This window comes from Chiloscyllium punctatum, chromosome 8 (genome assembly GCF_047496795.1).
Source record: "Chiloscyllium punctatum isolate Juve2018m chromosome 8, sChiPun1.3, whole genome shotgun sequence".
In the NCBI taxonomy this organism is placed as follows: Eukaryota; Metazoa; Chordata; class Chondrichthyes; order Orectolobiformes; family Hemiscylliidae; genus Chiloscyllium; species Chiloscyllium punctatum.
Window position 1 is genome coordinate 55,929,949 of NC_092746.1, and position 288,358 is coordinate 56,218,306.

The 288,358-nt window shown below is 43.7% G+C and overlaps 1 protein-coding gene across 2 annotated transcripts; it reads left to right on the plus strand.

The window, feature by feature from the left end:
* The first annotated feature begins 22,235 nt into the window (after positions 1–22,235).
* On the plus strand, positions 22,236–128,705 carry LOC140480575 (protein SPMIP7). Of its 2 annotated transcripts, XM_072575602.1 has the most exons (9): positions 22,236–22,641; positions 33,381–33,478; positions 33,588–33,664; positions 43,186–43,324; positions 123,013–123,086; positions 123,603–123,644; positions 123,732–123,839; positions 125,091–125,198; positions 128,452–128,703. In XM_072575602.1, the coding sequence occupies exons 1-9, from the start codon at positions 22,236–22,238 to the stop codon at positions 128,573–128,575; spliced, it is 1,176 nt and encodes a 391-aa protein (XP_072431703.1). In that variant the 3' UTR covers positions 128,576–128,703. The 2 variants fall into 2 exon arrangements, with proteins under 2 accessions (XP_072431703.1, XP_072431704.1); XM_072575603.1 differs by lacking the exons at positions 123,603–123,644; positions 123,732–123,839 and having other exon boundaries at positions 128,452–128,705.
* Positions 128,706–288,358: the final 159,653 nt, after the last annotated feature.

Consider the following 288,358-nt stretch of genomic DNA (forward strand, 5'->3'; position numbering starts at 1 on the left):
TGTTTACATCTTCCCTAGGAAGTGATTAAATCACATGCCTGACGGGAGGCAAGCAACCTTATCATGAAAGTGAGGTCTCGACTTCTGTATAGTTAGTGTTGACTTTCTAAACTAAAAATATAATGATTGATCCTACAACCATCCTATGGGGTGGCAAGGTGACACAGTGGCTAGCACTGTTGCCTCACAGTGCCAGGGACCCGGGTTCGATTCCACCTTCAGGTGACTGTCTGTGTGGAGTTTGCACATTCCCTCAGTGTCTGCGTGGGTTTCCTCCGGGTGCTCGGTTTCCTCCCACAATACAAAGATGTGCAGGTTAAGTGAATTGGCCATGCTAAATTGCCCATAGTGTCCAGGAATGTGTAGGTTAGGTGTACTAGTCAGGGTAAATGTAGAGTAATAGGGTAGGTGAATGGGTCTGAGTGAGATAGCCTTCAGAGGGTCAGTGTGGACTTGTTAAGCCAAATGGCCTTTTTCCATACTGTAGGAATTCTATGATTCTTTGAACAAAAATACTCCTGCAATATTTTCCAATGTCTTTCCAGTACCCCAGCCATAGTATACTGAACACCAATCGCGCCCCTGTCAGGATCTTCCCGAATCCATGGCTCTCCATTCTTTGGGACTCAACATAATTGCAGCAGCAGCCACCAATTGCTAATGACATCATTTAATCTATGGAATGTATGTATCAGCGTGGCTCAATCAGAATGCTAGTAGCTCTCCTGAGGGGAGGGTGCGAGACCAACTTCTGTGAATTAACTCACTGTTGTGGATTAAACAGCTGCAGGACAGCCATCAGCAGATGGGTGGACTGGTTCATTCACCAGGAAGGAAGCTCCAGCACCCTATGGATAGAGTTAAGGAATAGTTAAGATGACAATGTGAAGGTAGTAGTTGGTGATAGAAATCCTTGGGTCAGTTGTAGGGAAGGATTGGGAAAGATTTCTCAATATCAGGAAACCATGTCACACAAACCATATGGCACAGTAGAAGATTTTGATGTTCACATTGTCTGGGAGATCAATATAACCTTGACAACAAAGGCAATTAATTTATAGTTAACAGGTAACTTAATTTAACATTCACTGCACGTGGTTTATAAAACAAAGATTCTTTATTCAAATAGTAGAACCTTTGTAAACATAATGGAAAGATGTAACTTAGAGGAATTAACTATTTACACTGTCTCTTCATCTGAAGTTAAAAATCACACAACACCAGGTTATAATCCAACAGGTTTATTTGGAAGCATTAGCTTTCACAGCACTGTTCCTTTATCAAGTAGCTACCTGATGAAGGAGCAGCGCTCTGAAAGCTAGTGCTTCTAAATAAACCTGTTGGACTATAACCTGGTGTTGTATGATTTTTAACTTTGTCTACCCCAGTGCAACACTGGCTCCTCCACATCATCTTCCCCAGAAGTTTGCGATCCACTGGGATACGACGGTAGTGCGTATTTCTGGACTTCTAAGCAGCTGGGAAGCAAAGTTGGCTTGGTGGAGAGCCCATTACAAACATCCTATGACCAAGTGATGTTGCTCACTTTCCTGGATATAAAGGCAATCTTCCTTTCCTCATGGCCTCTCAACCTCAGAGGTTTTGTCCTGCTGGTCCACCTAGGTTTCCTGCAGCTGCTTTCTCAGTTCTCAATCATCATCCACAACTGGGGGCAACAATATTTGCGGACTCAGTGTCTCCTTGTGTGACTCACATGCATGGAACCATGCTCCAGTTTCTGATTGCTACCTTCTTCCTCTCTATCTGTCCAACAGGGTGCTCCAGATCAGATGTACTGTCAGTCGATCTCACCAGCAGATCAACGTAATTCTGTTTCCTGATTTGTAACTACCATGAGAGGTGTCCTAATCTATAGCCTTGGGCTTCTACATCTTGATTTTATTTCTTCCTTGGCCTCATATGGCATCTGGCTTCAGCTTCTCAGCTTGCCAAAGACACTGCACCCCTGTTGAAAGGGACCCAGAGGGATTGATCAGTTCACCTGCATTATACTCTCTTCTACCATCACCACCTTCTGTCAAAGACTCTAGAATTGTAACTAGAGTTGAGATTAGGCTTGAAAATGAAAAAAAGAGTCCTACAAACCATTGTTTTGAAAGCAAATATATCATTTTTGAATGGTTAAGCTATAAGTTAATTATAGTTAACTCAACTGCAATGTGTAAGCCTACAGACCAACAGCAGGAAGTATTAATCAAGAAATAGTTATTAAGTGCAATGCAAAACCAATATATTCAAGATGAAAATACGACTCCACTTATGAAGTTAAGCAACCATGATCAACAATGCTAGGGACAGTATCAATTAAAGGAAAAGGCTTTATGTAAATATAAAGGAAAATTGTGATCGACCTCAATGAGAGAGCTATTAAAAACTAATTACAATGAAAATAATATCAGGGGTAGGGATCGTCTGACAAAAATGTAAGGTATAAAAGCTAACAGCAAATGTTTTTTTGTGAATATATGAAGAGAAACTGTAGTGCAAGAGAATGTGGGTTATAGAGGTGAGATTACCGTGGGAACAATAAGGTAATGACAGACTTGTTAAGTGATTTGCATTTTCACAATGAAGAAAGAGAACAAAATAATGTACTCAAACCACAAAATGTTAGCTGCAAAATGTAATCAGAAAAGGCTAATGGAATATTGGCCTTTATCTCAAGGGGATGGAATACATTATTAAGAATCTGTACTCGTCAAATTTTAACAGTACAGTAATTAACTTTTGATATCAATATTAACTGCTCAAGACATCTAAACAGGTCATAGACCTTATCAAGCCAATGTACATAAATAGACATTACAAGCACATTAAGGTGCTTATTAACCACCTAGGTCTATATATTACTACTTTTTAAATTGAATTATTATTATGGGCAGGCTATGACCAAATGGTATTATTGCTTAACTATTAATCCAGAAACTCTGCCAATGATTCAGGTTCAAATCCCACCACAGCAGGTAGTCAAATTTGAATTCAATAAAAAAAATCTTCAACTAAGAATCTGTGGAAGACCATGAACCATTGTCAATTTTCACTAGAGTCCTTCAGGAAAGGTAATCTGCCATTGTCACCTGATCTGGCCTACATGTGACTCCAGACCCATGGTAATATGGTGGCACATACCATAGCTCTTCATCAGTGATCCTCACTGATGATGTTACCAAGTATGATGACGAAAAGTCTGAAAACAACCCTTCAAGCTCAGCGAGCTAACTTACAGACTTAATATGGTTGACTCTTAATTATCCTCTGAAATGACCTAGCAAGTCCTTCAGTTGTATCAATCACTATGAAGTATCAAGAAAGAAATGAAATTGGACAGACGACCTGACATAGGCACTGGCAAAGACAATGGCAGAAACAAGTCATGTCAAATCTGTCAAATCCTCCACACTAACATCTGGGGGCTAGTGCCAAAATTGGGAGAGCTGTCTCACAGACTAGTTATGCAATATCCTGCCAGAGTCATACGCACAGAATCATACCTTACAATGTCCCACCACCATCTTTGGATATGTTCAGTCCCATGGCAGGACAGACCCAGCAGAGGTGCGGCACAGTGATATACACTCAGGAGAGAGTTGGCTCAGAGCCCTCAGCATTGACTCTGCACACCATGAAGACTCATGGCTTCAGGCTACATATGGGCAAGGAACCCTCCTGCTGATTACCACTCACCGTCTTCCCTTAGTTGATGAATTGGAACTCTTCCATGTTGAACAACACTTAGAGGAACCACGGAGGGTGGCAAGAGCACAAAATGTACTCTGGGTGGGGGATTTCAATGTTCATCATCAACAATGGCTCCACAGCAACACTGTTGATCAAGGTGGTTGGATCTTCCAAATCATAACTGCTAGGTTGGATCTGCAGAAAGTGATGAGGGAACCAAAAAGAGGGAAAATCATACTTGACTTCATCCTTACCAATCTGCCTGTTGCAAATGAATCTGTCCATGACAACATTAGGAAGAACAACCACCGCACAGTCCTTGTGGAGACAAAGCCCTGCCTTCACATTGACAATACATCCCATCATATTGTGTGGCTCTATCATAGAGTCATAGAATCTCTACATTGTGGAAAGACCTTATTCAGCCCATTGAGCATGCACTAATGCTCCCAACAGCAAACCACCCAAACTCAGCCCCTGACCCTATTCCTATAAACCTGCATCTACCATGGCTAATCCACCTAACCTGTGCATCTTTGGACTATTGGAGGAAACCAGAGCATCCAGCAGAAACCTACACAGACCCGGGAAGAATGTGCCAACTCCACACAATCACCCAAGGCTGGAATCAAACCCAGGACCCTGTGAGGCAGCAGTGCTAACCATTCAATAACCATGCCTCCTGAAACATAACAGACTTTGAACAGATCTAACAAATCAAGACTGCACATCCATGAGGCACTGTGGGCCATCAACAGCAGAATTGTACTCCAGAACAATTTGAAACCTCATGGCTTGGCATATCCCCCACTCTGGCATTACCATTAATCTTGGTTCATCTCCAGGACATGTCTGCAGGAGTTCTTCTGGGTAATGTCCTAGGCCAAACCATCTTCAGCACCTTTGTCAATGACCTTTCCTCTATCATAATGTTGGAAGTGGGCAATGATTGCGCAATGTTCAGCACAAGAACTTCTCCTAGGATTGACAGAAGGCATTCTATACATCTGCTTAATATAGATGGCCATTTTAAAATGAACTACAAATTGCAGAAATAAATCACAGGGTGTATTTCCTGCATTTCATACCACAGTTACATAGGAATAAAATACCTTCCTAGGTTACAGAGTTACTGAATATAAGGAATCGAGTTAAATTCCAGATGAGAAATGACATTCCAAGGTTCTTTCCAGTTTCTCCAGGATGTTATCAGCCTCATTATGCTCTAGCTAGTGGTGGGGTCAGCTACAGTCATTTTTTCTCCCCCTCACTCCTGGTGAATTGAAAGAGGAGGCAATCCTTCTTGAACCTTGCTGAAATTAGTCAACTGACCCTAACATTTTGAAAATGGCAAGTGCAGGGGAATGCCAACGGAGTGGATGGAAATTCCAACACTCTGTTGACTTTCAGTCATGGTGAAACAATTGCCTTCTGTTGTATAAAGAGTAATTTTGAATCATCAAAATTTTTGATTATATATGGGCATTGTTTGAAAGGACAGCATTTGGTAATGATCCCTAATTGCCCTAGAACTGAATGGCTTATGAGAACATTTCAGAAGACAGTTAAGAGTCAACCTATCCCGGGAGCACGCGGTGTCCACCGACACCCTGGAATTGTTCAGGGAGAGGTGGGCGCTGCAGGGAGTGGAGTGCATTATTTCCCCCTCCAACTCTATTTTGATCTAATCCCTGCCCTGCCCTTCACTGTTTGATCACACAGCATTGCCCTTTAATGTGAAGGGCACTGCTTGTCACTGGCCACGCGGGTGTTTCCTTTCTTCCTGGTGGTGGAAATTCGAATAAAGATTTGTGCACCTTGTGTCTCTCACTGTGTCTCACACCTGCATACACACACCATGGGTGCTGGGGAAAAAATAAGCACTACCGCAGTTAGGCAGGTAGTGTGGGGGAAAGAAAAAATAATAAACAGAAGTAAATAAAAATCAATAGGAGACCCAGAGGTTGTGTTCACTCTGAGAGCTGGCTCTGAGGGAGCTGGAGAAGTGTCAAGGATTCTCCAGCTGCAAATAAAGGGTAACTTGGTGACAGGATACTGGCCTCTGTATTTCACATTTACGTCCAAAAAAAAAGTCAACCTATTGTTGTGCAGAGTTACACATAGACCATTTAGGCAAAGCTTCATCACTAAAGGACAATTGAACGTGACACAATTTCAAAAATGAGCTTTGAATTTCAGATTATATCAATGGAATTTAAAGTCAATTTGGATTAGACTGGAAATAGAATCAGAATTTATTCTCCCAAAGCCTGGGGTGTTGTCATTATCATTACAGCAGGTACTCCCTGTAGCTGCTAAACTCTACAAGAACACAAAATTAAGAACAGGAGTATGTCTTTCAATCCTTCAAACCTGCTCCATCATTTGATAAAATGATCTATGGTAGCCTCAATTCCAATGTAACCCTCTTGCTGATTTCCCACTGTAACTCTTGACATCCATGTCAATTAAAAATCCATTCAGTTCAGCCCTGTGAATAATCAATGTCTGAGCTTCTGATTTTCTCTGAGAAAGAGAATTCCACAGATGAACAATTCTCTGAGAGAAAATATTTAAGTATCCCTAAATAATTGTTTAAGTAATAATGTCAAAAACCTTATAAATCTGTGAATATGTGATTACAAATGTTGATTTTGAATGAAAGATTCTTGACTCTCTGTTTTCAGCTTTAACTCTTATGGTACTCTTTGCTTTTGATAAGGATTATGATGGGAGATTATGTTATGTAGTGTCAATCATTCCAACTTGGTGTTACTGTAGTTGCCTCTATTTATCTCGCCAAAGGTACTTCCTACATTTTGTTGAGAAATCAGCTGGTTGAACAGGACAAGCCCAAGGTTTGAAGATCCTGTGCATGCTCAACACAACTTTGACCAGAAACAGAAATGAATCAGCCATATAAATACTGTGGCTACAAGAGTAGGTCAGAGGCTAGCAATTCACTTCTTGTCAACCTCAAGCACAAGGCACAAATCAGGAGTGAAATTCTCCACTCATTTGGATGAGTTGCAGCTAAAACAACACCATTTAGAAAAAAAAGTAACACAACTGATTAGCACACCCACCTTCTACCTTCACTTTTACTCCCTTCACCAGTGAGCACAGCAGCAACAGTGTGTGCCATCTACAAAGGGTATACGATAGGAATTATCAAACCTCTTCCAATAACACCTTCCAATCACAGGACCCCCATCAGCCAGGATAAAGGCAGCAGGTGAATGGGAAAAAGCTTCTAGTTCCCCTCCAATTCACACTCCATCCTGACTTAGAACAGTTGCACCAGTTCTTCCATTCTTACTAGGTCAAAATCCTACAACTTCACCCAAAGAGCAGTATGGCTTTTCTTGCACCCTAGTGTCTACAGTGGTTGAAGAAAGCAGCTGATCATCACCACCTTCTCCAAGACAGTTGCGAAATGAACTATAGGCCAAGAGGTTGTCTGTAAATATAGAGTATGGTGGATATCAAAGACTTCATTTGTCGGCTCTACGTAAAATGAGTATAGATCTCAGGTTTCAATAACTGTCCATGTATCAAAGATTCATTTTCCAATAATGAAGTATATTTTTGAAAAATGAATAATAAATGCTGGCCCAACCAACAATTTCCACATAGCAAGAATGAAAAGGAAATCCTAGAAACGTGGTGCTGGATTTTCACGTGTCAGGCAGGAAACTTAAGGTATGGAATTTCCAGATTCAGCAAACATGTCTCCAAATAATTGGCCAGCAATTACTCTACTTCTGGAGAGGTGGGGATAGATTGAGTCATAAATGAAAACTGAAAACGCTGGATGAAATTCAGTGGGTCAAACTCGTGATTGGAACGAGTAGGTGAAATGGGAAAGGAATCCTGGAAGCTGATGCTGCCACCATCTTTAAAGAGTTCCAGAAATGACCTGACTCTGTGAAAGTCCAATGCAGTTTATTCTCATAAATTTAAATGCTCCTATCTGATCATCCTTGAACATTTTTGATTTTAACTGAAGCAGTTCCTGTTTTTTTCTTGTTTGTATGTGCACTCTGTCAACCCAGCCAGCAACTGAATGAATCTGCACTGTACACTCTGTTGTTTCATTACCTTCCCAATAATGTGGAGCCTAAAACTGTCCACAGTAATCCAACTGTGGACTTACTAAGGTTCCATATGCCTTTATATTGCAACTTTTAGAAACAGAATCTCTTACTGCCCTTTAGTCCATTAGAATGTTTAATAACATTATCCATTTGAGGTGTTGTTTTTAATATCTTACCAAGCTGAAAACCTAAATTCCTTTTTATCCTGCATGTTTGTATACATTTCCAGTGAAGTTGGAGGATTAATTAGTTCATTGTTGTGTAGTGGCACCTTAGAGAGGATGCATTTGCGCCTGCTCAGCCTCCCTCACATTGCTTCAGCTTCAGTTTGCATGCCACTCAGATATCACATCCTTGATCTCAGAAAATCTGCTTAATTTTACCTTGGAGAGCTATAGGTCTGCTGTTTTTCTGAATTGACTTTCTGTCCCTAATGACAGTTCTGCTATGAACCCAATTATCTGTATTCTTTTTTATCTGAAATTACAAAAAAATTAATCCAAGCACAGCACTTTAACTATATAATTTTAAGATGCTATACCATCTGGATTTTTAAATTTGTTTTTTTTCTCTTCTGTGAAGCTTCTCAACATCATTGAAGAGTTCCTTAATAATGTATTGTGTATTCATATTTTCAACCTCTAGTCCCAAGTATCTCAAGTATTTGTACATGCAGATTTATAACCAGGATGGATTTAAATTGTGTGCTACAGCCTCACAGTTAGATAAGAAAAAGCCGAAGGACTTGTTTAAAATACACAAGAGTATTAATTGTATTATTGTTAAGCAGAACTTGCAGACGTGTTTAAGAGATCATTCGTCTGGTCACTTGTGTGGAAGTCAAGACTATTTTTAACCAATTCTAACATTAATCAGTTACTGTTTCTCAGAGCTGCATTAATGTTTAAATATTATTTCTTCATGGTTAAACATTACATTGTGCGAATTGTCAGTTTGTGCGAACAAAGAGGAAAGGTGCAGAAGCTTTTGTCTGACTTTTTGAATGTTTTGTTGGTTGATCTGACCTTAGTTTCAAAGCTTGCAATTTTTGAGGTCTGACCCAAACTGAAAAGGAAATTGAACCTTGAGGTTTCCAGCAAAAATTACACGTTTCTCGGGAAATCGATTGCAAAAATCTCAGCATCATCGAAGTTCACATCAAGCAAAATAGAGTGGAATCAGGAGGTACCAATACACAAATCTGTTCCCATTACTTAACAAAACTAACTGACCAATTTGGCCAGATGCTACAGAGAGTTGACCCTAACGGTTCAGATAAAGGTCTGATGGATCCACACTACTCAGGCCGTTGTTGAACAAAATTGAGAAGTTTGTGAAGATGTATTCCATTTTATTGCAGTTTGTAGTAAAGCAAATTGGGTGAATTGGGAACTGTTGTCAGATGAAAGGTGATGGCTAAATCTTTGAAGAAAAGAAATCAGAATTCTCACTGAAAAAAAAGCAGAGCTTGGGGGATTTTGTATTGCAATTACTGTCATATGTGTTGAATGCACTGCACAATAAATCTGAGTTATATCTTTGTTGTTTTTGCTATTTGACATATAATTGAGCATACATAGGGGCCTGCGTTTTTTTTTTAGCTCATTCAGCTTCTATGTATGTTGATTTTGGTTTAATTGTTTAAGTAATAGTTGGAGAAAAGTCAAATCTTGTTCTTTATTTGTTGGGTCATTTGGTAAAATTCAGTTCTTTTGGTTTATTTCCATTGGATCACGATTTTTGACAGAAAGCAAGAAACTACAGGCCACTTAGCTTAATGTCTGTAATTGAGGCGATGTTAATAACTATTACTAAAGATATTATCACAGAGCAACCCAAAACATTCAAGATAATCAAGTAGTGTCAACATAGCTTTGTGGAATCGAAGTCACGGACAACCAATTTGTTGTTTGAGGAAGAAACGTGCTATGGATACAGGTACATAGAGTCATAGAGTCATAGAGATGTACAGCATGGAAACAGACCCTTCGGTCCAACCTGTCCAAGCCAATCAGATGTCCCAACCCAATTTAGTCCCACCTGCCAACACCCGGCCCATATCCCTCCAAACCCTTCCTATTCATACATCCATCCAAATACATTTAAATATTGCAATTGTACCAGCCTCCACCACTTCCTCTGGCAGCTCATTCTATACACGTACCACCCTCTGTGTGAAAAAGTTGCCCCTTAGGTCTCTTTTATATCTTTTCCCACTCACCCTAAACCTATGCCCTCTAGTTCTGGACTCCCAGACCCCAGGGAAAAGACTTTGCCTATTTATCCATACCCCTCATAATTTTGTAAACCTCTATAAGGTCACCCCTCAGCCTCCGATGCTCCAGGGAAAACAGCCCCAGACTGTTCAGCCTCTCCCTGTAGCTCAAATCCTCCAACCCTGGCAACATCCTTGTATATCTTTTCTGAATCCTTTCAAGTTTCATTACATCTTTCTGATAGGAAGGAGACCAGAATTGCACGCAATATTCCAACAGTGGCCTAACCAATGTCCTCCCAATTCCTGTACTCAATACTCTGACCAAAAAAGGAAAGCATACCAAATGCCTTCTTCACTATCCTGTCTACCTGCGATTCCACTTTCAAGGAGTTATGAACCTGCACTCCAAGGTCTCTTTGTTCAGCAACACTCCCTAGGACGCTATCTAATGTATAATTCCTGCTAAAATTTGCTTTCCCAAAATGCAGCACCTTGCATTTATCTGAATTAAACTCCATCTGCCACTTCTCAGCCCATTGGCCCATCTGGTCAAGATCCTGTTGTAATCTGAGGTAACCTCTTCACTGTCCACTACACCTCCAATTTTGGTGTCATTTGCAAACTTACTAACTTTACCTCTTATGCTTGCATCCAAATCATTTATGTAAGTGACCAAAAGTAGAGGACCCAGCACCAATCCTTGTGGTACTCCACTGGTCACAGGCCTCCAGTCTGAAAAACAACCCTCCACCACCACCCTCTGTCTTCTACCTTTGAGCAAGTTCTGTATCCAAATGGCTAGTTCTCCCTGTAGTCCATGAGATCTAACCTTGCTAATCAGTCTCCCATGGGGAACCTTGTCGAATGCCTTACTGAAGTCCATATTGCCCTCATCAATCTTCTTTGTTACTTCTTCAAAAAACTCAATCAAGTTTGTGAGACATGATTTCCCATGCACAAAGCCATGTTGACTATCCTTCATCAGTCCTTGCCTTTCCAAATACATGTACATCCTGTCCCTCAGGATTCCCTCCAACAACTTGTGTTGTACTTGGATTTTCAGAAGGCATTTTGTAAGTTGCCACATTAAAGGTTATTGTAGAAAATAAAAACTCCTGGGTAGAGGGGATATCATATTGGCACAGATAGATGATTGGCTGGCTAACAGGAAACATAGTTGCTATAATTGGGTCATTGTCTGGTTGGTAAGATATAATTAATGGTGTGCCACAGGGATCACTACAGGCCATTTAACTTTGAACAATTTAGATAAATGACTTGACCAAAGATTATGATTGCTAAATCTGTAGGTTGCTTAATGCCGGGTAGGTTGTGAATAGGATATATGAAGGCTACAATGGAATATCAATAGGTTAGGGGAATAGTTAAAGTTACAAAGATCTAGCAAATGGAGTATAATGAGGGAATGTGAAATTGACTTTTGCAGCAGGAGGAATTAAAAAGCATATCATCCAAATCGTGAGAGATTGCAGAGCTCTGAGGTGTGAAGAGCTCTGCTTACATTTGTGCATGGATTGCAATATGTTAATATGCAGATACAGCAAATAATTAGGAAAACTAATTGAATGTTACCATTTATTGTCGAGGGAAATGAAAACAAAAGGAGGGAGTTTATGCTTCAGTTGTGCAAGGCATTGGTGAGACTTGGAGTACTATGTGCAAAGAAACAAATGAATTGAGAGCAGGAGTAGGTCATTCACCCATTCGAGCCTGGATAAAATGGCACTTATGAGTTAGTTATATTATGGAAATTATTGATGGGTTAAAGCTGTAAATTCCATTGTATAAATGGTAAGTAGGGTAATCTCAAGGACACAATCATTTATTTTTCTGGTCAATTGAGAAAGAACCAGATCAGGTGATTAAATATTTGAAGCTATTCATTCATAACAGCTTTCTGAAAACTGTTTTAATGTCTCTTTTGATTCATTAATAAAGTATTATAACTTTGTGTTTATTTGCAAATTTCATTTGTAGATTTCATCCGGTCAAATTAAAATATTGCCAACATTTTAAGAAACATTCATGGGCCATCACTCTTGTGCCATCCCCATCCTCTTGTGTGATCCCACTCATATTAACCCCTTCCCATTCTACCCATTCCATTCCTTCTTCCAATGCTGTCCCATTCACCATCTTCAATTATGTCCCAGCCTCTTCCCCTGCCAAACCCTTCCCTTTTATCTTAGCCATCTACCAAGAGGTAAAACATGTCGTTGGACAGTTTGCAGCATTGTATTCCAACATAATATTACATTGTTAATCGACTTATTCAAGAATTTGTGTGCACACTATTTACAATTTGAAAAAAATAGATTTTACAAAAGTATATCATCACTAATGTAGGGCATGAGCTTAAGGTGAGCATCAAGTTTGACAATAGATGTGTTCTATTTGGATTTCCAGAAGGTCTCTGACAAGATGTCTCACAGGAGGCTACTAAATAAGATAAGAGCCCATGGTGATAGGGGAAAGATGCTTGCATGGACGGAGGATTGTTTGACTGGCAAAAGGCAGAGAGTGGCAATAAAGGGATCTTTTTCAGGATGGCAGCTGGTGGATTTCTGTAGGTGTCAGTTTTGGGACCACAACTATTCATGTTATATATTAATGAGTTGGACAAATGAATTGAGGGCACTGTAGCTAGGTTTGCAGATGACACAAAGATAGGTGGAGAGACAGGCAGTGTTGAAGAAGCAAGGAGGTTGCAGCAGGACTTGGACAGGCTAGGATAAAATAAAACTTGCATTGTAAATAAAATAGGCATGTCACTTTTGGGTTGAGGCTATCATTTATATACTTTCTTGTGTCCTCTGCTGTTGATCACGTCTGGCTCAATCAGGTGTTTCATCTATTACCTCTGGGCAAAGATCTGCCACGTTGCCAATCCATAATAGGCCCACACAGAACATAGCAAAGCAAACTTGGTCAAACTATACTAAAAACACCCAAAATGCCTCAGCAGGGACCAAGCAGGCTGATAAGTGAAACCAGACAGCACTTGCAGACAAGGGAATATACTTCCCAAAACCCACTAACAATAACAGGTTAACACAGCTGTTCCAAATCCCTGAGGGCAGTCTCATAACCCAGCAATACCAAAGGCACACAAAGAACAGGTCAGACAGAGAGGCACCACCAAGAACATTGCTCCCAAGACAAGACAAGGGAAGCAGTTTACTGTTTCAAAAGAGGCATTAGCACCTGCCTGCGAAGAGGATTTGAAGCGCTGGACCCATTGATACTGTCAGGATGTTGCATAATATCAAGAATCAGGATATTCATCCGATAACTGTTTTCCAATTATTATCATTGTAACTAAATTTCTCCAATTCCAAATACATTATATCTTTCCTCATTTCTAATTAACCTTATTGTACAAGATTCTTATAAAACTTGGCTTCATCCTCAGCTTGAGGAAGAGAATTCTGGGCTACCTCAACCGACTGTGCTGTTTCAGCTTAGTCAGTTTCTCTTCCGCGATATTGCCGTACTAATAAATTGTTTGTCAATTTCACTGTGCTTTGTGATCTCTAATTTATTGGGCTAATTTCTCTGAAAGAGGGTGGTCAAAGAAATAGCAGATGGAATACAATGTGGGAAAGTGTGAGGTTATGTACTTTAATAAGAAGAGTAGAGGTATAGACTATTTTCTAAATGGCTTCAGAAATCTGAAGCACAAATGGACTTGGGAGTCCTAGCCCAGGATTCTCGTAAGATTAACATGCACGTTCAGTAGGCAGTTAGGAAGACAAATGCAATTATAGCATTTTTTTCAAGAAGGCTAGAGTACAAGAGCAGAAATGAACTGCTGATCTGTATAAGACACTGGTCAAATCACATTTGGAATATTGTGAATGGTTTTGGACCCCACAGCTAAGGAAGGATGTGATGGCATTGGAAGGGGTCCAGAAGAAGTTTAGGGGTTTGCTGTGTACAATTTGGCTGTCATGTCTTTTACACTACACCAGTGACTACACTTCAAACTACTTCAGTGGCTGTGAAACTCTCTGAGATATCCAGTAGTCAAGAAAGGCATTCTAAAAATATGTCTTCCTTCCTTTATAAAACTATGAGATGATTTGTGGATATGTTATGAAGATGTGGATATACCTTTAAGAGAGTTAAAGACAGCATAACTACTGGACACAGCACTAAGTGTTCTCAAAAAGATAACAATGTAACACTGGGTCAAACAACTCAATTAGTTAGTTGCTTGGAAACAAAAACAAATTCAAATTCAGCCAATCAGTTTAAATTATACCCAAAACATAACAAACTCCAATCAAGTTTGAACTGAGTATGTTGACAAACTTAAAAGCCAACGACACATTCCGATGCGCTGGAGTATAAGACTGAGGAATATTGAACATTAGAGAGGAGAACTGCCATGGCCCAGCATGTAAACAGACTGCTTGAAAATAGCCCTCTCTTAAAAGTCCCTTTTCAATCAGTAACCTGTGATGCAGAAATTCCTAACAAGGAGAAAAGAAGACATAGTAAGATCCAAAGACAAGAACCTACAGCTGCCTGGTTATGAGATAAGAAGTGTTGTTTTGTAAATCTTAATTGGGAGTTTTAATGGACTAGTATTATAGAAGGGAAGCTAAAAGATAGGTTAGAGAAAGAAATTGCAAATAGTGATTAGGTAATTATTCTCGGTTATACTTTAAGAAATAAAGTTGTTAATTTTTACTTTACATAGTTCTTGGCCACTCAAATTTGTACAGATTACTGCATGGGATAAATCTTTTCTGTGTTGCTGGTTTTAAATTAAGCAGGAGGGTTTACCACATGTCATAACAGTTTGGGGCCTGTTCTGAACTGGTTTAGACAGATTTGAATAGATTTGATGGTACGAAAAATCCTAGCAGATGTAAACACTTGCAGGTTAGTGTCCTAGATCTTTAAATAAAATGTGTGCGAGGCAATTTGTTTAATTTCGGTGACTTGTGGTTGATTAAATTAAAAATGAGAGAAATGGCTCTTAAAATTGCTAAAGAGGTTCTGGGATTTGAAGATGATTCTCAAATTTGCCAAGAAAGTTTAGAAGAAAAGAAAAAGGCCATACTTTTAGAATTAGCAAAGAAGTTAGATTTGGGTTTAACCAAGAGCAAAAGTAAAGCTGAAATTGTAAGGGAATTACTCAAACATTTAGGTGTGTCAGAGAAGCAGACAAATGCAGTAGAGGTAGAAAAACTTAGACTGTAATTGAGGAAAATGGAGTTAGAAGATAAACAGAGAGAAAGGGAAAGAGAGAGAAGAGAGAGAGAGGAAAAGAGAGAGAGAGGAGAAAGAGAAAGAAGACAGAGAAAGAGAATTTGACCTGGAGAAGTTGTTCCTTCGTCAGTAAAGTCAAGTTAACAGGAAAGAGATTAAAAGAGGAGGTAGTGATATATATAAATATGTCAAAACTCTGCCATATTTTGAGGAGAACGATGTTGACGCCTTCTTTATTTCATTTGAAAAATTGGCTAGGCAGATGGAGTGGTCCAAGGATTTATGGGTAATACTAGTTCAGACTAGATTGATAGGCAGAGCTCATGAGATATTTGCCGCATTGTCAGATGAGGGGTCAAGAGATTATGAAGAGGTTAAACAGGCTATTTTAAGTTCTTATGAATTGGTAACAGAAGCATACAGCCAGCGGTTCAGAAGCACAAAGGAGGAACCAGGTCAGACTTACGGTGAGTTTGAAAGAATTAAACATAGTCAATTTGATTGATGGGTGCATGCTTTGAAAATAGATAGGACATTTGAGGCTGTAAGAGAGATTATTTTGCTGGAGGAGTTTAAAAACTCATTTCTAGAGATGGTAAGAATTCACGTGGAGGAACAGAAAGTTCAGGAAGTGAGAATTAGCAGATGAGAACATGTTGGTGCATCAGACAAGCTTCTGGCCAGAATTTTGTCCTGTGAGAGATAGAAGTTGGAAGAAGGGGAGATCCTACACTACAAAACCGAGAGTAGAGAGGACTAGTAAGATTTTACCTCAGGATAAAAAAGAAGCCCAAGAGGGTGGAAAAGAGGTGAAAGGTCTCAAGTGTTTCCACTGTGGTAAAGTGGGACAGGTAAAGTCACAGTGCTGGTCATTAAAGAAAGACACTGTGGGAAAATATGTGGTAAAAGAAGCTAAGCCAGTGACATTAGTGAAGGTAGTAAAGGAGACCCCAAGAAGAGCCAAGGAGCTATAGGAGAGTGCACAGCCTGAGCAGGGGTTGGGTATGGAGTTAGTACCTGATTTCTACGAAGAATTTGCCTCTGTGGGTAAAATTTATTCAGAAAGAACAGGGGGAGAAGGACAAGAAGCTATAAGTTTGAGAGATACAGGGTCTAACCAGTCACTGATAGTAAGGGATAAACGAATATGCACTCTTTCTGATCTGCTACCCGAGAGTGTGGGCGTTTGTGGGATAGATGGACAGAAATGTAGCATTTCCCATGTAAGATCTGTTTGGAGTGCCAACTTAAGACTTGGAAAGTTACAGTGGGAGTGATTGACAGAGTGTCAGTTCCAGGAATGATTTGGCAGGATCCAAGGTGGGAGTGACACCCCTTGTTGTGGAGAAAGCCCAAGGAAGACCAAGAGACTGAGGAGTTAAAACAGAAATATCCTGGTATTTTCCTAGACTGTGTGGTGACCAGATCAACCCATCATAAGTCACTGCACAAAGCGACAAGTAAAGAGGAAGATGAAGGAGTTGAGGTTCAGTTAGTGGATACCCTGTTTGACGTAATGGTGCAGAAAAAACCTGAATAGGCAGAGGGTCAGACAGAAGTGTTTAGTCCTGAAAGACTAAAGGACTTGCAAAAGGCAAGACAAGACGATAACAGATATTTATGTGGATATGTACTCCAAAAATGAGGCATAGAATATTCTGGAGGGTTATTGCCTAAAAGATAGAATCCGAAGACAGAAATGGAGACCATGGCAAGTTAGTGCAGGGGAGAAATGGGCTGAAGTGTACTGGATTGTGTTGCCGGTAGCATTCAGACAGGAAGTGTTATGTGTAGCATGTGAACTACCTGTAGGTGGTCACCTAGAGGTACAAAAGACTCTGGCTAAGGTACAAAAGCATTTTTTTTTGGCCTGGAATGCATAAGGATATGGTTAACTTCTGCCGTATGTGTCATTCATGCCAAATGATAGGTAAGCCACAGGCAGTAATAAACCACCACCTTTGTTGCCAATTCCTTTTACACGGGTTATAATTGATTGTGTAGGTCCCCTCCTGAGAACCACAAGTGGGAACCAGTACTTGTTAACCATAATGGACGTGTCTACCAGATTTCTGGAGGCAATTCCAGGTGGTAAAGCAGTTGGTAGCATTCTTCACATGCTACGGGCTACCCAGAGAGAGTCAGTTGGAGCAAGGGTCAAATTTTACTGCTCGGCTGTTTGAGGAGGTCACGGATAACTTAGGTATCCAGCACTCTAAATTCAGTGTGTATCATCCTGAATCCCAGGGAGCTTTAGAAAGGTGGCATCAGACCCTGAAGACCATGTTGAGAGCATACTGTCAGGATTAGCCAAATGATTAGGATAAAGGTATCCCATTTGTATTGTTTGCCATTAGAGATGCCCCAAATGAATCTACTCAGTTCACTCCCTTTGAGTTAATATTCGGTCATGAAGTGAGAGGCTTTTTGAAATTAATTAAAGAAAAAATGACAGGGCCAAAATTGGAGATCTCACAATTAGATTATGTATTGGAGGTGAGGGAGAGATTAAATTGAATAGGTGAGTTAGCTAAACAGCACCTAAAGAGGGTACAGTGTAGAATGAAACAGGTGGCAGATAGAAGCTCTGAGACTTGGACATTTTCCCAAGGGGATGACATGTTAGGACTGTTACCAGTGATAGGTCACTTCAAAGCCAGGTTTAGTGGTCCCTATCAAAATGAGAAAAAGTTGAGTCAGGTGAACTATTTAGTAAAGATGTCAGATAGAAACGAAAGGTAATGGGTATGTCATGTGAACATATTGAAACCATATTACACTCGAGACAAAGAACTGGAGAAATAGGTGTTAGTTACTGCCCTGCAGAGTGAGGAATCAAATCCAGATGATATGAATTTTGAGGTGCTTCAAAATAGATTAAAGGATGATGAAGTCCTTGAGGAGTGGGATAGATTAGTACTTCATGAACAATAGAAGTAGATGTAGGGAATACTGCTCTGATAAAACAGCACCCCTATCGAATTAATCCTTTCAAAGTCAGACAGGTCCAGATGAATGTGGAGGCCATGCTCGAGAAGGACATTCTCAAACCAAGCCAGAGCGAGTGGAGTTTGCTGATCGTCTTCGTTGCCAAACCAGACAGGACTCAACGATTGTGCATGGAGTATCAGAAGGTCAATGCTGTTACAAAATCAGACTCATTTCCAATTCCTAGATTGGAGAACTATATCGAGACAGTTGAACAAGCCAGTTAAGTCCACAAGTTGGACTTAATGTGTGGTTGCTGGCAGGTACCTTTATCAGAGACGGCGAAAGAAATTTCAGCATTTATAACCCCAAATGGGCGATATTAGTTTAAAGTGATGTCCTTTGAAATGAAGAATGCACCTGCCACATTCCAAAGACTCATGAACATATTTGGACAATGTAGTGATCTTTATTAAGTCCTGGAAAGATGACATGGTACAGTTGGCAGAGCTCTTTGAACAACTATGAGAAGCAAAACTGGTGATAAACTCAAATAAAATGGAGTTCACAAAAGCAGAGGTGACGTTCTTGGGACATATAACATCGGTCAGGAAGATTGACCCCATGGAACACAAAGACAAAGGCTGTCAATGAATTTCTATGATGAACTTCGACAAAAGAAGTGCTTCGATTCTTCGGACTCAGTGGATTCTAACTTCAGCAGTGTAGTGGCACCGTTAACTGATTTGCTGAAGAAGAACACAAAGTTTCGGTGGCCATGCCAGGAGGCATTCAACAATTTGAAATCGATACTAATCATTAAACCAGTTTTAGCTACACTAAACTTTTCAAAACCTTTTAAAGTCATCATCGATGCTAGTGACATTGGAGTTGGAGCTGTTCTCCTCCAGGAAAATGCGGATGGGATTGAATTGCCAATTGGTTACTTTTCGAAGAAGATCAGCATCCACCAGAGGAAATACTCCACAATTGAAAAGGAACTATTCAGTTTGGTACTGGTCTTACAACATTTTAATATGTATGTCACAAACAATGTGTCTGAGATGATTGTGTACTGACCACAATCCGTTTACATTCTTAGAACGTTTTAAAGATAACAATATGAGACTATTTCTTATGTTACAGACTTTTAATTTAAAAATCATACATGTTGCAGGTCGGAAGAACGTAATCATAGACACGTTATTGTGGATTCGACTGATAGAGTTTAGATGAGATTTGTCTTTATTTGATGTTTTATGCATATATACACAGGTATATGGGAGAAGATTAAGGTGAACTTATATTAAAGTTAGGGTAATGTGTTTAAAAAATAGAGAAAAAAAATGAAGCCATCTTTTCATTATGATGATTCATTTTTTCCTTAAGGGGGGAGGTGTTATGAAGATGTGGGTATACCTTTAACAGAGTTAAAAGCAGCAGAACAATCAGACACAGCACTAAGTGTTCTCAAAAAGGTAACAATGTAACACTGGGTTGAACAACTTGATTCAAATTTGGCCGATCAGTTTAAATTATACCCAAAACATAACAAACTCCAATCAAGTATGTTGATGATCTTAAAATCCAATGACACATTCCGATGCTCTGGAGTATAAGACTGGGGAATATTGAACATTTGAGAGGAGAACTGCCATGGCCCAGCATGTAAACAGACTGCTTGAAAATAGCTCTCTCTTAAACGTCCATTTTCGATCAGTAACCTGTGATGCAGAAATTCCTATTAAGGAGAAAAGAAGACACAGTAAGATCCAAAGACAAGAACCTACAGCTGCCTGGTTATGAGAGACATGAATAGGGTGAATAGGCAAAATCTTTTCCCTGGGGTCAGGGAGTCCAAAACTTGAGGGTATAGGTTTAGGGTGAGAGAGGAAAGATATAAAAGAGATCTAAGGGGCAACTTTGCACGCAGAGGGTGGTAAGTGTATGGATTGAGTTGCCAGAGGAAGTGGTGGAGGCTGGTACAATTGCAACATTTCAGAGGCATTTGGATGGGTATATGAATAGGAAGGGTTTGAAGGGTAATGGGCTGGGTGCTGGTAGGTGGGACTAGATTGTTTGGGATATCTGGTCGGCATGGACGGGTTGGACCAAAGGGTCTGTTTCCATGCTGCACATCTCTATGACTCTATGACTCTAAGTGTTGTTTTGTAAATCTTAAATGGGAGTTTTAACAGATTAATATTATAGAGGGAAGCTAAAAGATAGATTAGAGAAAGAAATTGCAAATAGTGATTAGCTAATTATTGTTTGTTATACTTTTAAGAAATAAATTTGTTAATTTTTACTTTACATAGTTCTTGGACACTCAAATTTTTACAGATTACTGCACAGGATAAAGCTTTTGGTGTTGCTGGTTTTAAATAAAACTGAAAGGTTTACCCTGTGTTGTAACAATAGAAAGAAAAATTAGTGTCGGTGGGGGGGAGGGGGTGGTTTCTCACCAAGCAACAACAGTAAAATATGGCAGATGCTAGAAACCTGAAATAAAAACAGAAAGTACTAGAGAAATTAAGCAGGTGTGGCAGTATCTGCAGAGAGAGAAAACAGTTAACTTTTCCAATCAAAGAACAGTAAGTATGGACCCAAAACGTTAACTCAGTCTCTTTTAGCAAGGGAAATCCTTTTGGTAAAGACTCAAAAGGACATTAGTGAGCCTGATGGATTTTGCTAACAAACACGGTTATCAATAGATTCTTAATTCCAGACTTTTTTCATTGAATTTAAATTCCACCAATTACCACACTGGCATTCAAACCCAAGTCCCCAGGACCTTAGCTGATTTCCGTGGATTAATAGTCTGCCGATGGTACCATTAGACCATCACCTCCCATAATTACATCCTTTAATTAAATAACCTGATTCCTCTAAATTCCAGAGGATACAGGCCTAGCCTGTCTAGCCTTTCCTCATGTGCTGTTCTGCTCACTCCAGGGCCAACTCAATCCTGAATGTTGTCCAATTCTTGTCACGTAAAGGCATTGTTAACAAAGACTTACAAATTTATCAAGATTGGACATGACGGTGTGATGAGCAGTACGGCTGAAGCTCCAATTTTTCAACCGGCAGCTCAACTACTTGAAATGTCCCTGCGTATTGTACTGAGTGTTGCACCAACTAACCAGGTCCTGATACCTACTGCCCTTGCACCCCCTGTCTCTGTTACCTCATATCGGGGGAAGCAAGGCAATATTAAGCAGCCAGTCAGGGTCTGGCTCGGATAGGAAGCAGAGAAATTGCCGGTTGTGGCCACAACCCAAACAGGCAGCGGAGGTCTCCCAGTCATTTTGTGGTGGTCAGTTCTGTGTTTGTTTTTGTTTTAAATCTGGCGCTCTGCAACAAGGACTAATTGCCAAAGCTATTGCTAGCCCTCGGCTAACTTGTGCCTTGAAGATGGGGAGAGCTGTGGAGAAGGTCCACACTGTGGAAGTGCTGACTCAGATGGTTCAGGTTCAGGTTCAGGTGTAGGTTAAGGTTTAGCTTCAGGCTCAGGTTTAGGTGTAGGTTAAGGTTTAGGTTCAGGCTCAGGTTTAGGTGTAGGTTAAGGTTTAGGTTCAGGCTCAGGTTTAGGTGTAGGTTTAGGTTCAGGCTCAGGTTTAGGTTTAGGTGTAGGTTCAGGCTCAGGTTTAGGTGTAGGTTAAGGTTTAGGTTCAGGCTCAGGTTTAGGTGTAGGTTCAGGCTCAGGTTTAGGTGTAGGTTCAGGTTCAGGCTCAGGTTTAGGTGTAGGTTCAGGTTCAGGCTCAGGTTTAGGTGTAGGTTCAGGCTCAGGTTTAGGTGTAGGTTCAGGTTCAGGCTCAGGTTTAGGTGTAGGTTCAGGTTTCTCTGGTGCTGTCGACAGTGTTTCCCTGGAGACGCTGCCCTTGGTAGGTTCACCTTGCTGGTGCGGGAGGCTGTTTTCTCTGTGGTCCCCGGCTCCTTTATGATCTCGGCTTCAGCCTCTGTGATCTCGGTTGCCGAGCAGCGACAAGACGCGGCTCCCTGCCCCCCGCTCCCCCCAGGGACTCTCCCCACCCTGGGGCTGCCTCTCAGTGATGCCCCCCTCGGTCGGCCTGGCCCGGCCCGGGGCTCCCATGGCTCAGACGGTGATACCGTTCGTGAGGGGACCCGAGGACCGGCATTTCTTCACCAGTTTCCGGGAGCAGGATAACGCGGCGTTCGCCCGCTGGAGCCCGGACGCGGCGGCTCCCGAGGAGTTGTACCCGCTCGCCCCGCACCGACATGAGGTGCAGCTGCTGGACTCCACGTCCGGCTTCATCAGCCCCGGAGCCAGCGCCGACACTGGCACCAGCAGGATCCCCAACCTGGCGTTTTACAGGGAGCCGGGCGGCGAGTGGCGAGCACACACCGCCATCCCGGTCGCCGTGCAGGAGACAGGCGGCAGCCGCCTCTGGAACTCCAGATCCGTGTCCGCCGCTGCTATCCGAGCCAGAGTGGGAGGTACAAACTAGGACCGGATCATGGGCATGGGAGAAGGGCATTGGGGAGGAGGGGGGATTGAGTATTGGGGATAAGGAGGGTTTGGACTTTGCGGGATGAGGAGGGATTTGGTGTTGGGGTTAAGGAGGAGGGATTGGACATTGGGGATAAAGAGGGTTTGGGCATTGGGGAGGAGGAGGGATTGGTCATTGGGGATAAAGAGGTTTGGGCATTGGGGATAAAGAGGGATTGGGCATTGGGGAGGAGGAGGGATTGGGCATTGGGGATAAAGAGGGATTGGGCATTGGGGGATGAGGAGGGATTGGGATTTGGGGATAAAGAGGGTTTGGACTTTGCGGATGAGGAGGGATTTGGTGTTGGGGTTAAGGAGGAGGGATTGGACATTGGGGCTAAAGAGGGATTGGGCATTGGGGAGGAGGAGGGATTGGACATTGGAGCTAAAGAAGGATTGAGCATTGGGGAGGAGGAGGGATTGGACATTGGAGCTAAGGAGGGATTGAGCATTGGGGAGGAGGAGGGATTGGACATTGGAGCTAAGGAGGGATTGAGCATTGGGGAGGAGGAGGGATTGGACATTGGGGAGGAAGAGGGATTGGGCATTGGGGAGGAAGAGGGATTGAGGATGAGGAGCGATTGGACATTGGGGCTGATGGAGGATTGGGCATTTAGGGTGGTGGAGGGGCTGAAGAACTAAGAAGGGGAAGCGGATAGGTATTGAGAAGGAGAAGATACTGAGCATTTCAGAGGGGAATCAGCTGAGTGGTAAAAGTGGGCTGGAACTGGATGCTGAATTCTGGTCCATCAACTGAAGTTGTGCTAAAGAAAATGATTCTAGTATTATGCAAATGTAGTTGTCATGTAGAATCCTAACTTCTGTGCAGTTAATTTCGGACAAGTGAGGTGAATCTTGCTGGAGCCAGTAAGAGTGCAGCATTAGGGTATGTTGGGATGTTGTACCAACTCTGTTTGTGCCCTTTAGTGTTACAGTTCCATCTGTGGAAAGCAAGGATAATAGTAGTATGCTGTTTCCTCCAGTATAACAGAAATAAATGTCTTCAGGTTTGCAAGTGCCCTCAGTGTATCTTACTCTAAGACACTAAGCATCTCATATTCTTGCCACTGACATTGACTGACATTTCCTACCAACATTTCGGAGTCGCCGTTGTGCAAAATATCACCAGATAAATCACAATTATCGTGGGTATGAGGATATGTATTCTGTGGCAAATGGTTCACTTTCTGAGTCCCCAAATTCTCTCACCGCTACCAAGATACACATCTCATGGATGATGGAATACATTCTATTTGCCTGAATTGGTTCAATGTAACAAATATTTAAGAAACTTGAGACTTTTCTGACACCTAATTCGTATTCTATTTACCAACTTAAACATAAACTCTCTCCACAATGAGCACCCTCTGGTTGCAATGTGCACTATCTCCTGGAATCACTGCAACAAGCCACCAAGCTCTCTTCAGCAGTATCTCTGAAGGTGATCTCCATCACCAAAGATGGATTACCTCAACTTTTCCCTCCTAAACCACACATCATTCTGACTTGGGTGGAAGTGCATGGTCACAGCCCAAGATGGAAGGGTTGTGGAGGAAGGGAACAGTCAAAGATCGAATCTGTGTTGAATTCTGGAGCAGCAGGATGTTCACCTCAAGTCAGTTCCACAGAATTAGATCATAGGGAAAAGACAATTCATGATGACATCATACACAATGCTCAACAGGGATATCACATTCCTGCTTTAATTCCTGATTAGTATTCGTCTGTGCAGTGATGTAGATTCTTACAGTAACATCAACCAAAATACATATGCTTTGTCAGGGACAGGCTTTAATGTTATCTGCACCGTTTTTGATACTTTATCTTTGTGATCACAGAAACCACAGTCATGAAATAGTTGAAATGGTTAGCTATTACTTTCCAAACATTTCACTCATCCCAACAGTTTGCAAGAATTGGCAAAAGTGAAACAGTGGAATAACTGATGCTGATATGCAAAGACACCCTCACTCTAATTGCAACAAAAAACAGGCTGGTATTGTATAAACAGAATTCAAAGCTGCTTGTGGCAGACACTTGGCTGGATGTTAAATCTCAACTTGGTGGGAACAGTATGCTCCACTAGTTTGCAGACAGCTACTCCAGTACTCTGCAGAGAACTGTTCTCCTTCAGTCATTTGTAGAGAGCTGCTCAGTTCAGTGCATTTACCAGTGGCTTTTCCTAATTCAGTTACTTTATTATGATATAGTTTCTAGTTTTTCTGACCAATTAGTGTCAGGGAGTCTAATGACAACTTGCATGGCACAACTGAAACTTGCATATTTAAATCTTGAGTTATGATTCAGGAGCTAAAGAGAAAAAAAGTAGGAGATTGTGTCAAGATTGAAAAGGCTGCACTTCGTTCAGTGATGCCACCACAATATGATGTGAGCACTGCAAAAAGCATGAGGACCAGTGTTCCTTAGTGATGGGAGAAAGGTGGCATGTTTGGTGGGAAGTGAGGTGAACAGCAACCAGACCCTGCAGTGCCATATTCCTGGATACAATCTCAGAAAAGACTGAATGATTCAAATAGGGCAGGCAATGTAAGGTCAATGGTATGTTGCTATCACCACAGCTGATTGTAATACTCTATAAGTCAGATCAGAGAGTGTAATATGGCTTAAGACCATAAGACCATAAGACATAGGAGTGGAAGTAAGGCCATTCGGCCCATCGAGTCCACTCCGCCATTCAATCATGGCTGATGGGCACTTCAACTCCACGTACCCGCATTCTCCCCATAGCCCTTAATTCCCCGAGACAACAAGAATCTATCAATCTCTGCCTTGAAGATATTTAGCGTCCCAGCCTCCACTGCACTCTGCGGCAATGAATTCCACAAGCCCACCACTCTCTGGCTGAAGAAATGTCTCCGCATTTCTGTTCTGAATTTACCCCCTCTAATTCTAAGCAACGGGTCCACGGGTCCTAGTCTCCTCACCTAACGGAAACAATTTCCTAGCATCCACCCTTTCCAAGCCATGTATTATCTTGTACGTCTCTATTAAGTCTCCCCTTAATCTTCTAAACTCCAATGAATACAATCCCAGGATCCTCAGCCATTCCTCATATGTTAGACCTACCATTCCAGGGATCATCCATGTGAATTTCCACTGGACACGTTCCAGTGCCAGTATGTCCTTCCTGAGGTGTGGGGACCAAAACTGGACACAGTACTCCAAATGGGGCCTAACCAGAGCTTTATAAAGTCTCAGTAGCACAATGGTGCTTTTATATTCCAACCCTCTTGAGATAAGTGACAACATTGCATTCGCTTTCTTAATCACAGATTCAACCTACATGTTGACCTTTAGAGAATCCTCGACTAGCACTCCCGGATCCCTTTGTACTTTGGCTTTACGAATTTTCTCACCGTTTAGAAAGTAGTCTGTGCTTTTATTCTTTTTGCCAAAGTGCAAGACCTCGCATTTGTTCACGTTGAATTCCATCAGCCATTTCCTGGACCACTCTCCCAAACTGTCTAGATCCTTCTGCAGCCTCCCCACTTCCTCAGTACTACCTGCTTGTCCACCTAACTTCGTATCATCTGCAAACTTCGCTAGAATGCCCCCAGTCCCTTCATCCAGATCATTAATATATAATGCGAACAACTGTGGCCCCAACACTGAACCCTGCGGGACACCGCTCATCACCGGCTGCCATTCTGAAAAGGAACCTTTTATCCCAACTCTCTGCCTTCTGTCAGACAGCCAATCCTCAATCCATCCCAGTAGCTCACCTTGAACACCATGGGCCCTCACTTTGCTCAGCAGCCTCCTGTGTGGCACCTTATCAAAGGCCTTTTGGAAGTCTAGATAGACCACATCCATTGGGTTTCCCTGGTCTAACCTACTTGTCACCTCTTCAAAGAATACCAACAGGTTTGTCAGGCATGACCTCCCCTTACTAAATCCATGTTGACTTGTTCTAATCAGACTCTGCTCTTCTAAGAATTTAGAAACCTTGATAGATCTTGAGCTTTTATTTTAACAACTTGTTTACCATTGTGGTCAGTCACTGAACGTATTTATAAGAGGCTGCCAGTGTACTTTTAATGAAGTAACACTAAAGTTTACTGCAGACAAAAGGAAAAATAATGAACTATTTTACACCATGTAAGAACTACTTGTAATGGTCTTACTACAAATACCAGAAATAAAGATTCAATTGTTTTAGTCTCAACAATAAACTTATAGATTCTCAAACCTCCGTCACTCAGTTCCCACTGTTGGTTGGCACAGCTGCACTCAGTTTATTTCTGGCAAAAGTCTGCATTGCTGACTTCTCCAGTTAATGTATTTTCATGAGATCCTTAAACAAGCTGTTAACACAGCTCACTTACTTGCTAATGTGTTCTTGAAACTCATACATTCAGCAGCCTTGTAAATACTTTCCTATTTGCCACCATAAAACGTTCTGTTCCTGGAGTTTTTCTCTGACTAACCTCTAAGTCACTCAGGACTTTGTTTCTTCTGCCATTACTGTTCTGGAGACATCTACATTGCACTGCTGCTCACATATCAGCCTTTTGTCTCTGAATGAACTGCTTCTTTCTGTGAAAAACATTCTACACTTACTCACCTTGAGGAAGGTTCTGTTTCTCTTTCTAAAATAACTTCCTTTCTGTATATGTTTCCTAGTGTCATAAAGCATGGTGTTTAGGCAACCAATTATAATTTTTTTCTCTCTACAGTTATTTTATAAAGCACTGAACTATTCACTTTTTTTAAGCAGACTAATTTGAATGCAAGTAAACAAATTTCCAGAGAACTAGACACTGCTCACAGAACTCAAAATAAAAGTTGCACCTCTTAACTCTTATAGTATAGAAATGCAAAACAAACGTAATCTACACATGACCAACATCACCAAAAGCATAAATTGCTGCAGAAGCTCAGCAGGTCTGGTAGCATCAGAGTTAATGTTTCGGGTTGAGTGATCCTTCCTCAGAATCTCAAAGCAGCAATTTCTGTTTTTATGTCTGATTTACAGCATCCGCAGTTCTTTCGGTTTTTATTTAATCTATATATGGTTCAGTCCACGATAGAACCCAGAATTCCCAACAATAACAAGAATAACAATATGTCGTGAACCTTTATCACAACATTAAGTTACATCCTGTGCGTGTCTCTCCAACTCTCACATTCCACCATCTCACACCTATTGCTTAAACTCATTTGTATTGCAATTACACTTTTCCTTCTCTGTCTGTGCCCTTCTTCACATTCTCATTGGTTTGTCCATAGCTGGCATTCACACACCACACAACACACAAGATACCTGTCCCTCATCATCAGTGCAGGTTCATAGCTCCTTGAAAGTAAAGTCACAGGTAGATAGGACAGTGAAGATGGTGTTTAGTATGCTTTCCTTTATTGGTCAGATCATTGAGTACAGGAGTTGGGAGGTCATGTTGCAGCTGTACAGGACATTGGTTAGGCCACTTTTGGAATATTGTGTGCAATTCTGGTCTCCCTCCTATTGGAATGATGTTATGAAACTTGAAAGGGTTCAGACAAGATTTACAAGGATGTTGCCAGCGTTGAAGGGTTTGAGATTTAGGGAGAGGCTAAATAGGCTCGGGGTGTTTTCCCTGGAGCATCGGAGGCTGAGAGGTGTCCTTATAGAGTTTTATAAAATCATGAGGGGCATGAATAAGATAAATAAGGTAAATAAGGAGTGGGTGAGTCCAGAATCAGAAGGCATAGGTTTAGGGTGAGAGGGAAAAGATATAAAAGGGACCTAAGGGGCAACGTTTTCATACAGAGAGTAGTGTGGAATAAGCTGCCAGAGGAAGTGGTGGAAGCTGGTACAATTACAACATCTAAAAGGTATCTGGATGAGTGCATGTATAGGAAGGGTTTGAAGGGATATTGGCCAAGTGCTGGCAAATGGGCCTAGATTAATTTGGGCTATCTGGTCAGCATGGACGAGTTGGACCGAAGGGTCTGTTTCCGTGCTGTACATCTCTGTGACTCTATGACTCTAAATGCTTTCCATGCATCCACTCAACACATGCCATCACCCTCACTCACAGATCACTGATGGCAACAGTTCAGAACCCTGAAATATTATGGGTGCTTTTCGCCCTTAATTCCAACATGCATTTTTTTTTTAAGAGGACTGCTACAAAAATTAAACGACTGTAGGTATAAACTCAGTGGCGGCCTGGCAAAAAAAGATTGTTTTTTTTGGACCAATGGGATATCACACGTAAAGATGTAAAAGAAACTTCAAACACACTGAACTATAATCGCTTGTGACTACAAAAATAATGAAGGACAGACAACCGTTACACAATATACCTCCCTGCCGATTATGTTCTAAATTGCAAGCACATTTTGAACGTTTCTATTGGCAGATTACTGAAGGATAAAAGTTAATGGTCAGTTTCATTTCGACTGGACTGTGCTAATGGAACTGATTATTCTCTTGTGCGCCAGTCTGGTTTCAAGTGTTAGTGTGCTGTAAGCATGGCAGTCAAAGAACCCACCACTGGATACCCCTGTGTTGCAGGTAAAGAAAATATCTCACTCCAGGTGCGAAAGGTCAGCCAGCAGCCAGTCAAAAGAAAAACAGGACAACAGAAGGTTTTCTTTTTCTGGCTTGCCCTGAATATTATAATTCAGTGCACAGTTAAAATAAAGAGTCTCAAACGAAATACAAAACTAAAGATCATAAAACTAACTGTTCAACTATTAATACCACTGTTCCCAGTAATATTTGCTGCAACATCCACAAAGTTTAACTATCTACACTTCATGAACAACTCAGTGACCGATTCAAATTGTTTTTAAGTTATCTTTTTAGATTCATTTTGTTTTTCTAATCAGTGTGAACGAGAGCATGTGTGTATGCATGTTACATAGAACATTACAGTGCAGTACAGACCCTTCGGTCCTCGATGTTGCGCTGACCTGTGAAACTAATCTGAAGCCCATCTAACCTACACTATTCCATTCTCATCCATATATTTATCAAATGGCCATTTAAATGCCCTTAAGGTTAGTGAGTCTCCTACATTTGCAGGCAGTGCATTCCACGCCCCTACTGCTCTCTGAGTAAAGAAACTACGTCTGACATCTGTCCTATATCTATCACACCTCAATTTAAAGCTATGTCCCCTTGTGCTGGTTATCACCTTCCAAGTAAAAAGGCTCTCATTGTCCATCCTATCTAACCCTCTGATTATCTTATATCTCTCAATTAAGTCACCTTTCAACCTTCTTCTCTTGACCGAAAACAGCCGCAAGTCCCTCAGCCTTTCCTCCTAAGAACCTCCCTCCATACCATGCAACATCCTAGTAAATCTCCTCTGCACCCTTTCCAGTGCTTTCATATCCTTCCAAGAATGTGTGACCAGAACTGTACGCAATATTCCAAGTGCGGCCACACCAGAGTTTTGTACAGCTGCAGCATGACCTCATGGCTCCAAAACTCAATCCCTCTACTAATAAAAGCAAATGTACCGTAAGCCTTCTTAACAACCCTATCAACTTAATTGGCAACTTTCATGGATCGATGTACATGGACACTGAGATCTCTCTGCTCATCCACACTACCAAGAATCTTACCATTAGTCCAGTATTTCTATTGCTTTATTTCTTTATTTCTATTGCTCCTTCCAAAGTGAATAACCTTACACTTTTCCATATTAAACTCCATTTGCCACCTCTCAGACCAGCTCTGCAGCTTATCTGTGTCCCTCTGTAACCTGCAACATCCTTCAGCACTATCCATAACTCTACTGATCTTAGTGTCATCCACAAATTTACTAACCCATCCTCTACCCCTTCATCAACGTCATTTATTAAAATGACAAACAGCAGTGGCCCAAAACAGATCGTTGTAGTACACCATTAGTACCTGAACTCCAGGATGAACGTTTCCCATCAACCACCACCGTCTGTCTTCATTCGGCTAGTCAATTTCTGATCCAAACCACTAAACCACCCTCAATCTCTGGAGGAGGCCAAGATGGAGAATCTACTCAGCACTTCTGACTAAAGATGAATGCAAATGTTCACACCTTGACTTTTGCCGCTGTTAAAGTCACAAATGTTCCACTTCATTCAAGTGTGAAGAAAAGGAAGAGTAAAGATCTGTTGTTGCATGGGGATGTGTTGCGTATTGTTAGACAGTTTACTATGGATTCTATATGTGAATGACGTAAATACTAATCTCAAGACCATTCTCCTGCCTTGCCCATTCCTGAATAGTAAGTGGTCATTTGTGTTTTGTAGTAATGAAAAGAATCAGAGATTGACAGTGAGCAACAAGAAGCTGTGAAAGGGAAGCTTGGTTGTTTACAGACTGCTCCATGACAGTTGCAAAATAAGGAGGGCAATAAAAGTGGTTGTTAGATGGTGGACTTATGGAAGTAAACCTCACAATGATGAGTGTATCCTGCCAATGATGTACAAAAAGGGAGGCAGATTACCTGCATCACATTCCTCAATTTCCTTACCTTCTTACCTTCCTCCTCCTCATTGGAATCACCTGAAGTGGCTCTGTGATGAAATCCAAACCTTGCCATTGTGCAGTGCTGTCTGGAGCATGGTCCTCTACAGCCAATTTGGAGATGAAGACGTGTTCATACTGCAGGAGCCTTCAGATGTGTCCTGACATTTGGAACTGCATCTTCAGTATGCTAATGGATGCTCGATGACGCATATGGTGGTCATTCAGCACTCATTATATTGCTGTGGTGCTGCATTCCCTGCATTTCTAATGGTGCTATTGGTTTTAAAAAGGTAAGTATCATCTCCAAGCAAACAGCTGGCAAAACTGTTTATAGAGTAACAACACAAAGAAGGTTGTTTGCCAGGTATCTTGCACACACTTGCACAAAGTTTGCAATGTGGCTGTACACCAGAGGAAACCCTCCCAGTTAATGAACATTCGAGGTGATTTCTTGGCAGTCGTGTGCCATTGATTAAGCCTGCCATCTGCAGACAAAGTTGATGTAATTTTGTACCCTGGCAAACCAACAATCAGTCTTGATTTTATTGTGTACTGCCAACTGTGAAATGCTGCATATTTTTCTGGACGATCTGGAGGCAAAAATGTTGAGGAAATGATAAATCTGACTGCCATGGGTAAAACGTATCCCTCAGTTTCAGATGGTACAGATTTTGTTACTAGGGGCCATGAATGTTTGCTACCTGCTGACACAAGACACTGAACCTCCTGGGACACTGGTGTTCTGACATGTTGACAAAGTTTGGCTTCTGTCTATGGAACTTATGTCCAGACTGTGCTCTCCAGTGAGCCACAGCTGTCTGCAGCTCCCTCTAGCTGCAGGCTGCTGCTGGTGCAAGTCAAAGTGAGACCACTGGTTACCTTGGCCCTCACTGGGAGCTCAAAGTTACACTACACAAGCTCCAGGCATGTGGTGGAATAAATCAAATGCCACAGTGGGACCAATGCCTTTGAACTTTGGCAGTGTTAATGACACTGAACTAAATTATGTAAGATAACGTTCCAGCAGAATGAACCTTTTCATATGTGCAGTTAAATGCAGTGTGGTTGAATGTGGAAGGTAGCAGATTGCAGGAGGCTTCATGAAGTAGTTGCACTTTTTCAAAATTTCAACCTCCCACCATAACCCATGCACTGCCTTGTTAAAATTCCCCTCATGTTCCCATGTTGCTTGGGGGATACTTGATCCACTAGCTTCAGCATTCACTTCATTCACCGCTATTACAAACCAACAGTAGTGTTTACAATCTGCAAGATTCACTGTAGTAGCTCACCCAGGTCTCTTAAACAGCACTTTCCGAGCCCAGAACTTCTATTTCCCTGAAAAGGCAGGGGCAGCAGATACATGGGACCGAGTTCCTCTCCCAAGCCACACCACACGCCATCCAGACTTGAAACTATATGATTTGATTAGATTCCCTATAGTGTGGAAACAGGCCCTTCAGCCCAACAGTCCACATTGACCCTCCGAAGAGTAACCCACCCAGATCCATTTCCCTCTGACTAATACATCAAACACTATGGGCAATTTAGCACAGCCAATTCACCAGACCTGCACATCTTTGGACAGTGGGAGGAAACCCATGCAAACATACAGAGCATGTGCAAACTGCACACAGACAGTCACCCAAGGCCGGAATCAAACCTGGGACCCTGGTGCTGTGAGGCAGCCGCGCTAACCACTGAGCCACAGTGCCACCCCATTGCCCAGTGTTTCCAGGAGGCTTTACCTCTGTTTCACTTATCCAGTAGTGATTCAGCTGACAAGACTGTAGGAATAATTTTGCTAAGGGCAGAGAGAGGATGAGGTGAGAAAATAGAAAGAGAATATTGTTACTCACAGCAGCAGTAAATAGTGAATTTGTGAATATTGTGGAATTTAGTTTCATTATATTTGGGATCGGAACTTGATTATAACAAACTTTAAATCAGGTGGTTCAGTTGATCAGTTAGGTTACATAGCCATAGTAAATTGCGTTTGACCTGACAAAGCGTTTGGTTAATGGCTTGATGATCCTTTTTAATTCCATTCTTCCTTAACAGGAAAGTTGACATACTGGTTAATGACTGTGAATCACTACTTTTACTAATTTAATCTGTAAAATACTTTCAATAGCATTCATTGTCAGTGAACTGAACTGAGTGTGACAATGACACATAAAGTAGAGAATTACTGATTGAAGCAAAATATACTTTTTTAAGGTTGGACAAGTCCAGTTCGGGTGACCCCAGCACCGCACTCAGTTCCCAGTTCTCTCAAAACTCATAATTTTAACTTCAATGTGGATTCTCCGGGTCAGGTATGACCAGTTAATGCAAAGTTTACTTTTTTATTTGAACTTCAATCTATAAGTTTTTAATTCTTGTCTTTTATATTGTAAAATATGCAGTATCTGTATTATATCACAGCCTTCATATGATGCAACATCTGAAATTACAAGAGATGCAACAGCAAGAAAATATATGTACTCAACCAGCATCCAGAGGTGAGGAACTGACAAGCTATGACAATAAATGCTGCCAAATTACTCTACTAAATTTGACAGTTCATTTTATAAGATTGCCTGACTCTTTAATTTGCGTATAGGCTTTTATTCAGGAATATGTCGCAGCATCATGCACAATTGAATTTTAAAAACATAGTTTCAAAAGCTTTTAGTTCTTCTGCAGATTTTCAGCCCAAATTATATTCACTTAGATTAGTGATATGATTACTTCAAAGTACATCTTTTTACACTGATCATTACAGTCTTCATAGGCTAGCTATCATAAAAAGTCATGATTTGGAGATGCTGGTGTTGGACTAGGGTGTACAAAGTTAAAAATCACACAACACCAGGTTGTAGTCCAACAGGTTTATTTGGAAGCACTAGCTTTCAGAGCACTGCTCCTTACCACCTGATGAAGGATAAGGAGCAGTGCTGGCAAAAGCTAGTGCTTCCAAGTAAACCTGTTGGACTATAACCTGGTGCTGTGTGATTTTTAACATAAAAAGGTGGTGGTAGAGTTTCCATATCATTACATAAATAATACCAATGTAATGGAGAAGTGCTCGAATTACTGTAAAGGACGGTAGTGTTTTAAAATTCTAATGCAGTCCAAAATACATAGCTTCATATTTTCCACAATCTTATATGTTGGATTAAGATTAAATTTATAAAGTCCACAAAGTCCCAGGTGAAAACCCAGATTCTGCTGATTGCACTGCTGAAAGAAGGCTCTTCAATTTCTGTTGATTTCCTTAGTTTTATAAACCAGACAGTTTTATTTTCAAGTTTTTAATTTTAAAAATGTTTTCATTTATCAAGAAACCCACTTCATAATTCCAACACAGAGAGTGCTAGAAAGACTCAGCAGGTCTGTCAGCATCTGGAGAGAGAAACGTAACTTTTTTCATCCTGTATGGCTTTTATTCAGATCTATTTCATATGAAATTGAAGGTAAAGGATTCATAGAACCATGCCTTTAGTGTTGCTGCCTCAAAATCCTAGCAGTCTCTCCCCAGTGGCATTGTGGGTACCTCCACACAGGAACTACAATGGTTCAAGAAGGCTGCTCACCACCGCCTTCTCAAAGGCAGCTAGAGAGGCGAACTAAATGCTGGGCTAACCAGTGATGCCCACATCCCTTGAATGGATTCTCAAAAGCCTCAACGTTTTATAATTCATATAAGTATCTTGGATGAAGGGACCACAATTGTCATCCAAATTTACTGATAACACGAAAGATAGGTAGCAAAATAAGTTGTGAGGGGAAATAAGGAGGTGGCTAAGGGATAGTGATAGGTTAACTGAATAGGCAAAGACCTGGCAAATCAAGTGTAATGTGGGAAAATGTGAACTTGCTCATTTGGGCAGAACAAATAAAAACTAACATTTTATTTAGATAGTGAGACATTGCAGAGTTCTCAGATGCATAGGGAGCTGGATGTTCTATGGCAAAAGGTTAGTATGCATGTATAGCAAGTAATTATGACAGCTAATAGAATGTTACTTTTAAGTATGAGGGAAGAGAACACCAAATTAGGGATGTTATGCTTCAGTTATAGAGGGGATTAGTGAGACTGTACCTGGTATGGTCTCCTAATTAAGTGGAGCATATAAATGCCTTGGAGACAGCTCAGAGAAGATTTACAATGGATGGGTTGTGTTCCAAGTAACGGCTGGACAGGCTCAGCTTGTAGATACTGGAGTGGGTGATGACTTAATCAAATCAAATGAGATCCTGAATGTTCTGACAGGGTTCATGCGAAAAGGTTGTTTTCATATATAGTAGAATCTCGAACTAGAAGTCCCTGTTTAAAAATAAGGAATTGTCATTTAGATTAGATTATTCCCTACAGTGTGGAAACAGGCCCTTCGGCCCAACCAGTCCACATCACCCCTCTGAAGAGGAACCCACCCAGACCCATTTCCCTCTGACTGATACACACCTAACACTACGGGCAATTTAGCATGGACAATTCACCTGACCTGCACATCTTTGGACTGTGGGAGGAAACCGGCACACCCGGAGGAAACCCACGCAGACACGGGGAGAATGTGCAAACTCCACACAGACAGTCGCCTAAGGCTGGAATTGAATCTCGGACCCTGGTGCTGTGAGGCAGCAGTGCTAACCACTGAGTCACCATGCCACCCCAGGCAGAGATGAGAAGGTTTTTTTTTTCTCACAGAGGTTTGTGAGATTTGGGAATCGCCTTCACCAAAAGGTGGGGAAAACATAGACCTTGAATGTTTTTAAGGCAGTGGCAAGTAGATTGTTGATATGAAAATGGAGAGATGAGAATGTGGAGTAATCAGATCAGAAAGGCGGAGCACGCTTAAGGGGCTAAATGGTCCATTCCTGTTCCTGTTTCCAATTTGTATGTTTGATATGTTCATGAAATGTCAAAAAAGTTTTGGAAATCCAAGTATGCCACATGTATAGGTTGCCTATTAATCAATGTGCTTCTTTCTTACTTAAATAACTCCAATAGACTTGTCAAACATGATTTCCTTTCACAGAGTCATGTTGACTCTGCCTGAGCATATTAAGCTTTTTAAATGACTTGCTGTTACATTTTAATGACAGTTCTAGCATTTTTCCCAATGACATGTTTTAGGCTAACTGACTTATAGTTCCTTGCTTTCAATTGTTCTCGTTTCTTGAATAGACATGGAACATTTGTGAATTTTCAATCCACTGGAACTTTTTCAGAATCTAGGGAATTCTGGATCATTATGACCAATGTGTGCATTACCTCTACAGCTACAACCACTTCTTTTATGACTTGACTTCTTTTAAGATGCAGGCAATCAGATCCTGGGTACATGTCAGCCTTTAGTTCAGGTAGTACATGTACTGTTTTTGATTAGAGATTCAGTACACAGGTAAAGAGAGACAAATGATATTATGGGTCAACTGACTTTCTCCTGTTGTTCTGTCAGTCAGATACATCACTTCTGCACAGTAGGAAAGCAGTGTGAAACCATTTTACAGTTTGAAGCTCTAAGTAGATTCCTTGAAATCTATCCTGGTCTGAGCTGCCACTTCAAAGCACTACTGAAGCAAATGTTGCACTGCTGGACATTGCAACAATGATAGTACCTTTAATATAATAAAGCTTCCCAAGGTGCTAATTTACATTGTTATCAAACACATTTTGTTACAGCAATGGGAAACATTAGGACAGATGGCAAAAATGTGGCCAGCATTTAGTGCAAGTTCCTATCGCCCTTGAGAAGGTGGTGATGAGCTGCCTTCTTAAACCACTGCAGTTCACATGCTGCAGGTACACTCACAATGACATGAGGGAGGGAATTCCTGGATTTTGACCCAGCAATACTGAAGGAATCAGAGCAGGACTTATACACCTAATGGTAAGGTCCTGGGGAGTGTTGCTGAACAAAGAGACCTTGACATGCAGGTTCATATCTCCTTGAAAGTAGAGTCGCAGGTAGATAGGATAGTGAAGAAGGCAAGCTTTCCTTTATTGGACAGAGAATTGAGTACAGCAGTTGGGAAGTCATGTTGCGGCTGTACAGGACATTGGTTCGGCCACTTTTGGAATATTGTGTGCAAGCCTGGTCTCCCTCCTATTGGAAGGATGTTGTGAAACTTGAAAGGGTTCAGATAAGATTTACAAGGATGTTGCCAAGATTGGAGGATTTGAGCTGTAGGGAGAGGCTGAATAGGCTGGGGCTGTTTTCCCTGGAGTGTCGGAGGCTGAGGGATGACCTTATAGAGGTTTGTAAAATCATGAGGGGTATGGATAGGATAAATAGACAAGACCTTATCCCTGGGTTGGGGGAGTCCAGAATTAGAGGGCATAGGTTTAGATTGAGGGGGGAAAGGTTTAAAAGGGATCTAAGGGGCAACGTTTTCACGCAGTGGGTGGTGCGCGTATGGAATGAGCTGCCAGAGGAAATGGTGGAGACTGGTAGAATTACAACATTTAAAAGGCATTTGGATGGACATATGAATAGGAAAGTTTTACAGGGATATGAGCAAGTGCTGGCAAATGGGACTAGATTATGTTATGATATCTGGTCGGCATGGACGAGTTGGACCAAAGGGTCTGTTTCCGTGCTGTACATCTTTATGATAGTATGAATGGCAATATATATCCAAGTCAGGAAGATGAGTGGCTTGGAAGGAAATTTGCAGATGGTATTATTTTCACATATCTGTTGCCCTTTTCCTTCAGAGTGGGAATAGTCGGGGGTTTGGAAGGTTCCGGCACTGATCCCTGTGATGTATTACTTTTTGTATTGCCAACAAGAAAGTGACCCATTTAGCCAACTGTTTTTTTTCCTATTAGCTGACAAGACTTCCATCCATGTCACTATGTTACCCCACAGCATAAACTTTTATTTTCTATAATAACTTTGATGTTGCATTTTTTCAAATATCTTCTGGAAATCTGCATCCGGTGGTCTGCTGTATCTACTGGACAGGCTGTTTCTTCAAAGAACTCCAATAATTTGGGTAAACATGATTTCCCTTTCTCAAGGCCATGTTGATTCTGCGTGATCACATTGATTTTTTTTCTAAGTGCCCTCCTATAATATCTTAATAATAACTTTCAACATTTCTCTATGACAAATGTCAAAGCCAGCTAGCCTGTAATTTCCTGCTTTTTGAATAAAGGTTTTGCATTCTTTACATTTTATCTTAAAATCTAATGGAGCCTTTCTTGACTCTAGGGAAGTTTGTAAAAGTAAAATTATTGGACCAACTATCTCACTAGCCATTCCTTTTAAAATCCAAGGATGAATTCCAGCAAGACCCTAGGACTTGTCAACTTGTTACTCCAACAATTTGCTCAGCACCATTTCCCTTGTGATTGTAATTTTCTTGTGTTCTTTTCTTCATCCCATTTCCTCATATACAACTATTTTTTATATGTTACTTAAATGTTATCCAAGTGAGGATAGATGCAAAATGCTTATTTCATTCATTTGCTATCTCCTTATTTTCCCTTATTGATTAACCCAACTCACTTTATATATGACCGATATGCACTTAGTGAACTCTTGTATTTTTAAAAGTATCTATAAAACCTCTTAATATCTGGTTTAATTTTTTGAGCTCACTTTCACCATCCTCTAAATTTTTTTTCCTAAATTGATCAGTCATTCTTTCCTGTTTTCATATGCTGTCTACCCTTCTGACATATTGTCCATCTTTGCCCAATGACATGCCTTTTCTTCAACTGAAAAGAATAATTGCTGGAGATCGCAGTGAGTCAGGCAGCATCCCTGGAGAGAAAGCAAGCTAATGTTTCAAGTCTAGATGACTCTTCTTCCCCTTTTAGCTCTGATGAAGGGTCATCTAGAGTCAAAACGTTAGCTTGCTCACTCCCCATGGAGGCTGCCTAGCCCACTGTATTTTGTCTTTAGTTCAGATTCCAGCACCTGCAGTAATTTGCTCTTCACTATTTTTAACTATTTTAGTTAGCTATGGATCATAGGTCCTCCCCATGGATTTGTTCTTTCTTGTTTAAGTCTATCTATTCTATGTAATCTCGGATATCCCCATAAATGTCTGTCACTGCTTTTCCATGACCTATCCCTTAACCTAATTTGTCAGTTCAGTTTAGCTATCTCTACTTTCATGCCGTCATAATTTACCTTATTTCTGTTTTGAATTCGAGTCTTGGACTCACTGAAATTGAATGTAAAATGCAGTCATATTATTATCGTGCTACTTAGAGGCATGTCACAAGAAGGTCTTTAATTAATCTTATCTCATTGCACAATACCAGTTCTGGTACGGACTATTGTCTGATTGGTTTCAGAATGTGCTATTCAAAACAATAATCGTGAAAACACTGGACAAATTTCTCATCTAAGTTACCTTTGTCCACCAGTTGTTCACAGTCTAAATGTAGGTTAAAATCCTGATGGTTTTTCCTGTACCACTGTTACAAGCTCCCATTCTTTGTTTGTTGAGCTTGTGGTTGCTGCTGGAAAACCTGTTTACCACTCCCTCAAATGATTGCCTTTATTATTTTTCATCTCTAGTCTAACTGCATCCATGTACTGGTTTTTTAAACTTAGGTTATCCCTCACTATTCACCATTTAACAGATTACCCTTCCATCCCCTTCCTAAATGTCCTGTATCCCTCAAAATTCAACTCCCAATCTATGTCATCCTGCAGCCATGACACTGTAATGGCTATCCGATCACATTTGCCTGATCAGTTCATGTGTGCTTTTAGATACAAAGCTTTCAGGGTTGCCCTTTTGATTATTTTTGTATATTAGTCAAGGGCAGCCTTCGATATCAGCCCTGAGGCTTGGACACAGTCAGTTGCCCATTTGAGTTTGTCATGGTCAAAATCCTCTTCACACAGGCGGTGAGGAGCTGACTGTTGGACAGCTCCCCAACCGTTTTAGCTCTTTCTGCCATTTAAAGGGCTGTTTTCTCCTGGAATGAGAGAAAGTGGGAGGGGGGATTTGAGAGAGATGATAATGGTTAGCACAGCTGGTAGTGCTGGTGCTGGTGGGGGAAAAGAGGTGAGATGTCTTGAGGAAGTGAGAAGGCAGTGCAGAGGACAATGCAGGACTATGGGAAGGATGGGTGAGAGTGAAGAAAGATATTGCAGGCAATAATGAGAGTATCAGATTATGAGCCTTGCTGGGAGGTGGATGCCTTAGCAGAGATAGAGTGAGTGTGAGGTAAGAGAGAGAAGACGTTGGTACTAGCCTGGCTGAAGAGAGATACTCCTAGGCATTCCTCCAGATGGCTGAGACCACAATGACCAGGGTGGTGGCCAGGCTGACAGGCATTGTCTACCAATCCTAGGGGAAGGAAGATGTCCCTGGTCTACATCACCGCATCCAACAGGATCTCCAGGTGCCTGTCTGCAGTCAAGACACCAATTTTCTCTTAACTGCCTCATGTGGGGCAAATGCGGCAAACCATGCAGCACAGCTCCAGACTAACTGGACTTGTCCATGATTAAGGAAGCCAATTCAATATTGGTGTTTATTGAAAGGGGAATATAATATTAAAAGCGGCCAAGTGTAGCTCTGTAGGACCTTGGTTAAAGTTGCATCTGGGCAGCTTTCCTACTTAAGAAAGGACCTAATTACAAAAGAAGCAATTCTGAAAAGGTCAACATGACTCATTCCTGGGATGAGGGGATTATCCTTAAGGAATGGTTGTTGAACAGGTTAGGCCTATACTGATTGGAATCTCGAAGAATGAGAGGTAAACTTATGTAAATATTAAAAATCCTTCAGAGACTTGACAAGGTGAGTGCTGAGATTTTTGTCCTTGTGAGAGAATACAAAACCAGAGAATACAGTTTAAAATTAGAGGTCTCCCATTTAATTTTGGGATGAGTATTTTGTAATTTGGTAGGTAGTTTGTCTTGTCTGCCTCCCAGAAGATAAAAGCAGTTAAACGGGTAAATGAGACATTCAGTTATGACTGGCCTTGTATTACTTCAAAATGGAGAACCAGTAAGACATCAGTCACGCCAGTATGTCTCAGGTTAAATTTATTTTTACTTTTTACCCTTCTGGGGTATTCCCACCCCTCAGTGTGCAGTAGCTCTCACTTAAGAAATATCTTGATCCTAAAATTTTTCCTCTTGTTTCCAAATTCCCCCAAGGCCTTGCGTCTCCTTATCTCTTCCAACCTAACAACCCTCTGAGACATTTATGCTGTTGCCTAAACTAAACTGAAATTGGCGGCCAGGCCTTCAATTGTCTCGATTCGATCTCTGGAATGTTCTCATTATGCCTCCGCTACTTTACTTCACTTTCCTCTTTTAAGATACTTCTTTCAACCAATCCCTTCAACCAAGCTTTTGATTCCCAGACCCATTGTTTTTCAATGCTCCTGTAAAGCATCATGGGATTGTTTTTTGCTTTAAAGATGCTATATAAATATAAATTGTTGTTGAAGAGAGAAACAGAAAATGGGGAGAAAATATGGTAACCTCTTACATTGTATCATTACTTTGCTCTATATTGCCCTGATTCAAGCTTCTCACTGCCATAAACGTATCCTATATGCTGTTGTGCAATGCCAAAAGGTCGTTATGTATGGCTGCACTTCTCTTCTTCCTGTCAATAAACTTATCTGATCCTATATACAGTCTGTCTCTGTCACTATCATGACACTTGTCATCTGCACCTTTCCCTATTCACAACATTATGGGCTTGCTTCGACAAGGTTAACTTCACCAAACCTTTGCATCTCAACTAATTTCCCCAGTATTCAACATCAAACCGCACAGCACAGAGTTGATTTTCACAGCTGAAGAAAACAGGAAATTTTATGCCAAAACTGTACCCATCCATGTCACAAAGTAACTGTTCATATGAATAGAAGAATTGAAAATGAGAAGATACTGATGAAAGATGACTGACAAAAGAAGCATACGCGATATGAGAGAGCAACTGTCTTAAACAATGAACTGTTAGAATCTGGAATGTATTGCCTGAGAATGCAATTTGATTGTGAGTTGCAAAAGAGAATTGGATAATTATCTGAAGAATCATTGACTTCAGGTAAATTGCCCTGACAGAGCATCAGTACAGGCATGCTGTGCTGATTGGTCTGAAAGGTCTCCTTGTGTTTTATAAGCACTGTATGATTCATGAGAGTTCCTGAGAAAGCTGAAAGTATTAAAAATTCATCGCTTCTTTATCTGAGAAATGGATGTGTAGTATAAATAAAAAAAAGTGATATTTATAAACATAAATTTTAAACCAGTTAGATCATCCAAACTTTTTTACATTGTGATACTTTTACTTTGTGAGTTTTAAGTTTTCAGTTTCATTGGCTTTGTATCCAAGTAATTGCTAATTGTGTATTCAGATTGTGTATATATTGAATTATTTCAACCTATTAGAACATTCTGAAGCTCAATGTATTCTTTCATATGGTGCTGTAGGAGCATGCTCCTGGGTTTATAATCCAGAGGCCTAGGCTACTGCCATTGGACATGGAATTAATTCCCACTGTTGCAACTGGTGGAATTTGAATTTGTTTATTAAATCTGGAATATAAAATTAGTCTCAGCAAACTTGGATGCTGCCTGAACTGCTGTGCTCTTCCAGCACCACTAATCCAGAATCTGGTTTCCAGCATCTGCAGTCATTGTTTTTACCTAGTAGTAACTGTTAAACTATCATCAATTCTTATAAAGACCCATCCAATGCCATTGACAGAAGGAAGTATGGTCTTGATACCAAGTCTGGCTGACAAACCCCCAGCAATCTGTTCGATCCATTGAAATAGAGAACAAGTCACTCAGTTTGAAGGGAAATTAGACATGTTCAACAAACGTTGGCCTTGCCAGCAATGCCCATTTCCCATTTTAGAAATAGGCTAAGCTGTACAAAATTTCACTTCCTGAAACACCAAATTAATTTTTAGTCACCTTCACTGAGGTCAGTGGAGCATTTGTTAATATTTATTGGTTTCTCAATTGATGATTTTTATCTGTTCATTTCTGTCAGATTTTAATGCAGACTGTACTGTTTACTTTTCCTCAATGCACAGGAGTTATGAGGAGGTTAATTGGGACTGTAAGTTGGGACCAAAAATCAAACCAGAAGATGCAACACAAGACAAAATAGCTGACCCTGTATCACGACATGCTACTTTAAAACGATATGATTCAAGCCCTCATATGTGGCAGGTAAATGTTTAGTATTTTCTCTTCTTTAGAAGTGTTAAGGAACACATGCCCCAAACATGTACAAGTATTGATGGCCCTCTGAATTCTTCTACCCAGCCCTTTCGCCCGATAAAGCACCGACACTGACCTAAATCACTCACACTGACCCCACATCATTCACACTGACCCCACATCACTCTCACTGACCCCACATCACTCACACTGATTCCACATCAGTCACACTGACCCACATCACTCTCACTGCCCTCCATCACTTACGTTGACTCCACATCACTCACACTGACCTCCATCACCCACATTGACCCCACATCGCTCACACTGACCCAACATCACTCACACTGACCTCCATCACTCACACTGACCCCACATCACTCACACTGACCTCCATCACTCACACTGACCCTACATCACTCACACTGACCTCCATCACTCACACTGACCCCACATCACTTACACTGACCTCCATCACTCTCACTGACCCCACATCACTCACACTGACCTCCATCACTCACACTGACCCACATCACTCTCACTGCCCTCCATCACTCACACTAACCCCACATCACTCACACTGACTTCCATCACTCACATTGACCCCACATCACTCACACTGACCCCACATCACTCACACTGTCCTCGAACACTCACACTGACCCCACATCACTCAAAACATACCCCACATCACTCTCACTGACCCCACATCACACACTGTCCTCCATCACTCACACTGACACCAAATCACTCACACTGACCTCCATCACTCACACTGACCCCACATCACTCACACGGACCCCACGTCACTCTCACTGACCCACATCACTCACACTAACCCCACATCACTCACACTGACCACCATTACTCACACTGCACTCCATCACTCACGTTGACCCCACATCACTCACACTGACCTCCATCACTCACACTGACCTCCATCACACACACTGACCTTCATCACTCACACTGACCCCACATCACTCACACTGACCCCACATCACTCACACTGACCTCCAACACACACACTGACCTCCATCAATCACATTGACCCCACATCACTCACATTGACCCCACATCACTCACACTGACCCCACATCCCACTCAGTGACCTCCATCACTCACACTGACCCCACATCCCTCAGACTGACCTCCATCACTCACACTGACCCCACATCACTCACAATGACCCCACATCACTCACACTGACCCCACATCACTCTCACTGACCCCACATCACACACAGTCCTCCAATCACTCAGACTGACCCCACATCACTCACACTGACCCCACATCACCCACACTGACCTCCATTACCCACATTGACCTCACATCACTCTCACTGACCTCACATCACTCTCACCGACCTCCATCAGTTCACACTGACCCCACAGCATTCACACTGACCTCCATCACTCATTTGACCCCACATCACTCTCACTGACCCCACATCACTCACAGTGATCCCACAAAACTTACACTCACCTCCATCACTCACACTGACCTCACACCACACTCACTGACCTCTGTCACTCACACTGACCCCACATCACTCACACTGACCCCACATCACTCGCACTGACCTCCATCACTCACACTGACCCCACATCACTCACACTGACCCCACATCACTCACACTGACCCCACATCACTCGCACTGACCTCCATCACTCACACTGGCCCCACATCACTCACACTGGCCCCACATCACTCACACTGACCCCACATCACACTCACTGACCTCCGTCACTCACACTGACCCCACATCAGTCACACTGACCTCACATCACTCTCACCGACCTCCATCAGTTCACACTGACCCCACAGCATTCACACTGACCTCCATCACTCATTTGACCCCACATCACTCTCACTGACCCCACATCACTCACAGTGATCCCACAAAACTTACACTCACCTCCATCACTCACACTGACCTCACACCACACTCACTGACCTCTGTCACTCACACTGACCCCACATCACTCTCACTGACCCCACATCACTCACACTGACCTCACATCACTCTCACCGACCTCCATCACTTACACTGACCACACAGCATTCACACTGACCTCCATCACTCATATTGACCCCACATCACTCTCACTGACCGCACATCACTCACAGTGACCCCACATCACTCTCGCTGACCCCACATCACTCACATTGACCCCACATCTCTCACACTGACCTCGATCACTCACACTGACCCCACATCACTAATAATTACCTCCATTCGTCACACTGACCTTTATCAGTCACACTGACCTTTATCACTCACACTGACCCCACATCACTCTCTCTGATCTCTATCACTCACACTGACCCCACATCACTCTGACTGACCCCACATCACTCACACTGACCACCATCACTCACTACCTCAATCACTCACACTGACCCCACATCACTCACACTGACCTCCATCACTCACACTGACCTCCATCACTAACATTGACCCCACATTACTCACACTGACGCACATCACTCACACTGACCCCACATCACTCAAAATGACCTCCATCACTCTCACTGACCTCTATCACTCACACTGACTACCATCACTCACACTTTCCTCACATCACTCACACTGACCTCACATCACTAACATTGACCCCACACCAATCAAATTGACCTCGATCACTCACACTGACACACATCACTCACACTGACCTCGATCACTCACACTGACCCCACATTACCCTCAATTTACCTCACATCACTCTCACTGACCCCAAATCACTCTCACTGACCTCGATCACTCACAATGCCCCACATCACTCACATTGACCTCGACCACTCACACTGACATCCATCACTCACACTGATCTCTATCACTCACACTGACCACACATCACTCTTACTGACCTCTATCACTCACACTGACCTCCAACAGACACACTGACCCCGCATTACTCACACTGACCTCTATCATTCACACTGACCTCAATCACTCACACTGACCCCACATCACTAACACTGACCCCGCATTAGTCACACTGACCTCTATCACTCACACTGAACCCACATCACTTTCACTGACCTCTATCACTCACACTGGCCCCACAGCACTCTCACTGACATCTATCACTCACACTGACCTCCATCACTCACACTGAACCCCACATCACTCACACTGACCTCGATCACTCACACTAACCCCGCATCACTCACACTGACCTCCATCACTCACACTGACCCTGCATGACTCACTCTGACCCCACATCACTCACACTGACCTCAATCACTCACATTGACCCCACATCGCTCTCACTGACCTCCATCACTTACACTGATCCCACATCACTAACCTTGACCCCACACCTCTCAGACTGACCTCGATCACTAACACTGACCCCACATCACTCTCTCTGATCTCTATCACTCACACTGACCCCACATCACTCTGACTGACTCCACATCACTCACACTGACCACCATCACTCACTACCCTCAATCCCTCACACTGACCCCACATCACTCACACTGACCCCGCATCACTCACACTGACCTCGATCACTCACACTGACCTCTATCATTCACACTGACACTGAATCACTCACACTGACCTCCATCACTCACACTGACCTACATCACTAACATTGACCCCACATCACTCACACTGACCTTGATCACTCACACTGACCCCACATCACTCACACTGACATCCATCACTCACACTTTCCTCACATCACTCACACTGACCTCACATCACTAACATTGACCCCACACCAATCACATTGACCTCGATCACTCACATTGACACACATCACTCACACTGACCTCGATCACTCACATTGACCCCACATCACCCTCAATTTACCTCGCATCACTCTCACTGACCCCACATCACTCTCACTGACCTCGATCACTCATATTGCCCCCACATCACTCTCACTGACCTCGATCACTCACACTGACCCCACATCTCTCACACTGACCCCGCATCACTGACATCCATCACTCACACTGACCACACATCACTCTCACTGACCTCCATCACTCACACTGACCTCCAACACACACACTGGCCCTGCATCACTCACATTGACCTCCAACACACACACTGACCCCGCATCACTCACACTGACCTCTATCATTCACACTGACACTGCATCACTCACACTGACCTCCATCACTCACACTGACCCTGCATCACTCACTCTGACCCCACATCACTCACACTGACCTCAATCACTCACACTGAACCCACCTCACTAACATTCACCCCACATCACTCCCACTGACCTCGATCACTCACAGTGACCCCACATCACTCACACTGACCCCGCATCTCTCACACTGACCCTGCATCACTCTCACTGACGTCGCATCACTCACAGTGACTTCCATCACTCATACAGACCTCGATCACTCACATTGACCCCACATCACTCTTACTGACCTTGATCACTCACGTTGACTCCACATCACGCACAATGACCCCACATCAGTCACATTGCACCCACATCACTTTCAATGACCTCGATCAGTCACACTGACCCCACATCACTCTCACTGACCTCGCATCACTCACATTGAGCCCACATCACGCACAATGACCCCACATCACTCACATTGTCCCCACATCACTCTCACTGACCTCCATCACTCACTAACCTCAATCACTCTCACTGTCCCCCACATCACTCACACTGACCTCCATCACTCACACTGACCCCACATCACTCACACTGACCCCACATCACTCTCACTGACCTCCATCACTCACTAACCTCAATCACTCACACTGACCCCACATCACTCTTACTGACCTCGCATCACTCTCACTGACCCCACATCACTCACACTGACCCCACATCACTCACACTGACCCCACATCACTCACACTGACATCCATCACTCACACTGTCCTCACATCATTCACACTGACCTCACATCACTAACATTGACCCCACACCAATCACATTGACCTCGATCACTCACATTGACACACATCACTCACACTGACCTCGATCACTCACATTGACCCCACATTACCCTCAATTTACCTCGCATCACTCTCACTGACCCCACATCACTCTCACTGACCTCGATCACTCATATTGCCCCCACATCACTCTCACTGACCTCGATCACTCACACTGACCCCACATCTCTCACACTGACCCCGCATCACTGACATCCATCACTCACACTGACCACACATCACTCTCACTGACCTCCATCACTCACACTGACCTCCAACACACACACTGGCCCTGCATCACTCACATTGACCTCCAACACACACACTGACCCCGCATCACTCACACTGACCTCTATCATTCACACTGACACTGCATCACTCACACTGACCTCCATCACTCACACTGACCCTGCATCACTCACTCTGACCCCACATCACTCACACTGACCTCCATCACTCACACTGACCTCCATCACTAACATTGACCCCACATCACTCACACTGACCACACATCACTCACAGTGACCTCCATCACTTATACTGACCCCACATCACTCACACTGACCCCGCATCACTCACGCTGACCTCCATCACTCACACTGACCCCACATCACTCACACTGACCCCACATCACTCACACTGACCCCACATCACTCACACTGACCTCCATCACTCACACTGAGCGCACATCACTCATACTGACCACACATCACTAACATTGACCCCACACCAATCACATTGACCTCGATCACTCACACTGACCCCACATTACTCTCACTTTACCTCGCATCACTCACATTGACCCCACATCACTCACACTGATCTCGATCACTCACACTGACCCCACATCACTTACACTGACCCCGCATCTCTCACACTGACATCCATCACTCACACTGACCTCTATCACTCACACTGACCACATATCACTCTCACTGACATCCACCACTCACACTGACCTCCAACACACACACTGGCCCCGCATCACTCACACTGACCTCCAACACACACACTGGCCCCGCATCACTCACACTGACCTCTATCATTCACACTGACACTGCATCACTCACACTGACCTCCAACACACACACTGGCCCCGCATCACTCACACTGACCTCCAACACACACACTGACCCCGCATCACTCACACTGACCTCTATCATTCACACTGACACTGCATCACTCACACTGACCTCCATCACTCACACTGACCTCCATAACTCACGGTGACACTGCATCACTCACTCTGACCCCACATCACTCACACTGACCTCTATCATTCACACTGACACTGCATCACTCACACTGACCTCAATCACTCACACTGTCCCCACATCACTCACACTGAACTCCATCACTTACACTGACCCCACATCACTCACACTGACCCCACATCACTCACACTGACCCCACATTAGTACCATTGAACCCACACAAATCACATTGACCTCGATCACTCAGACTGACCCACATCACTCTCACTGACCTTGCATCACTCTCACTGACCTCACATCATTCACACTGACCCCACATCATTCTCACTGACCTCGCATCACTCACACTGACCCCGCATCACTCACACTGACCCTGCATCACTCTCACTGACCTTCAACACAAACACTGACTTTGCATCACTCACACTGACCTCCATCACCCACACTGATCCTGCATCACTCACACTGAACTTCATCACTCTCACTGACCTAGATTACTCACATTGACCCCACATCACTCACACTGACCCCACATCACTCACGTTGTCCCCACATCACACACACTGACCTCGATCACTCACACTGACCCCGCATCACTCTCACTGACCTCCATCACTCACAGACCTCCATCATTCACACTGACATCCATCACTCACACTGACCCCACATCACTCTCACTGACCTCACATCATTCACACTGAGCCCACATCACTCTCACTGACCTCGATCACTCACAGACCTCCATCATTCACACTGAGCCCACATCACTCATACTGACCCCACATCACTCTCACTGACCTCACATCATTCACACTGAGCCCACATCACTCTCACTGACCTCGATCACTCACATTGACCCACATCACTTACACTGACCCCACATCACTCACACTGACCCCACATCACTCACACTGACCCCACATCACTCTCACTGACCTCACATCATTCACACTGACCCTGCATCACTCACACTGACCTCACATCACTCGCACTGACCTCGATCGCTCACACTGACGCCACATCATTCGCACTGACCACACATCACTCACACTGACCCCGCATCACTCAACTGACCCCGCATCACTCACACTGACCTTGCATCACTCTCACTGACCTCGTGTCTCTCACACTGACCTCCATCACACACACTGACCTGGATCGCTCACATTGACCCCACATCACTCTTACTGACCTTGATCACTGACACTGACCCCACATCACTCACACTGACCCCGCATCACTCACACTGACCCCACATCACTCTCACTGACCTCGATCACTCACATTGACCCCACATCACTCACACTGACCCCACATCAGTCACATTGTCCCCACATAACTCTCACTGACCTCCATTACTCACACTGACCCCACATCACTTACACTGACCTCCATCACTTACACTGACCCCACATCACTCACACTGACCCCACATCACTCTCACTAACCTCACATCTTTCACATTGACCCCACGTCACTCACACTGACCCCACATCACTCACATTACCCCGACATCAGTCACACTGACATCGATCACTCACACTGACCCCATATCACTCATAATAACCCCGCATCATTCACACTGACCTCGATCACTCGCACTGACCCCACATCACTCACACTGACCTTGCATCACTCACACTGACACCACATCACTCACACTGACACCACATCACTCACACTGACATCCATCACTCACACTGAACTATATCACTCTCACTGACCTCCGTCACTCACTAACCTCAATCACTCACACTGACCCAACATCACTTTCACTGACCTGTAACACTCACACTGACCCAAAATCGCTCTCACTGACCTCTATCACTCACACTGACCTCCATCACTCTCATTGACCTTGCATCACTCACACTGACCCCACATCACTCACACTGATCTCCATTACTCACACTGACATCTATCAATCCAACTGACCCTCCATGACTCTCACTGACCTCCATCACTCACACTGACCCCACATCACTCTCACTGACCTCCATCACTTACACTGACCCTGCATCACTCACACTGACCCCTCATCACTCACACTGACCTCGATCACTCACACTGACCTCCATCACTCACATTGACCCACCATCACTCGCATTGACCCCACATCACTCTCACTGACCCCACATCACTCTCACTGACCTCGCATCACTCACATTGTCCCCACGTCACTCACACTGTCCACACATCACTCACATTGCCCCCACATCACTCACATTGCCCCCACATTACTACACTGTCCCCACATCACTCACAAGGACCCCACATCACTCACATTGCCCCCACATCACTCACACTGTCCTCGATCACTCACACTGACCCCACATCACTCACACTGACCCCGCATCACTTACACTGACCTCTATCACTCGCACTAACCCCACGTCACTCACACTGACCTCCATCACTCACACGGACCCTACATCACTAGCATTAACCCCACATCACTCACACTGACTTTGATCACTCACACTGACCCCACATCTCTCACACTGGCTCCACATCACTCACACTGACCCCACATTAGTACCATTGACCCCACACCAGTAACATTGACCTCGATCAGTCAGACTGACCCACATCACTCTCACTGACCTTGTATCACTCACACTGACCCACATCACTCACACTGACCCCACATCACTCACACTGACCCCACATCACTCTCACTGACCTCACATCATTCACACTGACCCCACATCATTCTCACTGACCTCGCATCACTCTCACTGACCTCGCATCACTCACACTGACCCCGCATCACTCGCACTGACCCTGCATCACTCGCACTGACCTCCATCACACACACTGACCTCGATCGTTCACACTGACCCCACATCACTCTTACTGACCTCGCATCGCTCTCACTGACCCCACATCATTCTCACTGCCCTCGATCACTCACATTGACCCCACATCAGTCACACTGACCCCACATCAGTCACACTGACCTCGCATCACTCACAGTGATCTTCATCACACACACTGACCTCGATCGCTCACGTTGACCCCACATCGCTCTTACTGACCTCGCATCGCTCTCACTGACCCCACATCACTCTCACTGACCTCAATCACTCACATTGACCCCACATCACTCACACTGATCCCACATCAGTCACATTGTCCCCACATAACTCTCACGGACCTCGATCACTCACACTGACCCCACATCACTCTTACTGACCTCGCACCACTCACATTAACCCCACATGACTCACACTGACCCCACATCACTCTTACTGACCTCGCACCACTCACATTAACCCCACATCACTCACAATGACCCCACAGCACTCACAATGACCCCACATCACTCACATTGACCCCACATCACTCACACTGACCCCCCATCACTCACATTGTCCCCACATCACACATACTGACCTTGATCATTCACACTGATCCCGCATCACTCAAAATGACCTCCATTACTCACACTGACCTCTATCACTCACACTGACCCCACAGCACTCTCACTGACCTCTATCACTCACTCTGACCTCCATCACTCACACTGAACCCCACATCACTCACACTGACCCCCACATCACTCACACTGACCTCCATCACTTACACTGACCCCACATCACTAACATTCACCCCACATCACTCACACTGATCTCGATCACTTACACTGACCCCACATCAGTAACATTCACCCCACATCACTCAAACTGACCTCGATAACTCAGACTGACCCCACTTCACTCACACTGTCCCACATCACTCACACTGACCCAACATCTCAAAATGACCTCCATTACTCACACTGACCTCTATCATTCACACTGACCCCACATCCCTTTCACTGACCTCTATCACTCACACTGTCCCCACAGCACTCTCACTGACCTACATCACTTACACTGACCCCACATCACTAACATTGACCCCACATCACTCACACTGATCGCGATCACTCACACTGACCCCACATCACTCAAAATGACCTCCATCACTCACACTGACCTCCATCACTCACACTAACCCCACATCACTCACACTGACCCCGCATCACTCACACTGACATCCATCACTCACACGGAACTCTATCACTCACACTGACCCCACATCACTCTCACTGACCTCCATCACTCACTAACCTCAATCTCTCACATTGACCCCACATCACTCACACTGACCTCCATCACTCACAGACCTCCATCATTCACACTGAGCCAACATCAATCACACTCTCCCCACATCACTCTCACTGACCTCACATCATTCACACTGAACCCACATTACTCTCACTGACCTCGATCACTCACATTGACCCACATCACTCACACTGATCCCACATCACTCACATTGCCCCGACATCAGTCACACTGACCTCGATCACTCACACTGACCCCACATCACTCATACTAACCCCGCATCACACACACTGACCTCGATCACTCACACTGACCCCATATCACTAACATTGACCCCACATCTCTCACACTGACCTTGATCACTCACACTGACCCCACATCACTCAAAATGACCTCCATCACTCACACTGACCTCTCATCACTCACACTGACCCCACATCACTCACACTGACCCCACATCACTCACACTGAACTTCATCACTTCCACTGACCCCACATCACTCTCACTGACCTAGATTACTCACATTGACCCCACATCACTCACACTGACCCCACATCACTCTCACTGACCTCCATCACTCACAGACCTCCATCATTCACACTGAGCCCACATCACTCACACTGAGCCCACATCACTCACACTGACCTCTCATCACTCACACTGACCCCACATTACTTACACTGACCCCACATCACTCACACTGAACTTCATCACTTACACTGACCCCACATCACTCTCACTGACCTAGATTACTCACATTGACCCCACATCACTCACACTGACCCCACATCACTCACATTGTCCCCACATCTCTCACACTGACCTCGATCACTCACACTGACCCCACATCACTCTCACTGACCCAACATCACTCACATTGACCACTGTCACTTACACTGATCCCACATCACTAATATTGACCCCACATCTCTCACACTGACTCCACATCACTCACACTGACCTCCATTATTTACACTTACTGCACATTAGTAACATTGACTCCACACCAATCACACTGACCACCATCACTCACACTGACATCAATCATTCACACCGATACTGCATCAATCACACTGACCACCATCACTCACACTGACATCAATCATTCACACTGATACTGCATCAATCACACTGACCACCATCACTCACACTGACTTCTATCGCTCACACTGACCCACATCACTTTCACTGACCTTGCATCACTCAGACTGACCCCACATCACTCACACTGACCTCCATCACTCACACTGACCCCACATCACTCACACTGACCTCCATCAATCACACTGACCCACATCACTCACACTGACCCCACATCACTCACACAGACCTCCATCACTTACACTGACCCCACATCACTTACACTGACCCCACATCACTCACACTGACCCCACATCACTCTCACTGACCTCACATCATTCACACTGACCCTGCATCACTCACACTGACCTCTATCATTCACACTGACCTCACATCACTCGCACTGACCTCGATCGCTCACACTGCCGCCACATCATTCGCACTGACCACACATCACTCACACTGACCCCGCATCACTCACACTGACCCCGCATCACTCACACTGACCTTGCATCACTCTCACTGACCTCGCGTCACTCACACTGACCTCCATCCCACACACTGACCTGGATCGCTCACATTGACCCCACATCACTCTTACTGACCTTGATCACTCACACTGACCCCACATCACTCTCACTGACCTCTATCACTCACACTGACCCCACATCACTCTCACTGACCTACATCACTTACACTGACCCCACATCACTAACATTGACCCCACATCACTCACACTGACCCCACATCACTCAAAATGACCTCCATTACTCACACTGACCTCTATCACTCACACTGACCCTGCATCACTCTCACTGACCTCGCATCACCCACAGTGACTTCCATCACTCACACAGACCTCGATCACTCACATTGACCCCACATCACTCTTACTGACCTCGCATCACTCTCACTGACCCCACATCACTCTCACTGACCTCGATCACTCACATTGACCCCACATCATGCACTCTGACCACCATCACTCACACTGACCTCTATCACTCACACTGACACACATTACTTTCACAGATCTTGCATCACTCAGACTGACCCCACATCACTCACACTGACCTCCATCACTTACACTGACCCCACATCACTCACACTGACCCCACATCACTCACACTGACCCCACATCACTCACACTGACCTCCATCACTCACACTGACTCCACATCACTCACACTGACCTCCATCACATAGACTGACCCCACATCACTTACAATGACCCCACATCACTCACACTGACCTCACATCATTCACACTGACCCTGCATCACTCACACTGACCTCACATCACTCGCACTGACCACACATCACTCACACTGACCCCACATCACTCACACTGACCCCACATCACTCAAACTGACCCCGCATCACTCACACTGACCTTGCATCACTCTCACTGACCTCGCGTCAATCACACTGACCTCCATCACACACACTGACCTGGATCGCTCACATTGACGCCACATCACTCTTACTGACCTCGATCACTCACATTGACCCCACATCACTCACACTGACCCCACATCACTCACATTGCCTCGACATCACTCACACTGACCCCACATCACTCACACTGACCTTGCATCACTCACACTGACACCACATCACTCTCACTGACCTCCGTCACTCACTAACCTCAATCACTCACACTGACCCAACATCACCCACACTGTCTTCGATCACTCACACTGACCCCACATCACTCTCACTGACCTGTAACACTCACACTAACCCAAAATCGCTCTCACTGACCTCTATCACTCACACTGACCTCCATCACTCTCATTGACCTTGCATCACTCACACTGACCCCACATCACTCACACTGATCTCCATCACTCACACTGACATCTATCAATCCAACTGACCCTCCATGACTCTCACTGACCTCCATCACTCACACTGACCCCACATCACTCTCACTGACCTCCATCACTTACACTGACCCTGAATCACTCACACTGACCCCTCATCACTCACACTGACCTCGATCACTCACACTGACCTCCATCACTCACACTGACCACCATCACTCACATTGACCCCACATTACTCTCACTGACCTCGCATCACTCTCACTGACCTCGCATCACTCTCACTGACCCCACATCACTCTCACTGACCTCGCATCCCTCACATTGCCCCCACATCACTCACACTGTCCCCACATCACTCACACTGTCCCCACATCACTCACATTGCCCCCACATCACTCACACTGTCCTCGATCACTCACACTGGCCCCACAGCACTCACAGTGACCCCGCATCACTCACACTGACCCCACATCACTCACACTGACCACCATCACTCACATTGACCCCACATTACTGTCACTGACCTCGCATCACTCTCACTGACCTCGCATCACTCTCACTGACCCCACATCACTCTCACTGACCTCGCATCACTCACACTGTCCCCACATCACTCACACTGACCCCACATCACTCACACTGACCCCGCATCACTCACACTGACCTTGCATCACTCTCACTAATCTCGCGTCACTCACACTGACCTCCATCACACACACTGACCTGGATCGCTCACATTGACCCCACATCACTCTTACTGACCTCGATCACTCACATTGACCCACATCACTCACACTGACCCCACATCACTCACATTGCCCCGACATCAGTCACACTGACCTCGATCACTCACACTGACCCCATATCACTCATACTAACCCCACATCACTCACTCTGTCCCCACATCACTCACACTGACCCCACAGCACTCACATTGCCCCCACATCACTCACACTGTCCTCGATCACTCACACTGGCCCCACAGCACTCACACTGACCCCACATCACTCACACTGAACCCGCATCACTCACACTGACCTCTATCATTCACACTGACCCCACGTCACTAACACTGACCTCTATCACTCACACTGACTTCCATTACTCACAGGGACCCCACATCACTCACACTGACCTCCATTACTCACAGGGACCCCACATCACTCACACTGACCTCCATTACTCACAGGGACCTCACATCACTCACACTGACCTCCATCACTTACACTTACCCCACATCACTAGCATCAACCCCACATCACTCACACTGACCTTGATCACTCACACTGACCCCACATCTCTCACACTGGCTCCACATCACTCTCAGTGAACTCCATCACTCACACTGACCCCACATTAGTACCATTGACCCCACACAAATCACATTGACCTCGATCACTCAGACTGACCCACATCACTCTCACTGACCTTGCATCACTCAGACTGACCCCACTTCACTCACACTGTCCCACATCACTCACACTGACCCAACATCTCTCAAAATGACCTCCATTACTCACACTGACCTCTATCATTCACACTGACCCCACATCCCTTTCACTGACCTCTATCACTCACACTGTCCCCACAGCACTCTCACTGACCTACATCACTTACACTGACCCCACATCACTAACATTGACCCCACATCACTCACACTGATCACGATAACTCACACTGACCCCACATCACTCAAAATGACCTCCATCACTCACACTGACCTCCATCACTCACACTAACCCCACATCACTCATACTGACCCCGCATCACTCACACTGACATCCATCACTCACACGGAACTCTATCACTCACACTGACCCCACATCACTCTCACTGACCTCCATCACTCACTAACCTCAATCTCTCACATTGACCCCACATCACTCACACTGACCTCCATCACTCACAGACCTCCATCATTCACACTGAGCCAACATCAATCACACTGACCCCACATCACTCTCACTGACCTCACATCATTCACACTGAGCCCACATCACTCTCACTGACCTCGATCACTCACATTGACCCACATCACTCACACTGATCCCACATCACTCACATTGCCCCGACATCAGTCACACTGACCTCGATCACTCATACTGACCCCACATCACTCATACTAACCCCGCATCACACCCACTGACCTCGATCACTCACACTGACCCCATATCACTAATATTGACCCCACATCTCTCACACTGACCTTGATCACTCACACTGACCCCACATCACTCAAAATGACCTCCATCACTCACACTGACCTCTCATCACTCACACTGACCCCACATCACTCACACTGACCCCACATCACTCACACTGAACTTCATCACTTCCACTGACCCCACATCACTCTCACTGACCTAGATTACTCACATTGACCCCACATCACTCACACTGACCCCACATCACTCACATTGTCCCCACATCACACACACTGACCTCGATCACTCACACTGACCCCACATCACTCTCACTGACCTCCATCACTCACAGACCTCCATCATTCACACTGACCCCACATCACTCACACGGACCCCACATCACTCACACTGACCTCTCATCACTCACACTGACCCCACATTACTTACACTGACCCCACATTACTTACACTGACCCCACATCACTCACACTGAACTTCATCACTTACACTGACCCCACATCACTCTCACTGACCTAGATTACTCACATTGACCCCACATCACTCACACTGACCCCACATCACTCACATTGTCCCCACATCTCTCACACTGACCTCGATCACTCACACTGACCCCACATCACTCTCACTGACCCAACATCACTCACATTGACCACTGTCACTTACACTGATCCCACATCACTAATATTGACTCCACATCACTCACACTGACCTCCATTATTTACACTTACTGCACATTAGTAACATTGACTCCACACCAATCACACTGACCTCCATCACTCACACTGACCTCAATCATTCACATCGATACTGCATCAATCACACTGACCTCCATCACTCACACTGACCTCAATCATTCACATCGATACTGCATCAATCACACTGACCACCATCACTCACACTGACTTCTATCGCTCACACTGACCCACATCACTTTCACTGACCTTGCATCACTCAGACTGACCCCACATCACTCACACTGACCTCCATCACTCTCACTGACCTCCATCACTCACAGACCTCCATCATTCACACTGAGCCCACATCACTCACACTGACCCCACATCACTCACACTGACCTCTCATCACTCACACTGACCCCACATTACTTACACTGACCCCACATTACTTACACTGACCCCACATCACTCTCACTGACCTGGATTACTCACATTGACCCCACATCACTCACACTGACCCCACATCACTCACATTGTCCCCACATCTCTCACACTGACCTCGATCACTCACACTGACCCCACATCACTCTCACTGACCCAACATCACTCACATTGACCACTGTCACTTACACTGATCCCACATCACTAATATTGACCCCACATCTCTCACACTGACTCCACATCACTCACACTGACCTCCATTATTTACACTTACTGCACATTAGTAACATTGACTCCACACCAATCACACTGACCTCCATCACTCACACTGACCTCAATCATTCACACTGATACTGCATCAATCACACTGACCACCATCACTCACACTGACTTCTATCGCTCACACTGACCCACATCACTTTCACTGACCTTGCATCACTCAGACTGACCCCACATCACTCACACTGACCTCCATCACTCACACTGACCCCACATCACTCACACTGACCTCCATCAATCACACTGACCCACATCACTCACACTGACCCCATATCACTCACACTGACCTCCATCACTCACACTGACCCCACATCACTCACACTGACCTCTCATCACTCACACTGACCCCACATTACTTACACTGACCCCACATTACTTACACTGACCCCACATCACTCTCACTGACCTAGATTACTCACATTGACCCCACATCACTCACACTGACCCCACATCACTCACATTGTCCCCACATCTCTCACACTGACCTCGATCACTCACACTGACCCCACATCACTCTCACTGACCCAACATCACTCACATTGACCACTGTCACTTACACTGATCCCACATCACTAATATTGACCCCACATCTCTCACACTGACTCCACATCACTCACACTGACCTCCATTATTTACACTTACTGCACATTAGTAACATTGACTCCACACCAATCACACTGACCACCATCACTCACACTGACATCAATCATTCACACCGATACTGCATCAATCACACTGACCACCATCACTCACACTGACATCAATCATTCACACTGATACTGCATCAATCACACTGACCACCATCACTCACACTGACTTCTATCGCTCACACTGACCCACATCACTTTCACTGACCTTGCATCACTCAGACTGACCCCACATCAATCACACTGACCTCCATCACTCACACTGACCCCACATCACTCACACAGACCTCCATCACTTACACTGACCCCACATCACTTACACTGACCCCACATCACTTACACTGACCCCACATCACTCACACTGACCCCACATCACTCACACTGACCCCACATCACTCTCACTGACCTCACATCATTCACACTGACCCTGCATCACTCACACTGACCTCGATCACTCACACTGACCTCACATCACTCGCACTGACCTCGATCGCTCACACTGCCGCCACATCATTCGCACTGACCACACATCACTCAAAATGACCTCCATTACTCACACTGACCTCTATCACTCACACTGACCTCCATCACTCACACTGACCCCACATCATACACAATGACCCCACATCACTCACACTGACCCCACATCACTCACACTGACAAAACATCACTCACACTGACCCCACATCACTCACACTGTCTCCATCACTCACTGACCTCGCATCAGTCTCACTGACCTCGCATCGCTCTCACTGACCTCGCATCGCTCACACTTACCCCGCGTCACTCACACTGACCCCGCATCACTCACACTGACCCTGCATCACTCACACTGACCCTGCATCACTCAGACTGACCTCACATCACTCGCACTGACCACACATCACTCACACTGACCCCACATCACTCACACTGACATCCATCACTCACACGGAACTCTATCACTCACACTGACCCCACATCACTCTCACTGACCTCCATCACTCACTAACCTCAATCTCTCACATTGACCCCGCATCACTCACACTGACCTCCATCACTCACAGACCTCCATCATTCACACTGAGCCAACATCAATCACACTGACCCCACATCACTCTCACTGACCTCACATCATTCACACTGAGCCCACATCACTCTCACTGACCTCGATCACTCACATTGACCCACATCACTCACACTGATCCCACATCACTCACATTGCCCCGACATCAGTCACACTGACCTCGATCACTCACACTGACCCCACATCACTCATACTAACCCCGCATCACACACACTGACCTCGATCACTCACACTGACCCCATATCACTAATATTGACCCCACATCTCTCACACTGACCTTGATCACTCACACTGACCCCACATCACTCAAAATGACCTCCATCACTCACACTGACCTCTCATCACTCACACTGACCCCACATCACTCACACTGACCCCACATCACTCACACTGAACTTCATCACTTCCACTGACCCCACATCACTCTCACTGACCTAGATTACTCACATTGACCCCACATCACTCACACTGACCCCACATCACTCACATTGTCCCCACATCACACACACTGACCTCGATCACTCACACTGACCCCACATCACTCTCACTGACCTCCATCACTCACAGACCTCCATCATTCACACTGAGCCCACATCACTCACACGGACCCCACATCACTCACACTGACCTCTCATCACTCACACTGACCCCACATTACTTACACTGACCCCACATTACTTACACTGACCCCACATCACTCACACTGAACTTCATCACTTACACTGACCCCACATCACTCTCACTGACCTAGATTACTCACATTGACCCCACATCACTCACACTGACCCCACATCACTCACATTGTCCCCACATCTCTCACACTGACCTCGATCACTCACACTGACCCCACATCACTCTCACTGACCCAACATCACTCACATTGACCACTGTCACTTACACTGATCCCACATCACTAATATTGACTCCACATCTCTCACACTGACTCCACATCACTCACACTGACCTCCATTATTTACACTTACTGCACATTAGTAACATTGACTCCACACCAATCACACTGACCTCCATCACTCACACTGACATCAATCATTCACATCGATACTGCATCAATCACACTGACCACCATCACTCACACTGACTTCTATCGCTCACACTGACCCACATCACTTTCACTGACCTTGCATCACTCAGACTGACCCCACATCACTCACACTGACCTCCATCACTCTCACTGACCTCCATCACTCACAGACCTCCATCATTCACACTGAGCCCACATCACTCACACTGACCCCACATCACTCACACTGACCTCTCATCACTCACACTGACCCCACATTACTTACACTGACCCCACATTACTTACACTGACCCCACATCACTCTCACTGACCTAGATTACTCACATTGACCCCACATCACTCACACTGACCCCACATCACTCACATTGTCCCCACATCTCTCACACTGACCTCGATCACTCACACTGACCCCACATCACTCTCACTGACCCAACATCACTCACATTGACCACTGTCACTTACACTGATCCCACATCACTAATATTGACCCCACATCTCTCACACTGACTCCACATCACTCACACTGACCTCCATTATTTACACTTACTGCACATTAGTAACATTGACTCCACACCAATCACACTGACCTCCATCACTCACACTGACCTCAATCATTCACACCGATACTGCATCAATCACACTGACCTCCATCACTCACACTGACCTCAATCATTCACACCGATACTGCATCAATCACACTGACCACCATCACTCACACTGACTTCTATCGCTCACACTGACCCACATCACTTTCACTGACCTTGCATCACTCAGACTGACCCCACATCACTCACACTGACCTCCATCACTCACACTGACCCCACATCACTCACACTGACCTCCATCAATCACACTGACCCACATCACTCACACTGACCCCACATCACTCACACTGACCTCCATCACTCACACTGACCCCACATCACTCACACTGACCTCCATCAATCACACTGACCCACATCACTCACACTGACCCCACATCACTCACACAGACCTCCATCACTTACACTGACCCCACATCACTTACACTGACCCCACATCACTCACACTGACCCCACATCACTCACACTGACCCCACATCACTCTCACTGACCTCACATCATTCACACTGACCCTGCATCACTCACACTGACCTCGATCACTCACACTGACCTCACATCACTCGCACTGACCTCGATCGCTCACACTTCCGCCACATCATTCGCACTGACCACACATCACTCAAAATGACCTCCATTACTCACACTGACCTCTATCACTCACACTGACCTCCATCACTCACACTGACCCCACATCATACACAATGACCCCACATCACTCACACTGACCCCACATCACTCACACTGACAAAACATCACTCACACTGACCCCACATCACTCACACTGTCTCCATCACTCACTGACCTCGCATCACTCTCACTGACCTCGCATCGCTCTCACTGACCTCGCATCGCTCACACTTACCCCGCGTCACTCACACTGACCCCGCATCACTCACACTGACCCTGCATCACTCTCACTGACCTCGCATCACCCACAGTGACTTCCATCACTCACACAGACCTCGATCACTCACATTGACCCCACATCATGCACTCTGACCACCATCACTCACACTGACCTCTATCGCTCACACTGACACACATTACTTTCACAGATCTTGCATCACTCAGACTGACCCCACATCACTCACACTGACCTCCATCACTTACACTGACCCCACATCACTCACACTGACCCCACATCACTCACACTGACCCCACATCACTCACACTGACCTCCATCACTCACACTGACTCCACATCACTCACACTGACCCCACATCACTCACACTGACCCCACATCACTCACACTGACCTCCATCACATAGACTGACCCCACATCACTTACAATGACCCCACATCACTCACACTGACCTCACATCATTCACACTGACCCTGCATCACTCACACTGACCTCGATCACTCAGACTGACCTCACATCACTCGCACTGACCACACATCACTCACACTGACCCCACATCACTCACACTGACCCCACATCACTCAAACTGACCCCGCATCACTCACACTGACCTTGCATCACTCTCACTGACCTCGCGTCAATCACACTGACCTCCATCACACACACTGACCTGGATCGCTCACATTGACGCCACATCACTCTTACTGACCTCGATCACTCACATTGACCCCACATCACTCACACTGACCCCACATCACTCACATTGCCCCGACATCAGTCACACTGACCTCGATCACTCACACTGACCCCACATCACTCACACTGACCCCACATCACTCAAACTGACCCCACATCACTCACACTGACCCCACATCACTCACATTGCCCCGACATCAGTCACACTGACCCCGCATCACTCACACTGACCTCTATCATTCACACTGACCCCACGTCACTAACACTGACCTCTATCACTCACACTGACCTCCATTACTCACAGGGACCCCACATCACTCACACTGACCTCCATTACTCACAGGGACCCCACATCACTCACACTGACCTCCATTACTCACAGGGACCCCACATCACTCACACTGACCTCCATTACTCACAGGGACCCCACATCACTCACACTGACCTCCATTACTCACAGGGACCCCACATCACTCACACTGACCTCCATTACTCACAGGGACCCCACATCACTCACACTGACCTCCATTACTCACAGGGACCCCACATCACTCACACTGACCTCCATCACTTACACTTACCCCACATCACTAGCATTGTCCCCACATCACTCACACTGACCTTGATCACTCACACTGACCCCACATCTCTCACACTGGCTCCACATCGCTCTCAGTGAACTCCATCACTCACACTGACCCCACATTAGTACCATTGACCCCACACAAATCACATTGACCTCGATCACTCAGACTGACCCACATCACTCTCACTGACCTTGCATCACTCACACTGACCCCACATCACTCACACTGACCTCCATCACTTAAACTGACCCCACATCACTTACACTGACCTCTGTCTCTCACACTGACCTCCATCACTCACACTAACCCCACATCACTCACACTGACCCCGCATCACTCATACTGACCTCCATCACTCACACTGACCCCACATCACTCACACTGACCTCACACAATTCACACTGACCCCACATCACTCTCACTGACTCCACATCACTCACAATGACCCCGCATTACTCAAACTGGCCCCGCATCACTCACACTGACCCCACATCACTCTCACTGACCTCACATCATTCACACTGACCCCACATCACTCTCACTGAACTCACATCACTCACACTGACCCCGCATCACTCTCACTGACCTCGCATCACTCACAGTGATCTTCATCACACACACTGACCTCGATCGCTCACATTGACCCCACATCACTCTTACTGACCTCGAATCGCTCTCACTGACCCCACATCACTCTCACTGATCTCGATCACTCACATTGACCCCACATCACTCACACTGACCCCACATCACTCATACTGGCCCCACATCACTCACACAGATCTCAATCACTCACATTGACCCCACATCACTCAAAATGACCTCCATTACTCACACTGACCTCTATCACTCACACTGACCCCACATCACTCAAAATGACCTCCATCACTCACACTGACCTCCATCACTCACACTAACCCCACATCACTCACACTGACCCCGCATCACTCACACTGACATCCATCACTCACACGGAACTCTATCACTCACACTGACCCCACATCACTCTCACTGACCTCCATCACTCACTAACCTCAATCTCTCACATTGACCCCACATCACTCACACTGACCTCCATCACTCACAGACCTCCATCATTCACACTGAGCCAACATCAATCACACTGACCCCACATCACTCTCACTGACCTCACATCATTCACACTGAGCCCACATCACTCTCACTGACCTCGATCACTCACATTGACCCACATCACTCACACTGATCCCACATCACTCACATTGCCCCGACATCAGTCACACTGACCTCGATCACTCATACTGACCCCACATCACTCATACTAACCCCGCATCACACCCACTGACCTCGATCACTCACACTGACCCCATATCACTAATATTGACCCCACATCTCTCACACTGACCTTGATCACTCACACTGACCCCACATCACTCAAAATGACCTCCATCACTCACACTGACCTCTCATCACTCACACTGACCCCACATCACTCACACTGACCCCACATCACTCACACTGAACTTCATCACTTCCACTGACCCCACATCACTCTCACTGACCTAGATTACTCACATTGACCCCACATCACTCACACTGACCCCACATCACTCACATTGTCCCCACATCACACACACTGACCTCGATCACTCACACTGACCCCACATCACTCTCACTGACCTCCATCACTCACAGACCTCCATCATTCACACTGAGCCCACATCACTCACACGGACCCCACATCACTCACACTGACCTCTCATCACTCACACTGACCCCACATTACTTACACTGACCCCACATTACTTACACTGACCCCACATCACTCACACTGAACTTCATCACTTACACTGACCCCACATCACTCTCACTGACCTAGATTACTCACATTGACCCCACATCACTCACACTGACCCCACATCACTCACATTGTCCCCACATCTCTCACACTGACCTCGATCACTCACACTGACCCCACATCACTCTCACTGACCCAACATCACTCACATTGACCACTGTCACTTACACTGATCCCACATCACTAATATTGACTCCACATCACTCACACTGACCTCCATTATTTACACTTACTGCACATTAGTAACATTGACTCCACACCAATCACACTGACCTCCATCACTCACACTGACCTCAATCATTCACATCGATACTGCATCAATCACACTGACCTCCATCACTCACACTGACCTCAATCATTCACATCGATACTGCATCAATCACACTGACCACCATCACTCACACTGACTTCTATCGCTCACACTGACCCACATCACTTTCACTGACCTTGCATCACTCAGACTGACCCCACATCACTCACACTGACCTCCATCACTCTCACTGACCTCCATCACTCACAGACCTCCATCATTCACACTGAGCCCACATCACTCACACTGACCCCACATCACTCACACTGACCTCTCATCACTCACACTGACCCCACATTACTTACACTGACCCCACATTACTTACACTGACCCCACATCACTCTCACTGACCTGGATTATTCACATTGACCCCACATCACTCACACTGACCCCACATCACTCACATTGTCCCCACATCTCTCACACTGACCTCGATCACTCACACTGACCCCACATCACTCTCACTGACCCAACATCACTCACATTGACCACTGTCACTTACACTGATCCCACATCACTAATATTGACCCCACATCTCTCACACTGACTCCACATCACTCACACTGACCTCCATTATTTACACTTACTGCACATTAGTAACATTGACTCCACACCAATCACACTGACCTCCATCACTCACACTGACCTCAATCATTCACACTGATACTGCATCAATCACACTGACCACCATCACTCACACTGACTTCTATCGCTCACACTGACCCACATCACTTTCACTGACCTTGCATCACTCAGACTGACCCCACATCACTCACACTGACCTCCATCACTCACACTGACCCCACATCACTCACACTGACCTCCATCAATCACACTGACCCACATCACTCACACTGACCCCATATCACTCACACTGACCTCCATCACTCACACTGACCCCACATCACTCACACTGACCTCCATCAATCACACTGACCCACATCACTCACACTGACCCCACATCACTCACACAGACCTCCATCACTTACACTGACCCCACATCACTTACACTGACCCCACATCACTTACACTGACCCCACATCACTCACACTGACCCCACATCACTCACACTGACCCCACATCACTCTCACTGACCCCACATCACTCTCACTGACCTCACATCATTCACACTGACCCTGCATCACTCACACTGACCTCGATCACTCACACTGACCTCACATCACTCGCACTGACCTCGATCGCTCACACTGCCGCCACATCATTCGCACTGACCACACATCACTCAAAATGACCTCCATTACTCACACTGACCTCTATCACTCACACTGACCTCCATCACTCACACTGACCCCACATCATACACAATGACCCCACATCATACACAATGACCCCACATCACTCACACTGACCCCACATCACTCACACTGACAAAACATCACTCACACTGACCCCACATCACTCACACTGTCTCCATCACTCACTGACCTCGCATCACTCTCACTGACCTCGCATCGCTCTCACTGACCTCGCATCGCTCACACTTACCCCGCGTCACTCACACTGACCCCGCATCACTCACACTGACCCTGCATCACTCACACTGACCTCGATCACTCAGACTGACCTCACATCACTCGCACTGACCTCTCATCACTCACACTGACCCCACATTACTTACACTGACCCCACATTACTTACACTGACCCCACATCACTCTCACTGACCTGGATTATTCACATTGACCCCACATCACTCACACTGACCCCACATCACTCACATTGTCCCCACATCACACACACTGACCTCGATCACTCACACTGACCCCACATCACTCTCACTGACCTCCATCACTCACAGACCTCCATCATTCACACTGAGCCCACATCACTCACACGGACCCCACATCACTCACACTGACCTCTCATCACTCACACTGACCCCACATTACTTACACTGACCCCACATTACTTACACTGACCCCACATCACTCACACTGAACTTCATCACTTACACTGACCCCACATCACTCTCACTGACCTAGATTACTCACATTGACCCCACATCACTCACACTGACCCCACATCACTCACATTGTCCCCACATCTCTCACACTGACCTCGATCACTCACACTGACCCCACATCACTCTCACTGACCCAACATCACTCACATTGACCACTGTCACTTACACTGATCCCACATCACTAATATTGACTCCACATCTCTCACACTGACTCCACATCACTCACACTGACCTCCATTATTTACACTTACTGCACATTAGTAACATTGACTCCACACCAATCACACTGACCTCCATCACTCACACTGACATCAATCATTCACATCGATACTGCATCAATCACACTGACCACCATCACTCACACTGACTTCTATCGCTCACACTGACCCACATCACTTTCACTGACCTTGCATCACTCAGACTGACCCCACATCACTCACACTGACCTCCATCACTCTCACTGACCTCCATCACTCACAGACCTCCATCATTCACACTGAGCCCACATCACTCACACTGACCCCACATCACTCACACTGACCTCTCATCACTCACACTGACCCCACATTACTTACACTGACCCCACATTACTTACACTGACCCCACATCACTCTCACTGACCTAGATTACTCACATTGACCCCACATCACTCACACTGACCCCACATCACTCACATTGTCCCCACATCTCTCACACTGACCTCGATCACTCACACTGACCCCACATCACTCTCACTGACCCAACATCACTCACATTGACCACTGTCACTTACACTGATCCCACATCACTAATATTGACCCCACATCTCTCACACTGACTCCACATCACTCACACTGACCTCCATTATTTACACTTACTGCACATTAGTAACATTGACTCCACACCAATCACACTGACCTCCATCACTCACACTGACCTCAATCATTCACACCGATACTGCATCAATCACACTGACCTCCATCACTCATACTGACCTCAATCATTCACACCGATACTGCATCAATCACACTGACCACCATCACTCACACTGACTTCTATCGCTCACACTGACCCACATCACTTTCACTGACCTTGCATCACTCAGACTGACCCCACATCACTCACACTGACCTCCATCACTCACACTGACCCCACATCACTCACACTGACCTTCATCAATCACACTGACCCACATCACTCACACTGACCCCACATCACTCACACTGACCTCCATCACTCACACTGACCCCACATCACTCACACTGACCTCCATCAATCACACTGACCCACATCACTCACACTGACCCCACATCACTCACACAGACCTCCATCACTTACACTGACCCCACATCACTTACACTGACCCCACATCACTCACACTGACCCCACATCACTCACACTGACCCCACATCACTCTCACTGACCTCACATCATTCACACTGACCCTGCATCACTCACACTGACCTCGATCACTCACACTGACCTCACATCACTCGCACTGACCTCGATCGCTCACACTGCCGCCACATCATTCGCACTGACCACACATCACTCAAAATGACCTCCATTACTCACACTGACCTCTATCACTCACACTGACCTCCATCACTCACACTGACCCCACATCATACACAATGACCCCACATCACTCACACTGACCCCACATCACTCACACTGACAAAACATCACTCACACTGACCCCACATCACTCACACTGTCTCCATCACTCACTGACCTCGCATCACTCTCACTGACCTCGCATCGCTCTCACTGACCTCGCATCGCTCACACTTACCCCGCGTCACTCACACTGACCCCGCATCACTCACACTGACCCTGCATCACTCTCACTGACCTCGCATCACCCACAGTGACTTCCATCACTCACACAGACCTCGATCACTCACATTGACCCCACATCACTCTTACTGACCTCGCATCACTCTCACTGACCCCACATCGCTCTCACTGACCTCGATCACTCACATTGACCCCACATCATGCACTCTGACCACCATCACTCACACTGACCTCTATCGCTCACACTGACACACATTACTTTCACAGATCTTGCATCACTCAGACTGACCCCACATCACTCACACTGACCTCCATCACTTACACTGACCCCACATCACTCACACTGACCCCACATCACTCACACTGACCCCACATCACTCACACTGACCCCACATCACTCACACTGACCTCCATCACTCACACTGACTCCACATCACTCACACTGACCCCACATCACTCACACTGACCCCACATCACTCACACTGACCTCCATCACATAGACTGACCCCACATCACTTACAATGACCCCACATCACTCACACTGACCTCACATCATTCACACTGACCCTGCATCACTCACACTGACCTCGATCACTCAGACTGACCTCACATCACTCGCACTGACCACACATCACTCACACTGACCCCACATCACTCACACTGACCCCACATCACTCAAACTGACCCCGCATCACTCACACTGACCTTGCATCACTCTCACTGACCTCGCGTCAATCACACTGACCTCCATCACACACACTGACCTGGATCGCTCACATTGACGCCACATCACTCTTACTGACCTCGATCACTCACATTGACCCCACATCACTCACACTGACCCCACATCACTCACATTGCCCCGACATCAGTCACACTGACCTCGATCACTCACACTGACCCCACATCACTCACACTGACCCCACATCACTCAAACTGACCCCACATCACTCACACTGACCCCACATCACTCACATTGCCCCGACATCAGTCACACTGACCCCGCATCACTCACACTGACCTCTATCATTCACACTGACCCCACGTCACTAACACTGACCTCTATCACTCACACTGACCTCCATTACTCACAGGGACCCCACATCACTCACACTGACCTCCATTACTCACAGGGACCCCACATCACTCACACTGACCTCCATTACTCACAGGGACCCCACATCACTCACACTGACCTCCATTACTCACAGGGACCCCACATCACTCACACTGACCTCCATTACTCACAGGGACCCCACATCACTCACACTGACCTCCATCACTTACACTTACCCCACATCACTAGCATTGTCCCCACATCACTCACACTGACCTTGATCACTCACACTGACCCCACATCTCTCACACTGGCTCCACATCGCTCTCAGTGAACTCCATCACTCACACTGACCCCACATTAGTACCATTGACCCCACACAAATCACATTGACCTCGATCACTCAGACTGACCCACATCACTCTCACTGACCTTGCATCACTCACACTGACCCCACATCACTCACACTGACCTCCATCACTTAAACTGACCCCACATCACTTACACTGACCTCTGTCTCTCACACTGACCTCCATCACTCACACTAACCCCACATCACTCACACTGACCCCGCATCACTCATACTGACCTCCATCACTCACACTGACCCCACATCACTCACACTGACCTCACACAATTCACACTGACCCCACATCACTCTCACTGACTCCACATCACTCACAATGACCCCGCATTACTCAAACTGGCCCCGCATCACTCACACTGACCCCACATCACTCTCACTGACCTCACATCATTCACACTGACCCCACATCACTCTCACTGAACTCACATCACTCACACTGACCCCGCATTACTCACACTGACCCTGCATCACTCTCACTGACCTCGCATCACTCACAGTGATCTTCATCACACACACTGACCTCGATCGCTCACATTGACCCCACATCACTCTTACTGACCTCGAATCGCTCTCACTTACCCCACATCACTCTCACTGATCTCGATCACTCACATTGACCCCACATCACTCACACTGACCCCACATCACTCACACTGGCCCCACATCACTCACACAGATCTCAATCACTCACATTGACCCCACATCACTCAAAATGACCTCCATTACTCACACTGACCTCTATCACTCACACTGAATCCACATCACACATACTGACCCCACATCACTCTCACTGACCTTGCATCGCTCACACTGACCCCGCATCATTCACACTGACCCTGCATCACTCTCACTGAGGTTTCATCACCCACAGTGACTTCCATTACTCACACTGACCTAGATCATGCTCATTGACCCCACATCACTCTCACTGACCTCGCATCACTCTCACTGACCCCACATCACTCTCACTGATCTCGATCACTCACATTGAACCCACATCACTCACACTGACCCCACATCAGTCACATTGCCCCCACATAACTCTCACTGACCTTGATCACTCACACTGACCCCACATCACTCTTACTGACCTAGTATCACTCACATTGTCCCCACATCACTCACAATGACCCCACATCACTCACATTGACCCCACATCACTCACACTGACTCCACATAACTCACATTGTCCCACATCACACACACTGAACTCTATCACTCACACTGACCCCACATCACTCTCACTGACCTCCATCGCTCACTAACCTCAATCTCTCACATTGACCCCGCAACACTCACACTGACCTTCATCACTCACATTGACCTCCATCATTCACACTGATACTGCATCACTCACACTGACCACCATCACTCACACTGACCTCTATCGCTCACACTGACCTCCATCACTCACACTGACCCCACATCTCTCTAACTGACTCCACATCACTCACACTGGCCTCCATCACTTTCACTGACCCCACATCACTAACATTGACCCCACATCTCTCACACTGACCTCCATTACTCACACTGACCTTTATCACTCACACTGACCCCACATCACTCTCTCTGACCTCCATCACTTACACTTACCCCACATTAGTAACATTGACCCCACATCATTCACACTGACCTTGCATCACTCACACTGACCTCCATCACTTACACTGACCCACATCACTCTCACTGTCCTTGCATCACTCACACTGATCCCACATCACTCACACTGATCCCACATCACTCTCACTGACCCCACATCACTCTCACTGACCTCACATCATTCACACTGAGCCCACATCACTCTCACTGACCTCGCATCACTCACACTGACCCCACATCACTAACATTGACCCCACACCAATCACATTGACCTCCATCATTCATACTGACCCCTCATCACTCACACTGAACTCCATCACTCATACTGACCTCAAATCACTCACACTGACCCCGCATCCGTCTCACTGACTTCGCATCACTCACACTGACCCCGCATCACTCATACTGACCCCGCATCACTCACACTGACCTCCATCACTCACACTGACCCCACATCACTCACACTGACCTCACACAATTCACACTGACCCCACATCACTCTCACTGACTCCACATCACTCACAATGACCCCGCATTACTCAAACTGGCCCCGCATCACTCACACTGATCTCACATCATTCACACTGACCCCACATCACTCTCACTGACCTCACATCACTCACACTGACCCCGCATTACTCACACTGACCCTGCATCACTCTCACTGACCTCGCATCACTCACAGTGATCTTCATCACACACACTGACCTTGATCGCTCACATTGACCCCACATCACTCTTACTGACCTTGATCACTCACATTGACCCCACATCACTCACACTGACCCCACATCACTCACACTGACCCCACATCACTCACACAGATCTCAATCACTCACACTGACCCCACATCACTCAAAATGACCTCCATTACTCACACTGACCTCCATCACTCACACTGAATCCACATTACACATACTGACCCCACATCACTCTCACTGACCTTGCATCGCTCACACTGACCCCGCATCATTCACACTGACCCTGCATCACTCTCACTGAGGTTTCATCACCCACAGTGACTTCCATCACTCACACTGACCTCGATCATGCTCATTGACCCCACATCACTCTTACTGACTTCGCATCACTCTCACTGATCTCGATCACTCACATTGAACCCACATCACTCACACTGACCCCACATCAGTCACATTGCCCCCACATAACTCTCACTGACCTTGATCACTCACACTGACCCCACATCACTCTTACTGACCTCGTATCACTCACATTGACCCCACATCACTCACAATGACCCCACATCACTCACAATGACCCCCACATCACTCACATTGACCCCATATCACTCACACTGACTCCACATAACTCACATTGTCCCACATCACACACACTGACCTCAATTACTCACACTGACCCCGCATCGCTCACACTGACATCCATCACTCACACTGAACTCTATCACTCACACTGACCCCACATCACTCTCACTGACTTCCATCACTCACTAACCTCAATCTCTCACATTGACCCCGCAACACTCACACTGACCTTCATCACTCACATTGACCTCCATCATTGACACTGATACTACATCACTCACACTGACCACCATCACTCACACTGACCTCTATCGCTCACACTGACCTCCATCACTCACACTTGCCCCACATCTCTCTAACTGACTCCACATCACTCACACTGGCCTCCATCACTTTCACTGACCCCACATCTCTCACACTGACCTCCATTACTCACACTGACCTTTATCACTCACACTGACCCCACACACTCTCTCTGACCTCCATCACTTACACTTACCCCACATTAGTAACATTGACCCCACATCACTCACACTGACCTTGCATCACTCACACTGACCTCCATCACTTACACTGACCCACATCGCTCTCACTGTCCTTGCATCACTCACACTGATCCCACATCACTCTCACTGACCTCCATCACTCACAATAACCTCCATCACTCACACTGACCCCACATCACTCTCACTGACCTCACATCATTCACACTGACCCCACATCACTCACACTGACCCCACATCACTCACACTGACCCCACATCACTCACACTGACACATCACTCACACTGACCCCACATCACTCACACTGACCCCACATCACTCTCACTGACACATCACTCACACTGACCTCGCATCACTCACACTGACCCCGCATCACTCATACTGACCTCCATCACACACACTGACCTCGATCGCTCATATTGACCCCACATCACTCTTACTGACCTCGCATTGCTCTCACTGCCCTTGCATCACTCACATTGCCCCCAGATCACTCACACTGACCCCGCATCACTCACACTGACCTCGCATCACTCACACTGACCTCTACCATTCACACTTACCTCCATCACTCACACTGACCCCACATCACTCACACTGACCCCACATCACTCACACTGACCCCACATCACTCACACTGACCCCACATCACTCACACTGACCTCCATCACTCACACTGACCCCACATCACTAGCATTGACCCCACACCAATCACATTGACCTCGATCACTCACACTGACCCCAAATCACTCACACTGACCTCAGATCACTGACACTGACCTCACATCACTCACACTGACCTCCATCACTTACACTGACCCCACATCACTCACACTGACCCCACATCACTCACACTGACCTCGCATCACTCACACTGACCCCGCATCACTCATACTGACCTCCATCACATACACTGACCTCGATCGCTCATATTGACCCCACATCACTCTTACTGACCTCGCATTGCTCTCACTGACCTTGCATCACTCACATTGCCCCCAGATCACTCACACTGTCCTCGATCACTCACACTGACCCCACATCACTCACACTGTCCTCGATCACTCACACTGACCCCGCATCGCTCACACTGACCCCACATCACTCACACTGACCCCACATCACTCACACTGACCTCTACCATTCACACTTACCTCCATCACTCACACTGACCCCACATCACTCACACTGACACCACATCACTAACATTGATCCCACATCATCACACTGACCTTGATCACTCACACTGACCCCACATCACTCACACTGTCCTCGATCACTCACACTGACCTCTACCATTCACACTTACCTCCATCACTCACACTGACCCCACATCACTCACACTGACACCACATCACTAGCATTGATCCCACATCACTCACACTGACCTTGATCACTCACACTGACCCCACATCACTCACACTGACCCCACATCACTCACACTGACCTCCATCACTCACACTGACCCCACATCACTAGCATTGACCCCACACCAATCACATTGACCTCGATCACTCACACTGACCCCAAATCACTCACACTGACCTCAGATCACTGACACTGACCTCACATCACTCACACTGACCTCCATCACTTACACTGACCCCACATCACTCACACTGACCCCACATCACTCTCACTGACCTCGCCTCACTCACATTGACACCACATCACTCACACTGACCCCACATCACTCACACTGACCCCACATCACTCTCACTGACCTCGCCTCACTCACATTGACACCACATCACTCACACTGACGCCACATCACTCACACTGATTCCATCATTCACTGACCTCGCATCACTCTCACTGACCTCGCATCACTCACACTGACCCTGCATCACTCACACTGACCCTGCATCACTCACACTGACCCTGCATCACTCACACTGACCTCCATCACACACACTGACCTCGATCGCTCACACTGACCCCACATCACTCTTACTGACCTCGCATCGCTCTCACTGACCCCACATCATTCTCACTGCCCTCGATCACTCACATTGACCCCACCTCACTCACACTGACCCCACATCACTCACATTGCCCCCACATCATTCACACTGATCTCGATCACTGACACTGACCCCACATCACTCACACTGATCCCGCATCACTCACACTCTCCTCCATCACTCACACTGACCTCTATCATTCACACTGACACCGCATCACTCACACTGATCTCCATCACTCACACTGACCTCGATCACTCACATTGACCTCACATCACTCACACTGACCTCGATCACTCACACTGACCCCACATCACTCACATTGCACCCACATCACTCACACTGACCTCCATCACTCACACTGACCCCACATCACTCTCACTGAACTCCATCACTCACTAACCTCAATCACTCTCACTGACCTTGCATCACTCACACTGACCCCACAACACTCTTACTGACCTCCATCACTCACTAACGTCAATCACTCACACTGACCCCAAATCACTCACACTGATCTCCATCACTCACACTGACCTCTATCATTCACACTGACACTGCATCATTCACACTGACCCCACATCACTCTCACTGACCTTGCATCACTCACACTGATCTCCATCACTCACACTGACCCCACATCACTCTCACTGACCATGCATCACTCACACTGATCTCCATCACTCACATTGACCTCACATCACTCACACTGATCCCACATCACTCACATTGCCCCCACATCACTCACACTGACCTCCATCACTCACACTGACCCCACATCACTCTCACTGAACTCCATCACTCACTAACCTCAATCACTCTCACTGACCTTGCATCACTCACACTGACCCCACAACACTCTTACTGACCTCCATCACTCACTAACGTCAATCACTCACACTGACCCCACATCACTCACACTGACCTCCATCACTCACTAACGTCAATCACTCACACTGACCCCACATCAGTCTCACTCTCCTCCATCACTCACTAACCCCAATCACTCTCACTGACCTTGCATCACTCACACTGACCCCACATCACTCACACTGACCTCCATCACTCACACTGACCTCCATCACTCACACTGACCCCACATCATTCACACTGACCCCACATCACTCTCACTGACCTTGCATCACTCACACTGATCTCCATCACTCACATTGACCTCACATCACTCACACTGATCCCACATCACTCACATTGCCCCCACATCACTCACATTGACCTCCATCACTCACACTGACCCCACATCACTCTCACTGAATTCCATCACTCACTAACCTCAATCACTCTCACTGACCTTGCATCACTCACACTGACCCCACATCACTCACACTGACCCCACAACACTCTTATTGACCTCCATCACTCACTAATGTCAATCACTCACACTGACCCCACATCACTGACACTGACCTCCATCACTCACTAATGTCAATCACTCACACTGACCCCACATCAGTCTCACTGACCTCCATCACTCACTAACCTCAATCACTCTCACTGACCTTGCATCACTCACACTGACCCCACATCACTCACACTGACCCCACATCACTCTTACTGACCTCCATCACTAACTAACGTCAATCACTCACACTGACCCCACTTCACACACACTGACCTCCAGCACTCACACTGACCCCGCATCACTCACACTGACCTCCATCACTCACACTGACCTCTATCATTCACACTGACCCCACATCACTCACACTGACCCCACATCACTCTCACTGACCTTACATCACTCTGACTGAACTCCATCACTCACTAACCTCAATCACTCTCACTGACCTTGCATCACTCACACTGACCCCACAACACTCTTACTGACCTCCATCACTCACTAACATCAATCACGCACAATGACCCCACATCCCTCACACTGACCTCCATCACTCACTAACGTCAATCACTCACACTGACCCCAAATCACTCACACTGACCTCCATCACTCACACTGACCTCTATCATTCACACTGTCACTGCATCATTCACACTGACCCCACATCACTCTCACTGACCTTGCATCACTCACACTGATCTCCATCACTCACATTGACCTCACATCACTCACACTGATCCCACATCACTCACATTGCCCCCACATCACTCACACTGACCTCCATCACTCACACTGACACCACATCACTCTCACTGAACTCTATCACTCACTAACCTCAATCACTCTCACTGACCTTGCATCACTCACACTGACCTCCATCATTCACACTGACCCCACATCACTCTCACTGAACTCGATCACTCACTAACCTCAATCACTCTCACTGACCTTGCATCACTCACACTGACCCCACATCACTCACACTGACCTCCATCACTCACACTGACCTCCATCACTCACACTGACCCCACATCATTCACACTGACCCCACATCACTCTCACTGACCTTGCATCACTCACACTGACCCCACATCACTCACACTGATCTCCATCACTCACATTGACCTCACATCACTCACACTGATCCCACATCACTCACATTGCCCCCACATCACTCAGACTGACCTCCATCACTCACACTGACCCCAGATCACTCTCACTGAATTCCATCACTCACTAACCTCAATCACTCTCACTGACCTTGCATCACTCACACTGACCCCACATCACTCACACTGACCCCACAACACTCTTACTGACCTCCATCACTCACTAATGTCAATCACTCACACTGACCCCACATCACTGACACTGACCTCCATCACTCACTAATGTCAATCACTCACACTGACCCCACATCAGTCTCACTGACCTCCATCACTCACTAACCTCAATCACTCTTACTGACCTTGCATCACTCACACTGACCCCACATCACTCACACTGACCCCACATCACTCTTACTGACCTCCATCACTAACTAACGTCAATCACTCACACTGACCCCACTTCACACACACTGACCTCCAGCACTCACACTGACCCCGCATCACTCACACTGACCTCCATCACTCACACTGACCTCTATCATTCACACTGACCCCACATCACTCACACTGACCCCACATCACTCTCACTGACCTTACATCACTCACACTGATCTCCATCACTCACATTGACCTCACATCACTCACACTGACCTCCATCACTCACACTGACCTCGATCACTCACACTGACCCCACATCACTCCCACTGACCTCGATCACTCACACTGACCCCACATCACTCACACTGACCTCCATCACTCACTAACGTCAATCACTCACACTGACCCCACATCAGTCTCACTGACCTCCATCACTCACTAACCTCAATCACTCTCACTGACCTTGCATCACTCACACTGACCCCACATCACTCACACTGACCCCACATCACTCACATTGACTTAACATCACTCACACTGATCCCACATCACTCACATTGCCCCCACATCACTCAAACTGACCTCCATCACTCACACTGACCCCACATCTCTGTCACTGACCTCGCATCATTCACACTGACCTCCATCACTCACACTGACCTCGATCACTCACATTGACCCCACATCACTCTCACTGACCTCGCATCACTCTCACTGACCCCACATCACTCTCACTGACCTCGATCACTCAAACTGACCCCACATGACACACACAGACCTCCAGCACTCACACTGACATCTATCAATCCAACTGACCCTCCATGACTCTCACTGACCTCCATTACTCACACTGACCCCACATCACTCTCACTTACCTCGCATCACTCTCACTGACCCCTCATCACTCACACTGATGTCCATCATACACACTGACCCCACATCACTCACACTGACCCCACTTCACTCACACTGGACTCCAACAATCACACTGACCCCACATCACTCACACTGACCTCGTCGCTCACATTGACCCCACATCACTCACACTGACCTCCGTCACTTACACTGACCAATCATCACTCACACTGACCCCACATCTCTCTCACTGACCTCGCATCACTCACACTGATCTCCATCACTCACATTGACCTCACATCACTCACACTGATCCCACATCACTCACATTGCCCCCACATCACTCACACTGACCTCCATCACTCACACTGACCCCACATCAGTCTCACTGACCTCCATCACTCACTAACCTCAATCACTCTCACTGACCTTGCATCACTCACACTGACCCCACATCACTCACATTGACCCCACATCACTCTTACTGATTTCCATCACTCACTAACGTCAATCACTCACACTGACCCCACTTCACACACACTGACCTCCAGCACTCACACTGACCCCGCATCACTCACACTGACCTCCATCACTCACACTGACCTCTATCATTCACACTGACCCCACATCATTCACACTGACCCCACATCACTCCCACTGACCTTGCATCACTCACACTGATCTCCATCACTCACATTGCCCCCACATCACTCACACTGACCTCCATCACTCACACTGACCCCACATCACTCTCACTGAACTCCATCACTGACTAACCTCAATCACTCTCACTGACCTTGCATCACTCACACTGACCCCACATCACTCACACTGACCCCACAACACTCTTACTGACCTCCATCACTCACTAACGTCAATCACTCACACTGACCCCACTTCACACACACTGACCTCCAGCACTCACACTGACCCCGCATCAGTCACACTGACCTCCATCACTCACACTAACCTCTATCACTCACCCTGACCCCACATCACTCACACTGACCCCACATCACTCTCACTGACCTTACATCACTCACACTGATCTCCATCACTCACATTGACCTCACATCACTCACACTGACCCCACATCACTCACACTGACCTCGATCACTCACACTGACCCCACATCACTCACACTGACCCCACATCACTCTCACTGACCTTACATCACTCACACTGATCTCCATCACTCACATTGACCTCACATCACTCACACTGACCCCACATCACTCACACTGACCTCGATCACTCACACTGACCCCACATCACTCACACTGACCCCACATCACTCTCACTGACCTTACATCACTCACACTGATCTCCATCACTCACATTGACCTCACATCACTCACACTGACCCCACATCACTCACACTGACCTCGATCACTCACACTGACCCCACATCACTCACACTGACCTCCACCACTCACTAACGTCAATCACTCACACTGACCCCACATCAATCTCACTGACCTCCATCACTCACTAACCTCAATCACTCTCACTGACCTTGCATCACTCACACTGACCCCACATCACTCACACTGACCCCACATCACTCACATTGACTTCACATCACTCACACTGATCCCACATCACACACATTGCCCCCACATCACTCAAACTGACCTCCATCACTCACACTGACCCCACATCTCTGTCACTGACCTCGCATCACTCTCACTGACCCCACATCACTCTCACTGACCTCGATCACTCAAACAGACCCCACATGACACACACAGACCTCCATCACTCACACTGACATCTATCAATCCAACTGACCCTCCATGACTCTCACTGACCTCCATTACTCACACTGACCCCACATCACTCTCACTTACCTCGCATCACTCTCACTGACCCCTCATCACTCACACTGATGTCCATCACACACACTGACCCCACATCACTCACACTGACCCCACATCACTCACACTGGACTCCAACAATCACACTGACCCCACATCACTCACACTGACATCGTCGCTCACACTGACCCCACATCACTCACACTGACCCCACAACACTCTTACTGACCTCCATCACTCACTAACGTCAATCACTCACACTGACCCCACTTCACACACACTGACCTCCAGCACTCACACTGACCCCGCATCAGTCACACTGACCTCCATCACTCACACTAACCTCTATCACTCACACTGACCCCACATCACTCACACTGACCCCACATCACTCTCACTGACCTTACATCACTCACACTGATCTCCATCACTCACATTGACCTCACATCACTCACACTGACCCCACATCACTCACACTGACCTCGATCACTCACACTGACCTCGATCACTCACACTGACCCCACATCACTCACACTGACCCCACATCACTCTCACTGACCTTACATCACTCACACTGATCTCCATCACTCACATTGACCTCACATCACTCACACTGACCCCACATCACTCACACTGACCTCGATCACTCACACTGACCCCACATCACTCACACTGACACCACATCACTCTCACTGACCTTACATCACTCACACTGATCTCCATCACTCACATTGACCTCACATCACTCACACTGACCCCACATCACTCACACTGACCTCGATCACTCACACTGACCCCACATCACTCACACTGACCTCCATCACTCACTAACGTCAATCACTCACACTGACCCCACATCAATCTCACTGACCTCCATCACTCACTAACCTCAATCACTCTCACTGACCTTGCATCACTCACACTGACCCCACATCACTCACACTGACCCCACATCACTCACATTGACTTCACATCACTCACACTGATCCCACATCACTCACATTGCCCCCACATCACTCAAACTGACCTCCATCACTCACATTGACCCCACATCTCTGTCACTGACCTCGCATCACTCTCACTGACCCCACATCACTCTCACTGACCTCGATCACTCAAACTGACCCCACATGACACACACAGACCTCCAGCACTCACACTGACATCTATCAATCCAACTGACCCTCCATGACTCTCACTGACCTCCATTACTCACACTGACCCCACATCACTCTCACTTACCTCGCATCACTCTCACTGACCCCTCATCACTCACACTGATGTCCATCACACACACTGACCCCACATCACTCACACTGACCCCACATCACTCACACTGGACTCCAACAATCACACTGACCCCACATCACTCACACTGACATCATCGCTCACATTGACCCCACATCACTCACACTGACCTCCATCACTTACACTGACCACTCATCACTCACACTGACCCCACATCTCTCTCACTGACCTCGCATCACTCACACTGATCTCCATCCCTCACATTGACCTCACATCACTCACACTGATCCCACATCACTCACATTGCCCCCACATCACTCACACTGACCTCCATCACTCACACTGACCCCACATCAGTCTCACTGACCTCCATCACTCACTAACCTCAATCACTCTCACTGACCTTGCATCACTCACACTGACCCCACATCACTCACATTGACCCCACATCACTCTTACTGACCTCCATCACTCACTAACGTCAATCACTCACACTGACCCCACTTCACACACACTGACCTCCAGCACTCACACTGACCTCCATCACTCACACTGACCTCCATCACTCACACTGACCCCACATCACTCTCACTGACCTCCATCACTCACACTGACCTCTATCATTCACACTGACCCCACATAATTCACACTGACCCCACATCACTCTCACTGACCTTGCATCACTCACACTGACCCCACATCACTCACACTGACCCCACAACACTCTTACTGACCTCCATCACTCACTAACGTCAATCACTCACACTGACCCCACTTCACACACACTGACCTCCAGCACTCACACTGACCCCGCATCAGTCACACTGACCTCCATCACTCACACTAACCTCTATCATTCACACTGACACCACATCACTCACACTGACCCCACATCACTCTCACTGACCTTACATCACTCACACTGATCTCCATCACTCACATTGCCCTCACATCACTCACACTGACCCCACATCACTCACACTGACCTCGATCACTCACACTGACCCCACATCACTCACACTGACCCCACATCACTCTCACTGACCTTACATCACTCACACTGATCTCCATCACTCACATTGACCTCACATCACTCACACTGACCCCACATCACTCACACTGTCCTCGATCACTCACACTGACCCCACATCACTCACACTGACCTCCATCACTCACTAACGTCAATCACTCACACTGACCCCACATCAATCTCACTGACCTCCATCACTCACTAACCTCAATCACTCTCACTGACCTTGCATCACTCACACTGACCCCACGTCACTCACACTGACCCCACATCACTCACATTGACTTCACATCACTCACACTGATCCCACATCACTCACATTGCCCCCACATCACTCAAACTGACCTCCATCACTCACACTGACCCCACATCTCTGTCACTGACCTCGCATCACTCTCACTGACCCCACATCACTCTCACTGACCTCGATCACTCAAACTGACCCCACATGACACAAACAGACCTCCAGCACTCACACTGACATCTATCAATCCAACTGACCCTCCATGACTCTCACTGACCTCCATTACTCACACTGACCCCACATCACTCTCACTTACCTCGCATCACTCTCACTGACCCCTCATCACTCACACTGATGTCCATCACACACACTGACCCCACATCACTCACACTGACCCCACATCACTCACACTGGACTCCAACAATCACACTGACCCCACATCACTCACACTGACCTCGTCGCTCACATTGACCCCACATCACTCACACTGACCTCCATCACTTACACTGACCACTCATCACTCACACTGACCCCACATCTCTCTCACTGACCTCGCATCACTCACACTGATCTCCATCCCTCACATTGACCTCACATCACTCACACTGATCCCACTTCACTCACATTGCCCCCACATCACTCACACTGACCTCCATCACTCACACTGACCCCACATCAGTCTCACTGACCTCCATCACTCACTAACCTCAATCACTCTCACTGACCTTGCATCACTCACACTGACCCCACATCACTCACATTGACCCCACATCACTCTTACTGACCTCCATCACTCACTAACGTCAATCACTCACACTGACCCCACTTCACACACACTGACCTCCAGCACTCACACTGACCTCCAGCACTCACACTGACCTCCATCACTCACACTGACCCCACATCACTCTCACTGACCTCCATCACTCACACTGACCTCTATCATTCACACTGACCCCACATCATTCACACTGACCCCACATCACTCCCACTGACCTTGCATCACTCACACTGATCTCCATCACTCACACTGACCTCCATCACTCACACAGACCCCACATCACTCTCACTGAACTCCATCACTCACTAACCTCAATCACTCTCACTGACCTTGCATCACTCACACTGACCCCACATCACTCGCACTGACCCCACAACACTCTTACTGACCTCCATCACTCACTAACATCAATCACTCACACTGACCCCACTTCACACACACTGACCCCACATCACTCGCACTGACCCCACAACACTCTTACTGACCTCCATCACTCACTAACATCAATCACTCACACTGACCCCACTTCACACACACTGACCCCGCATCACTCACACTGACCCCGCATCAGTCACACTGACCTCCATCACTCACACTAACCTCTATCATTCACACTGACCCCACATCACTCACACTGACCCCACATCACTCTCACTGACCTTACATCACTCACACTGATCTCCATCACTCACATTGACCTCACATCACTCGCACTGACCCCACATCACTCACACTGACCTCGATCACTCACACTGACCCCACATCACTCACACTGACCCCACATCACTCTCACTGACCTTACATCACTCACACTGATCTCCATCACTCACATTGACCTCACATCACTCACACTGACCCCACATCACTCACACTGACCTCGATCACTCACACTGACCCCACATCACTCACACTGACCTCCATCACTCACTAACGTCAATCACTCACACTGACCCCACATCAATCTCACTGACCTCCATCACTCACTAACCTCAATCACTCTCACTGACCCCACATCACTCACACTGGACTCCAACAATCACACTGACCCCACATCACTCACACTGACATCGTCGCTCACATTGACCCCACATCACTCACACTGACCTCCATCACTTACACTGACCACTCATCACTCACACTGACCCCACATCTCTCTCACTGACCTCGCATCACTCACACTGATCTCCATCCCTCTTATTGACCTCACATCACTCACACTGATCCCACATCACTCACATTGCCCCCACATCACTCGCACTGACCTCCATCACTCACACTGACCCCACATCAGTCTCACTGACCTCCATCACTCACTAACCTCAATCACTCTCACTGACCTTGCATCACTCACACTGACCCCACATCACTCACACTGACCCCACATCACTCACATTGACTTCACATCACTCACACTGATCCCACATCACTCACATTGCCCCCACATCACTCAAACTGACCTCCATCACTCACACTGACCCCACATCTCCGTCACTGACCTCGCATCATTCACACTGACCTCCATCACTCACACTGACCTCGATCACTCACATTGACCCCACATCACTCTCACTGACCTCGCATCACTCTCACTGACCCCACATCACTCTCACTGACCTCGATCACTCAAACTGACCCCACATGACACACACAGACCTCCAGCACTCACACTGACATCTATCAATCCAACTGACCCTCCATGACTCTCACTGACCTCCATTACTCACACTGACCCCACATCACTCTCACTTACCTCGCATCACTCTCACTGACCCCTCATCACTCACACTGACCCCACATCACTCACACTGGACTCCAACAATCACACTGACCCCACTTCACTCACACTCACCTCGTCGCTCACATTGCCCCCACATCACTCGCACTGACCTCCATCACTCACACTGACCCCACATCAGTCTCACTGACCTCCATCACTCACTAACCTCAATCACTCTCACTGACCTTGCATCACTCACACTGACCCCACATCACTCACACTGACCCCACATTACTCTTACTGACCTCCATCACTCACTAACGTCAATCACTCACACTGACCCCACTTCACACACACTGACCTCCAGCACTCACACTGACCTCCAGCACTCACACTGACCCCGCATCACTCACACTGACCCCACATCACTCACACTGACCTCTATCATTCACACTGACCCCGCATCATTCACACTGACCCCACATCACTCTCACTGACCTTGCATCACTCACACTGATCTCCATCACTCACATTGCCCCCACATCACTCACACTGACCTCCATCACTCGCACTGACCCCACAACACTCTTACTGACCTCCATCACTCACTAACGTCAATCACTCACACTGACCCCACTTCACACACACTGACCCCACAACACTCTTACTGACCTCCATCACTCACTAACGTCAATCACTCACACTGACCCCACTTCATACACACTGACCTCCAGCACTCACACTGACCCCGCATCACTCTCACTGATCTCGCATCACTCACACTGATCTCCATCACTCACACTGATCTCCGTCACTCACATTGACCCCACATCACTCATAGTGACCCCACATTAGCAGAGGGATTGAATTCAAGATTCGTGAGGTGATGTTGCAGCTGTACAGGAGCTTGGTAAGGCCACATTTGGAGTACTGTGTGCAGTTCTGGTCGCCTTACTTTAGGAAAGTTGTGAAGCTTTGGAGAGGGTACAGAGGAGATTTACCAGGATGTTGCCTGGAATAGAGAATAGGTCATACGAGGGTAGGTTGAGAGTGCTCGGCCTTTTCTCATTGGAACGGCGAAGGATGAAGGGTGACTTGATAGAGGTTTATAAGATGATCAGGGGAATAGATAGAGTAGACAGTCAGAGACTTTTTCCCCGGGTACAATAGAGTGTTAGAAGGGGACATAAATTTAAGGTGAAGGGTGGAAGGTATATGGGGGATGTCAGGGGTAGGTTCTTTACCCAGAGAGTGGTGGGGGCATGGAATACGCTGCCTGTGGGAGTGGCAGAGTTAGAATCATTGGTGACCTTTAAGCGGCAATTGGATAGGGACATGGATAGGTGCTTAAGCTAGGACAAATGTTCAGCACAACATTGTGGGCTGAAGGGCCTGTTCTGTGCTGTATTGTTCTATGTTCTATGTTCTATGTTCTATCACTCACACTGACCTCCATCACGCACAATGACCTCCATTACTCTCACTGACCTCTAGCACTCATACTGACCCCACATCACTCACATTGACCTCACATCACTCACACTGACACCACATCACTAGCATTGCTCCCACATCATCACACTGACCTTGATCACTCACACTGACCCCACATCACTCACACTGAGCCCACATCACTCACACTGACCTCCATCACTCACACTGACCCCACATCGCTAGCATTGACCCCACACCAATCACATTGACCTCGATCACTCACACTGACCCCAAATCACTCACACTGACCTCAGATCACTGACACTGACCTCACATCACTCACACTGACCTCCATCACTTACACTGACCCCACATCACTCACACTGACCCCACATCACTCACACTGACCCCACATCACTCACACTGACCTCCATCACTTACACTGACCCCACATCACTCACACTGAGCCCACATCACTCACACTGACCTCCATCACTCACACTGACCCCACATCGCTAGCATTGACCCCACACCAATCACATTGACCACGATCACTCACACTGACCCCAAATCACTCACACTGACCTCAGATCACTGACACTGACCTCACATCACTCACACTGACCTCCATCACTTACACTGACCCCACATCACTCACACTGACCCCACATCACTCACACTGACCCCACATCACTCTCACTGACCTCGCCTCACTCACATTGACACCACATCACTCACACTGACGCCACATCACTCACACTGACTCCATCATTCACTGACCTCGCATCACTCTCACTGACCTCGCATCACTCACACTGACCCCGCATCACTCACACTGACCCTGCATCACTCACACTGACCTCCATCACACACACTGACCTCGATCGCTCACACTGACCCCACATTACTCTTACTGACCTCGCATCGCTCTCACTGACCCCACATCATTCTCACTGCCCTCGATCACTCACATTGACCCCACATCACTCACACTGACCCCACATCACTCACATTGCCCCCACATCATTCACACTGATCTCGATCACTGACACTGACCGCACATCACTCACACTGATCCCGCATCACTCACACTCTCCTCCATCACTCACACGGACCTCTATCATTCACACTGACCCCGCATCACTCACACTGACACTGCATCACTCACACTGTCCCCATATCACTCTCACTGACTTTGTATCACTCACACTGATCTCCATCACTCACACTGACCTCGATCACTCACATTGACCTCACATCACTCTCACTGAACTCCATCACTCACTAACGTCAATCACTCTCACTGACCTTGCATCACTCACACTGACCCCACATCACTCACACTGACCCCACAACACTCTTACTGACCTCCACCACTCACTAACGTCAATCACTCACACTGACCCCACATCACTCACACTGACCTCCATCACTCACTAACGTCAATCACTCACACTGACCCCACATCATTCACACTGACCTCTATCATTCACACTGACACTGCATCATTCACACTGACCCCACATCACTCTCACTGACCTTGCATCACTCACACTGATCTCCATCACTCACATTGACCTCACATCACTCACACTGATCCCACATCACTCACATTGCCCCCACATCACTCACACTGACCCCACATCACTCTCACTGAACTCCACCACTCACTAACCTCAATCACTCTCACTGACCTTGCATCACTCACACTGACCCCACATCACTCACACTGACCCCACAACACTCTTACTGACCTCCATCACTCACTAACGTCAATCACTCACACTGACCCCGCATCACTCACACTGACCTCCATCACTCACACTGACCTCTATCATTCACACTTACCCCACATCATTCACACGGACCCCACATCACTCACACTGACCCCACATCACTCACACTGACCCCGCATCACTCACACTGACCTCCATCACTCACACTGACCTCTATCATTCACACTGACCCCACATCATTCACACTGACCCCACATCACTCTCACTGACCTTACATCACTCACACTGATCTCCATCACTCACATTGACCTCACATCACTCACACTGATCCCACATCACTCATATTGCCCCCACATCATTCACACTGACCCCACATCACTCTCACTGACCTTGCATCACTCACACTGATCTCCATCACTCACATTGACCTCACATCACTCACACTGATCCCACATCACTCATATTGCCCCCACATCACTCACACTGACCTCCATCACTCACACTGACCCCATATCACTCTCACTGAACTCCATGACTCACTAACCTCAATCACTCTCACTGACCCCACATCACTCACACTGACCCCACAACACTCACACTGACCCCACAACACTCTTACTGACCTCCATCACTCACTAACGTCAATCACTCACACTGACCCCACATCACTCACACTGACCTCCATCACTCACTAACCTCAATCACTCTCACTGACCTTGCATCACTCACACTGACCCCTATTCACTCACACTGACCCCACATCACTCTTACTGACCCCCATCACTCACTAACGTCAATCACTCACACTGACCCCACTTCACACACACTGACCTCCAGCACTCACACTGACCTCTATGATACACACTGACCCCACATCACTCACACTGACCCCACATCACTCTCACTGACCTTACATCACTCACACTGATCTCCATCACTCACATTGACCTCACATCACTCACACTGACCCCACATCACTCACACTGACCTCGATCACTCACTAACGTCAATCACTCACACTGACCCCATATCAGTCTCACTGACCTCCATCACTCACTAACCTCAATCACTCTCACTGACCTTGCATCGCTCACACTAACCCCACATCACTCACACTGACCCCACATCACTCACATTGACTTCACATCACTCACACTGATCCCACATCACTCACATTGCCCCCACATCACTCAAACTGACCTCCATCACTCACACTGACCCCACATCTCTGTCACTGACCTCGCATCATTCACACTGACCTCCATCACTCACACTGACCTCGATCACTCACATTGACCCCACATCACTCTCACTGACCTCGATCACTCAAACTGACCCCACATGACACACACAGACCTCCATCACTCACACTGACATCTATCAATCCAACTGACCCTCCATGACTCTCACTGACCTCCATTACTCACACTGACCCCACATCACTCTCACTTACCTCGCATCACTCTCACTGACCCCTCATCACTCACACTGATATCCATCACACACACTGACCCCACATCACTCACACTGACCCCACATCACTCACACTGGACTCCAACAATCACATTGACCCCACATCACTCACACTGACCTCGTCGCTCACATTGACCCCACATCGCTCACACTGACCTCTATCACTTACACTGACCACTCATCACTCACACTGACCCCACATCTCTCTCACTGACCTCGCATCACTCACACTGATCTCCATCACTCACATTGACCTCACATCACTCACACTGATCCCACATCACTCACATTGCCCCCACATCATTCATACTGACCTCCATCACTCACACTGACCCCACATCAGTCTCACTGACTTCCATCACTCACTAACCTCAATCACTCTCACTGACCTTGCATCACTCACACTGACCCCACATCACTCACACTGACCCCACATCACTCACACTGACCCCACATCACTCTTACTGACCTCCATCACTCACTAACGTCAATCACTCACACTGACCCCGCATCACTCACACTGACCTCCATCACTCACACTGACCTCTATCATTCACACTGACCCCACATCATTCACACTGACCCCACATCACTCTCACTGACCTTGCATCACTCACACTGATCTCCATCACTCACGTTGACCTCACATCACTCACACTGATCCCACATCACTCACATTGCCCCCACATCACTCACAGTGACCTCCATCACTAACACTGACCCCACATCAGTCTCACTGACCTCCATCACTCACTAACCTCAATCACTCTCACTGACCTTGCATCACTCACACTGACCTCCATCACTCACACTGACACCACATCACTCTTACTGACCTCCATCACTCACTAACGTCAATCACTCACACTGACCCCACTTCACACACACTGACCTCCAGCACTCACACTGACCCCGCATCACTCACATTGACCTCACATCACTCACACTGACCTCGATCACTCACACTGACCCCACATCACTCTCACTGAACTCCATCACTCACTAACCTCAATCACTCTCACTGACCTTGCATCACTCACATTGACTTCACATCACTCACATTGCCCCCACATCACTCAAACTGACCTCCATCACTCACACTGACCCCACATCTCTGTCACTGACCTCGCATCATTGACACTGACCTCCATCACTCACACTGACCTCGATCACTCACATTGACCCCACATCACTCTCACTGACCTCGCATCACTCTCACTGACCTCGCATCACTCTCACTGACCCCACTTCACACACACTGACCTCCAGCACTCGCACTGACCCCACATTCATCTCACTGACCTTACATCACTCACACTGATCTCCATCACTCACATTGACCTCACATCACTCACACTGACCCCACATCACTCACACTGACCTCGATCACTCACACTGACCCCACATCAGTCTCACTGACCCCACATCACTCTCACTGACCTCGCATCACTCTCACTGACCTCGCATCACTCTCACTGACCCCACTTCACGCACACTGACCTCCAGCACTCGCACTGACCCCACATCACTCTCACTGACCTTACATCACTCACACTGATCTCCATCACTCACATTGACCTCACATCACTCACACTGACCCCACATCATTCACACTGACCCCACATCACTCTCACTGACCTTGCATCACTCACACTGATCTCCATCACTCACATTGACCTCACATCACTCACACTGACCCCACATCAGTCACACTGACCTCGATCACTCACACTGACCCCACATCACTCTCACTGACCTCGCATCACTCTCACTGACCCCACTTCACACACACTGACCTCCAGCACTCACACTGACCCCACATCACTCACACTGACCTCCATCACTCACACTGACCTCTATCATTCACTCTGACCCCACATCACTCACACTGACCCCACATCACTCTCACTGACCTTACATCACTCACACTGATCTCCATCACTCACATTGACCTCACATCACTCACCCTGACCCCACATCACTCACACTGACCTCGATCACTCACACTGACCCCACATCACTCTCACTGAACTCCATCACTCACTAACCTAAATCACTCTCACTGACCTTGCATCACTCACACTGACCCCACATCACTCACACTGACCCCACATCACTCACATTGACTTCACATCACTCATACTGATCCCACATCACTCACATTGCCCCCACATCACTCAAACTGACCTCCATCACTCACACTGACCCCACATCTCTGTCACTGACCTCGCATCATTCACACTGACCTCCATCACTCACACTGACCTCGATTACTCACATTGACCCCACATCACTCTCACTGACCTCGATCACTCAAACAGACCCCACATGACACACACAGACCTCCATCACTCACACTGACATCTATCAATCCAACTGACCCTCTATGAGTCTCACTGACCTCCATTACTCACACTGACCCCACATCACTCTCACTTACCTCGCATCACTCTCACTAACCCCTCATCACTCACACTGATGTCCATCACACACACTGACCCCACATCACTCACACTGACCCCACATCACTCACACTGACCTCGTCGCTCACATTGACCCCACATCACTCACACTGACCTCCATCACTTACACTGACCACTCATCACTCACACTGACCCCACATCTCTCTCACTGACCTCGCATCACTCACACTGATCTCCATCACTCACATTGACCTCACATCACTCACACTGATCCCACATCACTCACATTGACCCCATATCACTCACACTGACCTCCATCACTCACACTGACCCCACATCAGTCTCACTGACCTCCATCACTCACTAACGTCAATCACTCATACTGACCCCACTTCACACACACTGACCTCCAGCACTCACACTGACCTCCATCACTCACACTGACCTCTATCATTCACACTGACCCCACATCATTCACACTGACCCCACATCACTCTCACTGACCTCGATCACTCAAACTGACCCCACATGACACACACAGACCTCCATCACTCACACTGACATCTATCAATCCAACTGACCCTCCATGACTCTCACTGACCTCCATTACTCACATTGACCCCACATCACTCTCACTGACCTCGCATCACTCTCACTAACCCCACATCACTCACACTGACCCTGCATCACTCACACTGACATCCATCACTCACGAACCTCAATCTCTCACATTGACCCCACATCACTAGCACTGACCTCTATCACTCACCCTGACCCCACATCACTATCACTGACCTCCATCACTCACACTGACCCCATATCACTCTCACTGACCTCCATCACTCACGAACCTCAATCTCTCACATTGACCCCACATCACTAGCACTGACCTCTATCACTCACCCTGACCCCACATCACTATCACTGACCTCCATCACTCACACTGACCCCACATCACTAACATTGACCCCACATCTCTCACACTGGACTCCAACAATCACACTGACCCCACATCACTCACACTGACCTCGTCGCTCACATTGACCCCACATCACTATCACTGACCTCGCATCACTCTATCTGACCCCTCATCACTCACACTGATGTCCATCACACACACTGACCCCACATCACTCACACTGACCCCACATCACTCACACTGGACTCCAACAATCACACTGACCCCACATCACTCACGCTGACCTCGTCGCTCACATTGACCCCACATCACTCTCACTGACCTCCATCACTCACGAACCTCAATCTCTCACATTGACCCGACATCACTAGCACTGACCTCTATCACTCACCCTGACCCCACATCACTATCACTGACCTCCATCACTCACACTGACCTCGATCACTAACATTGACCCCACATCTCTCACACTGGACTCCAACAATCACACTGACCCCACATCACTCACACTGACCTCGTCGCTCACATTGACCCCACATCACTCTCACTGACCTCGCATCACTCTATCTGACCCCTCATCACTCACACTGATGTCCATCACACACACTGACCCCACATCACTCACACTGACCCCACATCTCTGTCACTGACCTCGCATCATTCACACTGACCTCCATCACTCACACTGACCTCGATTACTCACATTGACCCCACATCACTCTCACTGACCTCGATCACTCAAACAGACCCCACATGACACACACAGACCTCCATCACTCACACTGACATCTATCAATCCAACTGACCCTCTATGAGTCTCACTGACCTCCATTACTCACACTGACCCCACATCACTCTCACTTACCTCGCATCACTCTCACTAACCCCTCATCACTCACACTGATGTCCATCACACACACTGACCCCACATCACTCACACTGACCCCACATCACTCACACTGACCTCGTCGCTCACATTGACCCCACATCACTCACACTGACCTCCATCACTTACACTGACCACTCATCACTCACACTGACCCCACATCTCTCTCACTGACCTCGCATCACTCACACTGATCTCCATCACTCACATTGACCTCACATCACTCACACTGATCCCACATCACTCACATTGACCCCATATCACTCACACTGACCTCCATCACTCACACTGACCCCACATCAGTCTCACTGACCTCCATCACTCACTAACGTCAATCACTCATACTGACCCCACTTCACACACACTGACCTCCAGCACTCACACTGACCTCCATCACTCACACTGACCTCTATCATTCACACTGACCCCACATCATTCACACTGACCCCACATCACTCTCACTGACCTCGATCACTCAAACTGACCCCACATGACACACACAGACCTCCATCACTCACACTGACATCTATCAATCCAACTGACCCTCCATGACTCTCACTGACCTCCATTACTCACATTGACCCCACATCACTCTCACTGACCTCGCATCACTCTCACTAACCCCACATCACTCACACTGACCCTGCATCACTCACACTGACATCCATCACTCACGAACCTCAATCTCTCACATTGACCCCACATCACTAGCACTGACCTCTATCACTCACCCTGACCCCACATCACTATCACTGACCTCCATCACTCACACTGACCCCATATCACTCTCACTGACCTCCATCACTCACGAACCTCAATCTCTCACATTGACCCCACATCACTAGCACTGACCTCTATCACTCACCCTGACCCCACATCACTATCACTGACCTCCATCACTCACACTGACCCCACATCACTAACATTGACCCCACATCTCTCACACTGGACTCCAACAATCACACTGACCCCACATCACTCACACTGACCTCGTCGCTCACATTGACCCCACATCACTATCACTGACCTCGCATCACTCTATCTGACCCCTCATCACTCACACTGATGTCCATCACACACACTGACCCCACATCACTCACACTGACCCCACATCACTCACACTGGACTCCAACAATCACACTGACCCCACATCACTCACGCTGACCTCGTCGCTCACATTGACCCCACATCACTCTCACTGACCTCCATCACTCACGAACCTCAATCTCTCACATTGACCCGACATCACTAGCACTGACCTCTATCACTCACCCTGACCCCACATCACTATCACTGACCTCCATCACTCACACTGACCTCGATCACTAACATTGACCCCACATCTCTCACACTGGACTCCAACAATCACACTGACCCCACATCACTCACACTGACCTCGTCGCTCACATTGACCCCACATCACTCTCACTGACCTCGCATCACTCTATCTGACCCCTCATCACTCACACTGATGTCCATCACACACACTGACCCCACATCACTCACACTGACCCCACATCACTCACACTGGACTCCAACAATCACACTGACCCCACATCACTCACACTGACCTCGTCGCTCACATTGACCCCACATCACTCACACTGACCTCCATCACTTACACTGACCACTCATCACTCACACTGACACCACATCTCTCTCACTGACCTCGCATCACTCACACTGACCTCGATCACTCACATTGACCCCACATCACTCTCACAGATCTCGCATCACTCACACTGACATCCATCACGCACACTGAACTCTATCATTCAAAGTGACCCCACTCTTACTGACCTCCATCACTCACTAACGTCAATCACTCACACTGACCCCACATCACTCACGCTGACCTCCATCACTCACACTGACCTCTATCATTTACACTGACACTGCATCATTCACACTGACCCCACATCACTCTCACTGACCTTGCATCACTCACACTGATCTCCATCGCTCACATTGACCTCACATCACTCACACTGATCCCACATCACTCACACTGACCTCCATCACTCACACAGACCCCACATCACTCACATTGACCTCACATCACTCACACTGATCCCACATCACTCATATTGCCCCCACATCACTCACACTGACCTCCATCACTCACACTGACCCCATATCACTCTCACTGAACTCCATGACTCACTAACCTCAATCACTCTCACTGACCCCACATCACTCACACTGACCCCACAACACTCACACTGACCCCACAACACTCTTACTGACCTCCATCACTCACTAACGTCAATCACTCACACTGACCCCACATCACTCACACTGACCTCCATCACTCACTAACGTCAATCACTCACACTGACCCCACATCAGTCTCACTGACCTCCATCACTCACACTGACCCCACAACACTCTTACTGTCCTCCATCACTCACTAACGTCAATCACTCACACTGACCCCACATCACTCACACTGACCTCCATCACTCACTAACCTCAATCACTCTCACTGACCTTGCATCACTCACACTGACCCCTATTCACTCACACTGACCCTACATCACTCTTACTGACCCCCATCACTCACTAACGTCAATCACTCACACTGACCCCACTTCACACACACTGACCTCCAGCACTCACACTGACCTCTATGATTCACACTGACCCCACATCACTCACACTGACCCCACATCACTCTCACTGACCTTACATCACTCACACTGATCTCCATCACTCACATTGACCTCACATCACTCACACTGACCCCACATCACTCACACTGACCTCGATCACTCACTAACGTCAATCACTCACACTGACCCCATATCAGTCTCACTGATCTCCATCACTCACTAACCTCAATCACTCTCACTGACCTTGCATCATTCACACTGACCCCACATCACTCACACTGACCCCACATCACTCACATTGACTTCACATCACTCACACTGATCCCACATCACTCACATTGCCCCCACATCACTCAAACTGACCTCCATCACTCACACTGACCCCACATCTCTGTTACTGACCTCGCATCATTCACACTGACCTCCATCACTCACACTGACCTCAATCACTCACATTGACCCCACATCACTCTCACTGACCTCGCATCACTCTCACTGACCCCACATCACTCTCACTGACCTCGATCACTCAAACTGACCCCACATGACACACACAGACCTCCATCACTCACACTGACATCTATCAATCCAACTGACCCTCCATGACTCTCACTGACCTCCATTACTCACACTAACCCCACATCACTCTCACTTACCTCGCATCACTCTCACTGACCCCTCATCACTCACACTGATGTCCATCACACACACTGACCCCACATCACTCACACTGACCCCACATCACTCACACTGACCCCGTCGCTCACACTGACCCCACATCTCTCTCACTGACCTCGCATCACTCACACTGATCTCCATCACTCACATTGACCTCACATCACTCACACTGATCCCACATCACTCACATTGCCCCCACATCATTCATACTGACCTCCATCACTCACACTGACCCCACATCAGTCTCACTGACCTCCATCACTCACTAACCTCAATCACTCTCACTGACCTTGCATCACTCACACTGACCCCACATCACTCACACTGACCCCACATCACTCTTACTGACCTCCATCACTCACTAACGTCAATCACTCACACTGACCCCGCATCACTCACACTGACCCCACATCATTCACACTGACCCCACATCACTCTCACTGACCTTGCATCACTCTCACTGATCTCCATCACTCACATTGACCTCACATCACTCACACTGATCCCACATCACTCACATTGCCCCCACATCATTCATACTGACCTCCATCACTCACACTGACCCCACATCAGTCTCACTGACCTCCATCACTCACTAACCTCAATCACTCTCACTGACCTTGCATCACTCACACTGACCCCACATCATTCACACTGACCCCACATCACTCTCACTGACCTTGCATCACTCTCACTGATCTCCATCACTCACATTGACCTCACATCACTCACACTGATCCCACATCACTCACATTGCCCCCACATCACTCACAGTGACCTCCATCACTCACCCTGACCCCACATCAGTCTCACTGACCTCCATCACTCACTAACCTCAATCACTCTCACTGACCTTGCATCACTCACACTGACCCCACATCACTCACACTGACACCACATCACTCTTACTGACCTCCATCACTCACTAACGTCAATCACTCACACTGACCCCACTTCACACACACTGACCTCCAGCACTCACACTGACCCCGCATCACTCACATTGACCTCACATCACTCACACTGACCTCTATCATTCACTCTGACCCCACATCACTCACACTGACCCCACATCACTCTCACTGACCTTACATCACTCACACTGATCTCCATCACTCACATTGACCTCACATCACTCACCCTGACCCCACATCACTCACACTGAACTCCATCACTCACTAACCTCAATCACTCTCACTGACCTTGCATCACTCACACTGACCCCACATCACTCACACTGACCCCGCATCACTCACATTGACTTCACATCACTCACACTGATCCCACATCACTCACATTGCCTCCACATCACTCAAACTGACCTCCATCACTCACACTGACCCCACATCTCTGTCACTGACCTCGCATCATTGACACTGACCTCCATCACTCACACTGACCTCGATCACTCACATTGACCCCACATCACTCTCACTGACCTCGCATCACTCTCACTGACCTCGCATCACTCTCACTGACCCCACTTCACACACACTGACCTCCAGCACTCGCACTGATCCCACATCACTCTCACTGACCTTACATCACTCACACTGATCTCCATCACTCACATTGACCTCACATCACTCACACTGACCCCACATCACTCACACTGACCTCGATCACTCACACTGACCCCACATCAGTCTCACTGACCCCACATCACTCTCACTGACCTCGCATCACTCTCACTGACCTCGCATCACTCTCACTGACCCCACTTCACACACACTGACCTCCAGCACTCGCACTGACCCCACATCACTCTCACTGACCTTGCATCACTCACAGTGATCTCCATCACTCACTAACCTCAATCACTCTCACTGACCTTGCATCACTCACACTGACCCCTATTCACTCACACTGACCCTACATCACTCTTACTGACCCCCATCACTCACTAACGTCAATCACTCACACTGACCCCACTTCACACACACTGACCTCCAGCACTCACACTGACCTCTATGATTCACACTGACCCCACATCACTCACACTGACCCCACATCACTCTCACTGACCTCACATCACTCACACTGATCCCACATCACTCATATTGCCCCCACATCACTCACACTGACCTCCATCACTCACACTGACCCCACATCACTCACACTGACCCCACAACACTCACACTGACCCCACAACACTCTTACTGACCTCCATCACTCACTAACGTCAATCACTCACACTGACCCCACATCACTCACACTGACCTCCATCACTCACTAACGTCAATCACTCACACTGACCCCACATCAGTCTCACTGACCTCCATCACTCACACTGACCCCACAACACTCTTACTGTCCTCCATCACTCACTAACGTCAATCACTCACACTGACCCCACATCACTCACACTGACCTCCATCACTCACTAACCTCAATCACTCTCACTGACCTTGCATCACTCACACTGACCCCTATTCACTCACACTGACCCTACATCACTCTTACTGACCCCCATCACTCACTAACGTCAATCACTCACACTGACCCCACTTCACACACACTGACCTCCAGCACTCACACTGACCTCTATGATTCACACTGACCCCACATCACTCACACTGACCCCACATCACTCTCACTGACCTTACATCACTCACACTGATCTCCATCACTCACATTGACCTCACATCACTCACACTGACCCCACATCACTCACACTGACCTCGATCACTCACTAACATCAATCACTCACACTGACCCCATATCAGTCTCACTGACCTCCATCACTCACTAACCTCAATCACTCTCACTGACCTTGCATCATTCACACTGACCCCACATCACTCACACTGACCCCACATCACTCACATTGACTTCACATCACTCACACTGATCCCACATCACTCACATTGCCCCCACATCACTCAAACTGACCTCCATCACTCACACTGACCCCACATCTCTGTTACTGACCTCGCATCATTCACACTGACCTCCATCACTCACACTGACCTCAATCACTCACATTGACCCCACATCACTCTCACTGACCTCGCATCACTCTCACTGACCCCACATCACTCTCACTGACCTCGATCACTCAAACTGACCCCACATGACACACACAGACCTCCATCACTCACACTGACATCTATCAATCCAACTGACCCTCCATGACTCTCACTGACCTCCATTACTCACACTAACCCCACATCACTCTCACTTACCTCGCATCACTCTCACTGACCCCTCATCACTCACACTGATGTCCATCACACACACTGACCCCACATCACTCACACTGACCCCACATCACTCACACTGACCTCGTCGCTCACACTGACCCCACATCTCTCTCACTGACCTCGCATCACTCACACTGATCTCCATCACTCACATTGACCTCACATCACTCACACTGATCCCACATCACTCACATTGCCCCCACATCATTCATACTGACCTCCATCACTCACACTGACCCCACATCAGTCTCACTGACCTCCATCACTCACTAACCTCAATCACTCTCACTGACCTTGCATCACTCACACTGACCCCACATCACTCACACTGACCCCACATCACTCTTACTGACCTCCATCACTCACTAACGTCAATCACTCACACTGACCCCGCATCACTCACACTGACCCCACATCATTCACACTGACCCCACATCACTCTCACTGACCTTGCATCACTCTCACTGATCTCCATCACTCACATTGACCTCACATCACTCACACTGATCCCACATCACTCACATTGCCCCCACATCATTCATACTGACCTCCATCACTCACACTGACCCCACATCAGTCTCACTGACCTCCATCACTCACTAACCTCAATCACTCTCACTGACCTTGCATCACTCACACTGACCCCACATCATTCACACTGACCCCACATCACTCTCACTGACCTTGCATCACTCTCACTGATCTCCATCACTCACATTGACCTCACATCACTCACACTGATCCCACATCACTCACATTGCCCCCACATCACTCACAGTGACCTCCATCACTCACCCTGACCCCACATCAGTCTCACTGACCTCCATCACTCACTAACCTCAATCACTCTCACTGACCTTGCATCACTCACACTGACCCCACATCACTCACACTGACACCACATCACTCTTACTGACCTCCATCACTCACTAACGTCAATCACTCACACTGACCCCACTTCACACACACTGACCTCCAGCACTCACACTGACCCCGCATCACTCACATTGACCTCACATCACTCACACTGACCTCTATCATTCACTCTGACCCCACATCACTCACACTGACCCCACATCACTCTCACTGACCTTACATCACTCACACTGATCTCCATCACTCACATTGACCTCACATCACTCACCCTGACCCCACATCACTCACACTGAACTCCATCACTCACTAACCTCAATCACTCTCACTGACCTTGCATCACTCACACTGACCCCACATCACTCACACTGACCCCGCATCACTCACATTGACTTCACATCACTCACACTGATCCCACATCACTCACATTGCCTCCACATCACTCAAACTGACCTCCATCACTCACACTGACCCCACATCTCTGTCACTGACCTCGCATCATTGACACTGACCTCCATCACTCACACTGACCTCGATCACTCACATTGACCCCACATCACTCTCACTGACCTCGCATCACTCTCACTGACCTCGCATCACTCTCACTGACCCCACTTCACACACACTGACCTCCAGCACTCGCACTGATCCCACATCACTCTCACTGACCTTACATCACTCACACTGATCTCCATCACTCACATTGACCTCACATCACTCACACTGACCCCACATCACTCACACTGACCTCGATCACTCACACTGACCCCACATCAGTCTCACTGACCCCACATCACTCTCACTGACCTCGCATCACTCTCACTGACCTCGCATCACTCTCACTGACCCCACTTCACACACACTGACCTCCAGCACTCGCACTGACCCCACATCACTCTCACTGACCTTGCATCACTCACACTGATCTCCATCACTCACAATGACCTCACATCACTCACACTGACCCCACATCACTCACACTGACCTCGATCACTCACACTAACCCACATCACTCTCAGTGACCTCGCATCACTCTCACTGACCTTACATCACTCACACTGATCTCCATCACTCACATTGACCTCACATCACTCACACTGACCCCACATCACTCACACTGACCTCGATCACTCACACTAACCCACATCACTCTCAGTGACCTCGCATCACTCTCACTGACCTTACATCACTCACACTGATCTCCATCACTCACATTGACCTCACATCACACACACTGACCTCCAGCACTCACACTGACCCCACATCACTCACACTGACCTCCATCACTCACACTGACCTCGATCACTTACACTGACCCCACATCACTCACACTGACCCCACATCACTCACACTGACCCCACATCACTCACACTGACCCCACATCACTCACACTGACCCCACATCACTCTCACTGACCTTACATCACTCACACTGATCTCCATCACTCACATTGACCTCACATCACTCACACTGACCCCACATCACTCACACTGACCTCGATCACTCACACTGACCCCACATCACTCTCACTGAACTCCATCACTCACTAACCTAAATCACTCTCACTGACCTTGCATCACTCACACTGACCCCACATCACTCACACTGACCCCACATCACTCACATTGACTTCACATCACTCACACTGATCCCACATCACTCACATTGCCCCCACATCACTCAAACTGACCTCCATCACTCACACTGACCCCACATCTCTGTCACTGACCTCGCATCATTCACACTGACCTCCATCACTCACACTGACCTCGATTACTCACATTGACCCCACATCACTCTCACTGACCTCGATCACTCAAACTGACCCCACATGACACACACAGACCTCCATCACTCACACTGACATCTATCAATCCAACTGACCCTCCATGAGTCTCACTGACCTCCATTACTCACACTGACCCCACATCACTCTCACTGACCTCGCATCACTCTCACTAACCCCACATCACTCACACTGATGTCCATCACACACACTGACCCCACATCACTCACACTGACCCCACATCACTCACACTGGACTCCAACAATCACACTGACCCCACATCACTCACACTGACCTCGTCGCTCACATTGACCCCACATCACTCACACTGACCTCCATCACTTACACTGACCACTCATCACTCACACTGACCCCACATCTCTCTCACTGACCTCGCATCACTCACATTGATCTCCATCACTCACATTGACCTCACATCACTCACACTGATCCCACATCACTCACATTGACCCCATATCACTCACACTGACCTCCATCACTCACACTGATCCCACATCACTCACATTGACCCCATATCACTCACACTGACCTCCATCACTCACACTGACCCCACATCAGTCTCACTGACCTCCATCACTCACTAACGTCAATCACTCATACTGACCCCACTTCACACACACTGACCTCCAGCACTCACACTGACCTCCAGCACTCACACTGACCTCCAGCACTCACACTGACCTCCATCACTCACACTGACCTCTATCATTCACACTGACCCCACATCATTCACACTGACCCCACATCACTCTCACTGACCTTGCATCACTCACACTGATCTCCATCACTCACATTGGCCTCACGTCATTCACATTGACCCCGCATCACTCACACTGACCTCGATCACTCACACTGACCCCACATCACTCTCACCGAACTCCATCACTCACTAACCTCAATCACTCTCACTGACCTTGCATCACTCACACTGACCCCACATCACTCACACTGACCCCACATCACTCACGTTGACTTCACATCACTCACACTGATCCCACATCACTCACATTGCCCCCACATCACTCAAACTGACCTCCATCACTCACACTGACCCCACATCTCTGTCACTGACCTCGTATCATTCACACTGACCTCCATCACTCACACTGACCTCGATCACTCACATTGACCCCACATCACTATCACTGACCTCGCATCACTCTCACTGACCCCACATCACTCTCACTGACCTCGATCACTCAAACTGACCCCACATGACACACACAGACCTCCATCACTCACACTGACATCTATCAATCCAACTGACCCTCCATGACTCTCACTGACCTCCATTACTCACATTGACCCCACATCACTCTCACTGACCTCGCATCACTCTCACTAACCCCACATCACTCACACTGACCCTGCATCACTCACACTGACATCCATCACTCACACTGAACTCTATCACTCACACTGACCCCATATCACTCTCACTGACCTCCATCACTCACGAACCTCAATCTCTCACATTGACCCCACATCACTAGCACTGACCTCTATCACTCACCCTGACCCCACATCACTATCACTGACCTCCATCACTCACACTGACCCCACATCACTAACATTGACCCCACATCTCTCACACTGGACTCCAACAATCACACTGACCCCACATCACTCACACTGACCTCGTCGCTCACATTGACCCCACATCACTCTCACTGACCTCGCATCACTCTATCTGACCCCTCATCACTCACACTGATGTCCATCACACACACTGACCCCACATCACTCACACTGGACTCCAACAATCACACTGACCCCACATCACTCACACTGACCTCGTCGCTCACATTGACCCCACATCACTCTCACTGACCTCCATCACTCACGAACCTCAATCTCTCACATTGACCCCACATCACTAGCACTGACCTCTATCACTCACCCTGACCCCACATCACTATCACTGACCTCCATCACTCACACTGACCCCACATCACTAACATTGACCTCGTCGCTCACATTGACCCCACATCACTCACACTGACCTCCATCACTTACACTGACCACTCATCCCTCACACTGACACCACATCTCTCTCACTGACCTCGCATCACTCACACTGACCTCGATCACTCACATTGACCCCACATCACTCTCACAGATCTCGCATCACTCACACTGACATCCATCACGCACACTGAACTCTATCATTCACACTGACCCCACATCTCTCTCACTGACCTTGCATCACACTCACTGACCCCTCATCACTCACACTGACGTCCATCACTCACAGTGACCCCACTTCACTCACACTGACCCCACATTACTCACACTGACCTCCATCACTTACACTGATCCTGCATCACTCACACTGACCCCTCATCGCTCACACTGACCCCACATCTCTCTCACTGACCTCGCATCACTCACACTGACCTCCATCACTCACACTGACCTCGATCACTCACATTGACCCCACATCACTCTCACTGACCTCGCATCACTCTCACTGACCTCGCATCACTCACACTGACCCTGCATCACTCACACTGACATCCATCACTCACACTGAACTCTATCACTCACACTGACCCCATATCACTCTCACTGACCTCCATCACTCACGAACCTCAATCTCTCACATTGACCCCACATCACTAGCACTGACCTCTATCACTCACCCTGACCTCACATCACTATCACTGACCTCCATCACTCACACTGACCCCACATCACTAACATTGACCCCACATCTCTCACACTGACCTCCATCACTCACACAACCCCACATCACTCAAAATGACCTCCATTTCTCACACTGACCTCTATCACTCACACTAACCCCACATCACTCTGACTGACCCCACATCACTCACACTGACCTCCATCACTTACACTGACCCCACATCACTAATATTGACCCCACGTCACTCATACTGTCCTCGATCACTCACACTGACCCCACATCTCTCACTCTGACTCCACATCACTCTCACTGACCGCCATCACTCACACTGACCCCACATCAGTAACATTGACCCCACACCAATCACATTGACCTCGATCACTCAGACTGATCCACATCACTCACACTGACCTCCATCACTTACACTGACCCCACATCACTCACACTGACCTCCATCACTCACACTAACCCCACATCACTCACACTGACCCCGCATCACTCACACTGACCCCACATCACTCACACTGACCTCCATCGCTCACACTGACCCCACATCAGTAACATTGACCACACACCAATCACATTGACCTCGATCACTCAGACTGATCCACATCACTCACACTGACCTTGCATCACTCACACTGACCCCACATCACTCACACTGACCTCCATCACTTACACTGACCCCACATCACTTACACTGACCTCTGTCACTCACACTGACCTCCATCACTCACACTAACCCCACATCACTCACACTGACTCCGCATCACTCATACTGACCCCGCATCACTCACACTGACCTCCATCACTCACACTGACCCCACATCACTCACATTGACCTCTGTCACTCACACTGACCTCCATCACTCACACTGACCCCACATCACTCACACTGACCTCACACAATTCACATTGACCCCACATCACTCTCACTGACTCCACATCACTCACAATGACCCCGCATTACTCAAACTGACCCCGCATCACTCTCACTGACCCCACATCACTTACACTGACCTCTGTCACTCACACTGACCTCCATCACTCACACTGACCCCGCATCACTCACATTGACCCCTATCACTCACACTGACCCCACATCACTCTCACTGACTCCACATCACTCACACTGACCCCCATTACTGAAACTGACCCCGCATCACTCTCACTGACCCCACATCACTCAAACTGACCTTCATCACTCACACTGACCTTCATCACTCTCACTGACCTCGCATCACTCACATTGACCCCACATCACTCAGACTGACCCCACATCACTCACATTGCCCCCACATCACTCACACTGTCCTCGATCACTCACACTGACCCCACAGCACTCACACTAACCCCGCATCACTCACACTGACCCCACATCGCTCACACTGACCTCACACAATTCATACTGACCCCACATCACTCTCACTGACTCCACATCACTCACATTGACCCCGCATTACTCAAACTGACCCCGCATCACTCTCACCCCACATCACTCACAGTGACCTCCATTACTCACACTGACCTCTAGCACTCACACTGACCTCCATCACTCACAATGACCTCCATTACTCACACTGACCTCTAGCACTCACACTGACCCCACAGCACTCTCACTGACCTCGCACCACTCACACTGACCTGCATCATTCACATTGACCCCACATCACTCTCACTGCCCTCCATCACTCACATTGACCCCGCATCACTCACACTGAACTCCATCACTCACACTGACCCCACATCACTAACATTGACCCCACACCAATCACATTGACCTCCATCATTCATGCTGACCCCACATCACTCACACTGAACTCCATCACTCACACTGACCTCCATCACTCACACTGACCTCCATCACATACACTGACCCCACATCACTCACACTGACCCCACATCACTCACACTGACCCTGCATCAGTCTCACTGACCTCGCATCACTCACACTGACCCCACATCACTCACACTGACTCCATCACTCACTGACCTCGTATCACTCTCACTGACCTCGTATCACTCACACTGACCCCGCATCACTCACACTGATTCTGCATCACTCTCACTGATCTCCATCACTCACACTGATCTCTGTCACTCACACTGACCCCACATCACACATACTGACCCCACATTAGCAGAGCGATTGAATTCAAGATTCGTGAGGTGATGTTGCAGCTGTACAGGAGCTTGGTAAGGCCACATTTGGAGTACTGTATGCAGTTCTGGTCGCCTCACTTTAGGAAAGATGTGAAGATTTGGAGAGGGTACAGAGGAGATTTACCAGGATGTTGCCTGGAATAGAGAATAGGTCATACGAGGATAGGTTGAGAGTGCTAGGCCTTTTCTCATTGGAACGGCGAAGGATGAAGGGTGACTTGATAGAGGTTTATAAGATGATCAGGGGAATAGATAGAGTAGACAGTCAGAGACTTTTTCCCCGGGTACAATAGAGTGTTAGAAGGGGACATAAATTTAAGGTGAAGGGTGGAAGGTATATGGGGGATGTCAGGGGTAGGTTCTTTATCCAGAGAGTGGTGGGGGCATGGAATACGCTGCCTGTAGGAGTGGCAGAGTCAGAATCATTGGTGACCTTTAAGCGGCAATTGGATAGGGACATGGATAGGTGCTTAAGCTAGGACAAATGTACGGCACAACATCGTGGGCTGAAGGGCCTGTTCTGTGCTGTATTGTTCTATGTTCTATGTTCTATGTTCTATCACTCTCACTGGCCTCTATCACTCACACTGACCCCACATCACTCACACTGACCCCACATCACTCACACTGACCCCACATCACTCACAATGACCTCCATCACTCACACTGACCTCCATTACTCACACTGACCTCTAGCACTCACACTGACCCCACAGCACTCTCACTGACCTCGCACCACTCACACTGACCTGCATCATTCACACTGACCCCACATCACTCACACTGACCTCCATCACTCACGCTGACCTCCATCACTCACACTGTCTTCCATCACTCACACTGACCTCTATCACTCACACTGACCCTGCATCACTCTCACTGACCTCCATCACTCACACTGTCCCCACATCACTCACACTGACCCCACATCACTCACGCTGACCTCCATCGCTCACACTGATCGCACATCACCCACACTGACCTCACATCACTCACACTGACCCTGCATCACTCTCACTGACCTCCATCACTCACACTGACCCCACATCACTCACACTGACCTCGATCACTCACACTGACCCTGCATCACTCTCACTGACCTCCGTCACTCACACTGTCCCCACATCACTCTCACTGACCTCACATCAGTCACACTGACCCCACATCACTCACACTGACCCCACATCACTCACACTCACCCCGCATTATTCACACTGACCCCGCATTACTCACACTGACCCCACATCACTCACACTGACCCCGCATCACTCTCACTGACCTCCATCACTCACACTGAGCGCACATCACTCACACTGTCCTCCATCACTCACTCTGACCTGCATCATTCACACTGACACTTCCCCACTCACAGTGACCACTCCTCACATGGTGAACCCTCCTAACACTCAACATGACCCAATCGTTGACACCAGCCTATAAATTGTCCAGTTGACCCCCCACCATGTGAATTCCAACCAGCCCCTTCTCTACAACATCTGGATATAGGATTCTGACCTTGATTGGAAAATGTGGGCTATCATTTATTTTCATTCTGTTGTTGCCTGTGAAATATTCTGTGCAGACACTTTAACCAGTTTATTACTCATAAAATGCATTTGCTCACATGCTCCTCTGATACAGAGGACCACAGTTCAAACTCGCAGGTTAACAAAAACAGCTCTGTACAAATTATGCTAACTTCCCCAAATTAGGCTGATTGCCTGAAAAACACATATACTACATGCTCTGGTGAACTTGTTCGGGTTTCTGGATCCAATTCGCTGAGCTGTATCAACGGGTCTCCTAGAGTTTTAACTCAAAGGTGGGTCTCACATGGAGTCTTTGCCAGCCAAGTCTTAACTGAGGGAATGGCTGCTAGGTAGCCCTTCTTATCTCCCTTTCTGAGCCCTCTGGAATGTTCTCTGACATCATCCAATGGGGTCATAGGGCAGGGGTCACAGCACCTAACGAGATTTGGCAAGGTCATTCAGATGTACCCAACTCCTTTCCAAGATATGATTACTCCATGGTGTCAAGGGGTTTCTCTAAAACTGGAGAATACAGAAACGTAATGTCTCTCCCTTCTGTTTTTGCTGAGTAGTTCTGTTCAATATGAAAGACAGATTTTTTTTTGCTTTTTGATTGTGGTCACCTTGGCATCTTTGCATTCTGTCAGGCCTTTCTTTCAGAAACTGTTGAGCCAGTTTTATGTTGGGCCTAGTATTTTAGGCCGTTACCCATTTAGCCATATTATAATGACTATGATAAATGTAAAACGTGGAAAACCGAAATGAGTGTTGCACCCCATGATAGTATGCAGGTCTTGAAACCTGAGTAGCATAATCTTGATTATGTACCAGATTTCCCATAGGAAGAAGCCAGATCAAGAGTGCATCATCTACTCGGCTCATTTATCCTTGTTTGCCGTATTCACATGTTGCTTTCCTCCCCTCCCCTTCATTAAGGATGGCGATGTGCATGGAGTCTTCACCACACATTAGTTATTCAAATGCTCACCAATGTTTACGATTGCACGTGGCAGAATAGCAATACTTTGATTTGATCCATTGGTTGTGGAATCCTTTAGCTCTGACCATAGTATATGCTGCTTCCAAGATTTAGCATCCACCTGTAGCTTCACCAAGTTGACACTTCATTCTGAACTATGCCCAGTGTTGCTCCTGGAATGTTGGTCATACACACCTCATTGAATCGGATATGATCACCCTAACTCGCTGGTAACAGTAAAGTGAAGGATATACCAAGTCATTAGATTACCAATCTTGATGGATTACAATTATGCTGTTGCTGATAACAAACAGTGCTTCATGGATGCCCAGTTTTTCGCTATTCACTCTGATCTGAATCTATCTCATGTAGCAAAGTCATGGTGAAACCCGATACAATGAAGGACAGTAAAGTATTCACCACATTGCTTGGGTTGGATTTCCATATCAGTCAGACCAGACAAAGACAACATTGCAGTTCCTTTCCTGAAGGACATTAATAAAGCATTTGGCTTTTTATTGGCGACATTGCAGTTTTGGTCACCATTGTGGATACTAACATTTGATTCAAAGATTAATTAAATAAGTGAATTTAAACTAACCAACCACCGTAGTGGTCTTTGAAAAGCTTGTTAATTGATTGCTTGTCCAGGTGCTAAACCTGTAACAGAAAGATTGTTCCTAAGACAGTTTAATTCCAAAATATCAAATGAAAATTCACTAATCAGTTGTCAAACTACTGGCAGGTTTAGTACACAAAGTGATTTCATATCGTAATAAATTCCTGATCTTATCTGGATGGTATAGTGTACAAAAAGGTTGTAAACTACTTGAAGAACGAGGTTGGATCGTGACAGAAATCAGCTGTTGTTGCTGATGCGATACACATCTCTGAAACATTGACAGTGCGGATGAACTAAGCAGCTGTCAGCTGCATGAGAGATATCCAACCAAGACTGTTATTTAAAGGACCAAATGTTTAACTTGCATATGCTATGCTTTTGAGTTATTTCTGCTATTGCAAATGTTGTTGTTGCATTGTCACATGTTTTCAGAAGCCTGTCAATGAGTTCAAAAGCAGAGCTCCCAAAGATCCTGGCACTAATTAAACTGAGGACAAGGGAGGCGCGGTAGTAGTTTGGCGTACTGACCTTTACACCGCTGAGGCCAAACGCCAGCTTGCGTACACCTCCGCCTACTGCCCCCTTGACCATGACCCCACCTCCCACCACCAAACCATCATCTCCCAGACCATCCAGAACCTCATCATCTCAGGGGATCTCCCATCCACCGCCTCCAACCTCATAGTCCCACAACCCCGCACCGCCCGTTTCTACCTCCTGCCCAAAATCCACAAACCTGACTGCCCCGGCCGACCCATTGTCTCAGCCTGCTCCTGTCCCACCGAGCTCATCTCTGCATATCTCGACACGGTCCTGTCCCCCTTAGTCCAAGGACTCCCCACCTACATTCGGGACACCACCCACGCTCTCTACCTCCTCCATGATTTTCGCTTCCCCGGTCCCCAACGCCTTATCTTCACCATGGACATCCAGTCCCTGTACATCTCCATCCCCCATCACGAAGGACTCAAAGCCCTCCGCTTCTTCCTTTCCCGCCGACCCAACCAGTACCCTTCCACTGACACCCTCCTTCGACTGACTGAACTGGTCCTCACCCTGAACAACTTCTCTTTCCAATCCTCCCACTTCCTCCAAACCAAAGGAGTAGCCATGGGCACCCGCATGGGCCCCAGCTATTCCTGCCTCTTTGTAGGATATGTGGAACAGTCCCTCTTCCGCAGCTACACTGGCACCACCCCCCACCTTTTCCTCCGCTACATCAATGACTGTATCGGCGCTGCCTCGTGCTCCCACGAGGAGGTTGAACAGTTCATCCACTTTACCAACACCTTCCACCCCGACCTCAAATTTACCTGGACCGTCTCAGACTCCTCCCTCCCCTTCCTAGACCTTTCCATTTCTATCTCGGGCGACCGAATCAACACGGACATTTACTATAAACCGACCAACTCCCACAGCTACCTAGACTACGCCTCTTCCCACCCTAGCCCCTGTAAAAACGCCATCCCATATTCCCAATACCTTTGTCTCTGCCGCATCTGCTCCCAGGAGGACCAGTTCCAATACCTTACAACCCAGACGGCCTCCTTCTTCAAAGACCACAATTTCCCCCAAGACGTGATCGACGATGCTCTCCACCGCATCTCCTCCACTTCCTGCTCCTCCGCCCTTAAGCCCCGCCTCTCCAACCGCCACCAGGACAGAACCCCACTGGTCCTCACCTACCACCCCACCAACCTCCATATACATTGTATCATCCGTCATTTCCGCCACCTCCAAATGGACCCCACCACCAGGGATATGTTTCCCTCCCCTACCCTATCAGCATTCCGAAAAATCCACTCCCTCTGTGACTCCCTCATCAGGTCCACACCCCCCACCAACCCAAACTCCACTCCCGGCACCTTCCTCTGCAACCGCAAGAAATGGAAAACTTGCGCCCACACCTCCCCCCCTTACTTCCCTCCAAGGCCCCAAGGGATCCTTCCATATCCACCACAAATTCACCTGCACCTCCACACACATCATTTACTGCATTCCCTGCACCCGATGTGGCCTCCTCTATATTGGGGAGACAGGCCGCCTACTTGCAGAACGTTTCAGAGAACACCTCTGGGACACCCAGACCAACCAACCCAACCACCCCGTGGCTCAACACTTCAACTCCCCTTCCCACTCCACCAAGGACATGCAGGTCCTTGGACTCCTCCATCGCCAGACCATAGCAACACGACAGCTGGAGGAAGAGCACCTCATCTTCCGCCTAGGAACTCTCCAACCACAAGGGATGAACTCAGATTTCTCCAGTTTCCTCATTTCCCCTCCCCCCACCTTGTCTGAGTCCCAACCCTCGAACTCAGCACCACCTTCCTAATCTACAATCTTCTTCCTGACCTCTCCACCCCCACCCCCACTCTGGCCTATCACCCTCACCTTAATCTCCTTCCACCTATCGCATTTCCAACGCTCCTCCCTACCTTTTATCTTAGCCTACTTGGCACACTTTCCTCATTCCGAAGAAGGGCTCATGCCCGAAACTTCGATTCTCCTGTTCCTTGGATGCTGCCTGACCTGCTGCACTTTTCCAGCAACACATTTTCAGCACCAATTAAACTGAGGCAGCTTCAGTGATTCAGGCATGTCTGCAGGATGGGAAACGGTCACATACTCATCGAGACCTGTATGGTGAGATAACCAGAGTGAAATGACCACGGGGGTTGTACAGGCGTGACCTGAAGGCACAAACTGTTGCCAGTCACATCTGGGAGTCACTAACAGGCAGACGAGGGAAACGGCCAACACCTGCTGAGGGCTGACATCCACCTACACCATGGCCTGTGACTGCAGCATCTTGGTAACAGGCACCAGCCTTCCAAAACAACAACCTGCAATGTTGGCTGCTCCATGTGTATCATTTGCAGCAGGACCTGCTTGTCAAGGATTGGAACTCACGGCCATCAGTTAAGCTGAACCCAATGCAGATATGCCTCACCCACACCCACCCACATTTGTTTGCTGCATGTCTATCATCTCTCCTGAATGGAAAGATGCCCATCCCTAATTGCCCTTGGGAACTTGGTGGTGAGTCACCTTCAACAACTGCAGTCCAAATAATGTAGGTAGGTTCACTCACAGTACATTTAAACAGAAGGTTCCAGAGTTTTAGCTCAATAACTGTGAAGGAAGAATGATATATTTCCGATCAGCATGCTGTGTGACTTTTGGGGTGCTTGTAGGTAGTAGTAAACCCATGCATGGCTGGCTTTGTTCTTGTAGATGTAGAAGATTGGAGATTTGGAAGGTGGTGTCAAAGTAGCATCAACAAGTTGACACAATGCAATTTTGATACGATGCACACTTATCACTGTACACTGATTTTTCTTATTCATTCATAGGATGAGGGCATCATCATTTGGCCAGCATTTATTGCCCATCCCTACTTGCCCAGTGGGCAGTCAAGAGTCAACCAATTACTGCGGGTCTGGGGAGTCACATGTAAGCTAGACCAGATAAGGATGGCAGTTTCCTTCCCTAAGGGACATTAGTGAACCGGATGGGTTAGTCTGACAATCAGCAATGGATTCGTGTTCATCCTTAGACTCTTAATGCCAGTGTTATTTGGTTGAATTCAGATTCCACCATCTGCATTATTGGCAGGATTCATCCCCAGGACATTCCTGTGTCTTTGGATTAACAGTCCAATGATAATATCATTAGGTCATCACCTCCCCTATTGAGCGGGGAGAGGTGGGAATGTTTACAGTGTTGGATGGGATACCAATCAGACTGCTTGTCCTGAATAGGGTTGATCTCCTTGAGTGTCATTGAAGCCATACTAATATCACCAAATTTCATTACACTCCTGAGCTGTCCCATTCAAGTAGGTCAAAAGATTTCATTGTTCAAGAATGCAAGAAAGATGGAGATTGTGGTCACACTGAGTCTGGAGCTGCAGAATCAGTAACAATGGAGGAGTGAAGCTCTTCCATTACTATGTGTTTTCTAGAACAACTTAGTACATTTCTGCCCGAGCTGGGAGCAATGCCAGAGATGTTTCACATTCACCAAGCAGACGGTTATAGAGCTTAACAACTTTGGTCAATATCACTTGTTGCCTCAAAAAACAGGATGGCGTTCCAGTGGCCAGTAAAGTCAGTGCCACTAAACATTACGTAACTGGATATATCTAATTTCAAGCAGTGGAGAATCCAACACCTTCTCGAACACCATCCACCATTGCATCCAGGAGGCCACCTCTTCAATGCAGGGTGCCATTGACAGCTCACATGTAACTCAACTGGTCCCACGTGTTGATGGGGAAACTGATGAAAACAGCAAGGGTGAAGGAGAGGAGAGCATGTCAAACACAAGAGGTCTGTAATCACGCAGCTGTAACGAGAAGGACCTGCAACACAAACATGCCATTAGTCTGAATGTTCTCAACAATTCTAGATCTTCAATTCTCATCACAGGCAGCACCATCTGCTCTGTTGGGTAAAGGGGTTGAAGGGACACTATGTCCATGCCAACTCTGTCCCACCCCTCTCTGTTTGTGTGCAAACTTGTGTATGGGAAGCATGCCAGTGATTGTGTTAAACTGTGTTGATTGATGCTCCTTTCAGAGCTGAATAGCTGGAGGCAACGAGAGATGGCCTTGTGGCTTTCTTCAATGGATGGTTTGAGAGCTGGCTATCTGAGCAGCTGACTTATATGTTGCTGAGTCCTTAACTAGGGGCTATTGAAAGGGGTGGTGTTAGGGCAGGGTTGTGGTGGGGTGTCTAGCAGAATGTTGGTCTGGTGCACTGAGCAGCGTGAGAATTTGGTAGAAAATGATTAGATTACTTACAGTGTGGAAACAGGCCCTTTGGCCCAACAAGTCCACACCGACCCACCAAAGCACAACCCACCCATTCCCCTACATTTACCCCTTTACCTAACACTACGGGCAATTTAGCATGGCCAATTCACCTGACCTGCATATCTTTGGACTGTGGGAGGAAACCGGAACACCTGGAGGAAACCCACGCAGACACGGGGAGAACATGCAAACTCCACACAGTCAGTTCACCTGTGTCAGGAATTGAACTCAGGTCTCTGGCACTATGAGGCAGTAGTGCTAACCACTGTGCCACCATGCAACCCACAAAATGTTCTTTGAAAATGCATAAGTCAATAAGCAGAGTAGGCTGGGAGTTTTGTTCACAGAATTTAGGAGTTCAAGAATTTATAGCAATTATTTGGCAAGTCGATTAAGAGAGGTTTATGTTACAGAGCGGAAAACAGTGAAATGCAGTGTGTATTTCCCTATTTCTGTCTGAATGATAGAAATCCCAGAAGTTCAGTTTAGTTTAAACAAGTTGAATTCCCCTGTCTCGTTCCTCTTGATGGTATTTGTAAGAAAGTTATGACGTTCTCTGAGCACGTTTATCGACATTTCTGTTTAATTCAATCACTGCAGGAGGCAAGGTTTCTGGATGAACGGCCTTATTACTAGGGATTAAAGTTCTCTAGCTAGATCTTCCCTTCAGCTGATGTGATACTTATTGTATTGTTAAACAGATTGTGAAGGTAGTTAGGATGAAGATGAAAAACAGTTTACCAATCTTATATATATGTTTTTTTCATTCTCCAAGTGTAGCATCTTTTAAAACAAATAAAAATGTGGTGGAGTGTGATTGCGTTTGGAGTCACAGACACCTGCCACTTCTCAATATCTATGGCATATTTAGGATTGATTAGTTGTACAAGCATCAAATTAAATATAAATCTATTTTGTTTTTACTTAACAATTTAATTGGGCTGCCAAATTAAAAGTACTTGCAACTGATACAAAATAGGCTTGAAGGTACGAGACAGAGGGTGATTGGCAGAGGTTTGTTTTTCAGACTGGAGGCCTGTGAACAGCAGCGTGCTGCAAGGATCGGTGCTGGGTCCACTGATTTTTGAATTTAATATAAATGATTTGAATGTACATATAGAAAGTACATTTATTAAGTTTGCAGATGACACCAAAATTGGTCGTATAGTGGACAATTTCGTATAGTGGACAATGAAGAAGGTTACCTCAAAGTACAACAAGACATTGACTAGATGGGCCAATGGGCTGAGGAGTGGCAGATGCAGTTTAATTTAGATACATGCAGGCTGCTGCATTTTGGGAAAGTAAATCAGAGCAGGACTTATACACTTAATGGTAGGGTCCTAGGGAGTGTTGCTGAACAAAGAGACCTTGGAGGTGGAGTTGCAGGCAGCAGGGTAGTGAATAAGGAGTTTGGTATGCTTGCCCTTATTGGTCAATGCATTGAGTATAGGAGTTAGGAGGTCATGTTGTGGCTGTAAAGTCATTGGCTACATCACTTCAGAATACTGTATTCGTTCTGGTCCCCCTGCTATAAGAAAAACATTGTTGAACTTGAAAGGGTTCAGAAAGGATTTACAAGGACTTTTCTGGGGTTGGAGGATTTGAGCTATGAGGAGTGGCTGAATAAGCTGGGGCTATTTTCTCAGGAGTGTCAGAAGCTAAGGGATGGCCTTAGAGAGGTTTATAAAATCATGAGGGGCATGAACAGGGTGAATAGTCAAGGTCTTTTTCTTAGGGTGGGGGAGTCTAAAGCTAGAGGGCAATGGTTTAAAGTGAGAGGGGAAAGGTTTAAAAGGAACCTAAGGAGCAACTTTTCATGCAGAGGGTGTTGCGTGTATGGAATGAGTTGCCAGAGAACATGATGGAGGCTGGTAAATTACAACATTTAAAAGGCATCTGGATAGATACATGAATAAGAAGGGTTTGGAGGGATATGCACTAAATGCTGGCAAATAGGACAAGATTAATTTAGGATATCAGGTCAGCATGGACAAGTTGGATGGAAGGGTCTGTTTCAACCTCCAACCTCCAAAATCAAGAAGTGCTTTGAAAGGTTGGTCATAGCCCACATTAACTCCAGTCTCCCAGCCTGCCTCTGTCCCCTGCAATTTGCCTGCTGATGTAACAGGTCCACAGCGGATACCATATCCCGAACCCTGCACTCACCCCTGGAACATCTGGACAACAAGGATACATACATCTGACTCCTGTTTGTTGACTACAGCTCTGCCTTCAACACCATTATTCCCTCCAAACTGACCTTAAAACTCTGTGACCTTGGTCTGGCTGTGCTCTCTGCAACTGGATCCTCAGCTTTGTGACCCACAGAACACAATCAGTGTAGTTAGGTATCTGCATCTCCTCCACAATAACATTCAACAATGGAACCCCCTAAGAATCCGTCGTCAGCCAAGTACACTTAAGGCTGTGTTGCCAAATTCCAAATGAATACCATCCACAAGTTCCATGATGACAACATCGTAGCGGGAAGGATATCTACATAGTCAAAATACATAGGGGAAATAGACGGCTCAGTGACGAGGTGCAATGTCTCTCTCAACATTGGTCAAACTAATGAACTGAACATTGACTTCAGAAAGAAAGGAAAGAACACGCTCCCATCTACAGCAATGGATCTGAAGTTCAGAGGATGGAGAGCGTCATGTGATGATAACAGACAAGCTGTCCTGGACTTCCCATACAGATATGATGGTCAGGAAGGAACAACAACACCTCTTCTTCCTCAGGCAGCTCAGGAAGTTTAGCATGTCCATAAGGACCCTCACCAACCTCTACAGATGCACCACTGAAAACATACTTTCCAGGTGTATGATGACCTGGTACAGTAACTGGTCTGCCTTGGATCATAGACACTATAGAAGATTGTGTGTGCAGCCCAGACCATCACGCAGTCCAACTTCCCATCCATGGACTCCATTAACACATTTCATTGTCACAGAAAGCCTGCCAACAACATCAAGGACCCATCTCACCTCGGTAAAAATCTCCCAGAATCTCTTCCATCAGGCAGAAGATACAGAAGCTTGAACACAGGCACCAGCAGTTTCAAGAACAGCTTCTACCTGGCCATTATTAGACTGATGAATGGACTCTCTAATTTGAAATAATGGTGATCTTGTCAAGCACACCTCCTGTGCAGTGTAACCTGTATGCCTTACTCTATCCCAAGTTTTTTTTTCACACTATGATCTGTATATCCTTGCTTACGGTGATTTGCCTGTAGTGCTTTTCACTGTACTTAGGTACATGTGACAATAAATAAATTAAATCAAATCTATGACTGTATGACTCTATGATTAGTGTGACAAAGCTTGCTGCTGAAGAAGATGCATTGTGTATTTCCCTTCTGTAATATATACATAGCTAAAAGCTTATCTGTATGCCATGAGAGTTTATTTTGTTATTTACCCTTCTTCTAGGCTGTAGGTGGACACGGACACTGGGACAAAAGTCAGTCTCGACCTTTCAGTGCTGCAGCTAAACCAATCAACTTGTGAGTAATTCTCTTTTGGCCTTCTATTAAAATGAGCCTTTTTACCTCAATTGTTAAACCAATCTCGAGCAGCAAGTATTTGCAAGAAAATGGCATTCATATTATGGAAATTGGTTGTTATTTGTGCACATAGAAGGTATGTGCTTAAATTTAAAACAATCAATGAACCCTCACATTGTAGGCCCTCTTGTGGTGCATGGTAGTGTTGCTACCCTGAACTGTGAGGCCTGGGTTCAAGCTCTACCTGGTCCAAAGGTATGTAATAATATTTCTGAGCAGTTTGATTAGAAAAAAAGGTTAAATAATAAGAATCCTAATATTGTAGGCTGATAGCTGGTGCAGTGGTAGTGTCCATACCCCTGGGCCAGAGGCCTGATTTCAAGTTCCACCTCTGAGTAGGTTGATTAAATAAAAACACTTAACCCTTACATCGTGATAAGTTATGGGAGCAAAGCTGTTTAAGAGACTGCTATTAATATGATTCTACAGAAATAACACTAATGCAATGTTTTACAGCACAAGCCTTTTCCCCAAAATTCATCAAATTCCACTGTACAGGTGAGAAACTTCATTGCACACAGATTGCAGAATATTTTCCTGATGGTGTGCTGGAACTAACTTTTCTTTCACTTTTTTAATTGGCAGTGGTTCTGTTGGTGGTAATAATCTAGAGAATAAAGATAATCCTTACGCTGAATTTACCCCCTTCACTGTACCACGAACTGAAAAGCCACGACATACAGATACATCCTAGTACGTATGTGTAGAAATACCCTGGTTCAAGGCAAGAGAAGTTTCCTTTGTGTTACACCATCATACTGTTAAATCTTTAAGCACTGAAATAATTATAGTTGAAAGGATTAAGTAGTTATTCAAACAATAATTCTGTTTGCCTGGGACATGTCATGGCTATAGTCTAAGGGACTGAAAGAATAGGAAAAAGTTAAGAATGGAATGTAGAAATTATAACTTTAATTAATGAAGTATTAACTAGGATTCTAATGATTATTGACATTGTTTCCTTGACGAATGTGGTTTTAATCATGCTAAAACCTTTTAGAAACCTAATGAATGATAATTGATTCAGTTTACAGCTCTGTGGCATGGTGGCTCGATTAGATTACTTACAGTGTGGAAACAGGCCCTACGAATCCACCCCACCCAGACCCATTCCCCTACACCTAACACTACAGACAATTTAGCATGGCCAATTCACCTAACCTGCACACTTTTGGATTGCAGGATGAAACCAGATCACCTGGAGGAAACCCACGCAGACACGGGGAGAATATGCAAACTCCCGGGTCTCTGGCACTGTGAGGCAGCAGTGCTAACCACTGTGCCACCGTGCCACCCACAATTAGCACTGCTGCCTCACGGCATCAGAAACCTGGGTTCAATCCCTGCCTTGGGCTACTGTCTGTGTGGAGTTTGCACATTCTCCCAGGTCTGTGTGGGCTTTCTCCAGCAGGTCAGGTGAATTGGCCAGCCTAAAGTCTCCATTGTGTTAGGTGCATTAGTCAGGGATATATGTAAGGGAATGAGTCTAGGTTAGTTATTCCTTGGAGAGTTGGTGTGGACTTGTTGGGCCAAATGGCTGTAGGAATTCTAATCATTCTAAACTGCAGTGGTAACTTCTCCAGTGGGAGGAAGATCATTTCTGAATTTTGGAATTTTTTGCATTACACTACGTCTAATCACAAGGGTTTGAACTGAAAAGAACCATGGAAATATAAGACAAAAAAAAATAAAACATCAGAAAGCAGTGATAGAAATTCTTCAACTTATGTAAGTGCCCACTTCCAAAGCATTGTATTAACATGGTGCTGTGACATCGAGGGAATGTTTGGGTTTGCTCAAACGCTTTTTGACAAATAGTGTTTGCAAGCAATACATTTCCGAACTGGAGGGGTTACAGTGTTAATCAGTTTAATTTGATTTTATTTCCACCTGTTCATTCAGCAGCAATACTATTTATTAATTTTATTATTTTCCTTTCTTCAGTTGCCCAAATATAGCTGGTTATACGGGTAAAAGACAGTGGAATGTCAAAGAAATTAACAAGTCCAACATTTCAAGGTTATTTCATCCACCTGCAGAACGTGTGTGTGGGTAAGTAATCAACTTCAATAATTGAGTTTGTGATTGACATAGAAGCAAAGGATGCAGTACCAGGAGAGCAACAAACTTGATGAAATCAGCTGGCTTTACATTACAATGTGGTCACATTGCTGAAGGTACATAGTGAGGATTGATCAACTCACTTTAAAGATGTTTGGCAGCTGGGGACCATAGGCACTGGCTCAAGCTGCTATTGAAAAGCCTCTGACTGACTTGAAAACAATTGTTACTTTTCAAATAACAATGTAAAATCAAGGCAAGACCAAGGCCATGTTCTTTGGGAACTGGGCCGACTGATCCTTTATCTCCTTTACCGTCGGGCCAGATTATCTGAAGCTGCTGGGAATAGGGTTCAGAGGGGCCAGGGCATGCACTAAACCCTGAGAGGAACATATCGCCAAGGTGAGGCAGAAACTGGGCAGTTGGTGAGTATAACCCTGATCCTCAGGTGGGAGATACTCTTGGTGTTGTATGTGATGCAGATCTGGCCCACTCCCCCCAAACCTGCATCACTGCTGTCACCCACTTCAATCTTCCACTTCAGCTGGGGGTTGAAGATGGACCATATCCACAGGAACACCATGTACAAAGCTCCAGATAAAGAAGAGCAAGGATATATCCAATGGTGCCCTCATCCTTTATGTGTACAAAGTTAAAAACCACACAACACCAGGTTATAATCCAACAGGTTTATTTGGAAGTGCTCCAAATGCTAGTGCTTCCAAATAAACCAGCTGGACTATAACCTGGTGTTGTGTGGTTTTTAACTTTGTCCACCCCAGTCCTACACCAGCGTCTCCAAATCATGTGTGGCTTTATGTGTGGCTGCATCAAGCTGTGCGTAGACCCTTGGTATGCAAACACGAAGTGTTACTACTTACTGAGGGTCTCCTTGTCCCTAGTGTTACAGAGCATGGAAATGGCCTCTCTGCCGTGGAATGTTCTAGGCAGTAGGACTGCTCCATATCATCTGTCCCTCATGGAAAAATTCAAAAAAGTAAACACCTGTGACCACAAGTCCACGAGGCAGTGGTCAGCACATAATGTCCTCGAGATCCAGCATGCAAAGGAGAGGGTGGGTCCTGTTAAGTCATTCCCTGAGCAGACTATCAAAACTATTTGGCAGAAGGCCTCATTGCCAGAGCTTTCCAACACACTGCTGGTGAAAAGGGCATTGCCAGTCAGATCCTTCATGTAAACCCTGTCTCTGTGCACTACCACTAACTGCCCTTAAAGTGACTGTGTTGGTGAAGAGACTGTCACACATCTCCTTCTAGAACAGGCTCTTACAAAGAAGCTCTGGAGGGAGACGCAGTGGTTCTTATTGAGGTTTATCCTGAGCAACAGAATCTGTGCTCTACTGCCTATTCCATGGGACGCACACCAAGACAATCATTGACTGCGCCTGGAGGACCATCAACTCAGTGAAAGATGCCCTTTAATCTTCCGGTGGAAAGAGTTGACCTCGGCCGAGTATTGCAGACTGGCACATTCCATGATTTCGATTCTCCTGCTCCTCGGATCCAGCACCACACTTTTGACTCAGGAGCATGTGCTGAGGGGCACTCTAAAGCTTGGGGCATTTTCTGCCAAGACACAGTGAGGAAAGACCACAGTCTAAAGTCTTTCTGCCATGACATATAATGGAGGCCTCAGTTATCAAAACCTCTTAGTGAGTCAAATTTATATAAATAGGTTCCTGCATGAGTAGAAAATGCCTTTGTTTTTGCAACAACAGGGAATGTCAAGTTTCAATGTTTGCTTTCTCATGATTGGAATATCTTTGCAATTAAAACAAACCAGCACCAGCATCTTATCATGTAAACGTTACATGTAGCACAACTGAAGTTCACCTTATAATGCAAATTCCTACTGTGGAAATGCTGGAGCATTTGAGGAACTGACAAAATCTGTGTTCCATCACAAATTAATTTTCCCAAAGATCAACGTCGCCATCTACTGCTGGGAAAGCTAAATTTCATTTGTACAGGGTTTTCTGGAGATCTCAAAGGCCATACATAGTGCTGTCGCATTGTCAGTGTTTCAGTTTGAATAAATCATTAAACTCAATTTAAGTAATGCCCATCTTAAGATTTCGCTCTCACTGAGAAGACGAATGTAAAAAGAAGATGCAATAATGTGCATTAGTTTTTGACATTTTCCCTTTCTTGAATGATATACAGCACAGAAACAGACCCTCCAGTCCAACTCGTCCGTGCCAACCAGATATCCTAAATTAATCTAGTCCCATTTGCCAGCACTTGGCCCATATTCCTCCAAACCCTTCCTATTCATACACCCATCCAGATGGCTTTTATATATTGTAATTGTACCAGCCTCCACCACTTCCTGTGGCAGCTCATTCCATACACGCACCACCCTCGACATGAAAAGGTTGTCCCTTGCAACCCTTTAAAATTTTTCTCCTCTCACCCTAAACCAATGCCCTCTAGTTCTGGACTCCCCCACCATGGAGACCTTGGACCTTGTCTATTTATCCTATCCATGCCCCTCATGATTTTATAAACCTCTACAAGGTCACCCCTCAGCCTCTGACGCTCCAGAGAAAACAGCCCCAGCCTATTCAGCCTGTCCCTACAACTCAAACCCTCCAATCTTGGCAACATCCTTGCTATGGGAGGGAGACCAGGATTGTACACAAATATTCCAAAAGTGGCCTAACCAATGTCCTATACAGCTGCAACATGACCTCCCAACTTCTATATTCAAAGCTCTGACCACTAAAGGCAAGCATATCAACAACCTTCTTCACGATCCTATCTAACTGCGACTCCACTTTCAAGGAGCTATGAACCTCCACTCTACTCCACGGGTCTCTTTGTTTAGCAACACTCCCCAGGACCTTACTATTAAAGACATCCACCACCACTTCATCTGTAATATGGACATTTTTCAAGATGTCACCATCTATTTCCCCACATTCTATATCTCCCATGTCCTTCTCCACAGTAAACACTGATGCAAATGATTAAGGTTTATGGCAAAACGTTTAAATACAAGCCCAAATGCCAAAATGCACATAATCAAACATTCTAAAAAAATAGTTGAATGTTTATACATTCAAGGAATTATGCACTTTTGAATATTTTTACTTACCTTTGGCCTGCACAAATTTGTAGTTACCAAGGAAGCACTAGTAAATACTAATTAACATGCATCGGGAATTGTTAAAATGTAGTAAAAAGATTCATCTTTGATGATAAGTTGACCTTTTGTTTTACAGAATTCCTCGTGGCACTGAAAAGCCATTAAAATATAGGCACGAATCCCCCTTTTCGAAGATGATGACGACAGTCTCACCCTTCAATCCCTTTAACCCAAAAACATCCAAAGCAATCCGTTTATAAATAAATAAATATATAATTATGTTTCCTGCGAGAGCAGTGTGAGAAATGTGATTACACATGGCTTTTGCTGTTTTGAAATCTAGATTGTGGAATTAATATTTTTATAAGCTGCCTTTTGTGTCCCATCAATTTTCTCCCAATTTCTCCAGAGGGAATTGACTGCTACCAGGTTATGGTCAGTGAATATTTAGCAAATTGTTCAATAATTGGAGACCCCACAGCTGTTTTGTACGCATGCACCTTTATGGCAAGGGCTATTGAATAGCAGAAGTATTTTTTTTCAAATTTAGAGAAATTATCTTGTGAGAAAAACGTTTTATCAACAACGCACATGTTACTAGAGACCATGCAAACATAGAAATTACTCACGGGGGTAGGCCAGCCTGCACTGCTGTTCAGTAAGGCAATGGTTGATCTAACTACTCCATTCTCCGGCCTATCCCTGATAACCTTTCACCCTGTTGCTGATCAGGAAGCTATCCACCTCTGCCGTAAAATGAGTCAAAAACTTTGCTTCCAACACCTTTTGAGGAGAGTTTCAAAGATTGATGACCCTCTTCAGTTTGTCTCAGTCTTAAATGGTCAGCTCCTTGTTTTGAAACTGTGATCCCTGATTCTAGATTCTAGTTGAAATGTCCTTTCCATATCCACCTCGTCAAGGCACCTCTGGAACTAATATGTTTAAATCAATTAATTATTTGCTTTTATAAACTCCAATAAATGCAAGCCCAGTATGTTGAACCTTTTCTTATAAGACAACCCATCCATTCCAGTATTAGTGTGATAAACTGGCTCTGAGTCATTTGAATGCACTTACATCCTTCCTTAAAGAGACCAATACTATACACAGTCCTTCAGTTGTGATCTTACCAGTGCCCTAACACTGATGCATATTCCCCACTTTTATCTTTCATTTCCCCCAGGATAAACAAGAACATTCTATGTTCTACTTTTTTCTTGTTTTTTTTCTTACATTCTATGTACTAAAAGAACATTGCTTACTTTCTGCACCTGATTCACCCAGATCCAATTGTATCTCCGAGCTCTGCAATGTCTCACCATTTAAATAAAATGTTTCTTTTTCACTTTTCCTGCAAACAAACCGTCAAAATCGGGGGATTAAGAGACATGCTTCCAGTTGCCGATCTATGGAAATTGCTTGTCAATTTTCACTGCTTCCCCATTACTTCTCTCAAATGGCTCTTTGTCCATAGTCTCGCAGTTATTTTTCAGAAGTTGCTGGGTTTTCACATAACTTCTGTTAAATTACCACATAAAATTAAATCTCATTATTGAACCAGTCTACATTTGTAATATTAGTTAATGAAATGCCTAGAAACCTTGCACAGATTTAACAATTTAGATTGTGGAGCGTCGATTCTTCAATTTACAGAGTTTCCTTAGAGATTTGAAAATGTTATTTAAAAACGTATTTCTTATGCTCTCAATGCACTGTATCATAAAGATATCATTCGTAGAATGTAAACTTAGCTTGGGGGAAGTTGTGGAGAAGTCAGTTGAACATCTCTGCATGTACAGTTTTCAGATAGGCTAGGGAAAAGTATTTTAAAAAGGAGGTATAGCATTATTGATTAATGAATCAATCACCGCAGTCAAAAGGCATAATGTACTAAACAAAACATCAAATAATACCTTACGGGTTGAACTCTGTAATAAAAAGGGGCCAGACACACTCGAAGTATGTACTACCCTCCCTCCACCTCTGCTCCTCCCAGATAGGGGCCGAGAACAAATATGTAGGTACATTTCTGACTGCAAAGACAATAGAGCAACAATTGATGGAAAATTTTAGTACCCCAAATATCAACTGAGATATAAATTGTGTAAAAGGATCAGAGGGCACAAAATTTTTGAACTGCATTCAAAAGAACAATCCTGAACACAAAGTTCAGGATTCTACCATAGTCATAGAGTCGTACAGCACAGAAATAGACCCTTTGGTCCAACCAGTCCATGCCAACCATAATCCCAAACTAAACTAGTCCCATTTGCCTGCACTTGGTCCATATCCCTCCAAGCCTTTCCTATTCATGTACCTATTCAAATGTCTTTTAAATAGCATAACAAACCTAATGTCAGAGGAAGCAATTCGAGATTTATTCTGAGGAAATGAAATTAAGCAGGTGGGTGAAGCATCAGTAGGTGACCATTTTTCAGGTAGTGGTCATTATAAGAGTCAGATTTATCATCATTATAGAAAGAGATAGTACAGTTGTAATTGGAGGAAGGCAAATTTTCCAAAGCTGAAAGACAATCTGGCAAAATTGGAGTAGTTATAGTGACCTGATGGAAAGTTAGTACCTGAATCAGTGGGAGACATTCAAAAGCAAGAAGAGCAAATTACAGCTGGAATCTGTATTGAAAACAAAAAATGCTGGAAATCACAGTCGTTAGAGATTTTTTAAAAAACTGCAGATGCTGGAATCCAAAATGGACAGCCAGGAGGCTGGAAGAACACAGCAAGCCAGGCAGCGTCAGGAGGTGGAAAAGACGACACTTCGGGTGTAACCCTTCTTCAGGCCTAAAGAGAGGAAATCACAGTGGGTCAGGCAGCATGGAGAGACAACAAGCGAACATTTCAAGTCGGAATGAGTCTTCAAGTTAGCTCTGATGAAGTGTCATCTGGACTCGAAACATTAACTTGCTTTCTCTCCATGGATGATTCGTGACCTGCTGTGATTTCCAGCATTTTCTGTTTTCAATTCAAGGGTCTATGGAAACAGTGTCGATATATTCTATAAAGCTAAAAGGTCGTATTGCCAAATGCTTATGCAGAAGTGTGCAGGCTAAGATCAAGCAGAAAAATAAAATGTATGCCAATCCCAATAAAAGGCTTTACTTTGGGAGCTTGGAAGAGTAAAGAAAGTACAGGGGTGAATTGAAGAAGGAAAGTAATAAAGCAGAGAGGTTATGAGAAAGTACTGGTTGGTGAACTGACAGAAATCCCAAAGATATTTCATCAATACATTAAGAGCAGGAGGTTGTGCCTATCAGTGATGTACATGGTAATTTGTGTATGGATGCAGAAGATGTGAGAAGTGTTCAAAATGACGACTTTGTCTCCACAAAGGATAGCGATGTTGCAAGTTAAGAGTCTAGTTAAAGAAGGAGGAATGTGAAATATTAGATGCACTAAAATAATAAGAAAGGTATTGGGGGAATTGAACTTGAAGCTCGCTAATCACCAGATCTGGATGAATTGTATCTTAGACTGTTAAAGGAAGTCAGGGAGGAAATAAAGGATCCTCTAAGCACCATTTCCCAATCTTCACAATGTATAGGTGGAAGACAGAGGATTAGGGATGTTCAAATATTAGGGATGTTCAAAAATGTGCAAGCAATTGGAGATTAATGCAGAGCCAATACGTAAGCATTTCAGTGGTACTAACTATTGTTCAGTAAGCTTCAAGATAGTGATGGAAAAGGACAATGTTGGATTGGAAATAAAGATTCAGAATTGGAGGAAGGCCAAATTGACAACCTGCTTGTGGACCTGGAAGAGCTAGGTGAGGTTTTAAATGATTCATTTGAATCTGCATTCAGTATCAAGAAGAACAATGTCGAGGAATCAGGGAGAGTAATTATGATAAATGTGAATAAATTAGCATTGAGAGGGAGGATTGATTATTATTAGTTGGAGTTTTATGCGGGCTTAAAATTGGATAAGTTCCCAGGCCCAGAAGAAAATGTATCCTAGGCTGTTGTGAGAGGCAAGGAATATTGCAGAGCCCTGACATTAATTTTCAAATCCTCTTTGGCCACAAGAGATGTGCCAGAGGATTTGAGGATTTTTAATATGGTATCATTATTTAAGAAGAGTGGTAGCATTAAACCAGGGAAAGTTAAGCTGTGAGCCTAACATCAGTCGTAGAGAAACAATTTAAAAACATTCTGAGGGATAGAATTAATCTCCACTTGGAGAGACAAGGATTAATCCAAATTGCCAGCATGGTTTTGTTAGAAGGTGATCATGTCTCACAAATTTGATTGAGTTTTTGTAATTATGATTTTTATTTTTATGAACCCTGGAGGCTTATGAGAATGGGACAATCCTGATAAAAGCAAAATACTGCAGATACTGGAAATCTGAAAGAGAAACAGAAAGTGCTGGACAAGCTCAACAAGTCTGGCTGCATCTGTGAAGAGAGAAACAGAGCTAATGCTTTGAGCCTGGTATAACATCTTCAGAACTGAAAATGACTGGAAAATGGTGACTTTTATGCAATTGACAGAGAGGGAAGAGGAGTGAGTGGAACAAATTGTGAGTGTGCCCAGAGCAAAAGACTAAAGGTCTCAGGCGACTGACTGTGTGGAGTTTGCACGCTCTCCCCGTGTCTGCGTGGGTTTCCTCCGGGTGCTCCGGTTTCCTCCCACAGTCCAAAGATGTGCAGGCCAGGTGAATTGGCCATGCTAAATTGCCCGTAGTGTTAGGTAAGGGGTAAATGTAGATGTAGGGGTATGGGTGGGTTACGCTTCGGCGGGGCGGTGTGGACTTGTTGGGCCGAAGGGCCTGTTTCCACACTGTAAGTAATCTAATCTAATCTAATCTAATCTAAAGGTGTGTTATTGGTAGTAAAGGCATGGTAGAGATAGGAGTGAAAAAGAGAAAATAGGTCTACTCTGCTGAGAGCCAAGTCAGCAAGATACAAATGAGACATTGTCAGGGGAGGGTAGGGGTGTAAGAAAATTAGAGGACTGTGTTCATGCTCTGAAGTTAAGAAACTTAATATTAGTTCCTAAAGGCTGCAAAGTATTGAAGTGAAAAATGAAGTTTTGTTTCATGAGCTTGGGCTGAGCCTCATTAGAACACTGTAGAAGGCCAAGATAGAAATGTTAACATGGGAGCCAGGTGGTTTATTGCATCCTGATGTTTGTGGAATATTTTGTCTACCATTACATTTCCAGATGCAATGTCGTGAAGAGCATCAGGTCTGAGCAGCCAATGCTGACTGTTGCACTTGTTTGTTTGTTGGGTCTATAGGAGGACATCGCTGTATGTTCAAACTCATCTGCTGCTATGTTGGCTGCAATTTCTTGCCCTATTGTATGCATTGGTGGTACCCATTGTTTGATAGCAGTCTTGGCAAATGATTGTTGCCATGACTGATAAATGTGAACAAAGTGACTAGGTGTTCCACATTGTTTACCAGTAAAATGGCTACAGTTGAAGCATAGTCAGGACACAGCGGACTCTGTTTATGTGGCAGTTGTTGCTTTGCTTTCCTGTATGTGAGCTATGAACAATATTAACAGGAGTTGAACTTGGAGATTTTGGGACGCTTAAATGGCTCGGGGATTTTCGATCTTCCTGTAGTGCTTCCTGCCATAGTTCATTGGAGAGATGTCCTTAATGATTTGTGTATTTAGTTCCCTTTCTACATGTTCAACTTCACCAAAGTTACATAAACCTGCCAGTAGCTTCAGACATGTGTAAGACTAGTTAATCGTGTCAAAAAATAATTGCTATATTTTCCTTTGATTTTAAATACAATGTCAAATCCTTTATAACCGATTGCTTCACTTTACTCCAGAATAAGCTTTTCAAAAAAAGTCTTCTTATTCTTTTACCAGCATGGTGCAAAAATAATACCTTGTTCCATTTGTCCTCTATAGAGACAAAGCACTTCATTACTTCCCCAAACTGCCTCAGCCATTTTCTTCCATTGTGTGAAACACGGATGGTTTAGCTGTGTGTCAGCAGGGGCTAAGTTAGGGACAGATCGTGCCGTTGCCATCGGGAATTGTGATGACACTGCTCTCTAAAACTTTCAAGTATTAAGTCTGAACAATTGATGTGCCTTTCAACACAAGCTCATTTATTCTATGTGCAGCTTGAAATACTGCCTTCATCTTAAAATGGTTTCTCCTCTGCAAAATAAAAAGCAGACACAACCTTAAAATCCAGTTAAACTGACTGGAAACTCTACCCTAATATATTTGAGCAGATATCGTCAAACATTGAGCCATTATCTGATCTAAATTTGAAGCACATAATTAAAACTAATGCTGAATATTTTCTTCATTTCCCCCAACTGTGCATTTCTCATCTTTTAATAATAACCACATTATCTTAATTTTTTTTTATTATGCTGTTTTGAGCAGTTTCTTAATTAACCTCAAATAACCTTCCATCCTAAAGCTATAATGGCTCTTGAAGTGAATAACAGACACTTAATCTTTCAAAATGTCAAAAGGTCATTTCCTGTTGAGATACCATAACTACCTGAGATTCTCCTTTCTTTGTGGTATGAAAGGATTTTTTAAAAAGTGTAATTCTCATAATATTGCATTTCTTGTGCTTGTTCAAGTCACCAGAGAAGCTGGAAAAAAACAGTCTGAAGAAATCAGGAACAAAAATGTACTTGGGAAGATTATAGTCAAATTGTACAGGATCATTTGCCAAACACGCTGGCCTTGAATTTCCTTGGTGCCTCGAAGGTGAGGGGCATGGGGGGGAGAGTAGTGGGGGTGGAATTAGGGTGTGATCCTTTTACATGAGGTCTCCTTCTAACTTTAAGGTTTCTGGTTAATTCTGGAAGGCACGTGGATATTTCTTTCATCCACTTCTTTCGCTGTTTATGCAAAAATATCTCTGAATAGCAGGACAATGCCAATTGCTATTAATTCAGTTACTAAAGCCTCACCAACCTGTATGTTTACACGAAGTGGGCATAAAGTAGCTGCCGTACAGTGGAAGTAGGACTCAGCACATATGGGAACTCTGTAAGGCATTCTGACGCAATAGATTAGATTACTTACAGTGTGGAAACAGGCCCTTTGGCTCAACAAGTCCACACCGACCCTCCGAAAAGCAACCCACCCAGACCCATCCCCCTACATTTACCTCTTCACCTAACACTACGGGCAATTTAGCATGGCCAATTCACCTAACCTGCACATCTTTGGACTGTGGGAGGAACCCGGAGCACCCGGAGGAAACCCATGCAAACACGGGGAGAATGTGCAAACTCCACACAGACAGTTGCCTGAGGCAGGAATTAAACCCCGGTCTCTGACGCTGTGAGGCAGCAGTGCTAACCACTGTGCCACCGTGCTGCCCAATGCTGTTGTCTGCTGTATGGAAAACCCTCTCGGAGTGGAAAAGGTCTTTCCTCTGCTACATTTCTTCACTCACGTCATCCAGCTGACGTTATTTTCTGCACAGAAAGCATTCTAGGATGCACTGTTACACCCACTTAATGCAAATATCCTAACATCCAAAGTTCCAGCATGGTCAGTGACACGTGGCCAGTTGGTAGTCATCTTTTCCTGTGGACTTTCAGTAGTTCTGCAGACTGAGAGGAATTGTATTATCATATACCACCTTAAAATAAGCTGTCTGGTCCACTGGCAGAACATCAATTGCTGGTAACATCTAAACGGAATTGATGTAATTGCATAAGCTAATATAAAAGTTAAATTTTATCGGAATATAATTTTCAGGCTATTCTCTCATTGTCAAGTTCAGATAAAATCACTGATTATATGGGGTGGGGGGGTGTCCTATGCTTTGATAGCTTGAATAACCTTTCATAAAGTCATCGAGTCATTGAGATGTACAGCACAGAAACTATAATTGTTTCCATTTTTTCATTGTCTGCTAATTATCCCAAGATAACCACCAATTTTTAGGTGATCTCTGGATGTTTCCCTTTCCTGCAAATCTAATCATCCTTAATTTATTCACTGAGCCAAATTTAATCCAGTTCATGTCAGAGGAAACAGGGAACATGATTCAGTGGCATTGGAAACTGCACTTCAGTGCACAGGTAGTGGAGTAACCCCTGCGATTATGTTAAAGGCAGGAAGGGGTTTCTGCACAGCATGGATACTTTAGGCAGGATGTCATTCATTTGGCGTCAATGAGCCCATGGAGTGATGTAGTAATTAGGTGGGAGTCACGCAGCATGGAATCTTCCACTCAAGCAGAGGTTAGTTTGAAAACAGCACTCAGAGCAACTGGCAAACTGTGTTGAATCTCACGCCTGGCATGTTCCCACCTGTAGGTGATCTTGCCAAGCACAAAGCTAAAGCAGCAAATAGACAATTATGCCAATGGAAGGGTCAATTGAGGGCATGATGCAGATGCTTTCAGGACCTTCCAGACATCAGTCAGGGCCCCTCATTGAACATAGAACCAGCCAGCTTTATTAAGGTAGAGTTCTCAAAGTAGGAGATCTACAACTGCATTCAATCCCCTCTCCCCTCACCTTCTGGTCACAATAGGTGCAGAATCTTTCCAGCATTGGCAAGGTAAGTTTGAAGCCAGGGCCAGGAAAAATAAAAATCAAACAATTGACAGATCCACTTTTGCGAAAGGTACAATTCCAACCACAAATAATCCTTTGCAAGATGACCCCATCCACACTGATGCCCTGAGAGCTATTCCCACTTTGTTACCGCCAGATCCCAGGCATTGTTCTCCAACTTATTAATGCTGCAGACTGGATACCCCAAGCTGTTAAGCTTCTGGGTGAAGAAGGATGAACTGGCTCCCTTTCTTTATTCACTTACGCTCTCTGATCTTTTCCCGTGTGGACATTTTTCTCCCAGAACAAAATGAACTTATGATTTAAGAAGGAGCTACTTTAAGCTGGCTTTCTTAAATTAACTAAAACAATGAGTTCATTAGTTACTAAATGTGAGAAGATATACTAACATGATGCATGAACCCACAGACCAGAAATAAGAGATGAGTCCCAGAAGATAACTTTTTTTTTACAAAAGTTAAATGTATCAATCTCTGAATTGTTCACAAAGGGCAGATAATAAAATGTTGTGACCCATTTCAGGTTGCACTGATAGTGGTAATGTCAGCTGTCAAACAGTTGATTTTCAAAGTTCTTGGTTTTGTAGCTTGATTGAAATTCCTTTGTCCAGATTGCTTTTTTGACCAGTTTGCAGCACTGTCTCTGGGAGATCATCTTTCTTTACCTGCAGTGCAGGTCTGTTTACTTGCCGTTCTCAAGCTCTGATTTCTACAGCACAGTAGATGCATTCTACTCCATAGCACAAACTAGTTTTGAATTTCTTTGAATCCATTTTCTTGTATATTCGTGGTACAGAAAAATACAAAACTGTCTGAAGGAGGTGGTTCTCTGCTGAGAGTGGGAGTAATGTCATCCCCTTCATTTAACAACTGCAAATGAAAAGCTGTCACAATTGTTTTAAAAACAAATGATAAGTAAAGAAACAGTATTCCATCATTGTTTTTATTACTATTGTTCTAATCAGCTGTTTAAATGCAATGTTTACTTGAGAGATTTTGACATGATTTGTTTTGAATGGCAAACTTATTCATATATACTTCAGAATGCATACATGACTTCTTTCAGACCATTTTAATTACATATACAGAACTTATTGAAAAGTCTGTGCATGATTGTGCAATTGCATAAATCTCAGAAAATTATGATGAGTGACTAATGCCTTTACACTATATAACTCTCTGGATTTTTTCACCAGTCCTTTAACTTGTTGAAATAGTCAGAAGGTAATTATCAGAGCTCGTCCCCAGCAAAATCAATAGCAATCACAAACTTGCTGCACTATAGGCCAGTCTTTATTCTGCTGCCGCTTAGACAAAACTTAACATTGCTGGAGACCTTACAATTCTGTGATTATTTGTGGACTTATATTTGAGAAAGAATATTTAAGGAAGGTGCTCAGTACATACCACACCTAAACTCTTTCTTATTGACTCAAAACAGTATAGGATGAACAGTGTTGGACACGGGTATAAGCAGCCCAGATTCACTGTTCCTCAATCAGTCGAAAGCTGTTGATTTTGGAAATGGATCAATCCTTTTGAGATATGTTCACACCTCCCAACTCCATGAAAAATCCTGATCAAACGACGGTAACTTTTATACTGTTGGACACAAAAATCCTCTTTGAAAGACACTGTATATATTTGTTACATCATTGTACATGATGTAATGTACAAATGAAAACAGCTGCACATAACATTCCTTACATTGTTTTCTTTATATTTTATAAAATCTATTCAGGTGATCTGAAGTCTATTCAATTTTTTAAAAAAATAGACATATATAATATCTAAGGGATAACGATGCAAGCCACCTTAACAACAAAAATAATTCTTTGTCTCTTTTGAAATAACGCAACTAAATTTAGGCAGTGCATATCCAAAGACAACAGCTAACACAATAATACTGGAATAAAAGTAGGTGGAATAATTAGTCTTTGTTTTTCCTGATTAAATGTCACTTTTCTATCTAATTAAGATTGTATTGTAAGAAACAACAAATAAGACAGTTTAGCCTTAATGCTTTTCTTATTGCCACTCCTGCTGCTGTGGAACTGGGAGACTTCAGCTGCTTTCAACAGCCCAGTGAACCACCAACGGAAAATTATGGACCACAAACCACTTACCTTTAGCTCCTTTATTCTATTAATGCAATATGCCTATACATTTTAAAACTAGTGCATCAAATAACCTGATGTTTGTACACTGGGCTTATTTTGACTTGGCATTTTTTAAACTCATGTTTAATAATATTACTGTTTGAGTTGAAAGGTAACTTGCAATTTTCAAGCAGGGTGAATACATTGACCAATGCCTGTTTCTAATTCTCCACTCATGCACTACATCATAGTCCGATCACCTTACCAAGAAATCACGAGTTTAGATAGAACTCTGTTATTAATGTTGAAAACATAGGCATATTATATGGCCTGTATTTTCAAATCGGGGTTGGAGTTCCCATTTATGACCCGGGTCAGACAGAGGATTGCCACTTCTCCAGGATTTTGGAGCCAGATTTCTGATGCAGCATCCATCAAACTGTAACAGTTCAGCAAACCGTTTGGATAGAATTGTTTGTTCTAATTGTTCGCTCTAATTCCTGGCTAACTATAAAATTGTGCATCGCTGACTGCCCATTGTCCTACTCCGCCAGTCTGTCATACTGACCACACCAAACAAGACCCCTGCAAGGAGTGTCTTATTCCCGCTGGGACTGGACAACATATGATCATCTGGTCAACCACCAATCTTGGGGTAGCACATCGTCCCTCCTGGAAGCACAAAATATAATCCCAGGCTGTCAACTGCCTGATGCTATAAAATGCTGTGCTCTTCCAGCCTCCTGCTTGTCTACCTTGGATTCCAGCACCTGCAGTTTTTTGTCTCTATCCCAGTTTAGGCTGGCTCACCCCTGACCTTCCAATGGGCAGGGCCAACACCTCCATGTAAAATCCAGCCTTGCACATTAAAACAGTCTCTCTTAAATTGAATTGATTCTGCCAACAAGAAAATTATAAGAAAATTGTCACATCAATTATCCCTGTGGGTTGTATTGCAATAGTCTTTCAATGTCAGGAGACCTGTCACATGTTGCATTAGTTCCATGACTCAGTACTGTATTAGGTCTATATGTTAACCAATGAAGCTCAGAATGAAATTGCAATACAAAGAGACTTGGAAAGTATTTAAACTTTATCGCACCTAAACAGTGTAAAAATGAATGGAAGGATTGTAAGCATCTGGTTTGCTGAAAGAAACTCAAACTATAATGATCTTGGAACATTAGTCAGTACTTTTTCCCTAAAATTGAAATAAAACTTGAACATTGTGTAAGTTTGTCTCACTCTCCTGACACACAGTTCTGAATTGGTCAAAGGTCATCTGAACAGAATCCTAATAGTGAGAGTCTGACAACCCATTCCTCCTGTAATCTGAGTGTATATTGTATCCAGTCCAACATTTATTGAATTGTGACAACATTCCCATTCCCTGCATTTTCTGCAATTAGGATTTTAAAACCCTCTTGTCCCCAGTACACAATAATCCAACATGTTCCAAATGAGACCAAATATAGGCCAAACTTTTCACTCAGTACCAGTACCTTTTTTAATTTCAAAAATATACTTTATTCATAAAAGATATATATATATATTATATATATACACATATCACAAAAGAAGTTTGGTTCTGTACAGTTGCATATCAAGTAAATAAACAAAACATCAGACTTCAACACTATCCCAAATAAAAACAAAGACCTCTCTTACACCTACAATACTAATATTTACTTATATTTGAGGCACTAGAAGGGCCCAATAACTGAACGGACCCAAATTTAACTTCACCAGGAAGACCTGCTTATTGGATGCTACCTGAACTGCTGTGCTTTTCCAGCACCACTAATCCAGAATCTGGTTTCCAGCATCTGCAGTCATTGTTTTTACCTAGACCTTAGACAGTGGTCTTTCCCCAATGCACCTTGGCAGCAGCTGCTCCAAACCTTAACGTATCCCTCAGCACGTAGTCCTGGACCTTGGAATGTGCCAGTCTGCATCACTCGGTCAGGGTCAATGCTTTGTTCTGGAAGACCAACAGGTTTTGGGCAGACCAAACAGCATCTTTCACCAAGTTGATGATCGTTCACCTCCATCACACCGAAACCCTTCCTGCCTCAGTAACCCTCCTTCCCTCTCTTGTAAAGAACATCATCACCCTGGTGAGATAAAGTTCTGCCACACCTCCGTTGAAATGAATTTCAGATCCAAAATGGGAAAATATGCTGCACATATTTGGAGTTTTTCCAATCCAAGCAAGCAGTAGAGGACTGCCTCTGAAAGTCTCCTCTCTCCTGTGCTTTTTTTTTCAATATTTAAATTAATAGCTGTCTTTCAGTGTAGACCCATCTATAAAAGTGAAACCAGCAAGGCCATTGTGACATACCAGATTTTAAACCCCAAAGTTGCCTCGACTATTAGAAAACCAGATGAGTCCTCTGCCAATTTGTATCCCAAACGTTTGCTGACTATGGGCTATGAGAAAAGCTTGGATATCAGATCACACAAACACAAACATTTGAATTGTGCACCCCTCCTTGAAGCCAAAGTATCATTCTTTTCCCTCCATGTTTCTATCACCTCATGTTGAACTCCAGACTTTGATCCATATCGTAGCAAATTTTATTTTGCTATTAAATACAAGATATATTAAAAATGCCTAACAGAATGACAGAATTACACAAAATATCAAAATGCCTAACACTGATGAGTGCTGCTGCCCACCCCTTCCCCATTAGAGGAGACAATGGCCTAGTGGTATTATTGTTGCATTGTTAATCCACAGACCCAGATAATGTTCTGGGGACATGGGTTCAAATCCTGCCACAGCAAATGATTGAGTTCATATTCCACAAATATCTGGAATTAAGAATTTAATGATGACTATGAGTCCATCATTGATTGTTGGAAAAACCCATCTGATTCACTAATATTCTTTAGGAAAGGAACCTGCCCTCCTTACCCGGTGTGGCGTATATGTGACTCCAGACACACAGCTATGTGGTTAACTCTCAACTGCCTCCTGGGCAATAAATGCTGGCCCAGCCAATAAAGCCATCATCCTGTGAATGAATAATAAACAAAAAACACCTAAACATTTCAGGAAATGGAACTGTCGTGTTCCCCCACTGATGTTTTGCTCCAGGAAACCTCCATTGGTTGCAGTACTCTCATTGTAGGTGGGCTGTCCTCATGGTCAGGACATAAAGGGGCACCATCAGCTGGATGTTCCTCGATATAATGGACTTTTCTTCTCTGCTTGTATCACCCTCTGGTTATTTGGAGTGGATCAAAGAAAGGGGTGTCTGACTGACTGGCACAGATGGATGCATTGTTACTAAAATAGCATATGTTCACTGAGAGTAATTTCTGGACATGATCACACACCAACTGGATGTTGATAGATTAGCACCACTTGTCTTTGACATGGGAGCCACCAAGCCATATGCATATGGTCTATGGCCCCTCCAATGTTGGAAATCTGCCCCGTTGGGAAATACACAATTCTCTGTTTCCCTTACGTTTTTCTGAAAAGCAAGAAATCAATGATTACCTCTCAGTAGAGGGTTTCTCAGGTCAAACTGTGAGATGGTGCTAAACTCACCAGCTTCCAGCTACAACAAAATTTAAGGTCACCATGATCTTAGCAGTTATTGACACCATCTTCATTTTGTTAAGATGGTGCAGGTTGAGTTTTCACAGGAACTACAACAATGTCCCCCTTTACTGTGACAACCATTGACAGCTTTCCAATTCCTCTAAACCTACTTGATAAGACCCAGCAACACTCCATTGAGAGCAAAGTATGTATGCCTTTGGTCCATATCCCCTAACATCTTTGTTTAACAAAACTTTCTCTCAGATTTCACATAACAACTGATTCATTTCTAGAAGAAAGTTTCAAATGTCTACCACCCTTTGTTTCCTAACATCCTTCCTGATCAGTCTGGCCCAAACTTTCTGACTGGTTATACAATCCCCAAATAGTGGAAATAGTTTATCTTAATCCACCCTGTCTTTTATCTTGGAGACTTTCATCAGGTCACCAGTTAACCTTCTAATTTCTAGAGAAAACCACTCTTGTCTCTCCTCATGATTTAACTGCTAAAGTCCAGGTACCAATCTTATAAACCCAGGTAGTATACCCTCCAAGGCCAATATATCCTTCCTAATGTGCTCAGATCTGCTCACATGTGGGGTCTAACCAGGGTTTTCTATAACTGCAGCATAACTTCTACATCCTTATACTTCAGTCCTCTAGATATAAAGGCCAGCAGTCCATTCCCTTTCATGATTATTTTCTGCACCTGTTTGACATTTTAAAGATCTATGAGCCTGAACTCACACGTCTTTTTAGATATGAATTGTATTTAACTCTATACTGTCAAGAAAGTACGCTGATCTACACTTTTTCGGTCCAAACTGAATAACCTCATGTTAGCTTACATTGAATTCCATCTGCCATAGTGTTGTCCATTCACTCAGTCTATCAATATTCCTATGTAATTTTACACCATTATCTACAATATCTGTAATGCTGCCTAATTTTGTGTTGTCAACAAATTTGGGTATATGGCATCCCATGCTATTATCCAAGTTGTTCATATATAATGTGAATAATTGAGGTCCAACACAGATCCTATTGGGACACCACTGGTCACATCCTGCCAATTTGAATACCCACTCATTATTCCTACTTTCTGTCACCTGCCACTCAACTAATTTCCCCGCCATGTCAGTAATTTGCCCTCAGTTCCATTGGCTTCTCTGTTAGTTAACAGCCTCTCCTGTGGCACTTTCAAATGCATTCTGCAATTCCATATAAACAACATACATAGATGGATTAAATAGCATCTATTTTAATGCAAGAGGGCTGACAGGTAAGGCCAATGAACTCAGGGCATGGATAGGTATGTGGGATTGGGATAGCCATCACAGAAACATGGCTGAGGGAGGACAGAACCGGCAGCTTAATGTGCCGGGCTACAGGACAGGGATGGTGGAAAGAGGAGAGGGGGAGTTACATTTTTGATTAAGGCAAGTATCGCAGTAGTAATCAGAGATGAAATAACTGAGAGATCATCCCATTGGCTTTGAGGGTGGAGCTAAGAAATAAGAAAGGGATGGTGACGTTATTGAAGTTGTACTGTCAGCCCCCAAATAGTCAATGGGAATTGGAGGAACAAGTATGCAGAAAGACTGGGGAGACTTTCAGGAGCAATAAGGTTATCATATTGGGGGTTTTAATTTTCCTCCCATAGACTGGAACCGCCATTGCATTAAGGGTTTAGATGGTGTGGAATTTAAGTGCATTCAGGAAAGTTTCCTCAAGCTGGATATAGAGGGGCCTACTTGGAAAGGGGTATAGCTCAACCTATTCTTGGGAAATAGGGCTGAGGTGACAGTGGGGAGTACTTTGCGATCAGTGATCATAGTTCCATTAATTTTAAGATAGTTATGGAGAGGGTCAAAACTGGGTGTACGGGTTCAAGTTCTAAATTGGGGTAAGGCAAATTTTGATGGAATTAGACAGGAGCTGCAGGGGTTGATTACAGGCAAAGGGACCCCCAGCAAGTGGGAGGCCTTTAAAAGTGAGATCGCTAGAATTCAAGGTCTGTGTATTCCTGTGAGGGTAAAAGGCGGTTGGCAGGAATAGAAAACCCTGGAGGACAAGAGATATTGAGGCTTTGACCAGAAAAAAAGGAGGCATGACTCAGGCACAGGCAGCTGGGATCAAGGGAATCCCTGGAGGTATACAGGGAATACAGGAGTTTACTGAAGAAGGAAATCAGGAGCATGAAAAAGGGGCATGAGATAGCTTTGGCTAAGAAGATTAGGGTGAATCCAAAGAGGTTTTTTAAGTATATTAAAAGCAAAATGAATAACTAGAGAGAGAACAGGTCCCCTCAAGGACCAAAGCAGATATGTATGTGTAAAACCGTGAGATCCTCAATGAATATTTCTCCTCTGTGTTTACCGTGGAGGAAGACATGAAAACTTGGGAACTTGGGGAAGTCAGTGGTGATATCATGAAACAGTCCATATCACAGTAGTGGAGGTGTTGAATGTATTATAAAGTATGAAGGTGGATAAATCTCCTGGTCCTGACCAAATATATTCAAGAGCACTGCTAGAGGCTAGAGAAGAAATTGCGGGAGGTGCTGGCTGATATTTTCGCATCATCGCGAGCCATAGGTGAGGCCCCAGAAGACTGGAGGGTAGCGAATGTTGTGCCCTTATTCAGGAAGGACTACAAAGAAAAACCTGGGAACCATAGATCAGTAAGCCTAACACCTGTGGTGTGTAAGTTACTTGAGAAGATTCTGAGAGATAAGATATACATGCATTTGGAAAGCTAGGGCTTGATTAGGAGCAGTTATCAGTAATTGCAGCAGGACTTTGATCAGCTGAGAAAGTAGGCCAGGAAATGACAAGCAGAGTTTAATAAGACGTGACTGAGGTCGTGCATTTTGAAAAGTTAAATCAAGATAGGAGTTTCATGGTGAATGGTTGGGCCTTAAGTCGTGTAATGGACTAGAGGGATCTTGAATTTCAGGTTCTCTGAAAGTGGAGTCACAGGTAGACAGGGCAGTGAAGAAGGCTTTTGGCACACTGGCCTTCATCAGTCAGGGGATTGAGTATCAAAGTTGGGAAGTTAAGTTGCAGTTGTACATGATGTTGCTGAAGTCACATTTGGACTAATGTGTTCAGTTTTAGTCACCTTGCTATTGGAAGGATGTTATTAAACTGGAAAGAATGCAGAAGAAACTGAATTATAGGGTGAGGTTGGACAAGCTAGGACTTTTTTCTTTAGGGTGTGGAGACTGAGGGGGGGATCTTACAGAAGTGTATAAGATCATGAGAGACATAGATAGGGTGAAGGTGCTCAGTCTTTTTCCCAAGGTTGGGGAATCGTGGACTAGAGAGCACCAGTTTAAGGTGAGAGGGAAAGAATAAAAGGGAACCTGTGGGTCAACATTTTTACACGGAGGGTGGTACACATGTGGACTGAGCTACTGGCGGAAGTTTTTGAGGCAGGTACATTAACAACATTTAAAAGGCATTTGGACAAATACATGGATAGGAAAGGTTATGGGCCAAGTGCAGGGAAATGGTGTTCATGTTGGTGAACATTTTGGTCAGCATGGGCCAGTTTGGGCCAAAGGCCCTGTCTCTGTGCTGTAGGACTCCATGTCATTCCCCTGAACACTACCATAGTTATCTCTTTAAAAAATACATTGAGGTTTGTGATGTATGGTCTATCTGTCATGAATCTATGTTGAGGGTTTGGTTAAGAAAAAGAAGGAAGCATATGTCAGGTACAGACGAGATAGATTGAGTGAACCCTTAGAAGAGTATAAAGAAAGTAGGAGTATACTTAAGAGGGAAATCAGGAGGGCAAAACGAGGACATGAGATAGCTTTGGCAAATAGAATTAAGGAGAATCCAAAGGGTTTTTACAAATATATTAAGGACAAAAGGATAACTAGGGAGAGAATAGGGCCTCTCAAAGATCAGCAAGGCGGCCTTTGTGTGGAGCTACATAAAATGGGGGAGATACTAAATGAATATTTTGCATCAGTATTTACTGTGGAAAGGATATGGAAGATATAGACTGTAGGGAAATAGATGGTGACATCTTGCAAAATGTCCAGATTACAGAGGAGGAAGTGCTGGATGTCTTGAAACGGTTAAAGGTGGATAAATCCCCAGGACCTGATCAGATGCACCCGAGAACTCTGTGGGAAGCTAGAGAAGTGATTGCTGGGCCTTTGTTGAGATATTTGTATCATCGATAGTCACAGGTGAGGTGCCGGAAGACTGGAGGTTGGCAAACGTGGTGCCACTGTTTAAGCCAGGGAACTATACACCGGTGAGCCTGACTCAGTGATGGGCAAGTTGTTGGAGGGAATCCTGAGAGACAGGATGTACTTGTATTTGGAAAGGCAAGGACTGATTCGGGATCGTCCACATGGCTTTCTGCATGGGAAATCATGTCTCACAAATTTGATTGAGTTTTTTGAAGGAGTAACAAAGAAGATTGATGAGTGCAGAGCAGTAGGTGTGATCGATATGGACTTCAGTAAGGCGTTCGACAGGGTTCCCCATGGGAGACTGATTAGCAAGGTTAGACCTCATGGAATACAGGGAGAACTAGCCATTTGGATACAGAACTGGCTCAAAGGTAGAAGACAGAGGGTGGTGGTGGTGGTGGAGGGTTGTTTTTCAGACTGGAGGCCTGTGACCAGTGGAGTGCCACAAGGATCGGTGCTGGGCCTTCTACTTTTTGTCATTTACATAAATGATTTGAATGCGAGCATAAGAGCTACAGTTAGTAAGTTTGCAGATGACACCAAAATTGGAGGTGTAGTGGACAGCGAAGAGGGTTACCTCAGATTACAACAGGATCTTGACCAGATGGGCCAATGGGCTAAGAAGTGGCAGATGGAGTTTAATTCAGATAAATGTGAGGTGCTGCACTTTGGAAAGCAAATCTTAGCAGGACTTATACACTTGATGGTAAGGTCCTAGGGAGTTTTGCTGAACAAAGAGACCTTAGAGTGCAGGTTCATAGCTCCTTGGAAGTGGAGTTGCAGGTAGGTAGGATAGTGAAGAAGGCGTTTGGTATGCTTTCCTTTATTGGTCAGAGTATTGAGTACAGGAGTTGGGAGGTGATGTTGCGGCTGTACAGGACATTGGTTAGGCCACTTTTGGAATATTGCGTGCAATTCTGGTCCCCTTCCTACCAGAAAGATGTTGTGAAACTTGAAAGGGTTCAGCAAAGATTTACACGGATGTTGCCAGGGTTGGAGGATCTGAGCTACAGGGAGACGCTGAACAGGCTGGGGCTGCTTTCCCTGGAGTGTCAGAGGCTGAGGGGTGACCTTGTAGAGGTTTACAAAATTATGAGGGGCATGGATAGGATAAATAGACAAAGTCTTTTCCCTGGGGTGGGGGAGTCCAGAACTAGAGGGCATAGGTTTAGGGTGAGAGGGGAAAGATGTAAAAGAGACCTAAGGGGCAACCTTTTCACGTAGTGGGTGGTACGTGTATGGAATGAGATGCCAGAGGATGTGGTGGAGGCTGGTATAATTGCAACATTCAAGAGGCATTTGGATGGGTATATGAATAGGAAGGGTTTGGAGGGATATAGGCCGGGTGCTGGCAGGTGGGACTAGATTGAGTTGGGATATCTGGTTGGCATGGACGGGTTGGACCGAAGGGTCTGTTTCCATGCTGTACATCTCTATGACTCTATGACTCTCTGATTCTCTAAAAATTTTCAAAGGTTTCCATTACCCTATCAATTATTATAGACTCCAACAATTTTCCCACCTGAAATGCTAGGCTAACGGGCCTAGGGTTCCCTAGTTTTCTTCTTTTGCCTTTCTTAAAAAGCAGGGCGACATGTGCTCAGAGGGATGACTCCTGTACCTCGGGAACTCTGAAAGATTATGGGCTATTTCTTGGCACAACAACGACTCTCTGCAAACTCCCTACGTATGCATGGTACATGGATGCTCGTGCCCCTTCAGTCAGGGCTTACCAATCTCTGGGCAGACAGAAGGAGTTGGAAGCAGGCTGGCCAATATGTTTGAGTTCAGAGTTACTGTAACATGGCATCAATGAGGATATGAAACTTAATTTTTTGGTCTCGATCTCTCACTTCGTACTTTGAAGGAAATAGCTGTCAGAGGACAACTGTGAAAACAGTTTTTTTTGGTACTGAATTAAATTTTAAAAAGAAAGTCAATCTACAATATATAGTAATTACTTAGAGTGAACGCAGTTATTTCTTTTTGATTGCTTCTCAGCAGAGCATGATGCCCTTCTGTTTAGGTGAAGTAGCAATCAGCAGCTAACGACTGAATTGAGCTTCCCTGCATTCAGCTGATTGTGAGTGTTTCTGGTAAGAAAATACGGCATTGATCATTGCAGAAATGTATACCCCATTATTTGAAATACCAATAAAGGAGCAAAATTAAACTCCGTTCAGGCTGTCAGATTAAATGGGGAAGGAGGGAATGGGAAATTGCTGAATGCCCACACATTTTTTAGCAGGGACAAGACCTATTCAAAGTTGATATTGTGTTTTAAGTATGCTTATTCATAGATGTATAAAGCTGGAAATTACTCTGCATGTTGCATTTAATGTACACATGTTGTTAATGTTCTCCTCCAAGCCACACACCATCCTGGCTTGGAGATATAATATATTACATTACTCAGTATAGGCTTGCAACCTTCATTTGGGAATGGGAGTGGATGGATTTTGTTTCAGTAGACTGAACATATCAGCCAGTGGAAGGGAAGCAGCAGACGAAGGTGAGAAGCCACTCAAGATGCACATGTTGCTGGGTAAGTCAGAGATTTGAGTTGGAATTATCTTTTTGAGACGAAGAATGGAGGTGGGCCTAAAAATGTGAAGACTTTCTGCAGGCTTTGCTTGTGTGATTATACCCTTCTTGGATTCTTACTCAAGTATGCATGGGTAAAATGTCACTTTTTTCGGGCAGGAACTTATAAAAATTGCCAGGTGCTTCAGGGTCCCAACATCAGGGCACCATATTGAAGAGGTGCTCAAATATCGTTTCATTCTCTGCTACCCAGGAGTACCATTTTAGCCTCTGCTCATGATCAACAACCAACCCCCACACCACCCCCGCCCACAAAGGGACAGCATGATGGCACAGTGGCTAGCACTGCTGCCTTACAGCACCAGGGATCCAAGTTCAATTCCACCCTTGAGTGACTGTACGCGTGGAATTTGCACTGCGGGGGTTTTCTCCCACAGTCCAAAGATGTGCAGGTTAGGTGGATTGGCCATGCTAATTGTCCATAATGACCAGGGAATGTGGAGGCTAGGGAAATGTTGGGTTATAGGGATAAGGGTGGGTCTGGGTGAGATGATCTTCAGAGGGTCAGTGTGGACTCGATGGGCCTGCTCCCATACTGGAGGGATTCTATGATTCTATTCTCTGATTCAAAAAATGCAGCACCCCACTTCAGTGATGTCTCCCCAGATGGTTCCCTGAAAGCTGTTCAGGACAGAAGGGTAGGTCTTTTCCGTAGGAATGGCAACCTTTTTTCATTTTTAAAAAATATACTTTATACATATCTTTTGTATATATACATTGTCACAAAAGTGGTTCAGTTCTGTACAGTAGCATATTTGACTCAATCCCAACAAACTAAAGGCATCTCTTACACCTATGAGATTAATTTACTTTCATTGAGGCACGTGGAGGGCTCAATAACTGAATTAACTTCAGCAGAAAGACCTTAGATAGCGGTCTTACCCCACTGTGCCTTGGCAGTAGCTTCCCCAAGCTTTAGTGCATCCGTCAGCACACAGTGCTGGACCTTGGGATGTGCCGGTCTGCAACACTCCGTCGAGGTCAATTTTTTGTTCTGGAAAACCTACAAGTTTCAGGCAGACCAAAGAGTGTCTTTCACCAAATTAATGGTCCTCCAGGTGTAGTCAATGTTTGTTTCTGTTTGCGTCCTGGGAAACAGACCAAAGAGCACAGACTCCTGAATCATAGAGCTGTTCAGGACAAACCTGGACAAAAACTACTGCATCTTTCTCCAGACTTCCTTTGCAAAGATATTTTCCAATAGGAGACGTGTGACAGGCTCAACCCCCACCCACCCCGCAACCTCAGCCACTTCCAGGATAGCATGCAGTGACACAGGGATGGCAACTAAAGGCCATCCCAACCGACATAAAGATAGCTGAGACAGATACGATTGACAGGTCATGTGGTCAGACCACATTTGGAGTACTTTGGCCCCATATCTCTGGAGCATGTTCAGAGAAGGTTCATGAGAATGGTCCCAGTAATGAAAAGCTTAACGTATGGGTTTGAGGACTATGGGTTTATACTGATAGAGTTTAGAAGGATGAGGGGGGATCTAATTGGAACATACAGAATACTGAATGGCCTGGACAGAGTGGATGTTGGGAAGATGTTTCCATTGATAGGAGAGACTGGGACCCAAGTGCACAGCCTTAGAGTAAAGGGAAGACCTTTTAGAATGGAGATAAGGAGAAACTTTGTTCAGGGAGTGGTGAATCTGTGGAATTCGTTGCCAAAGAAGGCTGTGGAGGCCAGGTCATTGAGCACGTTTAAGACTAAGATAGATAGGTTCTTGAGTATCAAGGGTTATGGGGAGAAAGCAGGAGAATGGGGTTGAGAAACTTCTAAGCCATGATTGAATGGCAGAGCATACTCAATGGGCTGAATTTCTGCTCCTATGTCTTATAGTATTATGGTCTTATGGACAAGGCCAGAAACTATCCATATTGCCCTAGCTGTGGTCTCACTAATGCTTAGTAACACTGTGGTAAAACCTCATTGCTTTTATTTTCCATCCCCTTGCAATAAAAACCCATGTTCTATCGTGCTGCAAGGTTATGCCCATATTATAAATGATTATATTATATTAAATTCATAAAAGAACAGTAATTTCTGAAAATGAGATGGAGATTAAAGAGATGCCCTATTGATTCAAGCCTATTGTGGGTCAATGCTAATGTTACCAGAGATCATCTGTGTAGACAATGAAACGTCAGTTCTACGGTCAGCCGACAGGACCAGTTTATGATAAGAAATACTTTGTTGACACACATCTTGAGGGTACCCAGACGTCAGTTGGTCTGAGAGCAAAAGAGATCACTAAGGGAAGAGGTTGCACCCTGCAAAGACCCATGCCCAGAATCCCACCAACAAGCAGAGAAGCAAGGCTGTTCTTTTCCCTCATGATTTACAGGAACATATCAGACTGAACTTCATCTCAAATACAACAAAGCCTGAAATCAGTTGGTGCAAGGAATAAGCCACTATTAATGAATTGTCAAAAACCTCCAACATTCATCTTCTTCCGTGATCAAGAAGAAATCATTAAGCCTGAATTATTTGTATCTTCTATCTCCAGAAAAACAAAACTGTCTTGTGTCTTTATTTACAGTCACAACACTCAAGAGATTAAAACAATTCTGTCAAATGCATTTTGTTGCAGTTAGATAAGAGGTGAAAAAATGAGGGATTGTGCTGCCATCTCTCTCTCGTGTCCATAACATTTCCTAATTAATAGAAGGTCCTGTCTAACAGGACTGTCTTTAGTCACTTGATAATGTGGAACTTGGATTTTACTGAAAAGAAGATACATTTTGTCAAAGTTTTCAATTTGCGTTCCTCAGGACAATTTGCAAATGTGGGGCTGTAGGTCAAACAGCATAAAGCGTATGAATGTTTACTGGAGGGGATGTTAGTAGTAGCAGTCAAAAAAGTCCACAGGCAGAGCATAAAGGAGCAGGACGTAATATCAGGGCTCATGGGCAGGAAGGGTGATTGTAGGTGAAGTTTCATATCTGCATGGGAGGGGAAATATGTGGAAATGGGCTGTCAGAGTAGTAAAGATAAGATAGGCTACTTTGTAGAATTGGGCAGGAGTAACTGGTTACCAGGTGGGGCCCAGTGCTGTTGGTGTCTACCATAAGCTGCATTCTCTGCTGCACCTTTTTGTTCTCTATCAGCAAAGTACTACTAGAAAATGGCTGGGGCACTGCCTGGGAGCGTAGAGTCAGTGGTTAATGGGCAAAAGCACAGGATCCATATTTGTTGGATGATAGGACATTACAGCAACAAGTCCATGAAGCAGCCATTTGCAAAGACCAGCCACAGTTAAGCTGCAATCATTTCATCACTCAGTTGCTATGCATGCAGAATGAAATGGTTTGGGGTAAGAAACTGGTCAAAAACAATTTGCAATATGCCGTTGGTATAATGTTAAAGTTAGAAGCAATTGAGTTACAAAAGGTCATTGCTGGCTGAAGAGGAACCATTTATTTGTCCAACTTCCAAGGTTCCTATGTGAGCCACATACTGACACGACAGCACCTGTCATAAGAACATAAGAATGAAGAGATGGAGTGGGCAATTCAGCCCCTCGAGACTGTTTCACCATTTGATATGATCATGGCGGATTTCATTACCGCCTCAACTCCACTTTTCTGCCAACTCTCCTTAACCCTTCAGCCCATTACTAATTAAAAATCTGTCTATCTCCACCTTAGAAAGTCAACCTGTGCCTTTGGATGACCATCTGACAACATTACCATTACACCACCATCTACTCCTCATATCAGTATAATTATGGTCCACACTGAATGCAGTGAGAAGTTGAGCATTTGATGTGGGTCTGATGATGTTGGAGCACTCGCTGATCCCTTCACTAATTTACAGCACTTACTGCAGCTGAATGTGGTGGTGGATGATGGAGACGTGTCTGTCATTATCCAGGTTAAGTATGGGGGAGTGTGCTCAATCCTCTTTTACAGGGAACACCACTGATGGCTGTTCAGAGATCTCAGAAACTTGTTCATTCCTTCTGTTTCCATGTTAAATCATTCCACCTGCAGAATTTATGAACAGGAAGGTGTTCCAGTCAATTAATGCTCAACTCACCTGTGACCACAATTATCGTTTCCTGGAGGTCAGTGCCCTCTACACAGACAGTTGCCATGAGTCTACATCCTTGAAAAACTACAGGAATCTTGTGCTTTTGAAGGTCCAGATGCCCGAGAAGGCAGGTTACTGGGGATAAGAGCTACCCACTGTGACCATGGCTGGTGACACCTTTGTGCAACTGCCTGATTAATGTAGAGTACAGGTTTAACGTCACTTGTGCTTTGACCAGGAGCCATGTTGGAGCAGACAATGGGGCTGCTAAACATGTGATTCCACTGCTTGGACAGTCAAGGGGAGAGCGTTGTCTGGGATAGTCTGGACAGGGCGTACTGCATCAACCTGCCTTGCTGTGCTCTGCACAATTGGTGCAGGCAGTGAGGCAATGTGATAAGGAATCTGGGGTCTTCTAGGTGGGAGGAGAACAAGGATATTGTACAGCAGGAAGCTGTCCTAGTCCATGTCAGACTTTACAACCCAGACAGGAACTCAATGACACCCGTTTTCAACAGATCAGCGTTGGGGTGCAGCAGACCATCATGGTCATGAAGCCAAAATCTAGTTTGCATTGTTGGGGTAAATCTCAGGCTCTGCTCTTTATTTTTCACTTTTGCTCTTCATAGACAATAAGACAAAAGAGTAGAAATCAGCTATTCTGCCCATCAAGTTTGTTCTACCATTCAAAGAAATCATGACTGATATGATAATCCTCAACTCTACTTTCCTGTCTTTTCCTCATAATAAAAAGAAACTTATGTTTCTGCAGATTGTGGTGTTCCCCTATTGTGCAATGACAAGCTGCAGGTCTACAGTAAGTCGAACTTATGACAACAAACTTTCAAAGTTGGTGAGCCGACTGTGGCTGACAAAATAAGTTAATGATTTATTACATTAAAGGAGAAAGTTTTTAAAGTTGCCATAAAACTAGTCAGGCTGAGGACTAGGAGCATTGTAGAATTGCTCCAAGGAGGACCAAGGGATGAATCTTACCTTCCTGTTGATAAGTTCTGCAGACAGAAAGATTTAACATGGGAACAGAAGGAATGAACAAGATTCTGAGATCTATGAACAGCAATCCGTGGTGTACCCTGTAAATAAGGACTGAGCATACTCTTCCAGACAGTGAGACATACTGAACCTGAATAATGACAACACTGACATAGAGAGGGGTTTCAAATGCGATGTAGCTACGGACAGGTTAGGTGTGTGGAGTGCTGGTTAAACTGTGACTAAGGTGAGAGAATAGGGTTGTATGTGAAAAGGAATGTCAGCTCTCTGATGCGGGCTTTAAAGTTTCAAAGCTGCTTTGCCGTGGTATTGTTGGTGAAGGGCATTGCCAGATTGCCAATGCTTATTCAGGCACTCAGTGGCCTTTCAAAGAGGTCACAGGCAAAAGAGTTATGTAGCTTTCAGGGAAAATTTGTTGTTTGTTAAGATATAGTAAGAAATATCATCGGCCGCACAGCAAAATCCTTGACACAGCCTAGCTAAAAGAATGTAAGTTTTAGCCCTTGGTCCTCCTTTGCTCAATTCTACAATGCTCCCAGTCCTCAGCCTTACTTTTTTGGCAACTTTAAAAATTTCCTCCTTTATTGTAATAAGTCATTAATTTCGTTCATCAGCCACAGTTGGCTCACCAACTTGGAAAATTTCCTTTCACCAAGATTCTGCCAACTGTAAAGGCAGCACCACAATAGCATTTTCTTTTTCCAGTTCTCACCTGGCAGATCAACTGAGTGTCAGGGAAACCCATAGCAGGTACAATTGAGGATGGATACTGATAATTGGGACTTGGGCATGGGATTGAGGTGAGGGGAGGGGCAAATGCAGCAGCAAAGCTAGCCACCAATAGCATTACAGCTCCTCAATGGGCTGAGGTAAGGACATCAGCTCCTGTTCTCCATAGAGAATGTAGTGTGAAGCACTAGGGTGCTGGAGCCATCATTCCATTGCCAAGTTTCGTAAATACTAGAAAATCCAGTTGTTCCTTAATTTTAGTATAGGCTCTGAATTGCACAATGAGAGTGAGATTTAAACATGATAATGAAATATCCAAGGCAGCATACCTGACATCTCACAACCTGCCTCTAAAAATGACAGCAGCGTGTACCCAATGGGTTGAATGTTTTCCCTGAATTTTAATTTTTAACAATCCCCCAATCCAACTTGGTTATTACAGGCTCTGACACCATTATCAGCACAGTTCCTAGATTCACAAATGACAGCTACTCAGAATCAAGGGTTTCTCCCAAAGATTCTTATGTCACTGAAGAGTCTAATTCCCAACCAACATACCTTTGAGTTTGTGGAGCAGGTTGTCCCACAAGGAGTGCAGGATTTAATTTCTTACCTTTTCTGCTGCAACTCTGCTTCCATATTAACGTGATGTGACTCAACGTGTAATGTGGCTTGATTGACACAGCATTTATCTAGTTCTTCTGTGTTGTTAATATGTTGAGGTCTCACTGCAGTACAGGAATGCAGTAACAACAACTGCACTGCACACTAGGATTTCTGTTAGCTTGTCTTTGTGGTCAATCGCTCACAGCTGAATTTTGTAGATGACTGCACTGCTGCAGCTGCTTCAGTGCTGGAGATCGTCATCAACGATGGCCTTTATAGAGAGCTGCCTGACAAGGTGGAGTTGGAATACCTGACTGATTGGGTGTGGATTGATTTACGAATTTTGATTTGGCAACATTTAGGGTCAAATTGAGATGTTTGTATGAAGAATTGAAGGGATCAAGAGAGACTTGCAAATCTGATGCAGAGTATACAATGACCCTACAGCCATCTGAATACTACTGATATCTATGGTGGTCAGTTTAGTTTTGGCATCGAGGTGACTGGAATAAAATAATATTCCATCGAGACATTATTTAATGATGACACCAGAGGGCAGTTAATCTTTGTTGAGATGAATAGCAAGTGTCTGACAGATTATAAATGTTGCAGGAGCATTCAGACAGCCTTGTCTGGTTTAGATTTCTGTTTCAGATCATCCACTCAAGCAAGTTGCAGTTAAACTGTTGTAAAGCAATTACAGGATTGTGGTGAAGTTTGCAGGATATTTGAACCTTTGGAGCACAGTCCATGGAGCCTCATGAATTACTGAGTCAAATCCTTTGAACAAGTCAATGAATATAATGAAGATTTGCTGTTGTTGCTTTTGGTAATTTTCCTGGATTAGTCTAGCAACGAGGAACATGTTGAAGATTTTTCTGGAAGGACGAAGGCCACAGTTAGCTGCTTTGATCTTTATGGTTATGATTGACATTTCAGATAGCAATGTGGAGTGTAGATGATTTTATTTCACTGAAGGATTTAAAAAACATGAGCGTCAACATACAAAATTCTTAATGGGCTGAAGCTCTCAACAATAAATGGTCCCAATTTGTTCCAGGTACTTTTTCTTCAAGCTATTGAATTGATAGCATATACCAAACATAGAAGTTACATTCTTCTGATCCTCCCAAAGCACAAAGATTTAATTGTGTGGTTAGCAATGTAATTATGCAGTGAAATTTCGTCAAATTACTATGACAAAATATAAAAATCCATTTATCAACTTCTTAATATCTAAATTACAACTTCGCAAATTTACTAAGAGCGAATACATTAATTTAACTGGAGCATCTTTTAATTACTTTAAATTATTTATATCTATATTATATAAGGTGAAATGTATTTTTATTCTAAGTATCTGCAGGTACCAGATAGCGACCATTCTGATTTTTTTCCAAAATATTATTGTACTAGTGTAAGATTTTGTGAGTGAACATCATCAGGCTTTATTGAACATAGCAACCCCTGGGTTGTAAACAGATTTTGTTCTTAGGTTCTTAGGTTCATTTGAATGACAATTGAAACACAATGCAGGACAATATAAAGGAGCTGTCTATAAGTATGAGAAATGTTCACATGATACATCTTTAAGATTACACCCGGTATGAGATCACATTCATAAGTACGAGTATTTGTTAGACATTTGTAAACCGAGGACACCCTGTATACATAGGATGATAAGTCCTGGAGCCTTGCAAACTCAAATCCACTTCCAAGTGATGTATCATCGCTTCACACAGCTCCCATTACACATGACCCAATAGCTAAACTGAAGTGAAGGATAATTCCCTTTCCTTTACTTCTGCTTCCTCTCTTAAAGTTATTTTACAGTATTCCTCTTTTTACCATCATGTAACACTTTTAATCTACTCCCTGCCCTGTCCACTTATACAGATCTTGTGTGCTTGAGGAACTAATCTTCAACAGTATTTTCAGTTGAATTAAGAGATGTGTATGGTGTTTATGCTGTCTTGTCCTTTCCTTCAAGGGTTAACACTTTGGTGCAGTGGAATGACAACTACTAACAATGTGTGTTCTTTTCAGTGCAACCCACATGTTGATTCACCAAAGAGGATTCCAGAACTCAAATTATCACTTGGAAAGGAAAACAAGGCAGTGATATTCTCACTCTCCTTTATATCGACTTTGTTCTCTGAGCGAGGGATGAATGCAATAGACAAGATGAAAAAAAAGACATTCTGAGCATTATGTTGGAGGTGAGGAAGTGAAGACATCTCTTCTATTTCTAGGACTTTCTCTTTCTGTAGATATTGGTATCACTCCAATTCTTGTTGTGATGTAAGGCTGCTAGGGTTCTGATAAGGACATTTCAGGAACTCCATGAGAAAGTAGGTCCATATCATTATGGACAACTCAATAAATTTCAAAGCATGATCAGTCAAAAACATTTGTGTGGTACTGTGATTTGCACAGAAACGTGAAAGGACAATTTACTTCTAAAGCCAATTTCCATTATTAAGAAAGGGCTTAAGATCCTTATTTTCTTTCTCTCTTTGAGAAAATAGAACATTGCTCACTAACTGTAGCAAAGAGTTTGTTTCAGCTCAGTGTTTACTCTACGTTTGGAGTTCTGGATGTTTCTGGAAATAAGGAGCTGTTTTCTCCATCAAAGTAACTCTATTATGTCACTTGGGTGAGAGTTTTTCCAAGAGCAAGAGTTTTGTACATCTTCTGTAGGCTTCTCTTGTTCAGCCTGCAAGGTTTGATCATGTTGTTTGACTGCTACGAGCTGGACTTTTAGTTCAATATGTTTACTCACATAATTAGATTATGCCAAATCGCATTGAGTTCTGAGTTGTTAAAGTTCATTCCCATGTTTAACTTTAAACTTTGCAAAGACATTCTGTATGAGTGTGATAATCTTGTCTTGTAGTCTTTGAGATCAATGTCGAATGCTTCCAATGTGTGCTGATTCTGTCACAGCCTCCGGCTGCCATGTGTACAAATGAACAATACCAGTGCGCAGAATGTTAGCACAAGATGATTGCTTATTACCTACGTAAAGTTGCTTTATTTCCTCTTAGTGGGACTTTGCAGTAGATTGGAGGCTTTTTTTTCTGAACGTGATAAGCTCATATTGATATTCTTTGTGCATGATCTCAAAGATTTGTGTCCTAAATTGACTTTTGGAAGTGGGACATCATTTACACTGTCTGAAGTTTCAATGGTCCTGAATTCATTTTGAAGCTTTGAGACCCCTTCTTTGTATGATTCAAGATCAATTTCTAACTCCATAATTCTTGATATTCTCAGAATTTACAGCCATTTTACTGGCTGTAAAAAAATTTTTGAATCCCAAGATAATTTTCCTGTTTCCCAGCTGAGGTCTGAGATTTTTATTCAGGAAGGAACATCTTCATCTGCAGGTTACACAGTTGCTGCATTTCCTGGACAGATTCCTTGTAATAAGTAGACAACTTTACTTCCTTATTATCTCATGAATCCAGAAGTACAGGAATATCTGAAATATCAGATTCAAGTAAATGAATGAGCCGTGAGTTGGTTTCCGTCTCTGGGTCTACATTCTGAAAGAGAAAACAACTGTCTGGAATGCCATATGGTAGCTGGCCAGCATTTTATTTTGGGATTCCTTCACCCATCTTTATGAGTTTCTGTTTCAAGAGAAGTGAAGGGTCTGCCCCATCCTCTTGCAATACTTTTGATGAAGTATCTTCAATGTTTGCTGACCAAAGGATGTCTATTGCTCTACAGGATCTCCGCTTAATAAAGAATCATAATGGCTAGCAATTATGCAACCTCTTTTGCCATGGTAACAAAGTGTAACACATAACTCTTTCTCTGATTCTAGTACTTCCATAGCCCCCACACAAAAAAAAGATGCATTTCCTGTGGAATCCAGTTTAAAACTAGTTTCCTTGCTTTAATCTGTGCACTCTAAAATTGGTCTTGCTGGTCTGTATCATCAAGGAAGTTGAATTCTAGCCATGCCTCTGACATATTCCCCCAGGAATATTCATTCTCCCCTTCTCCTTATCATGCCACTGGGGGTCTCTCTGACTGTAGTGGACTGTGTTTAATTTTCCATGCTGCCTCTGCTATCTCTCTTTGCACTCCCTAAAAAAAACTGGCCAGGTGGGGTTCATATTCTTGGGAGCTCTTTCAGAATCATAAAGGTTTTCAGAGTCATAAAGGTCTACAGCACAGAAAAAGAGCCCTTCAGTCCATTGAGTCTGTCCTGGTCAAAACGATTACCCAACTGTTCTAATCACCTTTTTCCTTTGTGGCTTGCGCAGCAACATGTTCCTTTGCACCAGCAGAGGTAAGTCCAAGGTAGGAGTTAATTCAATCCTACACCTTAGCTCAACCTCATTTCCTCTCCCTTTCTTGGTTATCGGGCCTTGGGGCTAGTCTATCCAAGCACTGGTTTTTAACCAGAAAGGGAAAATAAGTATCAGTTAGCACTATTATTTGGGACTTTCTAATGGCCATCCATAATAATTACTCACATAAATACAGAATTGCTCTAGAAACTCAGCAGATTTGACAGCATCCATGGAAAGGAAGAGAGTTAACATTTTGAGTCCAGTGACCCTTTTAAGCAATTTCTGTTTTTGTTGCAGATTTTCACAGTTCTTTGTTTAATCCTATTATTCACTCGATTTTTAAAACTTATTGGTTCATTGGACGAACAGTTTTTTTTTTGATCAGCAAATTGTTTATGCTTTTTCATAGCTCAGACTTCATTTTGAAACTCCTGCTTGATGCTGTGCTGCACCTTTTCTTAATAACATTTTCAGTAAACTATCTATTTATTGACCATCTATTAGAAAACAATATAAATCAGCCTTGAATAATTTCAATAACCCTCATGGTTTTCTTGGGGAGAGAATTCCACAGATTAACAACCTTCTGAGAGAAAAGAAACTCCTCATTTCCATCTTGAATGGGAGAACTCTTATTTTGAAACTGTGTCAGCGAGATCTGGTCTCCCCAGCAGAGAATCATCTGACCAGTACCCACCCTATCAAGTCGCCTTAGGATTTTTTGCCTTCCAATAAGGTCATCTCTCATTCTTGTAGAATGAAATTTGGGGTTGTATTGAGGTGAGTGTGTGGCCACTAATCGCCACAATTCATATCAATGATTCAGAACAGGGAGGAAAAGCATGGAATTTTGAAATTTGCGGATAGCAAGTATTTGGTGGGGAATAATTAATACTGAAGAAGGCTACAACAAAGAACAAGGAGATTTTAATAGACTTGCAACATTAGCCCTTAAATTCTAAATAGCCAAGCAAAGGTAAGAAAGAGCAGTTCTTTTATAAGAAAGACACAACTGATGGTGATTTAACCTGATGGTCACCATGTTTCAGATGAAGGGAGAGACAGAGAACGAAAGTCCATCATGGTAACCTGAGCTGGTGTGGGAACTGAACCCATACAGTTGGCATTACTCTGCAAACCAGCTGTCCAGGCAACTGACCCCCATGGAGATAAGAATGAGGTATTAAATCACAAATTAGTTTGTAAATAGTAATCTCAGTGGTGTAGAAAAGTAACGGGGAACTGGAAGTACAAATACACATATTAATGAGACCTTAAAAGAAACCAACTAATCACTCAGTTTATTTCTAAAATGATAGAATTGAAAAGTAGTGAGATTAAACAAAATTTGTATACAGCCTTAGTTAAAGCACTTGGAATACGAGTACAGTTTCAATCTACAATATAAAGGATATACCTATCAAGGTATCCAACCACCCTGGACTTTCTCCAACCATCTCGCAATTTTGCCTTTAATCATAAATTCCAAACCTTCCAGGATACACTTTATCACCGATATCTTGGTGTCTCAGCAATTTCTTTTATTGTGTATACATCAGGCTCAAGGCCTGCACTCACTATTGTCATTGAGGTATCTGGGGTGTTGGGAATACATAACAACTTCATAGACTATGTGAAAAACTGGAAGATATTGAACTGTTTGGGTAATTCCTGGATTGACATGGAATTTTACTTTGTAGTTACTTGGAAAATTAGATCAGCAGCTATTTACACAAAGTCAAATGACTTTGGCGATAAAGTCAAATCTTTTTGGGTGGTAAGAAATTGAACTTCTGGCCCATAATTGCAAGAAAACCTGGCTTTGGAAAAGTTTGGAGGGCTCTGTGCTAATGGTTGCTTTCAGGACTTTGGGCAGAACCTTAAAAGGTCCTGAACAATGTAGGCTGTGCTGAGAAATCTGGGAGAATCACATGGCTTTTCTCAATGTCAATGTCAATGTCTCAACTAGCTGCATTTTCCAATTAAGTTCTGGATGTGGAGATGAGATTCTCACTAGGCAGCAGCGAAAGTCCTATTAATGGGATTATTGCTTGTTATCAGTCTGCTAATTAACTGCATATCTTGTGTCATTAATATACAACTCTTTATCTTATCATCCACCAGGAGGAAATAGATGCCAAGAATTCTTGACATGGAAGTCCAAGTGGGGACTTGGCAACTTCTGCTCACTGCTTGTTCCTCCAGAGTAGCATCTTGGGGACGTGGCAACAACATCTGAGCAAGGGCACTAGGGCATGAGTTGCATTCACCCCATCCCTACCCATCTTTAGATACTGATGTCTGACATCCTCTTAGGACCGGGCAGAAGTGAGGACTGCAGATGCTGGAGATTAAAGCGAGAGTCGAAAAGCAGAAAAGTCGACGTTTTGGGCAAAAGCCCTTCATCAGGAATTTTTTCTGCTCCTTGGATGCTGCCTGACCTGCTGTGTTTTTTCAGCACCACACTCTCAATTCTCTCAGGACTGTTTGATACCTTCAGCGCTTTCACGTTACGCTTTTGAATGGAGAGCACAGCCCACCTTGAGTTTACCTGAATGCTGATAGTCTCTGTGCCTTGCCTTGTCTTGCCCCCAGACCCACAGCCAGAGCTGCCAGGGTCACAGTACTTCTGTCTTGCCAGTTGTGAGGAAGAATAAACAGGAGATCATCAATTTAAAACGTCTCTAAGAAAACAAAAAGGGGAATTATAAACAAATTTCCTTATGAGTGATCAGCAAGAAGGTACAACTTACTAGTACAGGGATGGTTGTTTCGAATACTCTAAATGCATTCCACAGGAAATTATCTAATCATTTGAGGAGGAAGGCTGAAGAGTTATGCTTATAGTGTTCAATAATACAATTTGGAAAGAGGCTTGAGTGTAGAGTAAACAGTGGAATGAACTGGTTGGGCTGAATGGCTTGTTACAATATTGTATAATCTATTTGATTTTATATAATGTCTCTCACAGGTAAAGCCTGAAAGTTATCCTTACCTCTTCTTAGTCTTTCTCGTACAGTACAGCAATATTATTTACAACCTATATCTGACTTGTCACAGAGTGGTGTTTCTTTATTTTAATTGTGTATTGTTCTCTTCCATCTAAACATTAAAATGTAGATTTCCAAAATGCTTGTTAAAAAGCTCTTTACTAGAAAGGGCAATTAATATAAAAAGAACACTTGTGGCCTGTTCCAAGGAAATATTCAAGTTAATAAATTCGCTGTATTAGATACCAGAATGTTTTCAAAGTTATCGCTCCAGCAACCCTTGTAAATCAAAGCTCAAGATTAATTTACAACTGTGTTCTCCACCCCACCACCTCCTTACCCCCCTACACACAGACAGTATGAACCACTCTAACTGGATTATACGAAAGATGTCCATCCTTGTGGCCTTTATGGATTGTTCACAATCTGCACTGCTCTTTAACTTGAATCCATTATATTAACTCTCATGTTATAACTCACAGTTGCTAAAATTAGCCTTTATCATACTATTATACTGCTTTTCATTTTAGGTAGGTCACATATACAAGTTGACAGTAATAAATAAATGAAAAACCCATATTATAAACATTTCTACATTTATGTTCCGGACAGTCTTATTGCCTCTGAGAGTCTGGCCTCACTTTTGTCTGATTAACTCGCCGTTGCACTTTTGTACACTGACAAGTTAAAACCACTTCCCTGACAGTCACTGCTGTTGTGGTTTTATACAGGTTTGTGTAATTCTCCTGGCTGAAAATGAACATCAGAAGTTCCTGTCAGGGAGAGGAAAAAAAACTGCAGATCACAATCATTTCAGGGAAATACGCATGATAAAAACATGAAGACCTAAGTGGCCCTGTGAATTTTTAATCTTACTTATAATATTCCAAAAATTGTTCATGTGGAGCACGTCTGGAAATGAAGACTGTCTCAGTCAAGTGGAATAAAAGTGAGGCCTGAGTGATTCTTTCCTTTTTGACAGAAGCCAGCCTGCTTCCTTGTAAGTTTGGCAGGAAACTTGCACATTTTAGCAAACAATGAATGATTAAAGCAAGATAATTTCACACACTCACACATAAAAACTGCTTCATTATATAAATTTACAGCATAAACTAATCAAAAATATTATTTGTTTCAGTTTCCAAGCATTTTATTCTTTCCATTGAGTCAGCTACATCACTGCTTAAAAATAGCTGACTATCAGATTTCAAAATCTAGTGCTGTTTTGCAGATTTCACAACATCTTGTTCAATTCACCTGGTCTTAAATCAATTTTTAGTTGAATGGCTGAACACTAATTCTGTTGATTTATTTATACACAGGATGCATTTGCTATGTTCGTTCATTTTTGGGATGGGAAGATTGTTTGCAGTATTGTGGTTAATTCCTTCCATGCTACCACCATAAGCTAAAGTGGAATGTACTTTAAGATTATGTTTGAACACCATACACAGAGTGTGCACTTCTCCAGCTGTTTGCGGGCGTGCTTACCTGCAATTTTCCATAAATAAAACCTGTTCAATAATTCAGCAACTCTATTGAAGAACTATTGTTTTAAAATTCCCATTTCTATTCTGAGTTGCCCACAGGAGCTTTCAATGCGTTTTCTCCAAAATGGCTGAATTTGTGTCAAAAGGAGCTTCGAAATCAAGTAAAACTTTGATGGATGTGGAAGGCTCCTTTAGGGCCTTGGATAGAGGTGAGGGAGGAGGTGTGGGCGCAGGTTTTACAGTTCCTGCGGTGGCAGGGGAAAGTGCCAGGATGGGAGAGTGGGTTGAAGGGGGGGCGTGGACCTGACCAGGTAGTCACGGAGGGAACGGTCTTTGCGGAAGATGGAAGCACCACTAATCTAAAATCTGGTTTCCAGCATCTGCAGTCATTGTTTTTACCCCTTTGTGTCAAAAGGGTAAGCTTTGCAAGTATCAGTTTCCATACAATTGACTGTTTTCCATATAAAGCAGTTATGTTTCAACTAATAATTGTTTTTGAAACTATTTTCAATATTTACCTTAAATTACTTTTTATCCATTTCTCATGAAAATTTCTCTCACACTCAATCCAGTGAGCATTATTTATATAGAGAGCCCAGAAGGCTAACAAGAAATTAGGAAAAATTTGATTAATTGATCTTTATTTCAAGGAGAATTGAGGATAAGAGTAAGGAAGTTTTGCTTCAAATATACAGCGTTTCAGGACACCTCCCCAGGCATTCCTCAGGCCCAACCATCTTTAACAGCTTCAGCAATGACCTTTTCTCCTTCAGAAGGTCAGAAGTGAGGATGTTGATTGCACAATGTTTAATATTTGTGACTCATAAGATGTGATGCAATACATGTTCAAATGCAGCTAGATCAAGGCAACATCCAGGTTTGAGCTGATAGGTCTCAAGTAACATTTATGCCACACAAATGCCAATAATAAACATGTCCAAAAATAGATCATCTAAATATCACCTCTTAGCATTCAATGGCATTGCTATCATTGTATCTCCCACTATCAGCATCCAGGGATTACCATTGCCGAGATATTGAACTGGACAAGCCATATTAATATTGCAGCTAGAAGCACAGGCCAATAACTAAGAATCCTACAGTGAGTAACTCATCTTCTGCCTCCCTATTTAACATTGACAAAGCATTTGTCAGGATTATAATGGAATACTCCACACTTCCCTGGATGAGTTCACCTCCAAAAACACACAAGAAACTTGATACTGTTCAGGACAAAGCAGTCCACTTGATTGGCACTGTTTCCACCAATCTCTTACTTTGAGCCTGCTCTGCCATTCCTCATGATCATGGCTGATCATCCAACTCAATAGCCTCATCCTGCTTTCTCCCCATAACCTTTGATCTCATTCACCCCAAGTACTATATCTAGCCAGCTGTTGAATACTGCAAGTCCTTATAAATATCATCCAGAAATTTTACCCATCTACTACTATTGTCACTCTTGGAAACATTCAATCAGATTTGGCCGGTATGACTGATTTGTTATAAATCCACAATGGCTTTTCTGATCAGTTGCAAATTTTCATGGTGTTCAGCCACCCTGGGCTGGTTAATCTGCAAATGGATTGCAAACACTCCTGAGAAAGCAATTTTCTTCTGTCTTGCTGAACTTAACACATAAAGAGGCCACATGAAAATGGAGTAAGACAACCTCTGGGCATTGGGGTCACCATTATTTGCTGTATTTTGACGCACAAGTAGGAATTTTAACAAATTTTAATTTAAAAAAACTTCTTGGAGAGTTCTTGACTATTGATTTGTTGTAAGACTTGGCCTTCCAAGGTAAGTTAACCGTTACATTGGCGAATACTAAATCCTGAAACACATTAAAGGATATTTTCCCATTGTAGAAAGTGCTTGAGTGCACTTAAAGATCTGGATAAATGTATTGGTACATTCACTTTGTCATGTTTGGAATTGACATTTAAATATACAGATTGCTTTGACTATGAAACAAAAACGTTTTTGAAAAAAAAATTCTGAATGCCTGTTCCCCTCCAATTATTGACAGAAAATTTCATTTTTACATACAGAGGACACTGGTTCTTTTAATTTTAGGTTCTTCCAGGTGAATTGATAACTGTGGTTATAATGAATGTTTGGCTGAGTTCCAAAAGCTCATGGAGTGCTCATTATTCTGCTTTAAGCCTTAAATATATGCAGAGATGAAACAATCCAGATTATGTATGTCATGTAGCATTATTCAATGTTCCAAAATATTCTGAATCAATGCAACCTTTGAGTGGTTTCAAATTATATGCTTATACAATTTGATGGTCACTTACAGCATTAACATTCTTTTCAAAGCAGGTTTTTACACTGTGTCAATGACAGATCTTTGAATGAGTTTTATTACAATGTCACTTGTCTTTTTTACAACTGAATTTAAAATAATTCTCATTGCCATTGCATGGCTCCAGAGGATCACAAATTTTAGATACTGTATAAGTAGATATGCAGGTGGCATGGAGGGAGACGGGAAGAATCTGGGTGGTGAAAGGTGAGTGAGAGGCTGAAGTTTTCAAGACTTACATATTGTTTCTGACCACATTCCTTTTCCTAATATTAAAATAAGAATAAACATTGATTAGGATATTCCTTACACATTTCTTTTCTTATTCAGCTTTTGTTGCTTTTACAATCTGTTATCTTTTGCTATTTTTTGTATATTTCTCATTTAGAATCATGGAATGCTAGCTCTCTGCACAAGAAGCTCTGTTCATCCCTCTCCTGCTTCCTTTCCCCATTCCCCTGCATTTTCTTTTGGGCCTCAAGTACTGATCCAATACCCTTTTAAAAGCCACAATTGAATCTGCCAATTACATGGAATGGAAGAAACATTCCTGATTCCAAGCACTTGCTGCAGAAAAAAATTTTCTTCATGTTATTGTTAGTCCTTTTACCATTTACCTTTTGCCAGTGACCTTTGGCTCTTGACACTTCCAGTAGGGCGACATGGTGGCTCAGTGGTTAGCACAGCTGCCTCACAGAACCAGGAGCCTTCCAGGCTTGGGTGAGTGTCTGTGTGGAATTTGCACATTCTCCCCATGTCTATATGGGTTTCCTCTGGGTGGTCTGGTTTCCTGCCACAGTCCAAAAATGTGCAGATCAGATGAATTACCCTGATTTGTCTAAATCACCATTAGTGTTAGGTACATTAGTCAAGGGTAAATATAAGTTAGGGGAATGGGTCTAGGTGGGTTACTCTTTGAGGGCAGGTGTGGACTTGGGCCAAATGACCTGTTTCCACACTGTAAGGGTTCTAATCAATGGGAAGATTTTCCCTCTATTTACTCTGTCTGGAGTCTGCTCTAAATCTATGCCCGTTATCATAGTGATATGGTCACACTATCCTTAGTCTGAAGGCAGAACTTCAGTTCCACAAGGACTGTCCAGTAGTCATTCCTACCAATATTGTCACAGATAGAGGCCCCTGGATTGGAAAGAATGTGGTCTTGTTGGTTTTCCCTCATGCTGTCCTCTCACCACTTGTCACAGACCAAGTCAGACAGGTACGGTCTTCAGTACTTGGCTAGCTCAGTCAGTGGTGGTGCTATCAAACCACTCTTGGTGCTAATCATTAATGACCCCTTCCACTACCCTTTTCAAAGTATTATCTTTGTTGCCACCTCCCTCAGTTTTTCTTCCAAGTGACTTTCAATTGAGAAGAATCCCAATTTATCACCTAAAGGATGACCCTGTGTGGTAATCAGCTGGAGATTCCTTTGTCATTTTTTGCCCTAATGTTATGAGACCTCATGGAATTTGAGGTCAATGTTGAAAACTTCCAGGACCAATGTATACTCCTGTATCACTACCCCTCATAGCTCTGTCAATGGGACAGGGCATAACCAGGTTTGAAGGTAGAGGAAGCCTAGGACAATATCTCGGAAATTGGCTGTATGGAATAAAATGATGCTGCCATGATAATGTCAAACTGTATTTAGAAGAGTCAATGGGACAGATTTCCTAGTTTTGGCACAAATCCCCTGACGTTAGTGAACAGGACTTTGCAGGATTAACAGCGCTGTGTGCCTTTGTCGTGTTTAGTGTCTGGGTTAATACTGGCAGTGCAAGTTTAAATGTGAATGATTTGTGATGTGCTTGGCACATTGGAAATGAGGGTTCTGGAGAAGGTTATTCTAGGTTGACAACTGACAGTCATTGTCTCCAGAAGTCAAGATTATTTCCCTTCAAAGATTTAGGGCACACATAATCACTTATACATTTTGAGTCATGAATCTTCCTTGTAAACCATGCATTTGCATAATGGTTTTTATGCAACGGTTGCATTCCATTTGCATGCTTTTAGAATAATGTCTTCCTGTCAATGTAGAACATGGAATTATACACCAATACATTAATGGCTAAATGCATACAATCATTTATGCTGTGTATTCTAACAAAGTTATAATTACAAAGAAAAAATGCAACTGAGAAAAAGTCTATGCAGCTACTTTCTGGTTGAAATAAGCCTTTTCTCCCTAGTTTATGTGATGGTTCGGAGCAAATAGTTTAATAGCACAAATGACTCACAAAGATGGCTTAAAGCACCCTGTGATATTGAAGTTAAATCCTGTGGTGATGTTTGTTATGACTGATAGTTTATGACTATATGACATTGTGACTAGATGCTGGATGGTGAATGCAATTCTTGTCCTAGCAAAGGACAAATGTCAATGACATAATATCTGTTGTGCCAACCCTGAGATACTGACTTTCAGCAGAGAATTCATTCATCTGCAGTGTACTTCCATCCCTATGCCTGGGGTTGTAGAACTTTCGATTTTCTAAAAGTGCAAGATGTTAATGTTCACTGCAATTAGATGGTAAACTTAATGAACAGATGGATTTAACTCCTTAATTATCAAACAGCTTTTGAATGGTTAGAAATACATAGCTGATTTTGATGCTGTTCTTCCCCAGTGCAGTCTGTGATAGAGAGCATTGGGTAATTATGAATTTTGTGGTTGAAATTCAGATCCATAGTGCGGCTAGAGAGGGAAATATAGAAGCTGAACATTCTCCTAGTGGGCTGTGCTGCACCTTACAGCTGTTTCAGTTCATAGTGCCCCCTATTGAGAACATCACACAGGTATCCCTTGTTCCTACCAAACCTGTCTGGACTGGTGTTTCCATTACATTGTTCAGGTATATCAATATGACACTTAACTTTCAAATTTGTATTGTGCAGGTCCCATGTATGTATTTACTTGCCATTCATTCAAATTCAAGCATTCATTGAAGGAGGGTCCGGCACTAATGTTGCTGAAAAGATCAGGCACCCAACTTACAACTTCTGATCGTGCAAAGTGTATTAATGTACTTTGCAGTGATTTTGGATGTGGACCTGTGATTCCCTGAAACTGGCAGGGAGCGTGACTCCATCCTCAGAGGGAGAGCAAACATCACCACAGTGTTTGCAGTAGGCATTTGGGGACTGGGGCTGAGGTGAACTGGGACAGGGGGACGAGCTGTGATGCAGTAGTCCAAGTGACTCTGAGTCTGCAACATGACAGGGAGATGGAGGTGAGGCTATACACAGCTGAAATTGTGTATCATGGCTTCTGTCAAATTGGAGTCAGCATTCTGTGCACTTCTTGACACTAACAGGAAGCTATCTGGTGGATGGACTAATGCAACCGGCATTTGGGTGGATAGTGTCATCAGCATTTCTCTGTGTACTGTCTTACAAAAGGTACAAATCTGAGCTCTCTGTAACCAAACTGATTCACAACATTGCCTTCTGGTGAACTAGCATATGAACCATCTTTTTTTCCACTTGTGGCTGCAGCCCACTCATTGTCAATGACTCAACACATGCAGAATCAACTCTGAAGTAGCCTCTCAGAAACACGCAGTGCCACTATCTGATCTCATGTTAGATCAAGTGACAGTCTCTATATCCATGAGCTGCTGTTGTTCTGTCACTTTCTCAATGGACCACTGTGTTGGGTAAGTAGCAGGTACTGTGTGTTTAGAAACAGAAACTCAGAACAAGGTTGAATTGCTTACTATGGCAGATCGAGGAATATAGATGTGCAGGAATTGAGAAGGAACATGTCGGAGGGACATACTGCCATCCTCAGTCCTGTCAGCTGTGCCATGCGTGGTATCACAAATCAATCTTTAATACCAAGAGTCAAAGCTCCATAAGCCTCAAAAGATACAGGCCACCTGATCTTTAACAATTCTGTATTGCTTTCTTCTCTTATTGGCGGCATGGTATTACAGACAGAATATATCAATGATCATGTAGCATGGGTTTAATTGGTTTGCCTGCCAGAGCTGAATAGCATGGGAGTGCAGAGTGAGGGGTTGGCAGTGTGGTGTATGTGGAGATATCACTGGAAGATGCATTCACTGACTTAGACCACGAACATGAGGTTATGAGACTTCTTGTGGCACTGCTGACAGATCTCAGGGTCAGGTGGCTGAGATACAGCTCCTTGGTTATATGCTTCCTTTCTTTTCTGAGCTTGAAGGTCTTTTGGCTGCTTCCCTGACTTCCCCCAATCCCACAAGCAATGAGGCATCTCTCCTCCTGTCTCCTCATAAGACTAAAGCAACCCTGTATCCATGACCTTGGATCTCTCATTCTCCATCCTGGTATTCCATTTGTCTTTTTTGGAATAGCAACAATAATATTCAGAAGCAATCTCTTTCATTCAGGCAGTTTCCCTTTAAGAGGGACAGAATATTGTATATAGTTAGCAAATCGTGTTCATCCTTCTGCTGAACACTTGGACAGTCAGTAACTTGGCACCCACTTAGATCAATTAAATCAGAGGGCAGCATCAAATTTGTGCTGCTTACCTCTGCCTCAAGGGTATGGACAGGAATGACTGCACCTAAACACACTCCTTTTACTCTTCATTCCTATCTCAAAGTAATGAAGAAATCATACGGTCCTGAAAGCAACAAATTAAGCACACGCATTGCTATCCAAGGTCAAGATTTCTCCTCATATATCATACAAAAGTTATTAAAAATAATTTCAGATCTGGTACATATTGTTTACATTTTGATCTTTTTTTGGATTTCTCTATTAGTAAATAATGCATTTCACCAAATGACTTTCATTGTAGCCAAAATAATTCTAACTGAATACTACATAAGTAAGGTATCTGAGTTTGGCGGTGGTCACCTCACTCTATTTTCTTCTTGTAGAGGACAAAGGACCAGATTCAAAGGAGGCGAGGCATTTAAAATCATTACAATGTGTTACATCTCAAACAACCTCCTTCTGTAATGGAACAATGATATAGAACAATTGGGGAAACAACACAGTGGGATGGCAGCAATATAGCTGAGTGTTGACATGACAGTATCCAGATTGCTCTGCATTTTGCTTCTTGATGCTTCACCAAACTAACAGAGAAATGTTGAAAAGATAACTGAGGCAGCATTGTAAAATTAAGTTAAGCGTAAGCACATTTACCTTGACAATCTTTCTCAGAGCTGCAAATGTCTTCTTCAAGGATTCCCACAATCTGCCACCATGAAAATTCACTCTTCCTGCTTTCTTTGAGTCTTCTGTTCTGCTACATTTCAGAGAGAGATTCTCATCAGTTCCAGGAAGGAAAATCCTTTTTTTGTAACATTTCATACAGAAAGATGTCCAAAGTGATATTCTGGAAGCATACTGTCAGTGTTGCATATTTCATAGAAAAGAAATATGATTAAAAGATAAGCAGTTTATTTATTGAAATATTCAGTAACACCAGGTACATATTAAAATGAAACACCTTCACAATAACTGCACTGGATTACAATATTAGAATACCTCCAGTGAGGAAGCAGGCCATTTGGCCCATTGAGTCCACACTGACTGATCTCCCATACCTTATTCCTAAAACCCATTGATAATCTGCCTAGCCTGCACATCCCTGAACACTATGGGGCAATGTAGCATGGCAAATCTACCTAACCTGTTCATGTTTGGACTGTGGGAGGAAATCAGAGCACCCAGCAGAAACCTATGCAGATACAGGGAGAACATGCAAATTCAGCACAGACAGTCACCCGAGGGTGTAATCGAACCTGGGTCCCTGGCGCTGTGAGGCAGCAACACTAACCACTGATGCTCTGGCCCCTGTTGTTATGTACATTCAGTACTGATGTCTGATTATTTCAATTCATAGATCTCTTGACTTTGGTTCAGAAGCTTGCTTGCTAAAATGCAAGATTTGATCACTTAATCCAGGCTGACACTTCAGTGCAGTACTGAGAAAGTGCTGCATTGTCAGAGGAAACATTAAACAGAGGCCCTCTCTGCCTAATAGAGACTTCTTTGATGCTTGGGAGTCCTCCTACTAATGTGGCAAACATTTTTTTACCAACCAGTGCAATCAAAAAATATTTTTATCTCATTGCTGTTAGTGGATTGTCATAGAAACATAGGAACATAGAAAGTCAGAGCAGGATATAACTATTTGACCCTTCATGCCTGTTCCACCATTCAATATAATCATGTTTGATCATCCAACTCAGTATCCTGTTCTCATTTTTTTCCAATACATTTTGATTCCTTTAGCCCTTAGAACTGTGTCTACCCCCTTCTTGAAAATACATAATGCTTTGGCCTCAGCCACTTACTGGTCAGTGGTAATGAATTCCAGAGGCTCACCCCTCTCTGGATGAGGAAAATTGCTCCCCTTTTCAGTCCTAAAATGTTTACCCCTTATCTTTAAACTATCTGAATCAATTTATTATCACAGGTATTTATTACAAACGTAGAGAGCCCTAATTCTGGACATCCCCATCATTGATAATATCCTTCCTTCATTGATGCCATCTGGTCCTGGTAGAATTTGATAGGTTTCTGAGTCCCACCCTCATTCTTCCAAACACCAGCAAATACAAAGCTAAGCAACTCAATCTCTACTCATATCAATCCTGACACCCCAAAAATCAATTTGGTAAATCTTCATTACACTCCCTCTAAACAAAGAACACACTTACACAGATAGAGACTAAAACTGCACACAATGTTCCAGGTCTGCCCTCACCAATGCCATGTAAAATTGCAGAAGGACATCCTTGTTCCTATTCTCAGATCTTAAGCAAGGTGGCTGCTGTATTTTCTTATACGATAATAGACACTGTACTCATAAGTAATTAAATTCATGCAGAACATTTTCATTTCTGAAAAGTGTGATGAGCTGTTCGGAGGATGGAAATTTTTCAATAATGGGAATTGGTTGCACATTTTTGTGTGATAGAAATAACATCAAAGTTTAGAAAACCTAATTTGCATGTATTGTTCTGAGTTGGAACCAGATGAGATATGTAAAGTTATGTTGTGGGTTATTCTGTGCTCTCTGCAGGAAATCTCACTAAAAGCACATCTTGAAACTTTTGGCACCTGTTATGCACAATTTTCTGATCATTAAATAGTCAGAAGATCACACCCAGTGCTTATGATACACATTCTCACAAGGCAAGACTCCTTGCTGAGAGTGGGATTGTAAAATTATTACTTTAATCTCCATCTCAGTTCACACAGTTATAAAATGGGGAGGTCCAATCAGCAATTTTACTCCACCTTATTTACCTCTGCTTGGCAGAATTGTTCACAACCAGCCAATCTATTACCCTACATTTTATCGCCCACATTGAAAGTGAAAATATACCTCCGGTTTTTCTATTTAAGATGTATTTTATGTAAACAAATACTTTTCAAACTGATTAGGAATTAGCTGCTGTCAGTGGCTGATGAATTTATTAAATTTATTTCAATATGTCATGGTGATATCCAAGAATGAAGTAGCAAGTGTATAACGCAAACTAGTGTGTAGAGGATTGGCAGTTAAATGTGGAAAATAATGGCAAACACAAGCTATAATGTAGCCATACTTTTACAGAGCTAATTTGTTCATTCTAGCCATGTATGCTACAGTTAGGAGAAAGTGTGGAGAGCAGATGCTGGAGCTCAGAGAAAAGCATGGTGCTGGAAAAGCACAGCTGGTCAAGCAGCATCCAAGGAGCAGGAGAATCAATGGTTCAGGCAAGAGCCCTTCAGGAGGAATGAGGCTTGTGAGCCGATGGGGGTGGAGAGATAAATGGGAGGGGCGTGGACTGAGAGTAGGAGGTAGCTGAGAGTGTGATAGGTAGATGGAGATGGGGGTAATGGTGATAGGTTGGAAAGGAGGGTGGAGCGGATAGTTGGGAAGGAAGATGGACAGGTAGGACAGATCATGAGGGTGGTGCTGAGTTGGAATGTTGGAACTGGGAGAAGGTGGGGTGGAGGGGAGGGGAAATGAGGAAACTGGTGAAGTCCACATTGATTCCATTTGGTTGGAGAGTCCCAAGACAGACAATGAGGTGTTCTTCCTTCAGGCATCAGGTGGTTAGGATGTGGTGACAGAGGAGGCCCAGGGCCTGCATGCTCTTGGTGGAGAGGGAGAGGGAGTTGAACTGTTCGGCCACGGGGCAGTGGGGTTGGTTGGTGCGCGTGTCCCAGAGATGTTTTCTGAAGTAGGCATCCTGTCTCCCCAAAATAGAGGAGACCACATCGGGAGCAACAGATTCAGTAAATGACATGTGTGCAAGTGCAGGTAAAACACAGAGGCGGAAGGCTCCTTTGGGGCCTTGGACAGGGGTGGAGGGAGTAGAGGTATGGGCATAGGTTTTGCAATTCCTGAAGTGGCAGGGGAAGGTGCTGAGAGGAGAGGGTGGGTTGGTGAGGGGCACAGATCTGACAAGAGTGGCGGAGGGAAGGGTCTTTATGGAAAGCAGATTGGGAGGTGAGTGGGGTCAATTTATAGGTGGCAAAAATGGTGGAGGATGATGTGATGATTCATCAACTTCACTAAAACATTCCACTCTGACCTTAAGTTGACCTGAACCATCTCAGACACCTCCTTCCCCTTCCTGGACCTCTCCATCTCCATCAACACCTCCTGGACTACACCTCCTTACATCCTGCTTCCTATAAAAACACTATCCCTTATTCCCAATTCCTCATCCTCCACCGCATCTGCTCCCACAAGGACCATTTCCACCACAGAACACACCAGATGGCCTCCTTCTTTAAAGACTGCAATTTCCCCTCCGACGTGGTCAATGATGCCCTCCAGAGCATTGCATCCACTTCCCACACCTCCACCCACAAACCTCACCCCTCCAACTACTCTTGGTCTTCACCTTCCACTCCACTGACCTCTATATAGATTGTATCATCCTCCATCATTTCTGCCACCTACAAACAGACTCCATCAGAGATCTATTTGTCTCCCCCACCCCATCCCCTCTCCATAAAGGCAATTCCCTCTGCAACTCTTGTCAGGTCTGTGGCCCCCCAACAACCCACCCCCTGGCACCTTCCCATGCCAGTGCAGGAATTGCAAAACCTGTGCACCACACTTCCTCCTCACCCCCGTCCAAGGCCCCAAAGGAGTCTTCTACATCTGTCAGAGTTTTACCTGCACTTCCACACATGTCCTTTACTGTATCCGTTGCTCCCGATGTAGTCTCCCCTCATTGGGGATACAGGACCCCTACTTGCAAAGCGCTTCAGAGCACATCTCAGGTACGTCTGCACCAGCCAACCCCACTTCCCCCAGCCAAACACTTCAAACCTCCCCCCCCTCCCATTCCGCCAAGGACATGCAGGTCCTGGGCCTCGTCCATCCCCACACCCTAACCACCCAATGCCATGAGGAAGAACACCCTATCTTCTGTCTTGGGACCCTCCAACCATTCAACATCAATGTGGACTTCACCAGTTTCCTCATTTCCCCTCCCACCACCTTTGCCCAGTTCCAACCTTCCAACTTGGCACCACCCTCATGACAGATAATCTATTCACCACTTATGGAAGAGTGGAGTAATGAACTATCTTTGCTGGCAATATTGCCCATCATTGTTTTCACAAATACCATACTGAAGACTGCATCGAAGCCAGTTTCCCCATAACTAGGTCACCCTTTATTTATTTGTGTACAGTTCCAGCTCTGAATCAATCCCCTAAACTGAGGAGGTTCTCATCTGATTTTATTTGGCCCTGCTGTACCATTCATTCAACAATATCGTGGTTAATTTTCTCCATCAATTCCACTTTCTCAGTCTATCCCACTTACTATCACATCAAAATTTTATCACCTTTCTTCTTGAATCTATTCAACGACTGATTATCCACAGCCTTCTGGAGTGGCGTTCACAAACTTCTGAGTGAAGGAATTTCTCATCTTCAATCCTAAAAGGCCAACCACTTATCTTGAGACATTGACCCTCAGTCCTAAACTCTCCCGTCAAAGTAAACAACCTCTCATTCCCCATCAGCCAACTTGTGAACATCTGAACAAGGTACAAGAGTAGACCCACTCTGCTCTTCTAGCCTGCTTCACCATTCAATGTGATCGTGGCTGATTTGATTTGAATAACAACTCTATGTTCCTACATATCTCCAATAATCTTTCATCACCTTGGTAAACAAAATTGGTAAGTCCCCCTTTATTCACTTGTGCACAGTACATGGGCTCTGACCAGCCAACTCAGAGTCAGTTCTCAGCTGAGGAGATTCTAATCAACTGTTTTTGTTTACAGCTAAGCATAGCCCAAAGAAACAAAACAAAAACAAAGAAGGAAAGGAAGGCAGGCAATGTCTCAGATCAAGTGGACTTTTCCCCATAATAACACTGACTGTGGCCTAGCCAGTTCAGTCAGTCAACTGAACTGAGGAGATCCTCATCTGATCATATTTTATGTAACAATTTACAAAATAGTTAATATTAATAGCTGTATACAAAGAACAGCAATTTTAAAAGGGAGAGGAGCAGCAAAGCCAGGCCCCAAGCCCTACCGTCCAACCAGTTTACAGGGAAATGAGGACAAACCACAAATCCCAGTTTCAATCACCCACAAAACAGTAACAATGACAAGTACATAAAAGACAGTCCAATTACATGAAGTGCATAGCATACAGACCCCCAGCAACCCACCCGACCCTCCCACCTGCCCGCCCAATGCCCCTTCTGACTCTCGGTCCACCCTGACACACCTTCTGGCCACCTCTAGGACAGCTCATCCTGATTCACCAATGCTCACACCCCACCCACCCCCACAGGACGACAGCAATCAGGACAGCCATCCACCTTCCATCTTCCGTAACCGCCCTTCACACTTTCTGGCCACATCTCGGACAGCCCGCCCTGGTACCTGCCCGGGGTGACAGTGCTGAGGACGGCCTACCCGCCTTCCAGCTCTCAGTCTGCCCCTAAGTGCCATCTGGCTCTTGCCCATCCCAATGCACCATCCGGCCTGCAGACTGCCCTGACACCTCCTGCCACCTCTAGGACAGCCTGCTCCTTCCCTGGGATGACATTGTGCAGGGTAGCCCTCAAGCTTTCCAGATCTCAGTCCGTCGCTACGCACCTTCCAGCTCTTGGCAACTCTGACACACCATCCAGCCGCCTCTAGGACAGCCCATCCCGATTACCCCTTCCCAGGAAGACAGTGCTCAGAATGGCCTCACCAACCTCCGGCTCTCGGGGTGACAGCTTTCGGGATGATCTATGAGCCTTCTGGCTCATGCTATGGCCTGCCAGAACCAGGGACACACAAGACAGTGCAGGTGATAAACCCAGCAAGCAACAAGACAAAGTCAATTATCAACAAACAGGGACCCTTCTAGTACAGAGTTTATTATGGTAAACAGTTTTCTTCAAATTGTAGAGTCCATTCCCAGGAATAGAGTCCACTCCAGTATACAAAGTGCATTGTCAGAAATAGAATCCACTCCAAACTGCAGGGTCAATTACTAAAAACAGAGCTCTCCCCAAAAAACAAAACAGCACAGTGGCACAGTGGTTAGCACTGCTGCCTCACAGTGCCAGAGACCCAGGTTCAATTCTCACCTCAGGTGACTGGCTATGTGGAGTTTGCACATTCTCCCTGTGTCTGCGTGGGTGTGCTCTGCTTTCCTCCCACAGTCCAAAAATGTGCAGGTTAGGTGAATTAGCCTTGTTAAATTGCCCGTAGTGTTAGGGGTAGAGGTGTGGACTTGTTGGGCTGAAGGGCCTGTTTCCACACTGTAAGTAATCTAATCTAAAAAACAAAGCAGAAACCAACAGCAGGAGTAACACACTGACTGTGGCCCAGTCAGCACAGAGTCAGTCAACTGAACTAAGAAGATTCTCATCTCCTGATTATATACTTCTTCTTCATTCAAAAAAACACCAAACAATAAAGGAAAAAACAAAAAAAAAATTTAAAGTCCTCTTGAAACAAGGGGGACAGAAAAAAAAGAAAACTCTCCTTCTTAGTCAAAACCAACAGCAGTTAAAACACACTGACTGTGTGGTCCAAACAGCACAAAGTCAGTCAACGGAACTGAGGAGATTCTCATCTCCTGATTATGTTAGTCAGCAATGGTTTTCCTGATTGGCCCAGGCTAAGAACTCCAATCAATGGCCTCCCTAGTCAAAGAGCTCAACCCAGTTCCAATCACCACACATGCAGACCAGTCTATCAGCTTCACCAGAATAACACCAAGTTCCCTTTTAGGTGTTGAAACACTTCAGTCAGAATTTGGCTTTGGGCACATACTTGAAATGGTGAGTTCGCCAAAACTCATGTTATGTAAAAAAGTCTTATTTCATTTTCTGTACATTTCCTCCACCTTTCCACTTCCTGTCTTGAAAGCAGCAACTTGATTGCCAGGCTATGGTTGTGAGTGCAGATGGAGTATTAGGATTCAACGGCAGAGAGTGAAAGAGGGTCTCAATGGAAGACTGAGTCCTAACCTCATCCAACATCCATAAGAGTGCACCTTCCATCAATGAACTATCACTGGATCACAAGCAGATATCTGAGCTGATTTTCATCTCCCATGTTATGAGATACCCAGCTCCAGTTATGAATAACTATCTGGCTAAATGATTCTGTGGAACAGAAATTGCAACTAGGGCTTTGAGTCTATGTATTTGAATTTTTAAAAGGTCCTTGGTAAGCGCTGGTGTGGGATTTCCAAGTTGTGGGATTTTGAAGCAGGTTCTGAACTGGAAAGTCTGGGCTTATTGAAATACTGTGAAGGCCAATTTTATTATTAACACTGTCTTGCTACCCTCACCCAGGCCCAAAGAGTAAAAGAAGCTACAGCACAGAGGGATTTCGGAGTCCTCGTGTATAAATCACAAAAAGATAGCATACAAGCTCAACAGGTAATAGTGAAGGCAATGGGATTTTAACCTTTATTTCAATGGGAATTGAGTATAAAAGTATGACAGTTTTGCTGAAACTATACAGGTTCTAGTCAGAGCACAGCTGGAATACTGTGAATAGCTTTGGGCCCCTTTTCTATGAAAATATATACTGGAATTGGAGGCTGTCCAGAGAAGATTCACTGGACTGATGCTAGCTATGGAGATACTATCTTATGAGGAAATGTTGAGTAGGTTGGGCCTGTATTCATGGAAGCTTGGAAGAATAAGAGGTAACTTTACTGAAATTTATAGTATTCTTAGGAGGCTTGTCAGGGTAGATGTGGAAAAGATGTTTCTCTTGTGGGAGAGTCTAGACTTGCACACCTATGTTAGAGATGACGAGAAATATCTTCTCTTCGAGGATAGTGAATCTGTGGAATGTTTTATTACAGAGCTATCATAGAGACAGGGTCAAATATATTCAAGGCTGAGACACCCAGGTTGTTAATCTGTAAGGGAATCAGGGTTATGAGGAAAAGGTAGGAAAATGGAGTTGAGGATTTTCTGATCAACATTCATCTCATTAAAAGATGGAACAGACTTGATGGGCTGAATAGCCTACTTCTGCTGCCATGATGTATGGTTTTATGGTCTTATTAAGAGCCAGCTTGTTGACAGATTTTAGATTAGATTAGATTACTTACAGTGTGGAAACAGGCCCTTCGGCCCAACAAGTCCACACCGACCAGTATACCACCCAGACCCATACTCCTACATTTACCCCTTCACCTATTGACTCCCCATCAGATGGAGAATGCAGAAGATGAGAGACAAATCATGAACTGGTATAATCTTGGTTATTAAAAAAAAGAAAAAATATGTTTTTATTGGCACTTTTCATGATCATAAACATTTCAAATTGATTACAATCAATTTAGTACTTTTGAAGTACTTTCACCATTAAAATAGAAAATGGAGGATAAATATGCCAAAATTTGAATGCTGAGCTGAAAGCAAGGAGTCAGGGAAAAATCAAGAGAAGAGTTTTGAATGGAATTATAATGGATTAAGAATTTTGAGGCCTGGACTAATGTTTCAGTGAGATGAGTTCAATTCCCACCATAGCAGCTAGTGAAATGTCAATTCAATTAAAAGTAAATCTAACACACAGATTATTCATGTGCGCCTGCAATGGCCATTTCCAACAAGGAAGAATCTAATTATTTATGTATCAACATCAATGGTAATATCCTAGGGGCTACCATTAACCAGAAACTCAAATGGAATAGATTTATAAATATTATAGTTTACAGGATGAGGATGGAGGCTAGAAATCCTGCAGCAACTAACTCACCTCCTGACTTCCTAAACCTGACCACCATCTACAAGGACACATGTTAGAAGTGTGATAGAATACTCCCCTCGTGCCTGTATGTGTGTAGTGCCAGTAACACTCAAGAAGTTTGACACCATCCAGGACAAAGTAGCCCACTTGATTGGCATCATATCCACAAGCATTCACTTCCTCTACTACCAATGGTCAGTAACAGCAATGCGTACTATCTACAAGATGCACAGTAGAAATTCATCAAAAGACCCTTGGACAGCACTTTCTAAACCCACTATCACTGTCATCTAGAAGGACAGCAGACACATGGGACCACTACCACCTGCAAGTTCCCCTCCAAGCCACTCACCATCCTGACTTGGAAACATATCACTGTTCCTTCACTGTTGCTGGGTCAAAATCCTGGAATTTCCTCCCTAATGGCATTATGGGTCGACCTACAGCATGAGGAGGTTCAAGAGGCAGCTCACCATCACCTTCTCAAAGGGCAACTGGGATCAGCAATAAATGCTGGCCAGCCAGTGATGTCTGCATGCCATGAGTAAATAAAAAATAAAATAAACATAAAAAAGCTAGTCTTAGTATCAGTCATCATTAATTTTGTCATGCCTTACTGGTAGTGTCAGAATTATTATCCCAGAATTGTCACAAAAGATTTTAATGAAAGACACAAGATTTCCTCAATTCACCTTTCATTTAGATACAGGTTAACAGAAAGCATGGAATAGATTTCTGTACTAAACAAGAATTGGTATTTGTTGTAAATAAATAGATTCTAATGATAGTACAGGGAGAACTAGCAATTTGGATACAGAACTGGCTCAAAGGGAGAAGACAGAGGGTGGTGGTGGAGAGTTGTTCTTCAGACTGGAGGTCTGTGACCAGTGGAGTGCCACAAGGATCAGTGCTGGGCCCTGTACTTTTTGTCATTTACATAAATGATTTGGATGTGAGCATAAGAGGTACAGTTAGTAAGTTTGCAGATGACACCAAAATTGGAGGTGTAGTGGACAGCAAAGAGGGTTACCTCAGATTACAACAGGATCTGGACCAGATGGGCCAATGGAGTTTAATTCAGATAAATGCGAGGTGCTGCATTTTGGGAAAGCAAATCTTAGCAGGACTTATACACTTGATGGTAAGGTCCTAGGGAGTTTTGCTGAACAAAGAGACCTTAGAATGCAGGTTCATAGCTCTTTGAAAGTGGAGTTGCAGGTAGGTAGGATAGTGAAGAAGGCATTTGGTATGCTTTCCTTTATTGGTCAGAGTATTGAGTACAGGAGTTGAGAGGTCATGTTGCACTGTACAGGACATTGGTTAGGCTACTGTTGGAATATTGCGTGCAATTCTGGTCTCCTTCCTATCGGAAAGATGTTGTGAAACTTGAAAAGGTTCAGAAAAGATTTACAAGGATGTTGCCAGGGTTGGAGGATCTGAGCTACAAGGAAAGGCTGAACAGGCTGGGGCTGTTTTCCCTGGAGCGTCGGAGGCTGAGGGGTGACCTTATAGAGGTTTACAAAGTTATGAGGGGCATTGATAGGGTAAATAGGCAAAGTCTTTTCCATGGAGTCGGGGAGTCCAGAACTAGAGGGCATAGGTTTAGGGTGAGAGGGGAAAGATATAAAAGAGACCTAAGGGGCAACTTTTTCACGCAGAGTGTGGTACGTGTATGGAATGAGCTGCCAGAGGATGTGGGGGAGGCTGGTACAACTGCAACATTTAAGAGGCATTTGGATGGGTATATGAATAGGAAGGGTTTGGAGGGATATGGGCCGGGTGGGACTAGATTGGGTTGGGGTATCTGGTCGACATGGATGGGTTAGACCAAAAAGGGTCTGTTTCCATGCTGTAAGACCATAAGACCATAAGACATAGGAGTGGAAGTGAGGCCATTTGGCCCATCGAGTCCACTCCGCCATTCAATCATGGCTGATGGGCATTTCAACTCCACTTACCCGCATTCTCCCCGTAGCCCTTAATTCCTTGTGACATCAAGAATTTATCAATCTCTGCCTTGAAGACATTTAGCGTCCCGGCCTCCACTACACTCTGCGGCAATGAATTCCACAGGCTCACCACTCTCTGGCTGAAGAAATGTCTCCTCGTTTCTGTTCTGAATTTACCCCCTCTAATTCTAAGGCTGTGTCCACAGGTCCTAGTCTCCTCACCTAATGGAAACAATTTCCTAGCATCCACCCTTTCCAAACCATGTATTATCTTGTAAGTTTCTATTAAGTCTCCCCTTAATCTTCTAAACTCCAATGAATACAATCCCAGAATCCTCAGCTGTTCCTCATATGTTAGACTTACCATTCCAGGGATCATCCGTGTGAATCTCCGCTGGACACGCTCCAGTGCCAGTATGTCATTCCTGAGGTGTGGGGAGCAAAACTAGACACAGTACTCCAAATGGGGCCTAACTAGAGCTTTATAAAGTCTCAGTAGCACAACGGTGCTTTTATATTCCAACCGTTTTGAGATAAATGACAACATTGCATCTCTATGACTCTATGATAAGTCAACAACAATGAACTATCAGCTCTACTAGTTAAAACTCAAAAACTCTCAAAGAAACTCACCCTAAACATACATACAGACAGCACAGATGGAAGAAACAGAAGAGTTATCATGGGTTGAAGGAAAAGCTGAGAAGACAGTTCAATGGCCCCCATTTACAGGGTTGCTGAAATGATCATTTTTACTTGTCAGGACTTGTTGATCTTCAATCTCTCTTCTTCTGGGGTTTTTGTTCCTTCCAGGAGGGAGACAGCATCTGTTTTACAAACTATAAAGTCTCTAACGTATTTGGTTAACAGCAACAGCTTGCAAAATCTGGTGAGGGAAAACGAATTGGCTTCCTTCAGGCATTAGGTATCTTTCACTGTAGAGAGAGAGAGAAAAGAAAAAGACAAATCTCCCCTCATGGAGCTCTGAACGCTTCTGGACCAAATTGTTCACACACACAAGCTGTTCAATGATCAAGGTGTCAATGATATAGTTGTTGGTAACAGAAGGAATTTGTCCTTGACAACTAATCACTGCTCCACAGACCAATCAGTTACTTGTTACCAGCGCCAAACTCACTTTATTGCACACCTCCTGTACCTGCACGTCTGCAGTAACTCTCTTCCACTGTTTGACAAAAGAACAACTTAAACACACGAAAAATGAGTCTAAGTACTGGGGAACCTTGATTATTCAAACGTGATGGGCGGGCACTATTCGGATAATCGATTATTCGGTTAATCGATTAAATGCCTGTCCACTAGGGCTCCGTGTTTTTAAAGTCTGCTCCTCATTCAGGAGACTGCAGAAGCACACAACGCGTGAGGCCCGGCCCCAACCCCGCCTCCCCGCCCCCCGACTCCCACTCCCAAAACTGTCCAACACCATCCCCAACAACCCCGTGCCCCCAACCCCATTCAACACTGCCCCCACCCCCATGCAACACCCCCCTCACCCCAACCCCATCCAACACCGCCCTCGCCCCAACACATGCCTCTCCCCAACACTGCCCCCAACATCCCCTGCCCCCATCACCGTCCAACACCACCCCCCAAGACCATCCAACACCACACCCCCACCCCCAACACTACCCCCAACAACCTCCCACTGCCAACCCCGTCCAACACCGCCCCCACTCCCAACACTGCCCCCCAACAACCCCTGCCTCCAACCCCGTCCAACACCACCCCCAACCCCAGTCAACATCGCCCCCAGCAAACCCCCCGCCCTCAACCCCGTCCAACACCAACCCTGAACCCCATTCAACACTGCCCCCAACAACCCTCCGCCCCCAACCCCATCCAACACCGACCCCCCAACCCTGTCCAGCACTGCCACCCACTCCCCCCACACCCACCCCCCAACCTTGTACACACCCACCCCCTTTCTGGGGCAGCTGGACTGGACAACAACAACAACACTGATGCTGCTTCCTTTGTGGGGCAAGTCTCCAAATAGCGCGCGCGCACACACGCACACACACACACACACACACACATACATGCACACACACACATGCAGTCACAGCCACATACACAACATTTTACTGCAACTTTCTGACAGGTTTCACCTTTGCCCTGTACAGGACAATGTTGGAGAGATTATGTGGGAAAGGAGGGGTTAAGGTGTGTAGAACTCCTGGGTAAGTGTAGGGAGAGAGGGCAGGAAGTCAGTCATTTGGAGACAGTGTTTAATCACTGGAAACAAAAGATGCAATCACTGTTGGAAACACGTCATTGATGTAATGTTTCTATTGGGACCTCGAAATCTCCTTCGGATAATCTGATTTTCGGATAGTTGGTATTCGGATAATCGAGGTTCCTCTGGAAATTGTTTTTTAAATGCAGCAATCTCATCCACAAACCTTGCCTTTTCAAATAGTTATTTTTTCTATTTCAATCCACAATCAAAAATACAGAAAAATAAAATGATACATCTTTACAATGTAAAATACCATTTAGGTCATTGATGTCACACAGGGAAGAAAATCAACCATTCTTACCTGGTCTGAGCTGCATGTGAGTCCAGACCTATAACAAAGAAATTGACTCTAAGCTGTTCTTCATAATGGACTTAATAAGCCTTTGAGGTTTACCTCACGTCCTTGACATTAAGGCAGCATTTCATCAAGTTTAGAAGTACCAGTTAGTCCCAGCAAAACTGAAGTCAATGGGAATCAAGGGAAATCACTCCACTATTTGGAGTCACATCTCATACAAAAGAAGATGATTGTGTTTTTTGGAAGCCAATCATCCAACACCAGACATCAAGGTAGCAGTACCTTTAGATTATGCCCTGAGCCCAACCATTGTCAGCAGCTTCATCAGTGATCTTCTCGAAATCATGAGCTCAGAAGTGTGGGCATTGGTGGAAGATTTGCAACTTCTCCAACATTGAAGCAGCTTATGTCCACACACAGAAAATCCTCAACAAAGTCAGGCTTCGGCTGATAAATGGCAAGTGACGTGCATGCCACCCGAGTGCCAGGCCATAACCATATTTAACAAAATTATTTAAATGTCTCTCCTCAACATTCAGTGGCATTAATAACTTTGAATAGCCCACCATGAACATTCTAAACATTACTATTTACCAGAAACCGAGCTGCACGTTTTGAGAGGTGAGATCCCAGTCCCATGAATTACTGGCCAGTTGGAAGTCAGAACAATCTTAAGGTCCAGCAGTTCCAGCAGGACTGGCCTTTGGCAACGTTTTAAAATCAAACTTAATTTAAATATTTATCTAGCAATTACCATGTATGTATATAGTGCTACCATGATTTTCTCACATCATAAAATATCAAGGGATAATGACACAGGAGGAGGTCGATTTACTGACTGAGTCCTTGCCAGTGCTCTGCAAACAACGCAGTCAGTTCCATTTCCTGCTTTATTCCCACAGCCTTGAAAATGTATTTTTCTCAAGTAGTTTTAATACAAAACTGGTCATTAGTTTTTAATTTTAGTTCTTATTATGAGAGAAAGGTCACATAGTTGAAAGCTCCAGTAATTATTGCCATGTTTAATTTGTCTATTTGTCATTGTTTTCATGAAAGAACAGAGAAGATCAAAAAGTTTTCTTTACAATTAACACTCCAACTTCTTTAAAAAATACAACTGCTTACTTTCTGACCCCTAAAATATTTTCAGCCCTGCTAACGAAATATCTTTCTCCAAGATAATTATTTCTGCAATCTGCAAAGTATTGCATAACTGATAGTTCTTGGTAGCAACAGATACCATTTATTCCAGCATGATATTAACTTTTTGATGCCAATTATGTAAAAGCCCATAACAAAATTAAGTAACAGGTCCTTAAGGGTTATAATCTCTGGATTGCTACCCAGGCCACATGAAAATTGTCTGACGGATAAGAAAATTAGGGAAGTAAACATGTGCTAAGAGAGAGGTGTGGGAAAGAGGGGTTCCATTTTATGGGGCATTGGCACGAGTTTTGGAGAAAGAAGGATCTGTAACGACGGGACAGCCTCTACCTGAACTGATTTGGAACCAGAGTTCCAGCAAAAAGGATAAATAGGGTGGTCACTAGGATTTTAAACAAGTGAGTCAGGGGGAAAGGAATGGGAAAACACGGGAAGTATGATGGTAAAAAATAAGGAAAGCAGCAGGTTAGCTTCTGTGCAAGAGGGTTTAACTATATGGCAGAATATGAAAGAAGTAAAAAAGATGGGTAACTCCTTCCAAATAGTCTGATACGCCTGGATATTTAACTCCCAGTCGTGACCATCCTGCAAACACATCTCCACAATGGCTACTAAATCATATTCATTTGATGGGTTAAAAGATGGGTAACTCAGGACAGATGATTATTGAAGATGTTGGAATTCATAGAGAAGGCACAAAAACTAGCATGAGATGCTTTACCTGAATGCTTGTAGCATTCATAACAAGGTAGATGAGTTAACAGCATAAATCATCACAAATGAATATGATTTAGTAGCCATTGTGGAGATGTGTTTGCAGGATGGTCATAACTGGGAGTTAAATATCCAGGGGTATCAGACGATTTGGAAGGAAGACAAGGAGGTAACAGAGGTGGTGTAGCTCTGATATTCAAGGATGACATCAGAGCAGTGGTGAGAGATGATACAGGTTCAATGGAAAATAAGGTTGAATCCATTTGGGTGGAAGTCAGAAATTCTAAGAAGAAAAAATCACTGATAGGTATAGTCTGTAGGCCATCAAATAATATTATCACATTGGGGCAGGCAATAAACAAAGAAATAACTAATGCCTGTAAAAATGGTATGACAATTATCAGGGGGGATTTTAATCTACATGTCGATTGGTTGAACCAGGTCGGTCAGGGTAGCCTTCAGGAGGAGCTCATTGAATGTATCTGCAATAGTTTTCTTGAACAGTATATAATGGAACTGAGAAGGGAGCAAGCTATCCTAGATCTGTTCCTATGTAATGAGACAGGAATAATTAATGACCTCATAGTCAGGGATTCTCTTGGAAGGAGCGATCACAATATGGTTGAATTTAAAATACAGCTAGTGTGAAGATAAAATCCAATACCAGAGTCCTGTCCTTAAACAAGTGAGACTATTATAGGATGAGGGAGGAGTTGACTAAAGCAGACCAGAAGCAAAGACTTTATGGTGGGACAGTTGACAAACAGTGGAGGACTTTCAAAGCAAGTTTCAAAAATATATACCAGTGAAAAGGAAGGACTGTAGGAAAAGGCCTAATCTGCCATGGATGTCTAAGGAAATCAGGGAGGCTAACAAATTAAAAGAGAAGACATACAAAGTGACCAAGATTGAAAGGAAACTAGAAGATTGGGAAAGTTTTAAAGATCAACAGAAAGCCACAAAAACAGCTATAAAGAAAAGTAAGATAGATTAAAAGAAAAGAGTTCAGAATTTAAAAACAGATAGCAAAAGTTTATCTAAACATATAAAACAAAAAAGTGGCTAAAGTAAACATTGGTTCGTTAGAAGATGAGAAGTGGGTTTTAGTAATGGGATATGACGAAATGGCCAAGGCGTTGAAAAGGTATTTTGTGTTGGTCTTCCCAGTGGAAGACACGAATAGCATACCAGTAATTGACAAAGAGGTGAAGGTAGGTGAGGACCTGGAAATTATCATGAAAGAGATAGTGTTGGCAAGCTAATGAAGTTAAGAATAGACAAGTCTCCTGACCCTGATGGAATGTGTCCCAGGGTTCTTAAAGAGATGGCAGGAGAAATAACAAATGTACTTGCGGTAATTTTCTAAAATTCACTGGACTCCAGGGCAGTTCCAGCAGATTGGGAAACAGCAAGTGTGACAGCACTGTTTAAAAAAAGGAGGTAGACAAAAGTTGGGGATTTATAGATCAGTTAGCTCAACTTCTGTAGTGGGGAAAATGCTTGAATCTATATCAAGAAAGAAACAACAAGGCATCTACATAGAAATTGTCCAATTGAGCAGATGCGGCATGGGTTTATGAAGGGCTGGTTATGCTTAACTAACCTTTGGAATTCTATGAAGATGTTATGAACACAGTGGACAACAGGGACCCAGTAAACATGGTGTATCTAGATTTCCAAAAGGCATTCAACAAGATGCCACACAAAAGGCTGCTGTATAAGATAAAGATGCAAGATATTACGGGCAATGTCTTAGCATGGATAGAGGATTGGCTAACCAATAGGAAGAAAAGAGTGGGAATAAATGAGTGCTATTCTGGTTAGCAATCAGTGACTAGTGGTGTGCCTCAGGGATCAGTGTTGGGACCACAATTGTTTACAATTTACATAAATTATTTGAAGTTGGGGACCACATGTAGTGTGTCAAAGTTTGCGGATGACACTAAGATGAATGGAGCAGTAATGTGTGTAGAGGACTGTGAAGCTTTGAAAAAGGACATAGATATTTTAAGTAAGTGGGCAAACATCTGGCAGATGGAGTACAATATTAATAAATGTGAAGTCATCCATTTTGGTAGGAATAACAGTAAAAAGGATTATTACTTGAATAGTAAGAAATTGTAACATGCTGCTGTGCAAAGGGACCTGGGTGTCCTTGTGCATGAATCACAGAAGGTTGGTCTGCAGATACAACAGGTTCTTAAGGAGGCAAATGGAATTTTGTCCTTCATTGCTAAAGAGACTGAGTTTAAAAGCAGAGAGGTTATGTTGCAGCTGTATAGGGTGCTAGTGAGGCAACACCTGGAGTACTGCATGGAATTTTGGTCTCCTTACTTGAGAAAGGATCTACTGGCACTGGAGGGGCTTCAGAGAAGATTCACTAGGTTGATTTCGGAGTCGAAGGAGTTGACTTCTGAGGAGACACTCAATTGACTGGGATTACATTCATTGGAATTCAGAAGAATGAGGGGGGATCTTACAGAAACATATAAAATTATGAAGGGAATAAATAAGATAGAAGTAGAGAAGATGTTTCCACTGGTAGGTGAAATAAGGATAAGACGGCATATCCTCACAATTAAGGGGAGCAGATTTAGGACTGAATTGAGAAGGAACCTCTTCACCCAAAGGGTTGTGAATCTGTGGAATACCTTGCCCACTGAATGTTTTTGAAGTTAAGATAGATAATTTTTTGAATAATGAAGGAATTAAGGGTTGTAGTGAGAGGGTGGGTAAGTGAAGGTGAGGCCACAAAAAGGTCAGCCATGATCTTATTGAATGGTGGAACAGGCTCAAAGATGTCCCACTCCTGCTCATAGTTCTTATGTACTTATGTCCAGTCCCAGTAATTCAATTTTCAATTTCCATTATGTTTTATTAATTAACCTCAACTTGATACAAAATAATTATGTTTTCCCTTTAGTTGTAACAAATCTCATACAGCACAAGCTTCTTATTTCTTTGCAATGAACAATCACCCTGAATAGTGAACAATTCAGTATAACAGTGAACACTTTCTTGTTACTTTAAGTGATGTTTAAAGACTGCAAACAACATTTTAGGTCAAATATACTTTTTTTATGTTGCCAGTCATGTGGGTCAATCAAGCTCCTATTTCCTAATTACTATGGGAAGTGTAATCCTTTTAATTCACAGAACTGTGGGATTGTTATAACACAGACGGAAGCCCTCTGGTTTATCATGTCTGCATCAACCCTTAGAATGCACAATTTACTTAGTATTATCCTCCCACTTTTACATTATAAGTCCATACGTGATTCATTTTGAAAGATCAGTTTAATTGTCTTTTTAATTTTGTTTGAACCTAACTCCAACACAGTCTCAGGCAGTGAATTCCAGACCCTAACCACTTGGTGATGAAAAAGTATATTCTCAGGTTAGTTTACTTCTTTTACCAATGAATTTGAATCTGTTTCATCTCATTCTCAATCGCTTCATGAGTCAACACAGAGTTTCTCCCTATCTACTCTGTCAGACCACACATATTCTTGAAAATTTCAATCAAATCTCATCTCAGGTATCTGTTCCCCAAGGAAAACTGCCGTAACTTCACAATCTGTCTCCAAAACTAAATTTCCTTATTCTTGGAACCATTCTTATGAATATTTTGTCCAATGCCCTTACATCCAGAACAGGACAGAGTAATCCAGCTGAGGTTGAATCAGTATTTCATATGAGTTCAACATCACCTCGTTGTTCTTGTAGTTTATGCCCGCATTAATTAAACCTGGGAAACGACATGCTCTATTTACTGTTCGCTTGATCAGTTCTGCAACCTTCACGAATTATGCACATATTGGGCCTTTTGCTTCTGCACCCCATTTACAGCCTTGCTATTTATTTTATGTTATTACTCCATGTTCTTCCTATCAAAACAGACCTTTTTTTCAAATATCTCTGTATTGAACTTCATCTGCCACCTGTCTGGTAATTCCATTAATGTGTCTATGTCCTTTGGAGGTTCTACACTATCTTCTCTCAGTTCACGATACTTCAAAATTTCAGGTCATTTGCAAAATTTGGAATTAAATTCCAAGGCTTAGGTCACTAACATCTACCAAAACAAAATTATGTTTTGAAGAAATCCACGTTAATGTTATGATTTGGAGATGCCGGTGTTGGACTGCAGTGTACAAAGTTAAAAATCAGACAACACCAGATTATAGTCCAACAGGTTTGATTGGAAGCACAAGCTTTCGGAGCGCCGCTCCTTCTGCAACCACCTGATGAAGGAGCAGCTCTCTGAAAGCAAGTGCTTCCAATTAAACCTGTTGGACTATAACCTGGTGTTGTCTGATTTTTAACCATGTTAATGTTAGCTTTCTTCAATTAATCCATGTGCTAATTAACTTCATGTGGAATTACTATTTCAAGAAGTTTCCATGTTAGGAATGTTAAGCTGACTGTCGTGTAGCTGTTGAGTTGATGTTTACATCCTGTTTTGAATAAGTGTGCAATTGTTTACAATTCTCCAGTCCTTTGGCCCCACCTGACTCTGAAGAAGATGGAAAAATTATGGCATGTTCCAAGGCATTATCCACTCTCATTGTCAAGCTCTTTCCCTTGCATTGCAGCATTCTTCTTAATTAACAATACCATCCCTCCCTCTTTTCATCCTTTCCTATGTTTTCTCACACCTTATAGAATCATCATTGAATTCCTACAGTGTGGAAACAGGCCATTTGGCCCAACAGGTCCACACCAACCCTCCAAAGAGTAACCCTCCCAGACCCATTCTCCTGCCTTATTACCCTACATTTACCCCTGACTAATCCACCTAACCTACACATCACCCAATCTGCACATCTTTGAACTGTGGGAGGAAACTAGAGCACCCGGAGGAAACCCACGCAGACATGGGGTGAATGTGCAAGCTCCATACAGACAGTTGCCCGAGGCTGGAATCGAACCTGAGTCCTTAGAGCTGTGATACACCAGTTGTAATCACTGAGCCACCATGCAATTGAGAAATACTATCGATATTTGAGCCAGGTCCCTGTTATAGCAGCAATAGTATACTTCCACATACTTCCATATACTTTCACTGCATAAAGACGCAGTGACACTGATTTAGACTTAATTATTTTCCCCATAATGCTAATCCTACAAGTTAGTATTCCTTTTTTCCAGTGCTATCCATCTCTCTTAGAATTGTGTATACATTGGTATTCCTCTCTGATATTAGCTCCATGTTTCCACTCCTCCTTTGATTTAGTTTAAAACCTCCCCAATGGCCTGACTAAAACTCACAGAAAGAAACTCAGTCTCATTCTTTTTTAGGGGCAACCCATCAGACCTTTCTACATCCCATCTCCCCCAGCACCAGGACCAATGTCCCACAAATCCAAAACTCTCTCTCCCTATGCCATACGTCCTGCACCTATTCATCTGCTTTATCCTGCTGTTCCTTTACTCATTTGTATTTGGAACAGAGATTAATCTGAAGATTACTACACTTTGAGGTCCTCTTTGCTAATTTCCTATCTAGCTCCCCAAATTCTGACTGCAGACCCATAGCCCTTTTGCTGCCTTTGTTGTTTGCATTGATGTGGAGCATGGCACAGATCAGCCTGACAGCACTCCACAACATTTTTAAATCTTGCACACCATCTTGGACTCACATCTGCAGTTGCAGGAACTCTTACTTATTCCGCTATCGAACTATTCATCACCTAATGCTCTTTCAGTCTGTCTTATTGCTCTTGGTGCCATGGACATGTTACGCACTGTCATGTTCTGCCTGCCCTAAGCGCTTAGGGGAGGTACAATGGGCAATTGCCTGAATCCCCCCAGTAAGATAGTACTGGGTGGTACTCACTGCAGAAGAGTGTGTGTACACATCAAACACCTCTGGCTCAAAAAAACAGCACAGGTAGCCCAAGTTAGTGTTCTTGAAGTTTTATAACTTCCATGTTTAATGCTGCATCTTTGATACTGCTAATTTGCTTTGTGGATACCAATTTTTAAAACGCATAACCCAACAAAAACATTAAAGCTGATAACTTTCATTTTAGTAATAGCCAAATATGTATTTAAGAGATAACTGAAGTCCACATTTTGAGGCACTTTACACATTTATTAAGGTCTTTTGTGCATTTCAAATAACTTTCTTTGAATAAGGCTCAATTTCCAGTTTGAATCAAACTCATCTGTGCCCTCTTGTGCTCTGTAATTGACTGTCCCCATTATATGGCTAGTCATTAAATGCTTATTACAATTTACAATGCTATCAGCAACTTATCTATGATTGCTTTCTATTAGCTAACCAGAAGAACCTTTGATTTTACTCATTCGTCTTAATTTTCTAATAATTTTAGTGAGATAGGCGTTTAATGGCAAGTAGGCATCCTTCGCTACTAGTGACATATCGCATCCAGCTCATAATTACCATAACAAAATTGATGCATTAATGTGTAAGTGAAAATTTAATTTACTCAAATATTGTGCATTATATTAAATTTCAAGGCGATAAGCTTTCTAAGATTGTAGGAATTTTTTTTTGTATTCCAAATGGCTCCTTACTGGGAAAACATTGAGCAATTTATGTTCCACATTAATGCATAATTTAAATAGATTATACCTTCGGATTAAATTTTAAACATTAGCTGAGAATTAGTTTGTCAAATCCTATGCGTATATTTTAGCCTCACAGCACACAGTTAAAATATTTGCTACATTCAAATTGTTGCAAGTAGGAGCTTTTTTTGAAGTATTTATTCTGAAAAATTGTCGAATAACTTGTCAAACATTGACCGTAAGAATTAACTGAGCATCTAACTAAAAAAAAACTTCTAAAACAACCAGAGATATGAGAAAATGCACATTCTGTAAAGTGTTCTGCACTTAAATGTTAATAACTGGGCCAACATGTTGACAAATTTGAAATTCTGCAGTGTTGAAAGTTTGCGTGTGTTTGATTTGCTAAGACAATGTTTGCTAAGACAATGTAGTGAACATAGTTTCCCGAACTATTTAGTGCTGGAATTAATTATTGGTCTTCAGTTTTTAAATAGCAAGAAGAAATCATCATTAACAGATACCACATTTGGCATAGTTACATTTCTTCAAAGCTTTAGAACTACTGAAATATGTACTGAATTAATTCACAGATCTTCCCAAATAATAAACTATTCTTAGGTTTTGATGTAAAATTAGACAATTGAAACTTAGACCATAGAAGATCAAATATGTAAAAATAAAGGCTAGCTCACTTGAATTATTCCTATAATGCAAACACTTGCTAAAGAAATGGCTACACAATTAAAATTCATAATACATGTTTCATATCGATATGTTATTTATTGTGGCTAGTTTGCTTTACACATTCTGATAATTTGTATGTTTGAAATTTCAGGTATTTTTGGTGCTTACCTATGAAAACCAAAGATAATAACACACTAGCTTAACTTTAATTATTTTATAACATTTCTTCTTCTTACCATGTCTGGCATAACAAATAATTTAATGTGAGTACTCAGTCTGGAGGTAGGCATGGTAAACCTTCTCATTGACTTGAATCACGATCACTCTCCAACCTTAGACCCACGTGGTTTCTTTTCGTATGAAAATTTCAATCCAGTGTGGTAATATATAAAGGCCACCTCCCATTTATCAGATGCATAATTGAACTCCAATATGGAAAGTAACTTCTGTGCCAAGCAAGTGCCAAATAACGATTATCTCCAGTAAGAAAGAATCTAATCATTGTGCCATCATCATTCAATGGCATTACCATGGCTGAATCTGCAATTATCAACACCTTGGGGACATTGTCATAGACCAGAATCTGAACTGAACCAGCCATGTACTGTGACTACAAGGGCAGGTCAGAGGCTAGGCATCCTGTGGTGAGAAATCCACATCTTTACTCCCCAAAGCTTGTCCACCATCAACCCCCAAGGTACAAATCAAGAGTGTTTTGGAATTATCTCTGATTTGCTGGATAAGTGCAGGTTCAATAACACTCAAGTTTGACACCATCCACCACAGCATCTACCACTTTTAGCATTCACTCTACTAGCAATGGTAACTGTGTGCACCATCTAAAAGATCCACAGTAACAACATACCTAGACTCCTTCAACAGCTCCTTCCAAATCCATGATCTCTACTGCCCAGAAGGACACAGGCAGCAGATGCGCAGGGACACCACCAGTTAACCTCCACACACTCACCCTGAATAGGAGCTATTATTTGTTCCTTCACTATCACTGGATCAAAATCCTGCAAATCTCTTCCCAACGGTGCTGTGGGACATTCCTACAGTACATGGACAGCAACGGTTAAAGAAGTTCACTCACCAATGCCTTCTAAGGGGGAATCAGGAACAGCTAATAATCCAGTTCTCAAAACCAGTCATTCCATCATTGAAACGTCAACCATTTCTCTCTCCACAGATGCTCCAGACTTGCTGAGTTTTTCCAGTGTTCTCTGTGTTTGTTTCAGACTTCCAGCATCCACACTATTTTGCTTTTATTCAAATAAGTAATAGACACTGATTTAATCAGGTGGCATCCATATCCCATGAAAGGATAAATTTTAAAAAATGGATATTTTGTTTTGGGTTTTGCAAGTGTGACCTTGTTGAATATGGAGTGTACTTTGCTTATTTCAAACAACTATCGGGGTACATGATTTGATTTGATAAGCTAATTGTTGAGACGTATAGCCTACCTAGCTGTCACTGCAGTGATGCTGAATTTCATATACAATGTACCTCAACTGTACAGAGTAGAACACCTCTTCAGATGGTAGCAGCGTACAGTTACTGATAAATATCACTTCTGTCACATTATGATTAGATACTCTACAGTATGGAAACAGGCCCTTCGGCCCAACAAGTCCACACCGACACTCTGAAGAGCAACCCACCCAGAACCATTCCCCTACCCTATATTTACCCCTGACTAATGTACCTAACACTATGGGCAATTTAGCATGGCCAATTCACCTGACTTGTACATCTTTGGAAATGTGGCAGGAAACCGGAACACCCAGAGGAAACCCACACAGACATGGGGAAAATGTGCAAAACTCCACACAGACAGTCGCCTGAAGCTGGAATCGAACCTGGATTCCTCGTGCTGTGGCTAACCACTGAGCCACTGTGCTGCCCACATTTTTTTTAAGTTATGCCTTGCACCATGCATAAGACACTACCATGTCTTATTAACCTATAGATTTCCAAAGGATTTCATTTTTTCAGGATAGTTTGAGTTACGGTGGATGCTTTTCAGGTTCGAAAGTGTTGGTCTTTAGCTAATTTATGAATTTGCATGATTCACAGAGGAAAAAGATTGTAATTCCCCTCCAAACCACTCACCATCTTGACTTGGAAATATATCACCATTCCTTCACCATTCTACATCTCATGGACTGCAGTGGTTCAAGAAGGCAGATCAATACCACCTACTCAAGGGTAGCTAGGACTGGACAATAAATGCTGGCCAGCCAACAATAATTTATTCATGAATGAATAAATAAAAGCTCTGATCAAGGTAGCCAAATTCTACAGGATAGATTTGATGCATTCTATTTCTATATCAAGCTGACAAGGTGAGCATTTGGCTTTTGCCCTATTTACAACATTGCTGATAAGGCCAATCTTTTATCAAACCGAGCTGTGCAAGTCCTGGTGCATATGTTGACTAGTGAAGGTAGGCTTTCAACAGGCGGTGTTGAAGAAAGAATCAATTGATTTCTCAACAGCACACTGGGGAAAGAGAGCATAATAGACTGCGCCATCCCAAATGTGAATTGAAGCATGGGACTGATTGTATTAAGACATATAAGGAAATCCTTACACGTGACTGCAGACTGAAACATTGAGAAGTTATCATCTATGATCAGAAATATGCATGAGTAGTAGAATAGGGTTAATTCCATCAGAAACACATTAATCATGGAAGATAACAAAATTGTTAATGAGCACTAGACCTGGAGGGGAATTCATAACTGCACTATCTAGTTGGGCATGTTTGGTGATATTAAAACTGAACTCAACTTTGTGAATTGCTAAGTTTAATGTATATAAATTCAGAGAATGGCAGCACATTGAGATTGCCTTGGCCTAGTAAAATGGCATGGGTTTTGATGGTTTCCTTTACACATTCATACATAAGACAATAATTCCCACGGAGCACAAAGAAAATGCATTGTTATCTCCTGTTCTATAAATTGTTGTAATCATTTGAAATTTGCCATGCTTGTGTTGTCCCTGATAAGGACAAGATAAAAAGCTTCACTAAATGGTCTCTCGTAAATATACAATTCAGAAGAAGAAAGTGTACTGAAAGAGAGCAAAGAGGTGGTGAAAAGGTAATTGCATAATCACTGACTATAGTACATTAAAGAAACTGGAGAAGAAATTAGGGGAAGGAACCTCACTGAAACGAAATGTACGTTAAACTTAAAGCTACTGTTCCTTGGCAACATTGAAATATGAACTAAAGGTCACAAAAAGAGGGAAGCAGAAGTAAAAAACTTCAGGATGCAAATATAAACAGAACATATGGAAAAGATGAGATAAGGAAGTAAAATGTCATGTGTGAAGTTGGAAGATCTGGAAAAGCAGAACAATAACTCATTACTGCATTCTCAAAATCATGTCACTTGAGCAACTTTTGAATTCATGCAGTCACCAATCTAAATAAAACACTCCTTATCTCATTGTCCATCAAATCATTTTAAAGAAGGTAATTGTGAAATGTTAAGTGAGAGCATTGCAAAAGCTTGATGCTTACACCAAATTAAAACTGCAAAGCCAAACACTATAAGTAATATGAAATAAAAGCAGAGATATCGAAATGGTAAATTAGAAGCTGAAAGAATAAGAGCCAGGTTAACATTTATAATGATGATTTTTATTGAGAATGAATACTTCAACAATCAGGTATAACGTTTGCAATATTTCTTGTTTCTGTCTCTGCTGTCTTAACATTTGCAATTTTTAAAAAGTTCTGTTCCGGGAACTTGCCTGTAAGTTCAACCACAGCGGGAATTAAACCTTTAAATTACTGAGGACCAATATGTTCCATTCTTGATGCAACAAGATTGTTTCCTTGTCTGATCACTCTAGTCTGATTGGTCACCTTATCATAAGATATTCCTTCTTCCAAGTTTAATTAATCTGTGTTATAAGATTTTTGCCAATCATGTCAGCCAATAATTTAGGCATTTCCTTTTTTTGAATTAAAAATTAAACATGAGGAATAACTGCAGTGCAAAATTGTAATAACAATAAATTGAGAAGATTGAGCCACAAATGGCTGTAGCTGGACATCTTCTGTTAACCAGACTTACTCTTGCATAAAGCAGTTTGTTTGTCAACTTGTATGGCAACTTTGGTAAATGTACTGGATGATCATGTTGCAGGAAGTCTGGAACCTGAGTTGACTAATCAATTGTTTTTAACAATTATGAAATAAACAATACAAGAATTGAAAAAGGAACAGAAATTAAAATTCAGTGTCAATTTAGATACAGGAAGACAGAAAAGATCAGATTAATGGGGAAAGAAAGAAAGAAACAGAAAGTTAATCAGGAAGTGTCAATATGGTTTTGCCACTTGGAATTTGTGTTATAGAACAATACAGCGGAGAACAGGCCCTTGGGCCCTTGATGTTGCGCCAATCTGTGAACTAATCTAAGCCCATCACCCTTCACTAACCCATCACCATCCAAATGCTTATCCAAGGACTGTTTAAATGCCCCAAATGTGGCTGAGTTAACTACATTGGCAAGCACAGTATTCCACACCCTTATCACTTTCTGAGTAAAGAACCTGCCTGTGACATCTGTCTTAAATCTATTACCCCTCAATTTGCAGCTATGCCCCCTCATAGAAGCAGATGTCATCATCCTAGGAAAATGACTGTCACTGTCCACCCTATCTAATTCTCTGACCATCTTGTATGCCTCTATTAATCAATCTATTCAAACTGTATGCGGAAGCAAAATGTTCTGTGGGTAGAGCGAAAGCAGTGGATGTAGTGTACTTAGAATTTCAGAAAGCAATCATTTATGAGCCACATTAAAGGTTGCTGTGGAAATTTAACATTCATAGTGTCTGGGGTAGTATATTGTCATGGGGATAGAATGTTGGCTGGCTACCAGGAAACAGAGAGAAGGAGTAAAAGTGCCTTTTTCACTTTGCAAGATGTAATGAATGATATGCTCAGGGATCAATGCTGGGACATCAACTGTTTAAAATTTACAGAAATAACTTAGGTGAAACATGGCAAAGTATGGTTGCTGAATTTGCTGATGATTCAAAGGTAGTTAATAAATTGTGAAGAAAACATAAGGAGGCTACAAAAACATAGAGAGAAGTTGTCAGTGAGCAAAAATCTGGCAAATGAAGTAGAATGTAGGGAATGTAAAATTTTCTTAACAATAATAAAAAAGTACCAAACTGCAGAGCTCTGAGATGCAGAGGAATTCCAGTGTTCCAGCACAAAAGGTTAGTATGTAGGTACAGCAAGAAACAAGGAAAGCTTATAAAATACCTTAACTTACTGAAAGGGGAATTGAATACAAAAGTAGGAAGATTATACTCCACTGTATTGTTACTCATAAGGCAGCATCTGGAATAATGTGCATAATATTGATCTCCTTATTTAAGGACTTATGTAAATGCATTGGAAGCAGTTCAAAGAACGTTTACCAAACAAATACCTGGAATAGTTGAGTCATTTCTTGAGGAAATGTTGCCCAAGCTAAGCTCATGTCTATTGGCATTTAGAACAGTAAGAGATAACTTAATTGAAACATATAAGATTCTGAGTGACCTTGATAGGGTCAATGTCGAGATGATATTCCCTGTTGTGAGATGGTGTAGAATGAGGGGGTCGCTATCTAAAAATAAAGAGTTGCTCATTTAAAATGGAGATGAAACATCTTTCTTTTCATAAAGGGGCATGATCTTTTATAATTCGCTTCCTGAAAACGTAGCAGACGTAGAGTTTAAGAAATATTTTTAAAACATGGCATGGTGGCTCAGTGGTTAGCATTGCTGCCTCACAGCACCAGGGACCCAGGTTCAGTTCCTGCCTTGGGCAACTGTTTGTGTGGAGTTTGCACATTCTCCCCATGCCTGCATGGGCTTCCTCCCACAGTTCAAAGATGTGCAGGTTAGGTGAATTGGCCATGCTAAATTGCCCGTAGTACTAGGTGCATTAATCAGGGGTAAATATAGGGAAATGGGACTGGGTGGGTTGCTCTGTGAAGGGTCGGTGTGGACTTGTTGGGCCAAACTGCCTGATTCCACACTGTAGGGATTCTAATCAGCAGAGCTGGATTGATTCTCATTAAGCAAAGGGGTGAAAGGTTATCAGGAATAGGTTAAAATGTGGATTTGAGGTTATAATCAGATCAGCCATGATTTTATTAAAATACAGACCAGCCTCAAAGGTCCAAATAGCTTACTCCTGCTCCTTGTTCAAATATAAGTGACATCAGGATGTTCTCTGATGATTGCACAATGTTCAGCACTATTCAGGATTCCACAGAAACTGAAACAATCCACGTCCCAAGTAAGGAAGGCCTAGATAATATCCAGGCTTTAGCTGATAAGTGGCAGGTACATTTGTGTCACATGAGTGCCAGACAATGGTCATCTCCAAAAACAGAGAATCTGACCACTCCCCTTGACATTCAATGGCTTTTCTTTTGCTGAATGGCCTTCGATTGCAGCCCCTTGAGGTTAGGATTGACTAGAATCTGATTGGACCAGCCATATAAACACCAAGCCTAAAATAGAAGGTCAGATACTCGGGGCTGAATTGATTATTTTAGCTAAGTCCAAACTGTACCAAGTTTTGTGAAGGGTATTTCACCATGGGGCCTAACGAGTTTTCTCACCCGATCTTACTGAACTCACCTCATGAATCAAATAGGAGAAAGTGAGGACTGCAGATGCTGTGGTGAAAATGTGGTGCTGGAAAAACACAGCAGGCCAGGCAGCATCCAAGGAGCAGGAGAATCAATGTTTCAAACATAAGCCCTTCTTCAGGAATGGCTTATGCCCGAAATGTTGATTCTTCTGCTCCTCGGATGCTGCCTGACCTGCTGTGTTTTTCCAGCCAGCACCACATTTTCCAACTCATTAATTAAATACCCTGCCCCATGGCATCTCTCACATCTGATTTTCTCCCTGTCTTACCACACACCATTCTTGGAACAGCTCACCACTCAGTGAATATTGACTGAAACAATGATAATCCTTGTGGCCACATTATCTTTAAGTGACCATTGTGCACCCATTGGCATTCCGAAGATGCCTGCTCAGTCAAAGATGGCACTTGATCATTTCAAAGAAGGAATGATGGTACTACCTGCAATATTCTGAAAGGAACCTAGGGAGTTATTGGTGGATAGGATGGTCCAGAGAAGAGGGGCCCTCTTCTGAGAGGATTGGCAGAGGAAGCCATAATCCCAGACCCTAGTAGCCTGGTTTGAGATTGCCACACAGATCAGGTGCCATCTCCACTGTGTAGAGGAATGGCTAGCAATACAGCAAGAAGGTCAATAACTTTCTCCATTCCACAAGAGTAAATGCCACACACTTCATCTGCCACCTCACACTCCCTCTACCTCTGCTTCTGCACCCATCTCCCATCTAAGCACATGCTCCAACACTCCGACGAATATCTGCAATACCTTGCATCACTCACTCCCCCTGCCGCCCCCCCCCCCCCCCCCAAAACTCCCCCAGTCTCACACATCATTAGCCCAACATGCCCTCTGTGCTGCCACCTCAGTCCTGGAGCTCTGAGGCATTGGCAAGGCTGCTACTTGCACCCACATCAGCCCAGATACAGACCTCAACCGGAAGTGCAGCAATAGAAAGTGTGGAAGCAGCCTGGTGAGCATTTCACAGTGACAGCACCACAGCAGTCTGAGGGAGAAACAGCCCAGGAAGCCGACACTCCAAGGACCACTAGAGACCAGGCACATACTCCTCTGGAGGCAGAAGACAGGGGTCTTCAGGGGTCTTCTGACTTAATGGTCCACATTGCCCAGAAACTGCTGCAGTGCAGCAAATCCTGCAACCGGCTTGCTGTCTCCATGATAGGTTGGTGGCTGCCATGGATAGCCAGACCCAGCATTTTCAGGGCATGCTGGAAACCTGCATTAGTCTCTGAAGGCATGGCCACTGGAGAACAGAGAACATTGACACCAGTCCAGATGCTCCGTCCTCACCAGGAGACATCCAACCACAGGTCAAACCATACAGAGGCCCTCTGCACTTCCTACTCAAGGCACTGGAGAGGCAGCCAGACTGTCCCTCTCCAATCCTCTGACAGCAACTTCCAAATCCACAACTTCCACCATCTGGAGGAACAAGGTCAGAAGGATGCATGGGAACACCACCACTTGCAAGTTCTCCTCCAAGCTACATACTGTCCTGAATTGGATTTTATTTCCATCCCTTCATTGTCATGGACTTCTACCTTCACAATAGCAGCACCACGCTCTCAATATATTAACATAAGCATGGTCTTCCTTCTTGCAGAGCTACCAAACAATAAGAGAGAGGCAGTAAGGAACAGAGGACAGAAAGCAAGGATTCACATCTTCTCTCCAGTTGAAGAACAAATAATACAGACCCTGGTAGTCATTACAAATGGCAACATGTAACTGCTTCCAACCACATTTCTAAACCCACGCTGGCAAATTAGCCTAAATTGTATTGGTCACTGTGGTTTGAATTTTTCTTTAAACTGTATTGTGATACACAAACCTCTCTGGTTACCATGTAAAAACAATAACTGCAGATGCTGAAAACCAAATACTGGATTAGTGGTGCTGGAAGAGCACAGCAGTTCAGGCAGCATCCAACGAGCAGCGAAATCGGCGTTTCGGGCAAAAGGTCTTCAGTTGAGGCTATTCATTTATTTATTTAATCACAATAATATTAAGCATTTAGTCATTTTGAATATTGTTCAAAATCACAATTAGAGTAGCGTGAATAGGGTAGATAGACATGGAACTGAGAACTGTCTCCATTTAGAGAAGGCAGTAGGAGGAGTGTTTCTGTGTCACCGGGTTTCCACCTCATAACTCTACTAGACACTGAAGATTTACAGTGCAGAATCATTTTGTGGTTGGCAAGCACAGGAGTTGTTTACCATTCTGCATAAAACCTTCCAAGTTGGGTTTAAAAACATTTCCTGTTCTTTATTCAACCTGAGACAACTTATGTGATATGGTGCAGTTGCCTACTGCATGAGGTAATGTTTTTTTCCAGATTGGCTCATTGTCAGTGTGCTGTCTATGTGTTGATGTGTGTATTTGAAAATGTAACACCAGGCAACCAGTTTGTGGTGACTGCATTAAAGTGCTAAAACCTGAGATATCTAGTGACACAGGTAGGAGTGTGCTTTCTGAATTTGTGATTCCCAAAATCTGAAAAGGATGAACGAGGTAGGGGCATTATAGTAACTCAATTGTGAAGTTCCAACAGTCACTTGAAAGTACTCCATTAATTTAGTAATCTGACAGACTCAGTATCAACATACGCAATGTAGACATAGGCCAGAAATATTACTTTGCAAGTTCCAAGACGTGGATTACAGCCTAACCTTTTAATCAGGCATTGTGATCAATGGCATCATCTGGCTCCCTCACATTGCTAGCTGCCTCTACTTTCATTGGCAAAAGTGGCACAGACCACATAAGGAATTTATGATTTTGCGCTCAACTTTATTTTTCTCAATGGGCAATAAACAGCACAGCATTTGTAACATCACGGATTTTGGCATTCAGAAATTCAAATCTATGAAGAGAGTTAGAGAACTTCTGTTTTCTCTTTCAATTAACTGCAATTTTTATAATTTCCAGAACTTTTCAAATATTTAGCTCATTATAGTAATACTATTTGAATATAATCCGATAAGGACTGACTCATTAATAGAGTCACTTGGATGAGCAGCTAAGAATCTTTAATATGGAGACTGAAAGGGACAAATTTCTTTCAGCGTCATTTGTTTGGCCCGGATTGATGACCCCCACCCGTGAAATTCTGTAACAAATAGGAACTGCATGAAGAAAGAAGAAACTTCAAAGAAAAAAAACTGCTGGAGAAAACACAGATCTCAGTAAAATCAGGAAAAATTGATTTTCATTATGATCCTTCTTTCCAGCAAAAAAGGATAGGGTTGAATCTTACTTTCCTTTAACTCAGAGTGAGTTTTGTCAAGTTTCATGGGGGTTTCTCTCCATGGCGCAGTAATACATGGGAACACCACTATCCTGCAAGTTCCCCTCCCAGCCACTCACCATCCTGACCTGGAAATAGACCACCATTTCTTCAGTGATGATTCAAACTTCCTCCCTAACAGCATTTCGGGTCTCCCTGCAGTGGCTCAGGAATCTCACCAATGCATTTGCAACAAGGCACGGGCAATAAATGCTGGCGCAGTCAGCAATGCCTGCAACAGAATAGAAAACAAACAACTTCATGGAGGGCAATTTCGAACAGCTTGCATCGAGAAGACCTAACTTTAGGCTGAATCATTTTGGTATTGACTGAGCTGATGGCTGACAAACAATGCCAAGGACCGTAAGAGAGGGAAAGTGGTGGTCAGAAAATGGAGGGCTCACCATGATAAAGTACAGTAGGTTTGTGCTCAGTAGAACCACTGCCCGCTCACCAGAGTGGACCTAGCTAAACAAATCTGCCAGCGATGGGGAAGCTGATGTGCTGTTTTGGACACTGTAAGTAGCAGACTTGGTCGCATCATTGTCAGCCTGGGCAGCAGCAAAGTAACCTCACTTGAGAGATATCTGAGCTTCCTCTACAGCACCCAGATGTCGGGTGGTTTTAGTTTGTGTTGGAAATGGAAACTGAGACATTGCTCATCAGATACCATCTCTTTTGGGTCAACAAGTATGCAAATAGAACTGGCTGCTACTTCCATATTGAAACAGTTGGGTTTCACACCCTGCATAAAGACTTGTTCCAAGCTTGTGATGAACTCATGCATGCTCCTGGACTTTGCTCACTGCTTTTCTGGCTGATATGTAAGTGCACAAGTGTGCATAACCATAAGCCTGAGCAAGCTGCCTCACTATCGTGCTCATCTGAGTTCCCTGCAGCAGAGCTCGTGGCAACCTCATACTCTTGTGCATTTATATCTATGCAATCCTTGCCCCACTTGAATGGCTTCCTATACCATCCTGGACTAGGTCTGTGTTGGGAGGTTCCCTGTGCCACACTAATGATCTGGGACTGGAACATTCAGTATAATTAGGCCAGTCCAATGACAACCCATTTAAGGAGAAGATGGGAAGGGTAGAAAAACCAGATATGATAGCTTGGTGCATCAATCATTCAAAATAAACAAATATAATCCTGCACAGATGAAGTATTACAAATAGGAATATTAGGTAATTTTAAGTAATCTTGAGCCTCTTTAGTAATACTTCTTTTGAAAGAATAACCTTTAGTCATGAATTTAAGTCATAGTTACATAATAAACAGATATTTGCTTCCTTCAATTTTATTTTGAGAGTGCTATTTTATCCTTTACCTGGCCTCTGTGCTGCCTAAACTTTGCTTCATGTATTGTTCCTCCACTTTCATTCCTGTGCACCTAAGGTCACCTGAATCTGAAGCTTTTTAATGTCTTTTGCTGGTAGTGTAGATAATAGTGTGCTCCTGAAGAATTCTAGCATGATTCCACCCAGGAGAATTGCCTGTAGCCAAGGGACAGGTGATTGTGATATCGACATTGGAGATGATTTGGCAAGCAGGTCTAAGCAAACTAATGATCTGAAACAGATTTGATCAATGCCTCAACTTTGTTACTTTAACTAGCGTGGTAAGTTTTCTTACTTTCCTGACAACAGATAGATGAAGGCCATGAGCAACATTGAAATACTCGCACATCTCAAAGTCTTATTTACTGAAACTGACTTGTGGCCTGTGCCCCTGTGGAAGACCAATGTATATTAGACCATGATGTGGGTCACCGACATGATGTTGATGTAGCTTCTGTCTCTACTCCTCCACCCCAAACACACACCCCACCTCCTGTACAAAAGGTGCAATATTTGCAGATGCTTTCCAGTTGAAGCCTAAACCATGCAACTGCTAACTAGAAATGGGGGCACATTGAGCAACCTCTGCTCCTGTTAATAAGTATGAAAGACAATAGAAAAGTAACGTATTCTACAGCTATTGCACTCTCTCCCAAAATAAAGGACAGGCTAACACAAGAAGTTTTGCTTTCCATTCAGTACAAACTGAAGCAAAATCAAGTCAGGTACAAAATGACAGCTGGACTGATTGATTTTCGATCAGAGGTGTGGATGCTCCCTCCCTGCTCCTAACTGACAATGGATTAGGGAGGTATTAAAAACTCCCTTCTGGCATCAGATGCTAAGGCCTGGTGTGAAAATAGTTATGGCCATGGAAGGAGCATTCTGTTGGATTATGAATCATTCTACTGTTCTATACTGTCCAGGACCAGAACCAGGGCTGCAGATCCACAGGAACACTATCACTTACAGGTACCCCTTTCTACCACACATCATCCACTCTGGGAATAGCTGTAAACCACTCATACCCTTACATATTGCCTCTGAGTCACCAACTCATTTTATCTGCTCTCTCAGGCTGTTTGCACTTTTTCCATCGTGGTTTGAGCTGTTCTTGAACCTTCAGCACAAAGTCTCCAAATAGCTATGAGAACCTCAAAATCAGGCATGTACCTGACCCTGAAACCTACTCTCCTGAAGGTGAACTTTGTAAATTTACTCAAGATTAGTGTCAGCCAGGATTGTTTCACTTTCCAAACGTAAGTCGCCTGACACTCAGTATAACAAGCAGCTGTGTAAATAGCACTAGTAATGAAAGCCTAGTAACAAACATGCTGGAACCAGGAGGCTGTGTACAAATAGACATTTGGTTGGCAACGTGTAGGTGATCGGTCTATGGTAGCAATTACTGATGATAGAAGACTCCTGCCTGCCAACAGCTGTGATTGGCTTCCAGGTAGCTGAGCAGCTTGGGGGTGTGAATTTTTTTGAGAGAAGCCATCAGATCTCCTTGAGGTCAGGAGCTGTTCCTTTTCTCTGCAGGTAAAACCTTTCAACAATGTTCTCTTACCTATGCCTTCTATTATTAAGATAGTGGCGTGGTTTGGTGATTAAAAGACTTTTCACTGTATTTTTTTGTAAAAAGCAAAGGTGACAATAAATGACTATTTTAATCTATTCTATTCTATCCAATACCTCACCATATGTAGGTGCCACCTCTATGTTATCCTCAAAGTGATGTGCAGTATCAATATCTGATATCAATGCTATTTGGTGGCTGTAAGTGTGAAATTCAGTGATGGTCTTTGTTCATCCTCAGTGTCTTGTTACTATCCCACAGAACTAGTTCCTGAGTGTCAAAGAAGACTCAAAACATTAACTATGTTTCTCTCTCCACAGGTACTGACAGACCTGCTGAGTTTCTCCAGCAATTCCTATGTTTGTTTCAGATTTCCAGCATCTGCCTTATTTTATTTTTGTTGTTTATATGCTGAATTGGACATTGTCTGAGGCTAGTAGTGCATGCAGTGGAATATGATATTTGAGCATGACTTCACTGACTTAACCTACCTGCATGAGGTACTTTCACTTTTTTACAGTAGCGTGCCCAGGTATCCACATTGACTGCCATGGCTAACTGCTTCCACAGCCTCGTGAATAATTGCCTGGAAAGCCTCCTGGTCCTTTGTAGATACAGAATTTCTTGCCACTCCTCCACCAGGGCCATTGATGCTGTGACAAACAACCTTTGAGCATGCTCTCTCCCTTGTCATTGCTGTCTTTTTCCATGTCAGAAGTTTTGCACAAGAATTTCTATCACTCGCGCACAGCTAATATGCATCACCTCTTTAAGAGGGAAAGGTTGGTTTTAAGAAGTGCTGGTTAATTTATAACAGGTAAAAGTCTCTCATGATTTTGGGCCTCCTACTGAGGTGTGCAGCCACTCCACAGTATGCCTAGTGCAGGCTGCACACTAGGTTCATGGTAATGAGCAAGTATTACAAGTTGGTGTGCTGCTGCGCCGTACTGAGAGTGTGCCAAGTTATCGTGCATCACAAACCCTGCATCACCTTCAATGTTAGCAAATTTAACTCTGACATTTTATTGAACATCTCTACATTTTGACAAAAAGATTAACCAGAGGAAAATTTCTTGAATGTATTTATCATTCAGGAAAGTTCACCAGAGCGATGTAACACTTAAAAGAGCTAAAAAAAAAAGAGGTGAAAAGAGACAAGTGAAAAATATCATGCAGGTACAGCATGGAGGATGGAGTAGTGCTTCAGCAAGACACACAGGAAGCAATGTTTTCACTGCCGGCATCATTGTGAAATTGGTGAAGGCAGAGTTTGCTTCCACGTCTCTTCAAACATGTATGATGGGGCTCAAACAGCCACTGTGAATGTTAATAACCAGAAGAAATTGAGGAAATAGTTTTATCAAAGTTTGAAATGAAAATATCTTGGACCTATCCAGTTATTGATAGTAGGGGATACACCAGCACCCCCACCTCCCCCCCTCCCCCCCCACAACCCATGTCTCTGACTTCACAAATGTGGGTGGTTTGCACATTTCACATTTTTCTTCAGAACACATTCCCTTCAGATTTGGAAGAATGGTAAATTTTCTGCTTTATGAATAATGACCTTGGTTTTGATCCATGGATCTTTTCTCTGTAGCTGTGTCTTTGATCTGTTGGATAACCTTTGAGGACATTGGTACTTGTCCTTTACAGTGGTTAACCAAACCACTCAGCTCAAGGGCAATTAGGGACAAGCAGCAGATGCCGTCTTGCAAGGAATGTCAGCGTCTCACGAAAGACTTAACAGTGTGTATAATTATAGATTTCATCATGAGATATGAGATCTTCAATCTCTTTTGAGATCTCTATCACACTGCTGAGTGAACCCTGGCTTGATTTTTTTGGTTTTGATTTGCTTTGATTTGATTTATTATTGTCACATGTACTAGGTACAGTGAACAGTTATGTTTTGCGTGCAGTGCTGGCAGATCGTACCATACAAAGAGCATTAGGGTAATAGAACAGAGCAAAGAATACAATCTTACTGCTGTAGAGAAGATGCACAAAAAGCGAGATCAACATTAATTTAAAATTTGAGAGGTCCATTCAAAAGTCTAATAACAGCTAGGAAGAAGCTGTACTTGAATTTATTGGTACGTGCGTTTAAGCTTTTGTATCTTCTGCCCAACAGAAGAGATTGGAAAAGGTTATAACCAGGGTGGGAGGGGTATTTGATTATGTTGACTGCCTTCCAAAAGCATTGAGAAGTATAGATAGAGTTAAGGAATGGAAGGTTGGCTTGCTTGATGGACTGGGCTGTGTTCACAACTCTCTGAAGTTTCTTATGGTCATGGACAGAGCAGTTACCAGTCCCAGCTCTGTTGGATTGGGTGTATTATAAAGTATGTACTCACAGACCATTGGAAAATATATAACATGATTAAACAAACTCAGCATAGCTTCATGAATAGGAAATTATGTCTGACAAATTTATTATATTCTTCGAGGAGGATAGATAAAGGGAAGAAGAGGTTGTAATATATTTGGATGGTGTTGCTGGTAGTCTATTAGCATGGATAGAGGATTGGCTAACTAATAGAAGACAGCGAGTTGGGATAAAGTGGGCATTTTCAGGTTTGCGACCTGTAACTAGTGGAATGCCACAGGGATCAGTTTAAATGTATGTTAATGACTTAAATGAGGAAAGTGAATGCACTATCACCAAGTTTGTGGATGATACAAAAATAACTGGAAAGACAATTGGTGAGACTGACATAGAGTCTGCAGAAGGCCTAGGAGAGTTAGTTGAGTGGACAAAGATTTGACAAATGTAATGTAGGAAAATGTGAGTTTATGTATTTTTGCAGGAAGAATAGAACAACTGACTATTATTTAAATGGAGAAAGACTGTAGAAAGCTACAGAATAGAGGGATTTGGCAGTCCTCATGCATGAATCAGAAAAATGTTCAGCAAGTAATAGGGAAAGCAAATGAAACGTTAGCCTTTATTTGAAAGGAAATTGAGTATAAAGGTAGAGAAGGTTTGTTAAAACTATGCAAGGCACTAGTCAGTCCATAGTTTTGATCCTCTTATCTAAGGAAAGACAGACTAGCTTTGGATTCAGTCCAGAGAAAGTTCATGAGATGGACACTGGATATGGAGGGACTGTCTTATAAAGAGAAGTGAGTAGGTTAAGCCTGTGCTCACTAGAATTGAGAAGAATATGTGGCAAGCTTATTAAGACATACAAGATTCTCAGGAGTCTGGATGGGGTAGATTTCAAGAGGTTGTTTCTCCTTGTAGGAAAGTTTAGGTCCTGATGATATAATCTCAAAATAAAGTGTTGCATATTTAAGACAGACAATGAGGAAGAATTTCCTCTCTCAGAGGGTTTGCACCTGTAGAATTCTTATCAGCAGAATTCTGCAGAGGATGGATTGTTAAGTATATTCAAAACTGAGTTAGACATATTTTTAATCGGTAAGGGGATCAGGGGTTAAAGGGAAAAGGCAGAAAGGTGAAGCTGAGGGTGATCAGATCAGCCATGATCTCATTGAACAATGGAGCAGGCTCCATGGCTGAATGGGGAGAAAGTAATCCCTGCTCCTTGGATGCTGTATGATTGGCTCTGCTTTTCCGGAACCAGACTCTTCGCCTCCGTGGCTGAATGGCCTAATTCTACTCTTACATCTTACGGTCTCATGACTAGACAGCTGGTAGTGCACGTGTTTCCTTTCCAATACATTTGCCTAAAGGGAAGATGGGATAATTGGTTTTCTGTCATATATTAGTAAGTCACTCATGATTATGAAATGATGTTGTGCTCAATATATGTGTTCTTAGAAATTTCACTGATTTTTTTTTTAATCTGGCCATCCTTTAACACAATACTGGCAAATGGTAGCACAATGTTGATGTTTTTTGTTCTTGTGTTTGAGCTCCTTCTGGCTTGTTGGCCACTGTTTCTGCTTAAGTATGAGAACCATTTACTTCAGTTGTCAGAAGTAATCTCAACAGATTCAATTTTTCTGGTTCTTGCCATGTGACTAGGAACCCAGTTAAATCTTCAACTGATTGCCTTTTGACAACAATTTGATTCTGAATCAGTTTTTTTCTCCAGGAGATACTTGAACTTGAAGTGGGAGATGGCATGAGGCAGGGTGACACTAGGCACATGGGACACTCAAGATGGCTGCTGAGCCATAAGTTAGCCACTTGACACACAAGATGGCCGCCAGACCACAATATGGATAGAGACAACAAAACAAACACAGATACTGCCTGGGTCACCAGAATGCCAGCACAATGCACTCACAACCTGGTTGATTAGTTTAAGTCATGTGGGGGAGAAAATGCACATGCATAGTGTATACTGCCCGCCGAAGTGTCTGGGTCCAGCCAGCACCTTTGATAGAAATGCTAACACCTTGATACGGACTCAATACAAAGTGCTTATAGCCACAGATGCAGTAATCGTTCTACACAGGAAGAGTGATTAGCACTTCTGCGTAGACATTCGAACTGACAATGTCTGCGTTGAAACTGACAACAACCGCACTGAAATTAACAAAGGCTGCGCTGGAACTGACAATGACTGCGTCTAATCTATCAACGATTCTGCAATGTTTACAACAAACAAACCATGTTACAGAGCCAATAACCTTATCGCTGACCTATTATATCTCAAAATGAATAAAAGTATCTTGTCATGTGCTCCGGGTTGAGAGAAGACTCGCAGCTGACCCATAGTGCTGTTGGTGTCTTTCTCTCCCTGGAGCTCTGGTATTTCCTTGTACAATAAACTCTGTCGTTGAACCCCGACTCTGACTCCAAGGCTGGTGATTTTCCCCACAACAAACTCTTGATACACTCCTTAGGAAGTTGAAGTTTACACATGGGTACAGGTTTAAAAGTCAAGTTGGTTGATTGCAAGCTACATGCAGATTTTCAACTTTCTTATGTGCGTTTCTTTATAACATACCTTGAAGTATTACCATACCTCTGACTGTTATTCTAACTACACAACATAGTCTCATCTCTTTAGACTGTAGCTTTTGCTTCTTATACCATTGATAAGTTAAGACCTCAGAACTCATGGTTAAGTTCAATAGGATGGCCATGAAAACAAAAGAAAATCACGCCAAACTCATCGGGCTCACCAGTTTTCTCTATTAATGCCCATCAGTTATGTTTTCTAAATGAGATTGTCCTACCAAATTAAGGCCTTTGCATAAATAACTTCCTTCTTTTCTGCAACTCTCTAACTGTGTGCCACTTAGTACTTGATACATACTGTAGGAGTAATGCTGTATCACCTCCATGAGATCCAGTCGTGTATTCTGTGTGGTTCACCTCTGACTGTGAATCTGCTGGGACAAATTATGTCTTTTGTTTTCCTTCCTCTTCAATATGCTGATTAATCCTATTACTGCAAAGCTGTTTTAAATTGCAAGAGTGCTTGTAATCTATTGCTTCTTAAGCTTGTGTTCTTGTATTCATGAATGGTGCTTTGAAGTTTGTTAGACTCTTTACAACATTCCTTTTAGTTGTATGTTTTTTTTAAACTTCATATCATTGCACGATTGTATTAAATTCTTGATGAAAGTTTTAAGTTACACTACTGAATAGTGATCTACTGCTTTCAAACTTTTATGGGTATATTTCTTTGTAATACCATATTTCTGTACTAGTTACTAAATAAGACATAGGGTCTGACTACAATGTTGTCCCATGACCCTCTTGGTTTGGTCATCTGGATATAGGAGAAAGTGAGGACTGCAGATGCTGGAGAACCAAATTGAAAAGTGTGGTGCTGGATACGCACAACCGGTCAGGCAGCTTCCGAGGAGCAGGAGAGTCGACATTTTGGGCATTCCTGATGAAGGGCTTATGCCCAAAATGTTGACTCTCCCGTTCCTGGGATGCTGCCTGACCTGCTGTGTTTTTCCAGTGTCACATTAAGGATGATCAGCCATGATCATATTGAATGGTGGTGCAGGCTCGAAGGGCAGAATGGCCTACTCCTGCACTTATTGCCTATTGTCTACTGTCTATTTTTCGACTCATCTGGATATATGCAGATAAGCACCATGAATGCAACCATACAGGATTAAAGATACTCAGACTTGACAGACTGTCACAATGTGCCATTTACTGGGATGATTGGAAATAGGACCTAAGCCCTATCAAGGATTTAGTTCTGGTAAAAGTGAGTTTGGAAGGGGAAAGATTGAAAGAGTAATATAATGCCTACATTATGATCATATGGGTTTTGTTGAAATTTCCCCAAACGACATTCGAAATCCATATTTAAGATTATAATTGAGTACTTTAAATTGACTTAAAATCGTACAAAAGTATTGACTGATAATGGAATAGAGGAAAATGAGAATCCTATGAACAGCAAGGGGAGAACAGAACTTGGGGTTATTTCAACAGGATACTATCCAAAGCTAGACAATTGGACACAAAATGGATTAGTAATTAACCAAACACACCAACATTTAAGCAGTAATGTGAGACATGAAGTAGAATCAGTTACATTAACATAAGTGTTACATTGTGGAGATGTTCCTCTACTTTCAGTGTTAAGCCAACCAGAAAACAGATCATATTATAACCAACAGCTTAATTGCTTTTAAACCTAGGAAATGCGGCCAAGGAAAGAAATATTGTGTGAGATGTCAAATACACAAACATTTTCAGCATCAACGTTTTAGCAGATCAGTTTAGTTACAACACAAAATCAAAATATCTAAATATACTTTGTATTAGATTTAGTAGGTGATTAATTTTGAAACTGTACAATCCCTCTTGACCTTTATCATTTCAGTACTAACCGTATAAAATTATTTTACCATCCCATAGTATAAATACTATAGATTGCTCTCCACTTATGTTACAAGCACTTTACTTTGTAAGTTTTACCCATTGTGCATTCCTCTGTATTGGTTTGTTTTAAATCATAAATAAATTCATAATCTGTTTTTAATAATAAAATATCCCTTCAGAACAGAACAGACACAGTAAAACATTTTATCCTGGAGGAGAACTCCAAAAAAAGTCAGTTAAAACTGATTTAATCAACAACACCCAGCCACAGAAAAGTATGTGACTGATTTCAATAGGAATTCATATGAAATAAGCAAAATTTGATACAATGTGATAATTATGTTTCCCATCATCGAAGAATGAATTTCAGGAGGTGACCATGTATGTGCTTACACTAGCCAATTTAAGTCTAACCATGTGTGCCTGGACCAGTCAGGGTTTAGGAATACCATTGGTCAGACTGTGGTAGTGATTTATATAGAGTTAATAAGGATTGATTTTCAATTGTACAATGGACAGAAAGCAGGAGACATCAGATGAAGAGTTATGGAAGAGACAGCACAATCGAGGACTAGCATTCCATTGTGAATCAGCTTACCCTTTGCTTTGTCAAGTGATATTTCTATTATACTTGTTCTGATTACTCAATAAATTTGTGAACCTTGTCAAAACACACTTCTACTCAGAGTACTTTTATACTTGTCAGATCCTGAGTTTTATAATCAATGTTAAATCGTATTACAGAATGTTATAACTGGGTTTTCCCTGTTACTAATGATCAAAATACCTGCTTCTCTGTTGTCTCTACCCATAGACCGTATGTAACATCAGCAGAATTGACAGAGCTATCATAACATAAGCATGAGCTCCTTCAGAACTATTATCTTATATAATACTCATCATTGATTGTATGGGTGCAGTAAAATAATTCTAGTGTTGACCTGAGGTTTGACAATGTCATAAATACAATGATTTGATTTTATTGAACCCTACCCCAGTGCCATTTTCGTTTATTAAATCTGCAGAGCATTCATGATTACCAAGTACAGATATGTACAAGTAATTCAGGATAAACGTTGCACCTACAACCACCAAGACTCTGGCATCAAGTGGGACTGTCAAGCTCGAGACATGCATGGTTTTCGATAAAAGGGAAAGCTCACTCTGACTTTTCAATTTCTGTGTTTAACTCAAATGTATTGGGCTGATAGTAATCAAGCCATTGCCTATTAACACATGGTAATTACACTTTTCAAAACCAACTTAAAGCTCACCTCACAACCACAGGATTTCCTGGATTCCTCAAATTTATCATTGTAAACAAGATGCAAGTTGAACAAAATGAAGGGAGTGATTGAACTCATGGAAATACTGCAATAAATACTCACTCTAATTATTTTATTGTTTACTAGTAGGAAAAGAATTGTTCACAAAACATTTACTGAGAGTTTACTTTCTACACTTTGGAGTTTTTTTTAAATCATATCAAGACGGCATAATCTGCCTTAGAATGGACCTAAGATGAAGTAAAAATGTGACCAACAACAGCAGCAGGAACCTGTTGTGAAGAGATTTGCAGTCCATCAAGAGAAACTGAAGTAATTTATAGTTCTTAACTTTTATGTAGAGCAAATTTAGAATAGGAATATTTCTTTGATAACTTCTGTCCACTGAGTTCGACCTAGTCAAATCCCACAATGCCTAGCCTTGGGTTTGTATGATTCATATAACCATCCACAGGGGACAAAACTACCTGAAAATATTGTCTTCTTTCAAATAGATTGCAGTGTTTAATAAACTTTAGCTATGCTACAAAATACCCTCAGATATTTTGAGGCTTTGGCATGCCTCTCTCCAGAATGTATACTTGCTCACTTATAAAGAACAGGGTTTGTTTCCATTGTAACAAAAAAAGCTAAAATGAGACTATTAACTAATTTTACAACAGATTTTAATAAGCAATATGCTTGAAGTGGATATGTGTACTGATATGTAAAAAAATGTCCAGTTTGATATCATTTGCAACTATTCAAGATTGTTGTTCAACCTGTTGAACTATAACTTGGTGTCATATGATTTCTGATTTTGTCCACCCCAGTCCAACAGCAGCACCTCCACATCAAGATTATCCAGGGATATCTAGGAATTTTTAAGACCACCTAAGAATGAAATAGCCATCATCATTTAAAGTCAGGTTTTGCTTTAAAGTTCCAAACAGGAAAAGTTTCTTCTTCCAATTGGAGAAAATATCTTTGCAGGGGTATGGATCTGAATTTGATATTCTTGAGATCCCTCCTGCTTTGCAGATGCAGGTATTAGCCTTCTGCATAGGTTCCTCCCACTTCCATGTTTTGTGGTTTCTTTTAACATTGTTCCTTAATTATTGGTTGAAGATTCCTTTGTGAAGCTGTGAACGTTTATCTAGCCAATGTACTTGTGATCTTTTGGACTCATATATATCATCTCCTCTTATTCATTCAATATCAACCTTAAGAGAATCCTTCATCAAAATTTACCAGTAAAAAGATGTTTCTTCGAAATAAACACAAAGAAATGTGTGTGCTGGAAAATGGCAACAGAAACAGAGTGCTGGAGAAACTCAACAGGCATAGCAACGTCTGCAGAGACAAAACAGAGTTAACATTTTGAGACCAGTTCTGATGAAGGGTCACTGGATTCAAAACATTAACCCTGTTTTCTCTTGACCAAGGCTGTGAGACCTGCAATGTTTCTCCAGCACTCATTGAAGATGTTTCATTTCTGTCTCTTTGTGAGTGTTGTCTGATCGTGTATTCTAATGGTACTCATGTGATAAGGATCTTTACCATCTTTTATCAATTGGATTGTTCAAGTATTCTGCTGTACTTAACATCTTTTTTTCTCATGTCTCGGTGTGATGTTTCTATGTCTCTTTCCAGGCTTTCCTTTCAGTTATTAAACCACTGTTTATACCTATTTCTTATCCATGGAGAGTACTATTTATTGATTAATAACATGTGTGAGTCATCTCCATGAACCCTTCAAGGTTATATCTTAGGTTTAAAGTGGACCTTCCTGGATTTTCCTGCTACCTGCAATGATATTTTTAATGGTTAGCTCCCACATTAATTATTTTTTCTTTAAATGTTTTTAGTACCTATATGTTTCTTACCTAACTTGTTGCTCAATAAAACATATATTTCTAACAAGCTTTCAGATTAGCAGAATGGTGCAGCTTACAAGAGACCCAATGCAGGGTTCACAACCAGAGGCTGAACTTCCTTGACATATTGGAACAGCAAAACTTTAGGATGATCAGATTGGTGCAGACATACTGCAGTCTTCTGGGAAAAAAAAACCCTTCTCTTTGTTGGACCTGTTGGCCATATGGTACCAGCAGCTATCATATGATCATTGTCCTCAACACTTGGTGTTCCCAGATTCATCCAGACATCTGTCCAGATATATCTAGGATATCCCCAATGGGTGGGTCAAAAATGCACATTCTGTCTGACTGAATAATTGTTTACCAAGACTGACATTTATGTGAATGCTGGTTGGAATGTCCACCAGAATTAGTTGTTGTTCTTCCCATGGGAACATGATTGACATCATGCATTTGGTGATTTGGGCACCATCAGACCAGGCGGATTAGTCAATCACAAGACTATTCTCTTGCCAGTGAACAAGCAAGAACCATAGCAGGACTTATCCACTGAATAGTGAGGTGCTAGGGAGTGTTGCTGAACAAAGAGACCTTAGAGTACAGGTTCATAGCTCCTTGAAAGTGGAATCGCAGGTAGATAGGATAGTGAAGGCGGCGTTTGGTATGCTTTCCTTTATTGGTCAGAGTATTGAGTACAGGAGTTGGGAGTTCATGTTGCGACTGTACACAACATTGGTTAGGCCACTATTGGAATATTGCTTGCAATTCTGGTCTCCTTCCTACCGGAAACATGTTGTGAAACATGAAAGGGTTCAGAAACGATTTACAGGGATGTTGCCAGGGTTCGAGGATTTGAGCTACAGGGAGAAGCTGAATAGGCTGGGTCTGTTTTCCTTGGAGCGTTGGCGGCTGAGGAGTGACCTTTATGGAGGTTTATGAAATCATGAGGAGCATGGATAGGGTAAATAGACAATGTCTTTTCCCTGGAGTGGGGAGTCCAGGGGATGGGAGTCCAGAGTGGGGATTAGCATAGGCTTAGGATGAGAGGGGAAAGATATAAAAGGGACCTATGGGGCCAGAGGGTGATGTGTGTATGGAATGAGCTGCCAGAGGAAGTGGTGAAGGTTGGTACAATTACAGTATTTAAAAGGCATCTGGATGGGTGTCTGAAGAGGGAGGGTTTAGAGAAATATGGGCCAAATGCTGGCAAATGGAACTAGATTAGGTTAGCATATCTGGTCAGCATGGACAAGTTGGACCAAATAGTCTATTTCTGCACTGTACTTCTCTATGACTCTATAACTTTCACTGTTTACTATACCACCACATTTGCTGTCATCCGCAAACTTAGGAACCATTTCTCCTACATTCTCATTCAAATCATTTCTATAAGTGATGAACAACAGTAGATCCAGCACTGAGGAATACTACTGGTTTCCAAGTTGTGGGCTCCCTCGTCAGGAAAGACACTTTTTCAGCATCTACTCTGTTAAGCCCCCTTAAGAATTTTCTAAATTTCATTAGGTCACCTCTCATTCTATTCAATCTCGTGTATTGAACAGCCCACTCACTCCAGAAATCAATCTAGTGACCATGTGTTACAAATCCTTTAAGGTGTATATATCCTTTCTTTGGTAAGTAGACCAAAACTGTATTTGGTATGCCAAGATAAAGTTTTACAGAAGGATTTGAGGATTTGAGCTATAGGGAGAGGTTGAATAGGCTAGGGCTGTTTTCACTGGAGCGTCGGAGGCTGAGGGGCGACCTTGAAGAGGTTATAAAATCATGAGGGGCATGGATAGGGTAAATAGACAAAGTCTTTTCCCTGGGCTGGGGGAATTAAGAACAAGAGGGCATAGGTTTAGGCTGAGAGGGGAAAGATATAAAAGTGACCTAAGGGGCAACTTTTTCATGCAGAGAGTGGTACGTGTATGGAATGAGCTGCCAGAGGAAGTGGTGGAGGCTGGTACAATTGCAACATTTAAAATGCATCAGGATGGATATATGAATAGAAAGGGTTTGGAGAGATATGGGCCAGGTGCTGGCAAGTAGAACTAGATTTGGTTGGGATATCTGGTCAGCATGGACATGTTGGACCGAAGGGTCTGTTTCCATGCTGTACATCTCTATGACTTTAATACATAGACAACTCGTCCATGCCAACCATAGAACTTTTTCATAGAATCCCTACATTTACTCCTGATGAGTACACCTAACCAACACATGTCTGAACAGTGTAGACAATTTAGTTTGGCCAATTCACCATCTGTGCATCTTTGGACTGTGGGAAGAAACCGGAGCAAACCAAAACAGACAGTGAGAATGTGCAAACTCCACACTGACAGTTGCCTGAGGTCTGAATTGAACCCTGGTCCATGGCATTGTGAGGCAGCAGTGTTAAACACTGAGTGACAAAGTCACTCAACAGATATCCCATATCTAGTCCCATTTGCCTGCACTTGACCTATATCCCTCTAAATCTTTTCTATTCATATGCCTTTTAAATTTTGTAATTTTACCAGCCTCCACCACTGGCAGCTCATTCCTTACACACACCACCCTTTGCATGAAAAGGTTGCCCTTAGGTCCCTTTTAAATTTTCCCCCTCTCATCCTCAACCTACGCTCTCTAGTTCTGGACTCCCCAACCCTAGAACATAGTCTATTCATTCAATCTATGTGCCTCGTGATTTTATAAGCCTCTATAAGGTCACCCTTCAGCTTCCGGCCGTCCAGGGAAAACAGTCCCGGCCTATTCAGCCTCTCGCTGTAGCTCAAATTCTCTAATCCTGGCAATATCTTTGTAAATCTTTTCTGAACCCTTTCAAGTTTCACAACATCCTTCTGATAGGAAGAAGACCATAATTGCATGTAATATTCCAAAAGTGGCCTAACCAATGTCCTGTACAGCTGCAGGATGACCTTCCAACTCCTATTCTCAATACTGTGACGAATAAAGGAAAGCATACCAAACATCATCTTCACTATCCTATCTACCTGCCACTCCACTTTCAAGGAACTATGAATCTGCACTCCAAAGTCTCTCTGTTCAGCAACACTCCTCATCTGCAAGAATACAGAAGATTCTCATGAAACCAACCTGATGCTCTTGTGGCTGTCTAACTATTGAGATGTTTCTGAATCTGGAAATAGACTGAAATGATTCCCGCCAGGAGATAGGGACACCCACTTCAAATTTAACAGGTAGTGCCCAGCAACAACCCAACCAATGAAGTCCACCAACACTTCAGTGAAATGCTGGAAAGCCATCAGATATATGATTAAACAGACCAACTATATGCGTGGTTGGCTAGCAAAATCTGGAGGTGGCCCAGTTCAAAGCAGTGAGGCACTCTCCAATGGCCATGGTGTAGTGCATTCTGTACAACATTGTGCAACAGTGGGAGATGAATCTACAAGGGGAGCAGTATCCAGAGTGTTGACCATCTACGGATGCTTGTGAAGAGGACAATGAAAAATAACCGAGCTATGGCAATGCAGGGATCTCTGAATACAGCAAGGTAACAGCAAGCCTACTGTTACTGCTATTTCTGCCCATGCCATTGACACAGAGTATTCCCGCAAGTAGCCAACAATCTGTTTCACACCTCTGTGAACCAGAAACTCACAAAGCAATACCAGTCCTTTCCTTCATCAACCACACCTCACAGTCTCCTTCATTGACCCCTGTAGTGACTGTAACGAGGTCAGCCAGATGGACCTCATGAGTTCCCTGATTGGGGATATGAATCTGTTCCAGTCAGGGAGCCCTGGCTGACAGATAACCACAAGAATATCAGAGGTTCTGTTCACTTTGAGAGCTGGCTCTGAGGGAGTTTGACAGTGTTAAGTACAGTGCATGTGTAAGTAAAGGATGACTTATTGATGGGATACTGGCCCCTGGAGTAATTTCAGTGGCAATAATAGAAAAAAATACACTCCTGAATAAATTTGTTTGCAATTGTTGTCTTCAAATTAAGTGAGCGTTTCCAGCATCGTGAAGTTATTTGAGAAGCCTGACTCATTTTATCCTGTCATTGAAGACTGGACCCAGTATGTGGAAAAAATGAAGTGTGGCAGATGAAAAGCAACAAGTAATTCTCCTGACAGTGTGTGGACCCATGGCTTTTTCAGTTATTAGGACCCTACCATTCCCGAGGCACCAGGTGCTACAATCTTTCATGAGTTGACAGTTAAGGAATATATTCCAATCCTCAGCCTTCTCAAATTCTGAGACACAATCAGCTTTTCTCGGCAGTTTGAGAACCAGGGAAATCTGTGCCATTATTTGTGATGAGGTTAATATGACTTTCAGAGGCATATAACTTTAGTTTAACCCTTAATGAGATGATGAGAAACCATTAGGTATTTGGGATTAACGATGTAACTACGAAAAGGGCCTTCTAGCTGAAGCCCAACTAGACTTCAAACAGACTTTATAACTGGTTTTGTCATTAGAAAATGCGGCTACTGGAGCATATGAGTTATGGAGTATTCTGATGGAAGTGGATACCCTCCGCAGTCTGACTAAGCTTTGGGGACACCACTTAAGTGAAGATAATTGTATAGTCTTGCTCAGGACAAATCCTAAACAGAAGGACTCTATGTTAGCCCATGACAAAAATACAAAACAAAGCCAAGCCTTGGCCAAACCATTCACATTTTCTTCAGAATCCAGGCTGACAAGTTGCTGCGAGTATGCCAACTCAAGTCAGCAAAAGAGTTCCTCTGGCCCTGAACTGAGTAAGAGAACTCATAGGACAGTATTCAGGACAGTGCACACCCTGGAAGGCCTACCTGTATCAGGCTTGGAACCGTTAAATTGCATAGAAACATCCAAATCAAAACCAATCAAAATAAACATCTGGTTAAATGGTCACCAGGTTCAAATGGAGGTTGATACCTGCACAGCTATATCATTGTTTGCAGAACCAGTCTTCAAGAATATTCGCTTGGATTTCAACCATCAAGTTTGTATAAAACCTTGGTTAGACTGAGAACCTATAACAGGGTATCTTTACAGATTATGGGTACAACTTAGGTTCTGGTCTCCTATGAGAAGCAGCTGGTTAAGTAATGACTAATTGTAGGAACATGCACAGGCCCAAGCCTGATGGGGTGGACCTGGTTGAGAAAGATTCACCTTGATCGGCTCAGTATTTTTGATTCAGAAATAGCTGCCTCAGTGAAGTCCTAATTAAATACTCGGAAGTTTTTCAGGCAAGTCTAGGGATTATCAAAGGAGTCAAGGCTGCTTTACATGTACAGGAAGGATAGAAAGGGAGGCAAGAGAGGAGGTGTGGGTGGCATTTTTGATAAGGGATAGCATTACAGCTGTGCTGAGGGAGGATATTCCCGGAAATACATCCAGGGATGTTATTTGAGTGGAACTGAGAAATAAGAAACGGATGATAACCTTATTGGGATTGTATTATAGACCCCCTAATAGTCAGAGGGAAATTGAGAAACAAACTTGTAAGGAGATCTCAGCTATCTGTAAGAACAATAGGGTGGTTATGGTAAGGGATTTTAACTTTCCAAAAATAGACTGGGACTGCCATTGTGTTAAGGGTTTAGATGGAGAGGAATTTGTTAAGTGTGTACAAGACAATTTTCTGATTCAGTATGTGGATGTACCTAGTAAAAAAGCTGCAAAACTTGACCTACTCTCGGGAAATAAGGCAGGGCAGGTGACTGAGGTGTCAGTGGGTGAGCACTTTGGGGCCAACAACCATAATTCTATTAGACTTAAAATAATGATGGAAAAAGATAAACCAGATCTAAAAGTTGAAGTTCTAAATTGGAGAAAGGCCAATTTTGCAAGAACTTTCAAAAGCTGATTGGGGACAGGTGTTTGCAGGTAAAGGGATGGCTGGAAAATGGAAATCATTCAGAAATGAGATAACGAGAATCCAGAGAAAGTATTTTCCTGTCAGGGTGAAAGGAAAGGCTGGTAGGTATAGGGAACATGGATGATTAAAGAAATTGAGGGTTTGGTTAAGACAAAGAAGGAAGTATATGTAAGGTATAGACAGGATAGATTGAGTGAATCCTTAAAAGAGTATAAAGGAAGTAGGAGTATAATTAAGAAGGAAATCAGGAGGGCAAAAAGAGGACATGAGATAACTTTGACAAATAGAATTAAGGAAAATCCAAAGAGTTTTTACAAATGCATTAAGGAAAAAGGGTAACCAGGGAGAGAATAGGCCCCCCCAAGGATCAGCAAGGCAGCCTTTGTGTGGAGCCGCAGAAAATGGGAGAGATACTACATGAATAATTTGCATCAGTATTTACTGTGGAAAAGGATATGGAAGATATAGACTGTAGGGAAATAGATGGTGACATCTTATAAAATGTCCATATTACAGAGGAGGAAGTGCTGAATGTCTTGAAACAGGTAAAAGTGGATAAATCCCCAGGACCTGATCAGCTGTACCCTCGAACTCTGTGGGAAGCTAAAAAAGTGATTGCTGGGCCTCTTGCTGAGATATTTGTATCATCGATAGTCACAGGTGAGGTGCTGGAAGACTGGAGGTTGACTAATGTGGTGCCACTGTTTAAGAAAGGGTGGTAAGGACAAGCCAGGGAACTATAGACCAGTGAGTCTGACGTCAGTGGTGGGCAAGTTGTCAGATGGAATCCTGAGGGACAGGATATACTTGTATTTGGAAAGGCAAGAACTGATTAGGGATAGTCAACATGGCTTTGTGCGTGGGAAATCATGTCTCACAAACTTGATTGAGTTTTTTGAGGAAGTAAAAATGAGGATTGATGAGGGAAGAACGGTAAATATGATCTCTGGGGATTTCAGTAAGGCGTTCTACAAGGTTCCCCATGGGAGACTGATTAGCAAGGTTCGATCTCACGGAATACAGGGAGAACTAACCATTTGGATACAGAACTGGCTCAAAGGTAGAAGACAGAGGGAGGTGGTGGAGGGTTGTTTTTCAGACTGGAGGCCTGTGACCAGTGGGGAGCCATAAGAATTGGTGCTGGGTCCTCTACTTTTGGTCATTTACATAAATGATTTGGATGCGAGCATAAGAGGTACAGTTAGTAAGTTTACGGATGACACGAAAATTGGAGGTGTAGTGGACAGTAAAGAAGGTTACCTCAGATTACAACAGGATCTGGACCAGATAGACCAATGGGCTGAGAAGTGGCAAAAAAGAGCTTAATTTCGATAAATGTGTGGTGCTGCATTTTGGGAAAGCAAATCTTAGCAGGACTTATACACTTAATGGTAAGGTCCTAGGGAGTGTTGCTGAACAAAGAGACCTTGGAGTGCAGGTTCATTGCTCCTAGAAAGTGGAGTCGCAGGTAGATAGGATAGTGAAGGCGGTGTTTGGTATGCTTTCCTTTATTGGTCAGAGTATTGAGTACATGAGTTGGGAGGTCATGTTGCGGCTGTACAGGACATTGGTTAGGCCACTGTTGGAATATTGCATGCAATTCTGATCTCCTTCCTACCGGAAAGATGTTGTGAAATTTGAAAGGGTTCAGAAACAATTTATAAGGATGTTGCCAGGGTTGGAGGATTTGAGCTATAGGGAGAGCTGGGGCTGTTTTTCCTGGAGTGTCGGAGGCTGAGGGGTGACCATATAGAGGTTTACAAAATTATGAAGGGGATGGATAGGATAAATAGGCAAAGTCTTTTCCCTGGGGTCGGGCTGTCCAGAACTAGAGGCCATAGGTTATGTGTGAGAGGGGAAAGATATAAAGGAGACCTAAGGGGCAACCTTTTCATATGGAGGGTGGTACGTGTATGGAATGAGCTGCCAGAGGAAGTGGTGGAGGCTGGTACAATTGCAACTTTTAAGAGACATTTGGATGGGTATATGAATAGGAAGGGTTTGGAGGGATATGGACCGGGTGCTGGCAGGTAGGACTAGATTGGGCTGGGATATCTGGTCAGCATGGATGGGTTGGACCGAAGGGTTTGTTTCCGTGCTGGACACCTCCGTGAGTTATGACCAGGAAGCAATTCCATGATTCTGCAAGGCCTGCCCAGTGCCATTTGCCTTCTGGGCAGAAATCAGGAGGCTGGAAAGCAAAGGAATCATCAAACCAGTTCAGTTTGTGGAATGGGCAGCACCGATGGCGAAGCCCGAATTTTCAGTTGGCTTCTGTGTGGATTTTAAACAAACAGTAAACAGATTCTTGCAGCTGGATAAAAGCCCAAATCCAATCTCTCACATAAAGGACCTATATACAAAGCTGGCGGGGGATGGAAGACTGATAAAAAGCACTTAAAGAAGTTGGACATAGCCCTTAGACATTTCTCCAAGGCAGTCATACACCTTAGGCACCCTGAGTGACCTAATAGGACAACAGAGTTGACAAATCCATGTCAGACCTGTTAGTAGATAAAGTAAGGGCAATCAAAGATGCACTGGCTCCTACATCTGTACCAGAGCTTCGGCGTTTCCTTTGATTGATGAATTATTATGAAAAATTCAGACGTGACCTGACATCTATCCTGGTATACTTACAGCTGCTTTTGATAATCTTGGAAAAGGTTGCGTAGCCAAGAGGTAGACTTTAGGGAAGTGAAGAAGCACCTACTGTCGTCTAAGGTGTTGGCCCGCTCTGATCCCAAGCAAGATCTGGTGCTGACATGCAATGCCTCCCCCGACAGTATCTGAGTAGTGCTGGCTCACAGATGGCCCAATGGAGAGGAATGCCCAACTGTGTTTGTGTTCTGGAGTTTGGCTGATGTAGAGTGCAAGTACATCCAGATAGTGAAGGAAAGCTTGGAGGTCATCTTTGGTGTGAGAAAATTCTACCAATACCTTTAAGAACGTGAATTTGAAATAGTAATAGACTGCTAGAGCTACTCAAAGAGGAAATTGCCATACTGCCCATAGCTTCTGGTTGAATTCAGCAGTGACATCTCATTCTAAGTGTGCACAATTACAAGTTGAAACACCTTTCGAGAGTCCAAGTAGCAAACACGGATTCCTTGAGCAGCCTCCTGCTGGTAGATTCCCCCACCAGGGGAGCCGCCACTGGGAGAGTCTGTTCTGGTTTTAAACTTTCTGCACATCATTTTGGTCACCGCAAAAAAGATCTAGTCCTGGCACTCACAGTGGTTGGATGTGCATGGAGTTTATTCGGCTAACACAAGGATGGTGATAGAAAAGCTGCACCTATTGCAATTTCTCAGAATGCTGGAGCTGTTGGTCACAGACAACAGGCCATCACTTACCTGCAGGAAATGTGAGTATTTCCTAAAATCAAATGGCATTCAACATAAAAGGACAGCTTCATACCCATCCATCGTCCAATGGTCTGACAGAAAGGTCAGTCCAAACTTTGAAGGCAGGCTTAAAGAAACAACTGACCATTCCACTCAAAACCAAACTGTCATAGCTCCTATTTCTTGATTGGACCATCCCTCATGCACTCTGCAGAGTTGCTAATGGGGAGAAGACTCCACAACAGGTTAAATCTGTCCTTCCAGGATCTGGGATGATAGTGAAATGGCACCGGGAATGCCAATACCAGATGCAATCTCCTCTAAGGAAGAGAGACAGTTTACTTCAGGGAATGAAATTTGGTGCCAAAACCCTGGAAATGGCCCAACATAGGCAAAAGTCACAGTCAACATGAGGTCAGACCCATGATGTACAAAGTTTCAGTAGGTGAGGTGGTCCACATGAAAGCTGCAAATTCATGAACAGGGCAGGAGCAAAACATACCCAGCCCCTCAGAATAGACAGAAAGGCTGTTGAAACCTGTGGGTTCTCCCCCTCCATCTCGCGGTGAAGAAACCTCGGAGCCTAAGATGGACATGGTGAATGTCACAGCCTTGATGCCTTTACCACCTGAAGAAGAGGATGAGTTTCTTCCGAGGTGTTCTGGACACAAGACCATCAATCCAGTACACACCGCCCGTACCTGAGGCTGAGTCGGAGGAATGGGACCCAGTGGGAAAGTGCCCCAGGAGATGCTACAGGAGAAGGAACAGGCCAACGGGACTTAGGCAAGGAGGGATATAGTGATTGTAATGAGGTCAATCGGTGGGCCTCATAGAAAATGAATTCCCTGCTTGAGAGCTCACTAATCTGCTCCAATCACGGAGCCCTGGCTGACAGATATAAACTAGACTGTCAGATGTTCTGTTCACTCAGAGCTGGCTTTGAGGAAGCTGGACCAGTGTCAAATACAATACACATGTAAGTAAAGCTGATGGGATACCAGCCTTTAGGAAGTTATTTCAACACCAACTCCAATTACTTGGGCATAGGGATGATAGGAGAAAGTGAGGACTGCAGATGCTGGAGATCAGAACTGAAAATGTGTTGCTGGAAAAGCACAGCAAGTCAGGCAGCATCCAAGGAGCAGGAGAATTCACGTTTCGGGCATGAGCCCTTCTTCAGGAATGAGGAAAGTTCCTCATAGGGATGATATCCGTCATAGGGATGATATCTAGTTTACTTCTCCAGGTACAGTACGATTCGTGACTGCTGCTCTCCTTGGGGTTGCTGACACTGAGAGCTCCCAGCTTATCAATTCGCCAACTGGCACTCATCCACTAAAGGTTTGAGAACCCTGATTATAGCTCATTAGCTCATTAGCTGTCTGATGGCCTCGGTCACCCCAGTAAAACCCAGGCCCTTGTCATAATGCCATGCAACATCACCCAACATACATCTGAGGTGGATTCCTCCATTTGCTGAAATTGTAATTGTTTTGCTTGAAAACTTCATCACTACATTGCACATTCACTGCTGCTGCTCAGTAATATTCTTTTTTCTTGCTAGTCTCCAGGGTGCATTCCGTATCCATTAACCAGAACTTGAAGAAAGAGATGCCCTCCAATGCAGACTCTCTGCTGTTCTCTCAGTCTGCACCATCTGCTCTTACTCATTTATGAAGTCTGAGTCACCAGGTGAAAACCCAAGTATCCATCTAACTGGTCCCATCAGGCTACTATAATATTGGAGTTGATGCAAGGCAAGAATGAGTCAGATGATGATCCACCTCCAGAAGGAACTGGCTCATTTGAGGATTCATCGTCTACAAAATGCGTAAGCTATTACTGCAAGCATGAAGGTTTCTTCCTCCTATAGCTACAGAAGCGTATCTCCAGTTCTCACAGCCCAACAAATGCATCAAGCGAGTAGTCATTCAAGTGGGCGCATCCTTCAAGCATTCTGAATCCATTGTCATATCCTGTCTTCACTTGCTTCCAACTCCAAAGGCTACTTTGGATTGGCGCTCATATTTAAAGGAGATGAAAGGGTCTCATGCGGATTTACATCATGCTGGCTGACATGAATTCCCAATTGAAAAACGATAAAGAATTGGCAGTTTTAGAAACCCACTATCAGTTGTGCTGCATCTGCTTACATATTTCCCTCTTGGGAATGGACTCCCCATTTCCAACAAGGTTTCATCTTGACTTTTGGAGCTTAATATCGCTGCAATGAAATCAATATGACTAATGAACAAAATCCAAAGCCTTAGCTGGAGCACTGAGTTCAAAAGTTCAACGATTGTGTTACAGAGGAATTTATATTTGAGGCCTTGGACAGATCTGAGAACATAATTTTAACTAAAAGTTAGCTTCTCCAATTTGAGGCGCTACTTATTGACTTCAGTGAATCCTGTTGATATTGCTTGTTGACGTTGTAATGGCTTTCATAGAATCATCAGTTGGCTTAAGTTCAGAAGCAGGCCATTCAGCCCATCTTTTCTCCATTGTTTGCCTGAAAAAAGCAATTCATCACATCCCACTACCAACATTTTCTCTGCGGTCCGATGTATCTCCTTCCCAGATAATAATCCCTCTTAAATGTCTCAACTGAAACTGTCTGCACCACATTCTGAGGTAGTGCATTCCAGATCCAAATCACTCCCTACATGAAAAGTTTTCTCCACGTGTCACCATTGATTCTTTTGCCAATTAGAAAATTGCCAATTTGCCAATTGTCAGACTTTTGATAATATTGATCTCTGTTAGCCTAATGCACTTGTACAGTACGATCTGCCTGTAAGGCAAGTAAGACAACACTTTTCACTGTACCTCAGTACACATGACAGTAATAAACCAAATCAAATTAAACTACCTTAAGGCTGTGCCCTATGGTTCTCAATTCTTCCACCAATTGGAACAGTTTCTCCACACTTACTTTGTCTCTCATAATTTGGAAAATCTTTATCAAATCTCCTCTCAACTTTCTCTTGTTCAAGGAGAATAGTACCAACATCTCCTGTGCATGTCCATAACTGAAATTCCTCCTCGATGGAATGATTCTTGAGAATCTTTTGCGTACTCTCTAATTTGCATTTTTCTCTTAAAGTATAGCACCCAGAATGTCATTCATTAATGGAGCTGAAAGCAAACAATTGTTTTCTACAAGTTTTAGATAACTTCCTTGCATTTGTGCTCAATGCCCTTATCAATAAAGTTTAGGATACTGTGTACTTTATTAACCTTGCTCTCAACCTTTCCTGCTACTTTCATTGACTTACACACAGGGGCACCCTGAATTCTCCGATCTGTATTATCTTTAGAATTATACCTTTCTCATATAACCTCACTGTGGTCTTTCTAACTATTTACTTCACATTTCACATTTTTATCTGCCACGTTCCAATCCATTCTACTAACCTGTCTATGTCCTTTCGAAATTTTAAATTACCTGTTCCACTTTTCACAGTACCTCTAAACTTGTTTAACATCTACACTTGTAGAAATTGGGGCCTGCACATAACAGTGTAGGTAATAAATAAAATCAGGAAGAATCCTAACAACGAGACTCTATCGTAGGTACTCCATGATCAACCTTCCTCCAGTCTAACAAAAAACATTCTCTGTTTCCTGTCACTTAACCAAATTTAAATTCATGTTGCTCCAGTCATATTTATTCCATAAGCTTTCATTTTACTCATAGGTCTGCGATGCAGCAGATTATCAAATAGCGTTTGATGTACATCACATCAATAGCATCACACTCATTAATCCCCAGTCCATAATTTCATCGTTTTGGCTGTGATTAGATTACCTACAGTGTGGAAACAAGCCCTTCAGCCCAACAAGTCCACACCGACCCTCTGAAGAGTAACCCACCCAGGCCCATTTACCTCTTGACTAATGTACCTAACTCTATGGGAATTTAGCGTGGCCAATTCACCTGACCTGCACATCTTTGGACTGTGGGAGGAAACCAGAGCACCCAGAGGAAACCCACACAGAGCAAATGTGCAAACTCCACACAGACAGTCGCCCAAGGCTGGAATCAAACCTAGGACCCTGGTGCTATGAGGCAACAGTGCTAACCACTGTGCCACCATGCCACCCAGATAGAAGGAGTGCATATTCGCCCACTAGTTTCATAGGTGACAATATAAAAGTAATTGTTTTCCCCAATTCTCCATATGGCTCATTGTATGAGAATATCAAATAAAAAGATCTATCAAATTGGTTTCTTTAAAAATACAACATTACTGATTTATTATAAAGTAAAACCTATTCAGTAAATATGCAAAACCGACTAATGTACTCAATTTTTAATACAAAATGCAAATGTTTATCCCTCTAAGTAACCCAAAATGTAAGGATATAAAAATTGGATTTCATCTACAGAGATTCACTTTGTAAGAAACATTTTTTGCCAGTGATTGCTAGTTATTGAAGGGGAAAAGGAGAAAGTGTGGACTGTTCAGATGAACGCAATTCTGGCACACATATACGAGACATGTGCGCTTGTCTGTGAGATCTTGGCAGATGAAGCTTGCTGAAGATATACAGTATTGGTTAGTTTTCCAAACACTGTTTCAAGAGGACAATTAGATTTAAAATCAGATTCACTTTAAATGTGCTTCAAAACAGGATAGAGCTGAGCTGAACAATCAATTCCTCAGCAGACATGTCCCCCAAATAACATTGCAAGCAAAACACTGTTCAACAAGGTACTCACTTTCATACAGTCATAAAGCGCAGTTAGGTGACCTCAGTCAAGTTTGCCAATTAGATAAAAACATGTAGTTTCCAAGAAATGCCTCATTAAAAAAAGTTTCAACGTGTTCCTTCACTGGCGTTTTAATAATTCTAGGTATTTCCACAGCACTTGAAATAAGCCAGATTTTCCAGAATCCGTCAAAATAAATTAACTAAGAGGCTTTCAAAACATCATCAAAAATTTGGAGCAAGCTAATTTACCCTGAACAAATCTCTTCTGGCTTTTTTTAAAAGTAACCTATGTTTGTTCCAATCACCAATAATTTTATGCTGAATTCGCATTTTTAAACACTTCCCCACCATTAAGGTTAAACTGATTGGCTGAGAGTTGCTAGGCTTATCTTTGTACTACTTTTTGGAACATGGATATAATATCTACAATTTGTCAATACCTTGACATCTCCTCAGATTCTAAGGAAGCCTGGGAAAATTATTACTAGTGCCTCCTCAATTTTCTCTCTCATCTCTTTCGATGCCATTGGGCATGTCTCATCTGATCTTGGTGTATAACCAAGATTAAGCCCAGACAGCTTGTTCAAAACTTTCTCCTTATCACTTTAAATCCCTTTACATCTAAACTACTCCCTATCATTTTATCCTATGCTGGAAGACCAACATGCAAAGTATACATACATCTCAATCACTTTTGGTAAAAGTATGGTGATGGTAAGATTTAAGAGTATCTGATAGGTATTGTTATCAATGTTTCAGTTACTAATCTGCATTCATAGCTGCTACTTTGGATGGACTGAGCTAATATAATTGCAGCTTTATATCATAGTTCAATTGTAATAGAAATAATATTTTGTTCCTTTTATAGTCGTCAGGTTTCTGTATGACAAGGTGCCCGGCACATAGTTTTACCACACATATCACGTTCAATTTTTTGTATACAATGAATGAGGGATTACACATCTTTTGCTACATTCCATTGAAAAGTATCATTTGCTTATTATTTGAATGTACCAATTTATTTAGTATGACGCATTTGTTTTATGGATAATATGGTTTGTCATGTGCATCAGCAGCATTATCATACCTAATTTGCATAATTAACTTTTTTAGTCAGAACTGTAGTAATGGGAGGAGTGTTTTTTTCTTATTCATATATGGTCTGTTGGTGGTACTGGCTTGGCCAGCATTCATCGTTCACTCTGAATTGTCCCAGAAAAGCTGGTAGTCAGCTGCTTTCTTATACATGTAGTGTGGGTACACACATTGTGCTATTAGTAAGAGAGTTCCAGTCCAGTGATGTTGAAGGAATGGCACAATAGTTCTATCAAGATGGTGAGTAGCTTAAAGGATGACTTGTAGGTACCAACGGTCCCATTTACCTGCTGACTTTGTCCTTTGAGATGGTAGAGGTCCCATACTTGAAAGTTGCTGTTTAAGGAGCCTTGGTGAGTTGCTGCACTGCATCTTGTGGATGGTTTGCAGAGCTGACAATGTACATCAGTGGTTGGGGAATGGTGGATATTGACGGTGTTAGATCGGTGCCAGTCAAGCAAACTGCTTACTCATAGATAGTAGAATGGGGAATATACTGAACCATTAGGATACAGATTGTAGTTAAATACAAATCTGCAACTGTAAATGGCCCAAGCCACTCATAGATGGTCAGATTTAAGCTGTTAGATCAGTTCTATTTAGTGCATTTTCACACAACATGATGGAAGAGCTCCTCAATGTGAAGGCAGGACATCACTTCCACAAGGACCATAAATTGGTCACTTAGACCAACATTATAAAAATGTATGAATCTGGAGTAGAAGACCATTCCACCCCTCAAGTCTCTGTCACCATCCAATAAGAGCAAAGCTGATCTGATTGTAACAAAAAAAAACACATTCCAGCCTACCCTGATCATTTTTCAACCCATTATTTAAAAATAATCTATCTACCTCTGCTACCACCATGTTTTCTGGGAAAGAGTTCCAACTTCTGTCAGCCTGCTGATAGGGAAAAAAAAAACACTTCATCTATGTTTTAAATGGGAAGCCTCTGGTTTTTAATCTATGACCCTTAATTCTATATTCTCCAATGAGAAAAACAGTACTCTCCAAATCCATAATATCAAGATTCCTCAGGATGTTATACGTTTCAATCAAGTCACTTCTGATTCTTTTAAACTCCAGTAGATACAAGCCTGGCCTGTCCAACCTTTTCTGATGAGAGAACTTGCCTGTTCCACATATTACTCCAGTAAATTTTCTCTGAACTGCCTCCAACACATTTACTGGGTGTCCCTAATTTATGAACGTCCGACTTATGAACACACGTACTAACAAACATAATCTCATATCGGGGTGAAATTTTAAACAGCCACCATACAAGCATTTCCTGAACTTACAAATGGATTCTTTCTATATTCCTGCATTGTGTTTTGGCTTGTGTGCAAATCAACTTGCGAACAGACTCCAGAACAGAGCCCACTCATACCCAGGGACCACCTGTACATGATTTTTATGTAAACTGAGCAGTACTATGCATAATATGGTCTCACAAATGCCATGTATAATGAAGCATAGCCTCATTACTTTTGAATTCAATTTCCTCTATGGTAAATGATAACATTCAATTAGCTTCTCACATTACCTGCTGTACCTGCAGACTAAACCTCTGTGATTCATGCAGTAGGACATGGATCCCTCTGTATCTCAAACCTCTATAATCTATCTCTATTCAGGTAATGTTTTCTTTTTTAATTTTCTTGCCAAAATGGACAGCTTCATATTTTTAACTGCACCATTCCTGATTTTTAAAAAAATTAATTCAAGGGAAATGGACACCATCAGCCGGGCCAACATTTTTGCCCATCTCTAGTTACCCTTGAGAAGGTGGTGATGAACTGCCTTCTCGAAACCCTGCAGTCTATTTGAGATAGGTGCACCCAAAATGCCAATAGGAATGGAATTCCAGGATTTTGACCCAGCAACCCTGACGGAATTGTAATACCTCTCCAAGCCAGAATGCTGAGTGGCTTGAAGGCAATTCAAGAGAATTTTGGAAAATTACATGCTGTATCAACAATCTTATTAGCCACGTTTTCCTTTAGTTTCATATTATTTTCAACACTTCTTGTTTGACGGATGATGGGTCCATCCCTTATTTATTGGAATTATCTAATCCTTACATTCTGTAATATCCCCTTAAATATCAACCATTGTCACAGTGCTGGGAGCACTGAGCATAAAAATAGATGGATATAATATCAAGTATTGCAAGGTCAGACCTGTAACAGGTGCCAGCAGCTGCTGGTGGTAAACATAACACTTGTGCTTCAAGCAAATGACCATGTCTAAAAGTCAAAAGGGAGCACTTCTTAGTGGAGTCAAAGGGAATTGCAGTCATTCAGGGGTTACGGTCACACTCAGTCAAGCATCTCATCCGTTTGCAGTCCAGAGGTTAGGCCATGGTCAGTCAGGCACTTTCCATCACCATCAAGGGATCCACACTTTTGTTACTGAAGGTCTGGGCAGCTCAAGTACAACCAGTCCAGAAATCACACTTAGGTCACTTGGGAGACATTAGTCTTTGTGACAGTGGGTGACACGGTGGCATAGTGGTCAGCACTGCTGCCTCACAGTGCCAGAGACCCAGGTTCAAGTCCTGCCTCAGGCGACTGACTGTGTGGAGTTTGCACATTCTCCCTGTGTCTGCATGGGTTTCCTCCGGGTACTCCAATTCCCTCCCAGAGTCCAAAGATGTGCAGGTCAGGTGAATTGGCTATGCTAAATTGCCCGTAATGTTAGGTGAAGGGGTAAATGTATGGGTGGGTTGCGCTTTGGCGGGTTGGTGTGGACTTGTTGGGCCAAAGGGCCTGTTTCCACACTGTAAGTAATCTTTGAGATGTTTTGTGCGCAGTGAGCGGGTTTCCTGCCAAGTTAATCTGAGGCTGGGTCAGTCCTGGAGGTTGGTTCAATAATGATCAGGAGACTTTTCTGGAATGGTCGATGGATTTCTGGGAAAAGTGGGAAACCCAAGTCAGGGGATGGGGCTCTTTGGACTTGGTCACTGAGGAAATGGTAACAGTGATGGGGCAAAAGGATGAATTGTGGGATGAATGGCCTACTCCTGTTCCTATGTTCCTGTATTTCTAACTGTAGAAGGGTGTGATCTCATCGGAGGGAATTAGGAGCTCTTGGAGATGGTGTTCTTTCAGGTCAAACTCACTTTGACCTCTCGTGGGGAATGTGCATGACCAACAAGGTACTTGGAATTTGCAAACCCATGGTAGGGACACTAACATCTAAATGCAGGGACTCAACAGAGATGGCCTTTGAAGCTATAGGGATGGCAACAGAAAAGGGAAGATGAAAAATGGGGAAATCATCTTATGTTTCAGGTGGAGCCTTGAACTCACTCACAAGAACACAAATTTAGAAGCTTGCTACCTCAAATCAAAAGGCGGCAGTTTTACAATAAAACAGAATGGTTTACAATGTGTGCAGAGTGGGCAGTAAATTTATGCTTTTACCTTTAGGAGTGGAATGAGCGTTCTGGTATTTCAGATGCTGTCCTAGACAATTGCAATACTTATAAATTGTGATTCAGTAATTTCACTTGTTTGGTTTTAATTTGTGCTTAATTGACAGGTCATTCATTATTCATGAATGTACAATAAGAATTATGATCTCACTTGATCATCTCTTTTACATTGTGTGGCTTGATTGTATCCTTGTTACCTTAGGAGAAACTGAGGACTGCAGATGCTGGAGATCAGTCAAAACATGTGGCACTGGAAAAGCACAGCCGGTCAGGCAGCATCCGAGGAGCAAGAGAGTCGACATTTTGAGCATAAGATCTTCATCAGGAATGTGGGGGGTGCCCAAGGGGACTGAGAGGTAAATGAGAGGGGGGTGGACCTGGGGGTGAAGGTAGCTAAGAATGCGATAGATAGATGAAGGTGGTGCAGAGGGTGGAGCGAATTGGTGGGAATGAAAATTGACAGGTAGGAAGTTCAAGAGGATAGTATCGAGTTGGAGGGTTTTGCAGAACGTTTCAGAAAACATCTCTGTGAAGTGTGCACTAAACAACCCCACCACCCTGTGGCCGACCACTTCAACTCCCCTTCCCACTCTGCCAAGGACATGCAAGTCCTGGGCCTCCTCCACTGCCAAATCCCAGCCACCAATGACTGGAGGAAGAACACCTCATCTTCCACCATGGGATCTTCCAACCACATGGAATCAATGACGATTTCACCAGTTTCCTCATCTCCCCTCCCCTCATCTTATTCCAGATCCAAACTCGGCATCACCCTCTTGAACTGTCCTACTTGTCAACCTTCCTTCCCAATCATCCGCTCCACCACGACCTATCATTATCACCCCTCACCTTCATATCTACCTACCAAATTTCTAGCTACCTTACCCTCAGGCCCACCCCCCTCCTGTTTAACTCTCAGCCCCCTTGCACCACCCAACATTCCTGGTGAAGGGTGTATGCTCGAAACATCAACTCTCCCGCTCCTTGGATGCTGCCTGACTGGCTCTGCTTTACCAGCACCACACCTCAGCAATTGTAATCCAACAAAAATATTATATAAAATGACATGAAAGTAGCACCTGAACTTCTCATCTCAGAAATACGTTCCATAGCTAGGACTGGATGGTAACATTTCCAAGTTGCCATATTCTCACATTGAACTGTAAGCATTCAAGGACATGTTCTAAGATGTGCAAGGGTGCCTTGTCTTTGGGGAGGTGGGGTAGGGTATGGCTTTTATGTTGAGTTACAACCAAAATTCCATCTCGATAACATGACATCAGAAGTTTGGTCATGCAGAGCACATTTGGATAAGATGATATACCTCAGTCTTTGATACAGAATCATGATACTGACTTCCTTGGGAAAACTCCATGCCACACTACAGGATGACATAACATGAGGCTTACTGGTGATGGATGTGAGGTTTCAGAGTTCTTTCAATAAAATTGTAATGTCCTTCTGTCCTTCCACAAAATGATCTGCCCATACATCTGACATGGATTTTGTCCTAGCTGGAAGCCTTGTGTCATTGCTTCAAATCTGAGTACTGCCAAGACTATTGGGAACATTGGTCTATCGTTTGACTTAGAGCAAACATTATTCGCTGTGATTATTACGATTTTACATTCAGAAAAACGTAATAATTGTGTTTATTGAGATTTGTGGAGTTACCATGAGGATTTCTGTTTGCAACATTTTATAATTTGAAAATGCAAGGAGTCAAGTTAAATTTATCGGTTAAGTATGGAAATAGTTGTTGAGACAGTAACAGTTTAGTTATTTGTGCATTCCCTGGGAAATGTCAGGTCTGACGAAGGAGCTGCATTCTGAAAACTTGTGATTTTAAATAAACATATTGTACTATAACCTGGTGTCATGTGACTTCTGACCTTGTCCATCTCAGTCCAACACGGGCATGTCCACATCAATTGTTCAAGGTATGAATAATTAAGTTGCTGAAATAGATTGAGTAACGGAAACATCCTTTGACCAAAATTTCCAGTCTGGTTGTGCAACCCATTAAGAGTTGGTGAGCAGTGTGGAGGCAAAATAAAATATGAACCAAATATGTCACTTGCCAAATTGCTTGGCTAGTAGTTCAAAGGACCTAAATAAAGAATGAACTGGCTTTTCATCTCAGGTAATGGTGAATCATTCAAACCAGTATATGCCCAGGTTTAACGCCTATTCTATGCTGGACTCAGCTTGTACTGACCATTCACAACCTCATCACCTCAGGGGATCTCCTACCCACAGCTTCCAACCTCATAGTCCGGGAACCCCACACCACCCAATTCTACCTCCTACCCAAAATCCACAAGCCTGACTCATCGTCTCAACCTGCTCCTGCCCCACCAAATTCATCTCCACCTACTTGATACTGTCCTATCCCCTCGGTCCAGGAACACCCCACATATGTTCAGGACACCATCCATGGCCTCCACTTCCTCCAAGTCTTTTTTTTTCCCCAGCCCCCAACACCTCATATTCACCATGGACATCCAGTCCCTATACACTTTTATCTGCCATGATGAAGACCTCTAAGCCCTCTGTTTCTTCCTACTGATACTCTCATTCATTTGGCTGAACTTGTCCTCACCCTCAATAATTTCTCCTTTGTATCCTCCCACTTCCTCTAGACGAAAGGGGTAGCCATGGGCACTCACATGGTCCCTCCCCTTCCTGGACTTCTCCATCTCGATCAATGGTGACCAACTCAACATGAACATCTTCTACAAATCCACCGACTCCCACAGCTACCTGGATTACACCTCCTCCCATCCTGCCTCCTGTAAGAATCCTATATCAATCCTTATTCTCAATTCCTCCACCTCCGCTGCATTTGCTCCCAGAAGGACCAGTTCCACCACAGAACACACCATATAGCCTCCTTCTTAAAAGACCACAATTTCCCCTCCTATGTGGTTGATTATGCCCTTCAGCACGTCATCCACTTCCTCCCACTTCCGCCCTCGAACCCCACCCTTCCAACCGCAACAAAGACAGAACCCTCCGGTCCTCACCTTTCATCCCACCAACCTCCGTGTACATCATATCATCCTCCACCATTTCCGCCACCTACAAACAGACTCTACCACCAGAGATATATTTCCCGCCCCACCCCTATCCGCTTTCCGTAAAGACTATTCCCTCTGCAACTCTCTTGTCAGGTCCACGTCCCTTACCACCCTACACTCACCTCCTGGCACTTTCCCCTGTTACCGCAGGAATTGCAAAACCTGCACCCACACCACCCCCTCTCACCTCCGTCCAAGGCCTCAAAAAAGCCTTCCACATTGATCAGTGTTTTGCTTGCACTTCCATACATAATTTACTGTATCCGTTGCTCCCGATGAGGTCTCCTCTACGTTGGAGAGACAGGACACCTACTTGCAGAGTGCTTCAGAGAACATCTCCAGGACACCCGCACCAACCAACCCCACCACCCAGTGGCCAAACACTTCAACTCCCCCTCCCACACCGCCAAAAACATTCAGGTCCTGGGCCTCCTCCATTGTCACACCCTAACCACTCGACACCTGGAGGAAGAATGCCTCAACTTCCAGCTTAGGACCCTCCAACCCCATGGTATCAATGTGGACTTCACCAGTTTCCTAATTTACCCTCTCCCCACCTTATCCCAGTTCCAACTTCCAACTTGACACCGCCCTCATGACCTAACCTACCTGTCCATCTTCCTTCACCTATCCGCTCCACCCTCCTGCCTGACCTGGCACCATTAACCCCACCTCCATCTACTTATCTCTCTCTCAGCTACCTTTCCCCAGCTCCACCCCCCTCCCATTTATCTCTCTTCCCCCTCGGCTCACTAGTCTCATTCCCGATGAAGGGATCTTGCCCGAAACATCAATTCTCCTGCTCCTCGGATGCTGCCTGACCGGCTGTGCTTTTCCAGCACCACACTCTCTGATCTCCAGCATCTACAGTCCTCACTTTCTCTCAGCTTGTACTATGATAGGGAATGATACCACTGGCCTCAGCGCCCCAGCTGCCTAGATTCTATAGTGGAGTACTTCCTCCCTAAATCCTTCCAAACTCTCACACTTCCTCTTTTAAGAATCAATCAAAACCTATCTTTGATCAAACTTCTTGACCAAATTCCTAATCTCCTTCTTTGGTTCAACATCAATAGTTTATTTATTCCTCTTTGAAATATTTTGAGATTTTTTTTCCTAAATTGAAGGTTCTATTGGAATTCAAGTTATTCACAATGACAATGGAACTAATGAAATATGATCATGGAGGGGAAAATGACTATGCTACAATTTTTCAAATAATGCTTGCTCATTGTTTCTCCCAGGTTGGGCTTGTACATGAAGAAGAACTATAATTAAAAACAGTTTGAGCAGATTTGGTTGGATGAGCCTTTTCTCTTGCAAGTTAGACAACATTAAAACGAACAACCAGCGCTATTTCAGGCCATGATCATAAGAGTTATATGGAACTGTGCCTGGAAATTCTCCTGTAATGTTGATCCCAGTGAAATACACAATTTATGGAGAACAACACCTAATTAGTATGAGAATAGTGCTGACTGCACTGCTCAGGTATATTCTGTTTGCCCACTCACACTGAAATGCTTAGCACCTGCTGGCACCTAGGGATTGGTAGCCTCTCCCTACTAACTCCCAACTCTCTCTCTCCTGAAAGATGGTCATGCAGCTACTGCATTAGCTTTTTAATGGGGCCCATAACATTAGTCATAAAATAATTAAGTGGCCATCTCCCCATGTTTGAAACTAGAGAGAGAGACACCTGAATGGCATTTTATTGTTTCAGACTGAACACCAAGCTTTTTTTTCTAACTTTGCCGTTCCCATTCTGGAAGAATTGAAATGCTCAAGGGTAATACAACAACTGTTTCTGTCCTTGATATTCCACCACACTTTACTCTGCAGTACATTTTACTAATATTTATAAAGGAGCCTTAACACTGGTATTAAAACCTTAGACTTGAAGGTCACAGATCACTTGCAAATAGGCGAACAATAAAATTGTACATACTGGCAGTCCCTGGTGTCTTCCTATGAGGATAATGTCAAGTCCATGTTATCATTGGCAAGCCTAAGTTGAAATAAATTGACCAGTATAGTTCCCATTAAACCAAGCCTGTGTTTGCACATGCAGAGCTTTTTCTGTACTTTTTGGTTTCATTTTAATTTAGCATGTGGTAAAGAGGCAGTAGAGTGAGTGGGTGGAAGAAAACCACTTTGCAGAAGTCTAGGGTGGTGACTGGAGAGCAGCAGCAACAGAAACAAATGTGACTCTTTTATATGTGTGTAATTTGGCTCATTAAGCTGTCCCACAGTTCAGTTCCAAGAAAAGAAGATAGCTGATTGTCGATAGCAGATGCTGACTGTGGCTTACAGCTCCAGCGCATAGAATACATGTGATTAACAATTTTTCACTAGCACCTCACAGCGCTTGGCTGTACATAGAGCTTGAAATCTCCAAAGTGATATACCCATGAAAGAAAGAGCACAAGGCCACCTGGGGAAAGAAAATCTGTTAACTGAAAGCCATTCAGAAGGGAAACGGTTAAAACTTCTCTGAAGTATAACTCATATAGATTTCCACCAATCTTTTGCACTTTCTCAATAGTGATTTATTTTGCAAACACACTACTAACATACCTGTCTCTTATCAACCAAAGTCATCAACACAGGAAACAGTCTAGTCTGTAACTGTTGTGTGTTAGGTATCACAGGCATAAAGGAAGCAAATATATGGAGTAGTACTGCCGCACAAGCTAATTTCAAGTTACTGCTGGATTGAAACTTACATCTTCAAACAAATCCCCATTCAGAATAATTGCTGCCAACTTTATAAGTACACGTGTAGAATTGATGAGAATTGATTTTTGCTTTGTATCAATAATAAAATCACTAAGTAAATTTAGAATCGGGGCCAACCTGATGCTGAAGTGCAGAGATACTCCCTGCAGAGTATAACCTCTCATCACTTCAGTTTGTCACCACATAAAATGTAAATGCTGTGCAATTGCAGCATCAAACTCACTAAGATTCCTTCAGCAGAAATGTTCAAGCCTGCAATCTCTACCACCTAAAATTACAAGGTATATGGAAACACCACAGGTTCCTCTCCAGCATCCTGACTTGAAACTATATTGCTGGGTCAAAATCCTGGAATTCTCTCCCTTGCAGCATTGTTTACTTTACCTACACCAACCACATAAACTGCAATGGTCCAGCAAGGCAGCTCACCACTACCTTCCCAATAATAATTCGGGATTGATAACAAAAATTGACCTAGCCAGCCATGCCTATATTCTGTAAAAGATTAAGAAAGAAACCCAAAGACCAAAAATGTTAAAAGGCTATTTGGAGCTTTAAGCATTACTAATCTTAATTTAAGTGCTTAGAGAAGATAAATTTTATTGTGTTGAAAATTACATTATACATTTTGTCCACTTACAAACAGTATTCACATAAACCAACAGAGAGAGCAAATCTGGAATAATATAAAAAGGAATGCAAACTTTACAGCCTGTGCAGTTCTTAATCTGAATGTTTCTCATGGAATATTCCTCTATTTTCCCAAGAACTTTCTGATATAAATGAGGATGATTAAGAACAGGAAACATTGCTTTCAGGTGTGAAACCTTTATAGGTTCTGGACTATTTTCTGCAAATAGCACATCTTTTTGATTTAAGCTGTGTTTGCAAAATGCGGAAGATACACTTCAGCTCAGGGTTAACAAGAGATAAGCCTGCAGTGTCATAGAATGCAATCCCAGATCCCAAGGCACTATCTCTGTGTTGCTGATCAATTTAATGTTATCTATGCCAAATCTTCACATTTTGATGTGCATTCAAAACCATCAGTTGTACTCCCACATTGGTAAAAGTAGCTGCAATGATTCAAAAGCTTGGTGGCAGGTTCACAAAAGGAAAAAAGGAGCTAACTTCTCTACCTTGGACATGAAAAGCTGAATGATGTTTATGAGACATTTTACCTGTTAATCATCAACTGACGACCTATTTTACATCCCTTAAAGCTGTATTACACTAAAAAATTGTCTTCTGATCCACTAAGAAACAAATGAAACCATTAACCAATATTGCATAGTTGAGGCAAATTCACCCAACTGCGATTTCAGTAATGTTGAAAATGTCAAATGGATATCAAAATACAAATAATCAAAGATTATCTCTCCTATTAACTGTGCCAGAAAGCACTCAAGACAGGCTGAAAGCTGCCAGAGCTGGTGGAATTAGTAAGATCACTGTCACTTAAGGAGATCAGAACTACCAATAGTAATTACCACATTCTCAGTTCAACTTGTGATCACTGATATGGCAGGAAACAACCTACAAAGCAACAAAAGCAGTCTCACAAAAAGTCGTAACTTCTTCCAAAGAATATTTCCACAGCGATGGTGCATACCCATATCAAGCAATTGGTTCTGCTACTGAAAACAGTGTAAAGCTTGTGGAAAACCTAACCATTTTGTTTGCGTTTGCTATTCATCAGAAAAATAAGCTATTAAAATAAATGCCAACAGAAAAATGCAATGTATTGGTTTTACACATAAATGCCAGGGAATGACCATTTCTAAGAAGAGACTATGTAGGCACCACCTATTAAATTCACTGGCATTACCATCACTGAATCCCCCTGCATCAACATCTTGGGGGTTTTCATTGACCGAAAACTGAACTGAACTCACCACATGGACACGATGGCAACAAGATCAGATTTAAGGCTAGGAATACCACATTGAATAACTCACCTCCTGACCAACAAAAGGCTGTCCACCATCTACAAGGCACAAGTCAGAAATGTGACCAAATACTCCCCTAGTGCCTGGGTGTGTGCTGCTCCAACAACTCTCAAGAAGTTTGACACTATCCAGGCCAAAGCAGCCCACTTGATTGGCACCATATCCACAAACATCCATTCCCTAGTAGAAGCAGTGTATACTAACTATGCACTGCTGATGCTCACCAAAGATCCTCAGACAGCACCTTCCAAACCCACAATCACTTCCATCTAGAAGAACAAGGGCAGCAGGTCAGGAACACTACCACCAGCAAGTTCCCCTCCAAGCTACTCACCATCCTGACTTGGAAATATATCATTGTTTCTTCACTGTCACCCAGTCAAAATCCTGGAATTTCATCCCTAAGAGTATTGAGGGTCAACCTACAGCACATGGACTGCAACAGTTCAAAAAGGCAGTTCATCACCAACTTCTTAAAGGCAACTAGGGACGGGCAATCAATACTGGCCAGCCAGGGATGTCCTTGTCCCATGAATGAATAAACAAAAATGTGTGCCCCAACAAAAGTGTGAGAAAGTTAAACCAATGTCAAGGCACATAAAATTTCCGGACAACAGCGTCAGCCCACTAAAGATTTTCAGGATCTTTGAAACTCAAGTCTCCAGCAATTTCTGCTTTAGTTTGATATACAAGTCTTGTTCAAAGACACCAGAATGTATGCTATAGTCTAATCATAATTGGAGAATGTGAAATGCTAAAAAGCTTTCTCAATGCAATATATTTCTATATGCTGGCAGTCACATGGACAGTCCCCATGAACTATAGAACAACAATGCAGCATCAAGTTGTATAATGGCCATTTAAATGATATCAGCAAACTGCAAGGTACATATAGACCCTAATGTATACTCAGACACTCATCATCAACAGCCACAAATACCACTTCATGTTAAAAAGCTGACAGAGAAGGAACTTCAGCATCTCCTTCACCTGCACATTATTGACAGAGTTGGGGACAAACCTACCCATTGAGTCTCAATTATACAGATTTTCAAGAAACTTTAGCGTGAGAACCATATTAGGCACAATGCTGATATGCAGCCACCAAACCCAAGCCAATGCAATAAGAAAGACATTTGAAATTAACAATTGATATTGTAGGGAAGTGAATGTGCAAAACACTTCACTATACTTGATCTCAATCCAGGCCATTATCAAATTGAGCCTGCCAATTGTATCACTGTGCACGTACAGTGGCCTTTTTTGATAGGCCACAGATCACTCACGATCTCATTGAATAATGGAACTGGCTTAAAGGGCTGAATGACCTACTCCTACAACCTCTTCCGTCAGGCAGAACCTACAGAAGCCTGAACACATGCACCAGTAGGTTCAGAAACAGCTTCTTCCCAGCTGTTATTAGACTGATGAATGGACTCTGTAGCCTTAAACAATGCAGATCTCACCTAGCGCATGCCCTGTGCAATGTAACCTGCATGCCTCTGTCTCAGTCTTTTTGATGTGTATATCCTTGCTTACTATGATCTGCCTGTACTGCTCGCAAACAAAGGTTCACTGTACTTCAGTGCACGTGATAATAAATCAATCAATCAATCCTGTTCCTATGTTGCTATGACACAAAGGCTCAGTTTGGAAGTCAGTTCAGGAAGAGGTATTTCAGTGTTGAACATTCTCTCCTTCAAGGACTTGAATACATACAGAACATCAGTGAATACACTATCATCTCTGATCATACTGAAAGTGAATTTTAGACATGTCTATATTCATAACTACAACATTTTAAGTAACGTGACCTCATCGTAAACAAAGACAAGTTCTTGGTCAATGAAAGCAGAGTAGAATTCTTTGGTTATGTGTTCAGCTGTGAACCCGAAGAATGGAATGTTTGCAAATGTTTCTAAGTCTGTAAATGTGCAGGAAGTCCCAAGTCTGCTAAGACTCATGACATACTGTAATCATTTCAAACTGGCCTCAATATGTATTCTACCTTTCCCTCCCCCCCACCCCCAACATGATCTGACAACAGAGACCACCAGGTGACAGTGGAATAGATCAGGTACGGTAGAACACCAGAACAAACAATAGTTGTCAGCAAGTTGGACAAATGGCCATTTCAACATTGAGAGATCTACCCAGAGGGCCACGAATGGAAGGCTGATTAGCTTAGGTGCAGTTCCTGTGTGAAAAGACATTGCAGGGAACCACATCTATCATTGGGATGGTAAACAAATCAAATAGAGAGAGGAGCGATTTCAATCCCATGGATATCTGACACTTCCCATCTTTAGTTGTATGGGAGCAAGTTTGTTGTAATAACCTATCTTAGACCATGAATGAGTTTGCTCAAAACACACAAAGCAAAGTGCCCATTCAACAGAGTAAAACAAGGAAGTGCAGATGCTAGAGAGCTGAAACAAAGTAAAACAGAAATTGCTAGAGAAACTCTTCAAGTCTGGCAGCATCTCTAGTTTCTCTTCATGGATGCTGCCAGATGTGCTGAGTTTCTCAAGCACTTCCTGTTTTGGTTCACTCAAATAGAGTGTTGGATATTCAAGCTACAAGAGTACGAGTTCTGTGTAAGTATCAGTCGAGCTATCCATTAACATCAGACCATCATGACATCTATTGCCAACAGTCAGTCTTAAAAGTGGTGAGGAAACACGATCCTTTAACTGTATAGATCTAAATGTATTGCTAAAGTCATTAGAATTAGCTAACATCAAAGCAAGATGAGGTTTTATAGCTATGTATAATGGCTGTAGAATCACAAAACTAGTAAGATTGATCAAAACAATTGAATCATTGAATCATAGAATTGTACAGTACAGAAGAGGTCCTTCTGCCCATCGAGTTTGCACTGCTAACAGCTACTAAATCTACACTCGTACCACTTTCCAGCTCTTGGCCCACAGCCTTGAATGTTCTGACGTTTCAAGTGCTCATCCACATCCCTTTTATATCTACAAACCATTTACAAATGAAATCATTTATGCAACCAAGGTATCCAGAATATTCAGAATGAGCAGACTGATACAACATCTGATCTTGTTACATGAAAAGCATTTGTCATACAACATTCACTGATGGCACAAGCTAAATAGCGTTGCCCTGTCAAGCAAAATGATGTCAAATCTCCATCATCCTCTCAAGGTGTGTGAATTACCTTCAGCACCATGGGTTGAAGTTTGTAATGATTTTGGCGATTTGCTCCTCTGGTGAACACATGCTTGCTGTCACTGATGACTACAGCAGTATCCATCATTAAAATAGATACGTCCAACTACAATAAGACCACTTCACCACAGCTTGACCAAGTTTTTGTATTGTTTGGAATCTCTCAGAAGATGAGAAATGACAATGGACCCCATTCAACAGTAATGAGTTCAGTAAATTGTAAACTACCCGGGTTTGATTCATTGAAAAGTCACATTCTGTTCTCCAAGAACAAATGGAGAGATTTATGCATGCCTTGAAAATCATGATACATGCAATATACATCTAGTGCAAGTCATGGAAGGAACAGCTGTATCACGTTCTTTACAATTCTCTCTCAGGTGACTACTGCAAAGTTACCAGCTACACTCATCCTTGTGTATCCTGTGCACACACTCGTTGCTGAGCATTACATGGATCGAATGCTGAACCCATACGTAAACAAGATCAAGAACAGAAGGATCAAATGAGTAAAAAGCAGAGCAAAGCATGACATTTTGAACTACATCAGTAAAGCCAGGTGATAAGGCAAATATGAAATGTGATCATGAAGTTGGAAAACAAACAACATCCTACAACATCCAAACATTTATTGTGATCAGACCAAAAGGATCAATGAGCAAACTCACCATGAGTCACAAATCAACATCAAAACCCATCTTTCTTCATAATACTGAAGCCGTCATTTGCAAGCATTGAATCCCATTCCAACATCCACATCTCAGATGAAGACCATGAGTTAAATAAGATTACAGCTGATCTCAGATGATATCCTACTTAGGCCTGGGAAAACATTCACCATAACTAAATAATTATATCACAAAGTGAACTGTTTTCAGATGGTGAACAAAGTATTCCCCATTTTTGTGTATGATGGAATGCTTTGTTTAATTAATACAAACCTTTACATACGTAACTGTGTTAGTAATGAAGTTGAATGTTAATTTTATGTTGTAAATTTAACATTTACATATTGGAAACAAACTATTGAAATGTCTCAAGCCTCTCATTTTCTCAGAACAGGAGGGATGCAGTAGATTAAATATTGTTTCAGATTCTGATTCATCCAGTCCAATGGCCACAAACAACTGGATTTCAGCTCTCCTAGCTTTTGCTCGGATATCTATCAAGTCACCTCTTCCCAAGATTGCAAGAAACTACGGAGAGTTGTGAATATAGGCCATCCATCATGTAAACCAGCCTTCCATCCATTGACTCCTTCTTTACTTCCTGCTGCTGTGGGAAATCAACCTGCATAATCAAAGACCCCTCCCACCCCGGTCATACCCTCATCCATCCTCTTCCATTGGGCAGAAGATATAAAAGTTTGAATGTATGTATGAGTCGATTCAAAAACAGTTTTCTTCTATGCTGTTAACAGATTTTTGAACTTACACCTCAAATGTTAAGTCTCATCTCTCTCTCTCTCTCTCTGCACCTTCTCTGTGGCTGTAATACACTGTATTCTGCTACCATGAAGCAGTTTGTATGGTACAGTCTGCCTATATAGCATGCAAAACAACACTTCACACTTTATCTCCATATATGTGACAACAATAAATCAATCAAGCAACCTCACTGTTCTAGAAAAGCACTGGCTTTGAAAGTGGGTGTGTTGTTTACTATACTAGCGTAACACGACAAGAAAAATTCCATTCTGGAGTTTTTTTAAATTATGGTGAGGAATTATTTAATTGCCACTTCCAATTCCTGTATTAGTCTCTGGTTTCAAATCCAATGTTTATCCCCATATTTCTGACATGATCAAGTGACTCTCCCATTTTAGTACTCCCTGTTTAATTGTTAACATGATTTTGAATTTAAAAAAGGATGCATTTGCCAATTCGGTATGTGTACTTAATTGATTATGTGCTGTGATTTTTACAGAATTCACTTTACACCTTTGTTCAAGAGTGGAGGAATACAGAAAGCAGGAACTTAAAAGCCTATTTAGCCTGGCATTTGCCATAGAGTCATACAGCGTGGAAACAGACGCTTCGGTCCAAACAGTCTATACTGACCATGTTCCCAAACTAAACTGGTCCCACCTACCTGCACTTGGTCCATATCCCTTCCAAGCATTTACTATTCTTGCACTTATCCAAATATCTTTTAAATGTTGTAACTGTACTCACATTCACCATTTCCTCTGGAAGTTGATTCCACATACGAACCACTCTCTGTGTAAACAAGTTGCCCCTCATTTCCTTTTTAAGTCTTTCTCCTCTCACCTTAAAAATATGTTTCCTAGTTTTGAAATTCCCCACCCCAGGAAAAAGACCCAAATCATTCACCATGTCGATGCTCCTCGTGATTTTATAAATCTCAATAAAGCAACCCCTCAACCTCCTACACTCCAGTGAAAAAAGTCCCAGCCTTTCCAGTCTATTCCCAGCAACTCCATTATAGGGAAATGAAAGCAAGGTACTTTGATAATTATAGTGAGACCAGACAGGCTCAACATAAATTTGTAAAAGGCAAATTGTGTTTAAGTATTTCATTAGTTTTGTTTTAGGAAGGAACATGGGAGGTGGATAAGAAGAAACCTATAGACATGACAAAGTTGAGTTTTTCAAAAATGTCAAATTAAAGATTAATACAATGACAAGAGCACATGGTGTGGAGAAACAACATACTAGCATGGACAAAGGATTACTTAGCTAATAGGAAGCAAGAGATTAGGGATAAAAGGGTCTTTTTCAAATTGGCAAGCTGTAAATAGAATAATACAACAGGGATCAGTGCAGGGCATAAACTAGTTACAATCAATAACAATAAATTAGATGAAGAGGCCAAGTGTGTTTTATATAGATTTGCCAATCGTATCAAAATAAATAGAAGAGTAAGTTATCATTAGAAGGTAGTTAATCTACAAAGGGATATAATTAGATTAAGTGAATGGGAAAAAAAAATGGCAGATGGAGTACAATGTGGGAACTTGATCTCTTTGTAATAACTAATAGAAAAGCTGTATGCTTTTTCAATGGAGAAAGATTGCAGATCTCTGTACTCCAGAGAGATCTGTGTGTCTTGGTACATGAATGACAAAAGGATTAGCACACAGAAGAGGAAGTGATCAAGAAGGCAAATGGAATGTCGGTGCTTATTCCAAGGGGAATGAAATATGCAGCTGTAGAGGCCTTTGGTGAGACCACACCTGGAGCATTTTGAGGAAGGTGGTCAAATAACCTACTTCTGCTCCTATATTTATGTTGTTGTGTTCACATAGGATTTCTTCAGCTCCACAAGAGGAAGGGATTAGTTTTTATTTGGCTGAAAGTCAGCCAGGTAAAAATGTTAAAAATGCAAATGCAAATCCTAATGCCCAATGCACACATATGCACACAAACGCACATAATAATAGACAAAAATATAAATTACAAAATGGAGGTTAGACTTGGCCATGTTTACATTCACTAAAAAAAAGGATGAGTAAGAGTTCATGGGTGTAACTGGTTCTCTGGTGTGGCTGCGAATAGCCAAAGGCCTTGGTCCTCAGTTGATAGTTTGAGGTTGTAGCTACTGCCATCTCCTCCTTCTGGAAATGCCTTTGTGGAAACTGAAGGCTTCTTTTCAATGTTCTCTGCCTGTTTGTAGGAGCATACACACAACTTCAGCAAACAAGGTGTTGTCTTTCTGTGTGGAATGCTCTGCCCAGAAGGCAGTAGAGGCCAGTCTCTGGAATTATCTTAAGAAAGAGTTAGATAGAGCTCTCATGCTGATTAAGGATGATCAGCCATGATCATATTGAATGGTGGTGCAGGCTGGAAGGGCAGAATGGCCTACTCCTGCACCTATTGTCGATTGTCTATTGTCTATGAAGAAAGAGGGGAAGGTGGGGGGGAGAAGGCAGATTCTTCCTTTCACAGTTGTGAATGGTCTTCTGCTAAAACATGTCTATGGTAAACACACACGTAACTCACTGGTCACACACATCTCTAACTAACATCAGAAGTTCAAAGGCTCATTGTATATTCCAAAAGGTAACTTTAATTAGCTTGCATTTGACTGAGGCAAACATTTTTTTTTAATCCATGTGATGAACTTCTGACTGGTTCATTATTCTATGGTTACTGTGCATATCTCCATTTTAATAAGGCAAGAAGGAATCAATTTGCATATTTCCAGGAAATCATTGTCTCTGATAATGTCTTCAAAGTCCCTGAGTTTCCATCTCAGTAGAGTCAAATGTGGATTACGTCGGAATGCAAACTGTGGGAGCCATGTTTAGTGTCATTCAGTCAAAAATGGGCTTTGTTTAAAATGTCCGTGTCCATTGCTAGCTGAGAAACTTTTAAAAATTAACATAAGCCTGCCTTGTTAACACTGTTTGTTCCAAAGAGCTTCACAGAATCCTGAATGACAGGATTCAAGCAGGAACCAGGCAGCTCAAACTGATTGGAAAGTGAATTATATTCTCCTGTCTTCTGTAGCTACAGTGTAAGTGAATGTTCATTGCTCAGCTGGTCTTGAGGTTAGCCTTACATCACTCAGAGTGGATACAGTCAACAATTACTGCTCAATTGAGATAAATTCATAAATAAATGGGTGGTCTTGGTAGATATTCTCCGCAACTATCATTTTTTTCTCTCATACAGGAACTGTATCCCAGATTTTAAAAATCTGAGGCACCTGATCGTGCCATTGTATTGAATGTTAATATAGGTTTGATCAGAGTGACTAACACTTCTCAAATTAAATAGGGAACATTTGGACTACGGGATTGGAAAGTGCCGTGTGGCTGTGAGTTGGGGCAGAGGTGGAAGAGGATGTTGTGAAATTAAGCAGGGGAAAGATGGCCATACGATCAGGAGAGGTGGGAAAGTGAGTTTTGAAACTTACCAATGTTTCTTTGAATTTGGCATTTGAAAACTTTATCTGGAATTTGGAATTCTGGAATATCAATTTTATTGTCTACTATGTACTTAAGAGTTAATTTCATAATCCTCCAGTGGCAGAGGGAAAGCCACCCTTGCGGAGGTTATAGACTGGATTTGAGTGATGACACTGTGTCCTGATTCTTTAAACCATGACAGCCCTGAACATGACTCTTCACTGAGACTGCAGGATTGTAGACTTCCCAATATCATGGTCTTGCACAAATTTATTCAGAAAACTTTTGGTTAGACCTTAACAACACATGAGTTACATTGAAACATATGAATAATACAGGTCACTGATTCCCACATCATTGCAAAAACTATCCCATGTATATTTCTGAAACAACATGGGAGGCACAGTGGCTCAATGGTTAGCACTGCTGCCTCACAGCACCAGGGATCTGGGTTTGATTCCAGCCTTGGGCGACTATCTGTATGGAGTTTGCATGTTCTCTGTGTCTGTGTGGGTTTCCTCAGGGTGCTCAGTTTCTTCCCACAGTCCAAAGATGTGCAGGTCAGGTGAATTGGTCATGCTAAATTACCCATAGTGTTAGGTACATTAGTCAGGGGTAAGTGTAGGGGAATGGGTCAGGGTGGGTTGCTCTTTGGAGGGTCATTGTGGACTTGTTGGGCCGAAGGGCCTGTTTCGATACTGTAGGGGAATCTAATCTAAACATGGAATGGAAAGCACAAGCTGATTTTTTTTTCATTCTGCCATATGAAATAAGAATGTTGGAAGCTAACATAAGTCATTCGATTTGTCTTTCTACAATTCTAGTTTTACTTCCTTTCTGATTTTTTTTAGATTAGATTCCCTATAGTATGGAAACAGGCCCTTCAGCCCAACAAGTCCACACCAACCCTTTCTCCCACCCTATATTTACCCTGACTAATGCACCTATGGGCAATTTAGCATGGCTAATTCACCTGACCTGCACATCTTTGGATTGTGGGAAGAAACCGATGCTGACAGGAGGAGAATGTGCAAACTCGACGCAGACAGTTGCTTGAGGCCAGAATTGAATCCTGGTCTCTGGCGCTGTGAGACAGTAGTGCTAACCACTGAGCTACTGTGCCACCCATCTGTTTTCTGTTTACTTCCACCCTCTCCTTTCTGTATGTTTGGTCAGTTTACAGCAATGTGGAAAGTGGAACTTTCTCAAGATCAATCTATCATTTTCACAATTCAACAAGTCAAGTTTTAAAAATAAAACTGTCTCATTTTATTTGGAAATCATGGAAGAGTGAATCTGAGGTTACAATGGTCTGAGAGGATGCTAGAACAAAGTGTGACCCCCAGCTCACAAACAATGCAATAAAAACACTTACCTCGTGAGTCTAGCCTTTTGGCCTTTATCTGCTGGAATTCCTATGATTCAGGAACTGTACCATCCATGAGTTAAAAACAAAAATGCTGTAAAACTGGGAAAAGCTGATTCCTCAAAATAATTCAATATCCAGCCACCTGCTGTAAGTGCATTGGTCACCGGCCCCACAACACACCTCGAGTAATACCACAAGTCAATAGGCTGGGTGCTGCTTTAAGAAGTGAACATTATTTCACTTGAAACGTGCCTTTCTGAGTTAATTCTAAGGACTACTTGTTAATGAAACGCCACCCCCAGCCCCCCCCCCCACCCCACGTCCCCCCGCTGCCAAACCATGAAGAATACTCAATTTCCTAACATAACTGCCTCCCCAGACCTCATAGCCATTTTATAAAGTTGTTGCTTCAAACTTTTAGGAAAGGATTGATGGAAAGTGTTGGCAGTCCAAACCATTATCCCAGAGTAGAACCCCACACTTGCTACTGGGTCAGACAGCATGCCTGGTCTCACTGTACATATCTATTGGGTAACCACAGGACATTGAATTTTCAAATTTGCAATGGAAACTTGAAAAGAAATGAAGCAAGTTGAGAAGGAAGCCTTTGATACAACGTTATCAGAGGAGAAAAATAAGGAAAACAAGGATCAAGGTCTTGAAATATTTAACAGGATCAGATGAGCGTCAGTTTTATTCTCAAAGGTTCATGTGGCCTGTTCCTGCTCCAGTTCCTTCTGTTCTTATACCCTTATGTAAACTGCCATCAGGAAAAGGGAAAACCACACCACAAATGTTGCTATATCATTGTGGACGGCTTTGTTCAAGGTCAGTGGTGAGCACCATTGCTTCACTGCTGACTGCAACATATGTGTTTAAGTATTTCATTCTCATTCTGTGTTTGCCTGCATAACATCTCTTAGCTGTCTATAAATCCTGACTTACTTGCTAGGAGGATCAGTCAAATGAAACCGTACTAGCTTTTTGTTATCTCTCCTATTTTAAAATACTAATTGCCTTTCACCCCTCAGTCAATTTTCATCAGAACATTATCATTGTTCTACGAATTAGTCCCCTATTTAATAAACTACAGGATTTTTTTGGTCACAGGAAAAATGATGAGGGTCAAGTTGAAGGGGACCAGGGAGAAGTCAGATGAAAATCCTTGCAACATGGCAGAGTATGAAAGTTAGAATAAACTACCTTCAAGTGAATGAACACTATGCCAGCAAAGAATACCAATACCTCAAGAAGGCATACAAACATGCTGTCTCTAACACAGATGATCAATGGACCTGAAGACTGAAGGAACCCAAAGCCTGTGGCTCTAAAAGTAACCACAGCCTTAAACTTCCACACAAGCATTTCCTTCTAAGGATCCACTTTGGAAGGTGCAAGATCTCCTCATGGTTGCTCATTACTATATCCAGGTAGTCAATAAGATCACAAGAACTTACCAAAAGTAGGCTGTTCAGCTCACTAATCCTGCTCTGCCTTTCAATGAGATTTGTGTGATTTGACTGCGTTTTTAACAGCATTTTCCTTCCTGTCTACAATAATCCTTGACTCTCTTGTCAATTAAAAATCAGTCCAATTCAGCCTTGAATATATTCAATGTCACAACCTCCAAAGCTCTCTGGGGAAGAGAATTCAAAAAAACTAGTGACCCTTCTTCTTCATTTCCATCTTAAATGGGACATGCCTTAAGTTTAAACTTTGGCCTTAGTTCTAGATTCCCCCATGAGAGGAAACATCGTCTCTGCATCTACGTTGTCAAAGCTTCCTTACAATCTTACATATTTCAATAAGGGGGGGTCACCCCTCATTCAATGAGCCCAACTTGCTCAATCTCTCCACATAAAACACTGAACCTTCTTTGAAATAGTTCCAATGCAAGAATATCCTTCCCTAGTTCTGAGGTCAATATTCCAGGTAAGGTTTCACAATGTCCTACATTGTTCCATACTTTCAGATTCCATTCCCTTTGCAAGAAAGGCTAACATTCCATTTGCTTTCCCAATTACTTAAGGTGGCTGCATGGTAATTTTTTAATGAATACTCTGTTCAGTTGAGCTGGAGCATGTATGCCCTTTGGAACTGATCCAAACAGCCAGGCAATCTATGGGCTCAGGATCATTGTAAGCTTCCCATAGACATAGGGTATGATCGACTGTGCCCTTGTGGCAATTAAGGCTTGTCTGGTACTGGGCTTCTACTTTATAAATCAAGAGTTGGTGAGTTCTTCAGGTGTTTGCTTGGTTCCAGGCAATTTCTCATGATGCTGACGTACTCCACCTCTTCCCAATGCCACAGCACTCTGGGGTCACAGGTGCAGGAATGAATCCCAACAGGCAAATGATATTTGATCAAGATCTGGCTAACAATGCCAGTATAGAACCCTCAAATGCCAGCCAAGAAGTGGGATAATGAATATCATGGGTAAGCATAGGTAACAATTCAGCAAATGGTTGGCTTGATGAAAATATTATTCTATTGCCCGGACAGTTTCCTGGATAACTGTCGTCTGCATTGAACATCACACGTACATGTCATCTGATGTGGAAAAAGGGGAGGAGGGAATAGCACAGACAAATCAGTAGATCAAGGTGCCTGTACCAAATAGGAGAGCAGAGAAAAGCCTTGTGAAAAGGCCCAGGAATTCCCCACTCAGCCCTGATTCCAGCACAAATGAATCCTTTGGCAAGCCATCTGCATCAGACCCAAATGTATGCAATCTACAGATCTCCTTGCATTAACTAGTCAGCAGTTCTGGTTGACAAAATTCCATTCATGGCAACTCAATCACAAAGAAGGCAATACTTTGCTTTCACTCATACAAACTTGCAAATGATTTTATCGGTGGTTACACAGTGAACGTGGAGATATTTTAATACTATACAACACAAAGAAATAGATAACATAAATGTATAATACCACTATTTAATTACACACTACTAGACAGTACCATATAAATGTTAACAACTCATGCAACTCTGGTGTAATTGTATGTTCTTTCTCATTGGTTTATGAATGCTGGAACATGGTGTGGAGTTATTAAGCTGAAGTGGGGTTAGCTCCTGAGTGCACTGCACTGTGGTATAAGATGACCTTGGTGATGATCCTCTGGTTGCCTGATGCCCCCGCTTGCTGGAATTCCTCCTCTGTGGCCACAGCTACTGAAGCTGATGGACTTACTGACAAATGGTTGAATGTTCGCTCAGCTTCACAGTGCCCCAAGAGGAGACCCTAGGAGTGACAGGCTGGTGCTCTTCCATTCTGTCATTGCAAACTAGCATCCCCCTGACCACCAGAGTGGGAGGGTCACACATCTTGTCACCTTCTTGTCTGAGCATCTCTGTATGGAGTTCAAGACTAGAGAAATGGTATGAAGCTCTGAGTGTATATCTGGCAGCTAGTCCATGGTCTGCTGAATCGAGCTCTCCTTGTGGGGGGGGGGGGGAATACATATATTTGCCCCCCTAAGACAAAACAGACTTCTCCATTATCCTCACAGGTCTGGACAGTGCTTCTGGCAGTTGTGACAGACATAAGATCATAAGAAATAGGAATAAGGATAGGCTGTTCAGCCCCTTGAGCCTGTTCTGTCATTCAATAAGGCCCTTATGTTCACTTTCCTGCCCTTTCCCCATGAACCTTGATTCTCCACACTTATCAAGAATCCATCATCTCAGCTATAAATATATGTAAGGACTCTGCCTCCACAACTCCTTGTAGACAAGCAGGAACCAGGCAGCATGAAGAGCTGGAGAAGTCAATGTTTCAGACCTTCTTCAGGACTAGAGGTGGGGATAAGGGAGCTGCAGATAAAGGGGGGAGGGGGAAGGTTTTTGGTGGGGAGAAGGATGGAATAGTGAGGTTGTGATAGGTGAACAAGGGTGGTGGCTATGACCTAGTTGGTCGATGGGAGGAATGAATCCGGTTCTTAGCTGGAAGGAAGGGCTGATCAGAGGAATGGAAGGGAGGGGGTGGGGCTGGAAAGGGATTTGGGGGATGAGCAGGAAGGTTATTTGAAATTGGAGAACTCAGCATTGAGTCCCCTGGGCTGTATCCTGCCCAGGCAGAAGATAAGATGCCTTTCCTTCAATTTGCAGTCAGATTCACTGTGGCAATGAGGATGCTGAGGATGGACATGCCGGAGAGGGAGTGGAAAGAGGAAATGAAATGGGCAGTGACCGAGAGGTGGGGTCTCCCTTACAGACATGGCTGAGATGCTCAGTGAAATGTTCCCTAACGTTACATTTCGTCTCCGCGATGTAGAGAAGGTCACACCTGGAGCACTGGATACAGTAAACTAGGTTGGAGGAGAGGCAGATTCACCTGTGGCTATATGTGGACGGGTTGTGCTCAGTGGACAATTGACTCCATTCTCAGTCATCATTCCTTTGACATTTAATAGGGCCTCCTGGTGGTCTCAATGCATTTGTGTAACACTGGCACAAAGAGGTCGCTACCTGTAGCCCACATGTTGCACAGCCAAATGATGCGCCTGCATGTCTTATGATTCTTTCTCCATTTGCCTACACCCTCTACCCTCCGAAACCCAATCATGATTGCCCACAGAAGACCCATAGCATTCTGTTGTACTCACTCTGACAAAAAAGATTGTTGACCCTATTTCTACATTGGACCTACATGAACTGTAGCCACTAGACTCTATTGAAATCTCCGACCAACCTGTCTTGGACTAGCAGGAGAGTTTTCTGACCCTATTGGCAAGGAAGACAACTCCCCACTTTCCAGGGCAACCTGGAGGAGATCCTGCAGAGAGACATCACTGGACTGTGGGACCATCCTGTATTTGGTCTGAGCCAGTTAGCCATGGCTCACGTCAAACTGTAAGCTGATTAAGACAGACATAGATGAGGGGAGTGGAGTGGGGTGGTGGGATGTGTGGAGAATGAGGCTTGGGCTTCTGAAAAGATAGAGCAGACCTGGTCAGGTTTGTGATTTTTCTACTGCTTTTTATACCTTCATGGAATCCCTACAGAGCAAATAGAGGCCAGTCAGTCCATCGAGTCTGCACCGAACCTCCAAAGAGCACCCAAACCCAACCTCCCATCCTATCCCTCTAGCTCCTGCATTAAATAGGTCCAACCCACCTAACCTGCACATCGTTGGACTGTAGGAAGAAACCAGAGCACCCGGAAGAAACCCACACAGACACGAAGAGAACGTGCAAACTCCAACAGACAGTTGCCTGAGGCTGGAATCAAACCCAGGTCCCTGGACCTGTGAGGCAGCAGTGCTAACCATTGAGCCACCATGCCTCTCCTTGTTGGTGAGTAGGCACTACAGACAGGTTAAAAATCATGCCTGGATCTCTGACCCCCATCATATTGCACCAGGCTTAGTATCTTTTTTTCTGTTCCCATTTGTCTGGGTCCCGTGCCTCTGACGTGGTAATCAACTGGCTGCTGCATATTTGCCAGCACTAACAGCACCCACTTCTCAGTCTGGCATCCAGACTCAGGTTAGGATCTCTAAATTACACCCAATATCTTAACACACAATGCCATCTTGGTAAATGAGTCAGTCAGCAATACAAGTGGCTGCCTGGAGACCTGTCACTTAAAGTACCTGCTGGCTCTTAGTGAACACTCTGAGTAACACTCGTTCCTCATTGGAAGTAAGTACATGGTGAGGTAGAAGAGGTAAGTCGTCATTTGAAAGGGCACTCACAATTTCCGGCTGATTGCTTGGGAGCTGTGAAGAGGATCTCTGAACCACATCAGGAGAACATTCCAGAAAATTTCTCAAGATTTTCCCAAAACTTGAGCAACATTTATTCTGGAAGTTCTCTGCGTGTTAAGGATTTCATCAGATAAGAAAAGGTCTGTCATTTCATTTTACAGGTGCTACCAGGAGAGAGAGAAAGTGTGGACATGAGGCCCACCTTGGCTCAGAGGAAAAGGAACATGGCATGACATCAGGCAAGATAGTAATAGTTGCTGCAGGCGAGAGGGAAGAGGTTGAGGATGGAGAGGAAACCTTCTTCCCTTTTGCAAGTATCTGTTCTCTCAGGCTGCTCTTCCTCCAGTCTTCCTTCACCAACCTCTCCAATACCATACCTGAGAACTTGCATTTCCTCTCCTTTGATCATTGAGGGATGCACTGTGCATTAACCAGAGCATTCAGACACAGACTGGCTGTAGGTGCAATGATCTTATAAAAATGTGTCTAATCAGCAGCCGAGTACTAAAGCTGCATATTTCTGATTAGATCCTGAGAAAGTTGAAGCCATAACCATAATAAGTTTGTTGAAAGAATGTGTGTTAAATCAAGTCTCTTAAATAGATGGTTTTTAATGGTGCAGCACCCATATGCACTGTTTCCACACTTTGACAAAAGTAACCCTCATAATTCTTGCAGACCTGTGTTGTAAATTTCAGACTGTAGATTTTATCACCACTTCTGGTGATTTTCACTTCCTTCCCTTCTTCTGCAGGCTTGTTTCCCTGCTGTTATTTATATCCATAATTTTCAACAATAATATGGCATCACAGTCACCTTCGTCATTTGAATTGGTGATTTTTACTGATTTGACCCACTGGGTGCAGAACATAGAATAGGCACAGGGAATCTAAAGGTCAGAGCTCCCCCGCATACTGTGAAGAGTTACTATCTGCGACAGGAAGACCTCCATGAGCCAGCCTTTTCCCATCAGACGGGAGTGTGGGTTCTCCCTGAGAGTGATGCCTTGAAGCTCACTTGCAATATTTACTACGTACACTGATATAATATGACAGACTTACCATAAGAAAATAAGGCATAGGAGCAGAAGTAGACCAGTCAGGCCATTGAGCCTGCTGTGCCACTCACTGAGTTTATGGTAATTCGATGATTCTCAATTCCAACTTTCTGCCTGCACCACTTGATTCCCTCATTGTTTAAAAACCTGTCAATCTCAACATTGAATATACTGAATGACACAGACTTCATAACCCACTGTTAATTCCACTAATTCACTACCTTCTGAGACAGAAAATTCTTTATCATCTCTGTGTTAAAATGGTTGAACACTGCTTATTTTGAGGTTATGTCCTCTGGTCCTACGGTCCATCTCAAGAAAATAAAAACTTCTCAACATCTCACCCTGTCAAATCCTCTAAGAATCTTGGATGTTTCAATAAGATCATCTCTCATTCTTCTAAACTCTGATAAGTACAGGCCCAACCTAGTCAACCTCTCTTCATAAGACAGTCCGTCCTTCCAGTCAGCCTAGTGAACCTTCACTTCACTGTCCCCAATGCCAGTATTCCTTAAATAAGGGGCTCAAAACTATTCACAGTATTCCAGCTGTTGTCTGACTAGTGTCTGATCTTGTTTTCGCAAAACCTCCTCTACCTTTGTACTCCATTCACTTTGAGATAACTTCCATTTGCCTTCCCTAATACTCACTGAACTAAGACACTAGGGTTTTTTTACATTATCTTGGCTTGGTTTTTAGCTCAGGAATAATTGTTTTTAAAAAAATCTTTCTTTGTTTAATCGAAGGAAATCTGTCTAAATCAATTCTTCAAATCTTCAACGTGTAAAGAGAGGGACAACTTCAGATTTAGCAAAGCACAAACTCTCTTCTAATCTAAAGAAGGAAATGACGAGCAGGAGAATGGGAAAGTAATTTCACCGTTCCTCATCTGGTCAGAGCACCTTCTGAAATCAATACTAATATTAAAATGGGCTTTGGATGCTCACCCTCTCCAGTCAGAAAATTCTGTAGCTGCTCAGTGATACCCTTGACCCTGGCACCCCGGCATGCTGAAAATGCCATTGGGACTGTGGGAATACCTGTCTATTTCCCTAACTATTAAATTCCTATCCCTGTTTCTTTCCTGACCTTCCTATTCCCAAACCACCACCCATCTCCACCAACAGCACCCCCTACAGTAGAGCCATGTACATTGTCTGTACCCCCTTGAGGAAGATATAAATAGGAGTAGACTGTTCAGTCCATCTAGTCAGCTCTGACATCTACCTTGATGCCACTTTCTTGCATTATCTTGTCTCCCTTGAAGTCATTGGCTTCCAGCAATCTATCAATTTCTGTCTTGAACATGCTCATTGGTTAAACTTCCACAGACCTCTAGGCTGGGGAATCCCAATGATTCACCACTGTCTGAGTGAAGATACTCGTCCTCACCTCAGTCTTAAATGACCTCCCCTTATCTGGAGACAATGTCCCCTCATTTTAAGCTACTAGCCAGGGGAAACATTTTGTCTGTTTGGGAAATAATTTCAATTCTGTCACTTGGTGATAGGGAGTTCTGATTCACACTACACAGGAGTGCATTTCTGCTATTCCTTCACACAAGCAGTGCTTGTTCTTGACAGAAAATATGGCAAAATTTCCGACTGATAACATCTTTCCTTCCAACCTACTTTTGTGCTTTTTTTTCAGTTTTAGCCTAGCTCTGACTTCTTCCACAGTGACAGGAGCCTGGAGCAGCTGAAGAGTGATTTGCAGCAGTGACACTGTTAGAATTGATTTGGTACTTCCTTGTCTTTTGTTGTTTAGCTGTTTCCTCTTTCAGAAGAAAGTGGTGAAAGTGTAGGTGAAAATATTCCAGTGGCTGGATAGACATTAGAGCAGCACAGACTGGAATTGTGTGTCAGGACCACTTGGAATTCCAGGCAGAGCATGGAAATCCGGAACTTTCTGAAAAATCCCTCACATCAGACAAATTGAAGGCTTCTGCTTCCGCTAAGAGTCACCTAGTAAAGGTAGATGCTTAAAAACCTTGTCTACCTCCTAGATAACTCATAAGCTGATGTCCTGACATGCCGCGAACAGCACCTCAACTTCACCCAGAAATTTGTAAAACGCCACCCTGAGCAGAATCCACACCCTAAAGAAAAGTGCCACCCACCAGGGTCCAACACACAGCCCCGCAGAACAGACCTGCGACTCCACTGACACCTAATACCTTCTCACGCACCAAATACAACACTCTCTCCACCACCCCCAACACCCTGTTACCCCTCTACAGCCTGTCACCCCAACACCCCTCTCGCCCATCTACAGCCCTTCAACCCCAACACCCCCTCACCCACCCGCAGTCCCTCACCCCCAAACTACACCCTCACCCATAAGGATCCCCTCACCCCCCTACAGCCCCTCATCTCAATGCTCCCTCATCCACCCACAGTCCTTCAACCCCAACACCCCCTCACCCTCCTGCGGTCCCTCACCCTAAACTACACCCTCACCCATAAGCACCCCATCACCACCCTACAGCCCCTCACCCCCAATACTCCCTCACCCACCCACTGTCCTTCAACCCAACACTGCCTCACCCATCCACAGTCCTTCACCCCCAAAACCCTCAACCATCCTACATCCCCTCACCCCCAATTTTCCCTCACCCACCCACAGTCCCTCAACCCCAACACCCCAGCACCCACCTACAGCCCCTCACCCCTAATTTTCCCTCACCCACCCACAGTCCCTCAACCCCAACACCCCCGCACCCACCTACAGCCCCTCATCCCCAAACTACACACTCACCCCCCAAGCACCCTCTCACCACCCTACAGCCCCTAATCCCCCCTCAGCAAGCAAAATACACTCTCATTCCCAAATCCCTCTTCACCCCAATGCCCCCTCACCTCCAACTCCCCTGCATCGACCAACACCCGTGCACCCAGCCATTCCCCATCATCCTCAATTCCCCTCACTCTCCAACACCTCCTCAACCCCTAATACTTTCCCCCCATCAACCCTAACAACACCTCCCACACCTGCCACCACACCCATTACATTGTCACAATGACTCCCTCCTTGTGGATCACTAGCAACACTGACGTTCCCTCCTGCAAACACTTGTCAAAGCGTCAGATCATGCTGCTGGATATTTTTAAAATATTCAACACAGCATGGTGAGGCAAATGAGAGCTTGGATTGGTTTCTTTACCTACCTCCAACCCCTCCCCCGCCCACTCTCAGCACTATCCTGCACCATGGAGCTGTTGATTTGAGCCACCCTTAAATTCAAAGCTCAGTATTAAGTGAAATGGCAATCTGAATGCGATTGCCTCTTTTCAGAATGTCCTGGCCATCATTATGAATACAAAATGGCTGATTTAGTTTTTTTATCCAGTTCTAACATCAATTGAGTACCCTTTCTCCCCTTCCTCACACAACCTAACGCAACGCGAATCGTCTGGGAGTCCGCCATGTAATTATAACCAAAACTGAACCATGAGAAATGGGTTGGCTGCCATTCAGCAATTACACTGACAGCCAGAAACGCATATTCCATTGCTACTTCAGTGACAAATATGCTGCTGAGAGACTTCTACCCAGTCATCCTGACAGGAGACACAGCCTCACCTTTACTTTGTATCTTCAAAACAATTGCCAAATTGATGCTTTGTCATATTTTAACTATGATGAGGGTGAACTGGAATGAGGCAGGCACTAAACATACAGTAATCAATTCTCCAGCTACATAAGAGACAGTCCCTCCATCAGTCCCCATGTTTTGGGTCTCCTGATACTGAGTTTCATTGCTGCATGAATTTGCTTTTCATTCATCAGGAAAAATTGCCAACTATCAGTCACCCCATTTCTCACCTGAAGACATGGCAGAAGACAATTTAAAATCAGAGTGGGCTGGGAGAGCCTTTGACCATCCCATTGAGGCCTGAAGTATTTTCCCACTGTGTCTGCAAATAGGCAAAGAATTCGACCCTTTACAACAAGAGAAAGGGTGGTTGCTTACACGTGAAAATCTGTGTTCCAGTTGTAGGGCCTCAAATAGGATTTTCACATGCAAGTGGGTGAAATATACAGTGTGTACATTAAACATGGCAATGCTAGGAACTGAGCAAGGTACCCAACAGTTCTAAAAGTGCCTGCTGGAGAGCCCCACCCATGTAATATGATAATTTCATTGGCAGGTTTAGAAGAAGCACTCTTGCCTTTTATACTGGACTGTCCCAGGTACAGAAAGAACAATAACAATAACTTCCCCACCCCCATTCACCCATTGTACTCTTTGCTACCTTCCCCCATCCTCCCCTCTGACCGATCACCTTCATCCCCACCCCCAATCACGTTGCTACCTTCTCCCCAGCAGCATCCCCACCCCCAACTTATCTCTCCACCCTGGAGGCTTCCTGCCTCTATTCCTGATGAAGGGCTTTTGCCCGAAACATCGATTTTCCTGTTCCTCGGATGCTGCCTGACCTGCTGTGCTTTTTAAGTACCACTCTGAGCTAAACTCTGGTTTCCAGCATCTGCAATCCTCACTTTTGCCAATGACTTCTCCTGCCATTCTGGCCCCATTCTCCCTCCAACAGAAACCAAGTTAATTGTAGCTCGAACTTGCTGTGTGCCATTCATTGCTACATTTGCTCACATAACAATGATCGTAAATTAAAGCAAAATATTGCCTAGGAAATTTTTTGTGGTGCTTATGTTAATGCATTTATTCTGCCTGAACAAGGTACCTCAACCAGAATTTCATAAAGAAAACACACCATAATACCTGAGAATTACATTTGTTTATGTTGTCTTTTGAGATGTGAAATTAAATTAATGCTTAACTCTTGTGATCTCTGATCATTGTATTTTCACTTGAACAGAAGAGATTAAAACATCAAGGCCAGGTTAAAAGTTTTCTTTCAATGTTGGCTTTGCAAGCTATAAGAAAAATGATTATTTGTAGTTCCTACTAATGCATTCAACTGCCAATGAAATAACACTGAATGTTCAACTAGAGACCATGTGAATAGCTAGTAATAAAAATCAATCCTGGTATATAATTGACACATTAAATAAACATACAGAATAACCTCGATTATCAGACTGGATGGACAGGGAGTATTGTGTTTGAATAACTGATTGTTAGATAACTGATTGTTCAGAAAGTGGATAACGTTTTTAGAGGAACTTAAGATATTATTTGGATAATCCGAAATTTGGACAATTGATGTTTGGATAACCAAGGTTGTTCTGTAAATCTAAAAAGCAAAGATTGTTCATCCAAGCTTGTGAAATAAAAGGCTGATATATCTTGTCCATATCTATAAACACTAACCTCTCACCTGGGCATGGTTGCAGCTGTTCAGTTTCATTTAAGAAACACTAAAATAAAACAAAGAACTGAAGATGTTGGAGATCTGAAACTAAGACAGAAATTGCAGGAAAAACTCAACAAGTTTGGCAGCATCTGTGGGAAGAAATCACGGTTAACATTTTGAGCCCAGTGATGCTTCATCAAAACATAATACACTTCAGTTTAAGAAGTCCAGTAAATAAAGCTGAGAGGCCAGGCAGCCATGTAAACGTACTGCATATTATCACAGCTATTAGGAGAAAGTGAGGACTGCAGATGCTGGAGATCAGAGCTGAAAATGTGTTGCTGGAAAAGCACAGCAGCTCAGGCAGCATCCAAGGAGCAGGAAAATCGATGTTTCGGGCATGAGCCCTTCTTCAGGAATGAGGAAAGTGTGCCAAGCAGGCTAAGATAAAAGGTAGGGAGGAGGGACTTAGGACTCCACCAAGGACATGCAGGTCCTTGGACTCCTCCATCGCCAGACCATAGCAACACGACAGCTGGAGGAAGAGTGCCTCATCTTCCGCCCACGAACGCTCCAATCACAAGGGATGAACTCAGATTTCTCCAGTTTCCTCACTTCCCCTTCCCCACCTTGTCTCAGTCCCAACCCTCAAATTCAGCACTGCCTTCCTAACCTACAATCTTCTTCCTGACCTCTCCGCCTCCACCCCCACTCCGGCCTATCACCCTCATCTTAACCTCCTTCCACCTATCGCATTTCCAATGCCCCTCCCCCAAGTCCCTCCTCCCTACCTTTTATCTTAGCCTGCTTGGCACACTTTCCTCATTCCTGAAGAAGGGCTTATGCCCAAAACGTCGATTCTCCTGCTCCTTGGATGCTGCCTGACCTGCTGCGCTATCACAGCTATTAATCAATCATGGTTTGAAGAATAAAAGCACTACATTCGGTTATGAGGTTTAAAGATGACTTACCAAGAAAAGGGAAATGAGAAGAGATAGAGAGGGGAATATAAAAGGAAGAGAGGTGGCAATATTGGTTAAAGAAACATTTTGGTGCTCTGAGGAGAGATGATGTGTTAAAATATTCTCAAATGATGAAGGTATATTACATGATTTATTTATTTATTAAAGAGATATAGTCAGAAGTGTTGTCACCACAATAAAGTGCTATTTTAGGTACAAAAAAGTGCAAAGAAATAACAAAATCGAGTTGATTTTCTGCCGAGTCCATGATTCAGGTTACCGAAATCAGCAGTCTCCACTCCAGGCACTGTTACTGCAGTAGCTGAAAACCCACCGAGTTCCCACATCCACGCCGCGGGCTTCCCAAAGCCAGGAGACCTCATCTGGGCACCACTGCAGCCAACAATCTGCTGAGCACCTCCATCAAGCACCACTGCAGCATCAAAATTGGAGGTATAATGGATAGCAAAGAAGGATATCTTAGATTACAATGGGATCTTGAACAGATGGGCCAGTGAGCCGATGGGTGGCAGATGGAGATTAATTTAGATAAATATGAGGTGCTGCGTTTTGGAAATGCAAATCAGGGCAGGACTTATACACTTAATAGAGTCATACAGTCATAGAGATGTGCAGCATGGAAACAGACCCTTCGGTCCAACCCGTCAATGCCGACCAGATATCCCAACCCAATCTAGTCCCACCTGCCAGCACCCCGCCCATATCCCTCCAAACAATTCCTATTCATATACCCATCCAAATGCCTCTTAAATGTTGCAATTGTACCAGCCTCCACCACATCCTCTGGCAGCTCATTCCATACACGTACCACCCTCTGCGTGAAAAAGTTGCCCCTTAGGTCTCTTTTATGTCTTTCCCCTCTCACCCTAAACCTATGCCCTCTAGTTCTGGACTCCCAGACCCCAGGGAAAAGACTTTGCCTATTTATCCTATCTATGCCCCTCATAATTTTGTAAACCTCTATAAGGTCACCCCTCAGCCTCCGACGCTCCAGGGAAAACAGTCCCAGCCTGTTTAGCCTCTCCTTGTAGCTCAGATCCTCCAACCCTGACAACATCCTTGTAAACCTTTTCTGAACCCTTTCAAGTTTCGCAACATCTTTCCGACAGGTAAGGTCCTGGGGGATGTTGCTGAACAAAGAGACCTTGGAGCACAGATTCATAGTTCCTCAAAAATGGAGTCGCAGGTAGATAGGATAGTGAAGAAGGTGTTTGGTATGCTTTCCTTTATTGGTCAGAGCATTGAGTATAGTGGTTGGGAGGTCATGTTGCGGCTGTACAGGACATTAGTTGGGCAACTTTTGGAATATTGTGTGCAGTTCTGGTCTCCCAGCTATAAGAAGGATGTTGTGAAATGTGAAAGGTTAGAAAAGATTTACAAGGGAATTGTCAGGGTTAGAGGGTTTGAGCTATAGGGAGAGACTGAATATACTGAGGCTGGAGGCTGAGGGGAGACCTTATAGAGGTTTATAAAATAATGAGGGGCATGGATAGAATAAAAATACAAGGTCTTTTCCCTGGGGTGGGGAGTCCAGAACTAGAGGACATAGGTTTAGGGTGAGCGGAGAAAAATTTAAAAGGGACCTAAGGGGCAACATTTTCACACAGAGGGTTGTGTACGCATGGAGTGAGCTGCCTGAGGAAGTGGTGGAGACTGGTACAATTATAACATTTAAAAGGCATCTGGATGGGTATATGAATAGGAAGGGTTTAGAGGGATATGGGCCAAATGCTGGCAAATAGGACTAGATTAATTTAGGATATCTGGTTGGCATGGACATGTTGGACCGAAGGGTCTGTTTCCATGATGTACATCTAGATTAGATTACTTACAGTGTGGAAACGGGCCCTTCAGCTCAACAAGTTCACATCGACCCGCCGAAGAGCAACCCACTCAGACCCATTCCCCTACATTTACCCCTTCACCTAACACTACGGGCAATTTAACATGGCCGATTCACCTAACCTGCACATTTTTGGACTGTGGGAGGAAAGCGGAGCACCTGGGGAAAACCCACACAGACACGGGGAGAATGTACAAACTCCACACGGTCAGTCGCCTGAGGTGGGAATTGAACCCAGGTCTCTGGCGCTGTGAGGCAGAGGCAGTGAACCAGTGCTAATCTCTATGACTCTATGACTATAGTCCCCCAAACCATGCTTTGGCCCTTCCAGTCTCGCTCTGGCACCAAGCATCCCTGCAACTGACAGCCCTTGAATTTCCCAAGACCCCAGTTTCCAGGCCGACCAAAGTCAGCAGCCTTTGCTCTGAAGACCACTGCTGACCACCCTTCCACGTCGCTCCAACTTCCCCATGACATCAGAAGATGAAGAAAATGAAATACATAGAAAAAGATGGAAAAGGATGTATGAGAGAGAGTGAGAGAGAGAGAGAGAGAAAGAGAGAGAGACAAGGCTGTGGCTGACCTGGAGGTACGGGCTCAGGAATCCTAACGCTGCCTGCCATGCTGGTGCTGCCATCCTGCAAATGAGGTCAAATTGATGAATTGAATAGTACAAACAAGGACTCTTGTGGAACGGTGGTAATATCCCTACCTCTTGGTCAGGAGGCCTGGATTAAATATCCAGCTGCTCCAGAGGTGCTTAATTACATACCTGCAGAGGTTGATTCAAAAGTCTAGGCAAGCTAATATGTGAAAAAATTCTGGGAGTTCAAAAATATTTGTGAATAATTGCAGTGAATTTCAGCTGTTATTATGTTAATTGTATAGAATCAGTATAAAAGTGCACAGAGTTTTTAGAATGTATTCAGGTGGTTCTTTTTAGCCAGAATGTCAAAGGTCCAACAGAGGAAGGGTTGGTTCCACAGGTTTAGGGATGAAGCTGGGATGTTGGAAGGAATATAAATGGGTAATCAGAAGTCAGTTAGATTTATCACAGTTAAGGAAAGGAATTTAAAGAACCAAGAAGTCTCACTTAGAGGAGGGCTATTTTTGCTAATCTGATCAAAGATTTTGCAGAAATGGACAAGCTGCAGTGACTTGAAGATGAATCTGTGTCAGAGTTTTGAGAGGAATTTAAGGAGGACACAGTGAATATGTTCTCACAAACAAAAACGGTGGGACTCCCAAAACTAGCCACCCCCCACACATGTCAAGGAGGATACAAAGTACAATAAGGCAAAAGTACAGAGGTTTATATCGGGTAGCTAGGGCTCAGTACTGTCCTGTTTTCAGAGGAGTATAGAATAAAGTGTTGGGATGAAATTTAAAAGGAAATTTGGAAAGCAAGAAGGAAGAAGGTATGATAAAATATGTTGGGGTGGCCATCGGTGGCTCACACTGCTGCCTGACAGTGTCAGGTACCTGGATTGGATTCCAGTCTCGGGCGACAGTCTGTGTGGAGTTTGCACATTCTCCCCATGTCTGCGTGGGTTTCCTCCAGGTGCTCCGGTTTCTGCCCAGAGACCAAAGATTGCAGGTTAGGGTGGATTGAACATGCCAAATTGCCCATAATGTCAAGGGATGTGTGGGTTAGCCTTGGGAAATGCAGGGTTGTAGGGTAGGGGGAGGTAAGTCTGGGTATGATGTTCTTCGGCGATTCGTGTGGACTTGCTGCGCTGACTGGCCAGTATCCATATTCTAGGGTTTCTACGGATTATACAAAAGTGTTTATAGTGACACTAAAAGCAAGGGCAATCTTCCAGCCCTGCCAAACCTGCTAACTTTAAGCAAGAGATTTTAATTCCCAGTAACCATTGAACTCTCAGTAATTTAATGATCATATGACATGATTTTAAGTTTTAAACCTTTAACTGTACAAAACAAGCTGAAATAAACGTTAACATGTGGATAAGCAGTGGATGACTCATGCTGTAAAGTACAGAATAGATTATTAATGTCTTAATCCCAAATAAGAATCCCATAATGCATATGTAGATTACATCATACTCTGCACAGAGCTACAGTCTTTATAGGAAACAGTCTGCATTCACACTCAGATTTCAATGGGTTCATTTTGTTGAATCATAATGTTCCACGACTGTTGAAAATCCTCATCCTCTGAAGTTCTAAACAAACTTGAAATAGAAGGGTCCACTCTCTGATTTCTTCTCCTGCCCTTAACATTGCTAATCTTTTAAGTTGTTGCAAGTTCCATCAGTAATCAGTGGTCAGTGTTTCATAGCATCCTGCCTGATAGCCAACTCCAGGACTCCCTTATCCCCTCACAGATGACAACAACTCTAATATGTGTCTCTTTCTCTCTCTTTCTTTGTTTCCAAGGCATTTTCAATCCTACATCCTGGGAGTCTGTAAGTTAACACAAGGTAATATTCAAAGGCTCTGCCTGGTGCCAGAGTTAAATACTGGAGGAGGAACTTAGAGTGAGAGGAGAAGGATCCAGTTGTGGTCCACATGGAAACCAATGACATCGGTAGGACCAAAAAGGAGGTTCTGCCTGGAGTACGAGCAATTAGGGACAAATATAAAAAAAACATAGTTAACCATCTTGAAATTACTACTTGGGCCATAAGAAAATTGGCAAATCAGGTAAATAAAATCAGAGGGAGCATTTCTCAAAGTCTGATGCGAGTTTCAATTAGTGGAGCACTGGCATCAGCACTGCAAAAGAGGCATCTCTACTGTCCTGTATTATGATGTAGTAGCATTCACACAAAAAGCACTATATCTGCAGCATGTGGTCGGCCATGTCTCAAAGTCTTAGTGGAATACTCAGTGAAGTCCAAGTGGGCAATCATCCTGCAACGGGGGGTTTAGTGTAGTGACTCAAGTTAAGCCTCCCCCACAGTCCAGGGCTCTGAGCCACGGGCAGGCATTTGGTCAAAGAAGCATTGCACAGGAGTTCAGTGTTTCTGTGTTCCAGGGCATGGGTCACTGTCAAGCCTTTGTCTACATCAGGGTGAGTCATAGACATGTGTAGCCACCAGTCTGTGGTCTGGGCAAGGCTGGCAGGCCAGGCTGCTCAGGGAGTGTTGATTGACATTGCTTCAGCTCTCTTCTCTGTAGTTTAGATGTGGAGTAGTGTTAGGGGAGAGATAGGCAGGTTTATCCCTTGGGAGTGGATGTGGCAAAATGTGTAACCTGCCTGAGGGGTTGATGGATGGGCACATATTTCAGGGCTTACTGCCACATTCAGGATGAGGACTACTCACTGTCACCTTCCATCATGAAGTAAATGGAAGGTGCACAATGTGGAGAAAATTGCCATGATGACACTTGGAACAGACAGGGTAAGAGGGGCAAGCAGCTGCAGCAAGCACCGGTCATTAAGCTTCTATAGGAGAAGACTTTTGGCCAGAAACCCAAGAGCTGGTCACATCACAGGCATATTAGGTGCCTATTCTCTCATCATCCTGTGTGTGGCACCTCCCTGGTACAGTCAGGGAACTTATTAGAGAGCTACGTTCCTGAGCACAGAAACAGCTGAACAGTCAGGAGTGGTGAATAGTGCTAAGGTATCAGACTGACCCAATGCCATGTACATTGCTCCCCTGTTCCAACATAATGTACTTGGACCTCAGTGCACACCTCCATGCAGTGCACCTCAAAAAGTGTAAAAAATGTTCTGGACCCTACACAGAGATACATATAACTCAACAATTTACAAAACAGTCTTAACCATGCTACCAACATAGTCTCTAAACATTTGCCTCTACTTCTCCTTCCCACTACGTTTGCTTGTTCCCTGCCAGAAACAAGTTGATCCTCATCAGCCTGAGTTTCCAAGAGTCAGAGCAAGGAAGGCCAGGTAGAGGTGGAGGACCAGTTAACTCTTCAGTGTCCAGAGTGGAAAGTGCAGCGAGACCTTTGCATGGTCCCTCCTCCAGCTGAGTGACTCTGGGCACTTCCCTGACTCCTTGTAAGGAAGGAATATCTGAATTGGGTGGGGGGGGGGGGGGGAGTCCTCTCTCATCATGCCTTTGATCCTGAGGATCAGTGGCTGGGGCAATGGAGTGCAGTAGTGTACACCTCTCCATTAGCCCCTGAGGGTGCTGAGCTTTGTTCTCCATGGCAGACACCACCCTGTCCATGGAGGCAGACATACAGTGGCATGATTCACTGCTCTGCTGCAGTTTTGAGGCAGTGCCAGTCAATGTGTCCCACAGGCCTGTCTGCTGCTCCTGATCCATCCTGTGCATGTGGGGATAGTCACTCAGGGACCATGGGATCTTCAACTCACAGGGACTGCGCAACTATCTGGTCTCCAGCAGTTGTCTGAGTGTGAGCAGCCTGGCTGTTTCTCCATTCCCCATTTGCAGAACAGTTCCTGGACAGTGGTCACCCACCCCTGTGTCCCTTTTGGGTGCTTGGGTATCCAGGTGCTAACAAAAGTATCAGAGTATTGGATCTGAGGAAGAGCAGGAAGCAGCCCTGCCAATACTTCATCTAATTAATCAACACTGCCTGCCTCAGAGATTGAGATGTGTCTTCAGGAGGAATGAGCAATTCTCTGAAATTGAACTCAGAAAACTAGCTGTACCTGTAAGACAAAACAGGCAGGAAGCATTAAGGCTATTGGTTCAAACTGGTGGTTGATGCCTGAAACTGACCAACTGGTTAATGTCAGCACTGCAGTACAACCATAAGGGGTACTTACTCAGTTGGTGGGACACAGCTCTCTCTCCATAAGCATGGTCTTCACCTGTGAATGTAAAGATTCTGCCCTCATAGAGGGTGAGGACATGGATACCAGGCACTCATTCACCCAAATGGTCTCACCCTGTTCTGTTAAGGGATGCCTTTTTGATGGCAGTAAAAGTGGCAAATAAATAGGATGCAAGTGGATGATATGGCTATTAGTGCTGGTGAACATGGGGAAAGCTGTTAAGGTAGTTTAAGAGAGTGAGAAGGCAGTGTAGAGGGGATACAGTGTTAGTGGGAGATAATCAGAGTGAGTGAGGGAAGATGTTGAATGGAACAGAGGGGTTATCAGAACACAAATCTTGGTAAGATATGGATATGTGTTAAACATAGAGAGTGAGACCGAGATTGCAGACAGCAGCGAACATCACTTACCCTTGTAAAGATGGGAATACCTTGACCCTCTTCTGGCACTGCAGCCAAGTTCCCCACAGCCTTGAGTTAGCATTAAACTGAGTGTTGTGGTTCTGTTCGCCGAGCTGGGAATTTGTCTTACAAACGTTTCGTCCCCTGTCTAGGTGACATCCTCAGTGCTTGGGAGCCTCCTGTGAAGCGCTTCTGTGCTATTTCCTCCGGCATTTATAGTGGCCTGTCTCTGCCGTTTCCAGTTGTCAGTTCCAGCTGTCTGCTGTAGTGGCCGGTATATTGTGTCCAGGTCGATGTGTTTGTTGATAGAGTCTGTGGATGATCTGTGTGTGTGGCTACTAAGGATAGCTGGTCGTGTCGTTTCGTGGCTAGTTGGTGTTCAGCCACACACACAGATGACAAGCAACATGAATTCGACTGGGACAACACTACCATTATAGGGCAAGCCAAACAGAGAACAGCCAGGGAATTCCTAGAAGCATGGCACTCATCCACAGACTCTATCAACAAACACATCGACCTGGACACAATATACCGGCCACTACAGCGGACAGCTGGAACTGACAACCGGAAGCGGCAGAGACAGGCCACTATAAATGCCGGAGGAAATAGCACAGGAGCACTTCACAGGAGGCTCCCAAGCACTGAGGATGTCACCTAGACAGGGGACGAAACGTTTGCAAGACAAATTCCCAGCTCGGCGAACAGAACCACAACAACGAGCACCCGAGCCACAAATCTTCTCCCAAACATTAAACTGAGTGGCAGTTTTTGACTAGGTTGGCATGTCTGGTGGTGCGGACACCTTTGACAGTCTTCCAGGAGAGTACACCTGTTAGTTGCACCCTTGACCAGGATCTGCAGGCCTCTGTTGGAGAAGGCTAGACAAACTTCCCTTCCTCAGCCATCTCTCCTCTATCTCCAGAACCTAATAGGGCAGCTTCCAGATGTTAGCACAATCCAAGATGTACAGTGGGCTTTCAAAGATGTCACAGCTGCAAGAGATGTTGTTATTATGGTGGATAGCTGCTGAGTGATGTAAGGAAAGTGTCTTTGAACTTCATATTTTTTAAATGAGGACTGAAATAAGAAAACGCTGCTTTAAAACTAGTCTTTGCATCTGTGAGGTTTGTAAAGTAACCTAATACCCATTACAAACAACTACTTGAACACGAATAATTGGAGTTTAAGTTGTAGATGAATTAGAGCTGAAGGGTTATGCGGATGAAATCAAAAGTTAGTCGATAGTGACAGAGATCTATTATCTGCCAACAACTGTGTGATTGATTCTCAGATAACTGAACAGCTTGGAGCTGTTTATTCTCCACTCTGCAGGCACCCTGCCTCTGTTCCTGATGAAGGGCTTTTGTCCGAAACATCGATTTTCCTGCTCCTCAGATGCTGCCTGACCTGCTGTGCTTTTCCAGCACCACTCTAATCTAGACTCTGGTTTCCAGCATCTGCAGTCATTGTTTTTACCGAGTTGATTTTAACCCTACTGAGAATCTTCTTGCAAGGATGCCTGCCTTGAAGAAGTTTTCCTCCTCTCTCTACAAGAATCTCAGTCTCTCTCTCTTTCACTGCAACCCCCAGGTCATCTCCTCAGCCCTGAAGCTCTTCAGCCCCGCCCTCATGACCTGTCCTACCTGCCTATCTTCCTTCCTACCTATCCACTCCACCCTCCTCTCTGACCTATCACCTCCATCCCCACCCCCACTCACCTATTGTACTCTATGCTACTTTCTCCCCACCCCCACCCCCTCCCGTTTATCCCTCCACTCTGCAGGCACCCTGCCTCTATTCCTGATTAAGGGCTTTTGCCCGAAACGTCGATTTTCCTGCTCCTCGGATGCTGCCTGAACTGCTGTGCTTTTCTAGCACCACTCTAATCTAGCTTGGAGCTGGGAACAAGTTACAGAGAGCGTGTAGTACTCAGCTCAGAAACAGTTCTTCTGTTCTCTGCATCAAAACTCACTCTAATCCTGAAGAAAATTATACTTTTCCACACCAGTTGTCATAATCTGCGACTTTTAATTGATTAGTCAGAGACATTTTTTGACTGAACCAGCCAGCTGGTGCCTGCTACCAACTAATAGAAATGACCAAACAACGATAATTGAAGCAATGTGCTGGTTAGCAAAAGTGTTATCTCAACACTAAAACCTGGAACAAAGAGTACTGAACTGTCTTTCAAGATTTCCCTTCAATTTATCTTTATTATTTTTCTGCCTTTATTTGTGTGAGGAGAAATTTAGAAGAGGTTCGTATTTTCATTAATAGTATTATATGCTAACAATTTATAATTGTTTACTTGTAGCTAGAAACGAATCGCTTATCACAAATTGTGATTTTCTTTCAGTACAGAAACTTGGTCTGTGCTTTCTATCAATCTGGATCTGATGGCCTTGTAAATTGCGACATCTCCAAAAATAGCAGAGCTTGACTTCCAGCATGCTGCCCAAGTGAACAGTTACCAGTGATGAGTTCTTCCAGGAAAGATACGTGGTAAGGTAGAGAGTAAAGCAGATGAAGAGATGTCTTCAGGGGTAGGGTTGGCAATTATTGTAGCACTTTTGGTAAGATTCGCTCCAAAAAACTCAACACCGTTCACATTTATCCAAAAGTAAGATTCAACCCAAAGATTCAAAACAAATGGGTCATTTTCAGGTTGGCAAATTATAACTAGTGACATTTTACAGGGGTCAGTGCTGGGACCTCCATTATTTAAGGTTATTTTTAATGACATGATTGAATTGAATTGTAGCTAAATTTGCTGATTGTGCAAGTTTTGAGAGGGATACAATAACTTTGCAAAAGGATACAGGTAAATTAACTGAGTGGGCAAAAATATAGCAGATTCAGTATAATGTGGAAAATTCTGAAATTGTCCCCTTTAGCAAGAAGGAGAGAAAAGCAGAATACTATTTAAATAAAGAGAGATTGCTAAATAATGTAGCATGGTGTATTGCATTGTCTTTTTACACAAATCTTGAATAGTTAGCATGTGAGTACAGCAAACACTTAGGAAGCAAGTAGAATGTTGGCCTTCAACATAAAGGAGATAGGGTACAAATGTAGGGAAGTCTTGCTATAACTGTATAAAGTCTTGGTACTTAGTACAGTTTATCCCCTTTAAGGAGGGATACATTTCCATTGGAAGCTGTTCATAAAAGATTCACAAGGCTGATTCTGGGGAAGGAGGTTTTGTCCTATGAGGAGTGTTTGAACAGTCTAGACCTACACTTACTGGGGTTGACCACAATCAGAGGTGATCTTTAAGATTCTGAGGGGATTTCACAGGGTAGGTGTTGAGAATATGTTGTTTGGAAATATAGACCCAAGGTCATAGTTTCAAAACAAACTGTCTACATTTAAGGAAGTGAAAAAAATATAATTTCTTCTTTCAGAGGGTTGTTATTCCTTGAAATGATTTTTTCTAATGAACAGTGGAGGCTGAGAAAATGAATATATTCAAGGTTGAGTTAGACAGGTTTTTTTTGTATACATGGAAGTATACATGGAAGTCTGGTGCTGCTGCGCTTGGAATATTTTGCATACAGTTCTGGTCACTGCATTATAGGAAGGATTTGGAAGCTTTGGAAAGGGTTCAGAGGAGATTTACTAGGATGTTGCCTGGTATAGGGGGAAGGCCTAATGGGGAAAGGCTGAGGGACTTGAGGCTGTTTTCGTTAGAGAAAAGAATGTTGAGAGGTGACTAAATTGAGACATATAAGATAATTAGAGGGTTAGATAGGTTGGACAGTGAGAGCCGTTTTCCTCGGATGGTGATACCTAGCATGAGGAGTGATAGATATAGGACAAATGTCAGAGGTAGTTTCTTTACTCAGAGAGTAGTACGGGCACAGAATGCACTGCCTGCAACAGTAGTAGACTCACCAAATTTAAGGGCATTTAAATGGTCATTGGATAAACATATGGATGATAATGGAATAGTGTAGGATGGATTGGCTTTGGATTGGTGCCATAGGTTGGTGCAACATTGAGGGCTGAAGGGTCTGTTCTGTGCTATAACATTCTATGTTCTATGTTCTATGTTCTATGTTCTATGTTCTAAGTCATTTGCAATAGGGAGCAGCCAGGAAAGTGTTACAATTAGATCAGCCATGACTTTATTAATTGGCGGAACAGGCCCAAGGCACTGAATGCTCCTCTCATGTCATTCTGCTATAACACACATTTCATCACTGCAAATTTGCAATAACGTGATTAACAAATTGTGGACATTGTTTGGATAGTGCAAACTTTCTACTGAGCGGGTACAGCGACTTTCTATGAGCAATCTTCTACTGCATGATTTCCGATAGCAGTTTTCCATAATGCAATTTTCTATAGTGCGATTTTGCAGAGGAATGTAACAGTTGCATTAGCAGTTCTTATGATCTTACACATGGGCACCATGCCTCATGTATGGTTCAGAAGCACCCTTGCACTCCTACACACGTTCACTCACCTGCAATGACAGTCCTACTTAGCCATCAGTAATTGTTCACAAGCCCATCTTCTCATTCCTGGTGAAGAGCTAATGCTCAAAATGTCAATTCTCCTGCTCCTGGGATGGTGCCTGACCATCACACTCTTAGCCCTTCTCCTCTGTCAGGAAATGTGGGGCTGTGAGGTTTCCAATGGTTTTGCCCTCACTTTATTATCATATGCCTGCAAGCAAAAGCTAAAACTGTTAGTGTCAACACAGAGACTAATACAACACCCATACTGGATAAACTGTTATAATAGTATAGGTCTGAGTATTACTATTGTGGTTAAGTTAGAATACTGTTACCAAAGATTTTTCCAATGATATTCTAGTAGACTTTGGTGAAGGCTGAACTAAATCTCGATCTATATTTGGGTTACCTTAATGCTTATGTATTTTAACTATTACTAATGAGATGTAGGTAAGACATATGACTCATCACAAGTTCCCAAATTAACTTTATATACAGTCCAACCCAAACAGCTCCAAGTGTTCAGTTCCCTCCCCAGTGGCTGTGTCATATATCAGGGTGGACAGAGTTTCAACTTAGCTCATGTTAGCGTTTTCATATCCATAATCATATGTCTCTCCCAAGCTTTTGATCTCATAGTTAATCCATTAGACAACAGCCTAAACAAACATGTTACATTTACACACTATTTTCCTTTATTTTTATTCATTCATAGGATGAGGGTATCACTGGCCAGGCCAGCATTTATTGCCCATCCTTAATTGCCCAGAGGGCAGTTAAGAGTCAACCTCATTGTTGTGGGTCTGGAGTCACATGTAGGCCAGACCAGGTGAGAATGGCAGTTTCCTTCCTGAAGGACATTAGTGAACCAGATGGTTTTTCAGACAATTGACAATGGATTCACAGTTATCATTAGAGTCTTACTTCCAGATTTTACTGAGTTGAAATTACACCATCTGCCGTGGCCAGATTCGAACCTGAGTCACCAGAACATTATCTGGGCCTCTGGATTAACAGTCCAGCGATAATACGACTAGGCCATTGCCTCTTCCCAAGTCTCTTGATTCATAAATTCAAGTGAACTGTTAATTTGTCAATTCTCTTGGGAGATAAAACCATAAATCCATAAGACATTGGAGCAGAAATTAGGTCATTCAGCCCATCAAGTCTGCTGTGCAATTCAATCTTGGCTGATAGGTTTCTAAACCCCATTCTCCCACTTTCTCCCTCTAAACCTTGATCCTGTTGACACTCAAGAACCTGTCTATCTCAGTCTTAAATGTACTCAGATGGTTAAAAAGGAGGCAACAATTGCCCTGAAGCCATTGGAGGAACAAGTTTCTTCACAATGCAGGACTATTTTGGACCTGGAATGTTTGGCTAATGAGCATGATAACCAGATAGCTAGCCTCCAAGCTAATGTTAGTGTATTATGTGCTGCAGCTGAGTCTCTGACTATAAAAGGTGAAGACTTGGAGGCTCACTCCAGGTGGAGTAATATTCAACTTGTGGGTTTACCCAAAGGATTGGAGGGTCCACGCCCCACAGAATCTATGGCCCAACTTTTACAGGATTTGTTCAGACTTGACACTAAACCCATGTTGGATAGGGCTCATCGCACACTGCATGCTAAACCAAAGGAAGGTGGATTATCCCACCCGATGGACTTCAAGGTAAACCAATTTCAAGTGAGAAATCACATTCTACGCCATGCTGCAGATGCTTCTCTCTTTGTAGATAATGGAAAGAGAGTATCCATTTTTCCAGACTTCACCCCAACTGTTGCTAAGCAGGTGTGACTTTTGCCAAGGTAAAGAAGGAGCTACACTCTTGTCCTAATGTTAAACTTGGCCTTCATTATCCTGCGATATTACGTATCATCTTGCCGAGCGGCCTAGGTCATAGGTTTGATGACCTGGGTCGGGCTATGGACTTTGTGAATAAAAAGTTTAAAAAGATTGTGGTTCCAGAACTGGATTGACTGTTGGGCCTAATTAGGCTGATTAAACATTAGCTTTACACTACCATGGACAAAGACTACATTTCAGAGACTTTTTCCCCAGGTACAACAGAGTGTTACAAGGGGACATAAATTTAAGGTGAACATAGACGGTATGCTGTGTTTACGGACTTGGATTTGATTTTCTTCTTATATTTGGCTTCATTCTTCAAGAAGTACATGTTTCCTTACTCAAGACTTCATTTTTGTCATTTTTGGTTCCAAAGAATGCAGAGTTTAATTGTTTAACTATATATATTTTTTTCATTACATTTAAATTTTTATTCATTTTTGCTCCGTAGTTTTCGTATAGTTAATTTTTATATTGCCCAAGATTGCCATGTAGTTTGCTTGAGCAACAAAAGGTAAGAGTTTTTTTTTACTATGGGGGCAGAGAACATGCACCCTTCTAGACGGTGGTTCTGCCCGAAGGGGGAGGGATTGGTGGGCAGGTATTCCATTTGGGAAGATACTGCTACTGGGGATAGTGGAGTTTGTTTTGTTCTGATGGGGATATGGGGTGGGGGGGAGGGGTGACACATACCTCACTTTTACAAGGTTTATATTTGTTTATCTAATATTTCACATTTGGGATTTTACGTGTGTTTATTACATATGACACATTTAATACTTCAACACGCTTAGTTGGTGGGAACATTAAATATGCCTGCCATTAAATTGGGCCTGAACAACCCAATTAAATGCAGTAGGTTTTACATTATTTACACCATTTTAATGTTTGTATAATTTGTTTACGAGAAACCCACTTGAAAAATATAAACAGTCTAAAGTTGAGTGGTACGTGTATGGAATGAGCTGCCAGAAGATGTGGTGGAGGCTGGTACAATTATGCGGAAAGTCAGGAGGCATGGGATAGTGGGAAATTTGGCCAGTTGGATAGAGAACTGGCTAACCGGTCGAAGTCAGAGAGTGGTGGTAGATGGTAAATATTCAACCTGGAGCCCAGTTACAAGTGGAGTTCTGCAGGGATCAGTTCTAGGTCCTCTGCTGTTTGCAATTTTTATTAATGACTTGGAAGAGAGAGTCAAAGGGTGGGTCAGTAAATTTGCAGAAGATATGAAGATTGATGGAGTTGTGGATAGTGAGGAGGGCTGTTCTCGGCTGCAAAGGGACTTAGATATGATGCAGAGCTGGGCTGAGGAGTGGCAAATGGAGTTCAACCCTGTCAAGTGTGAGGTTGTCAATTTTGGAAGAACAAATAAGAATGCGGAATACAGGGTTAACGGTAGGGTTCTTAGTAAGGTGGAGGAGCAGAGGGATCTTGGGGTCTATGTTCATAGCTCTTTGAAAGTTGCCACTCAGGTGGATTGAGCTTGTAAGAAGGCCTATGGTGTATTAGCGTTCATTAGCAGAGGCATTGATTTCAAGAGTCGTGAGGTGATGTTGCAGCTGTACAGGACCTTGGTAAGGCCACATTTGGAGTACTGTGTGCAGTTCTGGTCACCTCACTTTAGGAAAGATGTGGAAGCTTTGGAGAGGGTGCAGAGGAGATTTACCAGGATGTTGCCTGGAATGGAGAATAGGTTATACAAGGATAGGTTGAGAGTGCTCGGCCTTTTCTCATTGGAACGGCGAAGGATGGGGGTGACTTGATAGAGGTTTATAAGATGATCAGGGGAATAGATAGAGTAGACAGTCAGAGACTTTTTCCCCAGGTACAACAGAGTGTTACAAGGGGACATAAATTTAAGGTGAAGGGTGAAAGGTATAGGGGGGATGTCAGGGGTAGGTTCTTTACCCAGAGAGTGGTGGGGGCATGGAATGCGCTGCCTGTGGGAGTGGCAGAGTCAGAATCATTGGTGACCTTTAAGTGGCAATTGGATATGTATATGGATAGGTGCTTAAGCTAGGACAAATGTTCGGCACAACATCATGGGCCGAAGGGCCTGTTCTGTGCTGTATTGTTCTATGTTCTATGTTCTAATTGCAACATTTAAGAGGCATTTGGATGGGTATGTGAATCGGAGGGGTTTGGAGGGATATGGGCCGGGTGCTGGCAGGTGGGACTATATTGGGTTGGGATAGCTGGTCGGCATGGACAGGTTGGACCAAATGATCTGTTTCCATGCTGTATATCTCTATGACTCTAAGGTTGAATTGGACAAGTGTATTTTTCCTCTTTATCTAGCAGATGTAAAGTAGTTGCTATTCTTTTACATAAATCTACTACTTTCGCCTATGTTAAAACTATCTCTGACTCTACTGGCATATTTATTATTATTATTGGATTTTTGACATTGATGTAATCTTGGCTAATGTTTATGCTTCCAACTGGGATGATGAGGCTTTCTTCAGACAGTTCCTTTCAATGTTACCAGATTTATCTTCACGCCAGTTAATCTTGGGAGGAGATTTTAACTGTTGATTGAATCCTTACTTAGACAGTTCTTTCTCTATTCCAGTCCAAATCTGCTAAAATAATTAAGAATTTTATGGAGGAGTTTAATGTTGTTGATCCCTGGTGGTTCTTTAATCCCTCAAAGAAGGATTTTTTTTTTTGCACGTCCACCACACGTTTACACGTGTTGATTTCTTTTTTGGTGGATGACAGACTGCTCACATCTATTTCTGGTTGCAAATATGATTCAATTGTTTTATCAGACCATGGATCTGTCTCTTTGAGTGTTCGCTTTCAGAAGTTTTTAAATACATGTCCTCCTTGGCATCTCAATACACACTTACTCTAAGGGGAAAATTTTGTTAATTTTGTCTCTCAGTGAATAGATTGTTTTAAATAATTTAATAAACCCCTAGACATCACAGCCTCCTTGCTGTGGGAAACCCTGAAGGTATTCATCAGGTGTGAAATAATTTCTTATGCGGCGCATAAGAATAGATTTAGGAAAGAGAAATTGGCATGGTTAGCACAACATCTATCTCAATTAGACTATCTTTATGCAATCTCTAAGTCTTCAGAAGTAGATAAAGAACGCATAGGCCAAGTATGATGTTGTGATGTCACAATACAGCACTGAGCTTTTAATTCACTCTAGGTCTAAATTTTATGAACAAGGAGATAGAACTAGTAAACTGTTGGTTCATGAGTTGTACCAAGTGTCCTCATCTCAATTAATCCCACGAATTCAGATTAATTCAGGTGTCACGTCAGACCCATTAGAAATCAATAAAACTTTTAAGGAATCTTACATTTCACTTTTTTCATGTGAATGTTCTTCTGCTACAGCAGACTTTGAGACCTTTTTTGATAAGATTAACATTCCTACTATTGATCAAAATATGGCAAAGGAATTGGAACAATCAATCACAACAATAGAACTTGAGGCTGCGGCTAGATCACCACAAAATGGTTAAAGTCCTGGAGCCAATGATTTTTCAGCCAAGTTTTATAAAAAGCTGGCTCCGATTTAGGTAGATGTGTTTGTTGAAGCGTTTAATTCTGGTTCTCTTCCTCAAACTTTAACTCAAGCATCAATTTCTTTGCATTTAAAGAAAGGCAAAGATCCCTTTGTGGTTCATATTGTCCGATCAGTCTGTGAAATGTTGACTTTAAATTATTGCCAAAGCTACTGGCCCGATGTTTGATTAGATTAGATTCCCTACAGTGTGGAAACAGGCCCTTCAGCCCAACAAGTCCACAGCGACCCTCCAAAGAGTAATCCACCCAGACATATTTCGCTTTGACTAACATACCTAACACTATGGGCAATTCAGCATGGCCAATTCACTTGACCTGCAGATCTTTGGGCTGTGGGAGGAAACCAGAGCACCCGGAGGAAACCCACACAGACACAGGGAGAATGTATAAATTCCACACAGACAGTCGCCCAAGGTTGGAATCAAACCTGGGTCCCTGGCTGTGAGGCAGCAGTGCTAACCACTGAGCCACCATGTTAGAAACCATCCTTCCATTTATCAAACTGGATCAAACTTCCTTGGATCAAACTGGATTTATTCGCAACAGGCACTCTTATTTTAGTCTTTGGCAGGTATTTAATGTTGTTTACAATGTTTCCCCATCCACTCTCCCTCAGGTTTTAGTACTTTAGCTGCTGAAAAAGTCTTTGATAGGGTGGAGTGGAATTATCTCTTTTTTTAAGTTTGGATGAAATTAGCTTTGGGGAAAAATTTATTTCTTGGATCAAACTACTCTATGCATCATTGCAGGCTTCTGTTAGGACTAATAACATGGATCTGAATTATTTCTACCTTTATCATTCCACTAGGCAAGGTTATCCCTTGAGCCCACTGCTGTTTGCCATTGTAATTGAACCTCTGTCTATTGCTCAATGGACCCATCTTGATTTCTCTGGCATTATTAGAAGTGGTGTGGAGTTGAAGGCTGCCCTCTCTGCAGATGACCCTTTGCTATTTGACTCAAACTTATCTCTCTCCATTCCCACCACACGTTCAATCTTAGAATCTTGCAGTAAGATTTCTGGGTATAAGTTGAATTTTAACAAAAGTGAGATATTTACTATCAATAAGCCTGCCGGGAAATTCCCACTAGATAATCTACCATTTAAAATTGCCAACTCTGATTTTGTTTATCTTGGTGTACACACAGCAGATACACTAGGCAATTTGTACAGGAAAAAAGTTGAACCCTTACTGGTACAAATTAAGCGAGACTTCGAACAATGGTCTCTCCTTAATTTGGCAGCTGCTGCTAGAATTAATTCCAATAAAATTCCATGATATTCTTATTTATTTCAATGTATACTATTTTTCTCCATCTTTCCTTTTTCTGTAAAGTAGATTGTCTCATTCTTGAATTTATTTGGAATAAAAAATCTCCTAGGTTACAAAAACAGCTGTTACAGAGGCCAAAGATACTAAATGAAATAGCGCTGCTGAATATTTTGTTTTTTTTTGGGCAGCAAACATTAGAAATTTGAACCATAGGCTCCAATATGAGAACCTTGATGATCTCCCAATTTGCTTGACTATTGAGGCAAATCCGACCCATCTGGTAACATTGAAGACTTTATTGCATTCACTTCTCCTTTCTTCAACCACTATTTACACAAACGATGTAATTGTTTTATCTTCAAATTTATTTTCAGTTTAAATGCCACTTTGGCTTTCAGTTATTTTCTATAGGCACCACTGGCAGTAAATCATAATTTTCCCCCATCTTTAGTGGATAGTTCCTTTTCTGGTTGGGCTAAGTTAGCAATAAAAACTATGAAAGATTTGTATGTTGATGGCATTTTAACATTTTTTCAACAATTAGTTGCCAAGTTTTCACTTCCTAAAAGCCACTTCTTTAGATACCTCCAAGTTCACAGTTTTGTCTGTAGCTCATTTCAGGTTTTCCCCATCCTTCCTAATGATTCTGATTTGAACATCTTTCTGGAACCACTTTCTTCATTAAAGGGGGCTATATCAGCTATTTATTCAAACATTCATAAAGTATGCTCAGATTCTCTTGATTCTATTAAAGCTGTCTGGGAGGCAGATCTGGAAGAGGTAATTCTAGGTGATGTGTGGGATGAGATTTTACAAAGGATGCACAGATCTTCTCTCTGTGCAAAACTTATTTTATTCAATGCAAGAGTCTACACTGTGTCCACTACATCAAAGCTTAACTTGCAAAAGTATTTGAGGAGGTGTCTCCGTCCTACGATCAGTGTCAACAAATCTAGCAAATTGTATGCACATGTTCTGGCTTTGCCCTTCTTTGAGTAGTTTTGGACTGATATCTTTGACACCTTATCTAAGGTATCCAACGAAAATCTTACTGCTAATGGTATTACTGATTTGTTTGGGGTCTCACCATCTTTACTTAATCTTTCTTCCTCTAAAAAGACATGATAGCACTCACTACCCTATTGGCCAGAAAATTGATATTGTTAAAATGGAAATCCCGAAGTCCGCCTATTCATACACACTGGGTTAGAGATGTGCTAGACGTTCTGAAATTAGAAAAGGTTAAATTATCCTTATCTGGCTCCTCTAATAAATTTACAAAATTCTTTTTCTTTCATCTATTAAGAGTGTTTTCTTTTTAACTATTACAGACTGAGGTATCACATGTTATGGCGACTTTTTCTTTTCTTTGATCTCTTTTTATCTTTTTTTCCTTTTTCTTTTGCTAATGCTGTTGTCTTAGTGCTGGTCTAATATATAATGGTTTTGTGTTTTGTATATGTTTACATTTATTAGGGTTGTTTGTCTTTTTTATCTTTGTATTTTGGGGGGCGGTATATGCCATGGGGAGGATGGTGAGGATTTTGTTTACAGTCGTTTATTGCTTGTGATTGCACCTTGTTCTGCTGTCACCTTTTGGAGAGAAATCAATAAAACTTTTTAAAAAGATGAAGAACAGTATTAGTTTATTAGCCACCAAAGCAGTCAGGGCTAGCAAAAACGTATTGAGTTACTTAAAAGAAAATCCAGCAATTCAGTAAATCAGTGTCTATTGATATCAGACAGTGAAGGCTGAAGTGCTAAGCTTGTAAAAAGATTGCAGGAAGCTGGGTGTAGAGACAACCCACTTGTTAGCTCTGAAAGTGTTTAGAAATCAGTAAGAATAAAGCACTAGAAATAATTACAGCTGTGCCAACCGAACAAGAAACTTGAAAATGGAAACACGTTGATACCTCACTGAGTTCTGAACACCTGAAAGGTTATCATTGATTGTAAAAGGGTTGATTCTTTAGTTGATATTTATCATAAGACTGTTTTAAGCAATTCTTGCATAGTGTAATATAGTTAATGTTTTGTCCTTTTGTGTGCAATAAAAGATTGTGATCTTCAGTTCAAAGTGCAAACAGAAAGAATGCCCTCAGTTCCTTCATTGAGATCATTAATATATAAAAGTGACAAGTTGTGGTCCCAACACTGAGCCTTGCAGAACACCACTTGTCACTGGCTGCTATCCTGAGAAGGACCCTTTTATCCTCACTCTCTGCTTTCTGCCAGTCAGCCAAGCTTCTATCCATGCTAGCACCTTGCCTCTAATGCTGTGGGACCTTATCTTACTCAGTAGCCTCCTATGTGGCAACTTGTCAAAGGCCTTATTGACGTCCAGATAGATAACACCCATTGACTCTCCTTGGCCTAACTTACTTGTTACTTCCTCAAAGAATTCTAGCAGATTTGTCAGTCATGACCTCCCCTTGATGAAACCATGTTGATTCTGCCTTATTTTACAATACACTTCCAAGTATTCAGAAATCTCATCCTTCACAATGGATTCCAAGATCATACCCATGACTGAGGTTAAGCTAATTGCTCTCTTTTTAAACAGAGGTGTCAAGTTAGCGATTTTCCACTCCTCTGATATCCTTCCTGATTCTAGTGATTCATGAAAGATCACCACTAATACCTCCACTAACTCTTGGATGTAGTCCACCTGGTCCACTTGATTTTTCCACTTTCAGGCATTTAGTGTTTTCTAGCACTTTCTCCTTGGTAATGGCCACCATACTCAGCTCTGCCCCCTCACTCACTCCCTCTAATTTTTGAGATATCATTCATGTGAAGTAATTATTGAGTTCCTCAGGCATTTCCTTGTTCTCCATTAGTATCTCTCCAGTGTCATTTGATAGCAGCCTAATGTCCACTTTTTCCTCTCTTTTGCTCTTTATATATCTAAAGAAACTCTTACAGTCATCCTTTATATTACTGACTAGCTTACTCTCATAGTTAATCTTCTCACTCCTTATTTCCTTTCTTGTTGCCCTCAATTGGTCTTTGTGAGCTTCCCAGTCCTCTGGTTTCCCACTACTCTTTGCCACATTAAGATTTGTAGATCATTGGCTTGAGTATCAATGATATTGATGCTGATCATTATCTTGACCATTGCTGTCATGACATTCCTCACTGGGTTTGTTCTAACAAAGCATATATGAATGAAGGTCATACAATTAAAAAAAAAATCTTCCAGTTGTTCTGTATGCCTTCTCTGTTCTAAACGCAATGTACAGTTGTTGCTGGTCCTCCCCACAGGTTGGATGACCATACCACTCCCATTGAGGTCCGCGTATCCAGTGTTCTTACTCAAGGTTTGGCAGCCATCATGAACAGTGGCATCTCTTGCAGTGAGAAATCTGCTGCTGTCAATAAGACTACTCCTTGTTACAAACCCTTTTGTGCCTTTTGGACTCAACTGTGGAATTAACCTCTTTGATAGGATGGGGATGTTGGTCTGCAGTTTTCTGCCCTTGTAATTTGGATGGTGATAAACCATAATGGAGTAAGATGGATCGGTAATTTAACTAAATTGCATAAAATTGCAATGTTGTCAAAAAGGATTTGGCTTTCTGTATCCCACACTCTGTTTTGCCATTTGGCTGTGGAGATCTTGACAAGCTGGTTTCAAGTTGAAATCTGGAAGTGGCTGAAAATTAGTTGAAAGATTTATTAGCAAACTGTGTTGACTGTCAAATATGACCACATCAGGGATGTTGCGTGACGCAAACATTACATATAAGACTCTAACACTTTAACTTCAATCCACCATGATAAATGATCAAAAACAAGAGCATTAAGCTATCAGTCAAACAAAAATGTGTTAGTACTCACTTGTTCCTGTGATCAGGAAGGGATCAGTGACTTTTTGTATTCAGGCCTAAGAATAGAACAGATTTCACAGTAGACTGCTCAATATCAATATCCTTTGAGACTCCTAGACACTAAGCCACCATCTGAGCCCTTGCTTTGGACTTTGAAATGTGCATGTGTACCAGGTGTGAATGTTTAGCATGATGCCTCTGAATGAAACTGAAATGATCAAATCCAAGTAAGTCATCTA

Excerpts from the sequence above, each read along its gene's own strand:
- LOC140480575 (XM_072575602.1), top strand. The coding sequence starts at position 22,236 with ATGCCCCCCTCGGTCGGCCTGGCCCGGCCCGGGGCTCCCATGGCTCAG. Across the intron at positions 123,087-123,602 it reads GCAGCTAAACCAATCAACTT|CACAAGCCTTTTCCCCAAAA; the intron begins GTGAGTAATTCT and ends AATGTTTTACAG. Across the intron at positions 123,645-123,731 it reads CATCAAATTCCACTGTACAG|TGGTTCTGTTGGTGGTAATA; the intron begins GTGAGAAACTTC and ends TTTAATTGGCAG.